The sequence below is a fragment of the Ambystoma mexicanum genome, chromosome 1p (genome assembly GCF_040938575.1).
Source record: "Ambystoma mexicanum isolate Mex_15411 chromosome 1p, UKY_AmexF1_1, whole genome shotgun sequence".
Taxonomy (NCBI): domain Eukaryota; kingdom Metazoa; phylum Chordata; class Amphibia; order Caudata; family Ambystomatidae; genus Ambystoma; species Ambystoma mexicanum.
Genome location: NC_090921.1, coordinates 1,498,410,485 through 1,498,698,842, shown reverse-complemented (window position 1 = coordinate 1,498,698,842; position 288,358 = coordinate 1,498,410,485). Strand labels below are relative to the sequence as shown.

General features: G+C 47.2%; 1 protein-coding gene across 2 annotated transcripts; it reads right to left on the bottom strand.

Annotated features, from left to right (window-relative positions):
• Nucleotides 1–101,139: 101,139 nt before the first annotated feature.
• On the bottom strand, nucleotides 101,140–286,104 carry DEDD (death effector domain containing). Of its 2 annotated transcripts, none has more exons than XM_069607182.1 (5): nucleotides 285,921–286,104; nucleotides 258,290–258,690; nucleotides 229,581–229,688; nucleotides 183,011–183,151; nucleotides 101,140–101,993 (listed from the first exon to the last, which is right to left on the bottom strand). In XM_069607182.1, the coding sequence occupies exons 1-5, from the start codon at nucleotides 285,998–286,000 to the stop codon at nucleotides 101,617–101,619; spliced, it is 1,107 nt and encodes a 368-aa protein (XP_069463283.1). In that variant the 5' UTR covers nucleotides 286,001–286,104; the 3' UTR covers nucleotides 101,140–101,616. The 2 variants fall into 2 exon arrangements, with proteins under 2 accessions (XP_069463283.1, XP_069463284.1); XM_069607183.1 differs by lacking the exon at nucleotides 285,921–286,104 and adding an exon at nucleotides 258,972–259,063 and having other exon boundaries at nucleotides 101,466–101,993.
• Between the last annotated feature and the right edge of the window lie 2,254 nt (nucleotides 286,105–288,358).

The window sequence follows — 288,358 nt, the reverse complement described above, 5'->3', positions numbered from 1 at the left end:
CGCTTGAATTTGATTTGTTGTTCGTCGGCTGGCAGGAGATGAGTCTCCTGGAGAATTACTATATCTCCGTTTAGAGGTGCCAGCCTGTGCTCCACCGATTTGCGCTTCCTGGGGGAAATTGAGACCTTGGACATTCCAGGTCAGGATGCGGACCTCTCTAGCGTTATTAGGGTCTATTACTACTGGGTGCATAGCATGAATTGTGCAGGCGAGCTATGCAAGGGCTGTGGGACCTTCTCGAGTGAGCGTGGTATTGTGCTGCAAATACTGATGTCTACTAATAAAACTATAACCATTAACTGGGGATTTTGGGGAGTTCTTTAAACCCAAAACTGCCCCCACCCTACCCGGTAACTGCGGGAATGAGACCATAAAGCTCATTCGTGGGGTTACTGGCAGGCCCCGCCGCCGGGAGTTGCATCCCACTAAGTGAACAGAGAAGCCACCCGGGTCATGGAATAAAGGATCCAGGGGCTGTGTAGAGCATATGGGCCTGGGGGAGTGTTCTAGAATGCGCGCCTATTGCTGTCCCCCTGGGTATTGGATGTTATCGCAATCTCCCGCGTAGGATATGGGGAATCTGTATAGCTGGTGAAAATCGGGGGTTGCGGGGGATCACCAAGAGAAGAAAGACTTTAGCCTGGAGAGTCGGCAACCGAAGGACGAGCAGGGACCTCCAATCAGTCCAGGTTATGTTGCTTCCGGGGGCCCCGGGGCCTGTGTCGCCCACCAGCCCGGGACCAGCGGTTGGATATAGGCGAGCCGGGCTGGGATTGAGAACCGGTAGCATGATCCGAGTCCTCATCTGCGGGTTTTGTTCCTAGGAATCGGCTTGCCTCCTTGAGGTTCCGGATTTGCCTGCGCACACCCTCCCACTCGAAGCACAGAGATGTGGGGTGGCCCTATCGATATTGAACTTTCTTTTCCTGAAGCCATTCTGTAAGGTTACGAAGGGCTCTCCTTTTTTGAAGGGTTATGCTCGACAGGTCTTGGAATAGTGCAATGTTTGCTCCTCTAAAAGTGATTTGTTTTGATAATCTGGCCTCTCTCATGATTTCCTCTTTAATCCTGAAGAAGTGGATCCGGGCGAGCACATCAGGATGGGAGGATGAAGCTTGCCTAGGTGCCGTACGGTGGACTCTGTCGATTTACAGCGGGGCGCTGTCTGGGAGGGTTAGAATGAACCTGAGCAGGTCTTTAACGAAGCTCTCAAGATCCGCGTTAGTGATTGAGGTGGGGATCCTGCGGATGAGGATTTTGCGCCGGGAGCGGTTCTCGCTGTCCTCCTGTTTGAGTGCGTCACATCTGGTTTCCAGGGTTGCGATTCTGTTTAGGCCACACTCTAGTTCGAAAGCGTTGTCACAAAGGCCATTCTCTACCTCCTCTGTGTGCTTTTCCACCTCCTCCACCCTTCTGTCAAGAGATGCGATCTTCTTGGTGATTTCCTCCGTACCCTTATGGATCTCCTTGGTAAGGGCTGCTAGAAGGTCTTTTAAGTCTGTTTTGGTGGTGAAATGCTCGGCTTGCGGTTGCTCCGGTGAAGGAAGAGTGCTGGATGTCGCGGTAGCGGTCCGGTCGGTCCCGCTCGCCTTGTTCTGGCCAGAGTTGGACATCATTGCTGCAATATCTGCTTGTTTCACCGATTTACCACTCTTTGGCATGGTCCCACTGAGCGGTGGGAGCAAGGGAAGAGGAGCTGCTGCTGTACCGCCGAGACCACTCATAGATCCCGGGTCCTGCCCCGCCAGACAGGTCCAGTATCGGGGGGAGAGTGGCGAGTCTCCCTCCGTTGGTCAGTTCAGACCGGCACGGGCAAAGGGGATGCGTACAGAGTGGTTTTGTGAGCTGCCCGGTGATTTTTTTTTGCAGGACCGGTGGGCCAGACTCTGCCGGTGGGGCAGATAGCGTTAGGCGGATTGAATGGGGCCAAGAGGAGCGGAGGTGAGGACAGTCTGATCAAGGGCTGCTGGTGTCGGGCGGGGGTGCTGCTTTAGATGAAGGAATGCCCCTGACGTAGCTCTAGATTTTCGGGGGCTCGCCACACGGGTCCCGGCTCCAGCAGTGCATGTAGGGTCCACTGGGGCGATGTCCCAACCAGACCCTGCCGAGGCGGAAGGTGCTCTTACCCGGAGAAAAGTTTACGAGGGGGTCCCCGCTTTGTGGTCCGCTGGATTGCCTCCCAGTTGGGGTGGGCCGCGCCCTCGGTGAGCTCGGGCTGTATCCTGCTGATCAGCTATGCTTCGGGTCCCGCTGGCAGTCGCCGGAACCCCCGCGGGGCGATGATGTGTCCGGGTTGGGGAGGAGGCTCCGTCCGATGGGGCTTCTCCCGGTGCCTCGCCGGAAAAGTGGGCAGAGAAGATGAAGTGGAGGGTGCCCCTCCGCCACCGGGGCCTCAAGTGCTACGGGCGCTGGGTCGCCATTTTAGATTTTCCCAACGCCTGTCCGACGGGAGCGAACAAAGCTCACCAGGTTTTCAGATGGCATATAATCGCTGCCAACTCCACCCGATCGATGCAGCAGGACTTCATAATACTGTAGATTCTAAGATCGGCTCGGTGGGAGCCCAAGGCCGCGAGGAATTCACTCCGACGACGGGGCCATCCAGGAGCACCTGCACCTAAGGAGCCATGCCACACGGTCGGCTCCCGGCCACGCCCCCCGGTAGTTGGTTTTTAAGGTGACTAGGATTTCTTGGAGAAGGTTGATCAGTCTTAGTCTTGATTTGAGGCAGAGGGAATGACAATGATTTCAGCCTTTAACCCCTTAATTGACAATTGTTTTCCCTCCCAGTGTCACGCCCTTTTTTGGTGATTTGGTTATGTCACTATTCAATCCCTTGAAACTTTGTTACAGGTGGTATCTCGACCAAATTTGGCCCTTTTCTTCCCACATGGAGGGGAAGTTCCTCGAGGCAAACAACCTGCTCAGAATCCGGCAGTCAGGATTGCGTCCAGGACATGGTACCGAAACGGCCCTCTTGGATTTAAAAATCAACTGGGCAATTTCAGGGATGCAGGAAATCCTACTCTCATTCTGCTCCTTGATTTGTCTGCAGCATTTGACCTGGTCGATCATAATAGCCTTTGTCAGCACCTGTCTTCAGCTGCTAACTCCCCATCCACCCCCCCCCCCCCCCCAGGCCATTGCTTGAATCACCTTGTTTCTCCAAGAAAGGGTTATGAAAGTCTTTTCCGACTCAGCCTGTGCCCATCCAAGCAACATTAAATGTGGAGTCCCACAGGGCTCCTGCATATCTCCTATCCTTTATAACCTGTTTACAAGGCCACTGGCCCATATTTTGGATACCTTGGGCATCACATACACCAACTATGCTGATGACACGCAGGTCATCATACCCCTGACCGGTGACTATGAGGCCGACATGGTAACCCTTAAGTCCATATACTCTACCATCCAAACCTGGATGGCAGAAAAGTGGTTATGCCTGAAGGGTGAGAAAAAAAAAAAGAAAACATTTTTTAAAATTTTTTTTAAAAAAACAAACAAAAAAATAAAATCGAACTTCTGCCAATTAGTTCATCTGCCACCCTTCGGAAACTGGACCAACAATACAGCTCCTTCACGATTGACAATATTCCAATTCCTGTATTGCAAGCTGGTAAGACCCTGGTGGTCCATCTCGATTCTGACCTCTCTATGAACAGGCAGGTCAACGCCATTGCATCGACTTCGGCCTACCACTCCAAACTGCTTAACTCAGCTACACCCTCTGTCAGAACAGAACGGTCTTACGATTGCAAGAGCAATCATTTAATCCCAGCTGGATTACTGCAATGCCCTCTTTGTAGGGACATCTAAACATCACCAAACTCCAAACTGTCCAGAATAATGCCCTGAGGGCTTCCACCGGTATTTCCAAGAGAGAACATATCTAGGAAACCAGGAAGCAGGTTCACTGGCTCCCCATTAAATAAAGGATAGTCTTTAAAACTCTCACCTTGGTACATAAATGCATCCATAACCTGGCACCACTGTACCTTGCCCAAAGCATAGTCAAGCCCATCTCAGTGAGACCCACTTGATCAGCCTACATTACAGGATCTCCATTCACAAACGTTTAAGAAAGTGGGCAGGCGGGTCCAGTTTCCCAGTCCTAGCAGCTACACACTGGAACTCTCTGCCTCCTCAAATGAGGAGTATTGAGTCGCACCTAGCATTCAGGAAAGCATTTAAAAATACGTTCTTTGTTTAAACAAGTTCTCAGGGACCATCACCCCAGGAAGACTGTACACTTCATCATTGTTGATTATGTAACCCTAATGTAACTATGATAAGCAAAAACTGTTTTGCCTGAAAGTTCACTGTAACCATGAGCAAAGTATCACGACTGTAACCAAGACGATTTCATGCACCATCTCCTCGATGCCCTTGGGCTGCTAGCGTGCTTTACAAATCCAAATAAATAAAATAACGCCACAAAGGAATCCTAGTTTGCTTTATGGGGGTGAGAGAAAATAACCAAAAAGAGAGCAAATTTGGAGTTTTTTTCAATAAACAACAATAAAATTATGTACAAAGAAGCCTGCAGTTTTTTCCTTGTAAGAGCTAGCAACATATGGTTTGCTGTTCTGAATTCACTATTTTCCAGACTTTCTAGAACAGGTTGAATGGAAACCAAAAAAACATTTTTATAAGGTTACTATCAGTTTTGTGAGAGGTAGGCTGTGTTACCCTTTTTTCCAATAGGACATGCGTGGGTGGAATGGAAGAGGAGGGTAGGAAAGCTGAATGGGAAGACAGAAAGGCATACATTTCTGAAAAGTAGACACAATTCCAAGTTTAGGGAGGGGTCAATTGCGCAGGTTGTTAAGATGGATTTCTGAACTCTGTCCTGGTGGGCAGAGGTTCAGAAGGCCAGCCTAGTTTCTTGGAACAGGGTAACCTTCTAGACAGGCCAGACCAATCAAGGTAGCATTGTTGGCGGTCAAGACTAGGTCTCAGGATGGGTGAGGGTGACTGAAAGACCTCAATGAGCACACAGAGTAAAGGACACCTATCTACACCTGACTGGGAGTGATTTGTATTAAAAATACAAATACATTTATTCAAGGCCTTTGAGTTTCAACACAATAGTTATTAACAGTAACACTTTTAAACCAACACAATCCTACTAAAATACATATATACAAGACCAAGTGGCCTAAAGGGTTAATGCATAAAATGGGTCCACAACCTAGAAAGGGAAGGAAGCAGGTAGTGCAAAGAGTCTTTAGGCAGTTCTGCAGTAATCACAATCCTAACTGAAAGGCAGTCCAGTCCCTAAGAAGAGGGGAGCTTATTACTCAAATGTACTTGCAATGCTGGCACACGCGGTAGTGCAGATGGGCAAACCAGGGTCTCTTGTAGGGTCTGTAGCAGCTCAGGAAGGTCGGTGACGTGATGCAGAATAGGTTGCCACTATTCATAGCAAGTCTACACCAAGGGGCAGAGCAGGTTCTAAGAGTTGGGAATGGTTCGATAGCTCAGGCTATCGATGGAAAGGTGACGGGCCACTCGTGCGTTAAAATAGGTGGATGCGCTAGGGGTCACCGGTAAGGGTTGCAAGTACTCACCGGCCCCTGGTGCACTCCAGACCAAACTTCGGCAGTCGAGTGCACTTCGGTTGCAGGTTAAAATGCTGCAATTCTGCGGCTTTCAGCGACGAAGTTACAGCATGGATTCCCAAATGGGACAGTGGCGATTTCTCAGCTCCTGGTGGATGGATGAGGCCAGTTTCACCGTAGCAGGCTTCAGGACATAGAGGGGCACAGCTGCAAGGCACCTGCAAAGTTCATCACCACGGCTAGGCGACACAGAAACCGCGGGTACTCTGGTTCGGGCGCTCCCTCTACTTCAGACCTGGGAACACCCAGTGTACGAAATTCAGTGTGAGAGTGCTGTAAACACAGAGCTTGCTATGTACCAAGTTTCAAGGGCCTCGTCGAAGCAGAGGCGGTATCAGAGCAAAGGTCCTGCGCAAGTTGGTCAGCCCACTGGTTGGCCCAAGGACACTTCCGAGAAGGCTTACTTGCAGGGTTTGATGAAGGTGCAGAGAATAATTGGTGCCACTATTCAAATGGGTCGAAGTGTCTTCGCAGACCTTCTAGTTCGATCAGATGCAGAGGGGTCCAGCGGGATGACAGCAGACTCAGGGTGCCAAACCTTCCTGCAGGTCACAAGCGGTTCCTTGACTCGGTTTCTTAGTTTCAGGATACTTGGATCCTATCCTTCGTTCAGTGAGAACTCCAGAGATCGACATGGTATGGGTGTTTGGAGCCTTCTCTTATCCAGAATCTCCTTTGCACCAAAACAAAGAGGACCCAATGGGAGATCTGCTCACATACAGGCATACCATACGTGGTCCAATCATGGACCACGGTGGTCCCAGACATTCACAGCACACCATATTCTCCGGCATCCAGGATGTGTATTGGAACCAGACAGTCCAAACCACATCCTGGTAGCACACACAAGGCATGCAGAAGCCTGCAAAAGCTTGGTGTTTCGCAGGAGAATGCATGACCAAATAAGGACTGACCCAGATTGTCTCGACCTGGGGAAGGTGAATGGGAAGATGGCCAAAGGACAGGACAAAGAACCTCGTGGCATGGCCATTTTGGAGCCCGGCCACCTATTCATGCCAAACACGGTTTACCTGGCAGAAAAGGGTTACAAATAGATGAAGATAAGCTGCCACCAGCCCTGTCCAAGGTACATCTGCACTTCTCCCAAAAATCTTTCGAGGGTGTCTAGGGCTTTTAGAAATGACAGGAAGACCAAAGTGCAATGTGCTGTAAGGTACATTGTGCACTTGCAACATTGACAAGGACTAAGGGAAACAAAGTCTCCCAGTACTGACTGACTGACTGTAAGGGCATGTCAGTTTCCCCATAACAAAGTGAGCGAAAAGCCCAGGGGAGTGCAGCAGAAGGATGTGCTCCACTGGTAAAGTCAGACTATGGTGTAAAACAGCAGCAAAAAGTTGGGGGGTACACAACTGGAGGGAAAACGTCACATAAATGGGAATCTTTTCCAACGCTCACCCCTCCCAGACTAGGGGAATTAATCCACCCCTGGAAGAGTCATGTTCAGGTTGGTTAAACATTCTGGACAACCCATCATCATTGCTATGCTGGCCACCTGGCCTATGCTAAATAGTAAAGTCAAAGCCTTGAAGGCTTATGGACCACCTGAGCAAATTTGGATTCTCCTCCTTCATGTTCATTAGCCACTTTAAGGGCTTATGGTCAGTTTGCACAGTGAAGAGGGTCCCATAGAGGTAGGGCCTCAGCTTCCTTAGGGCCCACACAACAGAGAAACATTCTTTCTCTACTGTCGACCATCTGAGCTCTCGGTCCTTAAGCTGGCGACTAATGAAGCCAATAGGGTGTTCCTTACCCTTCTCATCAACTTCTCCTATCCCAGCATCAGAGGCATCTGTCGTCACAATAAAAGGTCTTTGGTAATCGCGGGCCCTGAAAACAGGGGCCTGGCACAAGAAGTCTTTTAACCCATTGAAGGCCTTCTCACAATCCTCAGACCAAGAGATGTTCTTGGGTTTCTTTGGAGTTGTGAGAGCAGTCAGAGGGGCAGCTTTGGCGCCATAGTCTGGCATGACATTTCTGTAGTACCCATTGAGCCCTAAAAGGCTCTCACTTGGGTTTGTGTAGTGGGAGTAGGGCAGTCTTGTATGGCTTGTACTTTACTCGGTAGAGGCTGTATCCTCCCTCCACCTACTTCTTGCCCAAGGTAGACCACTGAACCTTGTCCAATCTGGCCCTTACAGGCTATTCACAAGGCCCACTTGACCATAAAAGCCAGTAACACAATCCTAAGGTGTTTAACATGATCCTCCCGGGTGTTAATGAAGACAGTTATATCATCCAGCTATACTAAACAGAATCCATCCAACCCATTCAGGACATGATTCGGGAAGCCTCTGGAAAGTGGCAGGTGCATTCTTCAACCCACAAGGCATTACCCTGAACTGGTAAAGACACTTTGGTGTTGTAAACACAATCTTCTCCTTGGTATGTTCTGCAAGGGCTATTTGCCAATAACCCGGAGTGAGGTCAAATGTGCAGAGGTATTTGAAGGCAACCAAACCAGCTCATCTGTTCTAGGTAAGGGGTGTGCATATGTCTTGGTGACAGCATTCAGAGCCCTGTAATCCACACAAAAACTCAACTCAGAGGTACCTACCTTTGGAACCAAAACCATTGGGGTGGACCAAGGACTACTAGAGGGTTCAATCACCCCAAGATCCAACACGTTGATGACCTCTGTCTTAATGAAAGACCTTACTTTGTCTAACATCCTGTATCCCCTACTTTTGGTAGGTGCACTGTCTCCTATGTCAATGTCATGTTTGCACCAAGGTGTCAAACCAGGAGCTTGTGAAAACAAGGGGGAAAACTGCCTCAGCAAACCTTTCACCCCTTCTTGTTGATCAGAAGTCAGGTTTGGGGCCACTTTGACACCCTTAATGGAGTTACCTGAAGGACTGCCCTGGAATTGGTCAGGGAGAGGTTCAGACTCCTCCACAACATCTGAAGCCAGCAGCATTGCAGCAATTTCAACTCCTGGGATGAAAGCCTTTAGTCTATTTACATGGAACACTTTTGGAGCTTGTCCAACTCTTCCAAAGGTCCACTAAATAGTTAATCTCACCCAGTGACTCCACCACTGTCTAAGGGCCAGACCATTTGTCATGTAAAGCTCTAGGCCTTATAGGATTCATGATCAGGCCTTGTTGAGCTGGTGATAAATTGATGAGGGCAGCTTTCTGGTCATACCAATGTTTCACCAAAGCTTGCCCTGCCTTCAGTGTCTCACTAGCCAGACCCATCAGGAGTACCATCCTCTTTCTGAGCCCTAGCACATAGTCTACTACATTGGTAGTAATAGGGGGAGTGGGCATCTCTCATCCCTCTTTGACTATTGCTAAGGGTGGCCAAACAGAAGCTCGGAGGGGCTGAAACCAACACCCTCCTGAGGTACATCTCTGTAGGCAAACAGTAAGCATGGTAAAAAGATCCCATTTTCTTCTTTGGGCCTCTTCCAGAGCCTCCATCATGCTCTTAAGGGTTCTGTTAAACCGCTCAACAGGACCAATGGTTTTTTATGTGGTATGCAGATGAAAACGTATAGGTGGCACCACATTCCTTCCACATGGCCTGCATATTTTTGGACATAAAGTTGCTGCCCCTATCAGACACGTCGTCTTTAGGGAAGCCGTCTTTAGGGAAGCCAACCCTAGTAAATATGCCAAGTAAAGCTTTTGCAACTGACTTGGCAGTCACAGTCTTCAATGGGATGGCCTCATGATACCCGGTGGCATGGTCGACTAGCACCAGGATAAATCTATTGCCGGAGGATGTTTGGGGGGTCAAGGGACCAACTATATAAATCCCTACTCTCTCAAATGTTACCCCCATAACTGGGAGTGGCATCAATGGAGCTTGGATTGTTGTGCCACTTTTTCCAGATAACTGGCATGTGGCACAACTCCTGCAGTGATTTTCTACTTGCACCCCCATCTTGGGCCAGTAGAAGTGAATGGATAACCTTTGCCTGGTTCTCTTGATACCAAGGTGACCAGCAAAGGGGACTTCATGCACCAACTGCAGGAGGAAGTGTCTTACAGCAAGGGGAACCACCAACCTCCTATGTTCTCCTTCTGTAGACTATGTAGGCTCACTGTAAAAGATCTACCTTCCCAATAAATCCTATGCTTCCCAGTAGGTTCACCCTCAAGCTGGGAGCAAGCCTGTCTCCTTAGGCCTTCCAAAGATGGGCACCGACGTTGGCCATTAATGAACTCAACCCTGTCAGGACCATCTTCCACTAACAAACTCTGTAGTTCAGGATGGTCATTGGGAATCAAGGATTTCAGGCAACACCTCTTCCTCATCAGGTTCAGGTGTCTGACCAACTACCTCCACCTCACGGGTGAGTTAGGGGGAATATTTTCTTTCCCTCTTACTTTTTCTGACTCCTTCAGCCTTGGGTTTCCCCCTTTGGCTTAGGCATGGTATTCGACATGGCCAATGCATCCCTGGTTTGTGACCTTGTGCAGGGTCTCTCTGCTGTGTCACCCACAAGCCCTAAAGCTCTGAGATCATTCCCCAGCAGGACCTTTCCTAGGACATCTCTCTGAATGCTCACTGGAATCCATACCACTGGACCAGTTATTTAAGATTTACAAGCATAACTGGGAACTTGAGAGGTGGGCCATCAGCCAACTTAGTGGGCAACAGAGGCGCTCTGGCAACTTCCTCTGGGTCTACCAAGGTAGACTCCACTACAGTTCTGCTGCGCCCACTATCCCTAAGGGAAGGAGTGTCAACTCCATTGACTAGTACACTGTCTTTAAACTGGCAGAAAAGTGTTACAAATATATGAAAAGATAAGCTGCCACCAGCCCTGTCCAAGGCACATCTGCGCTTCTCCCCAAAAAAATCCTTCTAGGGTGTCTAGGGCCTTTACAAATGACAGGAAGACCCAAGTGCACTGTACTGTAAGGTACATTGTGCGCTTGCAACATGTTGCAGAAAAGTTGCAACATTGACAAGGACTAAGGGGAACAAAGTCTCCCAGTATTGACTGACTTGAAGGGCATGTCAGTTTCCCCATAACAAAGTGAGCGAAAAGCCCATGGGGGTGCAGCAGAAGGATGTGCTCCACTGGCAAAGTCAGACAATGGTGTAAAACAGCAGCACAAAGTTGGGGTACACAACTGGAGGGAAAGCTTCACATAAATGGAAATCTTTCCTAACACAAGGCAACAACAATGAAGGTAAGGGGAGGGGGGGAGGCATGGCTAGCAGCCAATAGAGTAGGACGGCTCCTTCGACTGCTTCAGCCGGATCCGTCATGATCCAGAGAAAAGGCAAGGTGCGAGGTGCACCAAGGCATAAAATAAGCAGTGTCACATAGCAATTTGCTATGCAATTCTGTGGTTTGCTAATCAAATGGACACTTGTGTAGCAAAGTTAGCTATTTAAGTTGCCCTCGTCAATGAAAGTACAGCTTGCCCTGCATTCCTCTCTTGCCCTTGACAATCTCCTCACCCTCTTTTCTCTGTTCACTTCAATTGCTAATGGTAAGAAAGTGCAGCAGTAATCATCTCCTCCACTCTTAAGTGCCAAAAGCATGTGTGGGAGCGCTAGGCAAGACTATCATTTTCTTTTTCAAATAATTGCAAACTAGAGGTAATCGCGATGATACTTTTATTTAGCGTTCTATATCCGGTCTGGCTAAGACCAATATGTGTCAACTTTATTTTTTATTTTTTTACAGTCATTCAATTCCATACCTAAAGTGTAAGTTGTTACATAATGCATAATTACAGTATTGATACTGTAAAACACTGCATCATCTCAATGTTTTACACTTTAGGTTGCGTAAGATGCATCATATTGATGAGTTAACACTTTTGAAAATGTACATGATCACACAATCAAATGCTTTTGATGGAAAACCTAGTTCTGTAACCTGCAGGTTGCATTCATCTTGCAACTGGTGCTCAACTCATGAGCAAACCCATACTCCTTAGCATTCGATATTATCCGGTTACTCTATACACTGTAACCTGAAAATGAGAGGACCACAAACTACAATATTCCACCTAGTCTGCCCAGTTCTCTGCCTGCTTCACAATCCACTCTGCTTAGTCTATTTCCCTCCTTTTACATAATACACAAAGATAACTAGATGCTTACGCAAAGTAGTGATCAATAGTTCCATCCAGTCTGTACATTTACAGATCTACTGCAATACCAAACACTGTAGTTAGCCTCTAGAGCTTGCTTTGGTTTAGGATTATGGTTGTATTATAGATTACTGCCTGCAGGAGACAGCTGGCCATACAGTTTTCAGAGCCTTTTTATCATATCTATTTGTATCCAATCATGCAGCTAATGGTTTACATTTTATAGGCACTCATCTATGGCTTGCAAAATCTTTTTACCCACTGGCATAGCCAAGGTAGATGTTATGAAGGGCAAGTAGCATTTAAAAGAGATGTTTTAAACTTGTATTTAACATTTACTTTGTTTGCAGTACATGTCAAATAAATATTTCACTCTGGATGGCTGGCCTCTTGGTGGCAGCAGTGTGCAAAATAAAGTGGGTTGGTAGTGACAGGCACCATTTTACGGAAATGGCATTTTTAATTTGTCATCCTCCGTTGGTATGGGTCAAGTGCATTTCTCTTAGGTTGAATAGGTAAACTAAGTTACCTGACCTGCAGGTCTAGCTGAAGTTTAAAGAATCTGTAAGGCATGACTCCTCATTTAGTACGAAATTACTAATCAAATGGGTCCATTTGCTAATCAAAAATATTTTCATAAGCAAACTCTGCTGATCAATTTTTGAAAACTAATTCACGCCTTGTGCATATATGTCCAACAACCAACGGGGAATGTGTGGGAACCCCTTCGAGAGTGCCAAGTTCAACAGGAGAGCTTATAGGTTGTGTGGAGAGGGAGAAATGAGACGCGAAATAAAGGACCCTCCGGCAGTGCCAGGAACAAAGATGGCACGGGCACAGCAAAGAAGGCAGCCAAAAGATAGGAGCCGAGTGCGACGCCCACTGGTCAGGAGCAAGAAAGGCACGCAAGGAAGAGGGACAGGATCACAGGAAGAGTGCTGGGGATCCAGTGAAGAGGTGAAGCCTAGCAAGAGACTTGTGGCATCCAGCAGAGGAACAAAGCGAGGGACAAAGGCAGACCGCCAGAAATATGTGAGACGGCAGCCGGGAGAACAAAGGCTGCGCTGGACCTGCCAGAGCATCAGATCCCCTCTGGAACAGCAGACCTGCAGCCAGATATGTGCCCACCCACCCAGGTACTAAGGTGAGGATCCGGAGCAGCAGACCGCCACTTTGCCAGTACGCAGAGGCATGGAGGGGGATCCATTGAACACCATCTCCTTCCATTGGAAGCAGAGGACACAGAAGCTGAGAGAGGAAGTCCTGAGGGACACATGAGAACCTGGGCCGAAGCAGTGAACAAAAGTAGGCGGCCCCTGCTCAACGGGGCTAACTGCTATATTACAAGGTGCGGATAAGCACCTGGACAAGAACTGCTGGGGGCAATGACATACCGGAACCCAGGCCGAGTGGTGAAGCTACAAGAAAGTTCCCTGATGCATAAAGCCTGCAGCGCCCATGTGAGCAGGCACCATACCAGCAAGCAATAAGTATCACGGCAGGGGAGCACCTCCAGAACCTGGGCCGGGAGGTGAAAACTGAAACGCAGTCCCCAATTGCATCGGGCTAGCTGAGGACAGGGCAGTAGCCTGCCTGACGGTGGGCAGCAAAGAAGGGCAATACAGACAGTTGGCAGTAGTCTGTAACAGGAAGGCAACAATATCTTACGCTGCCATCGGCAGAAAAAAACCGAGGCGGCCACATGAGGACTCAGAAGACTGGGGTGAGCGCCCCCCCCCCCTTTTTAAGGTACTGCAGGCAAGTCTCTGCTTAGGAGAACAGCAGTGTGAAAGCTCCTTATAATATTGTATTTGCAGGGCACTCCACGCGGTATACACCCAGAGGTTCCTGAAGTACTGCTGTCCTAGTGAGAAACCATTGTTGCAGATTGTGAGAGGAGAAACAGGATAAATTCCTACCAAGTCAACTAAAGCCAAGGCAAACCAGCCAACTTTGGACAGTTTCACCAAGACCAAGCAACAGGACCCAGGAGGAAAGATGGGGGCGTCAAAGAGTTGCACAATCAAGTGATGCTAGCCATAGCTGATTTTAAAACTACATTGGGGACACAGATTGCAGCAGTGCAATTCGACATTGGTCTATTGCGCCAAGACATGCAGAACCTAGCAGAGACTACTACTACGCTGAAGGCATAGGTGAAGGAGAACACTGGTGCGCTCTGAGACACACGTCCATGTATTGCAGCAAAAAGTCAGTCTACTGGCAAACAGAGTACAAGAGGCAGAGGGACAGGCCCAAAGAAATAACATTCACATAGTAGGCCTGACTGGAGGTAAGGCAGGCGTGAAAACATGCTGGTACAGGAGATTGGGCCCGGGAACCTCATTGAGGGCCTCACAATTGAGAGATAGCCTAGAGCGCTAACCAGGCGGCCCACTCCGGGAGGACACCCCCCCACCCCCCCCGAGACTGATAATTGCTAAGGTCCTGAATTATAAGGCCATGTAAAGAATATTGACTTACTCCAGACAAGGAGACTAATTGAAGAGAGCCTCTGCAGACCTGGCCGTCTTCCCTGACTATACTTTTCAAGTGCAGAAGAACAGGTCACAATTCATAGCAGTCAAGGCTAGACTCTGCGCAGCTGGGCTGAAATACATGTTGACCTACCCAGCATGACCTAAGGTCATATATAGAAACAAGTCTTGGGTTTTTGACCTCCCGAAAGAAGCACGGGCAGGGAGAAGATGGGGCTCGGGGAAAAGGAGGGAGACGACAACTGAGGAAGAAGCAAAGAGAGCCCTACCCAACCTGAGGCGCGAGATAACTAAGGTACTTTGGACTGTAGGATTTGCACAGTGGAGTGTGCCGGCAAAACTGTTTAATGACAGATATCCTAGCCAGGAAGGTTCTTATTAAGGGATACGTACCCGGCGCAGGAGTCCTAGATGCTTATAAATGGTTTGTTTCCGCATAGGGCGGGGTCTATTAGCAGTCAAGCTTCACAACAGGGAAGACGAGCCTGTACCCATGGCTGCGCCCGCCAGAGCTTTCAAATACTCTTTTAGGGGCACTTGTTTTTGTGCCCATGCTTTTTGCACCAGCTCCAGGCCGGACTGCTTGGTGGGGAGGCGAAAAGCAGACAAGCCTGAGCACGGGCAACAAAGCTGGACAGTTGTTTCTAGTTGGGGAAATGTATGGGAGGAACAGGTTGCCTGCATGTATGTTGAAAGGGATGAGCAGCACTGCAGTTTGTGAAGAAGCGCAAAGAGGGTGGAGTACGATGCTTACGGGACTGTTAGGTGGGGTGGCCGAATAGAAGGAAACGGAAGCAAATTGTGGGAACTATGAATGTACTTACCTGGAATGTAAGAGGTCTGAATGCTTACGTAAAGAGAAATAGAGTATTTACATATCTCATAAGAAGAAAGATGTACATCGCCTTCGTGCAGGAAACATCTTCCGACTGAAAAACAGGCATTATTAATGAGTAAATGGAAAGGGCAAGCTTTTGGTTCCACATATTCACCTTACACTTGCGGGGTATTGATATGGATAGCGCCCTCAGTACCCTTTTACGCACATTAAAATGGATAACGGATTCCAAGATGGCAGCCGGCTGGGATTAGACGTGTTGGCAGAGTGCTCCCGAGCCCCGGACGATTTTACTGCGGTCCACCACCCCGCTAATACCTGGAAGCCTCCGAAAACGCCTCTGCAAGGCTCTTGGAGTCCCCCTGAGGAAGTAGTGGAGGGCACGGAAGGTGAACATTGCTTCCCAGCTGTGCATGCGCCCTGGGCTGGCCCTGCTTAGAGAGGATGCAGGGAGCACTCGCCCGACACCAAGTGGAGTCCCAGACTAGAGGACCGAGCAGAGCCAGAGGGCACAGTCGGGTGCGGAGGAGCAAGCACGATTCACCAGCATTTGGAGAAGAAAGGAGGGGCCCTGCTGTGAAGCACGGGCACCCGCAGAAGGGGAAGGAGGAGCGGCGAAGCCCCCCGCGAGATCGGGGCCGCGACCTGGAGATCAGGAGGAGGAGCGGAGCAGAGACAGAGTGTCATGGTTAGTTGGGGACCTTGTGGGGTGGCTCCTGGAGGAGCAGGTGGGTCCTCGGTCACCAGGATGGACGGAACGAGGAGTGGGAGTTTCTCCCTCAGTAACGCAGCCTGGGCCCCAAACATTCTGGGCCTCACACCGAGGAACACGGAGTGGTCGCTGGAGCCAGGGAGTGGCAATAGGTGGCAGCCCCTGTGGCTTTCCAGTGATCAGGCCCCAATAAAGACACCCCTGGGGCATTGTAATCCCGGATCGGGAGCCCGTAAACTTGTGAGGCCCATAAAGTGAAATTAGCAGCAACAGATGTGGGTGAGGGGTCGACAGGGCTGCGCGGGTCTGCTGGAGGCCCTGCACGAGCATGCAGCCCACATTGGAGATATCTTGGTAAAGACTGGCACCAGCAAGTGATTAGGACACAAGTGGCAATAAGCCAGCAGAGCCTTGCACTGTATGCAAGGGACTGAACTGATGGCCTCACAAAATAAAGGGAAGAGCAGAAAGACAGTGCAGCACTTAAGGGATACACAAGGCACCCTCCACTCCCTGTGGCTGGTGCAGGATATGGGAGAAGGCTCAGAGGGCAGCTGCGAAAGGACAGGGGACAGGGGGGGGGGAGCCCAGAAGAGCCACAGGAGCCGACTCCAGTCATGAGACAGGACTTCCTTGGGGAGATTCAAGCGCTTCAAACCAATTTGGCTAAGACGTTCCAGGAGCAGTTTCAGCTTATGCGCGCGGATTTGAATGAAGCCCTCTGGGAAATTAAGCGGGACCTAAGACAATTAGGCGAAAGAACAGATCTTCTGGAAAGGGGCCTCCAGGAAATGGAAAAGGAAACAGCAACTAACAGTGAGGCCATAGAGCGCCTTGACGTGGCGACCCAAAACCTGGAGATCCAAATGGAGGACATTGAAAATAGGTCTACACGGATTAACATAAGGGTGAAATTGTTGCTGGAATCAGTCCCGGATAAGGAGTTGAAGCAGGAAGTCCAGAGCATCTTCGCTGAAATCCTGGGGCAGTCTACTCCAGACAGAATTGAACTGGATCGTATCCACAGAGTCGGTAGGCTGACCAAGGTGCCCACCTCGAAGCCAAGGGATGTTCTGGCAGCTTTCACCAGATATGCCCAGAAGGAGGCAGTCCTCCAGGCGGCAAGAAGGGAACCAATAATGTATAAACGGCAGCAGATAGCCCTGTATCAAGACCTGGCCAACAGCACTCTGATAAAGAGGAGACAGATGGCCCCAGTGCTGAAAGCACTAAATGATTGCGAAATACGCTAGAAGTGGTCGTTCTCATTTGGCCTAGTATTCGACTGGGAAGGGCACCAGAAACGCATAACATCAGTACATGAAGGGGCCAATGTGCTACGGATTGACTTGGATGAAGGGCCCTCGAGCAACTCTGGGCAGACCACCAGCAGCAGGCCAAGGCCAAGACCGTGGGAATAGTCTACAGTGGGGGACAAAAGGCAGAAGGGCCCGAGAGGGAATGGCTTGTCGCCGAAGGAGAGTGGGAAGGGGCCCGCTCGGAGCGCGGCGTTGGCAGCTCAGGGAGAGACCCAATAGGAAAAAACGTGCAAGGGTTGGTGGACCCTTAATCCTTTAACTGCCATGGGCATTTCCCCCCAGTGCCAAGGCCTTTTTTGGTGATTTCGGTATGTGGCCATTCAAAGCCTTGCAACTTTTTTGTTACATGAGATATCTCGGCCAAATTTGGCTCCTTTTTTCCCCTACATGTAGGCGGTCGTAACGCCACCCAGGAATCCTAGGTTGCTGTAGGGGGTGAGAGAAAATAAGCAGAAAGGCTGAAATGTTGGGTTTTTTCAAAAAATGCCAATAAAATGATGTACAAAGAAGCCTGTGGTTTTTTCCTTGTAAGAGCTAGGAACAATGGTTTGCTGTGCTGAATTCCCCAATTTCCTGGCTTTCAAGAACAGGTTGAGTGGAAACGTAAAGAAATTATTTTGACGTGGTTATCAACTGTTTTGTGAGAGGTAGGCGATTTTGGCAATTTTTGCCAATTGGACATGCATGGACGGAATAGAAGAAAAGTGTAGGAAAGCCGAATTGGAGGCCAGAAAGGCATATATTTCTGAAAAGCAGACAAAATTCCAAGTTTAGGAAGGGGTGATTTGCGTAGGTCAGGCAACAACTAGGTAGGAGAAAATGCCATAGATTGGGGGAAAAGCGGGAAAGTGACAGAAAAAGAAGGTATGTGTTGGATATGGTTGGCTTGGTACGGCAAGGGCTTCTATGAATGTTGAGAAAAGCAATGCTCCGCTACATTCCCCCGACTCTTGCAGTTAGAAAAGCACACATTTTTTGTAGTGTTTTACAAAACAAGCAATACCACAAGCCAAAAACTGAGCCATGGTACACTGGAGTCTTAGGCTCACGGCCTGAACAGACGCACTGAGCATGTGTAAATCGGGAAAACCAATGTGGTGAGGAACAGCAAGCATACATTTTTTGAAAGAGCACAGGCAGACCTTTTCAAGGGTAGGTGACTTGTGCAGCAACTAAATGTAGGTCACAATTGGGAAATTAAAAAGGGTTGTGTGACAAAGGTCACCAGCAAATGGGTCAAAACGTTATGAAAACCACACAAACACATCAAACGTTATACCTTCCTGCGTTCCAACAGGTGTCCCGATGAAAATGTGTGGGTGCACCTACCTGGCCGCCAAGGGGAAAGCCTAAAACACAAGTAACCCTAAGTCTGTTTTCACACCTGAATTTCACACTCTCAAATCATACAGATATGGGCCTCAGGTGTCCAAGCCACCAAGGAAAACAGGGAAGCCCATGCATTTCCAAAAAGAGGACAGCCGCGGAAATCTGCAGGGGTATAATTTGCGCATATCGGCCCAGAATTCATTACCCAGACCGCTTGCAAAGTCCGAAATGTGGGAAAAAAAAAAAAGGTATTTTCCGCACATTTCACTCGGCTCACCCATCGAAACACACTGCCAACAACACATGGCCTACCTTCCCGCGTCCCCACACGTGTCCCGATGAAAACGGTACCTCACATGTGTGGGTGTACCTACCGGGGGCACAAAAGAAAAAGGGTAACCCACTGGTAACCCCAAGCCTTTCGCCACTGCCCATTTTGTTCATGTGGGCAACCTACAGATTTGGGCTTAGGGTGTCGAAGCCAGCAAGGGAAACAGGGAACCCCATGCATTTCCCAAAAGAGGAAACCCGTGGGAATGCACAGAGGTCTGACTTACGCAAATCTGCCCAGAATTTATTACCCAGAACCCCCGGCAAAGACCCACATGGGAGAAGGGTGCCCAAGGCCAGGGATATTACCGCCGACTTTGCTGGAGCCCTGGCTGCCCTGCGTTACAGCTTCTCCCCACCAAGGAGTCTCGGCAGTGTGCCAATACCTCCCCGAAGGGAAAAACTAATGCAGCCCAGCCGCAACTCCAGGGCAGTTGGAGGTGATCTGCCCAGACGGGCCATTCCCACCCACACCACCACCAACAATCCAGCCCCAGTCTCACCCACCCCACTGACAGTGGGCCCTAACTATAGAATAATAAAAAACAGTACTCACATAACGTTGTAGCTGCTCGGGTAGAAAAAGCTGTAAACAAAACATGTGTTACCTACGGTGACACCAGCAAAATGTAGCCCTCCCTGGCGGCAGATAAGGGGGGCTGTCCTGCACTCCTCCCTGGCCTCAGGCGTCCCTTCCTAGGAACAGATATCTGGTCCCAGGGAGGGCTGCATGACATGGCACCCACTCCATTGCGAGTGGGGCGTGGGGAGGTCAATGCCCCATCCCATTAGAAAATTCCCTGTCCCTTTGGGGTGCCCCACAGCCCCCCTAAAATGCGTTCCACCATTTTCCCTTTGGTAACCCAACTCCCCTTGGCGCAGAGGGGCATATTGGTGTGCCAATCAGGGCCCGGGATGCCCAAACCTTACCGCCCCACCCACTGGGGGGCCTGTCCCTCCCACAATTTCTGGGGGCCCTCTCCCCCCTCACCACAAATGGGTGGTGCGGGCACCTCATGCAGGCCTCCCTGGGTCTCCTACAAACGGCTGCGTGAGGTACAACCCCCCTCCATTTGGAGTGGTGGGGAGAGGGCCCCCAGAAATGGTGGGACAGGCCCCCCAGTGGGTGGGGCAGTAAGGTTTGGGCACCACGGGGTCAGATTGGCACACCAATGTGCCTCTCTACACCAAGGGGAGTTGGGTTACCAAAGAAAAAAAGTGAAACTGGTGGAACGCTTTTTAGGGGGGCTGTGGGGCACCCCAAAGGGTCAGGGAATTTTCTAATGGGATGGAATGTTGACCCCCTCGGCCCCCACCCGCAACAGAGTGGGTGCCATGTCATGCAGCCCTCCCTGGGACCAGATATCTGCTCCTAGGATCGAACGCCTGAGCCCAGAGAGCAGTGCAGGAAAGCCCCCACCCCTTATCTGCCCCTGGGGTGGGCTACATGAGATGGGCTGCCCCTCCAATTGGGGTGGGGGTGGAGAGGTGCACCCCCTTCACACTAGAAAATTTCACAGCGGTGTAGGGGGCCCCCTCAATGGTGGGACAGGCCCCCCAGTGGGTGGGGCAGTAAGGTTTGGGCACCCCGGCACCAGATCGGCACACCAATGTGCCCCTCTGCGCCAAGGCAAGTTTTGTAAAAGAAAAAAATGGAAAATGGTACACTACACTTTAGGGCAGGCTGAGGGGCACCCTAAACCACCAGGTCATTTTCTAATGTAATGGGGTGACCCTCTACCCCCCACACCAAATGCAGCGGGGGGCATCTCATGCAGCCCTCCCTGGGGTCAGATGCCCCTTCCTAGGAGCAGATATCTCCCCCCAGGGAGGGCTACAAGGGGTGCCCCCATTTCCCCTTGGGGTGAGGGGGAGAGGCCCACCCCCCTCATTTTCTGTAAAATAAATCCCTGGTGGCTAGTGGCCCCACCCCACTCCCACCCAAAAGTCCCTTATTTATTTTTTATTTTTGCCCCCTTCCCTGGGGACAGATCAGCCATCTGCCCCCAGGGTTTATTAGCTATGTGCCCCCATGCTTTGGGGGTCGGGGGGGGAGGGACTGCTTACTGTAAGCAGCCCCCCCCCACATCAAACATATCCCTGGTGGTCCAGTGGCCATTGCTGGTCATGGATCGAGCTCTCTGCCCGATCCGTTACCAGCAATGCGTCATACATGGTGTCGTTGGAAAGGGGAGAATCTCCCCTTTCCAACGACACCATTTTTACCAGAATCTGTGGTGGCTAGTGGGCCCCAGGGCCCCAAACCCCCTCCCACCTCCCTTCGAAATATATATAGATTTTTTTTTTATTTTCACCCCTGGGGGCAGATGATCACTGCCCCCAGGGGTCTCCACAGCCGTGGCGCCATGCTTTGGGGGTTTGGCGGAGAGGGGTTCCTCCCCCCGCTCCCAAAACCGATTCCTGGTGGTCTAGTGGGCATTGCTGCCCGCGGATCGAGCCCTGCGCCCGATCCGCGGGCAGCAATGCTGTCACACAAGGTATCGATCTCCGGCTTGAAATACAGCTGGAGATCGAGGCATACTAAGGTGAACACTCACCTTCCGTTTTCCCCACGGCAGCCGAAAATGGCTGCCGCAGTGAAATTACTTTCAATTTCATGTCGGCGTGCGTCACGCGCGCCGACGTGAAACTGAAGGTAATCCAACCCCCGGGCAGTGAAGGGGGACCCCCCCCACCTCACATAGCCCGGGGGTTGGATTACAGTTTTGTGCAATCCCTGCATTGCAGGGATCGCACAAAAACAGAGTGCCTGAAAGGACAAGGTATCTCGTCCTTGGCAACAGGGAGGGAATTCCAAGGACGAGATACATCGTCCTTGGCACTAATGAGGTTAAAGGAGACAGCTAAGCCTTGGGGGTTGGGGGGGAGCAAAACATCTTGGGGTCGGACGAGGCCCGTTGGGGGGAGAGGGAGGGAGTGGAGACAGCAGATAAGTCAAGTGGAGAGGAGGGGTGGGAGGGGCGAGTAGGGGGCGTGGGGGAAGCCTCAGCATAAGGGAAGATTAAAATTGAGAACTTTGGGAGGAAAGACATGGGCCGCCCACACAAAGAAGGAGGGGACGAGGAGGATAGGAGTGTCCGGGGCGACTGCAAGTTTAGGCAGGGTGGGTGAGGGGAGGGGGCGGTCTCACCCTAAGTTGGGGATTCAGGGTGGGAGAGGGTGGGAGATCTGGGGGGGGCATAGCGACCAATAGAGCAACACAGGCCTTATTGAATAGGGGAAAGGAGGCCTTTTTGGCGTGTAATTGCTTGTGCCCAGTCACAGGCTTTAGGGGTGGGTAGCAGTCGGGACACCCGGGAGATCTTGCTGGGGAAGCGGATATTAGAGGGCAAAGGGGAGAGGAGAGGGATCATTAAGGCGAAAGTGGCGTTTACCCTGGCAGCAATGGCCCTTATTGCACAGAAATGGAAGCGCCCAACAGAGCAAGACTGGTTAAGGAATTTGTGGGACATTGTTTCACTGGAATGGGCAACATATGAGGCTGATAATAAACTGGGGAGCTGACTGGGGTGAGACGCTGGATTACTTTAAAGGGGAGTTTAGGGAACAATGGCGCCTCCAAAGACTAATGCTGCTGGACATTCATGGTTAAATAGTTGGAAGGGGCTAACAGGAAAGAAGGATCTACTGGCGCTACGACAGAAGTTGGGGGGGTGTAGTCTAGTTGATGATGTTTTGGTGCGTCTATATGTTGAAATTTTAAAAAAAAGTTACAAAGAAAAAAAACAGATAATGGAGGGCAGGATGGTGCTAGTACAAAGCCTCCTGGAACAGGTAGCCATCTCTATTCAACACATGTGCCCCTAATCACAGCGCTGCCAAGTTTTTTCTGACCTTAGACCCACGTTTTGGCCCCAACCAAAATAATAGTAATATGATATGGGGAGGAGATTTCAATTGGATGTTAAACCCAACCATAGACCGGTCAGACACCAAATATACTAAACCTGCTCCTCCTGCCAGAACTTTACAGACGCTCCTAGATTCTTTTGCCTTAGAAGACGCTCAGAGAGTTCTCCATCCAGACGCTAAACATTTACACTTTTCTGCACCACACACAGTACACAGAAGGCTAGATTATCTTTTTTGTAGGGAAAGAATTGGTTCACCATATCACGCATGCCCAGTATGAAGGCAGAATACTGTCGGATCACGCCCCATTCAGACTGCAATGGCAATATGTGCCCCGTAGGGCCACTATACCTACGAGGCTTAGGAGTGAATTGCTGAATGATACCCCATTTTGTGATAGCATTAAAGACTATCACAGACTATGCGGCACATAATCTGGGCAATGTACCACAAGCTGGTACCTTCTGGGAAGTATTGAAAGTGGTGGTTAGAGGGGCCGCTATAGCAGGGTCGAGAGATGGTCCAAGCAACCATAAATAAGGACTTAACTTTGGCGGAGGAACAACTGAGGGAATTTGAGCAGTCCCAGGAACAATATCCAGACTGTAATGCGAAAACTAGGGAACTGAAGTTGAAATGCATGGAATGCTGGGAGAGACTGGGCAAGCACAGTTTCACCAAATACACAGAGAAGCAGCATAGAGAGGGGGATAAACTGGGCCTACTGCTAGCATGGCTATACAAGAATGAAGGGCGTAGGGGCCCTATGCACTCAGTAAAGTGTATACTTTACACTTTACTGAGTTACAGGGGCCCCTATGCTATACTCCGAATGGGGTTAATCAGGTGTTCTGGGAATTTTACCAGCAACTGTACCAAGAGGGGCCCTCGGTCCCAGGCACCCACTTAGTGGATGTGTTAAACGAGATCGAGCTCCCAGGATTGACCCAGGAGGAAAGAGATAACCTAGAACAGCCACACTCTGGAAGATATTAAATTACAATTAGGGGTTTGCAGACAGGGAAGAGGCCAGGGCAATGTTGGACCATCTAGTGAATTCTATAAAGAATATGCACAAGAATTTGGTCCCCATTTGCTTAACACTTCAACAATTCTTATGAGGCGGGGGTTCTCAAACTTAGCCTGAGGGAATCTATTATCATACCCCTACTAAAACCCCACAAACCCCCTGGCGGAATGTAGTTCCTATAGGCCTCTTTCAATGCTCAACCAGGATAATAAGATACTGACGTCCATACTAGCGACTAGAATGAAAAGTGTGACACACAAGTTAGTGCAGCCAGATCAAACGGGCTATGTTCCAGGCCGAAGTATGGCCTGGAACCTGAGGAGACTACACCATGTGATGGACAGGACAGCATCCTGGGATGCCTTGTGCACCATAGCCAGACTGGACACAGTAAAAGCGTTTGATTCAGTGAGTTGGGGTTGGCTCTATGCAACACTGCGCAGATTTGGATTTTGGACAGCATACATCAAGTGGCTCCAACTGCTGTACACCAGTCCGATGGCTAGGGTTAAAACAGGTAGATGTATCTCAGGGGCATGGGCACTAGGGAAAGGCACAAAGCAAAGCTGCCCTTTATCAGCGCTGCTTTATGTCCTCACTATGGAGCCAATTGCTCAGTATTTTAGGACGGAATACAGGGACGCTGGAATCTAAATAGATGGGGCCAGACACTTGATATCCTTGTATGTGGATGACACTTTATTATATATTCAGAATCCGGAGGATAATCTGGAGATGCTGCTGGAGGCTATAGCTCTTTTTGACAAACTGTCACGGATCACCATAAGAATGGATAAATCAGCATTATTTCCAATTGCAGGACTGTGGAAGATAGAGCGAGGTGCGCTGCCAGTGCTGGCCCTGCAGTGGAAAGAGCACACGTTTAAGTACCTAAGGGTTAAAGTGTTTCATGATCCGGAGGAAGAGCACATACACGTCACATGCACTGGAGGGTATCAAGAACTCCATGAAGTTTTGGACTAAATTGCTGCTATAGACTATAGCATTTTTTCATGAATGTCCCATTTTACATATCTAGGCCCTTCTTTAAGAATATATAGACTGCACGCGGAGGGGGTTATTAGAGTCCCACACTTCGAATTAGATTACATATTGGTTTGGCTCGCTGAAGTCCCCACACCGTAAAACACAGATGTTGCAAACTACAGGTCCGCGTTATTATTTAAAGGCGATATTGTGGAAGTAGGAAACCTTGGGGGACCCGATGGGCACCCATCATGTCCCTAGGAGTAAACGTGTGGGACAGAGCCCTGGCAGTGATGGGGCTAACAGACCCAATATCGGTACTACTCCTTTGATTTCATTAATGTCATCTTCCCTGCAGGCAAGTAAGGGTATACGCAGATATTGGGAAATCTGTGGGGTGGTCACCATAGTGGATTTTTGCAGGACATTGTTTTTGTACCCTTCTTAGAGTTGGCAAGGCAGACCGGCATACACACAGGCCAATACATGCTACACAGCGCTATTAATAAAGATAATACGCAGATGGCCAGCATACAGTGAATTAATGGAGAAACATTCGATAGTGGATACCTGTATGACGTAGTTGAGGGAAGGGCATACCATATCGCAAATATATGACCACCTACTGTCTAATGGGCCGGCTTCCCCTCTGGCAATAAGGGGTAAATAGGAAGTGGATCTGACGGCCACTCTGCTGAAGCACAATGGGGGAGGATACTAGGATACCACAATAAGGTGTCACAAAATGCAAAACTGCAGCTTATACAATGGTTAGTGACGCACAGAGCGTACATGACACCTCAACGGATCTCCAGATTTCCGGGGGCAGCTGAACAGAGTTGCGCAAGGTGTAATGCTACAGAAGCAGGAATGCTACATATGTTTTGGGCATGCCCAGTGGTGGGACTATCAGCAGAAGGTGGCAAATAGATTGACAAAAAGAGGAGTGTAGAACTGGATGTGGTCTGCTGGGATGTTTTCCACGCCCCAAAGACTGGAAAAACATTGCCAAGCTTAAGGACCTAGCATGTATTTTGGCTAAACACAGAATTACCATGGCATGGAAATCGTTTAAAGGCCCTGGAAAAGAGGAAGGGTGGAGGGACCTGCACAGGTGGGAAGTGGCAGAGACTGCGGCATGGAAGGGGGCAGTGCAGTGGGACTGTGAGAAAGCCTCTGGAGGAATCGGTGAGTGGGAAGTCTTATTACAAACCCTGTTTGCTAAAGCACCCACTGAAGAAGTAGAAATGGATAGACCCTACTGAGAGTGCATGTTGCTTCTACCCGACTAATGGGGTAATTCATAGAATTCGGCGGACACATGGCACACGCGGTTGGCGCACAGAATGCACGTACGGCAGTCTGCGCCAGCCGCGTGTGCCAAAACCCTTTTCAGCACACAGCGGATTCATGGATTTCAACATCCATAACCAGCCGTGGTGCAGAGACCCTGCAGCAGCGCCAGTTATGCCCCCAACCCCACCCCGTGCGCCAAAGACATCGCACAAATCTCCTACATGGCCCAAAGGCCAGTGGACCAGCATACAGCACCCCCAACCACAAAAACGTGTGTAAAACTCCCCGCGCACACCTCAGAATATGCGTACCCTGCTCGCTCTAGCGAAAATGCGTGTAAAGGTCCACGTGCACCCCCAGAATACAAGTAGGCCAGCGAAATCACATGTGAAAGTCCCAGCGCACCCCTGGAATACACGTACCCTGCTCGCATCAGGTAAAATGCGTGGAAAAAGTCCCCCCTGTGGTGTGGGCTGCATGTAGGGCATGGGAAGGGTGGATGGGCTGCCTGTGGGGCATGGGGAGGGTGGATGGGCTGCCTGCGCATATTCGGGGGATGCGTGTGGACTTTTACACAGGTTTTCACTAGCACGAGCGAGGTACGTGTATTCCGGGGCATGCATGTGGACTTTTACATGCAATTTCGCTGGCCTACATGTATTCTGGGGGTGCGCGTGGACTTTTACATGCGTTTTCGCTAGCGCGAGCAGGGTACGTGTATTCCGGGGGTGCGCAGGGACTTTTACACGCAATTTCACAGGCCTACATGTATTGCGGTGGTACAAGGGGACTTTGAAAACAGGATTTCACTAGCGCGAGCGGGGTACGTGTATTCCAGGGGTGCGCAGGGACTTTCACACGCGATTTGAAGGTGTGTGGGCCTGCCCGGGTGTGCCCTTTCCCCCCCTCCCCATGCCCTGCAGGCAGCCCATCCACCCTGGCCATGCCCCGCAGGCAGTCCACACCACAGGGGACTACCCTCTACCCCTGACCATGCCCTACAGGCAGCCCACATGGCACCATGCACTTGTGAGCCCCAACACATGTCGTCCCCCCCCCACCATTGACGGGCACCTGCCAGCAGGCCCCGACTCATGATCCCCCACCCCCAGTGACGGCACCGGCCAGCAGGCCCAGACACATGGCCCACCAAACAACATGTCATAACTAAACAGACCCATGGCCCTAATGCCAACCACAATCCCCCCCTTCCCCCAGTACAAGCATGCAACCATCCACTGCGCCCACTGCCAAATTAGCCATGCCATGAGAGTCTCAAAAGAACCAGCATGACCATACATGAGTGTACAACAGAGCCACACATGGCAACACATGACTGAGGCAATGTTCATAGAGACATGCACAAAACAAACCAATGAGTACACCACACCAATAATGAATTAATATGAAATGTATTGAAAAACGTAATGAAATAACTAAATGAAAAATCAAATGTGCAAATTAAGAAATAATGAAAGGAAAAAAATGAAATGAAAAAATTCCAATGTAAAACAAAAATCCACAACAGGAAGTACAAAAGTGGGCCCAAGTACATTTAAAAAAAAAAAAAAAAAAAAAAAAAAAAAAAAAAAACATTGCTCCATGGAATGTCCAAAGAAAGAAAGTATGTACAAGTCTGCAATTATATACAATGGAAGTCCAAAGGGTCCATGATCCACAAACAAAAGGAAACCTACAAAAAAAGTCCTATGAATAAAAAACGATATACAGAAAGTGGAGCAATATCCATGAACTCCAAATAAAAATATTAAACAAAGGAAACCTAACCCTAAAGAACTATGTACAAAGGCAGCGGGCAAGTCCTACGGCTAACTCTTTGAGGTTCCGGGCCAGGTCATCATCGAACTCCTCTTCAATGTCCCAGAGGCGGGCCTCTTCCCTGGCCCCGAAGTCTTGCAGGGATGCACTCATGCCCTCCTCCCACTCCCTGCGAGTTGCCTCGAGGCACTCAGCCTGCCTCAATGCCCTGTGCATGGAGTTCTCCGCCCCGACCATAGTGAGCCGTGCCTCCTCCGCCTGCCGCCGCTCCGCATCTATCTGCTGGCCCAACCACTGCCACATGGAAGACACTCCCAATCCAGGGTCCTCCAGCTGATGCCTGCCCCTGGGATTTTGAAGGCCCTGACATGATGTGTAACGCTTACCTTAACTCAGTGGGGACACACACGGGAGGCACCTAAATGGCTCTTCTTATCTGGTGTTTCTTGTATCTACCACTTCTTTTATGACCAGAGTAACCTATACATATACACAAGAATTCCTTAGTGTGAGTGTGAAATCCCTCTTGGATACAACCACAGTCGTCTTTTTCTGGTTAAAAGCTACTCTCTAGAACTTCACCTTACCAAAGGTATTTTTTGGGTGACCTCTCCATCCTGCATCTGTGCAGGGGCTCTAGTTCTGAAGAACTGCTATGCTGGTAAAGACCACTGGAGTGAGAGCTCAGTTGCAATGGAATAATTTTTTGGCAAAAGATGCTATTGCTAAAAGACTGTGGAAATAGCGCCAGAAACTGAAAAAAATGCCTCAGAACCTAAATGGATTCTTTACTATACTGCGCTGACTAAACATGCCCCAACAACCCCTAAAGCCTAAAGGGAAAGAGAGGAGACTACTTAATGCCTTGTGTGTGGATTGGTTCCAAGGTTAACTGTATAGCTAAGTGGAGAGGCAAGGCTAAATTACTGCCATGTATTCCTAACAATGCATCGAGTGCGCATTTAAAACCTAGAGCATGAAACCCACTTCAAGTATGGAAACTACTGAAGACCTCCCATGGGCTCGTGAAACAAAAGAAAGAAACCAAGCCACCTGGCAACAACTCCGTAATAAAACCTTTCACAAAACAATGAAAATTGCAAAGTAGGAGCAGCTGCTACAACAAGAAATATGGTAATTAAGTTTCCTAATGCCGGGCAACGGCGTTATTAAGCACTTGACACGTTAATATAACTATGTGAGAAAAGCTGCTAACAAGCAGATATCATATAAACTACAATACTTGCGGTGATGAAGACTCGCATCTACAAAGGTCTTGGAGACATGTATTTAACAGCATAACACTCGTAGCAAATGCCGGCTGACAGGAACAAGGGTCTCTGACTGGAAAACTTGCCGGGACAATTAGATTCCAACAAACGGTTTTCGGGGTCTAAATAGAACCTACTGCGAACTAAGACCAGAATAATGCTGTGGTTAGAAAAGGAATACTGAACAGGGGGGCTGCAGAATAATTATCACAGAAGTGACTGGTGTTGGTAAGCATTGTCTGACAGATAGTACGCGAAGCTCAGAACACACGCTGGGAAGGGCTTAAATACAGTGGTAGTGCAAACAACTAGACTGGCTCTGAACCCACCGGAGAACTACAAGGGCAGCCATGTTGAGGAGTCAGGAAGTGGCTATTATCCCTACCCTCTAGACTGTGTTGCTTCCCCATTATCCAATGGTGATAAGCTGATGTCCAACCCTTTTTTGAAGTTATACTAGAACTCTTCTCTGTGATCATGAGAGATGCCTCCGACGCTGAGCCTGCCGCTGCCTCTGATGCAACTGCCTCTGCCACACATCACCGGAAGGTCATGCATCTGGCCAAGTATATCCCCCAGACACAGTGGATATAAGGATGACCAGGCTGTATCAGTGAATCAACACATGGTCACGGACATGTGCCATGCATCCATGGCGCACACACTACTCAGACATGTACATCATGCATGTCCATGACGCCAGCACACATCTCTCATACCCCAAACATGACAAAGTACAGACACAAGCATGCATACATGTGTGCATTCCGCATGCTGCTCCCCATGATGCATTGTTGCACATACACCACCCATGTGGGTCACGCCTGATTGGACTCAGATGCAGCACCATCATGTCCCTGCACACACACATCCAAACATGACCCATGTCACACATGCAGCCAAGTAGCTAACTACCAGCACACTGTAACATGCCCTTTTTTAAACGTGAATGCATGGGCACTTACCGCTCGACTCCAGACAAGCCTGCATCCCGAGGATCTGGTGGTGAAGCACTGGGCAAATGCGCTCCAGGACCCTCATCTGCTGGTTGGTAAACTGGACCCGGCGCCCCACTGCATCCGCTGCTTCCAAGAGGCGCCGGGCCTTCTTGAGGGTCCTGGACTTGTAGTCCTCCCAGCACTTCTGGATGTGTTTGATGTCACGGGGTGCCACCCCTCCGTGTTGATGGCACCCACTATGTCCTTCCAGATCCTCTTCCGTCCTTCCTTGTCGGTGCAAGATGGTGTAAAGAGGGCATCATAATGCCCCAGAACTTGCTCCACCAGGATACCAACTTCCTTTCCACTAAAGCCGGTAGCCCTCTGCCTCTCTGCTGGGGGGTTGCCACTGGTCCCGGAAGGTGTTGTGTCGGACATGGCAACCCCCGAGCCAGGTGTGGGTGGGATACTGGGGCTGGGCTGTGGAGTGATGGAACTTACGTCAGGAGTCTTCTGTTCCAGGAGGGGTGGTCACAGCAACTGGATCCCTGCAGATGGCAGATACCAAATGGCAGGGCACGGTGGCAGCAGGCAGGCAGCAGCAGATTGCTTGTGGGAGGCTGCTCGGGGCTCTGGGGGGGCAGTAATTTGGCCTTCTGGGCAGGAGCATGGGTTCCGTGTGTTGTCGCATGGCCAGCTTGATACGGAGTGATTTGGCATTTGAAAAACAGCAAGTTTTTGTGAATTCCGAGGAAAGGCCCTTAGTGCGTAAGCGTGTAGGTGAAGTAACGTGCGCTCAGGCGTTTCCCTCGGCAAGGGTTGACGGTCCCACGTGGGTTTCCATCGCTCTGTACATGCTCTTCGTGGAAAGCGGTGCGTGCGTTTTCCACATGTTGGGGTTCACACACAATTACTTCACAGCGGCTACAGTGCGTACTTCTTTTGCCGTGGGTGTTGGCTACGCATTCTTCTACACGCAAGGCGGACGATGAGTCGTACATGCTATTTTTCCCTTTTTTTTCAGGCATACTAGCATGCGTGTTGATGACGTCCGCATTTTTTTGTGTTCCTGGCTGCCACAGCGTACTGCGCGTTTTTTTTTTTTTTTACACGCACGTGGGCTACAGGGGTTGCATATCTTTTTCTTGCTTTTTTGGGGATGTCCGAGCGTTGCGTGACACGTCATTTCTCCTAGGGGGCCACAGAATGGGACTTTCATCGTAGCTGTATACATGCGTTTGTTGTTTGCGTGCACTTTTGTAATGCGCAGGGACGCTACCGCCTGCCTTTGTGTGGCAGACGTGTTTAGGGCTGTGCATGTCTTTGGCCGTGCGCAGGTTTCCCCTTTTCGATTCTATTAATACGTGTAGTTCGTGTGGGCGTTACGTGTACTTCCCAGCAGTACTTCCCCAGTTACGCCCTTATTTTCACACATTGTTCCCCATTCTGCGTGTTCCGCCCACTTTTTGGTGTGTGCGCTAACATTGTGCGCTTTCGTTGTGCACGTCCCACGCGGCATTTGGGATGTTGCAGTTACATGTGCGTCCGTGTGCGCCACCCGCGGATTTCGCGCACATCCTGGGAAAACATGAGCAGGGCCTTCCATGAATCGTGCGCTTGCTTTTTCATGCTTGCGCCAGTTAGCGCCACATATTTCGGCGCACATTTGTTCCATGAATCGGCCCCTAAATGCAGACCGGTTATAGTACGAGTGGAATGCAGGCAAGCCAGGGGGGGTGAGTGGACTGGGGGTAGGTATTAGGACATGCTATAAAGAAAAGGCTGTTGATATGGCATATAATGGTGTGTTATGTTTTTGTTTGTGCTCTTTTTGAAAAATCAATAAAACATTGTTAAAAAAAAATATGCAGGTAAAATTCCCATAGAAAAATTGCAAAAGTGATAGGGTACGTGCTGGAAATGGTTGGACCTGTAAGGTAATGGCTTCTGTGCATATGGAGAAAAGCAACGCACCGCTACATTCCTCCCCCCGCCCGACCAAAATCTGAGCCATGGTACACAGGATTTTTAATGCTGACGGCCTAAACAGACGTATTTATCATGCATAAATAAGGAAAACAAAATGTAGTGAGGAATGAGGAGCATACATTTTTTGGAGAGAGCACAGCCAGACCTTTTGAAGGGTAGGCGACTTGTGCAGGTTACAAAAGTGTGCAGTGGCTAAAGCAGCGACTAAACGTAGGTTACATTTGAGAAATGAAAGGGTTGTGCAACAAAGTGCAGTAGCAAATGTATGAAAACGTTATGAAAACCAAGAGAAAACAACAGATGTCCACCTTCCCTCATTCCCACAGGTGTCCCAACGAAAACGGAACCTCACATGTGTGGGTGCACCTACCTGGCAGAAAGGGAAAGGCTAAACCACTGGTATCCCCACGTGTCTCGGGAGAGCAGATTTTGCAGGAATTTGCTCTTGTGAACAACCTACAGATTTGGGCCTGGGGTGTCGCAGCCACCAAGGATAACAGGAACCCCGTGTATTTCTGAAAAGAAGACGTGTGGGAGTCCACAGATGTCTGACTTGCGTGAATCACCCAAGAATGTGTTACCCACAAGCCCCAGCAAAGTGCAAAATTTAGGAAACACCCCCTCCCCCCACACAATTTTCTGACATTTCCCACCTGGAAACCACTGAAACACGAAGCCACCAACACATTACTTACCTTCCAGTGTTCCCACAGGGGTCTCGATGAAAACAGTACCTCACATGTGTGGGTGCACCTACCTGGGTGGAAAAGAAAGTGTGGACCATCCACAAGTCCAACGACAGTCCCAAGTAGCCCCGGCAGGGTCCCTGACCTTTCCCGGAGGGAAATTCTGTAACTCAGCCCAGCCAGAGCTCCACGATGATCAGGGGTGATGTGCCTGGCCTTCGGCACCCGTCCCCCATGTGAGTTGACCGTCGCAAGTCCAGGGGCAGTACCGGGGAGCCCCAGCAGGGTCCCCATTCTTCCCTGGAGGAAAAGGTTGTAAAGTAGTCCAGCCAGAGCTCCAGGCTGGTCTTGAGGACGTTCAAGCCACATGGGAGTCAGCCGGCCAAGGACATGACCCCTACGTCCCTGGAGCTCCGGCTGGGTTGCGTTACAGCTTCTCCCTCTGGGAAAGGACGGGGATCCTGCCAAGGCTCTCTGGAGTCACTGCCGGGCTTGTGGATGGTCAACCCACATTAGGGACAGATGCCCTAGGGCAGGGAAATCACCCCTCACCATCCTGGAGCTCTGGCTGGGTTGCATTACAGAATTTCCCTCCAGGAAGGTATGGGGACAGGGACAGTGCTCCCTGCGACTGCCGCTGCACTTGGGGATGGTCAACCCACACGGGAGACGGATGCCCAAGGCCGGGCACATTACCTACAACCGTCCTGGAGTCCTGGCTGGGCTGCGTTACAGCTTTCCCCTCCGGGGAGGTGTTGGCACACTGCTGGGGCTACCCGGTGGGGAGAGGCTGTAAAACAGGTCAGCCAGAGCTCCAGGAAGGTCAGGCGTGATGTCCCCAGCCTTGGGTGGCTGTCTCCCATGTGGGTCTACCGTCCCCAAGCACAGCGGCAGTGCCGGCGAACCCCATCAGGGTCCCAGTTTGTTCCTGGTGGGAGACACTATAACTCAGGCCAGCCAGAGTTCCAGGATGGGCGGGGGTGATATCCCTGGCCTTAGGTGGCTGTCTCCCATGTGTGTTGTCCGTCCCCAAGCCCAGCAGTGGTCCCAGGGAGCCTGGCAGGGTCCCCATTCCTCCCCGGAGGGACAATCTAACGCAGCCCACCCAGAGGTGCAGCCTGGGCTTGCAGACGGTTAATCCACATGGGAGACAGGTGCCCAAGGCTGGAGACAACACCCCCGACGACCTGGAATTCTGTCTGGCCTGTGTTACAGCTTTACATCCGGCAAAGGACCGGGACCCTGTCGGGGCTCCCTGGAACCGCTGCTAGGCTTGGGGGTGGATTAAACCACAGGGGAGACAGCCGCCCAAGGCGAGGAACATCACCCCTGACCATCCGAGAGAGATGGCTGGGCTGCATTACAGAAGTTCCCTTTGGGAAGGGAAAGGGACCCTGCCAGGGCTCCCAGGGACTACCGCTGTGCTTGGAGACAGTAGACCCACATTGGAGACGGATGCCCAAGGCCGGGGACATCACCCCTGATCATCCTGGAGCTCTAGCTGGGCTGTGTTACAGAGTTTCCCTCGGGGAACTGATGCAGACCCTGCTGGGGCTCCCTGGAACTGCTGCTGTGTTTGTAGACGGTACACCCACATGGGAGACAGCCACCCAAGGCCAGGGACTTCACCCCTCACAAATCCTGGAGCGCTGGCTGGGCTGCGTTACAGCTTTTGCCTTCAGGGAGGTATTGGCACGCTGCCGGGGCTCCCTGGATGAGGAAAATCTGTAACGCAGGCCAGCCAGTGCTCCAGGATGGTTGGCAGTGATGTCCCTGGCCTTGGGCACCAGTGTCCCATGTGGGTCGACCATCCCCAAGCATAGCGGCACTCCCAGGGAGCCCTGGCAGGGGCCCTGACATTTCCCGGAGGGAGAAGCTGTAATACAGGCCAGCCAGAGCTCCTGGATAGTCAGGGGTAATGGCCCTTGGCTTTGGGCGGCTGTCTCCCATATGGGGCAACCATCCCCAAGTGCAGCGGCAGTCCCAGGGAGCCCCGGCAGGGTCCCCATCCCTTCCCCCAGGGAAATTCTGTAACGCAGCCCAGCCAGTGCTCCAGGATTTGTGAGGGGTGAAGTCCCTGGGCTTGGGTGGCTGTCTCCCATGTGGGTCGACCATCCCAAAGTCCAGTGGTAGTTCTGGGGAGCCCAGACAGGGTCACCATTCTTCCAAGGAGGGAAAGGCTGTAACACAGCCCAGCCAGAGCTCCAGGCTGGCGTATGGTCAACCCACAGGGGAGATGGATGCCCAAATCCAGGGACAACACCTCGACCGTCCTGGAGTTCTTGCTGGCCTGTGTTCCAGCTTTTCGCCACCAGGGAGCCCCAGCAGTGTGCCAATACCTCCCCAGTGGTAAAAGCTGTAACGCAGTCCAGCCAGAACTCCACAATGGTTGGGGTGATGTCCCAGGCCTTGGGCACCCGTCTCTCATGTGGGTCGACCATCCCTTAGCCCAGCCTGGAGCTGTGGCCGGGCTGCGTTACAGCCTTTCCCTGCGGGGAAGAATGGGGACCCTGCCGGGGATCCCCGGTACAGCCACCAGATGTGACGGTCGACCCACATGGGAGACAGCCAGCCACCCATGGCCAGGGACTTCACCCCCTCACAAATCCTGGAGTGCTGCATTACAGAATTTCCCTCAGGGAAGGGATTGGGGCCCTGCCAGGGCTCCCTGGGACAGTAGGGGGATCATCTACTCTCAGCACCTCCTGCTTAACCCCAAGCCTATGCAGTTCCCATGGCACCCTGCTGTGGTGACGAACTACATGGGGGCCTTGCTGCTGTACCCCCCTGTGCCCCAAGACAAACTGCAGTGGAACTGGCCCAATCCCTTCACCAGAAGCAGAGAAACTGCTGCGGTCCCGCCACAGACTGAGGTCCCGGAATGCAGCCCCTGAAAGCCGGAGTGGTCTGGACTGCGTTGAGGGTTGGTAAGTACTTGCAACCCTTACCGGTAGCCCCTGGCGCATCCATAGACTTTTATGCACGTGCCCCCCAAAGGCTACTCTCCTTTGTTAAGGTAGCCTGTGCTACTAGCCTATTCCCGATTCCTGTAAATCACTCTGCCCTCTTGTGGAGACCCTCCCTGAATTGTGGGACCTTGAAGAGACCGTGAACTTAACCGCACGATCAAGTACCCCGGCACTGAATATACTTTTGAGCACAAGGCACCACACTTCGTAGGGACTGGACTGCATATTAGTTAGGGTTTGCGTTGCTGAAGGACTGCTTAAAGTATATTTACATTGTATGATCCCTTTCGGTTGCAGGTTGTGGATCTCTACTTGTTGTATATTACTTTAGACTAAGAGTTACTGTATATATGTTTCCTAGTATAGTGTTAGGTTAGTTTTGTTAATATTGCTGAGCTTCATCTTGTGTTTGAGTTAAAAGGCCTTTAATAAATGTATGTATATGTATATCATCAAACATGTTTATTCGGAAATATGAAATATTCCATTAAACGACAAAAAAAAAAAGAAAAATGAATTACACATTTCCAACATTGCAAAGGCACCAATTGTATAAAAGGCAGATAAAAATAGGTACCAAAAATTACGAATCACTGTCGACAATAGTAATAACAACTGACACTTGCTTTCCAATCAGGAGGGCACAATTTAAATATTATACATTGTAATCAAGCATAAAACAGGACTCAACCCCTATTCCCCATGCACAGTTCATTATAAAAATTGGTGGCACTAACTACCCCCACCTTGCAAATTCAATAAATTCTTTCTAAAATACATCGCTCTTTTTAAAAAAGTCAATAGTGCCCAGGATGTAAAAACTGACTCGGCGCTCAGAAGGAACTCTAGTGCGACCTTATATAAACGTATCTCCGTTTTCTTAAGAGCGGGGACCAAGGTCATTCTGCGGATACCCGCATAACCTGTACAAAAAAACAACAGATGCACGAGGTCCTCGCGCTTGTGACCACAGACTGGGCAGCCGGCATCACTGGGGAAACTTTTCCAATTGCATGTGTTTCCCTGTAGCCGAAGACAATCAAAGCGGGCCCTCGTAATCAACCACCTTTCTGTTTTAAAAGTGCTCCTAGTCAAATATGGTTGGATTCCAGAGAGATTACTAATACTGGAGTGAAAAGAATCATATTGCTGGGTATAACCCAGGAGAATTTTTCTCCTAGCTGCAATTTCTCCCAGTTTAGCCTTGTAGGCTGCCCCCTCAGGCTTAGTAATTAAAGATTCAGGCGGAAACAGGGCACTTAGATTGACTTCCCCCAATTTAGCAGAAACATAGGCTAGCCATGGGATTTTTTTCCATCCTGATCTGCTCAGCACAGTACGTAAAATAAAGTGGCACAAAGTTGCATGTTCGTTAGCCCACAGCCGGATCCAAAAAAGTAAAGGCGCCTTCATCCACTGATCCTCCCAGAACTCTACCCCCAATTCTCTATGGATAGCTAATCCGGGGGCGCTGGTCGGTAACCCCAGCAAGTTTTTAAAATATTTGTTTTCTTTACCTTGGATTTCAGCCGCGTTTTGATAACCCCAAATAGCTGCACCATACAGAGTGGTTGCCAAAGTTTGTGCACCATAGATTTTCAGAATCACGTCAAGAGGCTGAGCTTTACTTTTTGACGCAAATCTAAAAAGCCCCCCTATCTGTTGGCTCATCTTTGCCGATTGCTTTGCCACATGTGCCCTTCCATTTAGGGCCTCTGAGAAACTAATCCCGAGATAGTCGAACACCTTGACTCTAGGGATTGTTTCCCCAACGCATAGCATGGGTTTCATTGGTGCTGAACGTTTCCTTCCGACACATGCCATGACTGCTGACTTTTTAGTGTTAATTTTTAGGCCCAGATTGTTCATAAAGGTTGCATAGGCGTCAATCAAGACCTGTAATGCCCTTGGTGTTCTGGCTATTAGTACTGTGTCGTCCGCATAAGCCAGGACCGGAAAGCCCCTACCCCCCAAAACCAAATAGTCTGCCCTTACATCAGTGAGGTCCCGCGAGAGACCATTAATATATAGGCAAAAACAAATGGGAGCAAGCACACACCCCTGCCTTACACCGCATCCCACCCGGAAACAAGCTGTGCAGTGCCCACCCGGCCCACTACGTACACAGGCCTCGTTGTCCGTGTGAAGGTCGACCAGAGCCTGCAGGATCTCCCCCGGGCACCCCAAGGACCCAAGCACTGCCCAGAGCTTGGCTCTGTCCACTTTGTCAAAGGCAGTGCTTAGGTCCATAAAGGCCAGATATACTGACTCACCCAATCTAAATACCGAATTAGCCACCAAAATGTAAAGATTAAGGCTCTGTTCAATGGTGCCTACACCAGGACGAAATCCAAATTGGATGTCTGACAAGATCGACTGTGCCCCGATCCAGTTTTCAATTCGTGCTAACAGAATTCTCCCAAAGATTTTGAAGGAAGAATCCAGCAAAGAGATAGGCCTATATGCAATTGGACTAGAAATGTCTCCTTTTTTAAATATTGGAAAAATTATGGCCTTTTTCCAGGACGGGGGATACTCCCCTAGCTTTAAGCAGGCATTAAAAACCACTGTTAAGAGCGGTGCCCACAACGCAATAGGGTCCTGAAACAGGTCGGAAGGGATCATATCGGGCCCCGGGGCTCGGTTGTGAGCTTGGAGCTTTATGGCCTTTACCGTCTCCTCCACCTCAAATTTCAGGCAGACATCTGCATGATCTGGAGCATCCTGTACACCCTCTGACCCAAATAAATTCCCAAAATGGGATAACCAAGCCCCTTCTTCCACATAAGTACCGCTTCCCACATTGGAGCCACATTCCTCAGGGCCACTTTTTACATATGCCCAAAAGGCCTTCTGGTCCCCCCTTCGAGCGACATCCAAAAAACCTTCCCAAGCTGCCCTTTCCAACTCATTTTTCCTCCTCTTTAGTTCTAATTTATAGGTCTTCCTAACTTGGGCAATCATAGATCTGCTGCTGGACGGATCCTTTAGAGTTAATAGTAGAGTTTTTTTGGCCCCTTTGCAAGCTTCATCGATCCAACCTCTATTGGTTTCCTTACCCTTTGGCCTAGTTGTTATCGAGAATTTTTTAGTGAGGGCAGCCGTCAATTCCACAAATTTCGCTACAGTTACCCCCGGGGGTGAGCAATCATCCAAGATATCCATCACAAGGGATACATTGTCGGTGATGGCTTTATAGTGTAAATCCCCCCTTTGGATTTTCCCCCATTTAATTCTTCTGGTACCGATAGGTATGCCCATAGAAGGGGTAGGGGCTATTACCTGCGAAACCCCCTCCCCCAACAACCCCTTCAACTTCAGGCAGATGGGTAAGTGGTCACTGTGAGGGTCAGCCAAAACTTCAAAACTTACAGCTGATTCCCAGAGGTTTGTAGAAATACAAAAATAGTCGATTGTGGAACTTCCAAGATGGTTATTGAAGGTCACTGCACCCGGTATGTCTGGAGCCAATCGGCCATTCACTATGCGAAAGCCCCCACCATAATATATACACACACACACACGACAGTAATTTCTGGTGTTGTTTGCTGTGTGTGCTCATTGTGGACTTTCAATCACTCTCACCCCTCCTGAGACCTAGTCTTGACCGCTGCCAATGCTATCTTGATTGGTCTCGCTTGTCCAGAAGGTTATTCTGTTCCAAGAAAGTAGGCTGGCCTTCTAAACCTCTGCCCACCAGGCTAGAGTTCATAAATCCATCTTTTTTTTCTTTTTTAAAACTTTATTTAACTTGCTTGACCAAACAGGGGGCAACGAGCATTGTAAGAACCGTCAACATCTGACATAGAAAGTGCACAAACAGGCAGCATGACCATGCAGGGTCTTAATAAAGGAGATTATAAGCATTACATCATGATGGTAGGTACCCAAATATACATGTAGACACATTAACGGGGGCAAAGACCAGGGGACAGTGGATTGTCACTGACTCCCTTATCCTTAGCAGTCAAAGAGAATAAATTGGATCGAAAGGGGTCCCAGATATTCCTGGGTCTAATCGTTGACAGCTGCATGGCGGACCAGGGCTCCTCCACATCAGAGACCCAAGTGACAGCCTGAAGCCATTGGTTTAAGGTGGGGGCACTAGGGCACAACCAGAGCAACAACACAGCGAGCTACATAAAGAGACTGGCCAGCCTACTGAGGTCACGGCCGGTGCAGGGAACTTCTGGAAAAAAACAAATCATTGTGGATGGTGTAATAGTGCGATCTAGTATTTGAGATACGGCCATGCATACCTCCTCACAGAATGAAGTGAGTTTTGGACAGGACCAGAGCATGTGTATATAGTCAGCGTTGTCCTTCTGCATCTCAGGCATTCAGAAGGCCGATACCCTTGACATACAATGGAGCCTAGCTGGGGTATAGTGGTATCTGTGGAGTATTTTAAATTGTATCAGTTTGAATCTAGAATTAAGAGAGACTTCCTGGGTGCGGGCGCAAACCAAAATGCAGTGAAATGGGCCTGAGCGGCGATCCAGTATCACTCAAAATTAGGGGCAGCAAACCCACCCTGTGCAAAAGGGTAGCTAACATGTCCAACTTCAGGCGAACAGGCGCACATAGATCCCCATTTTTAGTCAGTTACATCTATACCCAGGACACTACTCCGCGCTCCCTGAAGCCTATCCCATGAGTGGCCTAACCTTCCCTGAAGACCATACAGCATGGCGACCCTCCCCCTCGTTGCGTCGCCCATCCTAATTTCAAATAGTAGCGAATCATCAGGGGGAAATCTAGGGGAATACATCCCACCTGCCCTTGAGAGCCCGGCGCAGGCCTGCGTATTGCAGCCAATGGGAGGGATGCTCTCTCAGGGACTCCGGCAGGTCCTGCCATTCTGTAAACGTTCCCATTGTGAAAACATCCCATATGGCGTCAAAGCCTTCCCAGACCAGTGGCGAACCATTGCACGATCCACTGGAGGAGACAGTTCCACAAAGGGAAATCACCATGAAATGGATCAGGGGTGTACCGGTTTCCAAAGTCTATTCCACTCCATCATCATGACTCTGGTGGGGTCAAGGGGATCTAGTTTAATACTTAAAGAAGAGGGAACCAGAGAGCGAACCGGCTGCTAGACACTCAAGTTTGACCGGGGTGGGGAGGGGGGCAGGATCCGCTAGATTCAAACCAGAATGCAGTGAAATGGGCCTGAGCGGCGATCCAGTATCACTCAAAATTAGAGGCAGCAAACCCACCCTGTGCAAAAGGGGTAGCTAACATGTCCAACTTCAGGCGAACAGCACCAGAGTGCCACAAGAAGCATTGACTGTCCAGGTCAGTGACTTGAAGAATTCACCACCAGGCTAGAGCAGGACTTTCTGAAATCTGTATACAAGTTGTGGGAGTACAATCATTTTGAGAACAGCCACCCTCACGGTTAGCATGATCATCAATTTAGCCCAATCTTACGAGTAAGGGAAGAGAAGAGAGGTAATTTCCATAGTTGTGGTCATATAATGGGGTCCAGTGACGTGTAACCACCACCCCAAGGCATTTCATCTCAGATCGAGACTAAGTGGCATTCATCAACGGGAATAGCGTGGACTTAATGTAATTAATCTTTAGCCCAGATAACTCGCCAAACAGAATAATGTCTTATAATATTGGGTCCAGATTCTCCTCAGGAGAGCGGATGTAAAGAAATGAGTCATCCGCATAGAGTGAGATGATCTCAGGGTCCCCGGGAGTCTTATACCGCTATGGGCATGCCGCTGACGAATCCTGTCTGCCAGAGGATCAATGGTGAACACAAATATCAAAGGCGAGAAGGGGCAGCCCTGTCTGGTGTCACTGGCTATCTCAAATTGGGTGGAGCACTGGTCTTCAGTGCGGACCCTGGCAACAGGGGATGCATATGGTAGTTTCACCCAGGACAAGAAGTGGGGGCCAAAATTACTCCTCTCTGACATCAACCACAGAAACCTCCAGGAGACCGAATCAAATGCTTTTTGTATGTCCAGTGTGGCCGCTACGACCTGCGCCTCTGGGTCGATTCGAGCCAGGATGCCAAATAAGTGAGTCTATTGCCTTAGATAATTCCTCGGTTTACACTGGGCGGTTCAGTGCCACCCTGGTCTCAGGACAACACAGAGCTGGAGGCTGTCTAAAAAGGATTCGATATCCGCTGTAGGGGCAGTGTCGATATTAGGATAGAGCGCTTCGTAAAAGGAGCGAAACTCGACATTGATTTCATGAGACGAGAGGGCTAGGGTACCGTCCTCTCTCTCAATTGCTGGAATATGGGGAGCCCCCCTCTCTTGGCAGATCAATCTAGCTAATAGACGGCAGGGGCGTTCCACCTCCCCATATTTTCTGGCAATCTGAAGATCATCCAAAAACTTGCGTTCTGCCTGGGCCCGTAAGGTATCTAGCGCAGTCACTATCTCGCTGAGCAGGATGGCGGTCGGGACGAGGCGTATTGCTCTTACAGTCTGGCAAGTAAGAGCTTGCTTTCCCCAATGGATTTCCTAATCACTCCAAGGATCCATGCCTCCTTTGCCAGTGAGACACCACAAATTTGGACTTTAAGTCTCCCAAAGAGTGGCCCGAGTCTAAACCAACCCAGTATTAAACAAAAAAAATTGTCAATACTGGACCCAAGTTCAGATTCGAATACCGGGTCCAGCAATGCATTAGATTTCAGCCTCCATTAACGTGCCATCCCTCTGACCTCCCCCCACCTTAATGAAATGGTAACCGGGGAGTGATCTGAAAAGGAACTGGGTAGGACGGTAATTTGGTCTATAGTTCTGATAAGTATATCAGAAACTAGCCATCTGTCAATAGGCGAGTGCGAGTCGTGTACCGATGAATAGAAGATGATACAGGAACTGGTGTGTATCAGTATCCATGCGTCAACAACTCAGCAGGGATTGCACTTCTATAATGGTTTTAGCAGGCTTGGAGAGCTGGCAAGTCTTCGTGCTGTACCTATCCAGATCAATGTCTACTATAGTGTTGAAGTCACCGCCCCCAAAGTATAGGAATTAGAGGAAAGCCAGCTAGCAGGGAGAAGAGATGGAGTAAACATCAGGATCGTCGGTGTTACGACCATATTACATTGAGTAAAACCACCTCCCGTCCAAGAAGTGAGCCAGACAGTAAAACATATCGTCCTAGGTAGTCTATGTGTGTAACCTTGTGAATGAACTTGATGGTCTTGTGGATCAGGATCATAACTCCATCACACCCCTTAGCCAATGCGTGAGTTTCCTGTAAGAAAAGTACCTTGAGTCGTTCAACATACAGTTGCAGTTTACGCATTTTGACCAGGTTACCCAAACCACTATTCCAACTCATTCCTACTATGCCTTCAACCGCTATCAAGACGGTAGGCTTGGGTCAGTGGATGCATGTCCAGATTGTACATATGCCCAGCGAAACTCTAACCATGCTAGAAAGGGTTGAATTCTGGTGTGTTCAACACGGGGATGAGTAGCGACTCGTCTCCTCAATCGTACACCAAGCAATTTTTCAAACATTTGTCCCTACCCTCCCTCCCTCAGCCCCACCGCCCTCCCAATTAGAAGGGTGACACCACAATGGAACATCAAACCAAAACAAACCAAAACAGCAACAATCGCAGCACTGCCTGGGGGCTGTGCGCTGGCCAAGAACGGCAACTACTCCGACGTACGGCATGAGCAAACATGGTGTGGTGCATAATATGGAGATTGACAAAGAAGAATTGTAGGGGGCTTAGATGAAGCCAGTTCAGACCTCAAACCCTCCCAAAAGCACGGGTTCATCGCAGAGAAGGGTGAGAGGCGATTGGACAGGTGGACCTAGCACCAATCACCCGGATATGCATGGGAGGTCCAGGTCTCAAGAGAGGTCCGGAAGGGCACATAAGGGTGGCGAGATATAGCAGCTAGCCAGGAAAGTGATAATCAATGAACTTGGAGGCCTGCTCCGGGATGGTGAAAACGCAGACCCCGTCTGCATGTTCGATCCTCAGTTTTGCTTGGTATAGCATGGAGTATTTGACACTCAGCTCCTGAAGTCATTTCTTGGCGGCTAGGAAGGTTTGGCACTCCTGTTGAACAGTCACGGAGAAGACCGGATACAAATGGATCCTGGCAGAGCGAAGTAATAGTTCGCCTTTGGCTCCACGTAGCAAGGCATCCCTATCATGATAATTTAGCACTCTGGCTATAATAGGATGGGGGATGCACCGGGCTTGGGTTTTGCAGCCAGGTATCGGTGGGCCCGTTCAATCGCGAACGGAGGTGAGAGCTTCAGGGCATCCAACAAACATGATACGTTCCATGTAATCCTCCATGGGGTCGCCAATTTTATCTTCAGGAACGCCAATAATACGCAAGTTATTACGCCTGGACCTAGACTCGAGGTCATCATTCTTTTTTCTGACCACCTGGACCTGTCTGGACAGCACAGCCACCTCTGATCTAAGTGTGTTGATATTATCTTCTACCACGCCAACCTGTTAGGACACCGCCACCTACCTGCAGGCAGTCCTTGAGGGGTCCCTCTGGTCTTTGATGACCCAGGAGATTATACCCCCGTTACCGCGGGGGGGGCATTGTTCACGACTGCATGGGGCAGCGCCTCGCGCGGGCACATCTCACCGACTCCGGAACAAGCAGAGCTTGTGTTGCAAGCCTTGCTTTCACGCCGTGGGCGCGCGCGAGGAGGCGTTGCATGTCTGGCCTCGTTCTGGCGGGGACTTCCTTATTATGCGGTCGGGTCGGGAACTAGTCGCGTCTCAACGAGGTTTGGTTCCCGACCTGCCGCATCGCTCCGTGTGAGTCCTGACCAGCTCAGTACTCTGCCTTTCCCCTACCCTGTTGGGTAGGGCCCCTGTCCTGCCTTCCCCTCCCGTCTTGTTAGGGGTTGTTCCCTGCTCCTGTTGCTCCTGCACTGGTTCTGCCCCTCTCCCGATGCCTTCCTTCCCAGGTCCTGTTCTGCTCCTTGTGCCCCCTCCTTGCCCTGGGTCCTGCTCCCTGTCTGCTCCTACCTCCTAGTGGCCCTGCCTTGGGGTCCCCCTCCAGTTTCTCTGCCTGTTCCGGTCTGCTGTTTGTCCTTGTCTTTGGGCACCGTCTAGCAAGTTGCCTGCATCCTCGTCCTTCTTCCTGGTTCCTACTGCTGGACCCGACATCTACCAGCCCAGTATCACCGTTGGAACGGCCTTCCCTGTCAGCGCTTGCACTGTTCTGGCGCCACATTAAGATCCAGAGAAGTGCCTCATTTGTGGCGTCAGGAGTTGGTTCCCCTTCAGCCCTGTGCCATTAGGGCAGGAGTGGGGCTGACTTTTGGCGTCATCTTTCTTTGAACTACCAACCAACCGACAGCCTGGCATCTCCTCAACGAACATCTCCTGGAAATTCAGGTACGCCACGTCCCAGGGACGTACATTTTGACAGATTGAGACGCCTTACCACTTGTTCCGAACCCGAGATGTACGACGCTCAGGAACTCCGAGAAGAAATGAGGGCCTTGAGATTGGAGAGGACTGCTCTACGCCAAGAGAATGTGAACCTGCGACAGATGGTCGTTCACGGAGCCGGTACTACTCCTCAGACAGCGGTTGCCATGGCCCATACTGTACCATTGAAGTTTGATGGTGATCCCAGACGCGTGGCTGAATTCTGCAATCACTAAGATCCATTTCATGTACCGATCCTCACAATTTAGTCAAGACAAGGCTAAGATTAGTTACATCCTGGGAAACCTGACCGGAAACGCCCTGGCATGGGTAACACCTTTGGTTGCAGCTAACAGTCCCATTCTTAGTGATTTTGGTGCGTTCGAGAAGGCCTTCTTGGAGATTTTCCAGTCTCCTAACCTAGTGGCCACAGCACAGAACCAGTTGGTGGATTTAAGACTAGGCTCAAGCGACATCATTTCCTATATTAGCCGTTTTCGCCAGATAGCCACTGATTCATTATGGCCAGAAATAACCCAGAAGACTCTGTTCTGGCGAGGACTGAGAGAAGAGTATAAGGATGAGCTACTACATATACCGGAACCTGACACCTTACAGTCCCTCCAAGACCAGGTGCTTCGGATTGACCATCGATTGGCAGAACATAAGGGTGAAAGACGACGGTATGAAAGAACCTTCCCAAGACCTCCGCCGATACCCGTAGGAGTAACAGGTACCACTGAAACCGGTCCAGAACCTATGCAGTTGGGTGCAGTAAGTGGGCCATTGACTGAAGCGGAGAAGCAACGCCGGAGGGATCTACGATTGTGTTTGTATTGTGGAGCTGCAGGTCACTTTTTTAGGGACCTGTCCCCTGCGACCCTTGAGAAAGTCAGAAAACTGAAGGGCTGGTCGTATATTGGGAAGGTTACGACGGGCCTTTCATCTGCAACTGTCCTTCCTGGTTCTGAGGCAATCCTACAACCCATGCAGCCCGTGGTCTTGATGGTATTGAAACTTGAAGTATCTTGGCAGAACAAGTCAGTGGATACGTTCGGTCTCTTGGATTGTGGAGCCTCTGGAAATTATTTGGATCTTCATTTTGCTGTCAGGAACAGCATACCTCTTCTTACCAAGGAACACGTCTCATTGGTGGAAGTAATCAACGGAACTCTGTTGGCTTCTGGACCCATTCGATAACACTCTGGGCCTTTGCAGCTCCAAATCGATGGACATCAGGAAATCGTATCTCTGGATGTGATCAAGTCCCCTGCGTATCCCATCGTCCTTGGGCTACCCTGGTTATTACAGCATAATCCCAAGATTGATTGGGGAACACGAACCCTGACTTTCAATTCCCCTCATTGTGTTCGAAATTGCTATCTAGCCAGGGCTGTTCCAAAGCCCTTGACAGCTACAATGAGCATTGAAAGAGATAGAACACCCAGGGTCTCCTTGCTGGAATCAGTTCTGTCGGAATATGCTGCGTTTCAAGATGTGTTTTCGGAACCCAGGGACATACCATTACCTCCCCATAGGTCTTGTGATTGTTCCATCGAGTTATTACCAGACATGGTCATCCCGCACGGAAAGGTGTATTCTTTGACTCCCAACGAGAGAGTGACACTTCATGAATACCTGGAGGAATGTCTGCACAAGGGATACATAACTCCTTCCAAGTCCCCAGCAGGATTCCTGCTGTTTTTTGTTAAAAAGAAAGAAGGTTCTTTGCGTCCCTGTTCGGACTACAGACAGCTGAACGACATCACACGGAAGTACAGGTACCCCCCTTCCCTTGATCCGAGACATCATAGAATCTCTGCGTACAGCACGTATCTTCTCCAAGTTGGATCTCCATGGGGCCTATCATTTGGTACCGATTAAACCTGGAGACGAATGGAAAACGGCTTTTAAAACACCATCTGGGCATTACGAATATCGGGCAATGCCATTTGGCCTGTGTAATGCCCCAGCCGTCTTCCAACGGTTCATGGATGGGATATTCTCAGACTTGATCGGAATCTCCGTCTGGGTTTACCTCGATTACATTTTGGTGTTTTCTTCCTGTCTGAAGGACCATGTCTCCCATGTGAAAGAAGTTCAGTCGACTGTCCTCAAACCATCTTTATGCCAAGGCTGAGAAATGCCTTTTTCATCAGGACAGTTTTGAGTTTCTCGGTTACGTAATCATCTGTTCTGGCATTCAGATGGATCCCGCTATAGTATGAGCTATTCTTGAGTGGAGTCTGCCTCACGACGTGAAGTCCTTGCAACGTTTCTTGGGATTCGTTAAATTTTATCGACGATTCATTCCTCGTTTTTCCCAGTTGTCCGCCCCCTTGAGACGTTCAACAAGCAGCAAGGTGCCATTCGTATGGGAGTCTGAGGCCACGGCGGCATTCAGGAGACTTAAGGAAGCTTTTAGCACTTCTCCTATCTTGCATCACCCAGATGAACAAAAACCCTTCATTGTAGAGGCTGACACGTCCAACTTTGCCGTAGGATCTGTGCTACTACAAAGGGACAAAGGGTCAGGGATGGAATTCCCCGTGGCGTACTACTCCCGCAAGTTGAATTCCAGCGAGCGCAACTATGCAGTCGTCGAGAAGGAGCTCCTGGCCATAAAGACAGCATTTGAAGAATGGCGACACCATTTATTGGGTGGAAAGTATCCAGTAGAGGTTCGTACTGATCACCGCAACCTGCAGTATCTCCGTTCCTTGCAGTGTCGGACCTCCCGCCAGGCAAGATGGGCCTTCTTTTCACATTACGATTTCACCATTACTTACATTCCCAGCGCTCAGAATCTGAAAGCGGATGCACTTTCCCGCTCTCTCAAAGACGACATTGAACAAGACCATCTAGACCAGTTTCTTCTCGCCTCAAAGCATTTTCTGTTGTACGTCTCACCTTTTCTGCGTTCTGTTGCTCGAGATACCTTGGCCAGCCCTGAAAGGATAACATTGATGGAACTACCTCTTATCAGAGAAAAGGATGGGATGCTTTACTACGATAACAGATTGTATATTCCCACTGCTCCACTACGGTTTGCTATCTTACAGGGATTCCATGATTCCAAGATCGGAGAACATCGAGGCATTCGATCCACCCAAGAACTGATAGCAAGACAATTCTGGTGGCCAGGGTGGGCTAGCCAGACCAAGCATTATGTGGAGAGCTGTCCTGTTTGTGCTCAGACAAAGACACCACGAAGGAGACCTTTGGGATTTCTGAAACCCATAGAAACGCCACCCTATCCTTGGCATACCATTGCTACTGACTTCATTGTAGATCTCCCTCTGTCTGAAAAACACACTTGTATCATGGTTGTCATTGACTGTTTCACCAAGATAGCCCATTTCATCCCCTTTTCCAGGATCCCTACTACGGTTCAGTTGGCACAAGCATTTTTTCACGAAATCTACTGTTTGCATGGGCTTCCTGAGAAAATCCTTACCGATTGTGGATGACAGTACATTTCATCTTTCTGAAGTCAACTATGCCGCTACCTTGATGTACAGCGGGCTCTTTGTTCTGAATACCACCCACAGACTAATGGCCAGACTGAGCGTACAAACCAAACGTTGGAGCAGTACCTGCACTGTTACGCCAACACCACCCAAACCAATTGGTCAGCTGATCTAGATCTAGCCGAGGTGGCTTACAACAACGCGGTACATTCAGCTACCGGAATGAGTCCCTATCAATGTACTTTCGGATTACATCCCAAGCTTTTGCCACTTTGTCCGGTCCAGCCCAGTGCCGTGCCTTCGGCTGATTTGCTTGTGACAAAGATCCAGGAATTCCATGCCTTGGCTACGAATGTCCTTCCTGAGGCTTGCAAACGTATGAAGGATCAGGCAGAGGAGCCTTGAACCCGCTTTCCGGGTGGGGGGGGGAATCAGGTATGGCTTTCCTCCAAAAACTTACCGGTCTGTAATTTGCCCACTAAACCTGCTCCCCGCTACTTTGGGCCTTTCAGGATTTTGAAGCGGATCTCGCCTGTGGCATTTCAGTTACAGTTGGCATCCTCCTGGCGGGTCCATCCCGTTTTCCATGTTTCTTTGCTGAAGCTTCTTTACCTACCTGATCCCTATGGTCGTTCTGGCTCTCGTCCCTCCGCTATTGATGTGGAGGGCACACCGGAGTTTGAGGTTCAGGAGATTTGTGATTCGTGTGTCTGACGGGGAGTGCTCCAGTTTTTGGTGGATTGGAAGGGCTATCCTGCCTCTGATCGGACCTGGGAACCCCGGAGTAATGTGCATGCCCCCCGTCTGGTTCGCAAATTCTTTCTTCGCCATCCCTGGAAGCCTGGGGCTCCTGGTCTTTCTGGAAGGGGGCATAGTGTTAGGACACCACCACCTACCTGCTGGCAGTCCTTGAGGGGTCCCCCTGGTCTTGGACGACCCTGGAGATTATACCTCCGTTACTGTTGTGGGGGTCACGGCTGCATGGGGCACCGCCTCGCACGGGCGCATCTCGCCAACTCCGGAACTCTGCGCATGCGCAGTCAGGCGGCGCAGAGCTTGCGTTGCAAGCCTCGCTTTCCGCCATGGGCGCACGCAAGGAGGCGTTGCGTGTCTGGACTCATTCTGGCGGGGACTTCCTTATTATGCGGTCAGGAACTAGTCGCGTCTCAACGCGGTTTGGTTCCAGACCCGCCACATCGCTCCGTGTGAGTCCTGACCAGCTCAGTACTCTGCCTTTCCCCTGCCCTGTTGGGTAGGGCCCCTGTCCTGCCTTCCCCTCCTGTCTTGTTAGGGGGTTGTTCCCTGCTCCTGTTGCTCCTGCCCTGGTTCTGCCCCGCTCCCGATTTCTTCCTTCCCAGGTCCTGTTCTGCTACTTGTGCCCCCTCCTTGCCTTGAGTCCTGTCCCTGTCTGCTCCTACCTCCTAGTGGCCCTGCCTTGGGGTCCCCCTCCAGTTTCTCTGCCTGATCCTGTCTGCCATTTGCCCTTGGCTTTGGGCCCCGTCTAGCAGGTTGCCTGCATCCTCGTCCTTCTTCCTGGTTCCTACTGCTGGACCTGATATCTACCAGCCCAGTACCACCGTTGGAACGGCCTTCCCTGTCAGTGCTTGCTCTGTTCTGGCGCCACATTTAGATCTAGGGAAGTACCTCATTTGTGGCGTCAGGAGTTGGTTCTCCTTCAGCCCTGTGCCATTAGGGCGGGAGTGGGGCTGACTTTTGGCGTCAACTTTCTTCGAACTACCAACCAACCGACAGCCTGGCATCTCCTCAACGAACATCTCCTGGAAATTCAGGTACGCCACGTCCCGGGGACGTACATTTTGACACAACCCTAGACTTCACCTCCGTCACCTGGGTATTGGTCTTCTCCATGCAGGCTTTGATAGAGCCGATTGTCCCACTCATAAGTTTTGTGTGAAGTGTAGTGAATCCCTGCCGCATATATTCCATCATCTTTTGGAGTTCTGTGGGCTCGGTAGACACCCAACACCCAGGTGGGGTTGAGGGGGGAGGGGGTTCGGCTTCCAGTTGGGCCTCATTCAGCTTTGGTGTTGCCATGGTAAACATATTGATAGAGCTTTGTTTTCTACTAGCCCCCTTAGTCATGACCGCACCAAGAGAGAGATATATATATATATATATATATATATATATATATATATATATACACATATACATACACACACATATATATATATATGGTAGAGCACAGTACGGGGGGGCGAGGTGGGTAAGGTGGAAGCCATAGGTGACCAGACCAGCCCACCAGTGGCCAGAGCGAGGACCCCAATCAACAGAGCAGAACAGAACAATAGGGCAGGGAATCAAACACCCTGGGAGGGCTGAAGGTGAATAGTTATGGCATGGGAGCGTAGAGCATGCCAGGCGGCAAGGCCCCATAAACAAGCCCAGCTAGGAGGCCGGAGAGGTAGGATCAAGGGCGGCCCCACCTTCGTTCGCAGTCCAGCCTTGTCCAGCCTTAGGGGGTGAAACCAATCACAGATCAAGCTATGTCTTGTGGGCATGATCCAGCAGAGTGTCTCAGTATCTGGGTTTTAAAGGGGATGGTGGCTGTCTATCCATGGAGGTTCTTATAGAAATATGGGAGTTGCTATCCAGGTACAGTTGATGTTGTGGTGTTGCTGCCCCCACAGACCAAGCCCGGCAGTTCCATCACACTCCCACTATGATATCTTAAATGGAGCACCCTATATGGGATTGAATGTGTTGCATCCAGCCACGTGATCAGGGCAACTCGCCTTATACTCAGACCCCAACATGAGCCTCTCCGCTACTCCACCCAAACAAGTTGTACATTACAGTATCCGCCAACCTGCAGGTACCGGGTGTACTCCAAATAGGCTGGATGGCGGCTCACCCGATGAACAGTAGTGTGTGAAGGAGCCAACTGGGGTGATGTCTACCTCGCTGAGGAGAGCGCGATGGCAGTGGAGGCGAGGTAACACGCGCCGCTTCAAACTGCACACAGCTCGCCTGACTCGCTTTGTGGTGGCAGGGTAGGTAGTGGCCATCCGTAATCCAAAGTTTCCACTTTTGCATATTCGGCAGGATCTGCCCACTCCCACACCTCCTCAATCTTGGTCCGCATATATTGGAACAGTCTGCGCAGCAGATGTGGGGTCGAGGACCTCACGGGACCACCCTCGGTTCTGCGTAGCTGACACCGGTATTCAGCGGGCCGCTTCTGTACCCACCAGAATCCAAAAGGTACCCTCTACATCAGGTCCAAGTGTACAGTTGTGGTAGCAGGGGTGGGGGGGCGGGGGGGATCACCTCCAGTGCAGGCATATGAAGGCAGGGCATGTGGAAACTGCGTAGTCCCCTGAAGGACTGCTGAAACGGGAGCAGGCTTGCCGTGGCAGCGGCCCCCCACGCATATGATCACGTCTCACCTGGGGGAGGGCGCGGGGGGGCTGAGCACCCGTAATCCGGGTCGGGCACGAGGCTCCCGCTCTCCGCGACAGCCGTCCACCGCAGGGTTTATTGTGGCAAACCGCCCAGAGTATCCAGCAAGGACAGGCAACAACAGCAATAGCCGTCCGCATTCCCACTGCGGTTCATTGTCTCCCACTGCCGGCAGCGAGGCCGCCACTGCAATCACAGGGTCAGGGCAGGGTGAGCCGTCTTCAACGACCAGTCCCCCAACCCAGCTCAGAGGGTCCCTGCGGTTGTGAGCAATCTGGTCTGCCTCACAGATGGAATAGTGCTGCCATCGCCGGAGGGATGGGGTCATCTCGCTGTCCAGAACTTCCCCGGTCTCATCTGTGCAGGCGCTGCAAGCCAGGCGACACCAAGTGAGGGTGTCTCACACTCAGCCCAACATCATTTTGGTAGCTCCTCCCCCACTGCAAACTCAGGAGCCTCGCTCTCTCCCCCACAGGCAAGCCGCACAGCTCAGAACTCGGTGGTGGATCGCAATCAAAGTACTAGCCGGTGCGCTGAAAGAACAAGTTACTTACCAACTGGTAATGTTCTTTTGATTGGATGTTCCTCCAACGTATTCCTCATCTTTGATATTCATGTCCAGTTTCGGCTGCTTCAGAAAAAATGTTCTCGGCAGAGGGCGCTGTGCGTCGATGGCGTAGAGGCGATGTGCCTCGAAGGCCTCCGTTGAGGGAGCCGTCATCGGGTGTACAAGTAGCATGTGCGGCACCCGTTGGACTCAGTTCTGTTTTTCCCTCCCGTTTGTGTTGATTGTCAATGTAGGTAGACAGCCCTGCGAGAGCTGAAGTTGTAACAGCATAGGAAATTCTACAGAGGGGTAGGATGGGAGGGTGATGAATATGTTGGAGGAACATCCAATCAAAAGAACATTATCAGTTGATAAGTAACTTGTTCTTCGAATGGATTGTGTCCTCCAACGTATTCCTCATCTTTGATAGACTCCCAAAGCAGTATTGCCGAATTTAGAGGCGGGAGTAGAATTTGTCGGCATTAATAAGGCTGAATACAGTGCTGCCTTACCAAAGCCAACATCCTGAGAGTGGGAAGCATCTAGACAGTAATACTTTGTAAATGTATGCAGTGAAGACCAAGTTGCTGCATCACAGATTGATTTGATAGGAATGCCCCTTTGAAGGGCTGCCGAAGAGGCTATACCTCTGGTGCAATGAGCCCTCAAGCCTTCTGGAGGGTCCTTGCCTGCCAATACATCACATTCCGAGATGCTAAGTATAATCCACCTTGATAAGGTCTGTTTTGAAACAGCCTGACCCAATTTTCTTCCGGTATACCCAATAAAGAGTTGGTCATCCACTCGGAGTCTGGAGAACCTAGAAATATAAAAGCTTAAAGCTCTTTTGGGGTCCAACCTATGAAGCCTTCCCTCCTCTTTAGTGGGATGCGGCAGGGATAGAACACTGGCACAACAATTTTCTGATTCAGATGGAAATCAGATACAACCTTAGGTAGGAAGGATGGTTTTACCCTCAACATAACCTTGTCCTTGTGGAACACGGTATAGGGTGGCCTGGAAGAAAGTGCCTGCAACTCGCTCACTCTACGGGCAGATGTTAATGCAGCCAATAATATGGTTTAAAGGTTAACAACCTCAATGGGAATGTGTGCAAGGGTTCAAATGGGGCACACGTTAAAAACTTTAGAACCAAATTAAGGTTCCAAACGGTGACTTGAAAAGAAGATGGGAACACATTCATGAGCCCTTTTAAGAATTGAATCACCAAGGGAATTTTAAAATAGGAGCACTCATCCGAAGAGCGCTTGAAGATGGGAAGCGCTGCCAGGTAACCTTTAATGGTCCCAACATTGAGACCTTTATGTGCCAATGATAAGAGGAAAGATAACCTCTGGAATTGAACATAGAAAAGGATCAACATTCTTTTCCCTGCACCAGTCGCAAAACTTGTTCTAAAGGCAACAGTACAGAGACTTTGTTGCTGGCCTTGTTTCCGAAAGCAACACCTCCATGACGTCATCCGGGAGGTCCCAATCCTTGTATCTCAGCCTTTCAGAAACCAAGCGTGAAGGTTGAGAGAGTTGACCTCTGGATGGAGAACCTGTCCCACCCTTTGTGAGAGAAGATCCTCTCTCTGCGGAAGACAAATCGGAGGACATATGGAAATGTCTAGAAAGTCCGGGTACCACATTCTCCTGGGCCAATCTGGGGCAATTAGGATCATGCGGTTTCCGAACCGTCTCAACCTCCTGACTTCTTGAGGAATGACGGGGATCGGAGGGAATGCATATAGTAGTGGGAAGTCCCAATCCACCACAAACGCGTCTCCTAGAGCGCATCTCGGAGGAAATTCCCTTGAGCAGTACCTTTCGCACTTCCGGTTGCTTCTGGTCGAATACAGGTCTACTTGAGGGGTTCCCCAAAGGGCAAAGGTCTCTTGAAGTACTTCCCGAGCTAGTTCCCACTCGTGGGACACTGCACCCTGCCTGTTCAAAGCGTCCGCCATCATGCTTTCCTACCCGGACAGGTGAACTGCGAATAAGGAGATTCCTTCCTGAATTGCCCAGTACCAGAGCTGCATTGCCTCTCTGCACAGTGTTAGTGATCCTACACCTCCTATTTTGTTGAGGTAATGCATGGCCGCGGTGTTGTCCGTCATTATCAGGACATTCTTTCCCTGTACAGATGGCAGGAAGGCTTTCAGCACTAGTCTGATTGCACTCAGATCCAAAAGGTTGATGTGTAGTTTGGACCCCAATGGAGACCAACGACTGCTGACTGTCAGATTGTTGGCGTGGGCTCCCCACCCCATGAGTGAGGCATCCGTCACTACTGTAATCTCCGGGCATGGTTGCCAAAAAGGTTCTCCTTTCAGAATATGGTCATTGCAGGCCCACCACAGGAGATCCTGAACGACCCTGCTTGGAACCTGGAGCAGGTCAGTCATCCTTCCTGAGGCTTGGGACCATTGAGTTCTCAGAGCCCATTGAAGGGTTCTCATTCTCAGGTGGGCTTCTGGCACCATAAAAATGCAGGATGCCATTAGGCAGAGCAACCTCAAGAAATTGTAGGCAGGGAGATTTTGGGCACTTTGAAATTTGGAAACCGTCTGAAGAATGTCTTGAGCCCTCGTCTTGGGTGGCAAGGTCTTTCCCAAGGATGCATCTAATACAGCTCTGATGTATTGGAGCCCTTGGGAAAGTGTCATCTGGGACTACTTTAAATTGAGGGAGAAGCCCAGTCTGTGAAGGGAGTGGCAGGTGACCTTGAGATGATCCAGGGCTTGCTCGGGAGAGAGTGCCCTGATCAGCCAATCGTCCAAGTAGGGGTAGACATGAATCCCCCCTCTCCGGAGATATGCTGCCACCACTACCATCAGTTTGGTGAAGACCCTCGGCCGGAGGTCAACCCAAATGGCAGGACTCGAAACTGATAGTGCGAGCCGCCAACGGCGGCCCTCAGGTATTTTCTGTGCTTGAGATGGATCGTCAAATGAAAATAAGCACCCTGAAGGTCCAATGACACCAACCAATCCTGAAGTTGGAGGGCCTGATGGATCTGAGAAAGAGTAACCATCTTGAACTTGTCCTTCCTGAGGAACTTGTTCAAGTATCTCAAGTCTAAGATGGGTCTCAGTCATCAGTCTTTCTTGGGGGATCAAAAAATATGGGTAATACCAACCCTTGTTCCTCTCCGCTACAGGTACCGGTTCTATAGCACCTTTCTCTAGCAGGGTTAATATTTCCTGCACAAGCAGCGGATCTGGAATCCTCAAAGAGTGTTTCCCCGGTGGATTGCTGTGGGGCTGCGTTAAGAATGGAAGGCAGTAACCCTGGGATATCGTTTCCAGAGCCCAGGCACCTGAAGTAATGTCGCGCCATTCTTGCAGATGTTGAGATAGTCTGCCCCCAACTGGTGTTTCATGACGCAAGCTCTCAAAGCGATTTTGAGGCAGTTGCTGCAGCTTCTGATGGCAAAGAAGGTGTAGCTGGAGCGGTCTTTGCACTTTTACCCCGTCCACCACGAGGGATTTTCCTTTGGCCTCTTTGACTGGCCATTCCTCTCGCCTTTCCATATGAGGAGTAGTACCGATAGCATCATCCCCTCCAATGGCATGTTCAGAAGACGGGACTGCAAATCTGGTGCGAAACCAGACTTCCGCAACCACGCAAATCTGCGCATAACTTTCCGAGTAGACATGGACCTGCTGACGCTATCTGCAGTGTCCAATCCATACTGAAGGGATTCTTGCATGGCCTCCTTTCCAACTCTAACGATAGCTAGGAAACCCTCCCTTTCCTCCCCTTCTGGTATGTGCTCCGCCGCCATGGAGATGCACTGCCACAGAGTGTACAAAAACTTGGCTAAGGCACAAGTGGAGTTGGCCGACATTAAGGCCATACTGCCAGCTGAAAATACCTTGCGTGCCCATCCATCCACACTCTTATCGTCCCTACCCGGAGGGATGGTAGGGTACGCTGCCTTGTTAGATGTAGCTGTGGCTGCCTGGATCACCAGACTCTCAGGAGTGGGGTGTTTGGACAGATAGCCGGGGTCGCTAATGGAAGGGCAGTATTTAAAAAATAAAAGCAAAAAGTTTGGGTGTTCCATAAAAATGGAAGAAAAGGTGCAGTAAAGAGAAATCGGTCCCAACAGAGACAGCCGCCCAAGGCCGGGGATATCCGCATCGACCATCTTGCAGCTCTGGCTGGCCTGTGTTACAGCTTTTCCCCAACAGGGAGCCCCGGCAGTGTGCCAATACCTACCCCGGAGAAAGAAAGCTGTAATGCAGCCCAGCTGGAACTCCAGGACAGTGGGAGGGAATGTCCCCAGCCTTCAGCATCCGTCTCCCATGTGGGTCTACCATCTCCAAGCACAGCGGCAGTCTCAGGGAGCCCTGGCAGGGTCCCCCTCTTTCCCAGTTCCCAGAGGGAGAAGCTGTAACGCAGGCCAGCCTGAGCTCCAGAACAGTTGGGGGGCGGAGGGGGGGCTGATGCCCCCAGCCTTGGGCAGCTGTCTCCCATATGGGTTGACCGTCCACAAGCCCAGCAGCGGATGGTCGCTCCACATGGGAGAGCGCTGCTCACAGGGAAACACCAATGTTCTGCTGACATGGGGGGCCATTTGTTGCCTTACCCTACAATTGTGTCCCAGCCCACCAAAATATCTCCCCAGACTGCCCACTCCTGCGTCCACACCAACAATCCAGCCCCAGTCCCACCCCACTGACAATGGGCCCCAACCATAGAATAAAAACTATAAAAAAATAAAATAAAAAACATAAAAACTATAAAAAAAACGACTTCCATAAGATTGCAGCTCCTCGTGTAACAAAACATGTAACCGAAACAAAACATTCATTTTCTATGGTCAGGCCAGCAAAAACAAATCATAACTATCACGCTCCGATCACCACCGCCCTCCAACCCCTTTCAAAGCCGTTCCTGGTGGTCTAGTGACCCTCACCCCCCAGTAAAAACACATTTGCCCCTTCCTAGGAGCAGATTGCACTAGCAATTTGCCCCCAGGGAGGGCTACATGAAATGCCCCACCATCCTTTTGGGGTGGGGGGAAAAGGGCCACCCCCTTTCCATTGCTAACATCCCTGGTGGTCTAGGGTGCCCCCACCCCTCACAACACCACCACCAAAAAATGCATTATTTTTTTACTTTTCTGTTTTGCCCCTTTCCTAGGGGCAGATGTGCACATTACTGGGCACACTTTTAGGTTGGGTCCCACTAAAATTATACTATTACTGCAGCCAATTCTGTTCAGTGGAATCAAAGGAGGTGGGGTGGGGGCTTCACGGATATTTTGGAAAGTAAATAAATTGTGGATGCATAATTGTAGGCTAGTTGATAAAAGATGGACATTCACCTTTTAATTTCTCATGGTTCTCATAGTACAAGCAGTTTGGTGCTCGTACACAGGGGCGTTGGTGGGGGGAGCTGACGGGGCTATAGCCTGGGTCTTTTGGTTGTAGCACTGGATTGAAGCTTAGGGGCTACAACCAAAAGACTAGCTAGCCCCGACGGTCCTGACCATGTAGCTCAGGATCTTTTCCAGACCTAGCAGATACCCGTGCTCGTATACTACCATGATACACATTAAAAAAGAAGCTAATTAGAGTTCTGAATTAAGGAGTTGTGCCGTGGGTTTCAGCAGATGAAACCTACACTGTGAAAATCGATTGTCCTAACAGCGATCCTATAACAAGGATCGGGTATTGTCATTTAGCACTGATTTCCTGTCGAAATGCTACGTTGTGTGTACACATTCTCAAATTAGCCTATTCCCAAATAATAGAGTGTCCAATAATCAAGCGCAATCTTGTTGCATACAAAACAAGAAAAACAAAAACAGCATCGCCTAGTAAGGATGAGAAACTACACAAAGCTTTGAGTACTAAGAAAATGAACAATATTTCCTTAACGGACATGAATGCTGTCATTTAAATAGTTCCCATATTAATGTGCAGTCTAGTATTCATCATAAAGAGCATGACAAGCAGCATTGTCTCCAAACCAACTTTGCACATAAGAATCCATGGACACGCAAGTAATATTTTTCCCATTTTCATACTGTTCATTTACCGAATAATCATATTGCCAACAAAAGGGAAACAGTATGAAAAATCCTAACTTCTCACGTTAGGTGGGAACGGCCCATCAAGGGCAGTTTTTCTTTGCATCCGAGGCATATAAACGTGCATTTATAAAGTGAAACAAGTATAGCATGGGCAGTGCTTAATTTGTAGAAAAATAAGTGCAAGGGCCCAATAAATCTTTCCGCCAATGCCGGCCCTGGGGCCAGCAGGCGCCGCCTGCAATCCAGTTGGCCTGTGCCAGTTCAATGCTCGACCTAGATAGGGCCACCACCACCCCATCACACTGCTGCTGCTCCATGTCACATGTTTGGCGCTGCAGCAACTGCTGGCACAGGCTTGTAGTGGGATGAATGGGGAAAGAGCACACATGGGTTGAGGAAGTATAATGCTTTAAAGTTGGAATAAAAATGGTTATTGGTAGGTTTAGTGGTTCCGGCACCCCCAGAGGCAAAGGAGTGAATTTGAACACACTTCTAGACCATACTTGTTAGATGTCTGGACCATACTTGCTGTCATCGAAGTGATAATGCATTTGATAAAATGGTTGCAAACCTATTTCAGCGCTCTGAGACCTATGGGTGTGTAGTGCTATATATAGCAAGAGTTATTTCCTTTTAAATTTAGTAAGCTCGCATTCTGACTTGCTGTTACCTCGCATTTTAGAATTGTATCAATTGTATATGAACACTAGGGCTTACAAACGTACGCTCCGGCGTAGAACGTATTTTTGATTGTTTGAAATTGACTTTTACACTCAAGTTTGAATTGTGACCTTGTTTGAAGGCACTAGTCGCTACCGAACTACAACCCCCACAAGGATTGTAGTCTGGAAGGAGTTTTCAGTTGAAACTGGCTCGAATGCACCACCGCGGACGAGTTGGGGCTAGTCTGCACCAGTCCGCGACAGGGACGCTTTCGGGACGCTAGCAGCGTAGTAAGTCTACCATGGGGATTGAGGATGTATTGCGAGCATTAACGGCAGAGAAAGAGAAGTCTCTCAGTAGGGCTTGTTATTTGGATAACAAGGTAGGTCCCCCACAAAAGATGTGTAACCATTTAAACCAACCACTGGTCCTAGAGGTCAGCGGTTTCTCCACCCCTGCATGTAACTTGTATACATTGGACAGCCAGATTGTTCCGGTGACCAAGGCGAACTATGGGGGGGTCCTTTGACCCTAAATGACAATCTGAATGCCAATGCTACTTTCACCAGCAGTTTAAAACCTAACACTGATAATATAGAAAATATACAACAGCTGTCGTTTGATATTGGGGCAGGACCATTAACTGACGCACTTGAGATTGCCATAACCCCTACTCAAGTAATAAATCCTGTGTCAGAGTTACGTTGTTTGCTCTTGAAAACCAGATTATTAGTAAAACACTCAATATAGGTCTCTAATTATATTGAGACAAATAATCTCGATCTCTGTGCCCTGACAGAGACTTGGGGCTCTAGCGCAGCCTCCCCAGCTCTCAATCTAGCTACACCAGCTGGAAATGTAATGTTGCGGGATGACAGAATAGAAGGCAGAGGGGGAGGAGTAGCAATAATTGTGAAGGACTCCCTCTCAGTCTGGGAATCGCCAGGTTTTATATTAGAAAGCATTGAATCAATAAATCTCCAGATTGGCATGAATGCTGAGACTACTATAAACATTCTGCTATTATATCGACCACCACCTTCTAAATTGCATCTGGCTGACGCCCTCAGTACATATGTACTACCAACGATTTATTCTTCTTGGTGACTAGATACTGACCACTTGGCCATGGAACTTAAACAGTCACTAGATAACTTGGGTTTCTCCTATTTAATGTCATCTCCTACACATGAATCTGGCCATACTTTGGACTGGCTGGGTTGTCTTAATGTTAACTGTAGCAATATCGACACCAGTCCTTGCCCCTGGTCTGATCACTTCTTTGTGCGTTTTAAACTGCATATGCCTTTTCCTATGACGCTTCCAACTAAGCAACCTAAACTGTGGCTGCGGAACCTTAAAAAGATTACGGCTGATAATATTGAACCATTGTTAAATGATAAACTTTTAAACATTCAAGCAGAAATGTCCCCTCAGGATATGGCTGTAATCTTAATAAACAAATCTGGCCTGCATATCAGATAAGCTGGTACCGCTTAAATTTAAAAAAGATAAAAGACAAGCATAAAAGCAAGGCCTGGTTCTCTGCGGATCTCGGAACAACAACAAAAAAAAAAAACAGAGGTCAGCAAAGCCTTCTTCGCATAGAAAAAGGAACGTAACCCAGTATTATTAGCTAGGTATAAAAATATAGTACGAGAGTACAAAAAGTTTTTCTTGGAAGCAAAAGGAGACTTTCATAATGGTCGTATTAACAATGCAAAGTCGAATACAAGGGAAATCTTTAAGATTTTAAAGGGAGTCTGAGGGTGCAGGGGTAGTCTCCTGTTCCAAGTAAAAAACGATGAGAAATGGTGTCAACTCATACAAGAAGGCCTACATAATAAGCTACATAAAATCAGGACAACAATGCTAGAAAAAAAAGTTGTTAACCACTGCCTCTAGCAAGGAACTGAATAAAGGGTTTAGTTATGACCCTTCAATTCCTCAGTTTCATTTTCATCCGATTACGGAGAGTGAATTGATAAAAATCAGAGCAACTGAAACCCTCACAGTGCAGAGGAGACACCTGTTCTTCCATGATAATAAAAACATGTCCACTGCGTCTCATTAAAGCAGTGTGTACCTTCGTAAACTCTTCCTTGAAGGAAGGCGGTGTACTAGACGAGCTAAAATCAACGATGGTCACTCCGATCCTTAAAAAACCGGGATTGGCAATTGACAACACTCAATTTTCGACCCATTTCCAACACACCCTTTCTACTCAAAATTTTGGATAGAATGGCTTTTGGTCAATTAGCAGAGCATCTGGATCTTTACCCCATTCTCCACTCGAATCAGTCAGGATTCAGGAAGAAATATGGGACGCAAACTTCTCTCCTGGAGCTGAAAACTAAACTTGTGTGAAATGGATAGAAGTGGTTTGTCCTTGATCATCTCATTAGATCAATCAGCGGAATTTGATTTAATCGAACACTCCATCCTTATACCCAGACTACAGGAGGTCGCAAAACTCTGACTCAGCTATGTGGATTACCTCATTTCTGGAGCATAGAACGAGTAGAGTCGGTTCAGCTTCCGCAGAAGCCATTCCACTCTCTGTTATCTATGGGGTACCACAAGAGGCAAGCATGTGTCCATGTTTGTATAATTTGTTCATGGCCCCTTTCTTCTTCATGTTAGAGGAGGAGGGGGTTGCATTTTCAAATTATGCAGACGACACCCATTGTTTCATCGCATTAACCAGACATCATAAGAATGAGGAGTTGGAGGTTAACAGAATCTTCCCACTGATTGAAAGGTGGATGTTGGACAACTTCCTAGTTCTGAATCGTAGTAAGACAGAGTTGTTAGTTGTAGGTAGCCCAAAGGCACTTAACCTAAATCAAGCCTATAGTGCCTTTAAATTGGGAGACATTATTTCTCCTCTACCCAAAACAAAAATACTAGGAGTAACGCTGGACCAGACATTAACTATGAAGGCACATGTCTCATTAGTGGTGGCGGGGTAGTATACTACGTTAAATCGTTGGCTCACTTGAGGCCCATGATTTCCCGAGAAAGTGCTGAGACAATTGCTAGGGCAATAATCAGTGCTAAGTTGGATTATTGCTGCAGCATTCTGTTGGGCATCAGTCAACGAGAAATACATAGACTACAGGTTGCTCAGAATTGGGTGGTTAGAGTAGTGCTCAGACTTCCAGGGCATAGCCATGTAACTGAGGCTAGATGCTCTCTTCACTGGCTTCCCATTGAATCCCGGATTAACTTCAGAGTGCTACTCTTTGTTTTTAAATGCAGGCTACAAATAATGCTGGCATATTTACAAAACCACATAAAAATAGAAGTGCAACCAAAGAACTCTTAGATCAGGAACCCTAAATCTGATAATACAGCCAAGATGCAAGACATCAAAAGGTGGAAAATGGAGCGTTCAATGTGAAGGCCCCTTTCCTCCGGAATAAATTGCCTGCATGACTGAGGACTCACAATTCTCTCCAAGCTTTTAAGAAAGAATAGAAGACCCTCCTATTCGCCTGAGACCTCTATGCCTTGGACGCTACCAACTGCATCCTTTTTTGGCTGGGAATCCAGTAAACACCCTTTATTGGCTTTCAACTTCCCATTCTCTTCTCTGATTACTGTTTGGTGTTGTCTGGGTCTTCGCAGTCCGCGCTTTTTTATGCCTGTGGGCCAATAGTGTGCATAACAAATGTAATGTAATTATTATAAACTCCTTAATTTTCTACCGCCAGTGGTAGGTTTTCCCCTAAAAAATGAAATACATGTTAATTTTGTTTCACCAAAAGAAATGTGGTCAGTAATGCATCAGAAATCAGAGTCAGTATTGAGATTACGAAGCCAGTAAATAAATGTACAAGTTAAAGGATGGCCCTGCCTGCCGCCTCGTTAAACAGTAGCAGGTGGAGGCAATCTACTTTGGGATATTAGCTAGGCTACCATGAAGTGACCAAGACGTACTCCCTCTGGTCCATAAAAACACTTTGCATGGATCATGGGCCTTGTCAAAAAAAACTCACCTTCAAATTACAGGAGAACTCTGCTAAAGCAAAGACAATATATTTAATTTCCAGAAACTTCGATCACCATGAGGATCTGAGCGAAGAGCATTTCATTGGTTCATGTAAACAATCCCCCACACCCCCCCATCTTCTATATTTAAAGATCAGCCAGAACCTTTGACTCTTGCATATCCCAAGCCAAATCAAATATAAAGGAATTATTTTCCACCCTGAAAGTAGTAGAAACCCCCATAGTACCACTAGATACCTGCACCAAAGATAAAAACTGGTGCTCAGAAATCCAAAATGCCCTAGCTAACAAGATTGCTACCCTACAAAATAAAATCTCCTGCAAAAAAGCTTCCTTGAACAATCCCCTCCCGTCCAAATTGCCTGACAAGCCCACCTTAAGGGAAACTACCCGCTTCAAATTCTCGAAAGTCAACACACTTGAAGTAGAAAAAATCATCTTATCCCTAAAACCCTCCAACTGTCAGGGAGACCTGTGCCCTGCACAGCTTATTAAGGATGCTGCCAGTGATCTATCCCCCTTCATTACAAAATTAATTAATGCCTCCTGCTCTACCGGCTCTATCCCTACTAATTTAAAACAATCCTGGGTACTTCCATTACTTAAAAAACCCACTCTCGACCCAGCGACCCCTACAAACTGCAGACCCATAACGACCGTCCCATTCCTCCTAAAAATCTTGGACAAGGTTGCTTACGTACAAATACAGAAGTACCTGTAAGAACATCACCTTCTAGGAGCTAGACAATCAGGCTTCTGTCCTTTACACGGGACTGAGATTGCTCTTATCGACCTTAAAACACAGGTTGACAATCTCAGAGACAATGGCCAAGCCGCCCTACTCCTCCCATTAGATCTCTCTGCAGCATTCGACCTGGTCGACCATTCTGTCCTGTGCACTCACCTCGACACAGCAGCTCATTTCTCCGCTGAGGCCATTACTTGGATTAAATCATTCCTTAACGGCAGAACTATGAGAGTCTTTTCACCCTCAGCAGCAGCAGACCCCATACCAATTACCTGTGGTGTGCCCCAGGGCTCTTGTGTATCCCCCACACTGTACAACATATTTACCAAGCCCCTTTTCGATGATCTGGATCATCTGGGTATCACCTACACTAACTACGCAGATGATACCCAGATCCTTCTTCCACTTTCTGGAGATTATGGGAAGGATTTGGCCTAGTTGAATATAGCGTACATCATCATCATCCAGGCATGGATGGCCACACATGGACTATGCCTGAAAGATGATAAAACCGAACTTATCATCCTGGGTACTACCGCCAGCTTAAAGAAACTAGGCCCGACTATTCCTCCTTCACTATTGATGGCATCAGCATCAAAGTAGAACAAGTGGTCAAAACGCTAGGTTTTTACCTGGATTCTAACCTTTCTTTCAACAGACAGGTGAACTCTCTAGCCTCCTCCACAGCTTACACGTGTAAACTGATCCGTGCAGCTAAACCCTTTCTGTCCGACACTAGCTGTGTGACCCTCGTTAGAGCCCTTATACTGTCCCACCTGGATTATTGCAACGCCCTCCATCTTGGTTCTGCCAAAGCCACTACTAACAAATTACAAACTCTCCAGAATAACGCTCTCAAAGCGGCACTGGGCATCCCCAGGAGAGCTCACATTACTGCACATAGCCAACAGAATAACTGGCTTTCTATCAATGACAAAGTTATCTTAAAAACTGCATCACTTACCTACAAATCTCTCAATAACATTGCACCAATTTACTTGATTGACAGATTTCACAGACAGACCTCCCTGAGACCAACAAGAACAGCATACAAAGATTGCCTCTCTGTCCCCAACTTTAAACGCTCCACCTTAGGGGGCAACAGCTTCCCAGTGAAAGCAGCGAAACTGCGGAACTCCCTACCGCCAACACCCTTAGAATGGACCTGCCGTATCAAAAACTTCCAAACTAAGGTCATTTCTTGGTTGAAAACATAGGCCTTCCTATATACCTAGGTGCCAAGTCAACGTATTCTTGTCATCTGCTCACACCGCTTCCACTTGCGCTCATGTGCACATTTTGTACATTATCCTGTATAGTTATGCTTTTACCTTGACTGTGTGTATGTACATATTCCACTTGCGTTCATGTGCACATTTGTACATCATCTTGTATAGTTTGCTTTTACCTTGACTGTGTATGTACATGTTGTTGTCCTAACCAAGCTTTGCATATCCTTGTAACCATTGCGCCCTGTTACCCCAGGGTATGCCGGCGCATTACAAATAATAAACAATGTAACAGGATCATTCTCCCAAACTCTCAGCCCACGGCCCATGCCATCCTATTACCCAATTAACATGTATTGTTTCTAGTGAACTGAGCAGGGTGCCTGCACAGCTCAAACATACAGACACAAAACAGTTCTTGGGATTTGCACATCAAGTTTCACACCTTTTTGCTCTACAGTCGCTCAGCAACTTCCTGTTCCCTCAATGTTGCAGAACCTAGCTCCTAGAGAGTAACGTTCTGCTATACAAGAGGGCATTACTGTAAAGACTGGAGGGGGTGGGGGTCTGTACTTCTGTGCCTCTCCTCTACCATATAGAGAGCAGAGGACCCCAGCCAAGATTCTCTATTACGATAGCAATGGACGAACAATCAAGGCCTAGCTTTTCAGGAGGTGATGCAGGCTGGTTCTTAAGTACAGTAGTCCCCAAGCCCCCACAAAGGAATGTCCACACACTGTATTAGTTAAAACACAGTCTTTATATAATTAAGTTCAAGGTTATATACAATCACAATAACTCACTTTGTGCTTAATCTATAACGGCAAATGTATACAGTCCTAAGTGGTACCACAATTATTATCAGATCTCATTGAAGTGCATCAACTATACTCTGGTCAAATGTCACACAGATCCATGTATAAAAGGTAACCAACAATAGAAATAGGAGGAAAGCAGTAGGTTAGAACAATTGGTAGAATGCTGGCCCCTACCAACCAGGCACAATTCTGTGTGGAGATTCCCCCACCTGGGAAACCTGTAAATAAAGATATACCACAAGCCCAGTCCATATATTGTTCACAAGAGTCTTATTTCCTTCTAAAATAGTTCTACCACCCCAATATACCTGGAATAGCCGAGTTTGACGTTGGGTCGTAGACAGATCCTTCTTGAGCGGCTCCCTTTAAGGCAGGAGCCACGGATTGTCGAGATCCCACGAGGAAAAGGGTTGAACGACAACAGTGAGGTGGTAGCTTCGTTCCTAGTGGTGCTCGTCGATGACGGAGCATTGGCGTCCTGCAAGGAAGAGGCGTGCGGGGTACCTCGGTGACAATAGGGCAGTACCGCAAAGAGATTGAAGAACTATGGCACAGCCAGGGAGTCGAGTCGTCGCCATCTCTGTGGTCTTTAAGTGGCGGGAAACCCACCGGCGGATGCTCCTCGGCGCATCGGCGGCCTCTACTTTCTCCGGCGGGACAAAGCGGTAGACGGTGCAGGCGAGAGCATCCTTGGATCAAATGTTACTTAGGCAAAGGGAGCACAGCGACTCCGGTCGGCGACCATGGACAAGAGTGTCTGGGCGCCTCTTGTGATTCCGCGACAGTCCCCGTCTCCGGTCGGCAGCCTTTCGTAGGTCTGTCTACCAGGGAGCGCTGGCAAAGATTAGCACTGCACGATGGTCCCTCGTAGCTCAGGAAGAAGGTGCCTAACCAGGTCCTCTTTGGATCAGTCCTTGGAGACACAGCAGCTTCCAGATCAACGAAGTAGAGCAGCAGCAAGACTTCTCTTCCAGCAGGGCTTCAAGGTTAAGCTTCAGTTTCAACTTCAGTTTCTCTTCAGCTTCTGAACACGAATTCTAGCAGTGAGAGGCCCCCAGATATATTAGTTGATTATCCGATTCATTCTGCTGGGTCACATTCAGGCAACCAATCGGTCAGAAGGGCATTCATGCAGGCAGGCAATCAGGTGCATAGTGCATTCAGGCGATTCACTTCTCTCCAGACACTCACAAGAAGTTATGTGTCTTGGGACAATTACCCAGCCATTCAACACTCCACACTGCATTCATAGCAGTTTTGGGCAGTGCTGTCTCAGTCATTGTGTCAAACACCAGAAACTAAACATCCACAACAAGAAGTGCATATTCGTCACACACTCCCATTCACGCAGGTCCCACCCACAGGGTGTACCCACAACATACAGCCACTGGGAAGGCTCCAGCCAGTCTGGCCTGGACTTCACAACAATACCATATATGGAACTTCCACCCAACAGACAGTCAGGGGGAAGGGACAGAGTCAGGGCTTCCCAGGACTTTGGGAAAACAAGGTAACAGGCGATGGAAGCCAAGAGGCCATGGGGGCCATCTTGTTTCCATCAGGAATCTACTGATTCCAATGACAGGGCCTGGGCATCCCAAAATGGAGGACGCTCAGGGCACCTGTCAATTCAGCACAGAGCTGCCACTAGCCCATATCCTGCTCTGTGGGTCACACACAGGTGCCCAAAAACATACACTAGGGGCACAGGGTTGCACCCCCACCCATGGATGCCATAAGGGTATGCCATGGGTCTGTACACCAAACCAAAAGAGAGCTGCAACGCCAGGAGTCCCACATGAACTCCTGTGCGGAAAACACGACAGAACACATGATGAAAACAGTAAAGGACAAGGATACAGAGGCCCTGCCCCTCCGATGCATTTCCAGCATCACAATTACACCATACCTAAGCAAACGATGTTCTTGGCGGCCTTACTTCTCTTCCACCCCAACCTTCTGGAAGTTTCTTTTAAAATCTGACAGGAACTTTTCACCATTTAGTCTTTCATTGTTTAAATGTACCTTGAGTAATTAGTTCATAAATGAACCCTTTTTATTTTGTTTAAAGTGCAGAATTAGCTCGAGAGCAGCAGAGTGCAGTACAGGGTGCAGGTATCCAACGTATCGGCTGGCATCTTTTAAGGGTAGCGCAGTACTGCGAGTTACGGTCTGTGCATCCATTAGGATGAGTCCCTGGTCAGGTATCTCTGTAAAAGCCACATTTTGAGAGATATGCAAGATTGGAGAATTGTGGCGACATTCTGAGTCAATACCTCTGGTAGTTTCGACACACTGCTTTACAAACCACCATATGCCTGCCTTTTTAAAATATTGGGGTCAGTTTGACAAATGCTACTAATAAAAATCCTCTGCCATGCAATTATAGTTCGCAATGACAGTAGGGCTTTCACAAACTGCCTCATGACATGGGAAGGTCACGACACAAGCTTCCAACATACCAGGGTCTATGCAGCAGTGGAGAAAAATTCCTTCCTCCTAAGCACCCCCATGTGAAAATAGACACCACTCTACAGAGGATAACCACAAAGCATTAAAAAATACCATAAAGATATCGATAGTAACCCTACCACCATGTCCTCTCCACAGAGACGTACCTAGAGGTCTCAGCTTGCAGTCCTATACAGGTATCTTCAAAAACAAAGTATTACAAATGTCAAGATGCTGGACATATCTGCCAATAACAGTACTGGTAATGTATATAGCGCACACCACGGACCAAGTGTTATTCATGACAGCCAACAGACAAAATCAATACTTCTCATTTCATTTTCGAACAGAAGACTAGCCCAGCTCGGATGTAAACCTGCAACTTTGCAGATCTGCAAACGAGCATACCACTGAACAAGGTTTCCAAAATGGATTTCCATGCACCCAAAAAGACACTGATTCATCACCAATAATAATTCATAGGCTGTTCTGCCGTGTACAAAGAATGCTTGTAACTGGATTGCCATCCAGGAAGGGGAGAGAAGCACACCGCAAGCTTCTAGACCAGTCTGGAGAAATTATGGGTCTTGTGCCAATAATGCAGAGGCCATGGCTCACAAGGGCATGTGATCTTTACCCAGAAAGGAAAGAGCATTCACAAAGACACCAGAGAGAGAAGACATGGCACAGCAATGTCCGCAATCGTCCACAAAGGGTGATCAACTTAACCTTCCTAGAATCCAACAGTTGCCTGAATGGGGAAGGAATAGAGTCATCACCCACAGGCACACCTGACCCAATTCTCATCCAGGGAACATATGACAGAGCTTCTCGCCTTCTTGTTTATATACTACACCATCTGTGACCTGATGAGCCAGGGAACGCTTGACGGTATCCTCCCCCCACTACAGAGCTGCTGATCTGGAAGGATTAGCGCTTGGCCGGGAGCCACTGGTCGGCACTAAGCGCCTGTACAGCCAGATATTGTCCTATCAGTGGTGCGGTCTGTACCCGTTACATAATTCCAGGGAAAGGAGGCCGTCCACTGCACCCCCCTCCCACCAGAGTGCACCGGCTGTGCAACTCATGCTGGTTCCCAATACGTAAGTGCACACTTGGCACGCCCAGCTGCCCCCAATGCATCTGAAAGGCGGCAACAGTGCAGCCCAGTGTTGGAAGCGGGCATGCTTGCGCTTTAGTTCATTCTGCTAGGACGGAATCCAAGGCCCCCCTCAATGGGACACCCACCACAGAAAACACTTACACCATGCAGTGCATCACACACTTATGTTTGGGTGAGAAACAACAACAGTCCGCTCCCTTGCCCTGGTCTGGATGGGGGGGGGGTTGCAATGACAGCATGCGAGCTACAGAACGGGGGGGTCACACTTACCACTGCACCATGGAGGATGACAACCCACGACTGATGCTTGGGGTGCTAAAATAAGATTTTGGGCTGGCATCCCCACAATAAACAGGGAGAACTGGGTAACCCTCCCATATATAATACATTACTCACCGTAATTGTATTTCTGATGCTTGTGTCTGCTTAGATTCACATGCCATGCAGAGGCCGACATCTAGTGGAAGCTGCAGCATATTACAGTTGCTTTCGAAACTCAAAAAGGGACGTCGAAAGGCCGGGCCATTAATACTTTCCCTAGTGTGACGTCCACTGTACCCATGGTCCTTCACACGTCGAGGTCCCCGATTGTTTTGTTTCTGACATGAGGTTGCATGAAGTGTAGCACAAGTACAGGTGTAGTAAATCAGATTATGTATAGATAAAGCCCAGAAAAAGCATCTATGCACCTTCTACTCCAAGGGGAGGAATGTTGGGCGCATGTGAATCCAAGTAGATACAAACATCAGAAATACGTTTACGGTGAGTAATGTATCCCTTCTGAAGCTTGTGGAATCTGCTTAGATCACATGCGATGCATAGATTAGCGAATAGTGTTTGGAGAAGGTGGTGGGTTGTGAGAAGGTACAGCGGCAAATAGAGGTTTTAGAACTGCTTGTCCCACCTGGGAATCTGCTTTAGAGTGTGTGTCAATGCAGTACTGCCGAGTGAAAGTATGTACTGAGCTCCATGTAGCTGCTTTGCAAATGGTGTCCAGCGGGACGTTTGCGATAAAAGCCAGAGTAGCTCCTGTACCCCTTGTGGAGTGAGCTCTTGGTGTGAAAGGCAGTGTTTTGCTTGATAAAGAGTAGCAGGGCTGTATGCATCCGACTGTCCATCTGGAGATGGCATTTTGGGAAATGGTCTCCTTCTCTGCTTGGTGCTACAGAGACAAACAGTTGGTCTGTTTTTCTGAGCGGTCTGGTCTTGTTTACATAGTGAACAACTGCCCTCCTTATATCTAGTGTATGGAGTTTCTTCTTAGCCAAGCTTGTTGGGTTCTGAAAGAAGGCAGGTAGCTCAATGGATTGTTTTTCGTGGCATTTTGAAATGAACTTCGGTGAAAACCTTGGGTGCGTTCTTAATACCAATTTGTCTTTATGGATAACAAAGAAAGGGTCTTGCACTCACAATACTTAAAGTTCACTGACTCTCCTTATGGAGGGGACAGCCACCAAGAAAGCTGTTTTATATGTGAGGTGTTTAAGGCTTGACTTATGCGTAGGCTCAAAGAGGGGGGGGGGGTCACATGAGTTTTGCAAGTATTGCATTGATATGATATACGATATGGCATTTATAACGCGTCTATACACAAGTGTTTCAAGGCGCGACGAGACAAGGGAGGGTGAACAGAGGGAAGACAGACAGCGATCCTACTAGGCTAGGTGTCATTCAGATTGCGCAAGTGCATGGGAAGGGCGAAGAGGAAAAGTGAGAGGGGGGAGGGAGTTCTGGGATAAAGAATAACAGTAAGTAAAGTACGGCCAGCTGGTGGCAAGTGCGAGGGTAAGTGCAGACATCATGGTGCCAAGTTCTGGTAGTTGGACTGTGGGGATACAGAGACAGTCCCAAGTGCAGAGGGTTGCCAGGAAGGCAGTGCAGGAGTCCGACTGGCGGTGCAGGGGACCTGGGCCCGAGAACAGAGGGTGGCCAGGTAACCAGTGCAGGTTCAGCAAGGGATTCAGCAAGAGAGAGGAGGAGAAAAAGCAGAAGCAAAGTGAAAGGTTTTGAGGTACTTCCGGAACCGGAGATGGTTCTCCTCAAGTTTCAGTGAGGAAGCGAGGCTGTTTCAGAGGGAGGCCGCAGCCGAGGAAAGGGATCTACCACCCACTCATTGCTTGGCGTAGCGACTGACCCTGAGGGAGTTGGAGGAAGATGAGCGAAGAGCTCGAGAAGGAAGATATTTAGGAAGAGAGTGTTGAAGGTATTGAGGCCCCAGAAGGCCTTCTCGACAATGCAGAGGGTTTTGAACTTAATCCTTGCAGCCACTGGGAGCCAGTGCAGAGATTTCAGTCCTGGAGAGATACGGTACGGTTTATAGTGACTATTTCGAATGACATGTTTTCGAATGCCATTATGTCGAAAACATTTCGAATTTTCTTTTTTTAGAATGTTCATCCACCCCCAAACCCCTGTTTTTTTTAACAATTTATTTACTTACAAAAGCAAAAACATATTAAATAAAAAAAATAATGCATTAAAAAAAATTCGACTAAATGTTTGACATAATTGCATTTCGAAAAAAATGCATTCGACATACTGACTGGATACCATACGGTCCATGGGCTTGAGGCCAAAGGACAAGTCTCGCAGTCCTGTTCTGGATAAGTTGCAGAGGGCAGAGAGTAGAGGCAGGAAGATTTGGAAAGAGGCTGTTGCAATAGTCTAGCCTAGAGAGAACCAGAGCTCTGGAGACTGAGCTTCTGGGGGAAGGGGAGGAAAGGAAGAATACCTCTGAGGAGGTGCAGCTGGTAGTGCGACTTCATAGAGACGTCAGAGATGAGGAAAGAAGGAGTGTGTCGTCGAAGATGACCCAAGGTTTTTAGCCTCCCAGGTGAGAGCAGGAAGAGGGCCAAGAGAGGCTGGCCAGAGAGTGACAGGAAAGGAGGGAGTGGGGGTACTGATGAAGAATCTGAGTCTCATTGGCATTAAGGCAGAGATCATTGGCAGCACACCACTCCTTGATGGCGGACAGTCAGAGATGAGAGGGAGAAGAGGTGGCTGAGGGTAGCCTGAAAATGAGCAGTGTCATTCGCATAGCACTGGAAGTTGGGGCAGAGCACGGCTATGCGGTGGGCAAGAAGGGCCTATCGGGTTCATTTGTTTTGACTGGCACCAAATTACAAATATTCTCCATTTGTCAAAATAACAGTGCCTGGTGTTTGGTTTACGTGCCTCCTTGAGGCTATCCATATACCTTTAGGTAAATTAAGATGTCCAAATCTATGACCTCAGGAGCCATGCTGCCAAGTTCAGTGACTGAGGCTGAGGGTGTAATGCTGCCCCCCCCGTGCTGGGAAAGCAAGTTGTCCAGGCACGGAAGCTTGATCGGGTCGCACATTGCCAGTTTGCACAGATGTGGATACCAAGGTTGTCTCACCCACATGGGAGCAACTAGGATTAATGCCATCTTTTCCCTGTGAATCTTGTTCACCACTTTGCTCATTAGTGGGGTGTGGGGAAAAGGGTAGGCACATTTCCCTGACCAACTCATCCATAGGGCGTTCCACTTGGAGTCTGGTTGGGGAAACCTGTATGCAAAGTCTGGGCATTGCTTGTTTTCTCTTGTAGCGAACAAGTCTAGTGTGGAGTAGCCCCACTGTGTGAAGATGTGATCTACAACATTTCTGTCGAGTTGCCACTTGTGGTCTTCTAGAAGTGGATCTCTGCTTAGCAAGTCTGCTAGGGTGAGTTCCCCTGGAACATGTTGAAGTCAGGACCATCCCCCGTTTGAGTGCCCATTTCCATATTTTCTGTGCTAGCCTGGGCAAATTTGGAGAATATGTGCCCCCCCGCTTGTTGATATAGAACATTGCAATGGTGCTGTCTGAACATTTGTACAGACTGATTTGTCAGGTGCGCTTCGAAGGTTTGGAGCGCTTTGAAAACTGCTAAAAGTTCCAGCAAGTTGATGTGGTTCTGTGCTGTCATTTGAGTCCACAGACCATGTGCTGTGAGATAATGGTGATGGGCCACCCACCCGTAGAGTGATGCGTCTGTTGTAACTACCGCTTGCACCGCCGGATCATGGAATGGTTTTCCCTTCAACAGATTCTCCTTTGTCCACCAGCGTAGTGTTTGTACTAGTGTTGGCGAAACGACCACTAGATCGTCCCACTGACCACTTGCCTGAGACCAGGTAAATGCAAGATGCCATAATTCAGAGCAAACGCATAGCTTTGCGTACAGTTATCTGGTGACCTGCTTGATAATGTGACATTTGCAGCAATATGTTTTGTATTCTTTCCTTTGATCGAAAGACTAGACCTTCCTCTGTTTTCATGACAGCTCTTAACAACCGTTTGGTCTTGTTGGGTACAATGCTTGACTTTTTCTCATCGAGCGAGAAACCCAATTGGCAAAGATGTTTGATGGGTCTTTGGGTATTTTTCTGGCAAATTTGGGGTATTATAGGTTTTATTTGCTTATATAGTGCACTGAACCTAAGGGTATCTGGGCGCTTTACTTTGGTACATAGATACAATACGAAGATGCAATGTAAGTAAACAAAGAATGTACAGAAATATACAAGTATACACAAATAGCAGGGAAAGTACAAAAATTGCAGGTTCAAGACAGATTAGGTTGCAAGATGTGATAGGTCACAGAGATCTGTAGGTGAGGCATACCTAAACTATGGGTGCAGTTGGAGAGGGTGCAGGGTCGTGGTCAAAATTATGTGTCGAGGTCCTAGTTCGACTGCCGGAATAACCAGGTTTTCACTTTGTTCCGGAAGGGGGGGAACAATGGTTCAGACCTTAATGTTAAAGGACATTTGTACAGCGCACTATCACCGAAGTGCCTATCGGGCTGAGGCCGCCAATAGCACATCACTGCTTTCTTGCACTTTTCCAGCTTCCTCCCACTAACTCACCTTAATGTCAGGGGTAGCTTGTTCAAAGTCTTAGCCGCAAGCACCGGAAAGCCAGAACCCCCTGCTTTGATGAGATTACATTTCGGGATGTTGAGGCAGTGGGCATAGTTAGATCAAGTGGGTCTGGAAGGTACCTTTCTAGAGAATTTGTTCATCAGGTATTTCGGTGCTGAGTTGCTGAGGCATTTATAGGTGATCATGAGTGTTCTGAAGGTTATCCTGTCTTGGATAGGGTGCCAGTTAGTATTTCGTCAGGTTTGAGCGTTGTGGCTAGAACAGGGGATATTGAGACCAGCTCTAAGGGCGTTATGTTTTCAAGATTTGTAGCTTGAGAAGGTTTCTCTGACTTGTGCCCAAGTGTAAAGTGTTACAATAATCCAGTTGGGACTCTTGCGAGGGTGATGCAGCTATCAGAGGTCAGGAATGACCTGCAGGTGTTTATACGTTTTGAAGTGTAGGCAGTTGAGGGCTGCAGCAGAAGTTGTTTGCCAGACCTCGTTTAGTCAGGTTTCCGGTTTCTTCCCAGGTCTCACTGCTGGACAGGATACTTGGCTCCTTCAGGATCTCTGAAGAATGCGTGCAGGTGTCCCCTTCTTATCCTAAAAGCCAGGTAAGAGCTGAAACTCCGACTAGCCAATAGCAGGAGACACAGACACACACACAGACAGACACACCCCCCCCCCCCAACCCTCCCCCACTGCTCCAATGAAGACCACTGGCGGGAACATTCATGCATACCATTCAGACACACAGAAACCAGGATTTGGATTAGGGTCAGACTGACCCAGCCCACATCCTGCCTGCAAACACACAAAGCCCTCCAGCTGCTGCTTTCCCGGGCACTGGAAGTCCTTATAAGGATCTTCCTAGACTCGGAGGCCAGGAAGAAGGCTAAACAAGATGGCAAAAAGAACAGGCGAAAATCTCTTGGCATGGCCATGTTTGACCAGTAGCCACAGTCAGAAGCCAAACGTGGTAAACCCAAAACGAAATTCCCCAAAAAGTAGGGGAAAAAAGCTGCTGCCACCAGCCCATCTTTTAAGCACATCTAGAGTAACCAAAAATCCTCTGAGTGTTAGTCTAGGGCAAAACAAAAATGGACCCCATTGCATTGCAGTGGAAGCTGCTTTGTGCAATGATAAGTTACCACAAGTGATACAAAAGTAACCATGAGTTGCAACATAGTAACACGACTAAGGGAACCACTGTTTCCCAGTACTGATAGCCTTAAGGACATATCAGTTTCCCCATAACATGTGAGCAAAGGCTAGTCCAGTGAAGCGATAAGCTTCACCGTATTGCAAAAAGTACAGGTCAGATAAAAAAATAAAAGCAAAAAGTTTGGGGGTTCCAAAACGATGGAAGGAAAGGTCCAGTAATGAGAATCTTTCCCAACAATCTTGGGCATGTTTTTTAGTGAGATGAGTCAATTTTTGAGGTCTGAGGGGATTTTGACACGTCTGTCAGCTGTTGCTTACCGGCATGTGAACGGGCCGGCACTGCATCTTTCGACGTTCGGTTTTCGGCAGTAGTTTTGGACATGGCATCCAAATCAGACTTCTCTCGACTTTGGAGGCCTGTTGTGAGGCGAACGAGATTGCCCAGAGGACAGGGAACTGGTGGACCTTCCCCTTGACACAGTGTGTGGCCTTGTAGTCAGTGTTGACATCGACTTATGGCCTTGGATTGTGTGCTTAGGGTGGGTTAGCTTGTCTGTGCTCGAGCCACTGGGTGTTGTCCCCGTAATAGATCCCTTTCGCCATAGTCGTCACTGACTACGCTGATGCTACCGTCACTGGAGGCACCCTCCACGTCAATGGCAGCCTCGGCCTGCATAGTGTGGTGGGCCCAGCGCTTTGTTTTGCAGTCCTTCAAAGTTGTGGGTTTAAAGAGCTTGCAAGCTCCTTCAAAGGCAATATTGACGCTGTATCCTCAACAAGAAAAGTCTTTATTCAATCCTGCATCCCCGCGGCATCAAACAACATGGCCGAACTTTTCAAAATCTGCAAGGAACTGGCCAACCCTGCAGCAGCCTCTTCCTCTGTCACACTCACCCAGGACCTGTGCTCGGCCCTGGCTTCACACTTCATCACAAAACCCCAAGACATCCTTTCCACCCTTTCTTCCTCACCACAGCATACACCAACATTGGAGCCTCCCTTGCCCCCCCTCCCCTCCACTTACCCTCTTTTCTCTCACCTGTCACACCAGATGAGGTCACCAGACAAGTCCGATCTATGAAGGCCTCATCCAAACAGGTGGATCCCTGCCCCTCCAAAACCATTAAGGACTACATTAAAGCCTTGGCTGATCTCTGCAATCTCTCCTTCACAGGAGTTTTCCCAACTGCCCTCAAGCACGCCCTTGTGCACCCTTTTCTCAAAAAAAAACCCTCTGCCGACCCCTCCATTCTGGCAAACTACCGCCCTATCTCCATCACTCCTTTCCTGGGCAAACTCCTGGAGAAGCTGGCTATCTCTCAGCTGACCCTCCACACTGAAGCTATGTATTGCCTCCATGACCATCAATTTGGCTTTAGAGCAGCCTGAGGCATGGAAACTGCTCTGCTGAACACCCGCGAAAACCTGCTCTCAAATCTTGACACCAACACTCCCCTCTATCCTCATTCTCCTTGACCTCTCCTCTGCCTTTGACAGGGTTAACCACAAAGTCCTGATCGCACGCCTCCGCGACACCCTGGGAATCACAGGTCAGGCACTGGTGTAGTTCACAACCTCTCTCTTCGACCACCCATCCTAGGTGGAACTCAGCCTTTCTCTCGAATATAGTCCTCTCCACTTGTGGCATTTCCCAGGGTTGTAACCTATCCCCCTGGTTCTACCGATGGCTGCCTTGACACGGGTGATTGCCACCTCCAACTTCCTGTATTACACGAATGACACGCAACTATCTTTCAGGCTACCCTCAGCCGCCCCCTCCTCTTTGCTCATATCTGACTGTCTGCTATTCAGTGATGGTGTGCTGCAAACAACCCCTGCCTCAGTAAGACAGATCATTCTCATTGGGACCCCTGCTCACGCTTTCCCACTGTCACTCTGGCCTACCTCTCTTGGCCCTGCACCCGCCTGCGAGGCTAGAAACCTCAGGGTCATTTTTGACTCCACCCTCTCCTTCTCTGCTCACATTTTGGACATCTCTAAAAACAAATTGAACTACCAGCTACATCTTCTCAGAGGTACTCTACCTTTTTTTCATTTTTCCATAGTGGCTCACAGTCTCCAGAGCCTTGGTTCTCTCTAGGCCAGACTACTGCAACAGCCTTTTCCTCCACCTCCCTTCCTCTTCCCTGAGCCCTGTGCAACTCATCCAGAACAGAACTGCAATATGAATCCTTGGCCTCAAGCCCGGGGACCACATCTCTCCGGCGCTGAAATCCCTTCACTGGCTCCCCATGGCAGCAAGGATCAAATTCAAGATCCTATGAATTGTTCACAATGCTGGCTGGGGCCTGGGACCTACCCATCGTCAACGCTGCCTGCCTAAATACTGTCCCTCAGGAGCTCTCCGCTCATCTACCTCCAACCTTCTGCAAGTGAGCAGGTTCTCCAAGCAGAGATTTGGATGGAGATCCTTATCCTCAGCAGGTGCCGCCCTCCGGAATAGCCTCCCTGCTGCCCTTGGTCTTGAGCCTGAACTTAAGTTCCAGAAACTCCTCAAAACCTTACTCTTCTTCTCCTCCTCCTCCTCCTCCTCCTCCTCCTCTTTCCCTCTACCCTGCTAACTTAGCTCTCTGCTCTTTTCTTCTCTCCCCCTTCCTTACACCTTGCGGACTGGCAGCCAGGTGTACCTCCGTCTCACAGGTCCCTGGCACCCCCGCCAGTCCTCTTCCGCACTTGCCCGTGGGCCCTATACCCCTCACTGCACTAGAATATCAACCCTAGAGATAGGCTCTCTCTGCACTTACCCGAGTCTCCATCAACCAGGTGCCCTTGGACATCCTCGTGGACTCCACCTCCCCCCGCCAACATCTGTGCACATGCACAATCCATACGCACTGTGCTGAAGATCGTCTGTATGTTCTCTTGTCTTCACCCCTTAATTTTCACTGGTTAAAAATGGCAGAATCGCAGTCAGGCCAATTTGCTGATCTTCAAACTGTTAAATGTATTATATGGACTTACTCTGCCTGTGCAGACTATTATTGTCTCAGAATTTCAAGGGCTCTGACTGACTGTTTCCCCCTCTTCCTCTTCCCACCCTCCTTGAACACTTTGAAACACTTGTTTGAGCTTTAAAAATAAACAGTACAATACCTCCAATAGTACAACTGGGAGTGACTCAGACTCAACAATGAAGGCACGTTTATTACACTCTCAGGGCCAGCGGACCAACAGCCTCAATTTTTTCAGGGTAGAGAGAAACGCGGCAGAAACAAACAGCAAGGCACACTGAGAATGCGGATCCACCAATGGGACAACAGACAACACCAGGGCTGGTGACACCAATCTTTAATCTCACAGACCATATCACTGTCGATCATAATGACCTGTTGGGTTTCCTTTGATGTGGAAGCTCTGCATACAAATATTCCACAGATTGAGAGAGTCATGGTGATGCCAGGGGTATTTGGACCAACGTACTGACACGTTAGTGAAAGTTCTCACTTCCTTTGTGCTAGAATGCATCAGAATTGCATTGACTGTAGAATTCCGCTTCGAAAAGAAAATAATGCTCAATCAGCGACACAGCACAAGAATGGAGAGACTTTGCTCCTGACATTGCAAATATATACATTAGAGTTTTCAACAGAAGTTAATTTACCATGAAAAGGATCCACATAGCAAGATAAGACGGTTGGTACCGCTATATCGATGACATCTTCATGGTGTGTGTCATGATCCCAGTCAGTGAGCATTTTCCTCATTCAGACTAGGCAGGGAACATTATATCAATCAGCAGGTCAAAGGTGGGTGTTAGCCTGGCACATATGGCATTTACACCATGCACTTCCACAGACTCCCGTGAGGTTCCACAGTAATTTCATACACTTAACATGGCCGCCGCAAAACCCATTCACAAGTAGCAGCACAGTTCTATTCATATTTGCAGATGAGCTACTTAAGCCCCGCCTCAACACGCGCTTTGCGTCTGCTCCGCTGACAGCGGGTAACGCTATCAGCATTTCTCCTCACAGAACCTGTGAAAAAAGGAGATAAGAGACAGTTTTACGAAAAGCTACAGACTACCATAGTTCACAGAAGAGACTTACCCGACAGAAGTTATCTCCGACACGTTTATCTTCAGTTAAGAACATTTATTCACTCACGCCAGCAACTTCAGTCAGAAGTTTCTTCTGCAGCCACCGCATCATCCAAAGGTTTTTTCCTCAGCTTTCCAAAAACCTGCAGACAACAGTTTAACAGAGAAGACGTTTCGTAAGCGTTTACATACCTCAAGGTTCTTCAAGTTTTCACAGTTGTTACCATGCTCCACCTTTAAGGCTGCAGTTACTCCATATTGGCGAACTTGCGTTTTAAAAGGTTTTTTCATCCTGAGTAACTGCAGCCATAATTCTTTTCCCGAATTCCTAGAACCTGCTCCAACCAAGGAATCAATTAAAGATTACAGTATCTTCACCTGCTTACTTACACAAAGACTCATTCTTTAAAGAATAGACATTTCAAGGCAATAAGCTATAGAGTTCACCAGCAACCCAAGTTACCATTGTTTCTCAATTTCAACGCGCCCCTGTAGAAAAGCAGGATGAAGAGCTCCACAATAATACAGTTTTGTAAAAAGCATCACATTTTTCAAAAATGTGTCCTTCCTCTCTTTTTGCGCGGGGTACTGCACGTGGCTTTAACACCACCCTCCTTAGCTCCGCCGAGCACATCGCCCATCAGTCCTTTTCTATCGCTTTTAAGCAATAACAGAGTAACCTTATTAGAGGGGATGGCAGGCGGGCGTATGTAGCACAGGGGACTATGGACTAGGAGTAAGGTGGTCACTACGGTGAATAACCTTATTATATATACACTCCTACGTCCCGTCCCCTTTCCGCCATACTTATGGGAGATTCCCAAGCACTCCTCACAGGAATTGCGGGTGGATGGAAAACTCTTTACTGAAAAAGGTTTTTAAGCACAGCCTGGCCAAACTGAGCATCAGACCTGGAGCTCAGATCCAAACAGTAGTGTTTACAAAAGGTCGATGGAGAGGACCAGGTAGCTGCTTTCGCGATGGTCTCCCAAAGGACATACTTTTGAAAGGCAACAGCAGCTGCCTTGCCCCGTACCAGATGTGCATGAACCTCTTTTGGAGGTTGTAGACCTTGAACAGCGGAAGACTCCATAATACAGGCAGTGATCCATCTGGAAATAGTCACTTTGGAGGCCTGTTTACCATGCGGATCACCGAAGGTCACCAAGAGTTGAGAAATCCTAAATTCAGATGTTCTGTTCAGATATAACTTAAGAGTTCTTCTAACGTCCAGGCAATGCAAATCCCCCTCAGCCTCTGAGGCTGGGTTTGGAAAGAAGACAGGCAAGGAGATTGATTCAGATGAAAATCAGAGACCACTTTTGGAAGGAAAGAAGGATTTGTCCTCAGGACAACCTTATCCTTATGAAAAACCAGAAAGGGATGCTCCACCGACAAGGCCTGGAGCTCACTCACATGTCTTGCCGAAGTCACAGCGACCAAGGAGGACACTTTCCACGAAAGGTGCTTAAGGTCTACAGTAGCCATTGGCTCGAAGGGCTTATGGCACAAGGCCGTAAGGACCACGTTCAGATCCCACGTCGGATGCGGTTTGCGAACAGGTGGGTAAAGACGCACGAGATCCGCAAAGTGCCTTTTAACCACTGGGTTTGACAGTGAAAAAGAGCACTGATGGGTGGATAGTTATGCAACAACAGCCGAAAGATAAGTCCTGAATGTCAAGACATGGATGCCCAACTCTACTAGATGAGAGACAAAGGACAGCACCATGTCGATCGTAACCCCCTTTGGGTCCAGCTGTCTGGCTAGGCACCAGTGGCAGAACCAAAGCCATTTGCTCCTGTATTGAGATCTCGTCGAGGGCTTCCTGGCCGGCTGAATAATACGCATGTTATCAGTGAACAAGTTGGTGTTCTAAAGATCTGAACTCCGGCACCATGCTGCCAAGCTGAACGATTGTGGGGAGGGGTGCCACAGCTGCCTATCCCTGTGGTGAAGCAGGTCAGGAACCAGCGGAAGCCTGACCGGTGCACACACCGACAGATGCTGAAGCTCTGAAAACCAAAACCTGGCCGGCCACCACGGTGCTATGAGCAGAAGAGAACAGTTCACTGTGCTCCTCAGCTTGCACCGCGTCCGATGAATCAGAACCATAGGCTCTCATGTTGAGCCAGGGAATTACGAGGGCATCCCCCAGAAAGAAGGCTCCCAGCCCGTTCCTGGAGGCATACAGGGGAAGTTTCCTGTTTGACGCCGTTGCAAAGAGGTCCACTTCTGGAGTGCCCCAACACCGGAAGATTTGCAAGAGGACCTCAGAGTTCAGTTCCCACTCGTAGCTGACCATTGTACGTAGGCTGAGGGCATCCGCAGGACCATTCAGCTGACCCAGGATGTGCACTGCCACCAGCCGGATTCCATGCTGAACCGCCCATTCCCATATATGAATGGCAAGATCCACAAGAGGAGGGGACTTGGTACCCCCTCGCTTGTTGATATAAAACATGGACACCACATTGTCCGTGCGGATCCGAACTACTTTGTTGACAATGACAGGCTGGAACGCTTTGAACGCCAGGATGATCGCAAGGAGCTCCAAGTGATTTATATGAAGGAGTTTGTCCTGCGGTGACCAGAGGTCGGAAACCTGAAGGTCCAACGTCGCACCCCATCCTAGCAGGGAAGAGTCCGTTGTGATTTTCACTAGCGGGTCGGGATCCTGAAAAGCCGCACCCACCGACAGATTGCTGAGAGACTACCTCCACACAAGGTCCGCTCCCATGAAAAATGGAACAGGAATCATTTTGGAGTCTTGGTCCACTACTTGGCGCCAAGAACTCTGAAGAGCCATCTGTGTTCACCTCATCTTGAGAGGAGCAAGAGGAAGAGCTAGCACACACGAGGCCATGAGGCCCAGAAGCCTATGGAACCACCAGGCCGACATGCTCGCTGACTGCGCAAACAACGGACACGTGGCCAACAGATCCGCCATTCTGTCCCCAGTCAGATACACTCTGCAGTCGATCGTGTTCCACTGAAAATCCAGGAAAATCTGGTCCTGAGAGACCGTCATGGAGGATTTCCGCCAGTTCACTGACAGCCCAAGATGGAACAGGAGCTGGCAGAGAGACTGAAGATTGCTAAAGGCTGATTGAGGACAAGGACTGCGCAGCAGCCAATCGTCCAAATATGGATACACATGGATACCCTGAAGCCGAAGATGAGCTGCGATAACCAACATCTTCGTAAAGACATGCAGTGCCGAGCTGAGGCCAAACGGGAGCACTCGGAACTGGAAATGCTCCTCCCCCAAGTAAAAAAGTACGTATTTCCGATGCGGACTCCAAATCAGAATATGCATATAAGCATCCTGAAGGTACACCACGCTGGGCCAATCGCCCTTCTGTAAAGAGGACTTTATCTGACAGGGCGTGAATTTCTCTTGGGGTAGAGAGAAAGATTGAACTGGGAAAGGTCTAGGATGGTGAGCAGGCCAGCCTGGTTGGGTTTGGGCACCATAAACAGTGGGGAGTAGAAGTTATCCCTTCACTCCCCTAGGGGAACGGGTTCCACTGCTCTGCGATCCAACAACTTCTGTATCTCGGCTCTGAGGGAGGGCGACCCCGACTGCTGGAAGGAGGGATTGACGGGTGGGGTAGGGGCAAGGGGGAAGGGGCAAGGGGGAAGGGGCAAGCGGAAGCTCGCCTGAGCGATTGACAAGACCCACCGTCCTCGGTGATGGCCTGCCACACCTCCCAGTGAGACGCAATGCACCCTCCCACCGGGGTCTCGTGCGAGCGCAGAGAAACTTCATTTAGTTGGTTTATCGGTGGTGGCGCCACCTGAACCTGAAGAGGAGGCTGAGGAATGAGAAAACCTGCCCAGTTGTTGCAGTTGTCTGGAATTTCCTGATGGCCTATCAACCCTACGGGACTTCCGATCCAGAAATCCCCTAAAACCAGAGGAAGACCGTGGCTGTAAGGACATTCTCTGTGCCCTGAAAAACAGTTTCACCAAGACCGACGAAGACTTGGCGGTCTGGGTGCTGTCCTTAGTCTTAGTCAGTTCAACATCTGTCGTTGAGTGAAAAAGCTCCTTGCCATCAAAAGGCAGGTCCAGAACTTTATCAAGCACCTCTTTAGAGAACTTCGTAGCGTGCAGCCAAGCCTGGAGAGGTGTCCACGCAAGCATAAGGCCCCGGGCCGAGGTGTCAACCTGATGCGCCGCGGCCTCCAACATATCCTGCGCCAGGACCCTTGCATCTGACAGTCCCGCTTTAAAATCCTCTATTTTATTAGCGAGAATGAATTTCTCAAACTGACGGACCTTTCCACATTTTCATATTCACCCCCGCTAATACCAGTTCTGCGTTAGCTTGACGCAACTGCAGGGCTGAATTAGCGAAAATCTTCCTCCCCAAAGAGTCAAAAACCTTGTCCTCTTTGGCCAGAACCTGCGTTGCCGCTGTAGAAGACGATGCAGCGGGTCTGGACAGTAATGTAGCAGCAGCCACCACTGTGGAGGAAGGGGGCAGAAACAATGCTAAGGCCACTTCTTCCAAAGAATGGAGCCTATAACGAGCGTCAATCTTTTTGTTAACAAACAGCCCAGAGTGTAGTTTCTCCCAGACTTTATGGATCTCGGCTAAAATGCCCTTTCACTGGTGCCACAACTGGGACCGACAGCGCAGGAGGACATATCTCCCTAAACAAGCCCCGAAAATACTCTTTTATGGGGACGGAGCGCATTAACTTTTGAAATTTGCCAAAAAAAGCATCCACCAACGATTTAGGGGCGACTGGAGGAGGCCTCTCATGAGCGGAGCAACTCCATGGACATAAGGGAGAGGGTTGCCAAGAGGGCCCTTCTCCGCTGTTATCAACATAGATCAAGGGCGCAGATGCTGCAAGGAGTGAGACGTTGTGCTGTAGGGGCATCAGAGCATTCCAGTCAAAAACTGGATGAAAGGGATGCGCACAAGGAAAACAATGTTCACCTGAAATGCCACTCCCCACACCTAGCGCCGATGGCGAAGACGTAAGAGAGGTATCCACAATGGCTGCTGTAGTCTTGGCAGGAGTAGCCACCATTTTGTCAGCACCTGAGGAGAACTGCGACACCTATGAAAGTGAGGCAGGGGTCTCCACGTCCTCATCTTAGCCTTGACACAAGGAACCTCGGCTGAGCCGGTACTGCGTGGCCTAGAATGTTTTAGAGACATGCCATCAGCCAGAATAGCCTTCAACAGAAGGACCTCGGCAATGCCGGTAACAGGAATTCCACTCAGAGACCTCACTCCGTGCCCCCTCAACTGAACTGGGGTCACCGCTTGAGCGGGAACAATGAGTACACCTCACCAACAAGACCTTAACAGGCCTCTCAGAACTGTCAGTCACCTTAGCCTCTAAACGATAGACCTTTCACCCGAGCCTGGTAAAAGCCCCTTCACGAAGGGCCTCGAACTTTAGTTCGGTACAGAAAACCTCCAGAGGCCACAGGGCGTACCCCGGTGTCTTTACGGAAAGCTCCAGTCAAGGAGACCTCGAAGCAAGCTCCGGTACCTGCCACCTCAGTAGAACTGGGCCCACAAACAGCCCCCACAGGAGGGGCCTTGGATTGTAATCCGGTGTCAATAGGCCCCTTACGGAGGCCCTCAGAGAAAACTCTGGTACACTTTTTAGGCCTAGAAGGCACCTCAGGGCAAGCCCCGGTAACAGAGCTTTTGATGCTCCTCCCGGACCGGGAAGGAGTCCCCCCCAGCTGGGGTGCCCTAAAAAGTAAAGAACTCACCGGGCGTTTCTTCTTCTCGTCAATGAAAGTTTGAAAGTGTGTAGGGGGAGTGCGCTGAAACACCTCCTCCCAACGCTCTAAACGACGTTGAAGCGTCTGGACCAAAAGGGAATCACAGTAAAAACACGAGTACCACCAGTGGTCCAGACCCAAACACTCTAAACAAAGAGGTTGGGGATCCATCCCTAGCGAAACGTCACTCACAGGAAGAACAAATAGGAAAATCCAACTGAAACGGCATAGACGGACTGCCACATGACCGTTAAGCTGGAGCAGGAGAGGACGACACTGGAAGGAAAAAATCTTCCAAAGATGCAAGTGCGTCCAGAACCGATCGAGCAGAGAAAAGGACTGATGGGCGATGCGCTGGGCAGATTTAAGGAGGGCAGTGTAAAGAGAGAGGAAGGACACATTTTTGAAAAATGTGATGCTTTTTACAAAGTGCTCCGGTCCCGTCCCACAGGACAAAGGAATGTCCCATAAGTATGAGGAAAGGGGACGGGATGTAGGAGTATAATAAAACACAGGTGAGAAAGGAATTCAGCCCTAGAGTTAGAAGGAAGTCATTTAAGGAAATACACACCTCATGTAGTATTATCTCAGTTAATAGATGTTATAGCATTTCTAGTGTTGTCATTTGTTTGTTCAAACAGAAAAAGAATATCAAAGGCTCCAAGGTATCAGGTCCACAGGCTGGGAAGGTATTACGCTCCCGAAGAGACCAGGTAAGCGTTACAGAACGCAAAGCCGTACTTTAAATACTCCACCTGAGCATTATGAAAACACAGAAATAGACAATTTATCCCAGATTTTGGGGAGTTCAGGGCAGAAGTCCATGCAGCTAGGTCAGAAACCAATTCTTTCAGGAGAGAGTTGGTGGTTAACAGAACAAACTGATGAATTGGGTCGCCAATTATTACAGTCCCAAGAAGGACAAGCACCACTTCCTGATGGTGTCCCACGGGGTCACGTTTCCACTCTCAGTCCTCCTCTACAGGTGGTTTTACCAGGCAACATTCCACTAGCAGACCCAGAAAGGATTTTGGGGGATCCGAAGCGTTTTGCAGTCTTCATGAACCAATGTAATGTACACTTCCTGTGTAGACCTGGGCTCTTTCTTTCAGATCAGGCTAAGGTGTTGTTTGTGTTATCATATTTGGGTGGACACACTGCTGACTCGTCCATTCCCTTAGTCAATCGAGATGACCCATTATTAAGAAACTTCCCTGGTTTTCGGCAGGTGTTAGAGAAACTCTTTGCCCATCATGCTCAGGGACAGGCCTTAGATAATGAGCTGCTCTCTTTATGCCAAGGTAACCAAGAATTGTTGGCTTACATAGCTTCCTTTAATCGACTAGTAGCAAAGACTAATTGGCCTGAGAAGAGAACAACAGTCTTATCGAGGATTACGAGGAGAACTCAAGGACATATTGGCGCAAGTAGTGAACCTTCCTACAGGTTGTGCTGAATTCATTCACTTAACTATACAACTGGATCACCAGTTGCAGGACTGGCGCACTGATCGGGCTAGAACACCATGTTCGTTTAAGAGACAGTGGAACTCGTCAAGTGACCGAAAGTCACTCTGAGCCAATGCAGTTAGGAGGTGTTCGGGGTCCAATTTCTAAAGACAGACAAAAGTCAGCAGAACGTATGCCTCTATTGTGGTTCAGCCGGTCATAACCTTCGTAATTGTCCAGTGAAACAGCTGTGGAAACCAGTGGGACCCGTAGACAAGGCAGACAGGAATATAATAAAAAATGAACTGATGGAAAACTCAACGCCCGACAAGTGTAGAGGTCGACTTGTCGAGCCAGAAGAAGGAAATTCAGATCTCTCAATTCGTTGTTCGTGCCATCTTAAGTAGTGACCTTCAACCTTCCAAGATATATGCTCTGGAAGCATTATGCGGACAGTGGTGCGATTGGAAACTACATGGATTACGAACTAGCAGGCAAGATGGGCATTGGTATACACCCAAAGGCTGTGGTGGAAAATGCCACCGCAGTGGATGGTACTCAACTGATATCCGGACTAGTGACAAAGTGTACTGAAGTTTGCACCTTGCTTTGCCAGGAGGGACATTGAGAAAACATCTTGTTTGACCTAATCAGTGCTTCACAGTTTAAAGTAATCGTAGGTATTCCATGGTTAGAGAAACATAATCCACAGATTGATTGGTGTGCCAGAACCTTAGTAACTGACGCGTCCAGTGCTGCAATGTCAGAAACCGACCAAATGCATCCAGTGGCCTTCTGGTCAAAGATGTTTCCAACAGCAGAATTAAATTACAGAATCACAGATAATGAATTACTAGCAATAAAACACGCTTTCAAGGAATGGAGACACCATTTATTGGGGGCCCGGCATACCGCCACAGTTCTCACAGACCACCGAAACCTACAATATTTACGCAATGCAAAGAAAGGCTCAATCATCCCGCTAACTTCTCTTGGCATTGTTTTTTGTGGAATACGATTTTGTTACAATTTACCACCCATGAGTACGTAATAGTAAAGCGGATGCCTGGTTACGTATTGGAGAGAAAGAAGAGGTCCAAAGTACTTTGAATCCAGTAAGCATAATTCCAGAAGAGAAGGTGCTGGGCGTCACTGGATCGTCAGAAGAAGACCTAAAGTCACAGATTCTACTCAGCATGACCACTTCAGAGTTAGAGGCATGGAAGTCAAAAGGACCAAAGTGTTGCATTCAAGAAGGCTTACCTTATTTCCAGAGTCGTCTTTACCTACCAAATTAGGAGCTACAACGGAAGGTCATGGCAGATTACCATGGAGCAACACTAGAAGGCCACCCTGGAATCTCTAAGACAACAGCCAAGATCAAAAGACATTTTTGGTGGCCAAATATATAATAGGTGTCATCCAAACTTGTAGCATTTGTGCTCAAAACAAAAACTCAAAACAGAGACCAGCAGGACTTCAACAGTTACCTGTTCCACCAGCACCATGGCATACCATTTCTATAGACTTTATTACTGAGTTAGCCCTTTGTTCGCGTTATAATACAATCCTTGTAGTGGTGGACTTGTTTTCCAAAAAGGCTCATTTCATTGCCCTCAAGGGACTTCCCACGTCATCAGTTTTAGCAAAGGTGTTCCTAGAACAAATTGTACGTCTTCATGGATTTCCATCAGCAGTGATCTCTGATAGAGGGAGTCAATTTGTCTCCCAAATCTGGAGGAAATGTTGCGAGTTGGCTAAATTTGAAGTACGTTTATCTACTAGCCACCACCCACAAACTGACAGTCAAACTGAGAGAACCAATCAAACCCTAGAACAACACCTTCGATGTCTTCTCCACCAAATAGATTGTTCTTGGGTGGAGGGCCTCTGGGTTGCAGAGTATGCTTACAATAACTCTGAACACACCTCCACAGGTTGTACCCCTTTTTACATCCTTAACGGTTCACATCCTCTGACCTCTACCTTCGATCCAACAGAATCCTTAGAGATGCCAGCAGTACAGAATCTTCATGAGAACATTACACAGGTACAGAAAGAGATCCCGAGATGTTCAACTATAGCAAATGAAAGTTAAAAGAAATTTGCAGATACACTTCTAAGAAAATCTCCAGATTATAAGGTGGGAGACCAGGTATGGTTGTCTTCCAAACACATTGCACTTAAGGGCCCACGTAAATTCCAGCCTAGGTTTCCGGGCCCATTCTTTGTGGAAGCTATCGTCAACTCTATAGCAGTAAGGTTAAATCTACCATCTCACATGCAAATTTATCCTGTATTCCAGGTTTCCTTGTTAAAACCAATGAATCCGGGGACCAGACTACAACCATACATTAAACCCATGATTATAGAAGGTAAACCAGAATTCTTAGTGAAAGAAATCTTAAGGAAATAGTTCTACTTAGTGGATTGGAAAGGGTTTGGTTCACAGGACAGAAATGGGGAACCCAGTTCCAATATTCATGCTCCCAAATTGCTTCAGAAGTTGCATCAGAATCACCCCATTAAGCCAGGGCCGGAGGGTCCATCCTTGGGAGGGGTCTTGAGGGGAAGGGGGGGGGGGGAGGAGAAAACGGTCATGATCCCAGTCAGTGAGCATAGTCCTCATTCAGGGATTCAGGCTAAGCAGGGAACATATCAATGAGCAGGTCAAAGGTGGGTGTTAGCCTGGCACATATGGCATTTACACCATCCACAGCATCTACTTCCATAGACTCCCATGATGTTCAACAGTAATTTCATACACTTAACATGGCGGCCGCAAAACCCATTTACAAGTAGCAGCACGGTTCTATTCATATTTGCAGAGGAGCTACTTAAGCCCCGCCTCTGTTGGAATGAGTGCTTCGTGTCTACTCCGCTCACAGCAGGTAACGCTACCAGCGTTTCTCCTTACAGAACCTGTGGAAAAAGGAGATAGACATTAGTTTTACGAAAAGAGTACCATAGTTCACAGAAGAGACTTACCCGACAGAAGTCCTCTCCAACGCTGTTATCTCCAGTTAAGAACATTTACTCGCTCGCAGTTGCAGCATCTTCAGTCAGAAGTTTCTTCCGCAGCCGCCGCATCTTCTGAAGGTTTTTTCCTCAGCTTTCCGAAAACCTGCAGACAACACAAGAGGTATTTAATTAAAAAACAAACGTAACAGTTTAACAGAGAAGACGTTTTATAAGCGTTTACGTACCTGAAGGTTCTTCAAGTTCACCTCACAGTTGTTACCGCACTCCACCTTGAAGGCTGCAGTTACTCCGTATTGGCAAACTTGCGTTTGAAAACGTGTTCTCATCCCGAGTAACTCTGCAGCCATAATTCTTCTCCCAAATTCCTAGAACCTACGAAAAAGAGAAAAAGAGCAAAAGTGATTAGAAAGATCTCTCCAATGTAGGAATCAATTCAAGCCCTTAAAGATTACAGTATCTTCACCGGCTTACTTACCCAAAGACTCATTCTTAAAGGAATAGTCATTCAAGGCAAGAAGCTATAGAGTTCATCAGCAATCCAAGTTACCATGTTTCTCCATCTCAATGCATCCCTTTAGAAAAGCAGGATGAGAGCTCAATAATAAAAAAACACAGGTGAGAAGCGAATTCAGCCCTAGAGTTAGAAGGGAGTGATTTAAGGGAATACGCATCTCATGTAGGATTATCTCAGTTAATAGATGTTATAGCATTTCCATTGTTGTCAATTGTTCAAACAGAAAAAGAATCCTTAAGGCTCCAAGGTATCAGGTCCACAGGCTGGGAAAGTATTACGCTCCCGGGGAGTCCAGGTAAGCGTTAGAGTGGCAAGGTTCTGCTAACACACAGGAAGATATTCTGATTTGGCTTATCAAGACCAATTCATACATTTTACGATGACAGGATACTGGGAAAATGCCTTTCCTTGACTTGATCCGAAAGTCGGGTAATGGTACTTTAGAGATGACACTTTTCAGAAAACCCACAGATAAAAATACCCTCCTCCATTACGACAGCTTCCATCCGGGAAGCTTAAGAAACAGTCTACCCATTTGTCAGTTCCTAAGGGTGCGCAGGAATTGTACGCTGCCGACTGAATTTGAGACACAACAAGGTATTAAAACAAGTCTAAAAAAAAGAATCGAGGGTATCCATCCAAAAATGGTACAGCAGGACCACAAAAGTGCCCGACATACCAACTACATCAGAGAAGATCACATTGGAGGGAAGGACCTGCGTTACCATGTACACTCCTATTCGCATCAATGTGAGGAGAATGATATTGAAAAACTGGCATAGAACGCAAACACCAGATTTGGCACTGGTCAAACCAAGATTTTCTTTCAAAAGACAGAAAACCTCCACGAAACTCTTGTACATACATAGCAAGACAGACATAACACATCCTGGGAATACAAACACTATTGGGGCTCCCCCCTGTAGGTGGCCACTTAAAATGAGGAAGATACTCAGTCTGCCCCCCAATTAAGGACATAAAACTGGAGCTAAAGGGACAAATTTGAGTTATAAAAACCTTCACTAAATGCCTCACACAATGGGCTATTTATGGTATTAAATGCCCTTGTAACCTACTCTAAATCGGAAAAACTAAAAGACAAGTAAGGCAAAGAATATGTGAACATCGGTCCTGTGTAAAAAACAAAGTAGACAAACCTTTGGTTGCACATTTCTAAGCAAAAACATAAAGCCCCTAATCGAGGGGGAGACCGTTATTTGATGATGAGGAAGCAGAACAATGGATTTACAGACTAGATACTGTCCAACATGGTTTGCATACATGCATAGAGTGGGGACTCTTTATGTATTAAGTCCTGTGGACATTTACCCAAATTGAGTATGTGTTTTAACATCGTGTGTGCCTATCCACTGTTTTCCATTTGGGATCGACCATCACATTTTGAAAAAACCCATTGTTGAGCTCCAGATGGGACACAACACTCATGTTGTGCAACATGTAAAATATGTGACCAAAACGTTTTAAATAATTTGTTGGAACACCGTTTTGTTTGTTCAATCGTTTACTAAGAGGGCTTTCTGTAGAATAACCCTGTGACTTAAATAGCCACAATAAAGGGATTCTGACCCACACAAACCATTGATTCACACTGATCCAAGATGGTGACAAGATAAATAGTCTAAACGCTAGGCCTGTCATGTTGTCACGTGATCAGACACGTGTCATCACGACGTAGCACATACAGACGCGGAGCATCGAGGCAACATAAATAAAGAAACTTTTCGCCCATCTGCGATTGCGGTTTTTGGCAGCAGGCGACCAGTGGAAAGAGATGCCGGTCCACGGGCATAGTAGGTGAGAAAGTAGCCCGTTCGGAATCAAATTCGGCATAGCTGGACAGGCACGAGACCGACTTAGAATGAAGGACATGCTTCACAATTGACTACGTCCGCGTGTTGAATGGTGTTCTTCACAGACACGCAAATCTCCATGGGAATCAGAAATGTTGGCCTGCTTAACGTCTGACAGTTAAAAACATGCATCAAAAAGCATAGGCTACAAACTCCTCACCAAACTAGAACCTCACGTTTAAACCACCATCAACCTCCTCCGAGACTACAACCTTGGCCTTAAATGATCCAACCGATACCAAAGCCTTCGCCCTCGCAACCTCTCTACAAGAGATGAACTTTACTCCAGCCATCAGTACGCCCACCCATATTAAGGGCCCGACCCAGTACTGGGTCTCACACCTCAACCTACCCAACTTCGTCACAACCATTGACCCTGTACTGACCACTCCCTCATAACTCTAGAACACTAGTGTCCCACGCGCACTCCCATAACCTCCTGACACACACGCAAACTCACAGCTGAGTTGCTCGAACCCAACATCTCATCCTTCCTCACCACCTTACATCCCCTCAATGACACTTAAGCCATCCTCACTGCATTCAACACCCTGATACTCCACACACTTGACTCTCGGGCATCACCATAAAAAAAAAAAACCTTGCACCCACAATTGGTCCTCCGACCAACTTCTCTCAAAGCACAAACGGGCCCTAGACCAGCTCTGGAGAAAAAGCCCCTCTACCAACAACAAAAAAGCTTTTCGCACCGCAGCCCAAACGTACAAAGCTGCCATCATCTCTACAAAATCATCGATCTACAATTCCAGAATTAGCGAGGCCAGCTCAAACACCAAAGAGGTCTTCAAAATGTTCAAAGAACTGGAAACCCCAGCACCCCCAACCACCAACTTCCCAAAGGACAAAGCCTGGTGCACAACCGTCCAATCAGCTCTGACAAAACAACCAAACTAAGAAACAAAACTATTCTCAAGAAAACAATGCTTACTACTTAAGTCGCCTCACTCTCCCTTCCGCAAGATCCCCTAGTCACTGCCCTTCCCCCATTCCAGTTCTCTCCCGTCTCCCCCTCAGATGTCCTCCACATCATCCAACACCTTAAACTCTCCAACTGCAAGGGTGACGTCTGCCCAAAATGTGTGCTGAGCGCCTGGCACCCATCATCAGACTTCATAAATGCCTCCTTCCAAACTAGTTCCGTCCCAGCCTCTATCAAGGAAGTCTGTCTCACCCCCCCTCATCAAAAAAAACCCACACTCGACCCCACCCTCCCAACCAACTACTGCCCCATGACTACTGTTCCCTACTAAAAAACCTTGACCGCACAGCATATGTCCAACTCCAAGCATACCTGGAGTCTTAACTACTTACTGGGCACCCACCAATCTGGCTTCAGACACAGCACAGAGGCTGCACTCCCTGATCTGAAAATCCACCGACGGCATCTGTGATGCTGGCAAAATAGCCAACCTCCTCCTCCTCGACCTCTCGATTTCGTGGACCATGACATTCTTTGTCAACACTTTGCCACCACATTTAACTTCTCCAATTAAGCCACCAACTGGATCAAAGCCTTTCTTTGCCAGCGGTCCTCCTGGGTCTTCACAGGCTCGGAAGCTGCTGACCCTGTATTCTATGGTGTCCCTCAGGTCTCCTGCATCTCACCCACTCTGTACAACATGTACACTAAGCCCTTTGACCACCTCGACAACCTTGGGATCCACTATACAAATTTCGCAGACGACACTCAAATTTGGCTAACACTAACTGGAAAACCACACCATTGACTTTGCAAACATCCATCAAGTTTACAGCATCATTCAAGCCTGGATGGCGAACACCATCTCTGCCTGAATGATGACAAAACCTTCATAGTATGCTCCCCATACAGCCTTAAACGGCTAGACCGCACCTTTGCCTCTATCTGCATTGACGGTAACCCCTTCAGCATCGCTAGTCATGTGAAAACACTGGGTGTTCACTTGGATGCAGAACTTTCTATGCATAAACACGCCAAGGACCTCACCTCCTCTGCAGCCTACACCACTAGACTCATCCTCAGCAGAAAATTGATATCCACCGACAATTGCCTCACCCTAGCTAGAGCAATTATAGGGAGCAAACTGGATTATTGCAACACCATCCTTGCAGGCACCTCCTAATAAAATCTGGTGAAACTTCAATTGATACAAAACAATGCCCTCTCCACATCCAAGAGCAGCCTTCCTACCTTACCTTCAGAAAACTGCTAATAATTTGGCTGTTTAACAAATATGACTAAACTGTAACAGGGGTATCCCCAATATCTGACTATCCGCAGCATCTACCATCATGCTTTTGTACCTTCTGCTTTGTCTTGTTCACCAATTTACCAGCGCCGTGATACTTACGGGTTGGGTGCTAATAAGTAAAATAGCAATTAGATACTAGGTTAATGGATTCTACTGTATTATTTGGTTGGAGAATGCCCAAACAATTGCATACTTACCTCTTGAAGTATCCCAATTGACAGAAGAGCATTATAAAAGGAGCACAAAAAGGTCATTAACACAGCATTATTGCATGTTCCTTGAGAAATCAGATCCACAATGAATAGCAGACATAGAGAATAGTATCTTAGATTGCACATGTTCTTGTTTAAATCTAGAAAAAAAGACAAAGAAATATTGTGCCATTCCATCTTCAGATAGGAGTACTACTGAACATACTACCCATTCCCTCAGGAATAGAAATTAAGGTTAGTGTGTGTGTGGCACTCCAAAAAACCAAGCACCATTCTGCATAATATCAATAGTTTTAATGTTAGTTTGTATTACAGTGTTGATGTATAAGACATCCAAGTGGGTTCTTCGACTAAACCATTGAATCAATACAACTGCGTCCTGCAGAAGGCCCAACAGTTGAAAAGCGTTAGGGATAACCCAACAAGACATAGGGGCCGAAACATAAGTCAACTTTTCCCAGGCTCTAACAGCCTGTATGCTGTTTTTTCAGCTTCCCAGTGGAGATTAAACACAGGGACAGGTCTTCTAGAGGGCCTTCACTGTGAATTAGATAAGGAAGGACACAAATGGTTGACCATCAGTAAAAGGTGTATCTGCTAAAGAGAATTTAAGTCACATACCATACTAACCTCACAGTACCACAACCTATGCCTACTAAAGTGTATAATGTGTTAAAATGTTATTGAAACATGTTTTATTTTTTTTTATTATAAAAAATGATATCGAAAATAAGTGTGCTAGGTTAAATACAATACCGAAATAGGATATGGTATTTAATAGTGTCACCCCCTGCCCAGTCACAGGGCTATGAGGGCAGGGTAACCAGATTTCCCTTTTTTCTGCACACTGTACGATACCTTCCTGCACTTAAACTGGTACCCCGACAATAAAAAATTGGGATGTACCCATGTTTACACTACCCCCACAATAAATCCATAGGCAAGAGGGGATTGGCAGTAGCACCCGGCCATCAGGTATATTGCACCATGGATCCACAGCTGATTTGTGGCGTATGGGTGACCCCGGGCATCTGATCCATACAGCAGGGTGCCGTGGTCATCAGGAAGCGCACCACCCTCCACCTATGTGAGGTCAGCGGTAGCTACACCCAAGTAAGCCCAACCGATGCACGGTGCAACCAGCTACACCTGCCTCCTTGCACCCTCCTCTGCAGCAGGTAGAACATTGCATTGATGTAAGGTGGTGGGCAGAGGGTCACTGTGAACCATCCCTCCCTTCATTTGCTCAGTCCGCATTCCCTATCAACGCAAATGGGGGGCGATACCATTTAAGGTCTAGCAGGTGACAGGTCCTTGGCACGCGCTTCCCACAGATGGCACAATTATGGTACCAGTATACACAGCCCTCAGCAATGCAATGTGGCAGGAGGGGGTGTCGTGTAGATAACCACTGGCCCTGCAGTAACTATCCCCAAACCTGACCATGAAAAAATAATTAAAAACACGACCCTTGGCGGTCAATCTGGTGGGCACCAGACAGGGACCCCTTCAGCACTGATCATTGGAGTCGGTCAGTGCCGGCCGTCGGGAGACTGATTCAGTTCCTGGGGGGTGGGCCACACAATCCTCAAAGCGACCAAACTAAAAGCAAGGGCTGAGGGCAGCAACTAGGCTGCGGTGCGCACCGCACGTGGCTGGGCTGACTCGGGCAGGCTCTCAGGAGACGATGAGTCGACCACGCCACGCTCAAGAACTGTGAAGTGAGAAGGTGGCGCTCAGCACTGTGCTCTTCACCCACCACCACACGTGACCATATTTAATTTAATTGGCTGGCAAAAAGCCAATTAAAACTGTACATTCTGTTACTATACAGAATTGTTTTTAAATACTGCATAGTAACGCAGAATGTATAGTTTTCATTGCGCTGTTTGCGCAAACAAACTAGAATATATATTTATTCCAAGTGCGTGGAGCAGAGCTACGAGCTCCATGCAATATATAATACTACAAAATAAACTGCGTGGGTGTGGGACGCAGTGTCACGCACCCTTGTAGTCAGGCAGGTGGCAGGCCTGGCCCAGGCAGCCAATGCGCCTGAAAGCAGAGCGCGAGACATGTACTACAATCCAATCCAACACTAAACAAAGCAGATTACACATCGTGAAGTGCTGCTGCCCAAAAAAGGGTGCCAGTGTTGCCCACCGGCAAACACTGGTACAAATTAAGCACTGGGCATGCGTAGTATAGCTCATTGGCATCACGCTCGTCTTGGAAGCAAGACGCAGAGCAACAAGTTCGAACCCCAGGTCCACGCTTAGAAACCTCTTCGGCATTAAGCGCGTTATAAATAACAAAATATATATATATTTTTTAAATTACTAGAATGCAAAGAAGTTAAATACTTCTGAAGGGGCTACAGCCGCCCAATATAGGTCTAATTAAGAACTTTGTTTGAGGTATGCAGTATCAATTGATCATTCCAACACCCCACATGCATACACAGTCACAAGTACATCCTTATTTTTATACCCATACAAATGGATGTTAAAGGATAGTTCCGGGACTTTTTTTTTATTGTCCCTACGGGTCGGCCATGTGTTTGTAAGCATAAATCGGTAGATCGTAGGAAACTTTCCTATGGACCTTACCCGACTTTTCGCCCATTATCGCACTCGAAATCAGCCTCCATTTTGTGATAATCCTATCATTCCGCTGCATCGACCTGGCTCACCTGCCTTTGCGGCACTAAATCAAATCCCCCGCCCCTGAAACAGACTTTATCAAAACATTCATATTCCCCGCCTCTATCCGTGACGTGACTGAGCTGCGTAGGCAAACGCGCCCAGGCGTCTTCTACGCGACTCCACACAGACCCCGGAAATCAACACAGATCAGCTCACAATACAGCGCACCACAATTCGGAATATGAAACTGTACTTTGAAATCAAACCGCAAGATTGTAAATGTGGTAAAGTACATTTATTTGACATCAAATGTTTAGAGAATATTCAGCGATTTGCATTTTTATTTGCTCATGTTCCAAAAAGTTCGTATTGAGGAACGCGATGGTCCTTTGCTGTACACAGGGGTCTTAGAGCATCTCACAATACAGCACCACAATTCGGAATGTGAAACCGTGGTTTAAAAGCAAACGGCAAGATTGTACATTTGGCAAAGTACGTTTATTGGACATCAAATGTTTAGAGAATATTCAGCGATTTGCATTTTTATTTGCTCTCGATCCAAATTAGTTCGTCTTGAGGGAAGCGATGTTCGTGTGCAGTACACAGGGTGTTGGTTTACGATAAAAATAAGCTCTTCTGTCGCACTGATAATCGCATGGCTGTTCCAACAACGAGGCACTAGGCCACCACAACGGTAGGTATGTTGCATCTAACCGTTAGTACCGCGTAAGGGCATACTTGTACTTGGCGATCGTCCCATAAAATGGTCAGGGTGGTAACGTTGTTCATGCGGAGAAGCAACTGGCGGCTGTAGAAGCCGTCCGCCGGTGTCTGGTACTCGTGACACAGACAGTAGTGAATGATGTACCTAAAAACATAAAAAATGAAATTAGTCTCACCATCAGATCCTTATTAAAATTATTCATTTCATAGCGAGGACAGCGCTACTGGGTGTACACAAGTGTTTAAAGGCGTGGCGAGGCATGGAGGGGGGGGGAGTGGAGTACAAGGTAAGTAGCATAAAATAATAAATAAATAGGGCCAGCTGGTGGCAAGTGCAAGGTAAGTGCAGAACAAGTGCTGGGACAAGACAAGACCAGTTTGCCGCAGGGCCTCACCAAGGAGAGGCCATCTAACTGAATGTAAGAGGATGGCTGCAGGATCTACTACATGGAATGCAGGGGGGTGAGTTTATAAATACCTCACCCTCCCAGGAGAATATACACTAGATTCATTTAAAAAATCAAAACAACCATTGTTAAAATATATGTTGGGCTTTATTTTAGATTTTAATTAAACATAAATAATAAACATTACACATTGTAAAGTTGAGGTTGCAGCACATCGAGGGAAAATCCGCGGTATTTTCCACTGTCACTGGGGAAATGTTGTCTAATGGCAAGTACCGCACAGGCAGGTATTACTCTCCGAACGCGGTGTCCGAGCCTCCCGTGAAGCCACCAAGTGAAGCAACGATAGGCCACCAGCCTGTACCACCTGTGAAAAAAAAAGATGCAAACTGTATTAAACTGACCAAACTTTCTTATCAATGTCGATTCAGGTAACACATGTCATTTTTCTTAGAAAAAAATTATATCTAGAAAATGCACTATATGGAACAAATTTACATGCGTTCGAATGATATGTAAATGTAATTTTATATGTGGGAGACGACCATGAAATAGTGGTGGCATCACTGACATCACAAACAGAGTATACTTACTCGTTACTCGGATTACGCGGACGAACAGTGCCGCGAAGTTCGTGCATAAGCACCATCATCATCCTCAACACGGTCCGTGAGAGGCAGGCTTCCCTGAACTCTGGCAGCTCGGTGATGCATTGCGGACTTTGCTCGCCTTCCTGCAGACTTTGCTCGCTTTCCGAAATGTAGGCCAAGCACCCGGAATTTTCACGGCAGCAGCAGTTCTCCTCCTCAGTTGGCATTAGCTCGCACCGATTGCACGTGCACCAGGTGGAGACGCCGTCCATGCGACATGGTCCAGGCTCTTCATCCGTTGACTGGTCCTCCCAACTGCCGTCCGAATCCCCATCGTTTTCGCGTGCTTGACTTTCCAGTAGTTCTTCCTCGGTGTACTCGGGCTCGTACATATACGGCATTATTGTGGCCATTGTGCGGTAAAGATAGTAAAATAATTTACAGAGATGGTACAGGTGTTCACACGGGCTACAAGCGGCGAAGGTAGCTGACCAGAGCACTGAAACGAGTCACAGAATACTCAAAGTAACACAGAGAGAGGAATGGAATCGAAAATCTGCTGCTGTGTGTTGTGAAACGGTCTGTTTATACTTATTGGGGAAAGAGGCGTCCTGCCATTTCCATGGCAACACGTCAATAGCTGAGGCGCAGCGATTGTTGACACGAGACGTGCTTGAAATGGGCAGTACGCGTCTGCTGATGTCAGGCTCAGGGGCGGGGGATTTGATTTAGTGCCGCAAAGGCAGGTGAGCCAGGTCGATGCGGCGGAATGATAGGATTATCACAAAATGGAGGCTGATTTCGAGTGCGATAATGGGCGAAAAGTCGGGTAAGGTCCATAGGAAAGTTTCCTGCGATCTACCGATTTATGCTTACAAACACATGGCCGACCCGTAGGGACAATAAAAAAAAAGTCCCGGAACTATCCTTTAAGACTGAAAACAAGATACATGGCGGCTGCTGGGCACGCGTGGATTGATTTATTTGCACTGTAAGCATCTCTCATAATTTGCAGCTTGGAAACTAACATGGCATATTGCTGCCACAGGGTGCAAGTCCTAATAAAAAGTGGTAGGTCTGACATATGCAAAAGGAACGGACAGCACAGGAGGTGAACATAGCTGAAGTGAAAGATACCTGGCTGAAGAAAGTACCCAGGACAAATAACCATTTGTCAAGAGAAGAGATTTCCCTAGAATACTGCTGGCGTAGCATAAAAAGGTACAACTTTTATCCTGAGAAATCTGTACAGACCAAATCCTCTACAGCAAAATGTCAATATGAAACATTGCATACAGCATCATTCTACGAGATTTGCATGGTCTTGTGGCCAAGAGTCTGGCTGTCCAGCTGTGCGACCTGGTTATGAACATCAGCTGCAACACTGTTTTTACTTTAAGTGGGCGCTGCATATATTTTTAATACTTTTTTTAAAGTAAAACACAGGTGGGACAGGGTCCGCCCACTGAGAAAAGGAATGGGCGGACACCGCCCTCCCGCATGCTCCCTCCACTTATGCCGTGTGCCAACTAGATTGCTGGCATTTTGTCTGCAATCGCATCAGTGATGAAATAACCTTGAGAAAAAAAAAATGGTATGCCTAAAACCATTAGTCCTCAAAGTGCGTGAAGTACATGAGCAACCTAACAGACAATTATTTACTATTAAGACAAATGTTTATTGTTCACCTCTTACCCCAAATTTAAGCATGTCAAATAGATCACAGATGAGACATCGAAAATGATACTGCCTAAAGACTGAGAAATTAACACTGTTGGTTACAGTGCCTTGGGGCATTCTTACACGAGTTCTATTCTTCAACAATGAGAGGTTCTTTTTTTTGTTATTTTTAGCATCAATCTTGGTCAAATTGGTCGGTGACTGCTGTAAAAGTTCGCCTACAAATATGTATTCAGTAACTGGAGCCACAGAGAAAATGAAAAAATAACCGTTACGAAAAATCACAATAAAAAAAAAAAATAATAAAAAGAAAATCAATCACTCGCACAATTAGGTATTGGATGGGTTACCCTCACCTGTGCTCTTTTTTGAAGGAGGGACTGGTCCTAATGTTCAACTGTCATCAATACTACCAACTTACAAAAAACAAAATTCTAAGGAACCGTCACAACAATGTGGCATTTTTCATTTGCCAGGGTTTCTTCCCAGAGCAATGTTCATAATTATTCTTTATTAGTACAACACAGTACAAAAAAACTGCAAACACAGCTAGGTGAGACTGAGCAAGAGGTCGAGGTCTTTTCAGTTGTTGAATTCATTCTACAGGATCACTGATTTGCATTCATTTTATTGATGAAGTTCTCAACCACCCTTCTTAAACTGGCCCGCATGTGTAAGCTCTACTCAGGTTTGTTTTTAAATTTATTTTTGGGGAAAAAAGTTTGGCTCGGAGCAGCCAAAGAGTGCGGGTAAGCGAGAGTGAGCAAGGCTGGGACCAGGTCTAAAAAAGGGTACTCCTTGTCACATTGAAGTTCCTTCAGCAAGAGCATGTCATGTATAGCTTCGGTTTTGTTTTTTGGAATAATCTTAAAAAAAAAGATTTTCAAAAAAATCAAGTGTTGACAAGTATCTCGACCTGGGTCAAAGAGAATGTCAAGGCGCAGACTGCATCATCAAGTTCCGGAGAAGTTTCTGACGCCCAATTTCGTAATCTTCTTCGTCTACGTTGACTAAAAGCTTGATGGCTTCATGGCCTACTGCCTGCTTAAGGGAGTCTGTGATGAAAACACCTTTGAGGGCCTCCAGTAAGGAGCCATTTATGTAGTCACGCCAGAACGCGTCGAGGTAAGTGAGCTCCGAAAACTTTATGTCACAGATGATGGAGCCTAGGTCCCGTGATTTTAAGATGGTGTTGGCTTGGTTGAAGCGCTCAAACTGTCGTTCTAAAGGGTCCTGCTTGTTGGAGAAGACATTTCCCTGGAGTGCAGTCTCATGTTGGCAGTATTCTGCCCGAACTCTAAGGCGGATATCTGAAACAAGGAAAAAGAATTCCAAATTAAACAAGTTCATAAACAGGCATACACGAGGGAGATCAATCTTCCCAAACTTGATCATTACTTGCTACCACATAAGTTTCTGAAAAAATAATTTAGCTAGCTAGACACAGCAGTTGGAAAAAAAATAGAACATAAAAATCTAAAACCCTAAAAATATTGCAAACTTGCTACAAAGTTATTTTTTTTATTTTTTTATTTATTTTTTTAAATTAAAAGAAAATCACCTGCACACCCACTTTTTTGTTTTGACAAACAAAATCGGGGATGCAGCTTAGAAGTGCATATACTAAATGGTTATAAAATATGCATCCAAATGGATTATACAAATTGTTTCCAGATTGTCTTCCCAAATTCTTAATATGGGATCAGCTGTTGCAAACACAATCTGTAAAACTCATGATGAAAACCCCAGTCTCCCGACTGTATTTTCATGTTTGGATACGTTTATTTTAACTAGGCAATCCTATGCCCATTCCTTCCTGATCAGACAGACTGGCGGCGGTTTCCGACTCTGCCATCATGGCATATGCCGGCCACCATTTCGTTTGACGCTCTTTGAGTTTCGGGCCTAAAGCACTTACAAGATGTGCAACGGGTCTCCTGGTGATCGCAGGGATGGCAGTAGTTGCACACTCTATGGGTGTCCTTCCACAGGAACCTTTTGTTACACTTTGGACAGAATTTAAATGGAATACGCTCCATGGTGGAAAGAGCAATTAAGGGCAGGAAGACAAGAACAAGAGAAGCAGGAAATGGTGGTAGGCTACATGTAGGCCGAAGCCAGTTGCCGGAATGGTCGTTTGTTTCGGTCTTTGAGAGGTCTTCTGTCCAGATATTGCATTGAGCGGTAACTGTTAATGTAGTAATGAAGAGATATTAACTCAAAAGTAGCTACAGGACTCGAGAAACACAGCCAACCGCAATGGCGGAAAGAGGTAATCTCAGGGACCTCGACTTGTGAGGGATCATGGATACAGTCGACGTCACACTAGGGATAGAATTACAGTTGTTTTCAAAACTCGAAAAGGGGCGTTGACAGGGCGTGCCAGTAATACTAACCCTAGTGTGACGTCCACTGTACCCATGATCTCTCACGCGTCGAGGTCCCTCAGGTTAAAAGGGACATTATGGTTACAAGTCAAATGGACAAAAAAAAAAATACAGAAATTAGCCAGTTATAAGGTAAGCAACCATAACCACCGTGCACTGCTAAGACTAACACCCAGGACATCAAAGATGACCTCACAAATCTGGGCCACTTGGTTTTGTTTACCGACATATTTAAGCCGGCCAGTTTTGTTCACTGTCTGGGAGAACGTTTAAATGGAAAATGTGCTATACATCTAGACGTTAACCCTCTTGTATATTATAGAAGTGCTTCCTTTAGGATTTGGGGTCAGCTGATGGTGCACAGATAGGGGGCCATAAGCAGGCCTAAACACACAATTAATTTGTGTACATGATGAACTGTAATGTTATTGACATTTTCTATTGATGAGGTTTCTGTCTTCCTTACTTTAGTTTCCCCATATGCAGTGCTCCAGATAAGATTTTGAGGTGGGGGTATTTTACTCCCTATTTTTAAACATTGAGAGTAAACATGACTTTTCTCCTTTGCAAGAGAGTAAAATGTTATGTGACATCCAGCCGACATCTGTAAAAACTGTATGGAAATCATAACCATGCGTCAGCTTTCTGTATTGTGACAGAATACACCTTGCAATATTTCTCCTGTATATATTTAAAATGTTGAAAACACAAAAACCTAGCCAATTACATAGTAAAGCAAACATTCATTGTATTGTGTGTTTTGAGGTTCGATAGGACTTTCCTTAAACATTAAAAGACAATTCTGCTAATTTTCTTGGAGCTATTGCTACCTAATGGTATGCCAATGTTATGATACAACAGTGCAGAGAGGCAAGGACTGCTACATCCTATACCTAATCTCATGGTCAAAAGGGTATTTATATAGTGCTTTTGACAAAGCTCTGTACATAGAACCCATTTATCACAATTCTCACCAAACCGAAGTCTATCGACCTAGATAGGATGAAAGGCTGAGTTGGCCTTCCCGAGATTCGAACCTGCAACCTACAGATCACGCACAGATTGCAGCAAATCGCCCTAAACCGGCTTAGAAATCTTATTGGCTAACATCCTTCAGAGGTCGGTAAACTGAGTATCGACTGAGGTATAATAATCACAGTGCCTAGATGTTGGACGATCCATGTATGAAGCGCTACATAAAGTTAAATATCTATCTGGATTATCACAGGGACAGGTTTTGCTGAGTTTCTTTTTCAATTACAAATGTAACTTTCGTTTGTTTTTGAAGACCGCTTGCACTTTCTGGAGAGTCAGGTTTTGGACGTTTTAATTGTAGTCTTGCTTGATGATTTGAGAGGCTATAGCACTTGCGATTGGTCTAACGACAATCACTCACCCATAAGACTCTGCTGCCACTGAACATTTATAGTAATGGATCTCATTGACTGCAAGGTGAACGGATGTAAACTAGACAGCACACACTCATCGTTTTACACTCTGTGTATAAAATGGGAGTGTCAAAATGATCTGCCCCTGCATGATTATGCACACAGCACAGGAAATCTGAAAAATACAATTGTTCCAATACTTGTTTGCTTTCACAGGGGGGAAAGCATAATTTGTTACAAAAAATGAATTCTCAATTGCAACTTAGTTTTCCATCTCATTAATTATGCAATCCTAAAATGCGAGGAAAATAAAATATGCCCAATGCTTCTGTTTTCTCGAACATCTATACACAACAGAAGCTGAATGGAAAGAAACCATTCCTTTTATCACAGTCAAAGGCTTCAGAGAATTAAATTCTGTTTCAGAGGCGTTTCTCCATGGATTGCATTGCAATTACATCCATGTAGATAAAAATCAAAAGAAGCGTTATTTTTTCTGTCATGTAACCTGGCCTTTGCACTGCCCTCTGCTCTAAACCTGTGTAAATGAACACAGCACAATAATAAAGCTGTCGGATTTACAAGATTTTCATGTTAATGTTAAACGACATTTGTACCGCGCACTATCACCACCGTAGTGGTCCCTTGGCGCTCTGGCGGCTCTGAAAGAGGAGGGGAGGTTGAGTTAGTGGGAGGAAGCAGGAAAAGTGCAAGAGAGCAGTGATGTGCTGTTGGCGGCCTCAGCCCGGTGGGTCCGTTGGCTGGGCCTGGGGTGTTTGCGGCCGGTAGTCGTCGTTTACTGTTGTGCAAGGCTATGTGTGTTTTTGTTTTGTTGTTGCAATGTAGTGAAGTTTGTGCGGTTTGTTGTGCTGTAGGTTTTGTTGTGTTTGGTTTAGAATTTGAGAGGTGTATGCAGAAAGGGAAATTGTTAGTAGTGTTGGTTGGTTTGCGTCTCTATCCTGAATTGAAGCGCTCCGCTTGCGTAGTCTCCCCTGTTGCGGCTCTGTCCTGATCTGGGTCTGACTGGCATACAGGTTCCATACTCTATTCCCCGTGTTTAACATGCTCTCTCATGGCTCCCCTTATCCTCCATTTAGACTCTAGTGGCCAGTGCATCTGCTAATGACAACCTCTCCGGTAGTGGGTAGATTGCCAATGTCTCGATAATTCCACACCAACGTGGTACCTGGCGGTAGTTAAGTTACAGGGCGGGTGAGAGTGTTGGTGGGATTGTCTGGGTTAGTTGACTCAGTCTCCGTGCGTGCCGCCTGTGTTCCTGTCTATCCGATGTCACATTCGCCCGAGTTATCGACGAATGTTGCATCATATGTTGGTGGTCTGTATACCAGGATGAATGTGATGTTGGTTTTTGGGCTCGCTGTTAGGTGAATTACCATGGTTTGGCAGTTGAGGATGTTGAGTGGTTTGTCAGTTTTTATTTTCAGTTGTTCTTTGAATGCTATAGCGATGCCTCCTCCTTTTTTGTTTTTCCTGTTTTTTTGTAGGCATTTGAAGTCTGTCGGAAGGCAGCTTTGGAGTGTGATTTTGTAGTTGTCGTCCAGCCAAGTTTCTGTGATGAACAGGATGTCAAAGCCGTTGTCGAGTAGGTCGAAGGTCTCTGTTGAGTGTTTTGACATGGATCTTGCGTTTATTAGATTGCAGTGAAGTTTGGAGGTGTTTGGTTTGGGTTTTGTCATGCATAAAAAGGCCTGGTACGAACCTTATCTGGGGGCCTGCCCATATGTGCCTCCAATTTGTATGTATTGTGGGTCTTTATATGTATTGTTTCTACTAACACAAGTAGATAGTATGTCTTCATTTATTAGCTATATATTCCATGTGTAACATAACTCAAATCTCTCCAACGATCGTTTTGATCATTTTACAAGCCAAAATTACCAGAATAAAAATATTGTACTTCTATAGCGTATACTACAGTCATTGCCTATGTGTATGTACAATTAGGTTCCTGTATGAACAGCAGCACTCAAATGTGATATTTTCTTTAGATAAGTAAATTCTTTAATAAGTAGTTTGTAATGGGTCTCCTGATCACCCATGACATCTCGTTAAGAACATTATAAACGCAACCCCTTGTAAGGACTTTATCAAAATTAATTTCATAGGTGATGTCAATGAAAATTGTGATGTCATCTTTGATGTTCTGGGTGTTAGTCTGAGCAGTGCTCGGTGGTGGTGGGAGTTATGGTTGCTCACCTTACCATAACTGGTGAATTTCTGGGGTGTTCGATTTTACTTGTAACCATATCGCCCCTTTAAAAAGTTTTTTTTTCACTGAATTTGATAGGTTATTAGTGCAACTTAACCAGAACATCCCTTTAACAAAAAAAATGTTCACTGAATTTCATGGGTTACCAGGATACCCTTAATTTTCTACATGTCCCCGTCTCCAATTTCCCACCCACCCCCCCGGATTGGCTTCCCTCCTCTGACCGTTGGTGCCTGGATCCTCTGCTGGTCACCACGCTCGCCATTGCCACTCTGGCTCAGCGGGTGATTGCAGCGCCGGCATCCTCACAGTGAGCGTCTCGAGGCTTTTTTAATTTAAATTACTTTCACTTTTGCTGCATGCGTTGCCTGGTGCGGCCGGTGTGCCCTGGTCCCCGCTCCCACTCCGCTTGCCTTCTCTCTTTCCCCTCATCCCACCCGCCTCCCAGCACGTTCCCCCCCCACACCCACGATTGGCTTTTCCTTCCTTATCCCTGACCTCCCGTGGTCGGCCCCTGCCCGGCAGCCCCACGGATAAGGGCCCTTAGGCAAAGGGCGGCTCCCTTTTTAGGCGGTTCCTGGTTGTGTCTGCAGGTGTCCGCAGGGAACGCCAGTTGCAAGTCTTCCTCCTGGTTAGTCCCTCCGGCCTGCTACCCCTGTCCACCTAGCAGACTCACATACTTAGGTGCGTTTTTCTACAGTTTCACAAATGTGCACTGTATCACCATTTAAAATTGCATTGTGAAACCTAGGCCTTTCTTCCTCTTTTCAGGATTCTCAAACTTAGGTGTTTTCTCGTCGGCTTGCTCCCTATCCTGTGTCCTTCCCTAGTGTTCTCCCCTTGCCTCTCCCTCCCACCCTTCTCCTCACCCCTCCTACTCTATGGTGCTCTCGTCTCTCCTATCTTTTCTATCTGCTTCTCTTTGGACTATCCTGTCCTCCTCACTAAATCGGGTAGGAAGACGTTTAGAAAGGATATCCTGGTCTCCAACCCAGGCCTCCCTATGGCTGACACCGATACCAGTGCCTCCTCTAAGGAAACTCACCGACATCCTCCGTCGTTCCCTCGCCAGACCTATGGACCCTGTATATGGGCTCTATGCTCTCCCTTCTCTTCCTCTCCTATTAATGGTGGCACCCGGTGGGATGCCCTCCTGCCCTCCTTCCTCCAAGGTCATCATTAATGGTTATGGGAATGGCACCGTCCTGGTCCAAGGCCCTCAAGCCAACCTTCTCCTCTTCGATAGATGTTTCCCACACCTCACCAATTTCCTTTCTTCTCCTGCTGTCCCCTCTCCCCCCTCCACCACTTCCTCGCCTCCCCCTGCTACCTCCTCCTTGGCTACCTTGCCCTCTGCTTCCCTTTCTGCACCCCCCCCCACCCCCGGTGTCCTTCTACACCTCTGATGGGCGTACCTCTGATCTGTACCGCCCCCCCCCCCGGAAGTCTTTCAAGGATGGCAACCGTCTCCACATTGTGCTCTTAACTCTCGCTCAGCTGTCAAACACTCCTCCGACATCTGCCACTTTCTTGAGAAACTGGACCGCAATGTCCTTGGTCTCACTGAGTCATGGTTCACCGCCAGCTCCATCACAAGCTTTGACACGCTCCTCCCTTACGGCTACAAGATCCACTCTGCGCCCAGGTCCAACAACTCTGGAGGGGGTGTAGCCCAGATCCCCCCCCCCCCCCCCTCTGCCCCAAGGTGGATTCCTGCTTCTGTCATTCCTACGCAGGCCTACTCTTTTGAATGCCTCGTCTGCAGGCTCTCCCCCTCTCCTAGACATTCCCTTACGGTGGCTACTATCTATCGGCCACCCGGTCAGATCTCCCCCTTCCTCTCTGAGTTGGCAGACCTCTCCTCGTCACTCTTGGTCTTGACCACTGAACTACTCCTTCTTGGAGACTTCCTCCTGTCCTCCCTCTGGACTCTTTCGTGACCTCTACGACTTTCTCTCACTCTCTATTCTCTCCTCTAGCCCGACTCCCTCTGCAGGGCACACTCTGGATGTTCTGATCTCATCAGACCTTCCCCTTTCTGCCCCTCTCCTGGAGTGATCACTTTCTCCTTTCCTCCCATCTCTCCCTCTCCAGCCCTCATGCCAAGCCACTTCCATCATTGCCACCCACCTTCTCGGTCATCCGACCCATGAAGCGCATGTCAATTGAGGATTTCGCCGCCATTTTCTCACCGCCCCCTCCCACCTTTGGCAGACTCTCACCCTGACTAAGCCCTTTCCATGCTCCACGCTATATCTGATACTCTAGATATTCTTGCCTCCGCCACGAGAATCTGCCTGAGGCCCAAAGCCAAGTGCAACTCCTGGTACGACTCAAGACCTCGCCACCCTTAAACGCAAGTGCATGGTGGCCGACGAGAGGAAATGGTGTGCTTCATGTACATCCTCTGACAAACTGGCCTGCCGCCTGCTCCAAAGCCAATACCGGCTCTTTGTCCTCACCAAGAAAAGAGCTCATATCCAAGCCTGCACCTCTGCGGCATCAACAACTCAGCTGAACTCTTTAAAATCTGCAAGGAACTGGGCAATCCTGCCGCAGTCTCTACCTCTGTCCCTTCCCAGGCCCTCTGCACGGCACTGGCTTCTCACTTCATCTCTAAAACTCAGGACATCCTCTCTCCCCTCCCCTCTCCTCCCCTCCCCTCTCCTCTCCTCTCCTCTCCTCTCCTCCCTGCTCTTCCTCTAGCCCTTCTGCAGCCACCTCTCCTCCTCCTTCTCTGCCTTTCCCCCGTTCTCCGCTGATGAGGTTTCTAGACAAGTCCGATCTATGAAAGTCTCATCAAAACAGACACACCCCTGTTCCTCCAAAACCAAGGACCGCATCGACTCCCTGGCTCCTGCCCTTGCCGATTTCTGCAACCACTCCTTAGCCACCGGAGTCTTCCCTTACCCCCTGAAGCACTCCCTTGTGCACCCTCTTCTTAAGAAACCCTCTACTGACCCCCTCTTGCCCAGCCAACTATCGCCCAATCTCCATCGCTCCATTCCTGGGCAAACTCCTAGAAAAGCTGGCCATCTCCCAGCTTAATCTCCACACTGAAACGGTTGGTCGTCTTCATGACCGTCTGTCTGGCTTCAGAGTTGCCAGAAGCACAGAGACGCCTCTCCTGAACATCCGTGAAGACCTGCTCTCCAACCTTGATTCCAAGACCCCCTGTGTCCTCATCTTGCTTAATCTCTCCTCTGCCTTTGACACGGTCAACCACACCATCCTGCTCAAATGTCTCCATCATAAATTGGGTATCACCGGTCAGGCCCTGGCTTGGCGGACCACTTTCCCCTCAGACCGACCCTCCCAGGTCCAACTGGGGTCCTTCCTCTCCGCTACCTTTTTCTCAACCTGTGGTGTCCCCCAGGGGTCTAACCTCTCTCCCTGGCACTTCTTGATCAATGCATTGCCGCTCTCTGCCCCAACTTTCAGTGCTATGCGGATGACACTCAGCTCATTTTCAGGCTACCTTCAGCCTCCTCTTCTTCTTCCCTCATCACTGACTGTCTGCTATCCAGGAATGGTGTGCTGCCAATTACCTCTGCCTTAATGCCAGTAAGACGGAGCTTCTCCTCCGGCACACCCACTCCCTCCTTTCCCGCCACACACTGGCCGGCCTCCCTTGGCCTTCCTCCTGTGAGGCTAAAAACCTCAGGGTCAACTTCGACCACACACTCTCCTCTCCTCACACTACCAACTCCACCTCCTTAGAGGTATTCTTGCTTTCCTCGCCTTCCCCCAGAAGCTCACTGTCTCCAGAGCTCTGGTCCTCTCTAGGCTGGACTATTTCAACAGCCCCTTTCTAAATCTGCCTGCCTCTAGTCTCCGCCCTCTGCAACTCCTCCAAAACAGGACTGCGAGACTTGTCCTTGGCCTCAAGCCCAGGGATCTTATCACCACAGGACTGAAATCTTTGCACTGGCTCCCAGTGGCTGCGAGGATTAAGTTCAAAACCCTTTGCATTGTCCACAAGGCCTTCTGGGGCCTGGGGCCTCAATATCTTTAACTCTCTCCCTTCTCGAGCTCTTCGCTCATCCACCCCCAACTCCCTCCGGGTCAGACGCTTCTCCAAGCAACGAGTTGGTGGTAGATCTCCTTCGGCTGGGGCCTCCCCCCTAGAACAGTCTCCCTGCAATTTAAGAACCATCTGTGGTTCCAGGAGCACCTCAAAACCTTTCTCTTTGCTTCCGATTTTTCTCCTCCTCTCCCCTGCTGACCTCCTGGTTGAAACAACTGCACTGGTTACCTGGCCACCCTCTGATCTCGGGCCCATGCCTGCACTGCCTGCCCGGCAACCCACGCACTCGGAGACTGTTTCTGTATCCCTACAGACCCACTACCAGCACTTGACACCAGACGTCTGCACTTCCTTGCACTTGCCACCTGCTGGCCATTGTTTTTACTTTTGTTATTATTCTATTCCCGTGCATTGTACTGGCCCCTGCCCTCCCCCTGCACTTTCCCCATCCCATGCAGTTGCGCAATGTAAATGACACCTGGCCTATTAGGATCGTTGTCTGTCCTCCCTTTGTTCCCCCTCCCTTGCCTCGTCGCGCCTTGATACACTTGTGTATCGGCGTGTTATAAATGCCATATCATATTCCCTCCTGGCCCCCCACCTCCAGCAGCATAGCTGAAGAAACCGCAGACCACGTGTATGTCTGCAGACTTCGGGCAGCATTCACACTGCCCAAAAACACAGGGGTTACCTTACAAAGTTGTATCCTGCAACTGACAAAACACATACATGAAACAATAGATACATTTACTACATCCAAAAATAAATATGCATAGGAAATCTGTACTTCAAAAACCACAAGTATGTCATGTAGTGCACAATATAATGGAATGCACCAAACACAAAGCTTAATCGTACACCTCACAGTATCACCTCAGTGCAACTTTGCTTACAGACTGACAAGCACCTGGCACTTATTTCGGAAGAAGCTCTTAGAAAATAGTAAGTACACTGTATTTCTTTCTGTATTATAACCATTTGCTATGTATACATAACTTATAAGAAATAGCACTATTGTTTTCTTTTAACAGAAACGGCAAGCACACTGGATTGGTTGGAGGAATATTTCCCCAAAGACGAAATGCAGCTGTAATGGTATACAATACATTTTTTAAAACAAAAAAGTGATGCAATTTGTTCAAATAACACTATAATATGCCTTTTTTTTTTTTTAACAGTACATAGTGGTGATGAGGAAACTAGGGACCAATTCCATTTGAGTGAACCTGAAGATGTGCACAGACGGCCCCAAGCCCCAAATGTACATAATGAACTGATTAAATTAGCAGAAAACATGGATGAACTGAATAGTAATTTCATGCAGTTGATGACATTTGTGAAAAATCATGTCAAGGAAAATGTTCAATATCACTGCCCTACTTTTACCTGTACCTGTTCAGCTTGTCCCAAACAATCATCCCCATCAAATTCCCTGAATGTAAATTAAAGACGCTACAACAAGGCATACATTAGTTTTCAAAAACTGATCAGCAGAGAAGTTATTTGTACCCATGACATGAAATGGAAAACAATCCAGCAGTTGTGTGCGTCTCTGAAATAAGACATTAGTCAGAGGAGTCAGGCCTTACAGATTCTTTAAACTTCAGCTAGACCTGCAGGTCAGGTAACCTAGTTTACCTATTCAACGTAAAAGAAACACTTGACCCATAGCAACGGAGGACAACAAATTAAAAATGGCATTTCTGTAAAATGGTGCATGTCACTACCAACCCACTTTATTTTGCACACTGTTGCCACCAAGAGGCCAGCCATCCAGAGTGAATTTTTTTTTGACATGTACTGCAAACAAAGTAAATGTTAAATACAAGTTTAAAACATCTCTTAAATGCTACTTGCAAAGCCATAAATGAGTGTCTGTGAAATGTAAACCATTAGCTGCATGAATGGACACAAATAGATATGATAAAAAGGCTCTGAAAACTGTTTGGCCAGTTGTCTCCTGCAGGCAGTAATCTATAATACAACCATAATCCTAAACCAAAGCAAGCTCTAGAGGCTAACTGCAGTGTTTGGTATTGAAGTAGATCTGCAGATGTACAGACTGGATGGAACTATTGATCACTACTTTGCGTAAGCATCTAGTTAGCTTTGTGTATTTATTATGTAAAAGGAGGGAAAGACTAAGCAGAGTGGATTGTGAAGCAGGCAGAGAACTGGGCAGACTAGGTGGAATATTGTAGTTTGTGGTCCTCTCATTTTCAGGTTACAGTGTATAGAGTAACAGGATAATATAGAATGCTAAGGTGTATGGGATTGCTCATGGGTTGAGCACCAGTTGCAAGATAAATGCAACCTGCAGGTTACAGAACTAGGTTTTCCATCAAAAGCATTTTATCATGTACATTTACAAAAGTGATGCCTTTTACGCAACCTAAATTGTAAAACATTGAGATGATGCAGTGTTTTACAGTATCAATAGTGTAATTATGCATTATGTAACAACTTACACTTTAGGAATGGAATTGCATGACTATTAAAAAAAATATAAAGTTGACACATTGGTCTTTGCCAGACAGGATATAGAACGCTAAATAAAGTATCATCCAGATTATCTCTGGTTTGCAATTATTTGAAAAAGAAAATGATAGTATTGCCTTTTGGCATGTAAGAGTGGAGGAGATGATTACTGCTGCACTTGATTACCATTAGCAGGTGAAGTGAACAGAGAAAAGAGGGTGAGGAGAGTATCAAGGAAAAGAGGAATGCAGGGCAAGCTGTACTTTCATTGAAGAGGGCAACTTAAATAGCTAACTTTGCTACACAAGTGTCCATTTGATTAGCAAACCCACAGAACTGCATAGCAAATTGCTATGCAACACTGCTCATTCTATGCCTTGTACAATGACACCTCAGTCCCTTCCTCCGCTCATGGATATTGTATAGAAAATCCCAATTCACCCATTTATGTTTCCCATTCCGATTCACCATCTGTTAATTGAATGTATGTTTTTTCAATAAATGTGTGTAGTCTTGCCGTCAGTTTTTTGTAAAAATCCCAATTAGGAGTCCACGGACTGCACGACTGTCCGCAACCAAAATGGAGGTTCCCCCGCACACCGCTCCTGTCCGCTCGTTTGGTACACTTTTAATTAGTTCGGGGACTACGCCCCTGTCCTGCGGACACTGGCAGGCATGTGCACATAGTCTCCTGCCCAATAGAATCTTTAAGCCCCATATGTGGCTGGATAGTCCGTGTACAGCCCCTCTAAAAGGACCCACCCATTACTGTTCCTCATTCTCAATCTGGCTGTCCAGGAGAAGAACAGGTTACTTCTTACCTGGTAAGAAGTCGAAAGAACGTTATCAGGTAAGAAGTAACTTGTTCTTCGAAGGGATTGTGTCCTCCGACGTATTCCTTATCTTTGATAGACTCCCATAGCAGTGGCATGTAATTGGAGGTGAGAGTGTTATGTATCCCTTTAGGGATGGACCGAATGTAATACGGCCTTGCCAAATCTGGTCTCTTTAGCAGTGGAGGAATCCAGATTGTAAAATTTTGTGAATGTATGTGCTGACGACCATGTGGCAGCCGCACATATGTCCCGGACCGGTACCCCTCTTTGGAGAGCCGAAGAGGCTGTGATATCCCTGGTTGAATGAGCCCTGAGATTTTGGGGTGGCTCTTTCCCTGCTAGTCTAGAACTTTCCAGGATGGCCAAAACAATCCACCTGGAGATGGTTTGTTTTGTTATGGGTAGTCCCAACTTGTGACCGGAGTATCCTACAAACAGTTGGTCTGCTTGCCTGATCCTAGCCATTCTGCTGATGTAAAAGCTGAGAGCTCGTCTAGGGTCCAGCCTATGTAGCCTTTCCTCCTTTTTCCCCGGACGGGGAGGAGGGTAGAATGAAGGTAAGATAATTTTCTGAGTAATATGAAATTCAGAAACCACCTTTGGGAGGAAATTAGGCTTCACCTGTAGGACAACTTTGTCCTTGTGGAAGATTGTATGTGGGGGTTTACAGGAGAGAGCTTGTAGCTCGCTCACCCTCCTAGCAGATGTTAGTGCTACCAATAGGACAGTTTTAAGCGTGAGAAATCACAGCGCGCAAGAGTGAAGTGGTTCGAATGGAGTGCCCATTAAGAAGTTTAAGACTAAATTTAAGTCCCATAAGGGAACCTGGAATGGTTTTGGAGGGTAAACATTAGTTAGTCCCTTGAGAAATTGTACCACTAGAGGAAGTTTGAAATACGATGGTTCCTCGCAGTGCGCTTGAAGAAAGAAAGCGCTGCGAGATAGCCTTTTACAGTGCCCACTTGAAGGCCTCAGTTTGCCAAGTAGAGTAGAAACGATAACACCGTTGGTGTACCACATGAAAAAGGGTCGATATTCTTTTCCCTAGACCAGCTGCAAAATTTGTTCCAACGGCAGTGGTGTAAAGACTTTGTTGCCGGTCTTCTGGCCGAAAGCAACACCTCCATGACGTCATCAGGGAGATCCCAATCCTTGTACCTCAACCTTTCAGAAGCCAAGCATGAAGGTTGAGGGTTCTGGTGTCTGGATGGAGACCCTAACCTCCCTTCTGCGAGAGAAGATTCTCTTTGAGTGGAAGACGGATTGGAGGACAGATGGACATACCTAGAAGGTCCGGGTACGACGTTTTCCTGGCCCAATCAGGGGCAATTAGGATCATGGTCTTCCGGAATCTTCTCAACCTCCTGATCATTTGAGGAATAACAGGGACTGGCGGGAACGCGTAAAGGAGTGGAAACTCCCAGTCCACTACGAATGCATCTCATAGAGCTCCTCTCGGGGGAAATTCCCTTGAACAGAACAGATCGCACTTCTTGTTGTTGCTTGTGGCGAACAGATCCACCTGAGGGGTTCCCCAAAGGGTGAAGAGCTCTTGGAGGACTTCCTGAGCTAGCTCCCACTCGTGGGAGACTGTGCTCTGCCTGCTCAGAGCGTCCGCTGTCAAGTTCTTCTCTCCGGCTAGGTGGACAGCCGATAGAGATTCCTTCTTGGATTGCCCAAAACCAGAGCGGCATCGCCTCTCTGCACAGTGGCAGTGGTCCTACGCCTCCTCTTTTGTTGAGGTAGTGCATGGCCACCGTGTTGTCCGTCATTATCAGGACATTTCTCCCCTGTACTGATGGCAGGAAAGCTTTCAGCGCTAGTCTGATTGCTCTCAGCTCCAGTAGGTTGATGTGTAGTCTGGACTCCGATGGAGACCAACGACCGCTGATGGTCGTAGTTGGCATGGGCTCCCCACCCCGTGAGTGAGGCGTCTGACCACTGTTATCTCCGGCCATGGTTGCCAAAACAGTTCTCCTTTCATGATGTTCTCTGGATAGGCCCACCATTGAAGGTCGCGGGCTACCTTGTCCGGATTCCGGAGGAGATCTGTCATTCTCCCTGAGAATTGCGACCACTGACTTCTCAGTGCCCACTGAAGAGATCTCATTCTCAGGCGAGCCTCTGGCACAAGGAAGATGCAGGATGCCATGAGGCCTAGCAACCTCAAAAAGTCGAAGGCTGGGAGACGTTGGGCATCTTGAAACTTGGTGACCATCTGTAGAATATCTTGAGCCCTCAAAGAGCTAGAGTCTCTGTGATGGTATCATTTGTGACTTCTTTAAATTGAGGGAGAAGCCCAGTCTGAAGGAAGTGGCAGAAATAATCTAGCTGGGCTTGGGCCTGTTCCGAAGATACAGCCCTGATCAGCCAGTCGTCCAGGTAGGGGTAGACGTGGATCCCTTCCCTCCTTAGACTCGCCGCCACTACCGACATCAGCTTGGTGAAGACCCTCGGGGCGGAGGTCAGCCCAAATGGCAGAACTCGAAATTGATAATGAGAGTCGCCAATTGCGAACCTCAGGTATTTCCTGTGTTTGAGATGGATTGGCACATGAAATAAGCATCCTGAAGGTCCAGAGATACCAGCCAGTCCTGGAGCTGGAGGGCCTGAAGGATCTGAGAGAGAGTTACCATCTTGAACTTGTCCTTTCTAAGGAACTTGTTCAATTCACGTAAGTCCAGCATGGGTCTCAGTCCTCCGTCCTTCTTTGGTATGAGAAAGTAGGGGGGGAGTACCAGCCCTTGTTCCTGTCCGCTACAGGTACCGGTTCTATGGCACCTTTCTCTAGCAGGTCTATAATCTCCTGCAAGAGGAGCGGATCTGGAACTTTTAGAGAGCTGTTCCCCGGTGGATGACTGAGGAATGTGTAGAAAGGGTAGGCAGTAACCTTGGGCAAATGTTTCCAATGCCCAAGCAACTGATGTTACAGCCTGCCATTCCGTCAGATGGTGAGTTAACCTGCCCCCTACAGGTGTATTGTGTGGAAAGGCCTCAGAGTGGTTTGGGGGCGGCTGATGCAGATGCCGAGGGTAAAGAGGCACCTGCTGCGGTCTTAGTACTTTTGACCCGTCCACCTCGGGTGGATCTCCTTTGGCCTCTTTGAGCCGGCTGTCCTCTGCCTTTCCCGAATGCGGAATAATAGCGAAAGGACTTTCCCCTTCCAGAGGTTCCTGAGGGGCGAAAAGAAGGTTGGCGGATAGCAGCTCCTAAAGGTGTTGCTGCTGCTTTAGAGGTCTGTAACTTTTCCAGACTGTCATCAGCCGTTTCCCCGAATAATGAAGAGCCGTCAAAGGGCATATTCAAAAGTCTGGCCTGTACATCTGGAGCAAAGCCCGACTTTCGCAACCATGCATGCCTGCGGATTGTTGTACTTGCCGCCATGGCCCTGCTGATACGGTCAGCGGAATCGATGCCAGTTTGAAGTGATTCGCACATAGCATCCTTGCCATCTTTAATAATGTTAAGGAAGGCTTCCTTTTCCTCTCCTTCGGGTATGCAGTCAGCTGCTGATGAAGCACACTCCCACAGTGTGTGACTGAACCTGGCGAGCGTACAGGTGGTGTTGATGGACTTCAACGCCATACTACAGGCAGAGAAAACTTTCTTCGCCATCGAGTCGTACCTCTTGTCAACTCTATCCTGTGGGACAGTAGGGCAAGCGGTCCTACTGCTAGATGAAGTTACCGCTTGAAGCACCAGGCTCTCTGGAGTCGGGTGTTTTGATAAGTATTCAGGGTCAGCAGCCGCTACCCTATACTTGGTTGACAATCTTTTTTTGACTGCAGGGATAACTTCGGGAGTTTCCCAATTAGATGCAATTTTCCTTTGTAAGGCTGCATGGAAGGGGACCACCGGGTCCTCCTGTGGGCCTTTGTCTAATATATCTGTTAGGTCATCCTGTTGAAAAACAGGTGAAGGCGCAGACCAACCCATAAATTCAATAATTCTTGCCATCAGGGTTCTCTAGGGGGTTTCGGCATGTTCCCCTGGGTCTGGCTTAACAAATTCCACTTCTGGGGAAGTGTCCAGCCCACTTGCCTCATGTAGTGACTCCTGTAGGTCCTTCAGCCTTCTTTCCTCAGAGGTGAAATCCTCTGCAATAGGCAGTGTGGTCCTCTGTAACCCGAATGTTTCCTGGTCAGAATCTTCCCCCCTCTTCATAAATTGAGGAAAGTCCAGGGTACTCCGACCTCTGAAATGGAGTAAAGCCCATCTCTAGGGCAGAAGGAGCCAAACTCGTCGTTATTGGACGAGAAAACGTCGATGCCGATGTAACAGGCTTCGAAGGCGCCGAAAGCGGCTTCGAAAAAACTGGAAGGGGTCTCTAAGAACTCGAGAGGACCGGGATCCTACTGGAGGGCATCGACGACGATCTCGGCGTCGTGCCGGAGGCCCTTGAAATCACCGTTGGCTTTGGAGTGGCCTTGGTCCTCTCTTTCATCAGCGTCGACGATGGCGTCGAGTCGATCGACCGATGCATCGAGGAACCCTTCGACAACAGCGTCGATCCGTGCGTCGAGGGAATCTTCGACGACGGCGCCGAAGATGGTGCCTTCGTACCCGATGGCTCATGGTGCTCTCGGGTGGAATGTTTCGCCGGGTGCTGCGACTCGCGGCGTTATGATTTTTTGGGGTTTTCACCCGGGGTATCACCCTCAGCTGTCTTCGAGGAGGTCGAGGCCGCGTTCTCGAAGACGCTTAACATTTTCTTTCTGAATGCCTCCCACTCAGCTTGAAAACGGTTTAGTGGGACAGGAGACCCTTTCTGGGGACACAGAAGACGAGGAATGGGACCTTCGATGTCTCTTTTTTGAGTGTCTTGATCTCGACGAATGGTGGGCACTATTTCGAGATCTAGAATGGGAATGTTTGACGGCGAGGAGACGAATGCCTAGACTCAGCCGACGAAACGTTTGAGGAGGTTTTGGCTGACTTACCTCTCTCGAGCTTCCCCTTGCGCTCCTTCAAGGCTTTCGCCGTCATGGGCATGCAGTCCTCACACTCCGAACAATAGTGCTCGGATCCCAAGCATGATAAGCAGATCCTGTGTGGATCCGTTATTTACATTTTTTTACCGCAGTCTCGACATTTCTTGAAGCCGGATCACGGCGTCGTCTGTTCTGATGAAGAAGCCATCGAGAACGATAAGGAATATTTGAGTAGAAATAGTTATCCTCACTGAACAGAGCAACGACGTTCCGAGGCCCCACGAAGCGTGGAAAAACGGAACTGAGCAACGGACGGCGCACGTGGCTATTTATGGGCATGGTGACGTCAGCGCCGATACGGTGGCCGTCGAAGGACATCAACTCGGCGGACGCCGACACGCAGCGCCCTCTACAGAAAAAATTTCCAAGGCCAGCAAGCTGGAAACGTATTTTCAAAGATAAGGAATACGTCGGAGGACACAATCCCTTCGAAAGCACCTGTTGGTTTTCATTGCAGAAAAATTATAAGTTACTCACCGTAGTGACTAATGTACTCTTAGTCCATAGTCCCCTTTCCTCCATACTGTATGGGCGGCCCTTCCAAGGAACGGGAATCGGAACCTTTTTCTCCAGAAAAAACCTTCGCCTTTAAATTTAGAGGCGTGCAGAGGTGCAGCCCAGGGAGCATGTGCTGCCCTGAACCGCACTCCGGCGCTACACCTCAGTCCCTATTGACACGTCGACAATAGATTTAACATTGCCTAATGACACCAGTATTATCTGGAGGGCGGGAGGGTTGGGACGGACGTATGGAGGAAAGGGGACTATGGACTAAGAGTACGTTAGTCACCACAGTGAGTAACCGATTACTCTTGCGTCCCGTCCCCTTTCCTCCATACTGTATGGGCGATTACAACTGATTGTAGCTCCAGAGTGGAGAGGAGCCTTAAGCAAATAGGTTCCTGAGAACCGCCTGTCTGGATGTCGGCTCTAGATCTGATGCGGCTTTCGAACAGTACTGCTTGCAGAAGGCCAAGGGAGAGGCCCAAGTGGTCGCCCCGCTTATGACTTGCTAAGGGACATGTCACTGGAATGCGATGGCCGTTGCCTTGGCCCCGACTGCATGGGCATGCATGTTGGCCGGGAGCGGCTTGTGCTGGCCCTCATACGCTTCTTTGATGGCAGAGACCATTCAGCAGGATATGGAAGTGTTAGGGGCCCGATAGCCTAGTCTTGCGCCTCTCAAAGTGACAAATAGGGCGTCCGATTTGTGGAAGCCTTTGGTCCTGTCCAAGTAGAATTTTTCAGGGCACGCCTGACATCCAGGCAGTGCAGCACTCTGTGCTTCGTCCTTGGGATCGGAAATAAAACGTAGGAAGGACTATTTCCTCATTCAAGTTGAAAGCAGATGGAACCTTGGGCAGAAATGCCAGGTGTGCCCGCAGGACTACCTTGTCCTTGTGAAAGTTAGTATATGGTTCCGAGGCGAACAGCGCCTGGATTTCGCTGACTCTACGAGCTGAGGCGAGGCTGACGAGTAAGGCCGTCTTGCTGGTGACCAGCCTGATGTCCACGGATGCCATCGGCTGGAACGGTCTGTGCGCCAGGGCGCCCAAGACTATGTTAAGGTCCCACACCGGGTGCAGTCTCTTGCCAGGCGGGTAGGGCCTTGCGAGTCCCATTAGATGTTTGACGATAGGGTTGGAGGAGAAGATGCCTTCCTCAGAGTTCCTGTAAGCCCCAATGGCTGTGAGGTATGTGCGGCAGGTGTCCACCTGCACGCCTGAGTCGGCAAGGTGCACCGAGAAGGAGATCACATCGTCCAAGGTGCATGCCAGGGGGTCGATTCCCTTGGAATCTGCCCAGTGGCAGAATCTGGTCCATTTGCTTTTGTACTGGGCCCTGGTAGCCTTGCTCCTGGCACCCTGTATGATCTCCAGATTGGCCTGTGAGAGGCTGAGGTGCCGCAGCGTTACCTGCTCAGGTACCATGTGGTGAGGGCTAGTTTCTCTGGCACAGGGTGGATGACTGCCTCCCTGCTGTGCCATAAGATGTGCTGGGCCTGTCGGGAGGTGAATCGGGGGCCTTTCCGAGAGACTTGGCAGCATCGAAAACCACGGCCTGGCCACCACCATGGAGCGATTAGAATGATGAGGAGTCGGCGAGACTCCTTGATTTTGTAAATTACTCTGTGAATCAGGGGCGTGGGTGGAAAGGTGTAGGCTTTCATGCCGGACCACTAGAGGTGAAATGCGTCACCCAGAGAACCAGGGACCTGACCTTGCCAGGATCTGAACTGGGGGCACTTCTTGTTGTGCCAGGTGGCAAAGAGATCCACCTACGGGTGACCCCATCTGTTGAAGACCTCCTGAATAACGAGGTTTTTTAGCTGCCACTCTTAATTGTCAGCTCCCAGGCTGCTGAGCCTGTCTGCTCCCAGGTCGGATTCCCCCCGGAAGTGGACTGCCGGGAGGTAAATGTAGTTTTCCAGGGCCCACTCCCACATGCTGATCGCCAGTCTGCACAGAGGAGGGGATCTGGTGCCTCTCTGCTTGTTGAAGTAGTACATGCTAGTCGAGTTGTCCGTCTGGATGAGGACTACCTTGCCCCTGAGAAGTGGTAGGAATGCCTTGAGCGCCAGCCAGATGGCTTTCAGCTCTAGCCAACGTGGTATTCCTGCTTCTGGCGAGCACAGGTGCCGTGGACGGAGAGATCGTCCAGGGAGGCTCACCAGCCCTCGATAGAGGAATCCGTGGTGACGGTAGCCTGCGGAGTGGGCGGTCGGAAGGGCTTGCCCATCCGTAGGTTGCAGTCTCTGGTCCACCAAGTTAGGTCCGGGTGGAGAGATGGAGGAACGTTGATCATCTCGCTCCCGGTTCCATGAGGGCGCAAAGTGCAGCTGAATCCTCATCCTTAGTCTTGTGTGCGGGGCGGCTAATAGGACCGCTGCCATTAGTCCCAGGAGATGTTGGTACCACCATGCCGAGGTCACTTCTCTGTTGAGGAAGTGGGTGGTGGCCCTCTTGATAGCTGAGATTTTGCCCTCCGAAGGAAATACCTTGTGGGAGCATGTCTCCCGGATGAGGCCCAAAAATGGCAGTCTGCGCGGGTTGCAGCTGCAACTTCTCGCGATTGTGAATGCACAGATTGTGCAGAGTGTTCATAAGGGCATGGGAAGAGTGGTGAACCGCTTCTGGAGATCTAGCCATGACTATCCAGTCGTCGAGGTATGGGTAGATGCGGAGGCCTGCGCTGAGGAGGGCCGCCACTGCATTCATGAGCCTGGTGAAGACCATGGGGGCCGAGTTGTGGCCAAACGGAAGGACGTTGTACTGAAAATGGTAGCACATGATCCTGAACCGAAGGAAAGAATGATGGGGCTGCCAAATAGGGACTTGCAGGTACACGTCCTTCAGGTCCAGGGAGCACATCCAGTCTCCCTTGTCCATGTCTCAGCTAAAAAAAGCTGGCGTAACCATCTTGAATTTTTGCAGGGGTAAGGAGAGATTGAGGGTGGAATGGTCCAGCCAGACGAGCCTGAGAGTTCTGTTCTTCTGAATGGCGAAAATCCTGGAGTAAAAGCCAAAGCCTTGCTGGGAGACTGGGACTTCCTCCACTGCCTGGCTCTCTATGAGGGACTGGATCTCTGCCAAAAGAGTTGCTGTCCCAACCTGTGGGAGCGGAGGGGAGGAGAGGCAGGGATAGGGAGGCTGTACCCCGTGGATACTACAGAGAGGATCCAGGGGTGAGTGAATTTCTGGCACCAGAAATGTGCATGGAGAGCAAGCCTGACACCCCCCGCACCCCCCTCCCTCACCGGAGACACGTGGACCCGAAGGGGTGCGTCATGCCTTCTTTCCCTGGGAGGCTGTCGTGGAGGGGGGGGGTGGGGGGGACTGGAAAAAGCCCTTACTCCCCACCCCCCTGATTTTGTTGCTTGTGCCGGCTCTCAGACGGCGAGTGGTCAGGCTGCCTGGATCTACGCTACTGGAAGCCTCCGTACATACAAACCCCTCTCCCAAAGCTGCTGAGATTGGGTATACGATTTGGCCGTGGTCTTTGTAAGGATAGATAAAGACTTGGCCATTTGTGAGCTGTTTTTCCTTCTTGTCCAACTCTTCATCCGTGGAGGAGAAAGGTGCCCCCCCCCACCCCCACCACCACCCCGTCGAATAGTAGATCTAATATGCATTCCTGAACCTCTGGGTTGAATTTTGTTACCCAGAGCCAGACTGTCTTTCTCATGTCCGTGGCAATACAGATGGCACGGACAGAGGTGTCAATATGGGCCACAGTGGATTCCATGAGATCATGCGCCACCAGCTTGGCCTCAGGTAGCCCCGCCTTAAAGAATGATTGGCTCTGGGTGGGGAGTTCCAGGAGTAAGTCTGCAATTTCCCGCCATAATCTTTGGTTGGCAGCAGCCAGCATGGCATCTGCCTTGGCCTGACGAAGATGCCATGCGTTAAGGACGCGTTGGAATAGAGTTTCTTGCCATACGCCTCCAAGATCTTCTCCTTGCCTAGCAAGCCGCAGAGGAGGCGGCTGAGGATGACCGAGGCTTGAGTGTAGTGATGCTGCAGCAATCACCGAGGCGTGTGGCTGAGGATGGCCCGAGAGCAAGCATGTATCCCCCTCCATCTGCCTGTACCTGGCGTCCAGGCGTCGATTGACCGGCTGGGCTGAGTGTGGTTTGAGCCAGTTCTGTTCTTCTGAATGGCGAAAATCCTGGAGTAAAAGCCAAAGCCTTGCTGGGAGACTGGGACTTCCTCCACTGCCTGGCTCTCTATGAGGGACTGGATCTCCGCCAAAAGAGTTGCTGTCCCAACCTGTGGGAGCGGAGGGGAGGACTACATCGGCCTGCATAGGAATCACAGATTTGGCAGAGGGGAGTTGCGTGAGGACTTCCGCCAGAGCCTTCTGCCGGCTGCTTGACCTCGGGTTGGGGTAGCCCCAGATACTCCACCAGCCCAGCAAGGCGTTTGTGGAAGACCCTGGCTGAGGATGGCGTGTCCGGATCCTCCTCCTCACCCTTATCCTGCATATCTGGGGGATCCTGTGGAGGAGGAGGAGTAGGCGCCGGAGGCTGGGGTACCGGAACCGCAGCCGGAGGCTGGTACAGAACTGCCAAAGGAGTCAGCTGGGGAGCCGGCTGCGCTGGGGCCTGGGGCACCGGCGGAGGAGTCTGGTGCTGCTAGCATTGCGGGAAGGACTTCCCTGGTGGCGTCTTTGAGGATAACCCCCATCCGAGGTCATTCATGAGGCTGAGGAACTGCTCGAAGAAGACCTTCACTGGCAGAGGAGGTGGCAGGGGGTGCTGACGGGGTAGCAGGGAGCTGCTGGAGCCGCTGCATACCCTGCCCAAATGGACGCAAAGGAAAGCTTCCCTGCACAAAAGAGGGGTATGCTGTAGGCCACGTACCTGGTTGCGGCCAGTCCCACCTTCTTCACCGAATTCCTGGAATGGCGTTGTACCGGTGCCTCTGTCTGGTGCGGCGGTCATTTTGTCAAGCTGCTGGCCACGTTCCTGCGACATGTTGCTTAGCCTGTTGGGCCCAGCCACATCCAAGACTCTTGCGTGTGGATCACGAGGCCTACCCTGCTCCTCGGCCTAAGCCCGATAGGTGTGGCACCCTCGACCCGGGGGTCAGTAGAGCTGCGTTGGCGCCCACTCGGACGTATTGCCGGTATTAGGGCGTAGCCCCTTGGCCATGGTGCCGGTACAAGGGCAGAGCCCCTCGGGTGAACACCCGGTAAAAGAACCTTCCGGTCCCTCAACACTCACCGGGAGGATCTGAGGATCCCTCGGCCAGAGGCCGGTAGCAGCAGCAGCCTCGGTGCACATGCTGGTAGAAGGACCTGACCAGTGTCTCCCTTGCGGGGTGCGATGGAGAATATCTGCCCTATGTTTCACAAAGTTTTTGAGGTCCTCTGGAAGCGACTTCTGGAAGAGCTCCCTCCACCTGGCTAGTCTGTTCTTCAGCGCTTTCGAGGACAGCGAGCCACATGCTGAACAAGCTTGCCAACTGTGGTCTGGGCCAAGGCAACGTAGGCAGAGGGCGTGGGGGTCTGAAGTTGGGAATAGCCCGTTGCAGGCTGGACACCTGCTTAGCCCTGTAGAAGTCGACATGCTCCGGGAAGGAGCGTGACGCCCAAGGACCGAGTACCTGAATGACAAGAAGACAAAAAAGAAGACAAAGAGAAGAAGTATCCGTGCATGGAATTACATGGCCGAAGCCAAACCCAGGAGCGCTGGTGAATTCGTCCCATTCCCGTCGACGCAGCAAAGGGGACGGAGGTGTGGCGCCGGAAGGGTCAGGGCATGGCATGCTCCCTGGGCCACAGCCCTCCGAATTTAAAGGGGAAGTAGGTTTTTCTGGAGAAAAAGGTTCTGTCTCCCATCCCTTGGAAGGGACGCCCATAGAGTATGGAGGAAAGGGGATGGGACGTAAGAGTATGTATTGGAGACAGAATGGCATCTGCGGTGGCCACAGCAGCTCCCAACCACCACCATCATCATCTGGAGGGTCTGTAGAGGGGAACAGGTGTGGTGATACAGAAGACGATCAAGAAGATGAGGTACTGGAAGTAGCTCTCTCCAGCTCCAGTTGTGAGTCCTAGGTGTGGCAGCTGTTTAACACCATAGGGGGGGTGTACCAAAGGCTTGGGCAGACAAGGTTTGACGCACTGAGTGCAAGGTTGTTCTCAAGTCGTGGAAAACCAGGTCTGTACCACCTCCATGCTGCACCACCTCAAGTCGAATCACAAGGGAGCAGTGAGACGGTGGGACCTTTCGAAGGGACGAGTTGGCTGACACCCTCTACCTCATCTGCTCCTGTCACCACAAGGGGCACTCCTATGGGGCAGAGGATTCCAGTGGAAGCCTCGCAAGCCCTACAGAACACTGTCAACCCTTACCTTTCGAGGGTCACAGAAATGTGTATGTACAGCGACACACCGCTCTGTAGGGGGAGGGCGGGGGGGAAATCAGGTACGGAGTGCTTTCGAGGCCGCAGTCAAGGAACACGAGGAAACACTGCCCCCTACCTGATAAGGCCCACTGTAATGCTTCCCTGGACTCCTCGAGAGCGCAATACCTGCTCAGCCTGTGGACCTGATACCTTGGAGCCTTTGGGATTTTTTTTCTGTTTGAACAAACAAATGACAACTATAAAATGCTATAACATCTATTAACTGTGTTAATACTATATGAGATCTGTATTCCCTTAAATCATTCCCTTCTTACTCTAGGGCTGAATTCCCTTCTCACCTTCCTTTTATTATTGTGAAGCTCTCCATCCTGCTTTTCTACAGGGGCGCGTTGAGATTGAGAAACAAAGATCACTTGGGTTGCTGATGAACTCTAGCTTCTTGCCTTGAAAAGACTATTCTTTTTTAAGAAGGAGTCTTTGGGTAGGTAAGCAGGTGAAGATACTGTAATCGTTAAGCGCTTGAAGTGATTCCTATGTTGGAGAGATCTCTCTTCCTAATTACTTTTGTCTTCTTTCTTTTTTTTTTTGCAGGTTCTAGGATTTTGGGAAAGGATTTAGGGCTGCAGATGGCTGCGGAGTTACTCAGGATGAGAAATGTTTTTAAAAACATAAGTTCGCCAATACGGAGTAACTGCAGCCTTCAAGGTGAAGAGCAGTAACAACTCTGAGGTGAAAACTTGAAGAACCTTCAGATACGTAAACGCTTATAAACCTCTTCACTGTTAAACTACGTTTTTTTAACTTAAATACCTCTTGTGTTGTCTGCAGGTTTTCGGAAAGCGGAGGAAACAGTCTTTGGAAGATGCGGTGGCTGCGGAAGAAACTTCTGACTGAAGATGCTGTGGGTGCAAGTGAAACTTCTGACGGAAGATGCTGCAACTGCGAGCAAATAAATGTTCTTACTGAAGAAGTGTCGGAGATAGCTTCTGTCAGGTAAGTCTACTCTGAACTATGGTACTCTGTGGCAATTTGCAAAACTAACGTCGCCATTATCTCCTTCTTTTGACAGGTCCTGTGAGGAGAAACACCGGTAGCGTTATCCGCTGTCAGCGGAGCAGACGCAAAGCGCGCCTTCCAGCAGAGGCGGGGCTTAAGTAGCTCCCTCTGCAATATGAATAGAACAGTGCTGCTACTTGTAAATGGGTTTTGTGGCGGCCATGTTAAGTGTATGAAATTACTGGTGAACATCACAGGAGTCTATGTAAGGATGCAGTAGATGGTGTAAATGCCATATGTGCCAGGCTAAGACCCACATTTGACCTGATGATTGATTTAACGTTCCCTTCCAAGCCTGAATCAGGCCAATGCTCACTGACTGGGATCATGACACCGACCCAACATCTTCCCCTCTCCACCTGCCCCTTCGTCCCTCTGGTTGGTGCCCCTTATCTCTCCTGCAAAAAAGCCCACAAATAATATAAAAACAATAAAACCGCACACAAAAAAAAAAACTGTTCCTTTAGGCGCTGACTTTCACAGTTGAAAAATAGAACAAACAAAAAAGTTACAGGCCCCTACACAGCCTGTGGAGTCCGCAGACGGCGCGGTGGTCCGGGAACATCAAAAATGTGAGTGGTGGTGGCATCAAAAACATTTAACTCTTTATGTGGGAAAGTGGTGGCTCTGTAAATAACCTTTTTTGTATTCTTCGTTTTTAGAATTTGGTTTTTAACATTGTACTAAACTGAACTGATTCCTTAAACTTGCAAAAAATTGGTATTTTGTTTTCCTGGTGTTTCCATGCATTTTTTTTGCACCTACTGAAAAATGCTTTGTATATTTACAAAAACTTTGTCAAAGCATTCTGAATGTTTTGCAGAAAAATCGGATTACCTGCATCAGTAAAATGTACTCATCTCTGCGGAAAATGTTGTCAATGTCAAATTTAATATTTTCATTATAGAAAGACGTCATGCCAACATCTCCCAAAAATGCACACACAGCCTTGTTGACACTGCACTTCGCTTTCTCAATTTGTGAACCAAATGAACGTGAGCGCATCCACATCTATCGCTGGGTAACGTGAGAATAAAATAAATAATTCAGTCTGGAATTGGGAAACATTTCCTTCAATTTTCCTAACGTCTCATTCATTGCAAACTGAAATGAAATTCCAGCCACATACCCTAAACTGTTCCCTCCACAATGAACAATATCTGGATGTTTCAGTGTGCCCACATTTACACAAAAAGTCCACCCACTTCATGCTACGCCCTCCGTACCATTCTACATGAAAATCATAAAATCTAAGATTTTCACCCACTCCAGTGCTCAGCATACACCTTCAGCCATTGGATCCACAAGCCCCCCAAAATCCATTCACACTGATTCCGGAAAGACAGCCATCTGCAGTGCTCTCAGCAAACAAAGCTTCTGCCAGACTCTCTCCTTGTATAGCACACCCAGGAAACCAGATTGGCTAATCACCTGGGCTACACAGTCGCATTTCCATGCCCGACATCCTCAAATCAAAAGACACGATGTGGCATGTGTCGTCTGCGGGCCAGCACGGGGTCAGCAGACAACACCTAATTCAAAGGGGGAGGGGGGTGGGTGAGTTTTGATTTGTTATAGGGCTTTCGTTTTTTTCCCTACAATTACTTAGAAATATTTTAACATGCACTACATCATTTTTACAGGAACTTTAAGTGCATTTTAAATGTTTTGGAGAAAGATTTTATTTCCAAAATCGGTGAAAGTCATGCCATCACTCAAATAATTGTGTGTATCATCCAGCACAATGTTCTCATTTGCAAAATAGGTCATCCCAACACCATTAAAAAATGTACATAACCCTTTTTTTACAAGGTACCTTCCTGCTTCTTGCTGGGGACAAAAATACATTTGTGCATCTCCATACTGCCCCAGGATGTATTTGTGAAAAGATAATCATTCCACGTGGAAATAGTTCCATTTATGCTTGTATCATATCTTTCAATGCAAAGATATTGCTCCAACGTAGCCCAAGGTATGTCCTCCACAATGTACCACAATGAAATCAGGACATTGAAATTGAGACATGCCTTAGCAAAACGCAAATGAACTCCCCTAGCTTTAGCCAGGCACACTCCATCAAGAAACCTCCACTCCCTCCAATGTTACCAGAATAACCACACATTTCTGTGTAACTTTCAGATTAAGCATCCAATAATCTCCCACCATCCATACAGTAAGCCCACGGCCATCTTTCTTACACACACCAATGAAAATAACTGCGACCCTCTCTTCCTATAAACCACAACCAGAACACATCATTGGCTAATCCCCACAGTCTCCTTTCCATGCCAGTCATCCTTAAAAAAACCTGGATACTGCGTTGTCCGCGGACCCCATAACAGAGCAGCCCTTCTTCCCTTTTCACTTTAACATTTGTAGCACTCCCTCATTGGCTACTTTGTCACACACTAGGGATGTAATGGTATAATGGTATACCGTTAAATATACCGTGAACAACTTAATTTAACAATAATAACCGTCACGTTGTTTATACCGGTATACCGTTAAGTACGCTTTTCAATCTGATTTGGAAAGGCTGCAATAAGCAAGTGATGCACAGTCCTGGTCTTGCACTATTGGATGTGCTGTCTGCCAAGGGGGCCCTGTTTGGCAGACAAGAGCATAGGGAAAGTGAGGCCACATTAGTAAATGCAGCTTTGCTGCTGTGACCGCTTTTTCTCTGTGATCAGTAGTCGGGTCAAAGATCAGCCGACTTTGCGCAAATTGTATTGACAGCTGCCAAGTGCCTGAACCTTTGTGTTAACCATGCAAAGCTGGTAACGATGAGCTGACTGACTAGCTCTATAAGCATACTGGAAACTCCAGTTCATAGACTCCGTCAGACCTGGATTTCATGGGCAAATTAGAACAGTTGTTTTGTTTCAGGCATTATTTATTTGAAAGGCAGCATACAGATTTTAAACATTTTCACAGTCCTGCTGGTCCGCGCTACAGGTCAGATCTTCTATGGTGATTGTCCGATTTTCAATTTGCAATTAGCAAGACCACAGGGACATCACAAGGGTGAGCTGAGAGCCTGAAATGAAGTGAGCATTTTATTTTTCCTTTTGTTTGTATGTAAACAAATGTAATAAAACGTTCAGTGACTTGCAAAACAGTGGAGCCAGGAGCACATTGCTTAGCAACCACTCAGCCAGCATGATCAGAAATGTATCGATTCAGCCTGGCCTGGCCTCATCTGCCATTAGTTCAGTAAGTTAAGATCCTACTGCACTGAGCAAACACACATTGGAGCAGCCCTTGCTCTGGCTGTGCAAATCTTAAAACAAAAAGGACGGCCAATGAAGTCATGCATATCAAATTACTCTCCCCAAGGTTTAGATTGAAGGAACTTAAGTTTCTCATGGTCATGGCTCGGATAGCCATCCAGTTTTGTTTTAGCTTAAAATTCTGGGATTTGTAGTTTTCGTAGCAGTTTGAAAGATGGGAAACTACACACCCCATAATTCAAAGGGGGGGGGGGGGGATGAACTGGCTGCCCTTCTGATGCATGTCCACAAAATTTTAGCTCTGTAGACCAGGCATGGACAGGCCTTTATGGCAATAGGCCCATGGCCGAACCAAAAACGTGAAATGCTTGTGTGGGCCAGTTTTTTGGGTCAAAGTGAGGCACTATTTTGCCCAAAGTGTGCCAGTTTGATGAGTGACTTCACTATGCGGGTAATAGTTTTGACCACTGTTGCTGAATAAATATTCTTTTAAATGTACAAATGTGCATCACATTTGATCAAAAATCTCCCTCTTGGGTACTATTCAAACAGTGTTCCAAAAGGAATGAATTCCCATTTGCAACTATGTGCCACTTTAATGTTGGTGCCGGGGACAATTTTATGCCCCAGTCCGACCCTGCTGTAGTCTGTGTGAACACTGGGCCTATCAGTGCTTTCTGCTGGTAAATAAACTGCCCCCCCACTGTTCTCTGTGTAGATTTGCACATTGGCACTAGATTTGTTGCTTCGCTTGATCCTTCACCTACCTGCCTTCTGCATATGGCACTGGACTCGAGCAGGCAGGACAGATTGTACATTCAATTTGAAGTATCCAGAGCAATGGGGGTGAAATATTTCTTAGGTCTATTCTCAATTTGTGACGCCACCCATGAAAGCATTCCTCCCTCTGAACTCGCATCACAAGGGTCCTAATGCACTCCGACCTGGGGAAACCAGTACTGATGGGGCTCTGGCGAGGTGGTGTCTAGGCCATATTTGTGCCCATATATATTTTAACTTGGTCATTTTCAATTTGTGCCCATATATATTTTTAACTTGGTCATTTTCAAAGTTCTTTTTTTTTTGCCACTATCTTTAAGAAGGTAAATGAACATGTATTGCAAGAATCAAGAAAGAAATCAATAGCGTCCACTGAACGCTGTCCCTTTAGGATTACATGGACATTGGTGACTCCAACATCATAATACACCAGGCAGATGGTCAACAAGCTATAGTGATTAGATCACTATGCAACCTTTCAGTGTGTCTGTGTTGGCTATGACATTTTGACAAAAGAAACGCAATGACATGGACTTTTAGACCGCACAAGTCACTTTGATGGGATAAAGAGTTGTCAAAACAACTTTTTGTCGCAGCGAGGGGTCCTGATGCCCATGCCATGTGGTTCCAAAAAAATGCAAGTCAAGGTCAATTTTCAAAGCGATGACCTGTGACTGAGCAACAAGCTCCTTGCTCAAAATATGCATTATAACACTTCCACTAGTCACTCTTTCATTTAAGGCGATCAATGAGTGAGCGCCATGAAAGACCAATTCTGCAGCCACCTTAGAATTCTGGAGGATCAGCCAAATATGTGCAGAGACATGTTTCAAAATGCTACAGCTGGAAAATCCTGCCTGCATATTCATAAGTTAACTAAAAAACATTGACTTAATGGCAAGTTAAAGAACTTCAAATTCAAAAAGGCAATGTAATTTGTTTGGTACAAGTAGTTTCAGTTGGAGCAGTTTTTAATGCCATTTTGAAAACCACACGTGCCCGACACAATCAATATGTTGGCAATAGGAAGAATAAATACAGTGCCAAGGAGGAAAAGGATTAATTTGGGTTGGCGGCTTTGGGGTTTATATATTTATAATGGATGATGTTTTCTAAACATATGATAATGGGGGATTTCCCTGGTTCCATCATTGAATTTACATATAATAAGTCACACCGCAAAATGCACTCATCTCTGTGGGTATTTCCTGCTGCCATACCAAAGTGTAACATGTCCATGATAACTGAACACCTTTTGGCCCTCAAGTAAACTAAAAGGCTGCAATGTAAAGAGAGTGTGTGGTGGTATGCGCACAAGCGCATACTACCATCAGCCTCATTGATCTGTGGCATGCAGATTATCAAGATGGCAACATGTTCATCTTCACCAGTAGCCTAAATGACCACTTAAGAAAATCTATTAAGTTTGCTTTGCCAGTCGCAGCATGCCCCCCCACTCCTCTCCACACATGTATTTGTGTTGTTTAGTGGAAGCAAGGGGTGGCATTTCAGTGGAAGGTGTGTTGAAAAGCCCAATTCTGGCCCTGGGTGCCTAGTTTTGTTTGGGATGATAAATCTGACAATGTATGACCTTTTAAGTATTTGTTAATATTAGTTAACTCCACCTGCTATACCGCGATAACCATGATATACCGTCATCTGGCAAGAAGGTTATCGTACCGCCATAAAACTAACACTGTGACACCCCTATCACACACCCATCCATCAATCACATCCAAAAACTTTACATCTAACTCGTCATCTTAGTTAAACACTTCCGATGTACTGTTGAACTCAGTACGTCTTCCGTTACTCACAAGCACCTGCATCAACAAGTAATATACAAATCTCCAAGATTTCTATTTGCAGATTGAACCACATCTGCATCTATCAACACAAAGTACAGGTATGCTTATATCTTTAATATTACATGTCCAACTCTTTAACAAATGCATATAAACAGGGTTCCTGCCACTCACCCATCATACTCATGTCCCACCTCCTGCCGTAAGTGGCAGTTACAATGCGATGTGGTTACAAAGTTTTCTTTTAATGAGCATTTTCATAATAATTCAAAATACATATTTGCAATTCCAGCAGCACTGTCTTTTTTGTGAAAGAAAAGAAAAGCGCATTTAAAACATTTCTACAGCATGCTGAAATTATCAATACAGTGACGGTACATGCATGCTTGCCAATATGGCCCATTATAATATACCAAATGTTATTTTTGTATTTATTCTGTCACTTTTAATACCACTTCTCCCACTAACAAAGTTTCACTAAACTCACAATGCAAAGCCAAAATGAAAACTGCATGCATGTTACTAAAGCATGGCATGTACATGGAATGAAAAATGGCAAAATGCAATGCGTTTACAAATATTTATTTCAGCACCATTTCAAGTCAAACAAATTAATGCATGTATACAATTACAACAGTACTGTGTGTAACTTTTATTAAAAATAAAATTAAAGAAAATGCAAACTATTTGTGCAACATTTTGAAATAAGGTTCAGTGTGAGCAATTTTATTAACTTTGAATGCATACTTGCTAACATTCCCTTTCTAATCTGTACGTGCTTATTGGCTCCTACATTTCTCTCTGCATTCTGCGACTTGCAGTGCACCTTTTCGAATGTAAAAAGTGCAACAAGAATTCCCACAATACAACCAAAAGAACCACCATTTAATAGGCAACTACACATTGGAATGCATCACATTGGCAAGTATGCATGCACTGACAACATAATAAACTTTCACACAAGTGCCACTTAAAAATGTGTTGTACAAATATTTTCCATCTCCATTTCTTTTTTTAATAAATAAAAAAAAGTTACGCACAGTGCTGCTCTATACCCACCAAAAAAATGTTTACCCTCATGTACAGCCTCCCAAAAAGGACAGCATTTTGAATGCTCAGCATTTTGCATTGTATAAAAATTTCACGTTCTTGCTGCATCCCCGTTCGGCATACTTATGGGACCACCGGCCCCATTAGCAACGGTGCCAGTGCTTGCATGTCCCCATTGGGACTATGGGACTCCACGGGACTAGGGACTAACATTTTCCGGCACCTGACTTTCCAGGCCAACAGGACTTATGTCCTAGTGGCACCGGGAAGCTAGGTGCCGAAAAATGATTAGGAATATGGTGGCAACTCGTCTGCAGCACAGGCAGGGTTACCACCATACTTGCAATGAGGCCCAATGTTATTAACTCTTCTTCCCAACAACTCTTCCTACATTCATCAATGTCTTTTCGTACTAAAATGACTGCACCATTGCCATATATACCCACTAATTTTCTTCTTTCGCAATTGCCTGAAGAAACTACTCTTCAAATCCTACAAAGTGCATTAGTGTAGTAGTATTCTTAGTTTAGCCACATAGTAGCCTACAAAATTCCTTTCAAAGCAACATTTATTTCGCTCTTACTCATTACACGTCAACATGTACACTTTCTATTATCACCTAAACGCCATTATTAGAATACTCACCATTATGCTGAAAACATTGTAATGTCCTTACTTATTCATTCACACTACCACTCTTACGCACTAACCCAAGCCCTTCCCACATCTACACACACACACAGCTACTCTTACAACCTTCCCAACCACAACTAGCAGCCCATTACACAATCACACAGTCCTATTTATGTATGCATCATATTCACGCACTCGTTCAAAATACACACATATATTCCACAACTTTTAAACCCACACTTTCCTTTCTTTTCCAACAGACAGAATGCCTACTAAAAAGCAACTCCGTAGGAAACAAAGAAAAACTACAGCAGATAAAAATAAAGCATGCCAAATACTCATCCACCTCTAGCAGAATGTATAGCAAATATTCAAACAAAACTGCTAATACAATCAGTCAACAGAACTAAACCAGTAACCACTAAACAAACTAGGGCCCCTCTCCCCCTCCCCCAAAAAAATAAAACCCTACCACAATATCCAACAATGTTAACGTAGCCACCAAGCATTCCAAAAAAGAATTTTACAAAAAATGGTCTACCCATAGAGTACTTCACTATCTTATGGAAACAGCTGAAGTCACTCTAACCTTAAACATTACTGCAGAAGACTAATCCTGGAAGCTCTAACTGACAGCACAACTCTGCTGAAAAGAATATGGTTTATATACATTTTTAAACAGAATGTAACCACTAACAAAATGAATCAGTACATTACAAAAAGTACTTCTAGACATGCGCAATGCCAACATAGACACCTGTTCAAACTTCTGTGAAGGTGAATGGATTCACACAAGCAGCACAGAACCATATTTCAATGACTAGGCTTAAAAACAAGAACAGAAAAACCCAATACTCCTACATCCCGTCCCCTTTCCTCCATACTTTTGGCACATTCCGTCCAGTGGGACGGGACCGGAGCACTTTTGTAAAAAAGCATCAAATTGAAAAATGGGTCCTTTACGAGGGGTACCGCACGTGGCCGTAACCCCGCCCTCCGGAGCTCCACCACGCGCATCCCCCTTCAGTCCTTTTCTCAGCGCGGTCGGGGCTGGTTGCACTTGCATCACAAGGAAGAAAGGTTTCTTCTTTCCCGTTGTCCTTCTCGCCCGCTCCAGTTCTGCGGTCGCGTAGTCCTCCGTCTATGCCGGATCGTTTGGGATTGGTCTCTTGTTCCTCTTGCAAACATTGCTTTGCTAGGGCGGATCCCCATCTTTCTGTTTGGAGTGTCTGGCACCGGACCACCATTGGGACTCTTGTTTCTACTGCGACTCCCTTTTGGTCGGGGCACTTCAGCGTCGTCTTCGTCGGTAGGAGGAGATCTTCCAGCAAGTTCTCCACCGCATTTTCAACTCTTCATTGACAAAAAGAAGAGCCGCCCGGTAAATTACTTACTTTTTAGGGCACCCTGGTCGGGGGACTCCTTCCCGGTGGTCCTCCAGGTCTGGGAGGGGCTTTAACAGCTCTGCTACCAGGGTTTCCCCTTAGATGCCTTGCAGGCCTAATAGGAGTACCAGGGTTTTCTCCAAGGGTTCCGCGAGGGGCCTGCCGACACCGGATCCCGATCCGAGGTTCATCAACCAGGTGCTAATAGCCAACCCAGTCATGCTGAGGCTTTGGGTACTGGAGTTCGCTTCGAGGTCTGGAGCTTCCCATACAGAAACCGGGGTGCGCCCCAAGGCCTCCGTTGAGGGTTTCTGTACCGAACCACAGTTTGAGGCCCCTCTCGGGGGAGCTATACACACCAGACTCCGGTCTGAGGTTCCTCTAATCGAGGCTAAGGTGTGTACCGACAGAACTGAGAGACCCGTTAAGGTCTTGTCTGGGAGGTGGATTCCTCAACATTTCCCACGCTTGTAGTGATGCCGGTTCTGTTAAGGGCACAGGGAGAGGTCGCTGACCGTTTCTCCTCCATTACCAGCTTTGCCGAGGTTCCTCTCTTGGAGGCTAATTCAAGGGGTCCCCTTCAGGATGTCCAATAAACATCCCAGGCCCCATAGTACTGGCTCTGCCGAGGATCCTTGTGTCAAGGCTAAACCGCGGACCATTCTGTGGAGATACCTGCCTCATCCACACATGACGCAGTTCTCTTCAGGAGTGGCCAAAATGGTGGGCCTTCCCTCGTTGTCTACGGCGGCCATTTTTGATTTTTCCCTTACACCCATGCTATTGACAACGGGTGCTGGCAACCTTCTTTTTGGTGAATAACCGTTTCCACGGGTCAGTGCAAATCTGTTTCGCCCTTCTTATGACTGGTGTGCTCGGATGCCACTACCGCATACGGTCTCGGCTTCCTGGCAGCCTTCCTCATTACGTTCGTCAGAGGATGCCCTTTTCGGGAAGAGTCCGAGGCTTAAGCACTCTGACCCCATGAGGGAGTACGTTGACGCATTTCCTGTAGCTCTGTCACCTGGGTTTCCCCTGAGGTGCCCCAAGGGCATAACAGGCGTACCAGAGATTCCTCAAAGGGTTCCGACGGACCTGCCAGTACTGGACATTGTTCCGAGGTTCACCATCTTAGTGCTAAAGTTAAGCCCAGTTCGGCAGGGTGCTGGGATACCAGGGTTCACCCCGAGGTCTCAGTTTCTGGAGCTTTCCCCGCTGTAACCAGGATGAAACCTGAGGTTCCTTGTGTGAAGGCTAAAGTCTACATCAACAGATCTGAGAGGCCTTCTCAGAGGGTCTTGTCGGAGAGGTATTGTCCTCAACCGTCCCACGCACTGGGTCGCGGTGGTACCAGTTCTGTTGAGGGGGAGGGAAGGGGCACAGACCGCTTTTCCTCTGGTACCGGCTTGTCCGAGGTTCCTCAGTTGGAGGCTAATTTTGAGACTGGTTTGAAGATGTCGACTAAACATCTAAGACCACCCAATACCAGCTCTGCCGAGGATCCTTGTAAGGCTAAAGTGTTACTTAAGTCCCCGGACTCTCCTGAGGAGGCAATTGCCTCAGCTACGCATGCGAGGCAGTTCTCTTCAGGTGGAGACAAAATGGCGGCCCAACCTGCGTGGCCTACGGCAGCCATTTTGTATACCTCCCTTACACCTACATTTGCAATGTCTGGTGCTAGGAGCTTTCCTTTCGGCAATAGTAACCAGTTCTGCCCTTCTTTTGACCAGCGTGCATGGGCTCCACTGCCTCATAGTGTTGCGCTCCCTCCTGCCTTTGCTCCACTGATCCATGTGGACCCGGCCGGTGGTGGACCCTCCTGACAACCATCCTCGTGTTTTTGGGGGGGGGGGAGGGCTTGTGGGTAGGTCCCGTACGAGCGGTTTCTTCCTCTTCAACACCTAAGCCCTCGGCTGAGGATGACTTTTTTGGGAAGTTTCAGATGCTCAGGCACACTGACCCTATGAAGATGCATTTCAAGCGTCTTTTCACTCCTGTTCCACCTGGGCCATGGCTGCTCAGATTCAGTTTTTCTTTTAAACTGAGAGGCGGTAGGACCAGTCTTCTTTTCCCGCCTCGTTGGGATGAGCCTTAAGCGGATGAGGACGGCGATGAGCAGCTCCACTCAGTGAGAGCATTCCATGACCAGGAGGGGCTTGTGTAGCTCTGTCACCAGGGATTCTCATGAGGTGCCTCAAGGGCCCAATAGGCGCTCCAGAGTGTTCTCTGAGGGTCTCTGAGAGGACCTGCCAAAACCAGACTTGGTTCCGAGGTTCACCATTTGGGTGCTAAAGTTCAGCTCAGTTCGTCTGTGGCGCTGGATACCGAGGTTCGCCATAAGGTCTCCATTTCTGGAGCTTTCCACACTGACACCGGGGTACGCCACCCAAAGTCTCCATTTCTGGTGCTCGTCACACCAAGCCACAGCTCGAGGCCCCTCAAAGGAGCTATATGCCCCGGTACCAACAGAGTCGAGGGATCCTAGAAGGGTCCTGTAGGTAGGGTACATTCCTCAACCGTCCCATGTTCGGAGTTGTGGCGGTACCGATTCTGTCGAAGGGGCAAAGAAGGTGATCAGCAACAGGCCTTCCAGTACCGGTTCTGCCGAGGTTCCTCCATTGGAGGCTAATTCTGGGTCTGTTCCTAGGATGTCACTTAAACATCCTAGATCTGCCAGCACCGGCTCGGGCGAGGATCATTGTTTCAAGGCTAAGTGTTTCTTAAGTCCCCTGACTCCCCTGAGGGGACAGTTGCCTCATTTTCTCCTATGACGCAGTTCTCTTCAGGTGTTGACTAAATGGCGGCCCAACCTCCTTGGTCCACAGCAGCCATTTTGTATACCTCCCTTACACCAACTTTCATGACGACTGGTGCTGGGAACATTCCTTTTGGGGCCAAGCAGCTTTTCCACGCTATGTGGACAACAAAGACCCATTTGTCGGTCCTGGCGACAGCTTCAGCTAAAGCCCCTTGTACACAGAGGTCAGGGTCCCAGACTCGGTTCTTCTCTGTGATCAGGGGGTTTCAGGGTCACTGTGCACCGATCCGAAACTCCTGTTGGTAGCCCCGGCTGAAGCGGCAACTGCACGTGGTTGGTTTTTCTCTCAGTCATCAGCCACCTCTACAGGGACAGGTAATCTCCCTGCCGACAAATCACCAAATGATATTTTGAGTCAAATCACCAAATGATATTTTATGTCAGGTCACACTACACTTCAGTGGGAGGATGAATCTCTTATCTGGAGGCGTGGCAAACCATCACCAAAGTCTGGTGAGGTTTGTCCATCGTTTAGGCATGGTTTTCGCTTGCCCTTTCCTCCTACCCCACCCTTCAAACCGGGATGCCCTCCCTCAAAGCAGAGGTACAGAAACTTCTATACCTCAGAGCAGTGGACCCTGTTCCCCTCATGGAGCAAGGGAGGGGCTAGTACTACTTTCCTTTCAGTGCTCAACCAGGCTGGCCCATGCTCTATCTTCAGTCTTTCCAAGAGAAATTCAAGTTGATCACGCCCTGCCAAATAAAGTCCTCGCTTTGGAAGGGCGATTGGCTCAGTGTGGAGGATGCGTACATGCACATGCTGACTTGGAGCCCACATATGAAATATCTGTGGTTCTCCGGGGGAGCAGAACACTTCAGATTCAGGTACTCCTTTTGGCCTCGGCTCAGCGAGACGCACCGGAAACTCCTGTGAGGGGCCCGCAGTGGTCTCCCAATACCGGATATTCTTCCAAGGTTCCCCATTTGGGGCTAATGCTGACCCCAGTTCTGCTGTGGCTTTGGATACCAGGGTTCACCCTGAGGCTTCGAGCCAACTGTACCGAGTATTGGCTTGAGGTGGCTATAAAACCAGGGTTAAACCAGAGGTTCCCCTGCTTGGGGCTAACTTAGTCACCAACAGAATTGAGAGTTCCTCATCGAGGGTCCTGGTTGTAAAGTATATCCCTAATCCTTTCCGCACGCAGCTGTGGTGATATCAGTTCTGTTCAGGGGGCGAAGGAATGCGGTCACACACCACAGACCTTCCAGTACCGGTCTGCCGAGGATCCTCCACAAGAGGCTAATTCTGGGAAACCTGACGTGTCGGGTAAACACCCTAGATCTGCCAGTACCGGCTCTGCTGAGGTTCCTTGTTTCAAGACTAGGATGGCACACATGGCCCCCAACTCCGCTGGGAAGACTATTGCTCAACTTGATCCTGTGATGCAGTTCGCCCCTGGTGTGTGATAATTGCGGGCCACGGCAGCCATTTTGAATACCTCTCTTAAAGCAAGGTTTTACAACAACAGGCAAGGCGACACAGACTCTCCTCTCCTTGTGGATCTTGCCATACAAATTTGGGCTGGGCCATCCTGTATATTGTTTGGCTCCAGGCTCCACACATCCCGGGTCACCTCAATGTGACCGCGTATTAGTTCTGTTCCCAGTCGGCAACGGTTAAGAGTGTGAGATGAACAGCAATATCATCTCCAACTTTCTCCAGCAATGGGGCACGCCAGAGGTGGTCCTCTTTGCAGCTTGTGGGTCAACATGAAAGCTTATGCTTTTCCCTCATGGCCTCCTATCTATAGGTCGCTCTGTAAGCACATTGAACCGTTGCCAAAGCAGCTACATGGGCTTTCCCCATCAGCTTTTGGTAAGCATTACTGCTTAGAGCGGAGCTCCAGAGCCGATGCTCAATTCAGCCAGGCTGTTCTTAAAAACCTTTTTCAGTAAGGAGGTTCCATCCACCCGCATTCTGTGAGGAGTGCTTGGTAATCTCCCAAAAGTATGGAGGAAAGTAGTGACTATCTTACTCCCAAATCCATAGTCCCTTTTCCTCCATACGGCCGCCCGGCCGCCCTCCCTCCCCTCTAGTAAGTATCCTCTATTATTGCTTAAAAGGTCTCAGACCTGGCGAGAGAAGGACTGAAGGGCGATGCGGAGCTCAGGAGGGCGGGGTTACGGCCATGTGCGATACCCTGCATAGAGAGAGGAAGGACACATTTTTCAATTTGATGTTTCTTTTTACAAAAGTGCTCCGGTCCCGTCCCGTCCCACTGGACGGAATGTCCTAAAAGTATGGAGGAAAGGGGACTATAGACTAGGAGTAGGATAGTCACTACGGTGAGTAACTTTGTTATTGCCATACATAGTAATGGCCGAGGCTATGAAATGGTAGAAAACACCATTATCGCACAAGAAACCCTTATCGAAAAAACATCAACAATCTTTCAATCAACTGTTCCTTTCACCCAACCAAGCCATCCAGTCTGCAAATGGCCATGCAGCTCAATGTGTAACGTACGGTAACAATCCTTCAAATCTTTACAACAATTCCTTAATAACTAAGTGAAAGTAAAAGACAAAATTAGAATAAAAATAAAAACTTTACAAACCATAGACTCCTGTCCAGTGCACAACTACACTGTACCGCGAGGACAATTAGCCTGCATTTTGGGAAATGCTTGCAAAAACACCTTCCACCACATCAAAATGTTAGCAACACACCATTTCACTGCACAGAATCTTCTGTAGAGACTGTTGTCTGGAAAAAGTCCCGCTTTACAACGGCACCATTTTAATAACATTCTCCTACATGGAACAGCCAAAGAACTCCAACAAATAGAACACATCAAAAGTAAATATTTTGGAAGTGAAGAGGACTTAGAAAATTCAGTAAATTTTTAAACCATTGCAGAAAACCTTACAAATACCAACCTCTTAACAAACACATACAAAAAAGAAATAAAGTTTAATAGTATGCGTCTGTTGTCGCATAAAGAGCTCTAAATTGTATATCTGACTTACAAAATAGAGGACAATGAGGAATCCCAATGGTTCCAAATAGCTTTATATCTTATAACAGGAAATAAACACAAAATAAGTGACCCCCTCAATAATTTGCACATACTGCAATACAAAGCTTCATAACAAACAAATGCCATCCCGTTCTGTGACTAACAAAAATATTCTCACTTCCAAAAGCTCTCCAACAACTTCGAGAGCATTATACCTCAAACAGTACACCCATTTCAAGTTATAATACGCCTTCAACCAAAAAAAGCCAAATTGCCTCCTTCTGAATTATTAAAAGGCATATGTGGCAAAGCAGTATATTTTCCATTAAATCTTAACGAAAATGTAGAAACTTTAGGAGTGGAAGGGCCAATAGACCAATCTTTGCTTATTCTAGTTAATGGTGTACCAACAAAAGGACAAAATAATTTGGCAACAACTAACACAGTTGGAAAAGTCCTACAATATCTAAAAGAAAACATTGAGTACCTCAAAGATATAAAACGTACAAGAAAACCTAAGAAATCACCCAGATTATTCAGGACTCATCACCAACTGGCCCATTTGAACGTGTAGATCCTATTACTGCAGCCAATATTTTGGACCAGTGTACAATTCACCCACTGCACTCCAAAGACACCATTGACGATGCATTAGAAACATATCCAACGAGTCAAGCCAAAGGATCTCCAAACAGCATATGTGAGAAAAGTGCAGAAGCATGTTCCTTTCCTCTACTCTTTCCTACAGAAAAAGGAGGAAGATATGATGAAAGATCCACACAAATAACAGCATCAGAATATCGCTCTTTACAGATGTATTATGAAGACCCCAGATTCAGACAAAATGTAAAATACATATTCTACCTCCTGTTCAAAAGTGAATTAGCAACAATAGAGTTTCACACATTAAAAACAGAGTCTAATATTGTTTTTAAACATGTCTGCTACCCAACTGCTTCAAAAGATAAAAGACAAAGATGAAATTATGCAGTCAAGTATCACAAATCTCTTGACAACCAGGCGTGGTACAAACAAATACTGGTTCTGATGCAACGCTGATGTACGTTGTATGCTAAGGAACCTTGACACCCCCACATGGTTTGTTACTTTAAGTTGTGCAGAATAGGCTTGGGATGACTTGCACGACGTTGTATGCATAGCAAACCAAAATAAAGAAGGAATAGACATAAAAACACCAGAACTCTGTTCTCTTGACCCTGTAAATGTATCAAGATACTTTCACCATCACTTTATTGCTATGCTGCACTTCATCTACAATAAAAGTACCCCCTCCCCTTGGAGAAGTGGAACACGTATTTTGGAAAAAAGAATATCAATCCATCCACGTGCTTTTGTGGTTAAAAGATGCTCCTAAATTTGGTCATGAAAGGGATGCCACCGTTTTGAAGTTCATCAACAAATACATATCCTGCGACATCCCTTCAGAAACCACACATACTGTGAAAGGCAAATCATATAAAAACACATACAACATTGATTACTATGCAATCATTGCCCTTTTGTGGAATGCAAATAAGATACCAAAATTGGTGCACTCCTAATATGGTGAACTTTTTTTGAAAATAGTAAGTCAATTTAATTTAAGGTGCGGGGGAGGAACTGAGATCCTGGCACAAGACCTCCACAAATAACAAAGAAGGAGAAGGCTCAAGCTTTGAACCCTCCCGTCCCCTGCACACTTTTATGTGTTGGATAAACCAACTACTATGACCTCAAGATAGTTATATCTGTTTGCAAATAATGATAATAAACCGAAACAAATTTTGTAGGACACATAAGCAAGGCATAAAATAAGCGGTATCGCATTGCAATTTGCGATATAATAATGATGTTTTGCTGTTTATTTTAGGAATCATGTTGCACCAACTGCGATATGATTTCCACAGCAGAAGAAAAAAATGGTGCCTTTAAAAAGTTCTGCCTGCTGTGCCCAACGTGCACTGCAGGCGAGGCAGAAGCACCCGGGCTGGGCTCAAAACATTGTATCAATGTTTTGTCTGCCCAGCCCGGATGCGGCGTCATCACGTGGTGAGGAGGAGGTTCTCAGCCTCCCTCTCACACTCTGGCTTAACTTTGAGGTAAGGAGGACAAAGGACTTGCTAGGGGAGGTTTGTTTGGGGGAGCCGGGCCCTGCTTTTCATGCAAATGTCGTGGGTGCAAGTGTCCGATGATAATATTTCTCCGGGCCGTTCGGGTGGGAGAAATATTATTTTCAGCCACTTGCTCACACCCAGCACCCGCCAGAATAACGCAGCCTGCTGCTCGTAGAAGGCGAGCAGCAGGCTGGGTTATTATGGTCTGGTGCTATTATCATCAGACACTTAAACCCAGCACTCGCCGTCGTAATAACACAGCCTGCTGCCTTCTACGAGCAGCAGGATGCGTCATTATGGCGGGTGCTGGATGTTAGAGAGCAGCCGCTCTCTAACTCCCAGCACTCGCCGTAATAACACAGCATGCGGCTCATAGAAGAGGCCTTCTATGAGCAGCAGGCTGTGTTATAACGGCGAGTGCTGGATGTTAGAGACCAGCTCTAACACCCAGCACCAGGGGAGCCGACCTATGAATTTCCCGGGGGGGGCCCCCCCAAATACAGTAGTCGCCAAATGGTGCAACGGTGCGTGGGGGGTGGGTGGAGGCACACACGGCGCAGAACAGTGGTAAAAATTGACTAGTATGTACTGCATATACCAAAGTCAAGTAAGAAGGAGATTTAAGCCTTCGAGTTGCATTCCAGTAGGCCATTACTGCCCCTACTCCACCACTCTATAATCATCCATGTTGTAGTAGCCCTCAAAAGGCAGAACACCACAACTAGGATGGCAGAACGAAATGCCGTCCCATCCTGTGAGTGTGTGAAACGTCAGAGCAAAGACTGCGTGTGCCTCCTACCTTGGAGCACAATCTCACTAATTTGGTGCAAATCTCGCAAGTGGGAGCAATGGAATCCCCTGCGTGTGTGTGGGCTGCAGACCCCGGATCACATGCTCACTTCAGTGTGAAACTCTGGCGAAGGCTCTTTGGGCAAGCATTCAGGATGGGTCTCACTCCTATAAACAGTGTGATATATTGAATGGGCACACCACTCCTTGGAGCATAGTATCTGCCGTTGCTGGTAGTCTCACAACTGAATGTACAGTTTCACTCTTGGTCATCTCAGTGACCCCATGTATATTAATGGAGTCAGTCGCCCATCTGGGAAGACAATTATATCTCTGCTAAAACCCTCTGAATTGTCACTCCAGTTGTCTCGACCTATAGATGCATACCATATTCATTCAATGTGTGTGCAGGGGTGATAACGTGTGTCTGAGAGAGCTCATTCTTTCATTCAGGAGAGATAAAGGGGTAACAACCCCCTGTAGTTGGGATCAGGCTCATTTTGCCCCATGGCCCCTCCAGAAGAAGTGAGCAGGTTTTAAGACCCTGCTGATTCTGCTATCCGACAGGCTCGGGCCTTCTATCCCTTGCCCCATCAGGGCTCCCAACATCCTGAGAGGCAGCTTATGGACAGCAGGCAGCTCTGGACATGCCTGTTGCCAATTGAATGTAGACAGATCTATTTAGACACTGGGAGAGAGCCACGAATCCACATTGGTGGTGAAGAAGCACTCAACATACAGAAAACAATGGTATAGTGTTGCAGTCCTGCTGAGAAATGACAATTCTCACTCTTGCATCCTAGCTCTCACACCTTAGCCCTCTCAACATGCACACTACTCTCACACTCACTTATGTTTTCAAATAATGCTACTTCTCACTCTCTCTAGCTGTCATTTTTACCCAAAACTAGTTTTCATGCGTTCTTGCACGATGGCTCTCAATCACAGTCACCCACAGTACTTGCACCCGCGTTCTCACTCACAACTGCACTCTAATCTTGCATATAGCCCCCCCCCACTCTCCCTTGCTCCCTGTCCCATGTTTCTTACTTAGTGTTCATTCTCACTCACCCCACACACCCTTGTTCTCTCACACACAGCCTGCAATAAAAGTCTGAGTTTTTAGAATGTTTATCAAAATCCAACTGCACTTATCTTGTCTGCCATCTTGCAGCCTGATGCCTCTGTTCAGAAGCGCATGGTAAAAGGTTCCAATCTCGATGTACCCTCCCCTTTTGCGGCTAAGCCTACATATCTAGTCTTTTGAACTGTTTTTTCCGCCCCTAAATCGCCCACCCCAGCCCCAATTACTTTTTGGTAGCTGGCATTAGTGGAAGATGGCATTTTAACACACAACAAAAACAAATAAAACTCAATCATTACAGATGCAGCCAATGATTCTGCAGTTTTATGCAGGAAACTTGGAGCTCTGTACAGGCGCTCTGGGGCAAAATACATGCAAACCTCCTAATTTGCATAAAGGTGAAAGGCCCCAACGCTTTCCCCGATTGCTAGGCTGGGTGTTGGCAAGTGGCTGCACTGGCATTTGTTCGGCTATCGATTCTGGAGCCTCCTCCACCCCCAGAGTGAGTGTGCATTGTGGATAGGTAATGAGTTGCTTTTTGCCTATTTTTTAGAAATTGGTCTGCAGTGTAGAGGAAGATTAGGCAGAGAGGACCTTCCCACTGTGACTTAACAACATGCCGTAAGAGGTAAGGAAAGGCTAGCCCAACTTTGAATTACATTAAAAAGATATTTTTAGAATAGAAAGGCCTTCTGCAAGCAGGATGAGTTATTGGTGCGGGTGGCCGTGCTGGGAATTAATTTTCTCCTGCCCGTCGGTGGGAGAAATCAATACCAGCCACTTGCTTGCGCTCAGCCCCACACTAAAACTGTGCTGCAACACCGACTGCATGACCCAGCCACACATCCTTGAACTGAAAAATGTTTTTAGAGCTTTGTTAGGCCATGCATGTGGCGAACCTTTACATTTTACGACATTGCACTGATGTTCTACTTCAGGAGGTACATAGAAATAATTTCTGCACTCTTGCTAATTCTATATCTTGGGGTACAACCAATTCCGGTGACATTCAATATTAATACAAAATTGCTAATCAAATTAGTTCATTTGCTAATCAAAACAATTTTAATTAGCAAAATCTGCTAATCAATTTTTGAAAACGAATTTATGCCTTGCATAAGTGTATATATTTTGTTTTAGGTTACAAATGAGATTTAAAGACAAAAACAATCACAATGTTGTTGCAGAAAAGGAACAATTTGAAGAAGTGTTGCCAGTAGTCTGTTTTCATTTGGCGACGCGTTTGAGGATGAACACCTCTTCTTAGGCCTAAACAGACTATGAACAAATGTATAAATTACATAAAACAGTATATGACACAGTATATTTGTAGTTGAAGAATTTTAAAACTGAAAAGTCAAATCAATTGTAACACTATTTTCAAAGTATAGGCATAAATAATGCTAATGTATTTTCATTCACATTAGTTTGTGTTGCATAAAGCTCAAATAACCACAATAAATATGAAATAATCAGTAGAATTAATTCCTAATACACCAATGATGGCTCCTAGGGAGGGCCTAATGCCTGTGTGGAGGGTGATCCCATGTAACCTACCACCCGTCAAACCGAATAATAATTGAGAGATAAATGGTCTAGATTATCTGATAGATTTTACACATACATCATTCTTCCTATACTATCACCCCGAAGGAAGGAAGGGGTAGTGGGATTAACTAATGGAGAAGGTTGCTTTCAAGTGTGCGTGATGGCGATCAACCAAGTAATCAACCGAGGCTAGCTCAATCTGAAAAACATAGTAAAATAGAAGTGAGATTTCAAAAAAATGATGGTGTACAACCTAGTATTGGCGTGGAAAAAGATACCCTGTGGTATCCAATGGTTACTCATAAGTTAGACAGAGAATGGCCACCATAGCCTCCATTCGGGGGGCCAGCGTTGTCACTATACAAGTACAGAGCGAGTGTTTATGTAATGGGCAAGCCCACCAGGTATACATGACTTACACTTTTCTCATATTATCTGCGAGTTCAATGAGAAAAATTTCTTTTGAAAATACTAGCTAATCCAAAGTGGCCATAGGAGACTGTCCAAGTAGCACGTGATTTCCACAAGAGCTTCAATAGAAAGATAAAGGTCTGCAAAAGGAATTTGGTAGAGAAAAATAGAAAGTGTATATTAAAAAGAGTGGGGAGAGAATAAAAAAAAAAAAATCAGCGAAAGCAGCTTAAATAATGGACGTACCTAGATGGTGGAAAAAGTTGGTTCTAGCGTAGACAGTAGTCCGGGTCAAGAGCCGGGAAAACCATGTTTTGAATGTGTGCCGAAGATTCAGCAGTAGACGGCCACAGTGTTGGATTGATTCCAAAGCATCCAAGCTAAAGTAAGGTAAGAAAAAAGTTCTTTAAACCGGGGTTAAAGAATTGATACTTGGTAGAGAGTCCCCAACGTTCTAATCTTTCTATTTCAGGTACGATCGTTCTTACCTGTAGCCGTAGGATCAAGAAAGTGATTCTAAATCCGTGTGGAAGCATCGGCGACCGTTACCATGGTAACGTAGTTCGCCATTTTAAAGAGAGTAATGCGGTACACGTGTATTGAGTTATCCAATGAGGGTATAACAGCAATTGGAACTAAAGGAGGGACTAACGATGTCCATCAGGATTTAACATGACCGCCATGTTTAAATGTTTTATAAAGGTAAACAGACGTATATTCATCGTGATAAAGCAAGAAAAAAGGAAAAGGACAATCAACTAAATCGATCCTGAGATTTACAAATGGGATGGTGTGTAAACATCAATAAAGTAAAAAAAATGTAGAGCACAGAATAGTAAAAAAAGGACGGACAAATCAGGTCGAAAATGAATATTTAGTAATAAATACAAAATGTCAAGATTAAGATGGAGCGTTAAGAAATGATGTGGGCCGGTAAAGAAAGGACCGTAAAAACGGTCTATATTCGAGTATGACGGCCAATGGTGTCACTAGGTCCATCTCCACACAAGCTATTAAGCATTAAGATGATATTCAAGAATGAATCACAAGCTGATGTGTCTCACCAAGTGTATGCAACGGGCAAAAAGAATTAGAAATAGACATGTTTACAATTAATCTGTAAGTGCTATTGGAATAAATGTCCGAGACAATTAATCCAGTAGCATTTTATGGAGAATCCAACATAATCAAGAAATGTCAAGCAGTACATATAGTCTAGTATTCTGTACATGAGAATATGTAGTTCAAAAAAGAATTTAACGTATATTTACACAATTAATTCACTAAAACATCCATGGTGATGTACTATGGAGTACCCAGAATAAAAAAAAAAAAATCACAATAAAGATTTAAAACAAATGAAATGTACATACTCAGACCTGTTTCTAGTCATAATAGGTTGGATACCTTATAGGAAACAGTTAAGTGAATATTCTTCTTTAAGACCCTTGGGGTGTACAGTGTCCAAATAGTTAATCCAAAATAGTTCTCTCCTAAGGAGCATAGAGTGGTAATCACCCCCTCTTTGTGTTTTTTTTTACAACTTCAAGAATCTGAAATCTCATCTGAGAAATAGTATGGTGTTCAGAGTTAAAATGTCTTACCACTGGTGATCATTGGCTATTACATCGTTTGTTCGATGTTCTGACCAACGTTCCTTGGCTGGTCTCGTTGTTTGGCCTACATAAAGTTTACCACAAGGGCACTTGATAGTATAAATGACCCCTGGAGTCATGCAGGTAGAGTAATCATGGATTTTTATTTTCTTGCCTGTTTTTGCATGGGAAAGCATGATCCCCTTGGTGATGTTATTGCAGTGAAGGGTACCTACCCATGTCTTAACTGTACACACTGCAATATCACCACCAAGGGGAACATGCTTTCCCATCCACAAACAGGCAAGAAAATAAAAATCCATGATTACTCCACCTGCATGACTCCAGGGGTCATTTATACTATCAAGTGCCCTTGTGGTAAACTTTATGTAGGACAAACGAGACCAGCCAAGGAACGTTGGTCAGAACATAAATAGATGTAATGGCCAACAATCACCAGTGGCAAGACATTTTAACTCTGAACACCATACGATTACTCAGAGGAGATTTCAGATTCTTGAAGTTGTAAAAAAAAAAAAACCAAAGAGGGGGTGATTACCACTCTATGCTCCTTAGGAGATAACTATTTTGGATTAACTTTTTGGACACTGTACACCCCAAGGGTCTTAATGAAGACCATTCACTTAACTGTTTCCTATAAGGTATTCAACCTATTACGACTAGAAACAGGTCTATGAATATGTACATTTCATTTGTTTTAAATCTTTATTGTGATTTTTTATTCTGGGTACTGTCATGATCACTGCTTCCACTGCTTCCAAGGAGCCAGGACCAGCCCAACGTCCTTGGAAGCAGGCCCCTAATCCTAAGCACCAGCCGGTCCCCACTGGGACCTTTTGGACCTTGTCCTGGCGCCGGTGGCACCAGGCTCATCAAAACCATTGGTCCCGGCACTGGAAGCGCCGGGCTCATAATAGGGGTGAAGATGCTTGGGTGGACTTACCTGCAGCAGACCATGCTGCTTACTTACCAGCCACTTAGAAGCCATCTGAGAACAGGAAATACTTTCTTACCTGGGTGGGGCAGCTCCACTCCCTGGATACAGCACTGGAACTCTTCTGGAAACTGGAACTCTTTTCTTACCTAGGCGGGGCCGTGGAAGAAGACGCCTCATCACTCCAAGGCTATTTAAACCACACCCGATAGATTAAGCGTGCTTCGCGTTATTCTGCATCTGCAGCAGAAGGCTCACCGAATCTGCTCCGGCCTTTCTTCTTCCGATCCTGGACCTGCAAGAATCCTACTTACCATTTCAGTATCCAGACATCATCAGCACCTGCAAAGAACAGAAACAACAGGTTAGCAAGGCGAACTTTACACGCAGTGCTTACTTACCTGATCCATCGGCGGCAGCCGTTTCTTCACGCCGCATCTCCACCTGCAAGAACAAAAGCATTGCCATACTTACCGGCACGCTGTGAATTCCGGATTTCTTCGTTCTGCATCGCCGCCTGTGAAGACAAAGTATTGTTAACAACTTACTGGCATTCCGCGGACTCCGGCCCTACAACCCAACATCTGAAAGGCAAAAGAAGAGACATTAAGCAGGTATTTACTTACGTCCATCACGCTCGTCGCAATAAAACGCCTGCGAATACTCCGGCGTCTCTTTAACACGAACTAAGCTGCAAGGAAAGAGACAGTTAGAGCGCTTGCCATACTTACGAACTTCCAGGCGCTTCACTTCATCCTTCATCTCAAGAGCCCTGCAATACATAAGGGAAAGGCATTATACAGAGTCTGTATAAACGTGCCACGCATTTAAAGACTATAAAGACAAAAGGTGTCCAGAAACTCACCGCTCGTGCAGATAACGACGGTAACCATCCTCTGAATTCAAGAGGCCTGTGTTTCACCAGTGAAGGAACTGGCAACGGCACCCTGCACCAGACGCAGATGGAGAGCCCAGCATTCACCTATATAAGGTGAGCATGTTGACCTGGGGGCTCTACGAAAAAGCTGGGAAAAGAGAGAGAGAGGGACATTCAACAACCCAGACCATTAACCCCCATATTCTTTCACCTGCAGAAACCTCACTCTTCGAGTCCGACACACAGTGCGAAGAGGTTCGACCCCAGAAGCCAATCGAGTCCTGCACATCACTTTGAGTCACAGACAGCTTCCTGCCAAGACCCGCGCCTCCGTGGGAATCAGGTGAGCGTTACAGGTACTCCATAGTACATCATCATGGATGTTTTAGTGAATTAATCGTGTAAATATACGTTTCTCTATGTAAGACTATTAATTTCTTTTTTTAACTAAATATTATCATGTACAGAATACTAGACTATATGCACTGCTTGACATTTCTTGATCATGTTGGATTCACCATAAAATGCTACTGGATCAATTGTCTCGACATTTATTCCAATAGCACTTACAAACGAATTGTAAACATGTCTATTTCTAATAATTCTTTTTGTCCGTTGCATACACTTGGCGAGATTCATCAGCTTGTGATTCATTCTTGAATATCATCTTAATGCTTAATAGCTTGTGTGGGATGGACCTAGTGACACCATTGGCCGTCATACTCTAATATAGACCGTTTTTACGGTCCTTTCTTTACCGGCCCACATTATTTCTTAACGCTCCACCTTAATATTTTGTATTTATTACTAAATATTCATTTTTGACCTGATTTTTCCATCCTTTTTTACTATTATGTGCTCTACATTTTTTACTTTATTGATGTTTACACACCATCCCATTTGTAAATCTCGGGATAGATTTAGTTGATTGTACTTTTCCTTTTTTCTTGCTTTATCACGATGAATATACGTCTGTTTACCAACATCGCGGTCATGTTAAATCCTGATGGACATCGTTAGTCCCTTTTTTAGTTCCAATTGCTGTTATACCCTCATTGGATAGCTCAATACACGTGTACCGCATTACTCTTTAAAATGGCGAACTACGTTACCATGGTAACGGTCGCCGATGCTTCCGCGCAGATTTAGAATCACTTTCTTGATCCTACGGCTACAGGTAAGAACGATCTAATCCTTCTATTTCAGGTGCGAACGTTAGCGACTCTCTACCAAGTATCAATTCTTTAACCCTGGTTTAAAGTACTTTTTTCTTACCTTACTTTAGCTTGGATGCTTTGGAATCAATCCAACACTGTGCCCATCTACTGCTGAATCTTTGGCACGCATTCAAAACATGGTTTTCCCGGCTCTTGACCCGGACTACTGTCCAAGTACGCTAGAACCAACTTTTTCCACCATCTAGGTACGTCCATTATTTAAGCTGCTTTCGCAGATTTTTTTATTCTCTCCTCACTCTTTTTAATATACACTTTCTATTTTTCTCTACCAAATTCCTTTTGCAGACCTTTATCTTTCTATTGAAGCTCTTGTGTAAATCATGTGCTACTTGGACAGTGCCTACGGCCACTTTGGATTAGCTTCAAAAGAAATTGTTCTCATTGAACTCGCAGATAATATGAGAAAAGTGTAAGTTATGTATGCCTGGTGGGCTTGCCCATTACATAAACACTCGCTCTGTACTTATATAGTGACAACGCTGGCCCCCCGAATGGAGGGTACGGTGGCCATTCTCTGTCTATTAACTTATGAGTAACCATTGGATACCACAGGGTATATTTTTCCACGCCAATACTAGGTTGTACACCATCATTTTTTGAAATCTCACTTCTATTTTACTATGTTTTTCAGATTGAGCTAGCCTCGGTTGTTTGCCATCTCACACACTTGAAGCAGCCTTCCGCATTTGTTATACGCACTACCCCTTCATTCCTTCCTTCGGGGTGATAGATATTGCACATACATCATTCTTCCTATACTATTAGGTAATCTAGACCATTTATCTCTCTATTATTCGGGTTGACTGGTGGTAGGTTACATGGGATCTCCTTCCATACAGGCATTAGGCCCTCCCTAGGAGCCATCATTGGTGTATTAGGAATTCATTGTACTGATTATTTCAGATTTATTGTGGTTATTTGAGCTTTATGCAACACAAACTAATGTGAATGAAAATACATTAGCATTATGTATGCCTATACTTTGGAAATAGTGTTACAATTGATTTGACTTTTCAGTTTTAAAATTCTTCAACTCTTAGAGTATGAATGTACAAATATACTGTGTCGTATACTATTTTCTGTAATTTATACATTTGTTCATAGTCTGTTTAGGCAGAAGAAGGTGTTCATCCTCGAAACGCGTCGCCAAATGAAAACAGACCACTGGCAACACTTCTTCAAATTGTTCCTTTTCTGCAACAACATTGGTATTGTTTTTGTCTTTAAATCTTATTTGTAACCGAAAACCAAATATATACACTTATGTGTCCTAGAAAATTTGTTTCGGTTTATTAACATTATTTACAAACAGATATAACGATCGAGGTCATAGTAGTTGGTTTATCCAACACATAAGTGTGCAGGGGACGGGTGGGTTCAAAGCTTGAGCCTTCTCCTGCTTTGTTTGTCTCTTGTGGAATGCAATCATAGATATACCATATATTGCAGACAATGCCACTGCTGTTGCAAGATATGTCACGGCCTAACTTACGAAAGCTGAAAAAACAGAGCTAAAAGACCTCTGGGATGACAGATCTTCCGACAACACTGGCACAAAAATTGTACAGCTTTGGCATAAAAATGCTTTCCCATAGAGAATGTGGATGCTACAAAGCTGCAGACCTTTTAACAGGCACAGCCTTCTATGGCATATCTGAAAACAGTCTGGCTAAGCCTTGGTCCGGCTGCATCCAGAAAAAGTGCTGAAATCCTACCAAGACATAGAAACAATAGCAAAAATGATCCCAACAGCAGGACATTTTACAAAACAATGCATTAGACCCATACTACGCAAACAGAAGTACTACCTTGGAAAACATGTGCCTATACCACATAGCCCAAAACAACTACTACAAAAATGTGAAACCAGATGAAAAAACTGGAAACTATGTTGTCTCAGCTTGTGAAGGAAGTCTTATCAAACCCAGCCTAATTAATCATATAAAATCATAATTTCAAACGCCTCAGCATCGACAACTTTATTTCATGGCTCGACTGCAACTTTCTAAAGCATCGAGAAAAGAAGAAGTAGGTAACCATGACTCATTTGAAGCTGCATTCAATGCAAATGAAAGCAGTATAACAACAAATGCCAATTTCAAGCAATACAAAAAAAGAAGTTGGACAATGAACGCCAACTTGAGGAAGAAGTTCAAGCACAACTAGATTACACTCCTGGGGCAGTGAACCTTCTCTTACAGGAAACCAAGCACCACTTGGGGAACCACTCATTCGTAACGAAGCATAAATAGCCATGACTGAAGTAGAAAATACCATGCATCAATAGAAACAATCGGAAGAAAATGTTGTCAGTGCTGAACTCACAGCTATATGATGAGCAACTTAACATTTACCTAATTGAACATGGTTTGAAGCATGAAAGTAAAACTTGTAGCTGTCAAAATTATAAACCTCTGCTCCTCAAGTGGTGAAATTGGTTCTGGAAAAACATTCTTAATATCATTAAATTCCTACAAAATTTAACAAACAACCTTTCTAGCAGCCCACACAGGTTTAGCTGCCTACAACATATAAGGTGTTACTTTACACCAACTACTGCTCCATCCAGTAGAAAACCAAAACAAAATTAAAATACTACAAACTATCAGCGGAAGCTTCTACTGAAGTATGCAGAATTCTGAAACAAATGACAATGCTCCTAATAGATGAGGTAAGCATGGTTCCCAACCTTATGTTGGCTTTAATTTACCCGAGATTGCAAGAAGTCCTAAAAACCGACTATGAACAACTCTTTGGAGGAACACATGTTATTGTTTGTGGAGATCTCCTACAGTTAACACCAGTGAAAGGTGGACCTATTTTTAAAACCTTAGGACACAAACAGTGCCGCAACACATTTGGCAGCATAGGAAATTTAAATCTCTGGCAACATTTCCAATACAGAGAACTAACTGAAACCATGCATCAATCTGCCGACCTCACCTATGCTAACATTTTAAAAAGCATTAGAACTGGTCTTCTTTCTAAAGATGCACAATCCATCTTAAATAGTAGACTCATACATGAGCTATACAGGCATAACACATCTGCTCCTGATGTCATGTAACAATTAGCTCAACAAAATGTAAAATGCATGTCCTTAATGCCAACTAGGAAGCAAGCTGTAGTCAATTCAACGAGACAACATTAAAAAAAGGAATGCAACCAATATTGCATATTAGCTCCACAGACAAACAGGAAGTGCACGGTATGACACTCCCTATGTCAACAAGCAACAGCACGACAAAATAGCTTAGAAACACAGCTGGTTTGGAGAAAATGATATTGTCTAAACTGCAGAGTAATTCTTAAAATGCAACCTTGAAGTAGAGCAAGATTTAGTCAATGGAGCAATTGGTACAGTTGTTGGCTTCCAGACGTATCCATATGACAACATAGTTGGTCAACATCCACTTTGAAAAACTTTCAGAAGTTAAAAGGATAGGACGATCAACAGCACAATTCCTTCTTTTCAAAGACATATGTACGCAGAGAACTATTCTCTGTCTCTTCCATATGCAGTCACTATTCTCAATTCGCAAGGTATATCCCTAGATCGGGCATTGATTGACATTGGCAGCACAGTCTTTAAAGAAGGTATGAATTACGTAGCACTTTCACGTCTACGTACGCTCGAAGGTCTATTCCTAGTCAATTTTGAGGCAAACAAAGTCAAGGCTGACCATCCTTGCATCCTAGAGTACAACAGACTATGTGCACTCTACACACCTCATCTAGATATACCCTGTTCCTCAAAAAAAATAATGTTTTAAAAAGAAAAGTATGCAAACAGAACTTATGAGAGATTTCCCAACAATAACACCAAAGAAACAAAATTGCTACTCCATCAACCAGTACAACCACAAAACTATCTAGTTCAATCCATCAGCAGATATAAAGAGAAATATTTCTTCTAAAAATGCAAGGTGAGGTCCAGCAAATGACAGACAACTCTCTGGTCCATTTAATTTTTCCAAAACAACCGGTGTAAATTGCTATGCAAATGTATCAATCAATCTTCTGTTCCAATTGTTCAAACAATTTACTTGAACGGCTCAGACCAACTGGGTTTACAAATGCTAATCCTTCATAGAAATGCCACAAATAATCCTGACAACACTTAATGTCTCAGGAATAAGGAAAGAATTAGACTACTCTGCAGGAATGGTAAAATTCACCATAAACACACAGGAAGATCCACAAGAATGTCTAATGTACTTCCTGCAAGTACTGGAAACCAAGAACAAAAACATACCTTACAGATTTCATGCACGTGGAAACATACATGCAGTCTCTGCAACCATGTTTCACAAGAGCACATCCCTAATGAACAATGTGGATGTATCTATACCAAATTGTGAATCCATTCCATCAGCTGGTGAAAAATGCAAATCATGCCATATTATTAACTTTTTGCAATTCAGATAATCATGCCACCTTGCACATTAACTCGCATAGCCAATATCCGATTCTAATGCTTTTAAGGGGCAACGCAGATGGTACAAAAACAACTGCAAGCTTACTGGCTTCACATACGGGCAAGTATGTCTTGGCAAGAAAACCTTCACAACAATAGGCATAATCTACCACAGTGGTGTCAAAACCACTGCAGGTCACCATACTGCATACATTAAAAAAAAGAATTAAAAAAAATGAAGTGGTTGGTTTGAATGCAACTACACTTCTGTTACTCTAAAACAGAGATTGCCAGCAAATGCCTACTTAATATTCCTTAAACCTAAATTTAGTCACGGACCTGTAAAACTGTCAACAGTTAGAATATGCCAACTGCTACCTAACTACATCCATAGTACTGCAATGCTGCCTTTGAAATGCCAACCAGTTTCAATATGCCAATAGGTATCTAAGTACTTCAAAAATAAAAATAAATAAAAAGTACAACAGTGCTTTTGAAAAGCAAAACAGAATACACCATAAAGTATCCTACTTAAAAAAATACCCTTCATTACAAGTGATTACAAATACAACATCACAATTCTTCCTACTCCAACACTGCTTGCAAAAAACAACAAATACACTTATTTGTGCACTTTGAACATTCCCTTAAATACTGCACACTTCAAACAAACATACTGTGAAACTTAAACTCACATAAATGTAGTCATCCTGTATTGATTTTTTTCCAAATGACCCAATGATTATGCAACCAATCAGCAACTGTGCAGAACACACAGTAATGTTGTTTCAAACATAGTACTTTGAGTGTACTGAGGGTCTAAAAAGTACAGGACTGTGAGATTGTATGCAATGAAACATTGTAAACTATCCTACTCAACATATTATACTGTGTTTTTTTCACAGAGAAAGAAGCAAACATTTCTCCTTCATTACCACGTACAACAAACTCAACCTGTACCCCCCCCCCAAAGGTACAGCAATCAAATGCTATTTGCACTTCAAATTGTACTATGTCACCATGTTCAAAATACTGTATATTGCCCCTAGAGCATCTATAATTACTATACACGTTATTATAATGGTTGTATCCAGTGGCCAGATTCAATTTCTATACACATATTACAATGGTTGTGGCCAGTGTCCAGATTCTCGGATGCATGGCCATTTTATGCTGAGGTGGGTTGTGGCCAGTGGCTAGATTCATGGGGACATGGCCGCACCCAAGAATTTGGCCACTGGCCACAACCACCATACCACAACTCACTCTGAACCTCCCAATTCAAATGACGTCTGCAGACATCGAATTTGACCGGCAACACCATTTCTCACCTATGAAAACATCCCCATATCGTCGATATTCAGTCACCAAAGAACCCCAAATGTGTTTCTCAAGCTGTCCGCTCAAGACTGTCCACGGACTACCGCAGAGTCCACAGACTACCGCGCCACCCGTATGCTCTTGTTCCACCTAAACAAAGAGCCCCATGTCATCTATCTTCCACTCCGCCACCCTTCTCAGCCCCTCTTTCCAACACCAAATGACCCAAAATGTGTTCTCTAGACTTATTCCCCACCGATCCGTACGTGGTCAGTTGCGGCTGTTTCGGAAAATATGACACCTCACGCTCTTCACCGTCAGCGAGCACATCTGGTGTCCGCGGACATCACATCGGCGGCCCCTGTGCCAACCAAACCCAGATATCACAAAAAAAAAAAAAAAAAATCAATCTACTTTTGGGCCATTTAAAAATAAAAAAAAAAAAAACGAAAAAAACACCACGTGCCAAATTAGTGCTCTGCCTACATGTAGCTGGTGCTAGGGAAAGAAATCTTGGCCAGATTTCTAAATATACAAAAAACACATGTGTTTTGGTAAGTTGTAACACTGCAAAAAAATAAAAAAAAATAAAAAATGTAACTAAATAATCCCTGCACTCACGACCAAACCGCTTTCTCAAAAAAGTATTTTATTCAATTACAAAAAACTCATGCAACCAACACTGCATAATAGCTTAAAAACGTTAGGCATCTGTCCCAGGCCTCCCTTGATGGCATACAGGTTATAAAACACTCACCCCACTAGGGTGGAAACCGCCACGCGTTCGCTTGTAACACCAAGCTTCCTCAGGCTTTTTTCCTCCACGTACATGAAAACACCTTCATTTTATTGAAACAGGAAGAGAAGCGGCGTCGGCATTTGGCTCCTCCCCTTTGCTCTCGTACTTTACGATCACGTGATCACGGGTGGCTGCTAATGCTACCGTGCAAAGAGGCAGCCATCCATGAATGATTTCATAATGCAATGAATCAGAGTAAATGCTGACCCCTGCCCTGCTAAATGCAGTATTGGGGAAATTTACGAGGCTCAAGGGTGAAGCTGCCTGATATAATATATATATATTATATATACACACACATACATAGACACACATGATGGATTTACACCAAATTTACAAAAGCAAGTTTTCGGGACCAAGCCGGCGCTCAAGCCGCAAATTGTGAAAATCCGTCCAGCGGTTTGGCCTGTAGATGTGAGCAAAACATGTTTTCCGTGGAGTATGGAAAAACTCCAATTTTGGGACCTCCCTCCCCCTATAACTTTTCCCCCCTTGACAAAACCTCACCAGACTTGGCAGGATCAATATGACGGGGCCATATACATTTTTTGAAAAGTCTGGTGAGGATTCATCCGGTGGGGGCGGAGAGGGAAGACGGATGGGTTGAAAGGCATGGTCTAGTAAAAAATGTTATTTAAAAAATAGATAGGCAACAAAAAAAAAAAATACTAGCATTCTCTCTTTTTTAAAACTTCCCATGTAGAATTTTGAGCTATTCAAGCTGCAGCTGAATCTCGGTAAGTGCTATTTATTTTTTTTTAAATATAAGCACTAGCTGCGTTTTTTTTTCTAAGTTTTCCGGGCTGGAGGAGCCCGGAAGACTTCGAAATAAAACCGCAGCTTTAAAAATGTATTTGTTTGCAGTCGCTTTTGAAGCGACCGCAAACATAAATACAACGTTATTGTGTTGGAAAATGCTGCGGTTTTTCTTTCCAAGTTTCTCAGGTTCCTCCTGCTCGGAGGAGCCTGAGAAACTCGGAAAGAAAAACCACAGCGTTTTCCAACACAACCGCGTTGTGTTTCTGCCTGCTGTGGCTATCACTTTGGGTCTCCGGTGCTCCCTGTTTACATGCTGCATAGTGTTTCTGCCTACAGCTGATTCCCCAAATGGGAAATGCTAAATGCTGCGTTGTTTCTGCCTAAATCTGCTTTCCCATTTGGGGCTCTCGGGCTCCCCGTGGGGAGCCCGAGAGCCCCAAATGGGAAAGCAGATTCAGGCAGAAACAATGCGGTTGTGTTGGAAAACGCTGTGGTTTTTCTTTCTGAGTTTCTCAGGCTCCTCCGAGCCGGAGGAGCCTGAGAAACGTGGAAAGAAAAACTGCAGCTTTTTCCAACACAATAACGTTGTATTTATGTTTGCGGTCGCTTCAAAAGCGACCGCAAACATAAATACAACGTTTTTAAAGCTGCGGTTTTATTTCTAAGTTTTCCGGGCTCCTCCAGCCCGGAAAACTTAGAAAAAAAACCGCAGCTAGTGCTTTTTTTTTAAAAAAAAAATAAATAGCACTTACCGAGATTCAGCTGCAGCTTTCCTGCTCTGGTCTCCGGTCCCCGTCCTCCGCGTACAGCACTAATGAAGGGAAAGACACCCAGCAGTAGCTTTTGGTAACTACAGCTGGCTGGGTTTTCCTTCATTAGTGCCGCAAAAGCAAAAAAGCCAGCACAGGAGGCATCCATTTCACAAAATGGATGCGCCCATGTGCTTGCTTTTGCGAATTTTGAGCTTGAATAGCTCAAAACTTTACATAGGAAGTTTTAAAAAAGAGAATGCTAGTATTTTTTTTTATGTTGCCTATCTATTTTTTTAAATACATTTTTTTACTAGACCATGCCTTTAACCATAACTATAGGGCTGCTACACAGGCCATTATATACGTATATATATCATGCATTACTTAGCGTAATAACATTTCTGATTGTATCTGCTTAGATTCAGATACTGCGCATATAGTCTGACATCTAGTGGTAATCGCAGAGTATTGCATCTTGTCTTTCGAGGATCAAAAGGGGACGTCGGCATGGGCGTGCTTGTAACACTATCCCTAACGTGACGTGTAGTGTACCCAAAATTCCTCACGCATCAAGGTCCCTCTGGTTGTGTTTTTTTTGTGTGAGGAAGCCTACGACTATCGTGAGTGAGTACAGAGAGAGAAGGGAGTAAGATGTCCATGTTTCTTCTACTCCGAGAGGGGAGGAAGGGTGGCCGCATGTGCATCTAAACCGATACAATCATCAGACATCCTATTACTGTAAATAATGCACTTCTTCTGATGCTTGTGAATCTGCTTGGAATCGCATGCTATGCATAAACTAGCGGGCAGTACCCAGAGATGGTGGTGGGATGTGTGAAGGAATGGTAGTAAAGAGATGTCTTAGTACTGCTTGCCCCACCTGAGAATCGGACCTAGAGTGAGTATCTAGGCAATAATGTTTTGTAAAGGGGTGTACAGAACTCTAGGTTGCTGGTTTACAAATGGACGAGAGGAACATGGAAGCCCCAGTGCCCCGAGGAGTGTGCTTAAGGCTTGAAGGGCAGATCTCACTTAGCAAGAGTGTAGCATAGTGTGATGCAGTTTACAATCCACTTTGAAATGGCTGATTTAGAGACAGGGTCCCCTTCTCTAATAGCTGGCACTGAAACTTTATTTTTTTAGTGGTTTAGTCTTTTCCAGATAATATAAGACCGCTCTCTTCACATCAAGTGTGTGGTGGCTGCTTTCGGCCACGTTAGTGGGGTTCTGGAAGAAGGTGGGTAATTCTATTGACTGGTTCACATGTAACTGAAACTAATTTAGGTGGAAACCATGGGCGAGTGTGCAGAACCACCTTATCTTTGTGAATTGTGACAAATGGGTCCAGAACTGAAAGGGCCTGCAGTTCGCCAACTCATCTTATTGGGGTGACTGCCACCAGGAAGGGGGTCTTGTAAGTGAGTGCTTTAAGGCGAGCCTTATGCATAGGTTCAAAGGGTGGAACCATTAGTATTGGGAGAACCACATTCAGGTCTGGAAATAATTGGGATGAAGTCTCTTAACCCCTTCCATAAATGCCTTGATAACTGGTATTTTCCACCACAAAACCTTTTCCTGGGACGTAGTGTAAGCAGAAATTGCAGCCAAGTGTACCTTCAGGGAATTAAAAACCAGAACAGAGTCTAGTAGGAGAGTCAGGTATAGGACAATATGTGTCGGTGAGCAATCTATGGGATTGATGCCCTTGGAATGTAACCAGATAACGAAGCGCTTCCATTTATTGGAGTAGCAATGTCTAGTGTTATGCTTTCTTGCTTCTCAAAGTATGTCCATGCATCTTTGAGGAAGTTGGAGGTGTCCGAACTCTATGACCTCAGGAGCCAGGCCACTAAGTTGAGTTTGTGGGCATAATATGAGGGTCTCCCCTTTGTCCTGTGATAACATGTTGTACGGGGTTTCCTGGCAGGGGAAACAGACATTGTCATAAGATGCGAGAGCCAGGGTTGGCGGGCCCACATAGGAGCCACCAGGATCATCGTGACTGGTTCCTGGTGCATCGTCTTGTTCAGTAGGGGGAGGGAAGCATAAACACATTTCCCTGACCATGTTATCCAGACCGTTCCCCTTGAAGTGGTTCTGCAGATACCTGAAGGTGAAATCTGGGCATTGTGCATTCTCCAGAGTTGCAAACAGGTTGATCTCTGGGAAGCCCCAGTCTACGAAGACATTGAGAACAAGGTCTTGATGCAATTGCCACTCATACGCTACGGGTAGTGGGAAGTCTCTGCTGAGCACGTCTGCTAGAAGATCGAGTTCCCCTGGAATTTGTTGTGACAGGAGGAACATCTTGTGTTTGAGACCTCATTTCCATATGTCCCGAGACAGTTTGGATAGCCCTGGAGAGTGAGTGCCCCCTTGTTTGTTCAGGTAATACATGGTCGTGGTGCGGTCCGTGAGGACTAGGACTGTCTTTACCTGTAGATGTGACTGAAAGGCTTTTAGGGCTTTGAATACGGCTAGCAATTCCAACAAGTTCAGGTGGTTGGATGCTACCGCTGGGAACCAAACGCTGTGTACTGTCTGATGAAGGAGGGGGAGCTCCTCATCCAGTCAGATGCGTTCGCGGTGAGAGTGGCTTCTACTGAGGGGGTGGTGAATGTCTTCCCCTGCATGAGGTTTTCTCTTGACCACCACTGCAGAGAGAGAACGAGGGCTGCCAAGACAACTACTAGATCGGCCCATTGTCTGCTGGCCTGACACCATTGACTTGAGAGCCACTCTTGCATAGTGTGCATGTGGGACTAGATAAATGCATTATCCCTAACAGTCGCATGGCTTTGCGGCTTTGCGTACGGTCACCCTGCGATTGGCTACATAGTGAGGGAGTGGAACAGCATGTTTTGAACCCTCTAGGTCCGAATTAGAGCCCCCAGAAATTGCTCGACCTGGCTGGGGTCCATGCTGGATTTCTTTTTGTTGATTGAGAATCCCAGACTGAAGAGGTCTACTGTCTTATTGGTATTTTGATAGGCATGTTCCGTACGAATCCCCTGTTATTAGCCAGTCGTTGAGGTATGGATGGACTGCCTGCGCAGGTGAGCCGCTACTACCACCAGTACCTTTGTAAACCCCCTTGGGGATGAGGCAATGCTGACGGGAAGGACCATGAACTGATAGTGCGTGTTCTCCATCATGAACCTTGGGTACTCTGTGCTCTGGCAGCATTGAAATATGAAAGTATGCATCCTTCATGTCCAATGTTGCCATGTAATCCTCCTGTGTCAGCAGAGGGTTACTTCCTGCAATGTTGTCATTCTGAAATTGAGGCTTGACAAACTTGTTCTCTGGGTGTAAGTCTAACACAGGGCACATGGTGAGATCCTTTTTGGGGTACAAGGAAGTAAACTGAATAAATATCCTCGTTTACCTGTAGAATGGGGACGACTTCAATCGCGCCCTTTTCTTGAAGGATCTCCACCTCCTGCAGCAGACTTTTCAGGTGTTCCGGTGATAGGCATCTGGATGTTGGTGGTCGGTAATGAGGTGGCCGGCTGAACTCGATAGAGTAACCGTGGGAGACGGTCTTGAGCACCCACTGGTCTGCGGGGATCCCCTCCCATGCATGAAGGAAAGAAGTTATTCATCCCTCGACCGGGGAAGGAACCCGGACTGGCGAGTCATTTTTGAGCGGCGGCCGGGGAGCCTCTTGGGGTGACGTTTCTACCCCTTCCTTTGCCTCGGCGTTGACCCCTTTGTTGATATTGACCTGTGGCAGTTACTCCTTGTCCAGAGGAACATGGTGCAATCCCTGTTCCTTACTGGTTGTGGGGGGAATGTGGGAAGGATTGCCCCCCGAAAGGACTGGCAAGAGCTACCCTCCTGGCCGCTGATAGGGTCTTGCCGTAATTTGGTTTAGGGACTTTAAAGGTCTCATGTTCCTTCTTCGCTGTATCCAAGGCATCATCTACTGCATTCCCAAACAAGTTATTCTCCTCTACTGGCTTGTTAATAAGGGATGCCTGTGTCTTAGGCTTAAAGCCTGAATTTTTGAGCCATGCGTGCCTTTTAAGCAGGGTATCCTGGGCCAGGGTCCGTCCAGCTGTTTCTGCAGCATCCAAGGTATTTTTGAGAATGTTCTGATTGACCTGCGGACACGTGCCTGTTCCGGGACTTCCTGCAGGCTCTCCTGCAGTAGATTCCATTGGACGTCACTATAACTAGCCAGCAATGTAGTGTTATTGGCAATCCTAGTGGAATATGCCGCTGACGTAATGTGCTTTCTGAGGGCATATAACTTTTTACAATCTTTTTCTGGTGATGCCTCAGCCGTAGACAAGGGTACTCCGGCTCTCTTCCTTGTAGTAGCGACTACTAGGGAGTCGGGAGTAGCATGGACTGTATCCAACGGGTCTATAGGGGACGGACAAAAAGGTTTCTCGACTCGAGGATCGACAGCTCTCATTAGAGATGGGGTTAACAAAGAGGGAGCATTGCGCCTCTTAAATTAATTAGTGGTATCGCTCGACTTGTGGGGGGTTTCTCCTTTAAGATTTCTTCCACAATGTCTGACATGTACTGCCTCTTGTGTGACAATTTGGAAGAGTTCAGCAGCCTTCTTTGGATTACCATTGAAGGCCATCTGGTAGTCAATGGGTGAGGCTCGTCTTTGAGGAGGTGAGGAGGGAGGGTCTAGACAAAGGGTATCTGGATCTGACGTAGTGGTGGGGGAAAGCCATGATGCTTACTCTACCGGCTGTTCATCACCCCAGTCTGTGAACTGGTCTGGTGTCTCCTCAAAAGGATTTTCTCCCTGATTAAAGGGTCTTCATAGACTTCTTCAGGCTCAGAAAGGCGAAAAACCTCTTCCTGTGGGAATTGAAGAGTAGGGCAGGAATCCTCCTCCCTCTGTCTCTTTGGAGCGATACACTTTTCAGAAAAATCTACAAATTTTAAGTTTATCCATTTACCCTTCAAACCTAACTCTGATCCATTGAAATGAACCAAAGGGGTTTGGTGTAGTGGGTGGGGGCTGGGCTTTTCAGGAGGACAGGAGTCCTGATGAGGTCTAGATTGTTCAGCCATAGTCTTAAATAGGGGCTCTGAGCCTCCAGAGTATTTCTCAACGTTTGGACGCGTCTTGAGGTTTATTTGCCGCCGAAACGATTGTCGCGAGACTCTCGCATAGTTCTGGCGGGTCAGGAAATGTTTGACGTGCCTACAGCTGTCAAAGATTTTGGGGCTGCTGAAACCTTTGGAGCGGATGTGCTTTTAGAAGGCGCGTCGGTGCTCTTATGGTGTTTGGTGAAGACGCCCTTATGGGTTTAGTGCCTGGACACATGCTGTGTGGACGGTTGCGGAGAGTGGCCGATCATGTGGATCGGTGGACGCCATCTATAGACTGGCCCGTTGCTGTTTTTTTTGCTGCTTCCTCGACACATCCCTTGAGGGAGCTGGTGGGGTTGTGAGTTTCTTTCAGTGGTGCGTGTGTGCCCCTGGATGTTGTCTCCCATAGCAGAACCAGTGGCCTGTCTGCCAGGGACGGAGACCGTCACAGGCACTTCAAGACCTGGCTGTTCTGCAGATAGGTTTATGGCCTTCACATCAGAGCCGTGGCTGCCACTTGAATCCTCGTCACTCGAGGCACCTGCAGCGGGGGAACCACTCTCAGCTGCATGGCATAGTCCACCCCACCGCTCCGTTAGTTCGTTGATATTTTAGCGTTTTTGGACGCAAAAGTCAGCAGGAATCGCAGGACTGCTAGTCATGATCATGAGGCAGACACTTCTCTTTCCACAGGTAATTGCTGTTGCAAGAAGGGCAAAACAGTCCTCTCCATAGCTGGTGTGTAAAACGGCAGCGAGACAAAGGGAAAAGAGGGGGGGGGGGGAAATAAGGGAGAAGAAAATGCATTCTACAAAAAAGAAATCAGAACCCCCGGGCCCCACTCTGCCTACTGTATTGGCCTGGCCGGAGGGCTGAGGCCACGGGGTCCACATCGTCAACCGAAGCACCAGCCGCCGAAATCTGTAGTCTGCTTTGTTGTCGGTTGTAGAAGTAGCCGTTGAAGACTAAAACGACCAACAAAGTTATGTTTGCAATGTACAACCATAGGGCAACCAGCTAGCAGGGTGGGGAAAAAAACAATCTTAGGGACCTCAGCGCATGAGGGATTTCGGGTACACTACATGCCACGTTAGGGATAATGTTACAAGAACACCCATGTCGACGTCCCCTTTCGATCCTTGAAAAGGGAGATGCAGTACCTCGAGGACCACTAGATGTCCGACTATATGCACAGCATGTGATTCTTAGCAGATTCACAAGCATCAGAGAATATATAATACATTACTCACCGTAATCGAATTTCTGATGCTTGCATCTGCTTGGATTCACATGCTGTGCATAGGCCGACATCTAGTGGAAGCTGCAGAGTATTACAGTTGTTGTTTTCGAAACCCAAAAAGGGACATCGACAGGGCGTGCCAGCAATACTATCCCTACGTCCACTGTACCCATGTTAACTCACGCATCGTGGTCCCTTAAATTGTTATTTTTCTGACATGGTGTAGCGCTAGTACAGTAGTATCCAAGCAGATGCGTATCAGACAAGCTCATAAGCATCCATGCGGAAGGGTGGGTTGCATGTGAATCTAAGCAGACACAAGCATCAGAAATACTATTACGGTGAGTAATGTATCCATTCTGAGGCTTGTGGAATCTGCTTAGATCACATGCTGTGCATAGATTAGCGAGCAGTGGAAGGAGGCAGGATGTGAGAAGGTTCCTGAGCGAATAAATGTCTTAGAACCGCTTGTCCCACTTGTGTATCTGTCTTGGAATGAGTGTCCATGCAGAAATGCTAAGTGAAAGTATGTATTGAGCTCCATGTAGCTGCTTTGCAAATACTGTCTAAGGGGACATTTGCAATGAAAGCCAGAGTGGCTCCAGTACTACTTGTGGAGTGGGCACTTGGCGTAAAAGGCAGTGTTTTGTCCGATAGGGAATAGCACAGTTGGATACATCTGACTTTCCAGCTAGAGATGGCATTCTTAGAGATGCAGTCACCTTCTCTGCTTGGCGCTATGGAGACAAACAGTTGATCTGTCTTTCTTAGCGGTCTGGTCTGGTCTACTTAGTAGAAGACCGCTCTCCTCACATCTAGTGTGTGGAGTTTTAGCTCAGCAGAGCTCTTGGGTTCCTGGAAGAAAGCCGGTAGCTCAATAGACTGGTTTACATGAAATTTGGATGGAGATGAATTTAGGTGAAAACCTAGGGTGAGTACATAAAACCAGTTGGTCTTTATATATAGTAAAGAAAGGATCCTGCACTGACAAAAGCTTATATTTCACTAACCCTTCTTATGGAAGTGATGGCTACTAAGAAGGCAGTTTTATAAGTCAGGTGTTTGAGACTAGACTTGTGCATAGACTCGAATGGGGGTCCCATGAGCTTAGCGAGTACCGTACTGAACTCCCAACCTGGCGGTTGGTTAGAAATTGGAGCGTGGAGTCTCTTTACCCCTCCCATAAATGCTTTGATGACCGGTACCTTCTACCACGAGACCTTATTATGGGAAGTGGTGTAGGCTGACAAGGCCGCCAGATGGACTTTTAGGGAGTTGAACACTAAGCCTGCATCTAGCAAGTGGAGCATATAGGTTAGAATGTTAGATGAGTACAATCTATGGGGTTAAGTCTAGCACCAGATTACGAATCGTCTCCATTTGTCATAGTAATAGTGCCTAGTGTTTGGTTTCCTTGATTCATTCAAGATATCCATGCATCTTTGTGGTAGATTGAGATGTCCAAACTCAGGAGCCATGCTGCCAAGTTCATAGAGTGTGGTTGTGGGTGCACTGTTAGTCCTTCGTGCTGGGTGAGTAGGTTGTACTGGCACAGGAGCTCGATGGGATTGCACATCGCCAGTTTGCGCCGATGTGGATACCACGGTTGTCTTGCCCACATAGGAGCAACTAGGATAAGCGTCATCGGTTCCTTGTGCAACTTTGGTAGGAAAGATTTCGTAATTGTGGGTAATTTTCCTTCCATGTGGCAACCCCTAAACTTTTTGCTGTTTTCACCAGGATCTAGACTTTGCCAGAGAAGTGCAGCCTTCTGCCGCACTCCTGTGGGCTTTCGCTCCATTCTTACGGGGAAACTGACATGCCCTTAAGACAGTCAGTACCGGGAAACATTGTTTTCCATAGTTCTTTTATCATGTTGTAGTTTTCACACAACATGGCACAAGAGGGCACTGTAAGCTAAGTTACTGCTCTCTTGGGTCTCTAGTCTTCTACAGGCCCTAGACACTTTCTTTGGATTGTTAACGAACGGTGCAAGTGAATCACGGACGGGACTGGTGGCAGCGATCGTTTCTTTGTGTTTTGAGCTCCTTTTGGCTGTTTAAGCGCGTTTCTCGCGCTTAGCCCAAAATGGTGGCCTGGCTTCCAAAATGGCCAGACCACGAGGCTCTTTGTCCTGCCCGCTGACCGTCTTGCCCCCTTCACCTTCCCCAGGTCCAGCCGACCCGGGGCCTTCCTTATTTGGGCATGTACTTTCCCGCAAAACACAGATGCTTTCGCGGGCTTCTACAGGTCTTGTGTGCGCCACCAGGATGTGGGCTGGGATGTCTGGTCCCAATACACATCCTGGGTGTCAGAGCCTAGTGTGTCGTGAATGCCTGGGACCACCGTGGTCCGTGATAGGTCCACATATGGTGTGAGTGTTTTGTGAGCAGATCTCCCATTGGGTCCCCTCTGTTTTGGCGCGAAGGGAACTCTGGATAAGAGGAGGATGGAAACACCACTACCATGTCGATCTCCTGAGTTCTCACGAACAAAGGGATACAGGAGCCAAGTATCCTGCAACTACCAGGCTGAACCGAGAAATCGCTGGTGACCCGCTGAAGGACTGCTCCTCTGCACTGCTGTCGCTTTGTGAAACCCTTTCTACCTCTGATCGAACGAGAAGGCCTGTACTGGTACTTCGACCCTTTGGAATAGTGGGAACAACTATTCTCGGCATTTTCAACATCTCCTGCACGTAAGCCTTCGGAAGTGTCTCTGGGCCATCCAGTGGACTGACCAGCCTACCCAGCCGTCTTGCTCTGTAACCGCCGTCAGGTTGCTGCTGTATTCCGAGTCCTTGACACTCTCACGATTGGCATTCCCAGGTCAGAAGTGAGAAGTGTACATTGGGCTGAAATACACACGGCCGCTTCGTTGCCCTGCTGTGGTAACAATCTGTGCGGGTTCACTGCGTTTGGGACATCCTCAACTCTTAACTTCTGCTACCGCGGAATTTACACGACACCGCGACGTACCCTGCTTGTATCTGAACCTGCCAGTACTGAAACTGACGCAGAGAAGCCTGGGTCTGCCTGCATCGGGGACCGGTGAGTAGCAACGCTAGGAACTGGTCGCCCTCCTGGAGTAGCTCATAGCTTTTCTTCGCTGTGTTAAACAGCACACCTTTTTCGCACTCGCGCTCTGCTTCTGCCCGCAAGTGGAGGCCACGCTTGAGTAGCGGAGATCTGTTCGCCCTCCTTTGGTCGCAACTCTGAACTGCCTGACTTCCTTGAAGAGACTCCCCTTGGCCCATCGGCACCAGCGTGTGCAGGTACTTTTGAGCACAAGGCTCCACTCTTCGTAGGGCTCGGACTTCCTTCTAGTTAGGTGGCCTCTGAAGGCGAACTGGGTCTAAACGATTACTTGCACTGCCCGTTTTCCTCCCCATCTAGGTGGTCTGCATATTTCATGCTTCTAACTCTTTAGACCCGTTGGTAATTGTATATATATATTGTATTTGATGGTGATGTGTTGGTTTACTTGAGTTTTATCGTGATTCTTTGCTATGGTCAATATTACAAAGGCCTTGTAATAAATGTGTCTATATTTTTAATATAACACCTGCTTGGAGTAATTTGTAAGTGTCCTTGCTTTGTGTGCTCATTGCGGACTTTCAGTCACCCTCACCCCTCTTGAGACCTAGTCTTGACCGCTGCGATCGCTACCTTGATTGGTCTGGCTTGTCCAGAGATTACCCTGTTCCAAGAAACTAGGCTGGCCTTCTGAACCTCTGCCCCTCCAGGACAGAGTTCAGAAATCCATCTTAACAAACTTGTTCACCACCTTCCTCATGAGAGGAGTTGGGGGAAAAGCATAAGCAAATTTCCATGACCAGTTCATCCATAGGGCATTCCCCTTGGAGCCTGGCTGGGGGAACCTGGACGCGAAGTCTGGGCATTGACCATTTTCACTTGTGGCGAAAAAATGTCTATAGTTGGGAATCCCCATTGAGAAAAGAGGTGTTCTGCAACTTCTTTGTGTAGACACCACTCGTGTTCCTCTGGTAGGGGATCTCTGCTCAATGAGTCTGCTAGAGCGTTGAGTTCCCCTGGAACATGTTTTGATGACAGGAATATTTTCCGTCCAAGTGCCCTTTTGCAGATTTTCTGTGCAAGTCTGGATAGATTTGGAGAACGTGTACCCCCCCCTCCATCCCCCCTGTTTGCTGATATAAAACATTGCTGAGGTGCTGTCTGTTAGGATCTGCACCGACAGGTTTGTTAAATGGGGTTCGAATGCCTGGAGGGCTTTGAATACTGCCAGAAGCTCCAGCACATTGATGTGGTTCTGAGCTGCAGTGTGAGACCACAGACCCTGAGCTGTGTGGTGAAGGTAGTGAGCCCCCCCACCCTGCCAGTGAAGCGTCTGTTGTGACCAGTGGTTGTATCTGAGACGTAGAAGGGTTTCCCTCTCGTTAGGTTCTCCTTCATCCACCAGCGAAGATTTTGTACAGGTGTTGGCGAAACGACCACTAGATCGTCCCACTGACCACTTGCCTGAGACCTCTGTTTTGCCAACCATTCTTGTATGGGACATGTGCGCAGGCACGCGTGAAGAACCAGGTATATGCAAGATGCCATCATGCCTATTAAACGCATTGCTTTGCGCACCCTTATCTGGCGGCCGGCCTGATAATGTGGTATTTGCAGTAACAAATGGTTTACTCTTTCCTCTGAAGGAAAGACCAATCCTTCCTCTGTTTAGGATAGCTCCTAGGAACTGTTTGGAAGTGCTTGGCACTAGGCTTGATTTTTTTCTCGTTGATTAAGAAGCCCAATTGAAAGAGGAGGTTGATTGTTGTTTGGATGTTTTGTCTGCAAATCAGAGGTGATTCCCCAGTTATGAGCTAGTCGTCCAGTAAGGGTACACTGGGATTGCTCCCCTGCGCAGGTTCGCTGCCACTACCGCCAGTACCTTTGTGAACACCCTTGGAGCCGAAGCTATTCCAAAGGGCAACACTTTGAATGTGCGTGTTCGCCATATTGAAACGCAAGAATCTTCTGTGCACTGGGAACATTGAAATATGAAAATAGGCATCTTTCATATCCAATGTTGCCATGTAATCCTTTTTTAGTAGCAGGATTACCTCTTGTAGCATAGTCATGCAAAACTTTTGTGGCTTGACATACTTGTTTGCAGGGCGTAAATCTAATACAGGGCGCATTGTTAGATCTTTGGCACACAGAAGTAAGTTGAATAAATACTCTTGTCTACCTGGTTGGTTGGGACCACTTCTATGGCGTCCTTTAATAATAGCGCTGTCATTTCTTCAAGAAGGATCTGCTGATGTTCGAGTGGATTTTCTGTCGTGGGGGGTGGTCGGGAGGACGGTGAAGTAGTTCAATGCAGTAGCTCCCCGCTACCGTGGACAGCACCCATCTGTCTGAGGTGATACCCTCCCATGCATGGGTGAAGTTGCAAATGCGTCCTCCTACTAGAGATGCATGGGAGGGTACCTGGAGCGGAATGTCACTTGTTCTGAGGTGGGGTGCCACCTCGAGCTGGGCCTCTGTCTATACTACACAACCTGTGCATTGTCCTCGGGGATAGCCTTGGAAGGCTTGTCCTTGATTATTCCCATAGGAACCTTGGCCTCGATTGTAGCCGGATCCTCCGAATTTTGGCCCCGAAAACAGCAAAAATTACTGTTACCCATTTGACCAGTAGGCTTGTTTGTGAGCTGACCTAAAGATTTTAGTGTGTCATACTCATCCTTTGCTGTCTGAAGTGCGTCTTCCAAAGCCTTGCTGAAGAGCACATTATGTTCCACTGGCATATTTATTACAGTGGCTTGTGTCTCTGGCCGAAAGCCTGACTGGCGAAGCCATGCATGCCTCTTTATAATAGTCCCCTCTGCAATGACTCTCCTGGCATGGTCAGCTGCATCGTAATTTGTTTTGAGGAGACATGCAGATACGGCCCTTCCGTCTGCTGCCACCTGAGCTAGTTGTGATTTAAATGGCTATGGGGCGAACGAAAGTAACGTAGAAACCTCCCCCCACTTATGGCAGTTATAACTTGCCAAAATAGTAGCGTTTTTGGTTTTCTGGTTTGATAGGCCGCAGAGGAAGCAACCTTTCTGCCCATGACATATATCTTTTTGCTTTCCTTATCCTGTGGCGCCTCGGAGGGAGCAAGGTGTGTTCCTGCTCTTTGTCGTGGTAACAACCAATGAGTCTGGTTTCAATTGGCCTCTTATATATAAGGGGTCTGATGGTGCAGGCCTGAATAATTTTTCCACATGCGGGTTAATGGCCCGTGTGAGATTGGGTGCTTCTAAGGAAGGCTGTATTCTGCGTTGGACCGACTTTAGTAGTGGGATAAACTGACCTACTGTCTTTTTGTCCCCCAGTATTTGTTCCGCGAAGTCTCTATCCTCCTGTATCTCATGTGTGTCAATTTGGAAGTGTTCCACCACTTTGGCTAAAACTTCATTGAGGAGGGGTTGATTATCGACAGGGGAGTCTACCACTGGAGTGTCCCGATTAAGAGGAGAACCTATGGAATACATGTTAGCCTCCTGGTCTGCGCCTGGGTCTGAATCATCCCCATAATAAAGTTCATCTGTATCCTCTTCATTAAGTTGAGGGTCAGATGTTTCTACAAAAGATAGATCCTCCTAGTCTTCTGGTTCTATTTCGGGGTCATATAAATCTACGACTGTGCCTTGTAAGGGGACATTAGAGCAAGACCTCTTAGAAGTGGGTTGATAGGGTAAGGCAGAGGCTTGAGAGCCTGAAGGGGCCGAGATAGGAGTGGAGTCGAAGCTTTGAAAGTAATCTGGGTGCTTTTCATAAAAATTAGCCATGAAGCTCATTCTTCGCATAACCCTATCAATATCTTGCGAAGACCATTCATTTGAACTTGGGACCACAATAGTTGGAGGTGAAATACCCATATCCTCATCATTGGGAGGTATAACTTTAGGTCTAGAGTCCTTAGGTTTTTCTATGGGCTTGGATAATAATCCTTTTTGTGATGTCTTCGCCCTAGGAGGGCTCTTGAGGACTTTATGTTTTTCCCCACCATCGATCCCAGAGAGTGTTTAACAGACTTCTTGGGGCCGGCTGTTTTATCAGACGAAGAACGTTGAACTTCGGGTGTGGGAGCCGAGGCTTCATCCACAGACGATCGGCCTTCGGAAGGAGTTTTTCATGCAACAACCTTGCCATCTTTCAACGGTTGAACCCGGTCGTGTCGCGATCTTAATCGAGATTGCCCAGAGGACAGGGACTTGGTGGACCTTTCACGGGGTGTCAAACGTTGTAGAGTATTCGACTCATCTGTCAAATGTTAACTGGGGCTTATGTGCTTGGTGTGTGCTTTTGTAGCGCTGCCACTGGGTGTAGTCCCCACAAAATGCCCGTCTGCCTGTCCTACGAGGTTGGGGGGGTCTGCGCTTGAGTAGCTGAAGCTACTCCGGTGCCCTCGCCGTCCGAAAGTGCAGTGTCGCTGCCATCGCTAAAGGCTCCCTTTACCTCTATGGCCTCAAGCTGCCTGGTGTAGACGGCCCAGCGTTTCGTGGAGCGGTCCTTTAACGTCTTAGGCTTGAAGAGCCTGCACGCTCGACAAGACATTTCGACGTGGTCTCTTGGGAGACACAAATTGCAAACTAACTTGCTTACACTTGGGCAACAATTAAAAGGTGTATTTTCCATAAAGAACAAGTTACTTACCTGGAACTGTTGTTCTCCAGCATGGGTCTGGCATAGATTCACATGCTCATGAATATTCCCCGTCGTCAGGCTGGGAATCCTCGGTAAAGAAAAAAATCAGTTTCTTTTCTGAACTGTCTTTCTCCTAATAACCAATCACTGGTCTCTGGGTCATACTGCCCCCAGCCAATTACTGCCCTATACCTAAGCCTCTCCTCAGGCAGCCATCTTCAGATTTGGTAGCACATAAAGTGGCAGTAGGACCAAGAGAAGAGCCGCAGAGGGGTAGGCAGGAGGGTTCGCATGTGAATCCATGCCATACTCATGCTGGAGCAGTGATCACTGGATGTCGGACTATGCACAGCATGTGATTCTAAGCAGATTAACAAACATCAGAAGACAATGCATTACTTACCGTAAAAGCGTTTGATGGTTGTATCTGCTTAGATTCACATGCGCCCACCCTTCCTCCCCGCTCGGATGGAAGGAACATAGACATCTTTTTATATCTCGCTTTTCTGTACTCACTCACATCTAGAAGGCTCCCTCAGGGCAGAAAAAAATACAAACAGTGGGACCTCGATGCGTGAGGGATTGTGGGTACACCGCACGTCACTATAGTGTTACAGACACGCCTTGTCGACGTCCCCTTTTCGACTATGAAAAACAAAATGGAATACTCCGCAGTGCCAAATGGATGAATGCAATACTCCGCAGTGACCACTAGATGTCGGACTATGCACAGCACGCGATTCTAAGCAGATTAACAAACATCAGAAACAAGAATACATAGCAGTACACACATGCACAACTACGGGAGGTGCCAAGGCTCAACATTAAGCATTTCAACAACTCAACATTAAGTATCTCTTACCTCCTCACCAGGCTCACCTTCAAGCGAACAGGTTGCGCAGCACTGCTTGCCCTGCCCGACTCTGGACTCCTCCCTGGAATCCCAGACGATGCAGTAGAATTTCGTGAAGGTATGCATCGACCTCCACGTAGCCGCCCTGCAAATATCCAGCAGGGGCACACCAGACAGAAACGCTATAGTTTCAGCGATCGCTCTAGTCGAATGGGCTCTCGGACGGCCAGACAATGGTCGGTTTGCCAACCGGTAACAGTGCAAGATGCAGCCGGAGAGCCACCTGGAAACGGAAGCCTTGGAGAGGGCCTTCCCTTGGTTCACAGAGCCTAAGTTCAAACAGCTTTGATGTCTTCCGAAAACTCTTTGTGCGGGCCACGTAGAACTTCAGCGCTCTAGCCACATCCAGCGAGTGCAAAGTCCTCTCAGCCAGCGACTGGAAGAAAACAGGTAGCACCAAGGGCTCGTTGAGATGGAAGTCCAACGGCACCTTGTGCATGAAGAAGGGGTGCGTTCTGAGCACAACCCTCGTTGTGTGGAAAGTCAAATACGGAGGCTTACAGCAGAGGGCTTTGATCTCTCTCACTCATCGTGCGGAGGAGATGGCCACCAGGAACACCGTCTTCCACGACAGGAATTTCAGAGGTGCTGAATGCAGAGGCTCGAACGGAGGACCCATGAGCCTAGTCAGCACCACATTGAGCTCCCACGCCGGGGCCAGAGCCTTCACTATGGGTAGGAACGAGCGTAAAAGTCCTTTCATGAACTCCTTAACCAGGCAATGCGACCACAGCAACGATCGTCCTGGAGTTCTAGTGTAGCGGGAGATAGCCACCAGATGGATCTTGATAGAGGTGTGTGCCCGCCCCGCCTTGGCCAGTGACAGCAAGTACGGCAGCTTGAGAGGCCATGATCTTCTGTGCACGGCACCAGACGGTGAACCTCTTCCATTTATGTCTGTAGCACTTGAGCGTCGAAGCAGCCCTGGCCTTGGCAAGTACCTCCTTGCAGTCCGGCGGGATCTTGTATCCTCCAAACTCTAGCGCTGTTGGAGCCAGGCCTGCAGGATCAGCGACCCCGGGTTGTGGTGCAGAATCGCGCCTCCTTCTGCGTCTGCCGGAAGCTTGACTGGAGGGGACGCTGACATGTCCAGAAGGTCCGGGTACCGTATCTGCCTCGGCCATACCGGTGCAACGAGTATCATCCTTGACCGGGACCGTATGAGTTGACTGATGAGTCGCAGGAGCAACGGCAATGGTGGGAACGCATAGAGAAACAGAGCGTCCCAGGGGAATGAGAAAGCATTCCCCATGCTCCCTGGCTGGGGAAACTTGCTGGCGAACCTCCGGCACTTGGTGTTCGTCGCCATGGCAAACAGATCGGTCTGGGGTTCGCCCCATCGTCAAAACAGCAGTTCTACCTGATCCTGCCGAAGCTCCCATTCGTGGCAAGAGCGCAGCTCCCTGCTGAGTGAGTCGGCGACGGTGTTCTTCACTCCTGCCAGATGAAAGGGTACCAGGAACATCCTCTGGGCGACGGCCCAGTTCTATAGGTCCTGCGTTTCCTTGGAGAGAGCTGGGGATCAACATTGTGGTGGTGTTTTCGGTGAAGACCCGCACCACCTTGCACTTGAGGGACGGGAGGAATGACTTGAGGGCCCAAAACACATCCCCGGAGCTCCAGGACGTTGATGTGCAACGACTTCTCCTCCGGGAGCCAAAGGCCTCTTGCGTGGAAGTTTCTGGTGTGTGAGCTCCATCCCTCCAGGGCGGCGACTGTCACTGTCTCCTGATGCGGTGTGCCCGCCGCAACATGCGTGCGGACCCCCCACCATCGAATGTCTCGTTGAGGGCGATCTTGTCCTCGAAGCTTCCCACCGCTTGCATCCAACGGGTGTCGAGGAACTCCTGCAGTGGCCACATCCGCAGTCTGCACAGCCACACGAGATAGATGCATGACAACATCATGCCGAGTAAGGACTTGATGGACCTCACCCTGGCAACTTCCGTGGACAAAAGCCGTTGTACCTTGCCCAGGATGGCTTTTATCCTTTCATCCGATGGTGCGGCTAGGCGTGCCACCGTGTTGAGTCTCACTCCGAGAAACTGAGCGTCCTGCGATGGCTCCAAGCAGGACTTTGCATAGTTTATCGAGAACCCCAGTTCCGTTAGCAGGCGGACGGTCCTCGCTGTGTGCCTGATGGCGAGTTCTCTTGACTTCGCTCAGATGAGCCAATTGTCCAGGTAGGGGTAGACGTGGATCCCCTGCAGGGGCAGCCGTGCCGCCACCGGTGCCAGGCACTTGGTGAAGAGTCTTGGGGCAGACTTCAGACCGAAGGAGGGGGCCTTGAATTGGTAGTGCTGCCCTTGGACCACAAAGCCAAGAAACTTCCGATGCCCGGGTGTATGGGGATGTGGAAGTAGGCATCCTCCAAGTCCAATGACGACAGGAAGTCTCCCTCCTCCAGCTGTCCCAGTACATGCTGAAGGATGACCATCCAGAACTTCTGGGATTTTATGCATTTGTTGAGGCGGCGGCAATCTAAGATGGGCCGCCAACCGCCGGTCTTCTTTTGGACCAGGAAGTACCGCAAGTACATTCAGAGCCCCGGAGCCTCTTGAGGACGAGCTCTATGGCTCCCATTCTCAGCATCGCTCGTACCTCCAGAAGTAGTTGTGGAATGGGATTTTCTTTCCTGGCCACAGGTGGAAAACGAGGACCCTTCCTTTGGAACTCCAGGGTGTGTCCGTGGGCCAGAGCATACAGCGCCCAACAGTCGGTGGAGATGGACTTCCACATGGCCAAGTTCGCCAGCCGGCCTCCCACCGGGGTGCTCCGGTGGGCCCCCCCCCCGTCACAGCCGGTTCAGTCCTGCTTCGCCAAGGCCTTACCACCTAGGCGACGACGATGTCCTCCGGCCTTGCTGTGGCCTCTAAGCTTCCTGGGTTGAAGAGCGTGCCGCTTGACGGTAAGAAGAGCCGCCGCCGAATCCTTTGGAGGCACCCTGAGACTTGCCTCTGGCGGACCGAAAGGACAGCCGTCGTTGCTGGAGAGTGCCCAAGACACGGGCTGTCTTGTAGTCTGATTGATGGCCTGCAGTAACTTGTCCACTGTCTTCCCGAACAAGTTGTCCCCGAAGAGCATGTGCAGTACCCTCGTCTGTACGTCCTGACGGAAGTCGGTGGCCCTGAGCCAACCACACCGGCGAAGGCAAATGCCGTTGCCCATCTGGTGGAAGCCAGTGGCGGCGATGTCCGTGGCCACCGTGATGGCATGGTCAGAAGCCACGGCGCCTTCTTGCAAGATTTCAAGGGCCTCCGCCTTCTTGTTGTCTGGGAGGAAGTCCAGGAGGGGGGTGATTTTAAACCACATCTCCCTATCGTAGCGGGCCACGATAGCGAGAGCGTTGGCCGCCTTAATGGTCACCGCTGACGAGATGACCCGATGTCCCATGGCATCCAGCTCCACCCCCTCTGTCTGGTGGGGAAGTAGAAGTCTATGCCGTCGACCCAGCCGATTTCTTCCTGGCCGCCGCAGAAACCACAGAGTCCAGGGACGGCTGCGTTCTAAGGCACAACAGTGCAGAGTCTGGAACCCGGTATTTCTTTTCGTACCGGTCTCTCTTCGTCAGGGCCGAGGATGGGTTCTTCAGGAGGGGATAGACCCTCGTCCCATATGTCGTCCAACAGCGGTACCAAGAGCACACTTTTCCTCTTGGCCTCTCGTCACTGACAAATGAACCCCTCCTTCTGCTCTTCGGGGCGCAGCTGAAAAAGCTCTGAAGCCCTAGCGATCATGGCATGTAAAAGAGCCAATTTCGTCGGGCAGAGAGGCCCGTGCTGGCGGCGATGGAAGATCTGTTCTGTTGTAGTCCGTTCCCGTCTCGTACCTCGGTGAAGAGGCTGGATGTGAGGTATGGCAGGGTGGGGGAGGATGGACTTGCCTCCGCTTGGATGGCCAGATGGTCCAGGCGCCGCTGGATCTCCTGCCGGGGGCAAGGGCAGCCTTGTCCTTCTTTCAGAGCACAGGGTGTGCAGGGTCAGTAAGATGTCCTCCGATCGATCGGTCAGTGGTGGCAGCAGTTGCGACGGGAGCGTCGACGTGTCCTCTGGTTCCTCATCGTTCTGCCGCTCCTTGTCAGTTCCCTCATCGCTTTCCATGTCCGCCTCGTCAGGTTCCTTCCTGTAGGACTGGACCTCGATTAATCTCTTGTCAAGGACAGCAATGATGCCCGCAAGCTCATCCTCAGACAATGTATCTGAGTCCGGTATGGCTACCGTGCCCCCCCCCTTCTTCTCGGCCAGTAGTTTCACGGGGGTCTTTAACAGTTAGGAAAGAAGATTCCCTCCGCGTAGGCAGGGAAACTCTTGGCTTGGGGGTCGTGTCCACTGGCGCATCTGCGGTCTTCGCCAAGGATGCTACCACTCCCTCAATCGAAGCCTTAGCCTGGTGAACTTGGGCCTTCACGACCGTAGGCGCGTCTGAGGCCTTCACCTAAGAGGGGCGGGGGGAGGGTCAACACCTTGCTCCCCTTTGGCTTTCTCCGTCGGAATCGCCTGGGCCATCTCCCGAAGCTTAACCGGGTTCAGATTTCCTTGTCGTCGAGGCGGAACATTGGCTCGTGGTTGAAGTCGTCGGCGATGCTGCGCCCGGCCTGCTGGGCACCTGTCGCCGGCGCACCCTCAAAGGTCTTAGAAGACCGCTCAGATTTCTTGGGAGAAGAACGTTGCCCGCGCTCACCTGCCGCCGGGCTCTTCGCCTCCAGCCAGTCAGCGAGTCGCTTGCAACGGTCCTTCATGGTATGGACAGACATGTCCTTGCAGAATGCACAGGCTTCTTCCACGTGCGACTTGTCAGAGTGAAGGCAGTAGAGGCACTGGGAGTGCCCATCCTCCTTGAAGACGTTCTGTAGTCCACATCCTGGCCAGATCCTAAACAGCTTGGATCCAACGGGTGTCGAGTCTCTGGTCTTCGGCCATGTCCACGTGGGGTAGGCCTCAAAGGTTTTCCGGAATCCTCCAAGAAGTGAAATTCAATGAAAATTCACCCTCGAGGGGCGTAGAGATTTTCGAAACAGGTCCCCGTTAATCGGAAGATGAATCGGTGGAGCTTGATGCTCGATTTGACAGAAAGAAACTCTTTGAAAAAACGCAATAAAAGCTCGAGAGGTAAGCACAAGGACTCCCAACACTTGGACGGGAGGTAAAAATCTGAAGATGGCTGCCTGAGGAGGGGCTTAGGTAGAGGGCAGTCATTGGCTGGAGGCAGTATGACCCAGAGACCAGTGATTGGTTATTAGGAGAGACAGTTCAGAAACGAAACTGAAACTGATTTTCTCTTTACCGAGGATTCCCATCCTGACGACGGGGAATATTCATGAGCATGTGAATCCATGCCAGACCCCATGCTGGAGAATTATGGGTTATGGAAATGGCAGCTGAGCAAAAAAAAGTGTAGGAAGGGGAGAATATGCATTCTAAAATGGCCTCCTAAAATGCCCCCCCGCCCTCTCTTCCCCTACTGTCTGGGCTGAGGCCCGGGCCGCCTTACAAGGCTGCACGCTCTGTTGCGGTTTTCTCAGACGGGCAGTTTTCTTTCTTCACCGGCGCGGTGTTTCGGCAGTCGATGAAAGCATAGAAACAAACAACTATCGTAATTGTATAAACGTCAATGATTTATCACTGAAAGGAACTCCGCTATACGCATCCGTTTAGCGTGGCGGAAAAAAAACAATGAGGGACCTCGACACGTATTACTGGCACGCACGGTCAACGTCCCTTTTCGAGTTTTGAAAACAACTGTAATACTCTGCAGTTTCCACTAGATGTCGCCCTATGCACAGCATGTTACCGCTATTCAAATGGGTCAAAGTGCCTTTGCAGACCTAAATTTGATCAGAGGCAGAGGGGTCCTGAGGGTCACAAGTGGAGGACAAAATTACACAAACATGGAAATCTTTCCTAACAGTGGGGCAGGTTGAAGTACCCAAATTCTATGACTTCAGGAACCAAGCTGCCAAGTTCAATGTTTATGGACATGGATGTTGTGTGGTCTCCTGATGTTGTAAGGGAACGGTAGTTTGTCTGGCGGGCAAAGTGACATTTTAAACAGGTGTGGGAACCATGTTTGACGTGCCCACATTTGTGCCACTAGGATCACCTTCACGTGTTCCTGGTATAATGTTCTGGATTATTTTGTTTAGTGGTGTTGGGTCGGAAAAGTGTACGAAAATCTCCCTGATCAATTTATCCATGGTGCGTTCCCCTTGGATCCAGTCTGCGGATACCTGGATGCGTAGTCTTGGCATTGTGTGTGTGGTCTTGTGTTGCAAAGAGATCTACGTCTGGAGAGCTGTAGTGTTTCAAGACATTGTGTAGAATGTCTGTGTGCAAATGGCATTTGTGCTAGGAGGAACTTCATGTTTCTGCTCTTCTACTCCGCAAATCTGCTAGATAGTTGTGTTCTCCTGGAACATGTTCTGACAGGATAAACATGTGTTTTGAGGGCCCAATTCCAGATGTTCTGAGTTAGTTTGGACAGACCTCGAGTGTGTGTGCTCCATCTGGTTTATGTAATACATGGCTGTAGTGCTGTCAGTCAGGACTAGGACTGTTTTCTCTGCTAGCTGTTAACACGCTTGTAAAGCTTTGAATATTGCTAATAGCTCTAGCAGGTTGATCTGTTTTACATTACTTGCAACCACACGCAGTGCGTGGTTTGATGGCGAAAGTGAGTTCCCCACCCGGACAGTGATGAGTTTGTTAGAGCGGCCTCTGCTGCTGGACTGTTAAATGATTTGTCATTTAAAAAAAGAGTTTACTTTGTCCACCACTGCAGTGATTGAACGAGAGGTTGCAAAACCACCACTTTATTGTTCCATCGACCGCTTGTTTGCAAGCATCGTTTCGCTAGCCACCTCTTGTATAGGACGCATGCGCAATCGTGCATGTGGTACAAGTCACATGAAAGAAGCCATCATTCACATACTGAAGAACTTGAAATAGCAGGTTTTGGACCCTCTCGGAGGGGCAGACTAGGGCGTCTTCTGGTCAAATCATTGCCCCCTATAAACTGTTTTACTTGACTGGAAACGTGACTTTTTCTCATTGATTGAAAAACAACGGAAATCGCAGGTTGATTGTATCTGAAGTGCTGTGCTGACATTTTCAGCCAAAATAAATGATTAACAATTTTTGTTATATTAAAACAAAAGCAGTCCCAATTGTGTGTGTTAAAACAGCCACCTCTCATACTTCTGGTGGTGAGAATTCAGCAAAAGGAGACCACCAAGTGTAAAAGGGGCCAACAGTAGGGCCTTGCAATGGGTGGGTAAACAACCTAGAATCACCAGCATGAGGTGTCCCTCATATACCATCCATGCCAAGATTTTGATTTAGTAGGTGCCACAGCGACACTATTAAAGATTGTTTGCACAGTAATGCCCAACATTGAAAAAACAAGTTATAAAGCATCAATTCATATTTCTTGTAGATGGTTAGCAAATCAAGTAACACTTTGGGCCCCATCACGACTTGGGCGGTAACGGTAACGCTATTAGAGCGGGCAGTATTAGCCCTACCGCCGAACTCGTGATCCGCAATCCCCATTGAGCCCATTCGGGAATGCCCCGTTCCCCATTGGGCTCAATGGGGAAATTTCACGCTAATACCGCCGGCGGATTTCCCGCCGGCGGTAATAGCGCAAATATTCGGCAGATTTCCCCCCAGCTCAGAGCTGGGGAGAAATCCGCCGAAGTCCTGCTTTGGCGGACCCTTAAATCCGGCGGTAATAGCGCTACCGCCGGATTTAAGGGTTACCGCCAAAGTCGTGATGAGGCCCTTTGTCAAGAAATTAAATTTGGAGTTAGGAGTCGTGCTTTTTCCAGCAAAATTATTGTCAGCACATTAATCTCTTACCACACGTTTGTTTTTCTTTAGGATCTGGTGTTGCAGATTTCCTCCTTTTACGTTGACTGCAAAAGGATTTTTTACCAGGCCTCTTTGTACAGATCTGTGGTCCAGCGGGGGAACAGCAAACCACTGGATGATGGGGAGGCACTAAGAAAGAAAAGTGAAATAGTTTCTTACATGGAGAATTGGACATACTGTCCGTCCGCAACCTTTAAGTCCACTTCAATTTAGGAGTATAACAAAACGTACATTATCTTGCTTCCAAAACTAAACCAGAATATCTTGAATACCAAGACTTGGTAGGTCTAAAGATCTTCACTGAACAAGGAGCGATTGTTAATAATTTTAATGCAACAATCGAAACAGCTAGATGTACCATTGGAGTTGCAAATGTGACTTAACAGAAGCACATCCCATTTCTTTGGGGAAAGAAACTTTGCAATGTGCGCTCCCAGGAATACTATAATCAGGATTCATCTTACAATGTTAATTAGAAAATCAAACGATTTAACTTTGGTGACCGTTTGCATACACCTAGGTCCCAATTCGCAAAATATTTATAAGTCATTATGTAGGTACTGCATGCTGTGCCATCAATAATGCTGCATTAAGAAAACCTGTACAGTTCTTACATTTGTGTAGCTCCCTTGGAGCCTGGCTGGGGGAACCTGGATGCGAAGTCTGGGCATTGTCTGTTTTTGCCTGTGGCGAATAGGTCTATGGTGGGGAAACCCCACTGAGAGAAGAGATCTTCTACGACTTCTTCGCGTAGTCGCCATTCCTGTTCCTTTGGGAGGGGGATCTCTGCTCAGAGCATCCGCTAGTGAATTGAGATCCCCTGGAACATGTTGGGATGACAGGTAAATCTTCTGTCTGCCCATTTCCAAACTTTCTGGGCAAGCTTGGACAGATTTGGCGAACAAGTGCCCCCTTGTTTAAGTAAAACATCGCCATTGTGCAGTCTGTTAGGATTTGCACTGACAGGTTGGATAGGAGGGGTTTGAATGCCTGAAGCGCTCTGAAGACTGCCAGAAGTTCTAGCAGACTGATGTGGTTCTGAGCCACTGTGTGGGACCAGAGACCCTGAGCTGTGTGGCGAAGGTAGTGAGCTCCCCACCCTGCCACGGAGGAGTCTTTTGTGACGACGGCTTGTATCTCTGGATCGTAAAAGGGTTTCCTCTTTGTAAGATTCTCTCTTGTCCACCAGCAAAGACTCTGTGCCAGAGTTGGCGAAACGACCACTAGATCGTCCCACTGACCACTTGCTCGAGACTCACCAACCATTCCTGCATGGGTCACATGGGCAGGCGCGCGCACGGGGAACCAGGTAAATGCAAGATGCCATCATGCCTAGCAAACACATTGGTTTGCGCACCCTTATTAGTGCATTACCATAAATCATTAGACAGATGATTGAATTTGACATCTGTACAAAAACAACCTAATTAGATGATTTACAAAAAAAAAATTGATGATATATATATATATACATATATAGGATACATTACTCACCGTAATCGTATTTCTGATGCTTGTATCTGCTTAGATTCACATGCTGTGCATAGGCCGACATCTAGTGGAAGCTGCGGAGTATTACAGTTTGTTTTTCGAAACTCGAAAATGGGCGTCGACACAGGCGTGCCAGTAATACTATCCCTAGTGTGACGTCCACTGCACCCAAGATCCCTCACGCGTCTAGGATCCTCAGATTGTATTTTTTCTGACATGAGGAAGCATGAGGAGTAGCGCGAGTACAGATAATCCAAGCAGATAGACAGAAAGGTAAGACTACAAGCAATCATGCACCTTCTCTCGGAGGGGAGGAAGGGTGGGTCGCATGTGAATCTAAGTAGATACAAGCATCAGAAATACAATTACGGTGAGTAATGTATCCCTTCTGAGGCTTGTGGAATCTGCTTAGATCACATGCTGTGCATAGATTAGCGAGCAGTACCAGAAGAAGGAGGTGGGATGTGAGAAGGGTCATGAGCAAACAGGTGTCTTAGAACCGCTTGTCCCACTTGTGTATCTGTTTTGGAATGAGTGTCAATGCAGTAATGCTGAGTAAAAGTGTGAATAGAGCTCCAAGTAGCTGCTTTGCAAATGGTGTCGAGGGGAACATTTGCAATGAAAGCCAGAGTGGCCCCAATGCCTCTAGTAGAATGGGCCCTTGGCGTAAAAGGCAGAGTTTTTTCAGAAAGAGAGTAACACAGCTGTATACAGTTGATAATCCACTTCGAGATCGCGCATATAGAGACGCGATCCCCCTCTCTGCCTGTAGCTACGGAGACAAACAGTTGATCTGTTTTCCTTAGCGGTCTGGTTTTATTTACATAGTAGAGGACCGCCCTACGCACATCAAGGGTGTGTAGTTTCATCTCAGCTGAGCTTTGCGGGTTCTGGAAGAAAGCCGGAAGCTCGATGGACTGGTTTACATGGAACTTAAGATATAAATTTAGGTGAGAACCTAGGGTGTGTGCGTAAAACCAGTTTGTCTTTGTGGATAGTAAAGAAAGGATCCTGCACTGACAGAGCCTGAATTTCACTGACCCTTCTTATAGGAGGTAATGGCTACTAAGAAGGCCGTTTTATAAGTCAGGTGTTTAAGACTACTTTTATGCATGGGTTTGAAAGGGGGGCCCATGAGCTTAGCTAGCACCACATTGAGGTCCCATCCTGGCGGTGGGTTCGAAATAGGAGGGTGAAGTCTTTTTACTCCTTCCATGAAGGCTTTAACTGCTGGTACTTTCCACCACGATACTTTGTTATGGGATGTGGTGTAAGCCGAGAGGGCTGCCAGGTGTACCTTCAGAGAGTTAAATACCAAACCTGCGTCCAGCAGGTGGAGCATGTATGTTACAACGTTCGAAGGAGTGCAATCAACTGGGTTGATTTGTTTATTCTGGCACCAAATAACAAATCTCTTCCACTTGTCAAAGTAACAGTGCCTTGTGTTTGGTTTCCTGGATTCTTTTAGGATGTCCATACACCTCTGTGGTAATTTGAGATGCCCAAACTCTATGACCTCAGGAGCCATGCTGCCAGGTTCATTGAGTTGGGTTCCTGGTGCACTGTTTGACCTTGCTGCTGGGACAGTAGGTTGTACCAGGCTGGGAGTTTGATGGGTTCGCACACCGCCATCCTGCATAGGTGTGGAAACCATGGTTGTCTCGCCCACATGGGAGCAACTAGGATGAGCGTCATCGATTCCTTGTTCATCTTGTACACCACTTTCCTGATGAGAGGAGTTGGTGGAAAAGCGTACGCAAACATCCCTGACCAGTTCATCCACAGGGCGTTCCCTTGGGAGTCTGGCTGGGGGAACCTGGATGCAAATCTTCGGCATTTTTTGTTTTCGCTTGTGGCTAATAGGTCTATAGTGGGGAAACCCCACTGAGAGAAGAGATCTTCTACGATATCTCTGTGAAGGACCCATTCGTGTTCTTCTGGGAGGGAGTCTCTGCTTAGGGCATCCGCTAGGGAATTGAGCTCCCCTGGAACATGTTGTGATGACAGGAAGATGTTCCGTCTGAGTGCCCATATCCAGATTTTCTGGGCAAGCTTGGACAGATTTGGCGAACGAGTCCCTCCTTGTTTGTTCAGATAGAACATGGCTGTCGTGCTGTCCGTCTGGATCTGCATCGACAAGTTTAGCAGATGGGGCTCGAACGCCCGCGCTCGGAATACTGCCAGAAGCTCTAGCAGGTTGATGTGGTTCTTGGCTACTGAGTGAGACCAGAGACCCTGAGCTGTGTGGTGGAGATGGTGAGCTCCCCACCCAGTCAGGCATGCATCTGTAGTCACCACTGCCTGTACTTCGGGATCGTAAAAGGGTTTTCCCTTTGCGAGATTCTCTCTTGTCCACCAGTGTAAGCTCTGTACGAGTGTTGGCGAAACGACCACTAGATCGTCCCACTGACCACTTGCCTGAGAACACTGTTTCGCCAACCATTCCTGCATGGGACGCATGCGCAGACGCGCGTGGGGGACCAGGTAAATGCATGACGCCATCATGCCCAGTAACCGCATTGCTTTGCGTACCGTTATTTGTTGACCTGACTGATAATGTGGGATTTGCAGTAGTATATTCCGAATTCTCTCTTCCGAAGGGAAGGTCAACCCTTTCTGAGTATCTAGGATTGCTCCTAGGAACTGTTTTGAGGTGCTTGGCACCAGACTTGACTTCTTCTCGTTGATAGAGAAGCCTAATTCGTGGAGGAGGTCGATGGTCCTCTGAATGTTTGACCTGCAAATTCCTGGGGTTTCCCCCGTTATGAGCCAGTCGTCCAGATAAGGGTACACTGGGATTGCCTCACTGCGTAGGTGTGCAGCTGCCACCGCCAGTACCTCGGTGAATACCCTTGGTGCTGAAGCTATCCCGAAGGGCAGTACCTTGAATTGGTAGTGGCGGCTGTCCACCTTGAAGCGCAAGTATTTTCTGTGCGCTGGGAGCATGGAAATATGAAAATAAGCATCTTTCATATCCAAGGTTGCCATGTAATCCCCCTTTTTTAGGAGGGGGATTACCTCTTGTAGCGTGGTCATACGGAATTTTTGGGGCTTGACATACTTGTTGGCAGGCCGTAAGTCCAATACTGGGCGCATTGTCAAATCTTTCTTTGGCACAAGGAAGTAAGTTGAATAGATACCCTTGTTTACCTGGTGTCCTGGGACGAGTTCTATTGCGTCCTTTTCTAGCAGAATGGCGATCTCTGCGAGAAGGATCTTCTGATGTTCTAAGGAGTGTATTCTTTGTCGTGGAGGGTGGTTCCGGGGACGCTGCAGTAATTCTATACAATATCCTGTGGACACTGTTGACAGCACCCATCTGTCTGAGGTGATCCCTTCCCAAGCCTGGGTGAAGTTGGAAATGCGTCCCCCTACTGGGGTTGCGTGAGAAGGGACCCTGAACTGAGCATCACTGCTTTGGTGGAGGCGTGCCACCTCCCTTGTTGGGGCTGCCTCTGCCTCTTCCACGACCTCTCTTGTTACCCCTGCCGTAACTCTGGGTAGACTGCTGGTTGTTGTTCCATTGTGTACCCTGTCCTTGGGCATAGTTGCCTCTTTGTGAATTTTGGCCGCGTGGGCGACGAAAATTATTGTTCCCCCTCTGGTTAGGGGGTTTGTTGGTAAGCTGGCCAAGGGATTTGAGAGTCTCGTATTCGTCCTTGGCATTTTTAAGTGCGTCTTCGACCGCTTTCCCAAACAATAGATCGGGTTCCACCGGCTTGTCTATTAATGAAGCCTGGGTTTCTGTTTTGAACCCCGACTGCCGTAACCACGCATGTCTCTTGATAACAGTACCTTCTGCTATCAATCTTCCTGCGTTGTCCGCGGCGTCGAAAGTTGCTTTTAATATGCAACCAGACACGGCTCTCCCTTCTGCCGAGATCCGAGCCAAGTGGCCCTTAAACGGTTCAGGAGCAGAGGCTATGAGCGCCGCGACCTCTTCCCATTGATGGCAGTTGTAACTTGCCAACAGGGTGGTGGAGTTTGCAATCCTTGCTTGGTAGGCGGACGTTGAGGCTACCTTCCTGCCAAACCCGTACAGTTTTTTGCTCTCCTTGTCGGGAGGAGCTTCTGACGACGATAAGGGTGTCCCAGCCCTCTTCCGAGTGTTGGTAACCACTAGGGAGTCTGGTTTAAGATGTCCTCTTATAAAAAGAGGGTCTGACTGGGCTGCCCGAAAAAGTTTTTCAACTCTAATTTCTTTTTTGAATATTTGTAGATATATGAAAATTGATTGAACATATAGCCCCTGATGAAGAGAACGAATCTCGCAACGCGTTGGGCACATATGTTTGGAATAAATCACCTTTGAGAGAAAAAAATACTTTATGACTGGTGTACTTATGGTCTAATTTTACAGAGAAAACAGTGACTTTAATTGAAACACTTACTTCTACTACTCTAAAACTACTGGGCTGTTCTAGCCATTGATAGTGTGCAGGGGACGGGAGTTCCCCAACAGGGAACTTACTCTTGTCCTATTGTGTTGACAACCCATATGCCAGGGCTGTTTCTTTTCTCCTCTGCACCTTAAATCAGTTATACACAGACTTAAATTGAATGGGCAACCAATTTTACTTAATACAATAGTACTACACATTTGGTATGCATGGTGTCTAAATCCGTTAGAGGAATTTGCAGCAACAGATTTCGAATTCTTTCCTCCGATGGAACTGCCAACACCTCTTGGGTGTTTAATACAGCTCCTAGAACTGTTTTGAGGGGCTTGGCAGCAGGCTTGATTTTTTTTCCTCGTTGATTGAGAAGCCCAATTGGAAGAGGAGGTTGATTGTTGTTTGAATGTTTAATCTGCAAATTACAGGTGCCTCCGCTGTGATGAGCCAGTCGGCCAGGTAAGGGTACACCGGCATTGCCTCCCTGTATAGGTGCGCCGCCACCACCGCCAGCACCTTGGTGAATACCCTTAGAGCTGATGGCTGTCTTATCTTGAAACGCAAGAATCTTCTTGCGCTGGGAACATTGAAATATGAAAATAGGCATCTTTCATATCCAATGTTGCCATGTAATCCCCTTTTTTAGTAGGGAGATTACCTCTTGGTGTAGTCATGCAGAATTTTTGTGACTTGACATACTTGTTTGCGGGGCGCAAGTCTAATACTAGGCGCATCGTGAGATTTTTTTTTGGCACAAGGAAGTAGGTTGATTAATACACTTGTTTACCTGGTTGCCCGGGACGAGTTCTATCGCGTCCTTTGCAAGTAGAATGGCGATTTCCTCGAGGAGGATTTTCTGGTGCTCCAAGGAGTGTACTTTCGATCTTGGAGGATGGTTGCAGGGGTGTTCTAGTAGCTCTATACAGCATCCTGCGGACACTGGACAGCACTCATCTGTCCAAAGTGATCCCTTCCAATGCGAGGGTGAAGGTGGAAATGCGCCCCCCCCCCCCTACTGGGCCTGCATGGGAGGCACCCGGAGCGGAATGTCACTGTTTATTGGGTGGCATACCACCTCTACCGGGGCTGCCTCCAACCCTAGCGCAGCCCCTACGCTGACCTTTGGTGAAACCCTGTGTAGCCTGGGACTGATGATTGTTGCCCCATGAGGTTCCTTGATTTTGAGAGTAGTTGGAACCCCTCTGGGAGCTTTAGCCGCGAAAGCGACGAAAAAAATTATTTCCCCTTTGACCTGGGGGTTTGTCAGTTGTCCGAGAGATTTTAGGGTCTCGTATTCGTCCTTAGCTGTCTTCAGTGCCTCTTCCACTGCTTTCCCAAATAGAACGTTAGGTTCTACTGGCATGTCTATGAACGTGGCTTGGGTCTCGTGCTTGAACCCGGACTGTCTTAGCCAAGCATGGCGTTTTATTACTGTGCCCTCGGCTATCAGCCTTCCAGCATTGTCTGCCGCATCACAATTTGACTTCAGGATGCATCCAGACACACACCTTCCTTCTTCTGCAATTTGGGCCAACTGTCCCTTTAGTGGTTCAGGTGCAGAGGCTACTACAGCAGCTACTTGTTCCCATCGATGGCAGTTATAGCTTGCTAACAGAGTGGTACTGTTAGCAATACGATCCTGGTAGGCTGACGTGGAGGCAACTTTCCTACCCAGAGTGTATATTCTCTTGCTCTCTTTGTCGGGAGGTGCTTCGGGAGAAGCAAGTGGTGTACCTGCCCGCTTTGTGGTAGTTACTACGAGGGAGTCAGGTTTTAATTGCCCCCTAATGTACATGGGATCAGAGGGAGCGGCGCAGAATAATTTTTCCACTCGTGGATGGACTGCACAAGTAAGATTAGGCGTCACCAGCGAGGGATTGATTCTGCGCTGGATGGATCTTAATATGGGGATAGCCTGGGAAATGGCTCTTCTGTCACCTAAGAGTTCTTCAGCAAAATCTTTATCTTCCTGGGCACCTTGTGTGTCTATTTGGAAATTAGCTGCTGCTTTTCACAGTACCTCATTGAGGAGTGGCCGATTATCAATCAGTCAGTCATTCACCAGGGGGGTCTTTCGGAATAGGAGAGTCGAGATTGTAGGCTTCCGCCTCATCTTCCTCCTCCTGGTCCGATCGTCCCCATAGTAAAAGCCCCCTGCCGGGTCATCCAGCATATGCGTTTGTTTCCTCGCCATAGGACTCTGGATGGTAAGGTTCAATTAGCAAAGGGTCTGAAAACTAACCTTGCGCTGGAGCCTCAGTGCAGAGCCTTGTAGTAGAGGGATGAGAGGGGACTGGACCCCGAAGGGGCAGAGGTAGCTGGAATGCTGGTATAACTCTGGAAATAATTAGGGTCTCTCTCATAGAAGTCTGCCATAAATTACATTCTTCCGATTACCCTATCAATGTCATCAGAACTCCAATTTTTAGAACTAGGAATGATTACAGCATCCTCATACTCTTCCTCCATGCCCATATCCTGAGCAGTGGGAGGAACAATCTTTCCCTTGGGGACAGGGTCAGGGACCTTGGATTTTTCTAAAGACTTAGGGTCTTTTTGTTTTTCCTTTTGAACCTGGTGTTCTGTTTTTTTTAAAAAATGTTGTTTTCCCCCTTCCCATTACTAGAGGAATGTTTTCCTGAACGTTTAGGGTTTTCTGAGTGTTTCGACACCTGGCATCGAGATTCGGAGGTGGCTTTCGACTTGGGGGAAGAGGTCGGATTCATCTTCTGACGACCGGGCCTCAATGACTTTTGGTAAAGTGGCACCTTTCCCAACCGTGGACGGTTGTTGTTTGTCGTGAGGCGAATGTGACCGGGAACGCCCAGAGGACACATTCTGTGGACCGCTCTCTCGATGCCTTTCGTTGCCGATCGCTCGACATGCGTGTTGAATCTCGGCTGGGGCTAATGTGCTTTGTGGAAGTGGCGTGTGTTGCGCTTATGCCGCCGGGTGTTGTCCCCATATCTGAACCGCCGATCAGTCCTCCGAGGACAGTGGCTTGCGTGTGGGTGTCTGAAGTCACCCCTGTGCCCTCGCCGTCTGATAAGGCGACATTGCTGCAGGATCCCACGGTGTCCATGGCCTCTAGCTGCCTGGCGTAGTGGGCCCAGTGCTTCATCGAGCGGTCTTTGAGTGTTTTGGGCTTGAAGAGCCTACAAGCTCTACAGGTAGCCTCGGGTTGGTCTTGTATTGTGTTTGTCTACCCAGGGAAACTTTGTGTTACACTTCGGGCAGAATTTAAAGGGAGTACTCTCCATATGTTATGATTGGCAGCGGGCGGGAATATGTAGGAAACAAGTGTATGACCACCCCCCACTATCCCTACTTGCACAGGGCCGAGGCCAGGGGCTTTCCGAGGTCCCGGCCGAGGCCAGAGGCCTTCCAAGGCCCATAGTCCGTTGTGTAGTCTCGACGGCTGATTTCCTCAATCCGGATTCACTGACGTGGGAGAAACAGGGAAATATTGTAATGATATCGATAAATGGCTAAAGCCAAGGGAACTCCGTGATATGCTTCCGACAAGTATGGCGGAAAAAAACAATCTGAGGGTCCTACACTCGTGAGGGATCATGGGTACAGTGGATGTCACACTTAGGATAGTATTACTGCCACGACCTAGTTCGATGCCCCTTTGAGTTTCAAAAAACAAACTAATACTCCACAGCTTCCACTAGATGTCGGACTATGCACAGCATGTGATCTAAGCAGATTCCACAAGCCTCAGAAGAACAAGTTACTTCTTACCTTGTAACGTTCTTTCGACGGGATGTTCCTCTGACGTATTCCTCATCTTAGATATCTCCTTCCAGCTCTGCTGGCCTCTGAAAATTCTCTCTAGAAGGCGCTGCGCGTCGACGTCCTCCGAGTCGATGTCCCTCGACAGCGACGTTATCCTGCCTATAAAGGCCGCGTGCAGCGCCCGTTGCTCAGTTCCGTTTTGTAGCCCACAATAATACTTTCTGGACTAACTAATCACCCTGAAGGAGCGTAAGCTGCAACAACAAGGGAAGTAGAACTGCAGGGATGGATGGGAGGGTCGATGAGGAATACGTCGGAGGAACATCCCGTCGAAAGAACGTTACAAGGTAAGAAGTAACTTGTTCTTCGAAGGGATTGTGTCCTCCGACATATTCCTCATCTTAGATAGGCTCCAATAGCAGTATTCTATTATCGGAGGAGGGAGTACTGACTTCACGCTGTCTTCTATTGATGAATAGAATGCAGTACAGCCCTTCCAAACAGTCTCTTGACTGGAGGAGGAATCCAAATTGTAAAAACGTGTAAAGGTATGGACAGACGACCATGTAGCGGCTGCACATATGTCTTTAACCGGCACGCCTCTTTTGAGGGCCGAGAAGCTGCAATACCTCTGGTCGAATGAGCCCTAAGGTTTTGAGGGGGCTCTTTCCCTGCCAGTTTATAACATTCTAGAATGATCCATCTGGAAATGGTCTGCTTAGTTATTGGTAACCCCAGCTTGTGACCTGCGTAACCTACAAACAGCTGGTCTGCCTGTCTTATCCTGGCTAGTCTACTGATGTAAAAACTTAAAGCCCTCCTAGGGTCTAGCCTGTGTAACCTCTCTTCCTCTTTCCCCGGGTGAGGAGGAGGATAGAAAGATGGTAGGGTAATCTTCTGAGTGATATGGAATTCAGAAACCACCTTTGGGAGGAAATTAGGCTTCACTTGCAGGACAACTTTGTCTTTGTGAAATATTGTGTGAGGGGGTTTACAAGAAAGAGCTTGTAATTCGCTCACCCTTCGAGCAGATGTAAGTGCTATTAATAAAACAGTTTTAAGGGTAAGGAATCTTAACGAACAAGAATGGAGAGGTTCGAAAGGTGTACCCATCAGGAAAGTTAGTACTAAGTTTAAATCCCATAGGGGAATTTGGAATGGTCTTGGGGGATAAACATTGGTTAACCCCTTTAGAAACTGTATTACCAAGGGTAATTTGAAATAGGATGGTTCTTCCGCAGTACGCTTAAAGATGGATAGCGCTGCGAGATAGCCCTTAATGGTGCCAACTTGAAGGCCTGAATTTGCCAAATATAGTAGGAAGGACAAAACCATTGGTGTACCACATGAAAAAGGGTCGATATTCTATTCTCTACACCAGCTGCAAAATCTGTTCCAACGGCAGCGGTATAAAGACTTTGTTGCTGGCCTCCTTGCCGAAAGCAACACCTCCATGACATCAGGGAGGTCCCAATCCTTGTACCTCAGCCTTTCAGAAGCCAAGCGTGAAGGTTGAGGGTTTTGATGTCTGGATGGAGAACCTGACCTCCCTTCTGTGAGAGTAGGTTCTCTCTGAGTGGAATTCGAATTGGAGGGCAGATGGACAAGTCTAGAAGGTCCGGGTACCACGTTCTCCTGGCCCAATCCGGGGCAATTAGGATCATGGTTCTCCGGAATCTTCTCAACCTCCTGATCATTTGAGGAATGACAGGGACCGGTGGGAACGCGTACAGTAGCGGAAACTCCAAGTCCACTATGAACGCGTCTCCCAGAGCTCCTCTCGGGGGAAATTCCCTTGAGCAGAACAGGTCGCATTTCCTGTTTAGGCTGGTGGCGAACAGATCGACCTGAGGGGTTCCCCAAAGGGCGAAGATCTCCTGAAGGACTTCCTGAGCTAGCTCCCACTCGTGGGAGACTGTGTTCTGCCTGCTCAGAGCGTCCGCTGTCAAGTTCTTCTCTCCGGCTAGGTGAACTGCCGATAGAGAGATTCCTTCTTGGACTGCCCAAAACCAGAGCTGCATCGCCTCTCTGCACAGGGGTAGTGATCCTACGCCTCCTCTTTTGTTGAGGTAATGCATGGCCACCGTGTTGGCCGTCATTATCAGGACGTTCTTCCCTTGTACAGCTGACAGGAACGCCTTCAGCGCAAGTCTGATGGCTCTCAGCTCTAACAGGTTGATATGTAGTCTGGACTCCGATGGAGACCAACGACTGCTGATGGTCAAGTCGTTGGCGTGGGCTCCCCACCCCGTGAGTGAGGCATCCGTGACTACTGTTATCTCCGGCCAGGGTTGCCAAAACTGTTCTCCTTTCAGAATGTTCTCCTGACAGGCCCACCACTGAAGGTCTCGAGCCACCCTGCCGGGAACCTGAAGAAGATCTGTCATTCTCCCTGAGAATTGTGACCACTGAGTCCTCAGTGCCCATTGGAGGGATCTCCTTCTCAGGCGAGCCTCTGGCACTAGGAAAATTCAGGATGCCATGAGGCCTAGCAACCTCAAAAAGTCGAAGGCTGGGAGACGTTGGAACTTGGTAACCATCTGTAGAATATCTTGAGCCCTCACCTCTGGTGGCGAGGTTTTTCCCAGGGAAGTGTCCAGGATTGCTCCTATGAACTGGAGTCTCTGCGATGGTATCATTTGTGACTTCTTTAAATTGAGGGAGAAGCCCAGTCTGTGAAGGAAGTGGCACACGTGATTTAGCTGGATCTTAGCTTGTTCCGGAGAAACAGCCCTGATCAACCAATCGTCCAGGTAGGGGTAGACATGAATCCCTTCACTCCTTAGACTTGCAGCCACTACCGACATTAACTTGGTGAAGACCCTCGGGGCCGAGGTCAGCCCAAATGGCAGCACTCGAAATTGATAGTGAGAGTTGCCAATTGCGAACCTCAGGTATTTCCTGTGTTTGAGATGGATAGGCACATGGAAATAAGCGTCCTGAAGGTCCAGTGATACCAACCAGTCCTGGAACTGAAGGGCCTGGAGGATCTGAGAAAGAGTGACCATCTTGAATTTGTCTTTTCTGAGGAATTTGTTCAATTCTCGATAGTCCAAGATGGGTCTCAGTCCTCCGTCTTTATTTGGAATGAGAAAGTAAGGGGAGTACCAGCCCTTGTTCCTCTCCGCTACAGGTACCGGTTCTATGGCACCTTTCTCTAGCAGGTCCCAAATTTCCTGCAAGAGGAGCGGATCTGGAGCTTTCTGAGAGCTGATCCCCGGTGGATGACTCTGAGGTATACGTAGGAAAGGCAGGCAGTAACCTTGGGCAACTGTTTCCAATGCCCAAGCATCTGACGTGATAGCCTGCCATACCGCCAGATGTTGAGTCAGCCTGCCTCCTACAGGTGTCCTGTGAGGGAAGTCCTCAGAGTGGTTTTGGGGCGGCTGATGCAGATGCCGATGGTAAAGAGGTACCTGCTGTTGCTGCGGCTTTTGAATATCTACCCCGTCCACCTCGGGTAGTTCTTCTTTGTCCCCTTTGAGCCGGTCGTCCTCTACCTCTTCCGAATGCGGAGTAGAAGCGAAAGGACTTGCCCCTCGCAGAGGTTCCTGTGGGACGAAAAGGAGTCTGACGGATTGCAGCTCCTAGGGATTGTGCTGCTGCTTTTGAAGTTTGCAGTTTCTCTAAACTGTCATCCGCCTTTTTCCCGAACAAAGAAGAGCCATCGAATGGCATGTTCAAGAGCCTGGCTTGCACATCTGGGGCAAAACCAGACTTTCTCAACCAAGCGACTCTCCTGGTTGATGTACTTGCCGCCATTGCTCTGCTGATACTGTCAGCCGAATCAATGCCCGTCTGGAGGGATTCGCACATAGCGTCTTTACCATCCTGTATAATATTCAGGCACGCATCCCTTTCTTCTCCCTCCGGGATGCAGTCAGCCGCTGTAGAAGCACACTCCCAAAGTGTATGGCTGAACCTAGCAAGGGTGCAAGTAGCATTAACAGATTTTAACGCCATGCTACATGCTGAAAAGACTTTCTTTGCCATAGCATCATATTTTTTATCGTCCCTGTCCTGTGGGACGGTAGGATAAGCCGTCTTGACATCGGTAGAGGATGCTGTCTGTACCACCAGACTTTCTGGGGATGGGTGTTTATACAAAAACTCTGGGTCTGTAGAGGATACCCTGTACATTGTAGACAGTTTTTTATTTACTGCTGGTACTACATCTGGGGTTTCCCAGTTTGTCATGATCTTTCTCTGAAGAGCTTTATGAAAAGGCACCACAGGATCCTCCTGTGGGCCTTTGTCAAGAATATCCGTGAGGTCATCTTGTTGGAAAGATTGTGAAGGTGCCGACCACCCCATGAACTGTGTGATCCTGGCCATTAAGGCTCTATAGGGGGTTTCATTATGCTCCCCCGGGTCTGGCTTAGCAAACTCCACCTCAGGGGAAGTGTCTAACCCACTTGCCTCATGTAAGGAATCATGAAGATCCTTTAACCTGCGCTCTTCAGAGGAAAATTCCTCTCTAATTGGGGTTACAGGTCCCTGCAACTCAAATGTGTCTTCCTGTTCAGACAATTCACCCTCTTCCAAAATTGAGGACATAGTTCTCAATTGTTCTGAACTCATAAAGGGAGTAAATCCTATTTCCAAGGCAGAGGGTGCCGAACTTGTCATTATCGGCCTCGAAAACGTCGATGTCGTTGACGCCGACGGCTTCGAGCGTGGCGTCGAAAACAAAGGCGGAGGCCTCGAAGACCTCGACAGAATTGGAATTCTACTCGACAATCTCGAAGCCATCGACGTCGAGGACCTGGGGATAGTCACTGGGTGTGTCGTAACCGTGACTTTCCTTGGCGTCGACGCCGGTGTCGAAGCTGGCGTCGAGTCGACAGACCCGTGTGTCGAAGGTCCCTTCGACAACGGCGTCGAAGACATCGACCTCGACGGAACCCTCGTCGACGGCACCTTCGAGGAAGGTTTGGAGGTCATAGTCCTACTCGAGGGTTCGAGACGCGCTCGAGAGGTTTTCTTCGCCGGGTACTGCGACTCGCGGCGTTTTTGACCTTTGGGTCTTTCGACCAGAGCATCGCTCTCGGCAGTCTTCGAGGGGGTCGAGGCCGCTTTCTCGAAGACGCTCATCATATTTTTGCGGAATTCCTCCCATTCAGCCCGGGAACTATGTTTCGTGGGGCAAGGGATTCTTTTTGGCGAAACAGAGGAAGAGGAAGACGGAGAAGGGGATCTTCGACATCTCCTCTTCGAGTGCTTCGATCTCGAGGAGTGATGAGACCCACTCTGAGACCTGGAGCGCGAATGGTGACGAGGAGACGAGTGTCTCGACTTCGTCGACGAAGAAGAAGCTTTAAAAGTCTTACCTTTCTCCAGCTTCCCCCTACGCTCCTTCAGAGCCTTAGCTGTCATGGACATACAGTCCTCGCATTCCGAACAATGGTGTTCAGCTCCCAAACACCACAGACAAACTCTGTGAGGGTCAGTCAACGACATCTTTTTCCCACAATCTCGACATTTCTTGAAGCCGGATCGAGGAGTTGTCGGTTCCGACGAGGAAGCCATCTAGTACGGACGGAATGACTCGAGGTAAATAGGATTAATCTGACTAAGAACTGAGCAACGGTATTCCGAGGCACTGAGTAAGCGCGGAAAAACGGAACTGTGCAACGGACGCTGCGCGCGGCCTTTATAGGCAGGATGACGTCAACACGGCGGCTGTCGAGGGACATCGACTCGGAGGACGTCGACGCGCAGCGCCCTCTAGAGAAAAAAATTTCCGAGGCCAGCAGAGCTGGAAGGAGATATCTAAGATGAGGAATACGTCGGAGGACACAATCCCTTCGAAATATATATATGACAATGCATTACTTACCGTAAAAGCATTTCTGATGGTTGTATCTGCTTAGAATCACATGCTGTGCATAGTCCGACATCCAGTGGTCACTGCAGAGTATTGCATTTTGTTTTTCGTAGTCGAAAAGGGGACGTCGACAAGGCGTGTCTGTAACACTATCCCTATAGCGACGTGCAGTGTACCCTCAACCCCTCACGCGTCGAGGTCCCACTGTTTTTTCTGCCCTGAGGGAGCCTTCTATACGCGAGTGAGTACAGAAAAGAGAGATGTAGAAAGATGTCTATGTTCCTTCCATCCGAGCGGGGAGGAAGGGTGGGCGCATGTGAATCTAAGCAGATACAACCATCAGAAACGCGTTTACGGTAAGTAATGCATTGTCTTCTGATGTTTGTTAATCTGCTTAGAATCACATGCTGTGCATAGACTAGCGAGCAGTACCCGGAGTCGGAGGTGGGCTGTGAGAAGGAACAGTAGAGAAAAGAGGTCTTAATACTGCTTGTCCCACCTGGGAATCAGATCTAGAGTGAGCAACTAGACAGTAGCGTTTTGTAAAGGTGTGTACAGAAATCCAGGTTGCCGCTTTGCAAATGGACTCGAGGGGAACGTTTGCAATGAATTCTATGGATGCCCCAGTGCCTCGAGTAGAGTGTGCTCTTGGCTTGAAGGATAGTTCTCTCTTAGCAAGTGTGTAACAGAGAGCAATGCATTGAACAATCCATCTACATATAGTGGACTTTGAGACTGCATCTCCTTCTCTTCCTGCTGCCACCGAGACAAAGAACTGATTAGTCTTTCTCAGTGGCTTAGTTCTTTCCATATAAAACATGACAGCTCTGCGCACATCGAGTGTATGCAGGCTCTTTTCTCCCAAATTGGAAGGGTTTTGAAAGAACGTTGGTAATTCTATTGACTGGTTGACATGGAATTTCGATATGAATTTCGGTGTAAACCTTGGGTGTGTGCGTAGAACCACCTTATCTTTGTGAACTGTTACAAAGGGGTCTAGAATAGAAAGAGCCTGTAGTTCACTTGCTCTCCTAATGGAGGTGATAGCTATTAGGAAAGCGTCTTAAGAGTGAGGTGCTTAAGAGTTGCCTTGTGCATGGGTTCAAAGGGTGAGCCCATGAGCCTGGTAAGTACCACATTAAGGTCCCAGCCGGGAGCTGGGTTTGCCATCGGAGGGTGTATTCTCTTTACCCCCTCCATGAAGGCTTTGATAACGGGGACTTTCCACCATGACACCTTAAGTTGAGAGGTGGTGTATGCAGAAAGTGCCGCTAGATGGACTTTAATAGAATTGAACACTAGACCCGAGTCCAGTAAATGGGTCAGGTAAAGGACAATTTGTGTGGGAGAGCAGTGGACTGGGTTGATGCTCTTACCTCTACACCAGATGACACATCTCTTCCACTTGCTAGAATAGCAGTGGCGATTGTTGGGTTTTCTTGCTTCTTTAAGAATGTCCATGCATCTCTGTGGGAGTTGTAAATGGGCAAATTCTATGACCTCAGGAGCCAGGCTGATAAGTTCATGTTCTGTGGGCATGGGTTTAGTGTCTTGCCCTTGTCCTTGTGACAGCAAGTTGTACGGGCAGGGCAGTTTCACCGGTGGGGACAGGGACATCTCCATCAGGTGCGCAAGCCATGGTTGGCGGGCCCACATCGGGGCTATCAGTATCATGGTTCCTGGTGCATCTTGTGCACTATCTTGTTCAGCAGAGGAGTCGGGGGGGGGGGAGCATAAACCAATTTCCCTGACCATGGTATCCAGAGACCGTTCCCCTTCGAGCAGTCAGTTCTGTGGGTATCTGGAGGCGTAATCTAGGCATTGTGAGTTCTCCAGAGTTGCTAACAGGTCTATTTCTGGGAAGTCCCATTGTGTGAAGACAAGGTCTTCGTGTAACCGCCATTCGTACTCTGAGGGCAGAGGGAAGTCTCTGCCGAGTTTGTCTGCTAGCAGATGGAGTGCCCCTGGTACATGTTGTGACAATAGGAACATGCTGTCTGAGAGCCCACTTCCAGATGTTCTGGGACAGCTTGGACAGTCCTGGAGAGGGAGTGCCCCCTTGCTTGTTGAGGTAGTACATGGCTGTGGTGCTGTCCGTGAGGACCATCACTGTTTTCCCTTGTAGGTGTGTCTGGAAGGCTTTTAGTGCCTTGAACACTGCAAGTAGCTCTAATAAGTTTATGTGCTTGGAAGCTACGCTCGGAGTCCAAACTCCGTGAGCAGTCTGATGGGATAGGTGAGCCCCTCATCCTGTGAGGGATGTGTCTGTGGTTAGAGTGGCTTCCACTGCGGGGGTGGCGAATGGTTTCCCCATTACCAGGTTTTCCTTCGACCACCACCGTAGCGAGAGAACCAAGGCCTGCAAGACCACCACTAGATCGTCCCATTGTCCGCTGGCCTGACACCGCTGGCTGTTGAGCCACTCTTGCATTGGGCGCATGCGCAGACAGGCGCGCGTGAGGTACCAAATAAATACATGACGCCATCATTCCTAGCAAGCGCATTGCTTTGCTTACTGTCACCTTGTGACCGGCCACATATTGAGGGATCTGAAACAGCATATTTTGGACCCTCTCGGAGGGGAAGACGAGGCTGTCCTTTGTTCGAATTAGAGCCCCTAGGAATTGTTTGATTTGGCTGGGGTCTAAGCTGGACTTCTTCTCGTTGATGGAGAAGCCAAGTTGGTACAAAAGGTCTACTGTCTTCTGGGTGTTTGAGAAGCATGTCTCGTAGGACTCCCCTGTTATGAGCCAATCGTCGAGGTAAGGGTATACCCGTATGAACAACCTGCGCAGGTGGGCCGCTGCCAACTGGAGACGCATGGGAGGGGACCCGAACCTTCGGGTCATTTGGTGTTATTTGCCGGGTGCCTCTGGGGCTGGAGCCCGGGCCTCTGCCCTTGCCACGGCGTTGTCCTCTTTGGTTATACTTGTTACTGGTACCCTGATTAGAGGGCCAGTTGCCCGCAGTGTAATGCTGTTGCTGCTGCTACTGTTCTCGTTGGCCACGAAAAAAGCGATTGTTCCCAAATCCCCGCCTGTTTGGAGTCTTTGAGATTTGGTCTTTATGGTGTCGAATTCTTTCTTTGCATTTTCCAGTGCGTCGTCCACTGCCCTTCCAAAGAGATTTGACTCTTCTATTGGCTTATTAATGAGTGACGCCTGCGTTTCTGCCTTGAAACCGGAATTGCGAAGCCAGATGTGACGCTTCAGCAGAATTCCCTGCACCAAAGAACGGCCAGCAGTTTCTGCCGCATCAAGAGTGTACTTAATGATGCTCTGGTTGACCAGAGCTCCTTCTGTAACTGTAGCCAATAAGCGAGTTCTTAGAGGTTCAGGGGCTTCTTCGATGTCCTGCTTAAGCTTTCCCCATTGAGCATCAGGATAGCTTGCCAACATGTATTATTGGCAATCCTAATTGAAAACGCTGCCGAGGCGGAAATTCTTTTGCCAAAGGCTTAAAGCTTTTTCCCTTCTTTATCTGGGGGTGCCTCGCTGGTTGACAGTGGAACCCCAGCCCTCTTCCTTGTGTTAATCACCACTAAGGAGTCCGGGACTGAGTGACCCCTGATATATAATGGGTCTGACTGAGCGGGTGAGAACAATTTCTCGATTCTTGTATTGACCCCTCAAACCAGCGCAGGGGTTGAAAGATATGGGGTGAGTCGTCTCTTAACCGAGGATAGGAATAGACTAGTGGGAGGTTTTTCTTTAATAATCCTTTCGACGAAATCAGTATCTGGGGTGACCTCCCCAGTTTCAACTTCAAAATGCGCTGCTGCCTTCCTCAGTAGCGCATTGAAGGTGGGCTGATCGTTTACTGGAGATGTGTTCCTGACCGGTGTGGTCTGAGGAGAAGAAATGTCTATAATGTCGGGGTCTGTAGACCCTGATGGCGACTGCCAGGGCTGTGAGCCACCTTCACCTGGGTCCTCCTCGTAGCCCTCCTCACCTATGTTAGTGTCATCATGAAAACCTTCTTCCTCTTGTTGGTCTTCATTATTCACAAACTCATCCTCTTCCTGGAAGTGAGAGTCCTCTTCAGTGAGGTCGTAACAGTTCATGTCTTCCTGTAGGGGGTTAAAGAGCTTCGGGTATTTAGCCCTTGGCCCCTCCTGGAGTACCTCCCTTGGCCTCTTGGGTGTCCTATTTTCTGGGATGGCCATGAACCTGTCTAGCTTATCCATACATGACTGGAACCTCTCTACAGTCCAGTAAGGTAGGCCAGAGCGGTCTGGAAGTAAAAAGGGAGTCTCCTCTCCCTGTAGTTGCTTAGTTCTGTCCCATAGCATCGAAGATAGAGTCCCTTCGCCTTCTGAGAAACCTTCTCGCTGGCTAGGGTCTTCGGTCGACGGTGGGAGCTGTCCCAGCCTACCCTCCGGCATCCTCTGCATTTTTGGCCTTGTGAGCGGTTTTCGACGTGTCACCCGCTGTCCGTCTCTGGCCGTTTTTAGAAGCTATACGCGCGAGGCTTTCGGCGATCAGCTTCTCCGTCGAGGGATCGCTCGCTGTCGCGCTAGGCAGTGCCGAGTCTTTACTGGCAACGTACGCCATCTTGAGGATTTGGGGTTAGCACCCTTATTTACAGAAAGCCCAGTCGCTGGTCGCGGAAGCGGTGGTGGGGAGGGCTTGCGACCCTTACGGTCGGCGGAAGACGCCGGTGGACCCGACGCCTCCGTTGACGCTATGGCTGCCTTTGTCTTCGACAAATGCGTGCGGTGGGGTATGTGATTATGTGTTTTTCTGTGTTCGTCCTTGTCGCTGGCGTGTTCATCCCCATAAGCGGGGCGTGAGCCGGGCTTGTCGGGGCCGGGGACGGACGATGAGGAGCGGAACGCTCCTTCAAGAGGTCTACAACCTCCGTTGTGGAGGCCGTGTAATCACTGTCCTCATCACATTCGGCGGCGGCGGCGGCGGCAGCTGGCGAGAAGTCAGACCTAGACATCGCATAGGCTGCCCACCTTTTGACCCTGCGGTCCTTTAAAGTTTTGGGTTTAAGTAACTTACAGGCCGCACAGCCGTCCTCTTTGTGATTGAGGGGCAAGCAACGGTTACACCGTTGCTGCTTGTCCTTCCAGGTAAACTTGCCCTTGCAACACGGGCAAAACCTAAAGGGCGTCCTCTCCATAGCTGAGGGCATGAAATGTGATTACGACCTCGAAAGAGAGGAAGGGGAAAGAGAAAGGCATTCTCAGAGTGAAACAAAGAAATGACCAACAACCCCACTCTCCCTACTGTTAGGCCAGCGAGGCCAGGCCACGTGTTCGGCAGCGCTGAAGGATCTCCTCCGTTCGTCCCTCCGTCGAAGATCTCGCTCGGCGGAGAACAGCTTGGCAGCTACGGCGACGGAGGGATCTATGTGATAGTTATTAATAATAATAAACGACAAAGGGTTGAGGAAATGATTTCGCAATGTCTCTCGAGGAGCTCTGCATAAAGGCGACCAATAACTGGGTGGAAAAAAACAATCTGAGGGACCTCGACGCGTGAGGGATTGTGGGTACACTGCACGTCACTATAGGGATAGTGTTACAGACACGCCTTGTCGACGTTCCCTTTTCGACTGCGAAAAACAAAATGCAATACTCTGCAGTGACCACTGGATGTCAGACTATGCACAGCATGTGATTCTAAGCAGATTAACAAACATCAGAAATATATATATACAGACACCAACACAACTAAGTGTGGCATGGGTGGTATGTAGAGCAATTACTCTACTCCAGAAAACCCTGCCACTCTACCTTACCTTTCCATAACGTAAACTGCCATAGACTTACACCATGCACACCTAGAGAGATTTATGACCACCAAACCAAATCTATTCATGGCTGGACTGTAAATGTTGTCCTGCATAACAAACCAACACTTGCCAATGTTAACTAGTGCCACACCAAGACAGAAAGGTGAAGATTAGCCAGCCTCACATTTAGACAGGTGTTACAATGTTAGAATACGCCACACTTAGATGGAATTCTTAAATTTAGCCTGTGTCGCATCTAGATAGAAATGTGAATGTTCGCATGTGCCACACTTAGATGGGGTCATGATCACTAGCCTGCCTCACACCTGGATAGGATACTGAAGATTAGCAAGCGCCACACTCGGACTGAATAGTGAATGATAACAAACATCACTCTTAGACATAATTCCAAGGACAGCAATGCCAATTAACCAATCCACTAACAATTTCACCCCTCTGCATACACCACTCGAACTCTAACCAAACTCAAACCATAAACTACAAGCCTACAACACAAGAATCCGCACAAACTTCACTACACTGCAAAAACAAAACAAACCACACAGACTCGCACAACAGCACACAACAACTACTGGCCATAAAACACCAAACCCAGCCAACTGACCCACCGGGCTGAGGCTGCCAACAGCACATCACTGCTCTCCTGCACTTTTCCAGCTTATTCCCACTAACTCACCCCCGCCCCTACCCTTTTTCAGTCCCGCCAGAGCGCCAGGGACCACTCCGGTGGTGATAGTGCGCGGTACAAATATCCTTCAACATTACCATGAGCCACACATAGATGGAATTGCAAATGGTAGCATGTGCCACACTAAAATAGAATTGTGATTGGTAGCATATCCCTCACTTAGATGGAATTGTGAATTTATTTATTCGTATTTGTCGAGCGCGCAGCAGACCGTGGGCATTGTGGCGCTTGTTAGAAGGTGAACAGAGCTTAGTTACAGGTGATAGATATACATTTTTACAAACATAATTTACAATTTACATTGAGGTGAGCAGAGGAGAGATGGATAGGGGAATAACGTTAGTTGGGACGTATGAGAAGGGGGGGTGGGGAGTTAGCTGAAGAGGGAAGTTTTCAGATTTTTTTAGAATGCAAGGAGAGAAGTTTCGGCTCCGAGGGCAGTAGGGAGCACATTCCATAGCTTAGGAGCCATGTAAGGGAAGCCTATCACTCCTGCTTTCTCCCTATGTGCGGGATAGTGAGAATGATAGCATGTGCCTCATCTAGATAGAATTACGATTGGTAGCATATCCCTCACTTCGATGGATTTGTGAATGATAGCATGCGCCACACTTAGATGGAGTTGCAAATGGTGGCATGTGCCATGCTTGGATGAAGTTGCGAACATTGGCCCGAGTCAATTCTAGATAGAATTGCAATTGTTAGCATGCCCCACACTTGGGTTGAGTTGGGAAAATTATCCTGAATCGCATCTAGATAGAAATGCAAAGGTAAACGTTAACATGCCACCCTGTATCACTGTGTAACCTGCTTTCCTGTTACCCCCGTCTCTACAACTAGAACACAGCTATACCCCCGATTAATTTGGCCTAGCTGTTCACATACGAATATGACCACATGAACACCCCATCACCCTAATAAAATGCAGCTAGCCGAGCACATTCCGTCTGTGTTGCTCACATATACGTCCTTCAGGCCCAACGCAGCCAGAGCCCAGTCTGGGTGTCCACCCACCAGGCTGCACACATTCAACTGCTATCTTCAGCACCACATCTACCGCTAGGATGCAGCTACCATCAGGAAATTACATCAGCTGCACACATAATTGGTGTACCCACGCACCCAACCTCTCTCAACTGACCAGAACTATGGTTCCCGAGGACGTTCAACCTAGCAGCGCTTTGGAGATCATTCCAATGATAACTAGAGCGCTATATAAATGCCAAGTAACATAACATATAAAGCTGTATATATGTTTGAGCAGCGATACAAATCCACACCGTTGAACCCACGGCTACCAAATTTTGCATGGATTACTCGTGTCTGGGGCAAGATCGTAGTCTATGTTTGGATGCAAAAAATGTTATATGCAAAAAAAAAAAAAAAAGGGGGGGTGGGGGGCACCACTCCAAATATGGGAAATGACAAGGTTACAGTTTACTTAAGTTCATTCACAAGAAGCGAGCACAATCAATCTTTCTTGGAAATGTTCTCAAATGTGCTTAAGCCATTGAGTGACTGAAACGTGCTGCACAAAAAAACGAACATCACTTCCATCTGATGAAAAGCGAAAATCAAGAGCTTCTGAAATACAATAAACAGCAGCACGACTTGCTGACCAGAGGACAAGAGCAACTTTCTTCAGGGCAAATCCGATGCCAGAGCAAACTGAAGCAGGACTTGCTAACATGAGGACAAAAGCAACATCCTCCAGGGCTCGACACCACTCGATCAGGACATGGGCAACGCTGCGTACCCCAGCTAGTTCTTTTATATTTATAGGTTTAGTGGGTGTAATAGCTCATGGAGGAAGTCCCGATACACTTAATCTAGAAAATAATGTCCTATATTGAATTCATGTTCTCATCTTCCCCATATGACATCTAGCAATATATTAGTAACACGCTACCAGCTCTGCATTATGCGACTGAACAGTATGGCGGAAAAAAACAATTGAGGGGGACCTCGACACGCGAAGGATGGATCATGGGTAAACTACACTTCACAGTAGGGATAGTGTTACAGACACACCCAAGCCGATGTCCCTTTTTCAATCTTCAAAAAAAAAGATGCAATACTCGCGATTAGCACTAGATGTCGGAATAAATGCACGGCATGCAATTCTAAGCAGGTTCACAAGCACCAGAATCGTTTTGCTTTTTCAATTGTGGTCCCTATCTGAGGTCGCACACGGTTTTCAACACCACGCTTCCACTGAAAGTGTATTAGAGGTTTTTTTAACGTAAAGTAATGGGCTGCTTAGCAAGCACCAGGCATGATTTTCTTTGTTTATTAGGATGGACGCTTGTTAAAAATATGTAACGGGCAGTCAGCTAAATGCTTTAAACTCCCAACCACCACAAATGGAGTATATTAACGGGTGCACCACTTGCGTATAAATGTTGCCATATGCACCTGGGGCATTCACCAGACACTTCGGGATTAAATCTATTTAGTCTCTGCAGGATAAAATATGATTGACAAGTTAACCAATTTAAGGCACTTATTTATGGAGACCACCTCGGAGCTCTGGTAAGCCTCACCCAGAGTACTCCAGTATCTTGCATAATTTCTGTTCGCACCTCAGACAGACCCCCACTTAAGCTTTTATGTTCCATTAGTGTTTTGTGGGGTACATGCCTTGTAAAATGCTGAAATAACTGCCAGGTTATGAATCCATCCCTAGTGGGTCTATATATTTTATCGCTACAACTGCATAGTCTAGGAAAAGCATACGGTTTATCTGCTCAACCTGGTAGAATCTATCAAAACACCAGTGTCCATTTCACTGGGAACTGGCCTAATGTATATGGTAATCTACAATCATCCCTTGCAGCCTTCCTTTTTAGATCTCTCCAAGAAAAAATGGGTTGGTCTCATATAGATTGATGTGGGTCATATCTTATGACTGTCAATTTTGGTAAGTTTACGACAGATCCATTGGCTCAGGCGTTCATGTGGAGGTAATCTAGCTTTCACGCATCGGCTGAGGGGCAGACATGGGCTTTAATGACCTGCCAGCCAGAGCTTTGGTAGGCCTGAGCTGCGGGCTGTTAAAGCCAATGTCCATCCCCAGTATTTCCCAGAGTGACCATACTTTTTTTTTCGTCCGGCGGGAGATGAGCTCAGCGAGAGCCCATCAAAAAAAAAAAAAATAAACAAAATAAATAAGTACTAAATATAACAGTTTGCCATTAAAATAGAAAAGGGAGTAGGCCCCTTTTCGGATGACGACGGCCATAGAAAACATTTTCCATCGGAAAAAAGGGACTGAACCATCGGGTACCGGAGCGCAAGGCTCTGGTCCAGCAGGTAAGTTGGGGTGGGGTGGCGCTTCTTACTGAGATCTTTATCCATCAGTGTTGATTTTTGGATACCGAGGCTTTAGCCTCAATACTCCAGCTTCTCGGGTTGAGTATGTAGTCGTGGGTTAGTATTCTTCTTGGTCTGTGTGTTCTTGTCACTGTAGGGCTGGTTTCACAAGGTCTTCGCAGTGATGGGCAGCGGGTAGTGGTCGAAGGGGTTTGCAGTGGTGGCAGAGAGTCTTCGTATCAGAGGGTTCGGGTTCTGATCCAGTCCTTGCCAGAAGTTCTTACTCAGCTTTGCTAGATGCTCGTCCAACATCTCGATGTCCAGGTCTCTGTGAAGGTCTGCTATCCTTGTGAAGATTGGAGCTCCAGACGATATCCGCAGTGCCTTGTTCTGGACTATCTGAAGACTCTTCCGGTGTCGCTCGTGGCAGGTCATTCATGCTGGGGAGGCATTAGTCAGGGTTGGTCTGATGATCGCCTTGTAGACGTTGATCTTTGTCCAGAGGGGCATGGACTTGGTCTTCAGAAGTGGGTACAGCGCTGCCATCTTTCCTGTTGCCTTCTGCTGAGTGTTCGCGATGTGGCTTTCCCAGTTGAGTTTGCTGTCCAGGGTCACACCAAGGTAGCGGCTGCTGCTCTCCTATTTGATGGTCTCCCCGTTGAGGCTGATGTGTGGGTGCTCCTTGATCATCTTTCCGGTGAACAGCGTTGCGGTTGTCTTGCTGGATCGGTATGTCGCCATTCAATGCCTTGCAACTTTGTTACATGAGATATCTCGGCCAAATTTGCCCCCTTTTTTTTCCCCCACGTCGGCAGTCGTAACGCCACCCAGGAATCCTAGGTTGTTGTAGGGGTAGGTGGGGGGGTTGAGAGAAAATAACCAAAAAGGGCATAAATATTGGGATTTTTCAAAAAATGCCAATAAAATGATGTACAAAGAAGCCTGTGGTTTTTTCCTTGTAAGAGCTAGGAACAAATAACCTGTAACCAAGTTGTAAGAGCACTATAATTGGCCAAGACCATCTTCCCAAGTGGCCAAAATTAAAAGCTGCGAGTGTGGATTTCATAAAGGCTCAGTCAACCTTGTTGAACGCCTTAGTTGCGTCCAATGCCAGTAGTGCCAGCTTACGGTGGTCTACATTTGCTATTTCTACCTTACTAATGTCTAACAAATGTACAGCCCGGCGAATAATGTCTCCCATTGTTTGGCCCAGGATGAAGCCTGTTTGGTCCAAGTTAATAAGTTTAGGAAGGACTTGGGCTAATCGGTTGACAAATAATTTGGAGTACATGTTAGCATCTACATTAAGCAACGAGATCGGCCTATAAGAGGCACAATCTCTGGGGCCTTTCCCTGGCTTTAGTAATAGTATAGTCGAGACCACCTGCATGGAGGGGGTAGTGCAGCCAGTTTGTCAGAAGGAGTTAAAGACTGCCTTAAGGGGGGGAATAGGAGTTGGACTCGAAAAGGTTTATAAAACCTGGTTGAAAACCCATCAGGGCCAGGTGCCCTGGTCTAGATCACCAAGACCACTATACCTCAATTGTAATTGGAGCTTCCAGGGCCTCGCCATCAGCTTTAGTAAAGTGAGAGAGATCGGCCCCTTCTATGTACCACTTCTGTTCCGCCAGAAATCGGGCATGGGGGGTGGGCGGGGGAGGTTTCGACATAGTTTTCAATCAGGTGGGGCGCTGCTAACTGTAATTTATACTATTCTGCATATTGAAGTATACCCTGCAAGTCTTGAGGCCCACCATCATGTTTCGCTGTTTAGATTTGTCTACCTTTCTGACCAAGAACTTGTTAGCTTTGTTACTCTTGGCATAATACCCCTGTTTCATAGGGAGTAAAGATTGGGATGTTCATCATACAGGGCTTCTAACTATTTAGAGCAATCAACACGGAACAGTGGATTTTAGAAAAAACATCCCTTTTTATGTTTATCTTCTGCTTCCGCCATTTCCTTTTCCAACTGGGTTTGCCTCTCTAGTTTAAGTTCCCAATAAGCAGCAGCGTGGGCTACAAGTTCACCCCAAATTACTGCTTTCATGGCTTCCCATCCGATTGCCAACAACGTCGGTTCTGTGGGGGTTCTCTCGGAAATAGTTCTGGATGGCCTTGGCAATCCCATCCCCAAGTGCCATGTAATTTAAAATAGAATCAAACTCCAAGGGGGTCTGGGGAGGGCGCTGGGTTGTAGATTCAGGCTGTTAGAAGCACAGGGTGAGCTTCACTGGTCATCCAAATGCACTGTCAATGCGGCTCCATGCAGCAACTGGGTTTTTAACTGAATAAACCAAACTGTGAATCGTAACTGTAAAATAAAAATTGGGCCACGTGCCCCACTGGCATCCGAGTGATGACACACTTATGGCGCGGCATAGGCGTGTGAAGCCAGAGCCTCAGTGAGTACTCAAAGTAATTGCTGGTCCATTTGCAGAGAGGTTGCAAGTAGGGAGATCCTTGCCCGGTGTCAGGGGCTCAAGTTTGTTGCGGGGTCATGCTAGGTTTCTGCCCCTTAACCACCTTCGCCCAGGAGCTGCATTTTGTTTTTGGGGCGTTAGGCAAGATTTTATGCAGTAATCCTGTGGGAGACTACACCAGTCGTGTCCTCATGGTATTAGGTAACCCACCTATTGGTATAGGTCTGTATTAAGTTGGTAGAATGACCGAGCAGCCAGACTAATCTCAAGAGGAGTAAATGTGAGCTGTAGAGCTGTAGCATCGAAATCCACACATACAAGTATCCAAATAACACTTACTCTCAAGGTTTTCTAGTAAAATAATTAATAGTCAGTTTTAAATAAGCATTCTTTAGAAAGGGCAATATGCAACAATCAAAATACACTTCATACCACTTTCTCAGATTTAGAATAAGCAATTAGATACTCGTTAGAGATGCTGTCAATACATTTCCTACACCCTGGGGTGACTTCAATCACTAGGCAGTATTGGCATTAATATATCACTTTTTGGTACTTAATACATTGAGGTTGTGCACAAGGCAAGGTTAGGGAAGGAAAAAGCTCAACAGGTTCTCAGAGTACATAAGCATTTTTCAATCTCCCAATTAAGTCTAGATTAGATCTTTGCCAGCAATGCAAGGGCTTATGCACCACCTATGAGGGACAGTTAGAATCAAAGTTAAGGGGTCATAAGAGTCTGCAGGAGCCAGGACAGCCAATGTCAATTGAACAAAGTCTAGGAGAGCTGAGGAACTTCTTGCAGATAGCACAAAAGTCTTGCACAATGTTAAAAAGAGAGAGTTTGTAGAAAAGAATCCGTGTTGGTTTCTTTATTTATAATGCGCGCCAGACCCAAGAGTATCAGGGCGCAAGGATATTTTCACCTTGTGGTAACATGTTACAAAACGATACACAGATATAATACAAGATTGGATTACATAGCATGTATATACATACGATAAGCAGGTTGGCGGTATTACATGGGAAAAGGAGTACAACAAGGTAAAAGTATAATACAGTCTATTGTGAATGGTCTATTTACAGTGCGCCGAGTAAAAGATAGTCGGGCAGTAGCTGGTATGTAGTGTTGGGCCACAATCTGGGAGGCTTGTGAAAAGCAAAGATGCGGGCAACTCTGCAATGTGCAGCTACTGCAAGTCTCCAGTAAGAGCAAGCAAGCAAGCTACAAGCAACAAGAGTTAAGTACCTCTAGATAGACAGTACCTTAGGTCTGAAGGAAAGGATCCAGTTGGCTTCTGTTCTAGTTGCAGTCCTGCAGTTCCTGAGTTCCTGCGCCTCAGTCGTGGGGACAAGAGGGAGGGCGTCTGGAGGACTCCTGCACTGCAGTTCGAAGTTCAGCAGCGGCTATGGGCGCTTTTCAGATCAGAAGCACTTCGCGATTTCCGCTACCAGCAAATAGTACCACCGCAGTCGTTGGACACTTGATGTGCTTCCCTTGCTTCTGGAGTCCAGCACTCTGGTGAGGAGACTATGGCTCAGGTCGTCCTTCTGGAGGGTCCTCAGGATCTTTCTAGAGCTTTGGTCCAGCTTAAAGACGAGGCACTAGACTATGGATATCTCGACTCCTGGCACTCAGTTCCAGCAGCAGCAAAGAAGTACAGCCAGTTGGGGAAGTTCCTCCAGCAAAGTTAATTTTGGGGTTAGTTGGTCCCACCAACCCAAGGGAAGAAGAAGTCCGTTCCGGGCCTTCTCTAGTCGATTCAGAATTGGAGCTTCAGCATTGCAGCAGGGCTTCACCAGGCAGTTCAACGGTCCAGGAGGGTGCAGCAAGCTTCTCTTCCAGTGTCCTTCGTCGGATGTATCGTCCAGTGGTCAACTTGGCCTTCAGTCCAAGAAACCTTGCCTTTTATGCAGGTTTCTCTCATTCATGTCCTGCAAGGGTGCACTACTGCAGCTGAGGATTCAGCCTGCTGTAGAAACGCACAATAGTTGGAAAATTAAACCACTGCCACCAGCCATTTAAAGTCGTGAGGGTAACATAAGGGATACATTACTCACCGTAATCGTATTTCTGATGCTTGTATCTGCTTAGATTCACATGCTGTGCATAGGCCGACATCTCATGGGATGTGCAGAGTATTATAGTTGTTGTTTTCGAAACGGGTAGTCGACAGGGCGTGCCAGTAATACTATCCCTAGTGTGACGTCCACTGTACCCATGATTCCCTCACGCGTCAGGGTGCCTCAGATTGTTATTTTTCTGACATGCGGTAGCATGAGGTGTAGACTGAGTACAGTTGTATCCAAGCAGATACGTATCAGATTAGCTCGTAAGCATTCATGCGCCTTCTCTATGAGGGGAGGAATGGTGGGTCGCATGTGAATCTGAGCAGATACAAGCATCAGAAATACAATTACGATGAGTAATGTATCCCTTCTGAGGCTTGTGGAATCTGCTTAGCTCACATGCTGTGCATAGATTTGCGAGCAGTGTTAGATGAAGGTGGTGGGATGTGAGAAGGTTCATGGGCAAACAGATGTCCCAAAACCGCTTGTCTCACCTGCGTATCCATCTTGGAATGCGTGTCAATGCAGTAATGTTGATTGAAAGGGTGTATTGAGCTCCATGTAGCTGCTTTGTAAATGCTGTCTAGAGGGACATTTGCATTAAGAGCCAGAGTGGCTCCTGTGCTCCTTGTGGAGTGAGCCCTGAGCGTTAAAGACAGTGTCTCATTTGATAGGGAATAGCATAAATGTACACATCCAACTATCCACCTAGAGATGGCATTTTTAAAATTCAATCGCCTTCTCTGCCTGGCGCTATGGAGAAACTGTTTTTCTTAGCGGTCTGGTCTTGTCTGCATAGTAGAGGACCGCTCTGCGCACATCTAGTGTGTGGAGTTTTACCTCAGCTGAGCTCATGGGTTCCTGGAAGAAAGCCGGTAGCTCAATGGACTGGTTTACATGAAATTTGGAGATTAACTTGCGGGAGGAACCTAGGGTGAGTACATAAAACCAGCTTGTTTTTGTGAACAAAGAAAGGATCCTGAACGGATCATGCTTGTATTTCACCAACTCTTCTTATGGAAGTGATGGCCACTAAGAAGGCAGTTTTATAAGTCAGGTGTTTGAGACTAGACTTGTGCATTGGCTCGAAAGGGGGTCCCATGAGTTTAGGGAGTACAACATTGAGATCCCGAACCTGGTGGCGGGTTTATAATTGGAGGGTGGAGTCTTTTTATCCCTTCCATTAATGCTTTGATGACAGGTGCCTTCCACCATGAGACCTTACTGTGGGAGGTGGTATAGGCGGACAAAGCCGCCAGGTGGACTTTCAAGGAGTTGAATACAAACCCTGCATCTAGCAAGCGGAGAATGTAGGTTAGAATGTGTGATGGGGTACATTCTATGCGGTTAATTTGTTTGAACTGCCACCAAATCACAAATCTCCTCCACTTGTCAAAATAACAGTGCCTAGTGTTAGGCTTTCTTAACTCCCTCAAGATATCCATACATCTCTGTGGCAGATTAAGATGTCCAAACTCGGACTTCAGGAGCCATGCTGCCAAGTTCATTGAGTGAGGTTGAGGGTGCACGGTTAGGCCCCCGTGCCGAGCAAGCATATTGTACAGGCACAGAAGTTTGATGGGATTGCACATTGCCAGATTGTGCAGATGTGGATACCAGGGTTGTCTTGCCCACATGGGAGCAACTAGGCTGAGCGTCACCTGTTACTTGTGGATTTTGTTCACCACTTTCCACATTTGAGGTGTTGGGGTGGAGGGGAGCGTAAGCACATTTCCCTGACCAGTTCATCCATAGGGCGTTCCCCTTGGAGCCTGGCTGGGGGAACCTGGACGCAAAGTCTGGGCATTGCTTGTAGCAAACAAGTCTATTGTGGGGAAACCCCATTGAGAGAAGGTGTTCTAGGACTCCTGCATGAAGTTGCCACTTGTGTTCTTCTGGTAGGGGATCTCTGCTCAATGAGTCTGCGAGAGAGTGGAGTTCCCCTGGAATGTACTGTGACGATAGGAATATTTTCCATTTGAGTGCCCATTTCCAAATTTGCTGCGAAAGCCTGGACAGATTTGGAGAACGTGTGCCCCCTGCTTGTCAATGTAAAACATCGCTGTAGTGCTGTCTGTCAGGACTTGCACGGATTGGTTCGCTAGGTGAGACTCGAACGCCTGAAGGGCTTTGAATACAGCTGTTTTAGTAGAAGTGGTTCTGTGCTGCCGCATGAGACCACATACCCTGAGCTGTGTGGTGAAGGTAATGAGCCCGCACTCAGTGAGTGAGGCGTCCGTTGTGACAATTGCTTGTACTTCTGGATCGTAGAAGGGGCCCCCCCCGCCCACCCCCTTTCAACAGGTTCTCTCTTGTCCACCAGCGAAGATTTTGTACTAGTGTTGGCGAAACAACCACTAGAGCGTCTGTTAGGCAGAATTATATGCAGTACCCTTTGGGAACACCACACACAATTAAGACTACAAGTGACAGTACAATTTCACCTAACTTTGGTACAAGCCTGTACTACACAGTTAAAGTGGTAGCAGTAGCAGAGCAGCCAGACTGATATCAAGAGTAAGTGAGCAGTATCAAATGGTTACACAAAGGACAGCAATTACTATGATTCAGGCAAACACTGACTCAAGGTTTCTAAGTAAAAGAATATATATTTATTTACTCAACAGTTGTATAACATTTTACTATTATAAGCAAGTTAAAGAATCATAATCATAAATACACCACACCACTTCCCTTAAATTACAGACAAGTTAAGCTCACAAAATGAAGTGGGAGCAAAATGGCAATCCAGCAATTTAAAAGGGAGGGAAAGAAAGAAAAAGTTATTAGTAATTAGGTAAACCAACAGGTAAGTACTCAGGGCAATTGAACAAGAGGAACTTCAGTGAGGAGATCAGCTAGAAAAGGCGTAGGGCCAAAGTCAATGGGTCAAAAGTCTTTTGCTCAAGATCACACAGTTCAGGGTAGTTCGCAGTAAAGTTCATGGCACAGATTCCAGACGAGGTTGGTTGGTAGAAAAGTTAGTTCAAAGAGAAGAGAAGTACAAGCCCTCGGATTGGCAAAAGATTTAAAACACTTACCGCGTTTGAACGAAACTAGCAACCGTATTTGCACAGTACCTTAAAACGGAGAGGGAGCTCTAGCGGAGGACGTTCCTGATGGTTCCTGCAGGCTCAAGGTTCCTGAAGCGACTGTCGGACTGACATGAAGTAGGAAGACTGGAGGGTCTGCGCCACCCAGGGGAGAAGCCAGCAGCAGAGCAAAACAACGAATAAAAGGTGTGCTCCTTAAAACCTAAGCAGGGTCCGACCTTCCTGGCTATCCGGCCAACTGTAGCTCTGTACAGTGAATTCGACCAGAGGAGGGGTCCTGTCTTGCAGTTTAGGCGAACTGGCTGGTCCCACCAGCTCAAGGGAAGAAGTTTTCCTGGAGGATCTTCTGTCGTCAGAGACGGACCTGCAGTAGGGCTTCACCGGGTAGTTCAGTCGTGGTAGGGGTCCTCTTCTTCCAGTTACTCGTTGGTTCTTTCGTTCCAATGGCGACTGTCTTTCCAGTCCCAGAGACCTTTTTATGCAGTTTCCCCCCCCATTCATACAATCAATCACACAGCAGGGTGGCTGGCCTGGCAAGGCAAGTCTCCTTAGCCAATCAGACAAGAGTGCGACTTGGGTTACCAAGGAAACCCATGGCAGGGGTCCGAAGACCCCTCCCTCACATCGTGCCTACCTAGACTTTCAGGTGCCTTAAGCAGGGCTTCTGTCCGCGAAAAGACAGCGACCAATGGAATCATCCCTGGTTTGGCGCGCCGAGAAAAACATGAGAAAGACTAACAAAAAAAAAAAAAAATGGTGAATAAACCCAGCCGGAACCAAAATAAAATGTATTTGGTCAAGCGGGTTTATGTTCGAGGTTACTATAATAGCCTAAAACATTACTACGTTTATATAAGATAATCGCGGTAGGAACGTTAGGGTAGTTACCACTGCCACCAGCCAAGTCTCAATGTTAAGGGAGTGAAACAAGGCTCCAAGAGGCACAGACAAAAAGAGATAAGAGTTAAACCTTTCCAATACTCCATATAAGATGGGGTGTACTGGCTCTGTGGTTTAAAGTGATAAAGTTAATGGTAACTTTACATGTTTCTGGGGGACAGTAGTCAGCCCCAGAAAAATTGAGTCAGTGGGAAGTCTCAAAGACAACCCTGTGTCGCTGCACTGAAGGTGTTGTGTAACGCACAAAAAGTGGTGCTCATGGAGTAGGTGAGGCTCCAGAGCCCAAGAACACACAAAACGGTAAAAACACACAAGGCAAAATGCATGTAAGAGTGGGAAAAAAGGCTCACACTCTTACCAGGTGAAAAAAAGAAATCCTAGAAATCCAGCAAAGCTGCTGAGGGACTCATTAGGTAAGGGAAATCGGCCATTTATGAGACACGTTTTATGATAACAGCGTCCCACTGACCACTTGCCTGAGACCACTGTTTCGCCAACCACTCCTGCATGGGTCGCAGGTGCGCGTGAGGTACCAGGTAAATGCAAGATGCCATCATGCCTAGCAAACGCATAGCTTTGCTAACCCTTATCTGGCGGCCGGCCTGATAATGCAGTATTTGCAGTAACATGTTTTGGACTCTTTCCTCTGATGGAAAGACCAACCCCTCGTGAGTGTTTAAGACAGCTCCTAAGAACTGTTTGGTCCTGCTTGGCACTAGGCTTGATTTTTTCTCGATGTAGAAGCCCAATTGAAAGAAGGTTGATAGTTCTTTGAATGTTTTTTTCTGCAAATTAGGGGAGACTCCCCTGTAATCAGCCAGGCGTCCAAGGGTACACTGGGATTGCCTCCCTGCGCAGGTGTACTGCCACCACCGCCAGTACCTTGGTGAATACCATGGGAGCAGATGCTATTCCAAAGGGTAGCCCTCTGAATTGGTAGTATTGGTTCGCTATCTTGAAACGCAAGAATCTTTTGTGCGCTGGGAACATTGAAATATGAAAATAGGCATCTTTCATATCCAGTGTTGCCATTTAGTCCCCCTTTATTAGTAGGGGGATTACCTCTTGTAGTGTAGTCATGCAGAACTTTTGTGGCTTGACATTTGTTTGCAGAGCGCAAATCTAATACTGGGCGCATTGTTACATCTTTCTTTGGCACAAGGAAGTTGGTTCAATAAATACCCTTGTTTACCCGGTTGGCCAGGACAACCTCGATGGCGTCCTTTAGAAGCGTGGCGATCTCCTCGAGGAGGGTGCGCTGGTGCTCCTTGGAATGGGTCTTTTGTCATGGTGGGCGGTTCTGGGGTTGTTAGAGGAGTTCTATGCAGCATCCGCCTGTTACAGTGGACAGTGCCCATCCGTCTGTGGGGATTCCCTCCTATGCATGGGTGAAGTTGGATATGCGCCCACTGACTGGAGAGGCATGGGAGGATACCTGAAGCGGATAGTCCCTGCTTTTGAGGTGGAGTGCAACCTTGGGAGGAGTTGTGTGCTTAGTGTTGGATGACGTGTGAGCGCTTCCGCCGCCGGGTGTTGGCCCCATAACAAGGCCGCCGGCCTGTCTTCCGGGGACGGGGGCCTGTGCTTGGGCAGCCAAAGACTTTGCCCTTAGAAACTGCTACGTTGCTGCCATCACAGAAAGCACCTTCTACTTCCATGTCCTCGAGTTGCCTGGCGTAGTGGGCCCAGCGTTTGGTAGATCGGTCCTTCAAAGTCTTAGGCTTGAAAAGCCTACACGCATGACAAGAAGAACCCTCGACGTGGTCTCTCGGGAGACTCAAGTTACAGACTAGGCGTTTATCCACCATGGGAAATTTCCTATTCCATTTGGGGCAGAATTTAATGGGGGCGGGGTCTTGTCCATAACAAAAAGATATGGCAGCTAGGTGAATGTAGTACAAGAAAAGGGGAATATACATTCTATAAAGACCTCGCCCCCCTCTCTCCCTACTGCTTGGGCTGAAGCCTGTTGCGGCCTTCCAAGGCCGAACGGATCCATCGTTGAAGTCTTTCGACAGTCGTTTTTCCTGTCCTTCACCGGCGTCTGTATGTCGATAGTCGGCGATATAAAGGATAGAAAGAAGGCACTATCAGTAATTAGGTTAACGTAAATGGCTATCAGCCGAAAGAGGAACTCTGCCCCAAGCGTCCGTCTGGAATGGCAGAATAAAAACAATCTGAGAGACCCCCGACGCGCGAGGGATCATGGTTACAGTGGACGTCACACTAGGGATAGTATTACTGGCACGCCCTGTCAAAGTCCCTTTTCGAGTTTCAAAAACAAAAACTGTAATACTCCGCAGCTTACACTAGATGTCGGCCTATGCACAGCAGCAGATTCCACAAGCCTCAGAAAAAAATTACATGAATAAGTAGGAAAAAGGGCTACTAAGTAACCCCCCCAGTAATCCAAATAAGATGGGGTGTACTGGACATATATATGAAAAACAGCCAAGTAAAGTCAATTTCACCTTACTATTCTTGGTAAGAGTAGTAGTTCACCCGAGAGAAGGTATTTAAACCTTAAGAGAAATCAAAAAGGACTTCTCTGTGACACAGAGCTCAAATCAGATCAAAAGTCCTAAGTCCAGCAAAAAAGCTGGGAGTCTCTAAGGTTGAAGGGAATTAGCACAGAAAGGAGAATTCTCCCTAACAGGGGGTGTCACTTTTCACTTGAGTGTGCAGTCTCATAGGCGGGCCACCGTCTTTATCTAGGGGGATATCCCTCAGGATGTCCTCAGCTTCCTCCAGGGAACTAATGGTTGAGTCGTTTCTGCAAGTGTGAAATGCAGCATAGTGGGGGAACAACCAGCGATATCTGATCTTTTGATCCTGTAAAAATGATGTCGGTGGTCTGAGCAAGCGCCTTTTCTGTATTGTCGTGGTTGCTAGGTCCTGGAAGATTTGTAGAGAGGCCCCCTGATAGGTTAGTTCTCCCCATGTGCCGCTCACAGGATCTCTTGCTTGACGGTGACGTGTACCCGCAGGATTACATCCAGGGGAGTGTCGGAGGACATAGCCCTGTGGGTCCGCAGTCTATGGGTACGGTCCAAGAACAGCATTTATTTTGTCCAGATTCGTGAAAGAGGTCCCCTACATAGTCGCTCAAGGCTTGGTCAGAGACCGAAGCGGGACCTCCTTTAATTCGTAGGTTATTCCAGCGAGTTCTATTTTCTATGTCTTCTTGTTTATTTTCCATGACTTCACTTTTCCCTTCTAGAGTCTGTGTTGCAGCTCTGCAAGCAGTGCTGTTCTGTTGATCGGTCTTTAACCTCCCAGAGTCTCTGTTCCACCTCCAGAACCTATTGGTCAAGACTGTCCATCTTCATTGAGATTTCCATCATATATTTGCAGAATTTCAGCTTAATTTCAGTCATGAAGGCTTGCATATCCTCCTTCGTGGCTAATTGGCCAGTCCGGGGAATTGGTGCGAGCCTTTGCCACATGTACTTTTCCCCCCACCTTGTCTTGGGGCTGTAAAAGGGTGGCTATGTCAGCATTTTTCTGTGGTTTCTGCTGCTTAGACATCAAATTTATCCTGGAGCGGATTTTAGAGTGCTGCTTCCTCCCTGTTGGGTCGAGGCAGATGGAATACAATTCGGGGCTATACGTCTCAGTCTTGGTGCCCTCTCTACCTTTGGTGTGTCACTGACCCCACCCCCCGCCCCCCCCCCCATCAAGTCCAGGGAACGGGGCCTAGCTAGAGATAACCCCTCCTGGGCGCCAGGCAGCGTCCCAGTGTTCTCTCACACCCAGCAGCCTCTTTGGCAAGGGGGTGCCGGTCCACCTGGGAGCGGACTCCACACAACTGCTGGGAGTCCTTATCAACGGCGCCTCTGGACTCGGTCTAGACCACCGAGTGCCCTGCAGCAGGAGGAACCAGCTGCTAGTTATCGGGGACTCACCTTCTCCCTCCAGAGGGATAATGCAACGTACCGTCACTGGCGGCCGGGTTCACGAGCCAAGCAAAGCTCCACCTATAGAAGAGACCAACACATCCTGGGGACCTCTGGGTTAATTCTGCAGGCACAATAGTTGCTCCTGCCACCATGTCCAGCGGAACCCACCCCCTTCTCACCCTCAACCCCCGCGAGAGTCTGGGAGGAGGGATGGCGGCGCGGAGCAAATATCCCCAGTGGGCAGGCGCAATTTTGAAAGAGCTCCGCCTTGCACGCAACAGATACTTTTTCCTAGATTATCTCGTCCCCAGAGTGAGATTACACACCGTTGCCTGCATCAAACATCTCCCCTTGGCTTCAGATCGCAGCTCCACTGCTAATATTTTTTAATTTAGTTTTATTTTTGTTTAGTTAGTTAAAAAAAAAAAAAAAAAAAAATAGTTATACAAAATTCAAAAATACAAAAAACAGGGAGTTGGGGGCAACCCCTCCCTCACCCCCCCCATTTAAAAAATTAAATTAAAAAAACAATTCGGGAAAATATTTTCCCCATTTTGGTGTTGAAAAAAAATGGCATTTGAAAAATATGACGTTCGAAAATGTCCCTATGACCCTTTTTCCAAAATAGCCCGTCTTTTTTAAAAAAAAACATTTTAGTGTTCCTTGTCCTTTCGCATTCCTTTCCCTGACCTCCAGGTTGGGACAATCTGTTGTGTCCATTTCATCTTCGGCAGGAGATCTTGGTCAAGCCTGCTGACGCTCCAGAGTGTCTGAAGGCAGGAAGTGATATAGAGTCCAAAACTCTGCAGCCCTTTGTCTTCCAGCCTGACTGAGAGAATCCAGTTCAAACTGGGAGGCTGGCTGTCCTGAAAGGACTGCCAACCCACAAGTTTCAATGTTGCAAGTCTGTTTGACTGACTGGGTTCCTGCATAAAAGTTTGATCCTGGAAGATTAAGAGGTAGTCGACCACTGGACATAAATCCTAAGAGGAAGATGAAGAAAAGGCAGCCGAGATGATTTCCAGCGACTGAGAGCCCTTCCTTTCAAGCGACCTGGGGACTCCGAAAACTCTGCCTCCGACCCAGAGCCTGGTGAGATCCACTGAACTCGAGAAGACCTGCATTTTGAGCAATACCACGTTGTGCTCCGATACCCCACTACATGGGACCTCGAGCCATCGTGCGGTGCATGGTCCTCAAAAACGAGTTGAAACTTTTGTGGCATCCTGCGGGACGTCCAGTCCTTGAAGTCCCCTCACCAGAGGGTTGAGCCAGATTAGCAACGTGAATCCAACCAGCGATTCTTCTGGCTCCTGAAAAGGGCATAAAAACCAGAGCCAGATCAAGCTGTGAAGAAACTCTTGCCTGGAGCCCTCCTCGTTGATCCCTCCTGCAGAAGCCCCTCCAGTGTCCTGTCTTCCATTTTCATGACAAGGAATTCAGCGATCAGATTTTTGGCTGCAGATAATGAAGTCTGCTTGCTGCAACTCTTCTTCCGTGCTAAAGTACTGTGTTGGCTGGGGTATTTACTTACCTTAAGCCATTGCGATTTCAGTAAATCTTTGGTGTGTACTTGCGATTGGGAGTGCTCTCATCCAGTTCACCCACACCCACTGCTGGAATCCTCCTAGGGCGTCCTCTCAGAAGTCCCTGTACCCTAACTAACTTTAATGTGAAATTCGTACTTGTTTGAACAGTTTGCCACAGGAACTATGGCTTGCCTACACGAGGCAGACATCTGCCTCTGAGTGAACTCATGCAATAGAATAGGGAAGGACTGTCTAATTAAAGACCGTCTAGAAATGTTGCCCCTCTTATGGAGCATAATGCAGTAGTGCCAAGATGAGTGCAGTGGCCCGAGGGCAAGTGCAGGACTGGTGGGGGGGCGCAATGGGACCGGTGGGGCTCTGGACGTGCACCAGGCGACCAGTCAGCTAGCTGTGCAGGTTGAGGAAGATAAGGAAGGAAGTGGGGGGGGGGGGGGGAGGAGGTTAGCAGGGGAGAGGAAGAGAAAGAGGAAGAGAAAGAGGAAGAGAAGAAGAAGAGGTAGGTCGAGGAGTTTCCGGAACTTAAGGAGGTCCGGCTCAAGACAGAGAGGTAGATAGGCTGTTCCAGAGGGAGGCATCTGCAGAGGATAAGGATCTACTCCCAAATCTCTTAGAGAAATGGCTCACCCGCAGAGAGTTGGAGGAGGCCGAGCGGAGGGCTCTAGGAGAGTATTTGGGAAGAGAGTGTTGTAGATAGTAAGGCCCCGGCCCCAGAAAGCCTTGTGGACTATGCAGAGGGACTTGAACTTGATCCTTGCAGCCACGGGAAGCCAGTGGAGTGATTTCAGCGCCGAGAGATGCAGTCCCTGGTCTTGAGGCCAAGGATAACTCTTGCGGTTCAGTTCTGGATCAGTTGAAGGTCGGAGAATAGGAAGATTGAGAAAGACTGTTGCAGTAGTGCAGTCTGGAGAGAACCAGAGTTCTGGAGACAGTGAGCCTCTGGTGGAAGGGGAGAAAAGGAAGAATACCTCTGAGGAGGTGTAGCTGGTAGCAAGACTTTTGCACATGTCCGAGATGTGAGAAGCGAAGGAGAGAGTAGAATCGAAGATGATCGTCAGATCTTTTGCCTCACTGGTGGGTGGGGCGCAGGACCAAGGGAGGTGGGCGAGAGCGAGACTGAGAATGAGAAAGTTACTCACTGTATTAACTACCTTACTCCTAGTACATAGTCTCCTTTCCTCCATACTTCTGGGACATTCCGTCCTTCAGTACGGGACCGGAGCACTTTTAAAGCATCAATAAATTAACTTTTTTGTCCTTTATTTTTAAACGGGGCCACAGCATCATGACCGTAGCCCTGCCTTCCTGTGTCCGCACTGCACATCACCCTTCAGTCCTTTTCTATCGCCAGGACCATTTAGCAACAATAGAGGATACTTATTAGAGGGGACAGCAGGCAGGCGTATGGAGGAAAGTGGACTACGGACTAGTAGTAAGGTAGTCACTAGGTGAGTAACTTTGTCATACTCCTACACCCTGTCCACTTTCCTCCATACTTGTGGAAGATTCCCAAGCACTGACCATAGGAAATATGGGTGGATGCAAATTCCCTTATTGGAACAAATTCTTAAGAACTGTCTGGTCAAATTGGGCATCAGTCTTGGGAGCTCAATGTCTGCAAAAAATTATGGTGAAGCCCACGTAGCAGCCTTGGTTATGGACTCCCAAGGGACGTATTTTTGCAAGGCAACAGCAGCCGCTTTGCCATGGACCAGATGTGCATGAATGCCCTTTGGGGGTTGAAGGCCTTGAATTTTGTAGGCCTCGGAATACATGAAGCTCTCCAACAAGAGATGGATACTTTTGAGGCTGGTTTCCCTTTTGGGTCACCAAACATAACAGAGTTGTGAAGAACTATGTTCACTTGGTTTGTCTAGGTAAAACGTCCAAGCACATCTCTCGGCATCGGAGACCGGGTTCGGGAAGAAGACTGGTAAAGATATTGACTGGTTTAAGTGGAACTCAGAAACCACTTTGGGAAGGAAAGGAGGAGTGCGAAGCACAACCTTATCCTTGTGGAAAGGAAGGAACGGATGTTCGACACAGAGCTTGAAGCTCACTTATTAGTCTTGCAGATGTTACCGCGATCAAAAAACCACCTTCCAAGAAAGGTACTTGAGCTCGGTAGTGGCCATGGCTTCAAAAGGCTTAGGACAACGCAGTGATGACTACATTCAGATCCCATTTGTTATGAGGGGCGCGAACTGGCAGAAAAAGAGGTTGAAGACCTGCAAAGTGCCTCTTGATGACTGGGCTTGCCAGTGAAAGAGAGCAACTGTGTGTAGACAGATTAGCCGCAAATGGCGGATAAATATGTCCTGTATGAGAAGACATGGATGCCATAGACTGCAAGGTCAGGTACAAAAGACAAGACACAGTCAATAGAAGCCTGTATGGGATCAAGCTCTTTGGCTAGACACCGATGACAAAATTGGGGCCACTTGAATCTGGGGCAACCTGATCGTGGAGCACACTGACAGGTGCTGCAGTTCCAAAAACCAGAACCTGCCTGGCCACCAAGGAGCCATGAATAGGACAGTGCAATTGGAAGCACTCCCGAGTTTCCAGAGCAACCGAGGAATCAGGGGCAAAGGAGGAAAAGCGTAAGCAGTCATGTTGTCCAACGCGATCGAGGGCGTTCCCCCAAAGAAGACACTCCGAGCCCGTCCCTGGAAGCATAAAGAGGACGTTTCCAGTTCGATGAGGTCACAAAGAGGTCCACTGCTGGAAGATCTTGGTGAGAACATCGGTGTTCAACTACCACTCTTAACTCACTGCAGAATGGCAGCTGAGGGAGTCTGCAGCCACATTGATGCGACCTCGAATGTGCACAGCCTGAAGCCAGACATTGTGTTGGATAGCCCAATTCCAAATTTGGATAGCAAGGTCCACCAGAGGAGACTACTTGGTGCCCCCCTGCTTGTTGATGTAGAACATAGCTACGGAATTGTCCGTGCAAATTTGAACCACACTGTTGGTTCGAGAGGGTTGAAAAGCCTTGAGTGTCAAAAAAACTGCCAGCACCTCTATGTAATTGAAATGGAACTGCCTGTCCCCAGGCGTCCACAAATCGTACACCTTGAGGTGGCATAGTGTCGCTCCCCAACCCAGAAGGGAGGAGTCTGTAGTAAGCGTTCCTTGTGGGCAGGGCTCCTGGAAGGAGGCCCCACTGAAAGGTTGCTGGTGGATGACCACCATTGAAGATCCGCCGTCATGCAGGATGGGACTGGAATCATCTTGCAGTTGTTCTGTAGCCTGTGACCTGCAACTCCAAAGAGCAAGCTGCGTGTGCCTTATTTTCAGTCGTGCAAGAAGTAGAACTAACACGCAAGAGGCCATGAGGCCCAGGAGTCTCTGTAACCACCAGGCTGACATGTGGGTGTACTGCAGGAAGGGCTGGCATGTGGCTGAAAGGTCTGAAAGCCTGTCCTCCGTCAGGAACACTTGGTACTGACGGTATCCAACGAAAACCCAGAAAGATCAGGTCTTGAGCGACCGTCAGACGATTTCCACTAGTTCACCGACTGCCCAATATGGAACAGGAGCTGAAGAAATTACTGAATATTGGCCCTAGCGGCCTGTGGGCAAAGACTGCGCAGGGGCCAATCACCCAAGTAATGATATACATTACTGCCATCATCTTCGCTAATACACGCAGTGCTAAGTTGGGACCAAACAGAAACACCCAATACTGGAAGTGTTCCAATCCCACAGAGAACTGCAGATACTTTCGATGCGGGCTCCAGATCAGAATATGCATGTAGGCATCCTGAAGGTCTACCACGCTGAGCCAATCGCCCTTCCGTAGAGAGGACTTTATCTGGCAGGGCGTAATCATCTTGAATTTCTCTTGGGGTAGAAAGAAATTGAACTTGGAGAGGTCGAGGATAGTGCACAGGCCAGCCTGGTGGGATTTGGGCACTGCAAACGGACAGGAGCAATAGCCCTTCCCTTGCTCCCGCAAGGGAACAGGTTCCACTGCTCTGAGATCTAGAAGTTTCTGTACCTCGGCTCTGAGGGAGGGCGACCCAGTCTGCTGGAGCAGACGGTGACATGGATGGTATCTCCCTTTGCGGTTAGGGTCTATTAGGCAAAGGTCCTCCCTGTGGCTTGTTGGTTCTGCAATCGCTTATGATAATTGTTTTTTTTTTATAATGTGCTTAATAACGAAGAGGTTTCTAAGCGCGGACCCGGGATTCTAACTTGTGTTGCTCTGCGTCGTCTCGCTTCCAAGACGAGCGTGTTGCCACTGACCTATACTACCCGTGCCAAATTTGCATTGTCTGTTGGAAGGTCTGACCCCCATCTTAGCTTCAATAGAAGTGCTAGAGAGGCCCTCGATCGGTAGTTCTGCTAAATGCATTCCCAGTTAGGTAGGATAGCAAAGATATAGAAGTGCTACTAGGCCCTCGATATGTAGTTCTGTTCAAAGATTTCCAGATGAGTAATATTAGCAAGATCTCCCCGCCACACCCCATGCCCCTCCTCTTCTCTCTTCCCTTTCACATGTCACACCTTTGGCCCACAGGATCTCTGCCTGCTTTCACCTCCAACTTTCAGTGTTATGCGGATGCCACACAGCTCTTTCAAGCTACCCTCAGCCTCTTCCTCCTCCTCGCTCATTCCTGACTGCCTGTCTGCAATTCAGTCCTGGTGTGCTGCAAACAATCTCTGCCTTAACATCAGCAAGACGAAGATCGTCCTGATTGGGACCCCTGCTCATACTTACTCCTACGTCATGTCCCCTTTCCTCCATACTCGTGGGACAGTCTGTCCTTCGGGATGGGACCGGAGCACTTTTAAAGCATCAATAAAATGTCCTTTTTAAAAAGAAAAAAAAAAAGTACGCGGGGTCACAGCACGTGACCGTAGCCAGCCTTCCTGAGCTCCGCCCTGCGCATCGTCGTTCAGTGCTTTTCTCTGCGCGGTCGGGGTCAGACGCACTTGCATCTCAGGTAATATTTTTCTTTTTGTTCCCCATGTCCTTCATTTTCCTGTTCCGGTTCCACGGTCATCTTTCTTCTGGAGCGTCTAGGAGTTGTGTCCTGTTCATCCTGCGAATGTTGTTTCGCAAGGGCGTATCCCCACTCTTTGCCTGGAGTGCTTAGGCCTGGAACATCAGTGGGACTTGGGCTTCTACTGCGACTACCTCTCAGTCTGGGCACTCCACCATCGGCTCGTCAGGTGGGAGGAGGTGTTCCAGTGGATTCCTCCACCACATTTACAGCAGTTAATTGAAGAAAAAAGGAAACTGGCGGTAAGCCTGTTCCTTTTATAGGGTACCCCACCCGGGGAACGCCTTTGCAGGGTATTCTGGGTACGGGAGGGGCTCAAGTGGCTCTGTTATCAGGGATTTCCCTGAGGTTTCCCGAAAGTGAAATAACCGGCACTCCAAAGTTTCCTCAGAGGTCCCCTGCAAAGTGGCTAACAAAACCAGATCTTCATCTGAGGTTCCCCTTTTGGGGGCTAGAATTTAGGCCCAGTACTTCTGGGGCTGTTGTCACCTGGGTTAGCCCCAAGGTTTCCACATCTGCAAACTAAGTGTACCGAGCTGCGGCTTGAGGTTCCGGTTAAAGTGACTACACTTACTGGGGTTACCCCTGAGGTTCCCCATCTTGTGGCTGTATCTAAGACCAGCAAGACTACGAGGCCCCCTTTTGAGGGCTCTGGCTTCAGGCAGTGATTCTAAGCCTTCCCACACTCAGGCCTGTGGTCGAACTGATCCTGCTGAGGGGGCAAAGAAGCCGGTTAAACACCTTAAGTCTTCTAGAACCGGCTCTGCCGAGGTTCCCTCACTTGGGGGTTGCAGAAACTCTAGATCTGCTAGCACCAGCTCTGCCGAGGTTCCTTGCCACAAAGCTAAAATGGAACAGAAGACCCCCGATTCCCCTGTGGTGACCACAGCGTCACTGACCCCTGTAACGCAGTTCATCTAAGGCATTAAAATGGCGGTCCAACTCCCGCAGTCCACGGCGGCCAGTTTGTGTACTCCTCTCACACCAATGTTCACAACGGCTAGTACTGGGGGGGCCTGTTTTTGGGGCAGAGCAGCCTTTTCCATGTTTTGTGGCTAACAAGAACTCGTTCCGCCCTCCAATGGATTGGCGTGCTCGGACTCTGCTGCCGCAGTCTCGCTCCCTCCTACATCTGCCCCTTTGGCCTGGCAACCATCCTCTTTGCAATCCTGGGGGTATGCCCTTTCCGAGTGGCCTCTACCCAAACCTTCTTCTGAGGATGCATTTTTTGGCATGTTTCTGACGCTCATGCATTCTGATCCCATGAAGGCGTAATTTGAGGATTTATTTAAAGAAATGTATCCTAAGCAGCCTGAACCAGCCCTGCTCCGGCAATCCCTCTGCAGGTCCCGGTAGTGCCACCTCCTCCTGTGGGGCCTCCTCCTCCATTGCCTCTACCTTCTCCTATGGAAAAGACTCTTGTTGCACAGTCAACCCTGCACTCTGGAACAGGTGGTGGTGCCGGAAACACAAGAGCAACTGAAGAACAAGGCAAAGGGTGTTACATCAAATATTCATTTTATTTTTTTTATAAATTGTACAAAATCTTTAATTAGTTCATTTTATAAAAAACATTCTATATAGCAGACATTCATACATTCATTCAACAAATGCAACTCTAAAAATAGTACATTTACATTTTTTTATGGAAATGTGAAGCAAATGCAACAACTGTTCCATTGTTTAGATAAAAATTACACTTTCAAGAAAAACAATTAATGTGATCAAAGGAAAGCAGTCAGGTAAACAAATACAATTTCTGTATAATGGGAATGTAAAAAACACTTCCAATGTTTAATAGTGGTTCACTCCAGACAGATAATTTTTGTCTGGAGTGAACCACTATTAAAACAGTGTTTTTTACATTCCCATTATACAGAAATTGTATTTGCAGATTTATCTGTGTGCTTGTTTTGACTGGGTGTCACATGACTCCAATTCTTATTAAAAGGTGAGCGATATCGATATGTGGTCCATAGTAATATTGAATACGTGAACATGTGTTAACATAAGTGGATTCACTTAATTGTGCTAGTGGCGCCTGTTCTTTTGGATGGAAAAACATTTCAGAGCACATTTCTGAGCCAAAAAGGTAGGGATGTTTATTATTTGACCTTCAGGCACATGGGAAGTGCATTTCCGTTTCACGTGGTGTGAAGTTTCTGGTTTAATTCTCAATTGCTAATAAAATGTTAGTGCTCTCTAAATAAAATATTTTCAAAACAATAATTTTTTGGCAAACCAATGCAGACAGTATGTTGAATGAGAGTAGGGCAATTCAAAAGTATGATGAAGTACTATGCTGCAACAACTACTGCTTTAAAAATATGTTACAATTGGCACAGCTAACGCTCTGTTCAAATGTTTACCAATATGTTCTAAGAATTACTAACCACGAAATAGTAAGTAGTGAAGTGCCAGTTACTAAATATTACCTGATTTGTGTTGGTGAGGCAAGTCCTGATCTGCAGTGATTTGAGTGCGAGGCATCACATAGCGGATTGACGTCTCTTCAAGGTACTTGTCTACAAGGTCTGGACACACTGGAAAATAGAAACTTATGTTAGATGTGAAGTAGGTGTCATACAGGCATCATAAAATAGTAGAAATAACAAGCGTCTCCTTTAACAGATATGCCTACATCTAAGTGCCATATTAGCTTAATATAAAAGTCTAAAAAAACAGCAGGTATGCATCTTTACAATGCACAACTCAGCTAAATGCATCTTCAGTTCAATACAGAGAAGAAAGTACAGAAGCTACTTCAAGTGAACAAACAAATCTCATGGTCGAGAGCACCAACCACAGGAACAGACCACACATGAACCTTCATGCCCTATCCTGAAGAGGCTTGTGCAACTGGGATTTGCCGTTACATTTATCACCAATCAAGACAAAGAAAAAAAAGCAAGATTAAAGAATGGAAGATCAAGGATGTTTCAACTCAAAAAATGGGGAACAATAATCAGAAAAAAACATGCAAGTATTGGGCTACCCCCTCCCTCTTCTGTGCAGACCAGTTGGCCAACTGTGTAATCTGTGGTGACACATAACAAATGCTGCACAATGCCCCAACTCTCGTTTCTCATTACAAACTAATTTAATCAAACATATTAATGAATTTTATTTGCATCTTATTAATAATATTCATATTACACAAACGTACATTAAGACTGACACAGAATTCAAAAATATCACAAGGCTATCACAACAATGTGTAGTATACAAAATTCTGACAATTCGCAGCAAGTCTATACATCTTTCAGAGAATAATCAATCGCTCCTACTTGCTAAAGTGCACAAGTGCAAAAGTGGGGTTAGTGCTTTAAAGTGCTCTATGTGCAAAGCAGCAAAAAAGACTTGGCCTTTTCTAATAATACAGGTTGGTAAGAGCATACAGACAACACAATTAACTTTTTTGTTGGTAGATCCGAGTCACGATGTTCCATACACATTTGTTTTGCTACCAGTTCTAACAAACTTAACTGTAGGGAAATGTATGCCTACAGAGACTATTAACTACTTTTGCAATTCCACGTTTTTGGAAGGATATAATGTACAATATTCGGTCGACACAAGGTGTTTTGGTCCATGAGGATTCGTGCCTTCTTGGCGATATTCTTTAACAGCATTTTGGGCTCTTGGAGTTTAAGTTGGTATGCCAGGGCTCCCAGGTATAAGGAGTTGGCATAGTCCAGTCTCGACATAACAATAGGCATAACAGCAGCAAGCCTGTTTGGTTAGGAGAGGTAAGGAAAAATGCATCTAAGGAATTTGAGGTGGTAGTGACAGGATTTTGAAACATGATTGATCTGACGGGAGAGGGTTAGGCCTGAGTCCATTGTGGAGCCTAGGTTTTTGACTATATTAGAAGGAGGGGGCTGAGAGAGGTGGGCCATGGGAGTGGTTGTGAGAGAAGGGCAGCATTGATGCACACCATGATTTCAGTTTTATCAGGGTACAAAAGGAGGTGGTTACTTGGTATCCATCGATCAATCAATATCCCTGAGACAAGCTTCAAGGTCGGGACGTGGGTTGGTGCTTGTCTTGGGAATTCTTAGGATAATTTGGGTATCGTCATAGTTTTAATAGGTGAGGTTGCGCGTGCGGATGATTCCTGGTAGAGTGGTCAGATAGAGGTTGAAAAGGAGAGCAGATAGGCATGTGCCTGGGGGAACTCCAGTGTTCACAGCGCGAGCAGTTGAGACAAAAGGGGAGAGGAAGGCAATTTGTTTCCTGTTGCGGAGGAGGGAGTCCATCCATTTGAGTGCCGAGCCACAGGTGCCCAGGGAATGGAGGCGGTCAAGTAGGACTGAATGGTTAATGGCATCAAAGGCTGCAGAAAGGTCGAGAAGAATCAGCGCTGTGTAGCCCTCAGAGTCTGCTGCAACCTTGAGATCATCCAGATCGAGATCAGACTGGTTTCTTCCAGGTCGAGGTCTGAAGCCTGATTGTGCGGGGGTCGACGAGTTTGTTGGATTCTACAAAGTAGTTGAGCTGGCAGTATGCATTTCGGTCATTGAGTTTCGCGAGAAATCTGATGTTGGAGATCGGCCTGTAATTCTTATGGTCAAGGGAGTCGAGGGACACCTTTTTTAGAAACCGCTTGCCATGCACTATTTTAAAGGCTACTGGAAAGATGCCAGAGGTGAGGGAGTCGTTTAGTATGACTCTTGCATGTTCTACTGCGCAGGTAGAGAAGACTATGTCCTTCACAAGAGTGGCGGGACAGGGTCGAGGGGTGACTTGAAGGGTCTGCTGCCTGATACTAGGTCAAGGAACTCATCTCTGGAGATGGGTTTGAAAGAGTCTAAGGTCAGTGAAGTGGGAGCCGGGCAATGGTATTAGGAGGGGTAGGTGTAGGGCAGGGGGCGAGGGAGGAGAATTTGGTGTTAAGGGTTGCCATCCTGTCAAGTGCAGTGTTGTAGAAATGTAGCGAGCGGGAGTCACAGAGTAATTGTGTGGGAGAGGATTGCGCAGAGGTGCAAGTAGGTTTCAAAAATTCAGAGATGATCTTGTGGAGTTCTTTGCTGCTGCTGCCACGGTTCAGAATGTGTGTATTGTAATAAGCTGTTTTGGTCTTTTGGATTTCGGCCTCATGCGCGACTATTGGGAGACCAGGTTTCAGTGCTAAAAATGAGGTCAGGTCAAAGATACTGTGTCCGTTTCTTGCCACGAAGCAGGCATTAAAATGTATGCACATGACTTTGTGAGGGGAGGGGGTTTTTGTGATGCTCATCGCAGGCAGTACTAAGTGGGCTTGGGTGCACGGCGAGATGGGCGTGTGGTAGGATCATTCTGGGTGGTTGAGGAGGTAGTGGGGTGAACTGGATGGGTGTTCACTTTGAGGGTCGGGTGAGAGGGTTATGTCGATGGGGGCAGGAAGAGTGGGGGCAGGAAGAGAAGGTGGGCGGTGGTAGGTATGCGAGAGATGTTGTGGGAAGGATGGGGATGGTGGAGCACTTGGGGTGTGTGGTGTTAGTAGATTTGTTTCTGGTTCGAGTCTAAAGGGTGCAGGGGGTTTAAGTGTACTGGGTGAGAGGTCAAGAGCAAGGGGTGGAGACGGGAGGAGAGGGTGTAAAGATTGGAGGGGTGTTATCTGTACTCATGCCCTCTATTTGGCAGAGTAGAAGCACATAACACCCCAGCCAAGATTCTCTATTCGGTAGCTATGGACGAGCAATCAAGGCGTAAGCTCTCAGGAGGTGATGCAGGCTAGTTCTTAAGTACAGTGTAGTCCCCCAAGCACCCACCAGGAATGTTAGTGAAAACACAGTTATTTATATAAATAGGGCTTTGATTATTTTACACATACAATAACACTTTGTGCTTAGGCAAAATGAAATAAAGTTTCTATGTGGTACCACAATTACTCTTGATTCCATTAAAATGCATCAACTGTAGACAGTTTCAAATGACACACAAATCTGTTAATAAAGTGACCCAACACTAGACTTGGCAAGGAAAACAAGTTGGTTAAATAATTGGCAGAATAGTACTTCATCTATTAAGTCACAGTTCTGTGCGAGGATTTCCCCCCCCCCCCACATGGGAAACCTGTAAATCAGATAACAAGCACAGTCCATATATTGTTTATAAGAGTCTTATCTCCGTCTGCAATTGTTCTACCACCCCAATGTAACTGGTATAGCAGATTTCTTTGATGGGTCGTCGACAGATCCTTCTGGAGTGATCCCCTTTAAGGCACGAGACACGGATCGTCCTCGAAGGTGAACTTTGGCGTTGAAACTCCTCGATCAAAAGGTTCAATGGCGTCGAGGCAGCAGCTTCGGTCCTGTCGGTTCTAGTCAACGATCGGTCCTGCAAAGACGACGACGCGTGCGATGCACCTCGACGACAATAGTTCCTTGCCGCAAAGAGAACTTTGGCCCAGCAAAGGTGTCAGGTCGTCAGCGTCTTTTTGGTCTTTGGGTGGCGGGAAACCCACCGGCGGATTTTCTTCGGTGACCTTGACTTTCTCCGGTGGGACAAAGTGGTTGAAGGTGATTAGTAAGGGAGTCCTTGATTCAAAGTGTTCCTAGGCAAGGGAGCGATGTGGCTCCGGTCGCCGGCAGCATGGCGTCAATCGATCCCCGCTTCTGGGCAACACGGTTTCGATGGGCTTCCAGCGGTTATGGCGAGTCCTCAGAACCCTGGTCAATGGCAATGGACTTCGACTGCCTCGATGTCCGGGTGCTTACTTCGAGATTCCTCAGCACTCCCACTCTCCGGTCGAAGGTTAGCTGTCTGCACGATGTTCCCTTGTAGCTCGGGAAGAGGTCTCCTAGCCAGGTCCTCTCTCGGATCAGTCCTCGACAAACACAACAGCTTTCGGATCGGGTTAAAGCAAACGCAGCAGCAAGTCTTCTTCCAGCTGGGCTTCAAGGATTAGCAGCAAGTTTTAACTTCAGCTTCTGAACGATTACCATCAGTAAGAGGTCCCCAGTTATAAGGTTTGGTCTCTCATTCACTCTGCTTGGTCATACTCTGGCAACCAATCATTCAGAAGGGAATTCAGGCAGGCAGGCAGGCAGGCAGCCAATCGGGTTCACAGTGCATTCACTTCCCTCCAGACACTCACCACAAGGAGTGTGTATTGTGACAAGTACCCAGCCATTTAGCACTCCACACTGCATTCATACCAGTTTCGTGCAGGGCTGTTTCATTCATTGAATTAGATACCAGAAACCCATAACATGAAATGCATATTGGTCATACACGCCATTCACCCAGGACCCAGGTCCCACCCCAAGGGTGTACGCACAACATACAGTCACTGGGAAGGCTCCAGCCAGTCTGGCCTGGACTTCCCCACAATACTATATAGGGAACTTCCACCCAACTGCCAGTTAGGTGGAAGGGACAGAGTCAGGGCTTCCCAGGACTTTGGGAAAACAAGTTAACGGGCAATAGAAAGCAAGAGGCCACAGGGGCCATCTTGTCTCGTATCAGGAATCCACTGATTCCTAGGGCAGGGTCTGGGTATTCACAAAAATGGAGGATACTCAGAGCACCTGCCCAATTCAGAATGGAGCTGCCACCAGCCCATACCCCCTCTGTAGGTCACACAGGGGCACAGGGTTGTACCCCCACCCATGGGTGCCACAAGGGTATCCAAAGGGTCTGTTAACCAAACCAAAATGTGGAAAAGCTGCACTGCCAGGAGTCCATATGGACTACTGGTAGTGCAGCCCTTCCTCTTTTTGGGCAGAAAACAATACAGAACACACATGAAAAAGGAGTACAGGACAAGGACAGGGAGGCCCTGTCCGAAGTGCTGATGTATGGAGCGTCGAGGGAGGGCCAGTCACTCTTTCTGCGTTTTGTTGCCATAGGGGTATGAGAAAGGGTAGGAAGGTCAGAGGGGGAAGAGGATGAAGCTACTGTTCTAGAAAGGGTGAGACGAGCTACTTTCAGAGAAGTAAAGGGATACGAGGGGGACTGTGGGTAGGGGTGGAGAAGAGGCTGGGGAGGGAGAGGGCGGCATGGGAGGCAGGGTGGGGAGTTCCTCAGTGGGCACAAGGAAGGCAAGGTAGTGGAGGAGGACTTGTGATGTTTGGAGCGCCATAGAGCTCCTCTGGCTTGGGAGTTTGATATTGCGCGGGGTGTATGAATGGGGAGAGTGGGGTTGTTCTCAATAGATGCTAGAGGGAAGATGGATGTGTGATGTTGATGTGCTCGGGTGGGTAGAGGCGTGGGGGATGAGCGTTTGAGGAGACGTGTGTTTGGTGCACCAGAGTGCTCCTCTGATCGTAGAGTTGGAGGGATGTTAGGGGGGGTGCAAATGTGGAGGGATCGGGGGTGCGCAGGCAGGATCCGGGTGCATCGTTGTTCAGGAGCAGGGGTCATGGGTTGCGATCAGATGTGGGATATGGGGGAGGGGTTCATGAAGTTGGGTGCTATCAGCGCAGGTTATGCGACAGCGTGGGTGAGTTATGGGGGGAGGGTATGGTGCTGAAAGGCCGGGAAGGTGGTCTTTGTTGATATGATCTCCATCCTGGGGGGGGGGGGGGGGGGAGGTCAGGGGCAGCACATAAAATGTGAAGTACCTGTAATAGTAAAAGCAGTGACCCCCAGATGCAATACCAGCGTATTATGAGGCTGTTGACTATTTCGGATGTTATGAAGAAAAAAAAAAAGAAAAAAAAAAAAGAATCATGTGAGATTGCTTCACAGCTATCAACCTTAACAACAGGACTAGCAGATATATTTGAAATATTTAAAACTAACTCTCTGGGTGCAATGAGTTCCTAACCCCATATCTGCTAAAGTGGATAACCATTTAAGTGGGCATATTGCTGCGACGAATTCAAGCAAAAATACATTTGGTAATGATTCACTCATTAGTGATCGTGCCCTTAATGTAGACAAGAGTCAGACAACGTGTTCAGTCAATACGGGGTTGGGTCATAGAGAAGGGTACAATAAGGAGCAAATGGTCGTTAATACCCCGTGCCATACCGGCTGTTTTTCCTTGGCCTCCTCTGTGTCCGAACCTCCCATTCAAAATAAGGTAACACTAACTGAGCCAGTACTTATTCCCGTAATTAGGGGCGATGTATTGTTGACTCCAGAAGTTACTGATCCCCATTTGAATACTGATATTGATATGCCCAACCCTGATGCAACTCTAACAAAACCTGCTATTTATACATCCATTAAGGAGGATGAAATTACAACTGTGGTCAAGAAAATCTTAGAAGATACATTTTCTCCGAACAAGAATGGGTGGCAAACTCCCCACAAGAGTCAGAAAGATGTTATAAGTGTCAACACGATTGCCGAAAATACACAAAATCTTGAGAAATCAACAAAGGATCTTGACTTGAGAAAACCTGCTTTGAGTGACCTTCCAAGTCTTATATTGACAACCTTGTTTTGGGAGGGAAATCGAATCTCATTAAATCGTCCGTATATTCTTTCAATGTTTGCGGCAATCCCGGAATTTGCATTAATATCATCTGCCGATCTCGTTCTAGTGGATTTTATCCATAGACAGATTTGACTACGTGCAATTGGTAATTTCATCACCTTTAGTAAGAAATGTGCTGCTAAAGGGGGTCGAATCGCTACAGCGTAGGCGTTTCGACTTGTTTCAATATGAGCACCCCACTCAAACAAGGAGTGACAAATTTCAATCGAATGGTGCTGAAGTTAGAAACGGGGTGGGATCCCGTGTGGTAAATAATAATTCAACAATGGACAATGTTGACAAGCAAGAGTGGAGATGGCTCGCTCTTTCCCTCAGAGAATCTATTAACTCACGGAAGGAATTGGGAAAACCTCTCTAGCAAGTGCAGAAAAATCGCACTGGCAAGTTGGAATTCGAGAGGGCACATACATTTAACTCAAAATATTGATGTTACTAATGTTTTACAATCCTATGACTTGTTACTCTTGCAAGGAACCTGGGCTACCAGTGTTTTTTATGGGGAAGGATTTGACATAGTACAAATGAAGGCCGTAAAGGGGGCCAAAGGTCGTCCAATGGGGGGGACTTTTAATTGCCTGCAAACATACTCTAGGGGCAGTGAAAATTAGTGAATGGTCTAGCTCAAATTCCTTCCTAACAGTGACATAGGAAATTACATCAGGTGACTGCATCACAAATGTATATTGGAACCCGCTAAAATATTAAAATTCACAATTAGTAAAAGAAAATAATAACCTGACCACAAAAATTGATGCTTGGAGAGCGGTTAATGTGAACGGTCTCATAATTATAGCAGGGGATTTGAATTCCGAGTGTAATATTGATCTTCTGGTGGCTGATGCCTTATTGTCGGAAGTTAATCATAACAACTGTAAGGCCAAAATTGCAGCAGGTAACCCCAAATTACAGGGAGCTATATGGTATAACTTTGTGGAAATTATGGGATTAGTGATGATGGATAACAACTGTCATACTTGGAATGCTAGAGGCAGCAGCTCTATTTTGGATTAGATATTTGTGTCTGTTGGTTTTGACAAATACATCTCTAAACTTGCAGTAGTTAAGATGCCTACTAGCGATCATAATCTGTTACACATTGATTTTCCATATCCAGCTGCAACCGAAACATCATGCTATACTGAGGGTTTGTTAGTGAATCTGAAAGGTAACAGAGTGAGGTGGACGTTTGCTAAAACAAAGAAATGTTCCTCTCTTATGGTAAATAATTTTGAACATGCATTTCGAAGAACGTATATGCAATTTGTCTACGACCACGTTTACAACACACGTTAATGATCTTATATTGAAATCGGTGGGGAACACGATACCCAATTGCAAGGGTGGAAGGAGACATCCACATTACTTCAATACAGGGGTTTATAAGCGTAAGCAATTGATGAGAAGCGAAATCCGCTCAGTTAAGCAAAAGGGCCATATCGCAGACTATATACATTGATGCGATTAAAAAAAAAATAATCAAGCAACAATATAAAAATTGGCTAATGCATTTTAAGGGTACACAAGCTCAATTGGATGGGGAGAAAATGCTTAATGCATTAAAAGGAAACAACATATCCAACTTTTGGCAAATCATTAACAAGGTTGAAGTGTCTCAAGAGGAAATGCTATTCACTCAAATTAGTGAGAGAAGGTAGCATGATTACTTCACTATAATGTATAGCTGCAACACGGCCAATTCTGGGGGTATTAATAACAACGTTGCCACATGGTATTTGAAAACTTCCGTTTCAAATATTTTCCGCCTAATCAGTAAATCCGAAAACTCTGCGGCTCCTCGACCGAATAATTTATCCAATAAGATCTTAAAAACTGATATTGATGTATGGGCCAAGGTTCTACATACTGATATATTACGTACTAAAACTATACCGAGTCTTGGAGACTAGCACTTGTACTCCCGATTTACAAAAAGGGATCTAGATTTGCTCTGGAAAGTTAGACCGATAGCCATTTCGGATCCGGAGTCAAAAATATTTGCCTCCATTGTATTGGAAGAAATGCAAGAATGGATCAAGTGTAAAAACATATTGGACCCTAGACAAATAGGCTTTAAAGAAAAATATGGGTACCGCTTGTGGGGGACTAATACTCAAAGTCTTCAATCTAAAGCGCTAACGAAAAATGGAGTCTCAATTTTCGTTGCCTCTATGGATCTCAGAGCATTCGATTTGGTTGATCGCTCAATCCTGTGGTCTATATTGAGAGACCTGAACATCCCCAAACATCTTTATTTAGATAATTATAGAACTGTACTCTGAGACAACAATCAAAGTTAGGTTAAACTCAGCAGGCCGCCTTACCTCAGAGATTAATATCCCCAACAGGCTTCGACAAGGCTGTATGCTTGCACCTACCCTGTTCAACCTTTATGTCTGTGGAGCCAATAAAGCGCTAAAGAACAAAGGGTTGATGGCACCAAGATTAGGTAATACAGTGCCCGAATGGTTCGCTTATGCCGATGATTTTTTGCTGCTAGATTGTACCAAAGTGGGATTGCAGCGAATGATAAATGCATTTGTAATATTTGTATCAAAATTACATTTAAAAATAAATGCATCCAAGACTACTATTGCATGTCTGGGAAAACCTAAGAAAAATCTCCTCGGTCACACATGGCACTGTGAGGGCAAACGCATCAAGTGCCAGAATGCTTTCAAGTATTTGGGATATAATTTTATAGGATCTGGCTCCACAACCATAATAAAAACTGAACTGAGAACAAAGGCAGAGATGGCCTCAAGGCAAATGCGTAAACTAGAGATTAAATATTGCAAATATACTATGGTACCCTTGAGAACTTTCTATATCATGAAGGGAATTGCAAGGATCATAATAGTATGGAATTCTTTGATTTTGAAAATATGGAGATGGTGAAGTCTCTAGAAAGCCTTATGTGGAAAGGAATCTTATATTTTATACCCAAATGTGTTCCGATGGAAATTATCAGATATGAGCTAGGTTTACATTCATTGCAATCGTTTATTATGTGGAAAAGATCTTGCTATGGAGAAAATGTTTAGTAAATCCATCAGAAAATCTTTATACTGTAGCGGGTATGGACCCTACTAATGGTTTTAGTAACCAACTGAAGGCTAAGGTAGACGCCTGTCTTACCAATTTGGGTGTTTCAATTGAAATGCTTCTATCTATTCCTCAGAAGGTAAAAAGGATTCTGAAAAGTGATGACTGGCAGCAGACTGTACGCACAGTTTCTCAATCAAGAAATTTTAATCAAATATACTCATTCTGGAAATTCTTTCCAGCTATTGAAGTTTACTTAGAAAAATATCCTTGTAGAAGCTTACGAAATGCCTTTATGAGATTCATGTTAAATGTGAGAACTAATTGTATTCTTTAGAGTTGGAAGCTGCTGTCAGACTCATGGGTTTGGTGCAGATTTTGTAGGAATGAGGGTACCGAGGAAACTCTGCAGCATATCTTACTTATCTGTCCAGCTTTGCTCCAACAACGTATCGTATATTTTGAGCAATTTGTAGAGCACTTACATTGTGTAAATAGAGAATTGTTGTGTGACCAAATGAGACATGGTTACAACACTGCACTAAGGATTAGAGCGATTGCTTTTTTAAACAACTTTTGTGATCTATCCTAAATGTTTTTGTTAATGAGTTCTGTGTTAACCGACGGAAATCTTTGTGTATATATTTGGGATTGCCTACACACAAATGTTACTTGTAAATTTTGATTCATCAATTCCATCTTGTATTTCAGAAGCTTTAAGAGTCTGATTTTAGGATTTCTGATTGTTTTGTATTTTGTTTGTTTTTTTCTCATTATAGAAAATTAAGAAATGCTGGTTAATTAGATTTGCTAATTTGGAGTGCTTCTTCTTGTATAGTAGTGTGTTGATTGGAATGATGTTTAGTTACCAGGTTACTCACTGTAGTGACCACCTTACTCCTAGTCCATAGTCCCCTTTCCTCCATAATTATGGGACATCTCTCCGTCCTGTGGGATGGGACCGGGGCACTTTTGTAAAAAGCATCCCAATTTTTTTTTTCAAAAATGTGTCCCCTCCTCCCTTTCCTGTGCGGGGCCCGGCACGCGGCCATAACCCCGCCCACCTTGGCTCCGCTCCGCGCATCGCCCATCAGTCCTTTTCTATCGCAGGGTCCAAGACCCATTAGCAATAACAGAGGAACCTTATTAGAGGGGACGGCGGGCGGGCGTATGGAGGAAAGGGGGACTATGGACTAGGAGTAAGGTGGTCACTACGGTGAGTAACCTGGTAATACTCCTACGTCCCGTCCCCTTTCCTCCATACTTATGGGAGATTCCCAAGCACTCCTTACAGGAACTATGGGTGGATGGAAATACCCCTTATTGAAACAGTTGCTTCAGCACAGCCTGGCCGAACTGAGCGTCAGCCCTAGATCTCATATCGAGGCAGTAATGCTTACAGAAAGCAGATAGGGAGGCCCAAGTAGCCGCTCTTAACGGTGGACTCCCAGGGAACATACTTCTGAAAAGCAACCGCAGCTACCTTGCCTCGCACCTGATGTGCATGGATACCCTTAGGAGGTTTCAGCTTTTGGACGGTGAAAGATTCTGTGATACAGGAAGCAATCCATCTTGAAATGAATGCCTTAGACGCCGGCCTGCCCTGGGGTTTACCGAAGGTCACAAACAGTTGGGAAGAGCTCCGAAGCTCGGCAGCCCTATCCAGGTAGAACTTAAGAGCTCTTCGGACATCCAGGCAGTGTAGAACCCTTTCCGCCTCCGAGGCAGGGTTCGGAAAAAGACCGAAAGGGAAATCGACTGATTCAGATGTAATTCAGTCACTACCTTTGGTAGGAAAGCTGGGTTCGTCCGAAGGACTACCTTGTTCATGTGAAAGACCAAGAAAGGATGCTCCACCGACAACGCCTGGAGCTCACTCACTCTCCTCGCTGACGTAACGGCGACCAGAAAGGACACTTTCCAGGACACGTACTTGAGGTCAACCGTAGCCATTGGCTCAAAGGGTTTATGGCACAGCGCCGCCAGGACTACATTTAGGTCCCAAGGCGGGTGCACACTACGAACCGGAGGGTAGAGGCGTGTCAAACCAGCAAAATGTCTCTTCACCACCGGGTTAGTTAACGAATAAGAACACCGGTCTGTAGAGAGGTAGGCGGAAATCGCCGAGAGAGAGAAGTCCTGCAGGACAAGACATGAACCCCTGACTCTGCTAGGGAGGAGACAAAGGACAGCACTGTCAATCGTCGCCACCCTCTGGTCCAATTCTTTCTCCAAACACCAATGACAGAACCTGAGCCATTTACTCTTGTATTGGGATCTGGTCGAGGGTTTCCTGGCTGCCTGGATAATGTGCATGTTATCCGCACACAAACCCAAAGGCTCTAGAGCCGTGAACTCAGGCACCATGCCGCCAAGTTGAGCGATTGTGGGGAGGGGTGCCACATCTGCTGTTCCCCTTGGTGAAGAAGATCGGGAGTTACTGGTAACCTGATCGGCGGACACACCGACAGGTGTTGAAGTTCTGAGAACCAAAACCTGGCTGGCCACCACGGGGCTATTAGTAGAAGATAACAGTTGACAGAGCTCTTCAACTGCCAAATTGCTCGATGAACCAGAGGTAGCGGCTGGAAGGCGTTAGCTCTCATGTTGTGCCATGGGATCGAGTGCGTCCCCCAGAGAGGAGGCTCCCAGCCCCCGCTCTGGCGGCGTACTGAGGAAGCTTCTTGTTTGCCGCCGTGGCGAAGAGGTCCACCTCCGGTGTGCCCCAACACAAGAAAATCCATGAGAGGATCTCTGCCTTCAACTCCCACTCATAGCTGACCACTGTCCGCCGGCTGAGGGCATCCGCGGTGACATTCAGCCGGCCCGGGATGTGCACGGCAAGCAGCCAAACCCCATGACGCACAGCCCACTCCCAAATCTGAATGGACAGATCCACGAGAGGGGGAAGACTTTGTTCCCCCTTGCTTGTTTATGTAGTACATCAACACTGCATTGTCCGTTCTTATGCAGACCGCATTGTCCGTTCTTATGCAGACCACCTTGTTGACAATGAGAGGTCTGTACGCTTTGAGCGCCAGAAAAAATCGGCAGAAGCTCCAATTGATTTATGTGCAGGAGCTTGTCCTGAGTTGACCAGAGGTCCGAGACCTGAAGAAGATCTAACGTCGCACCCCACCCGAAAAGGGAGGAGTCTGTCGTGATCGTCAACATGGGGGCTGGGTCCTGGAACCCCACGCCCACTGACACGTTGCTGAGAGATGACCACCAGTCCAGGTCCACTCTCATGGAATCCGGAATCATTATCCGTTTGGATTCCGTGTCCACAGCCCGACGCCAGGAACTCCGAAGAGCCATCTGGGTCCGTCTCATTTTGAGACGAGCAAGAGGAAGAGCCAGCACACACGATGCCATGAGGCCCAGAAGCCTCTGGAACCACCAGGCCGACATGCTCTCCGACTGTGTAAACATCTGACACGTGGCCAACAGATCCACCATTCTGTCCCCGGTCAGATACACTCGGCAGTCTATCGTGTTCCAACGAAAACCCAGGAAAGTCAGGTCCTGTGAGCCCGTCATGGAGGATTTCCGCCAGTTCACCGACAGCCCAAGATGGAACAGGAGCTGAAGGAGAGACTGGAGGTTGCCCACCGTTGCCAACGGGCAAGGGCTGCGTAGGAGCCAGTCGTCCAAATAGGGATACACATGGATACCCTGGAGACGAAGATGGGGCGCGATCACCGTCATCATCTTCGTGAAGACATGCGGCGCCGAACTGAGGGCAAAAGGAAGCACCCGAAACTGGAAGTGCTTCTCGACCAAGGAGAAACAGAGGTATCTCCTGTGTGGGTTCCAAATCAGGATATGCATGTACGCATCCTGAAGATCCACCACGCTGAGCCAATCGTCTGCCTGCAACGAGGAGCGAATCTGGCCGGGCGTGATCATCTTGAATTTCTCTTGGGGTAAGGAAAGATTGAACTGGGAAAGGTCTAGGATGGTGCGCAGGCCAGCCTGGTTGGGTTTGGGCACCGTAAACAGCCCGGAGTAGAAGCCCTCCCCTCGCTCCCCAAGGGGAACAGGTTCCACAGCTCTGAGGTCCAGAAGTTTCTGAACCTCGGCCTTGAGGGAGGGTGAGCCAGACAGCTGAAAAGGAGGGTTGAGGGGTGGGGTAGGGGTTAAAGGTAAGCGGAAGCTCGCTCGAGCGACTGACAAGACCCATCTGTCTTCTGTGATGGTCTGCCAAGCCTCCCAATGAGGCGCAATGCGTCCTCCCACCGGGGTCTCGTGCGAGCACGGAAAACCCCCATTTGGCAGGTTTATCGGTGGCGGTGCCACCTGAACCGGATGAGGAGGCTGAGGAGCGGGAGAAATACTGTGTACGCTGTTGTCTACGGCGGTTATTCCCCGCAGGAGTATCTACTCTACGATTTTTGCGGTCGAGGAAGCCCCTAAAACCAGAGGAAGGTCGACCTTGCGACAACGGCCTTTGAGTCTTGAAGGGAGGCTTAACCAGAACAGATAATGATTTGGCCGTCTGAGTGCTATCTTTGGTTTTGGTAGAAGAGTGAAAAAGCTCCTTACCATCAAATGGAAGGTCCAGGACCTTGTCTTGCACCTCCTTCGAGAACTTAGTGGCATGCAGCCATGCTTGCCGCGAGGTATCAAGCCCTAGTATCAGACCCCGAGCCGAGGTGTCTACGTGACGAGCCGCAGCCTCCAGGAGATCCTGGGCCAAAACCCTGGCATCGGAAAGGCCTCTGAAATCCTCCAGCTTCTCGACCGGAATATGCTCCTCAAACTGCGACAGACCTCTCCACATCCCCATGTTAGCTCCCGCCAAAATCAATTCTGCATTGGCCTGCCTGAGCTGCAAGGCCGAATTGGCAAAGATTTTCCTCCCTAGGGACTCCAGGAGCTGGTCCTCCTTTCCCAAGACCTGAGTCGCCGTCGCGGAGGAGGAAGCTGCAGGTCTGGATTGCAACGAGCCCGCAGCCACCACTGTGGAGGAGGGAGGCGGACAAGACGACAAGGCCACTTCTTCCGAGTAATGTAGCCTGTACCTCGCGTCAATCTTTTTATTTACAAAAAGTCCTGAGTGTGGCTTTTCCCAAACTCTTCGGACCTTGGCCAGAACGTCCTTCTGCAAGAACAGGATGGTACGCTCCAAAGAAGACAAGGTGAACGCCCCAGAAAGCACACCCTCCTGCGGGGCAGGTGCCTCGGGCACCGGAACATCCAAGAAGCTCATGTCCCGTACCCAGTCATAGAAAGCTCTGGTAGAGAGGGGCAGTTGTCATGATGCCTACCTCCAAGGAGCCAGGTCCGACCCAGCAACCCCAGAGGCAGGCATCATTTTCCCCCAGGGGAGTGCCAGCGGGCCCAAGCTGGGGCCCTTTGGACGCAGGCCTGGCGCCTTAGGCGCCAGGCTCATGTTGGACCCCTGTCCTGGCGCCTTAGGCACCAGGCTCATAAAGCTAGATATGTGTTCAAGTGTTTTAATGTGCACTTACCTGATGCAGACCATGCTGCCACATCCAAGCCCTCTTGAGGCCTGAATGAACTACTTTACCTGTGGGATTACTTTCCACCCGGGTGTGGTCGGGGAAGGATACATACCTGATCGGAGGAAGGATACACACTTGGAACTTCTTCCAAAGCTATTTAAACCACACCCGATCAGCAACTCACGCTTCGCGCTGTTCTACTCCTCGCAGCTGGACGCTCACCGTGTCAGCTCCTGCATCTGGACCTCAGCCAATCCTGTCAGTATCCTGGGTCACCTGCAAAGGGAGACAAAAGACCTTACCTGCTAAATCAGCACCACAGAGACATCACACCGACGATCCTGAAAAGGAAGACATTTTAAAAGCATTTCGCTACGATCGCTGCAGAGCTGCATTTCACTCACCTTTCCTGGACGCCACCATCTTCAGCAGCGATCATCCAGATCCACAGCCACTTCCCAGAACCTAGAGAGAAAGACAAGAACAAGGTGAGAGAAGGAAGGGAATAGGAAAAGCTCAGTTTCCTTCTAAGTCTTACCTGTTGGGTCATTCCCATTTCATTTCGGGTCTTGTCGCTTCCAGGCATCCGGACCCCAGCCCCTATGGGGGGAAAAAAGACAAAGACATTGAATGAGCAAATGCAAAGACATTACCCGAGCGCTCATCCAGAACTTACCTGTCATTTACTGGAACTGCACGTTTCACTTCGGGTCGGCGCCATATCTCCGGCATTCCGAACCCCGGCCCCTAAGGGGAAAAAGACAATGAACATTATTATTAAGCTTGGCCTTTTGAACTTGCAACAGAACTTTTACAGAGCCTTACCTGAATAGTCAAGCTTACCTGAACTCCCATAATCCTCAATCCAGTGAAGTAACTGGGTTTCAACGCGCCCCTGCATCAGAAGCAGGATGGAGAGCTCATCCTTCCTGACCCTAAGGTGAGACTTCACGTGGAATCGTGGAAGGGTATCGTGGAGGGTTGGAAGAGAGTGGGAGGCTTGAGCATAACTCAGTCAGTAGGGAATACTCCCTTTTCACACACACGGGAATATTCCTGCGAGCCGGAGAAGCCAGAGTAGAGGGGCCCTTCCTGTCCATCTTCAGAGTCCTGCGCTTCACCATTGAAGAAGCATCAGCACTCGAAGCCAGACCTGCGCCTCCGTGGGAATCAGGTGAGCGTTACAGCAGGTCCTCGTTGTCCTGATCGCCTTGAGGGCCATCTGACAGGACCGGCTCTTGCTGAGCCGAGTCAGGCACTGCCTTGTCCACTGGGGACAATGGTGGCACAGGCAGAAGCGCAGGGGGGAGGCACCACGGGCAAGGGAGGCGCCGGCAGAACCAGCGGCGGAACCACCGACGGGACGGGTGGACATATCTCCTTAAAAAGCCCCTTGAAATATTCCCCCATGGGATCGGTGCGCATAAGCAATTGAAATTTACCGAAAACGGCGTCCTCAGGAGATTGTTTCGGAACCTGAGGAGGCCTCTCATGAGGTGGACAAATCCAGGGACGCAACGGGGAAGGGTGCCACACAGGCCCCTCTGCCGACGTATCCACATAAATCAAGGGAGCCGCCCCCGCGGGCAACGAAACATTGTGCGGAAGAGGCATCCGGGCGTTCCAATCAAAAACCGGCCGGTAAGGATGCGCACAAAGGACCTTAGGTTCACCCGAAGTACCAAACCCTACACCAAGGGCCGATGGTGTAGTTGTAGAGGTAGTACCTAAAATGGCTGCCGCGGTCGTGGCTGGAACGGGCACCATTTTGCCCTCATCTGAGGGGAACTGCGGCACGTGAGGCAGGGGTCCCAGTCGATGGATCAGGGTGTCTTAATTTTAGCCTTAACGTAAGGAACCTCGGCAGAGCCAGTACTATGAGGCCTGGAATGTTTCCGCGACATACCAACCGCCAACTGAGCCTTCGAAGGAAGAGCCTCAGCACTGCCGGTAAAAGAAGAAACTTTCTTCTTTGCCCCCTCAACAGACCTGGTGTCACCACAAGAGCGGGAACGGTGCGCTGTCACCGACAGGGCCTTGACCGGCCCCTCAGAACTGTTGGTAGCCTTAGCCTCTGTACGAGGGACCTCGTCCCTAGGCCCGGTAGAACCCTTATCGGCACGGGCCTCGAACATGCGTTCGGTAACCTCAAGGCCTCAGGGCGTACCTCGGTTTTGTTTTTGAGGGAAGCCGAAAGAACGGCATCAGAGCAAGCTCCGGTACCACACGACTCAGTAGAACTGGGTCTACACAGCCCCCACAGGAGGGGCCTCGGAGCGTACTTAGGTGGACATAGGCCCCTTACGGAGACCCTCGGAGAAAACTCTGGTAGAATTATTAGGCCCGACAGGCACCTCAGGGCGAACCCCGGTAACAGAGAGATCAACGCCCCTCCCGGCTCGAGAGGAACCCGGGAAGGTATCCCCCGGCCAGGGTGCTCTGAAAATCAAAGAACTTACCAAGCATTTTTTTTTCTCGTCGAGGAACGCCTGAAAATGCGAAGGAGGAGTCAGTTCGAACACCTCCTCCCACCGCTCCAACCGCTGTTGAAGAGCCAGGACCGAAAGGGAGTCACAGTAAAAACAGGAGTCCCAACGGTGTTCCGGACCCAAACACTCTAAATACAGAGGATGGGGATCCGCCCTCGCGAAGCGACGATGAACAGTCTGGAAAATCTAGTTTAGAAGACAGACTAGTAAACGAATGCTAGCGAGAGCCAGAGAGGGGAAAAACGGGAAGAAAATCTTCGAGGATGCAAGTGCGTCCGGCTCCGATCGTGCGGAGAAAAGGACTGATGGGCGATGCGCGGGGCAGAGCCAAGGTGGGCAGGGTTACGGCCGCGTGCCGGGCCCAACGCAAGAAAGAGGGACGGACACATTTTTGAAAACATTTTTTGGATGCTTTTTACATAAGTGCTCCGGTCCCGTCCCACAGGACGGGGAGATGTCCCATAAGTATGGAGGAAAGGGGACAGGACGTAGGAGTATTCATATTCAATACAATTTTATCTTGTGAATGTGCATTTCTATTTTTGATATAAAGTTTGTATTGTAAAGGTTTAAATAAACCATAGACAAACATATTTTTCAAAAAAGCTCTGGGAGCCCAAACCCTGTTGCACTTAAAAACCACAACTCCCAGAATCCCTGTTTTTCTGTTTCCTATCCAAACAACCCCAACCATTCTTCTCCAAGTCCCTCTGATTATTCATTTCCAAACACCCAATCTACCTTGACAAAACACTACCATCCCCACCACCCCCTCTGTTCAGTTCACAAGCCCGGCCATTCCGGTTTATTTTATAAATCCTACCAATCAACTGGGAAGTCAGAAAATGACAAACTACAGTTCCCACAAACCTGCTTACTCATTGCACAAACCCTACAAAACCCAGCCTTCAGAGATCATCTCAAACCCCTCTAGTATGAGGGTTATAATCCCATACAAGACCTTCTCCCCCTCCCACCCCCCCCCATCTCACCATGTAGGATAATCTAAAACACTACCCCCACCACCGCCCTTTTACGACAAACACTTTTGCACAACACAGCGGACTAACACCAGAGCTGTTTACTGACATGTCCCAATACAAGGGTCAGGCAAAGTCAGGTAATTGACCAGAATCACACACCCGATGGCCCTTTCCCACAGGGATAAAAGGTGGAGCACAAGCGCACAGGACAAGGAAGGCAGACAGCACGACATGCGAGCTAACTCAGCATGGAAGTTCAAGAAGAGAAGAAGATGGCGCATAAAGAGAGGGTGACAAGCAGAGCGGTCGTGCCCTTTCCGACCAAGGCCTGTGAAACCTCTGCAGAAAGAATCACAAAACTGCAAACATTAGCCAGTGTGTGTTGCAGCAGATGTCAATGGTACACACAATCCTCCTCTGCCAATTACCAAGCCGGGGGGAGACGCTTGTCTCTGTGGTACCAACATGGACTCCAAAGAGAAAGAAAGCAAAGCGGTTCGTCACAGCCGGTGAGTCGAGGGGAGAGTCGATAAGAAACAGAACTTTGTTGAACGGAAAGTAGCTAACGGCTGATTTGAACTTTGAAAAGTTTAATGAAACTATTGCGACAATAGGAGGAAAACCAGGGGGGAAACCAGCAACAGAGGAGTCCGACACCACGAGGGTGCTCACACAGGAAACTCGGCGATTAGCCGATGGTAGATACTACCGTAAACAGAAGGCCTTGGGGAAAAGGCGAGAAAAGGTTCAAGTGGTCATACAGGGGTCTTGTAAAATCCTCTGTACCGTTGAAAGTTCGACCAACAGATGTTTGTCAAACAAAGGGAAATTTATCCAGCTTGGTGAAATTAGCGCATGAACAGTGTGTTGCAAAGGTTGGCAAGAGTGAAAAGGTTGGCAAGAGTAAACCCTGCGGAGGGATGCTAACGAGAAGGGGTGAATTCTAAAGTGCCAGTATATTGCCAAGAGTGAACCCGGAACAGGGATGCTAACAAAAAAGGGGTGAGGGCTGAGGTCCCTATGAATAGTGTGTTGACGGGAGTGAACCTGACCGAGTGGTGTCCACTGTGAACGGTTTGTAAAAATTGGCAAGAGTGAACCTGGGAGAGGGAAGCAGACAAAAGGGACAAAGCCTGAAGTGTTTAAAAAGACATTAAGATTTAGGAATGAAAGAAGTATTGAAAGACAAGAGGAAGTGAATTGTCCCCCTTGTCATGTGGGTCCGAGCCCGGCAGAGGGAGATCCAGTGGTGAAAAGTATCACCCAAAGTCCATTTGGAAAGAAACTCTATACATCAGGCCCTCGAAGGAAAGAGACTTATTGAAAAGAGACTTAACCATCGACAAACCGGATAGCTAGAACCAAACTGTGAATGCTAGGGCGTGCGTCGTGCTCAGAGATCTATCTTGTACCGTGCTAAAAAAGTGTGGGTAAGGAGAGACCCCTGGCAATCAAACCTGGCTTATTTGTGAACACTTTATTGAAAACCCTATCCCACACTCTCTGTAATTAGTTGTAAGGAATTACAACATGTATATATTTTTTTAATAGGCCTTTTACTTTGACAAGACGCCCCAAGGACTGCCTTATTTTTCATTTGATGGTCGAAGCATGCTCCACTCTTAGATTTAGGTTAGGCGTTTTTCCACCCTGCATTTACAGTTTAACACCCTTGAACTGTGATCATTTGTGTTTTTACTGTTGCCACCATGGGCTCCAACACTACTTACCAGCTTACTTTTGCAGGTATCCTTTAGGCAGTGTACCCTTTCAAAGAACCAAATCCTGCTAACATTTATTTGAACAATAATCGAATGCTACATGTCACCTTTGACTGAACAGCCTTTCTATGCCTCGTAAAAAGCAACATGACTGGTACACAACATAATATAACATGACATAACACAATGTGCTTTAACCTGTTAGTAAAACGAATACATTTTGAAAATGCTAGTTTTATGCGCTTAACAAAACAGGTTTTTGTTTTTTATTCTTTATTTCTCTTCAGAGCAATCTATTGACAAATGGTCTTTATCAAGGCTGCTAAATGATCCAAATTACTACATGAAACGGTTAGTAATTATTATTCGATAAAAACACAAGTCAATCAAATCATATACAAAAGAGCCATTGATCAATCGGCAAACAAAAAAGTAAAATCATAGCATTCATGAAGAAAATTAATTACACATACCAGGGTGGAGTTGGGTATGTAGGTGAAGTAACAGGCAAAGCATGGAAAAAAATATATAAGATTAACCAATTATGAAACAGAGTATCCAATTAGAGTTGCCTATACAAAGCCCTCCAGATAAGGTGTGCATAAGGCCTTTTTACGCACAGAATTGTTGTCAATATGGCCCTTTTAAATCTTCCTTGCCTACAGCTTACATAGGCTATTTATAGCAGCACCCCCACAAATCTTTGGAGGTCACTGGTTATCCTCTGTTAATATTTATAACAAGGTAATACTTTCTGGGTAATGTAGAAGGGAAATTGTGTTTTGTTGAACTGCCTGCATTGTGTACGTTTGTGTTATTTAACCATTTTGAATCATGATCATGCTTTTCACATTGCCGTAGGAAACATAGAATTGTGTAAAATGAAAATGGTCTTAAACTAGCGCTGCATTTCTGCTTCATTTTCCGCTGTTTTGATCAGATTTAATAGAGGCATCGCAGTTGCAGCATAATGGCAATTTCATACTTTGTTTTCTTTTCATCACCGCAGCACATAATTTGCGATTTATGTCTCAAGGTTTTAGAAGAGCCTCCCAGCAAGCATTTCTTTGGCATTTGTGATAAGGAAAAGCTTTTGGTGTTCTATATGGCAATGTGTTTATTTTAGTCATAAGATTGTATGCATGTGCACGCATGAATGGGCACTGTACATTGTTTGCTGTATTAGAGAGTAAGGAATAGCTGGGCATATAGTTAGAACTTTACTTTAACTCCCTTTCTTACCAGCCGCCCACCGCAAGCGGGAACAATGGATGCAGGTACAAGCAGTGCTGTATATATTTTCAGTGGCACAGATTGTACAGGTTCCTCTGAACAAGACTGCTATATATTCAGTCAAAGTAGCGTAATTTATCAGCAGAGCTACTATAAACAGGTCATGGCACAGCGCCAATTATTCACAGCAGGGTCAATTGCATCATGTCCACATTTCTTAGCAGGACTGCTATGTTTTGGGAAAGTACCAGATTTTCTTGAAAGAGCTGCTGTAATGACAAAGCACGAAGATGTGCTGGCATTTTCTGCAGCGAGCTAAAGTACTGAGCAAGAACTGAGTCCTCCATTTTCACTCCAAAACTCCTGAATCCCATTACTGCAATGTAGCAAACCTTGCACGGAAAACAAAAGATTTCCCCCAAAGAATAGATGGAGAGGGGCGTTTGGTAGGGGGATTTAATAAAGTAGGTGGATGTCAAGGGGGGTGCTGCGAGCTGTCTCCCCTGGATTAAAAATACAGAAAATGTGTTTTACATGCAGGATGTTCGACTGCACAGTAAAAATGTATTTTCCCATAGATCCTTACCACCACCCGCCTGAGCTGATGTGATGCACACTGGCAGGCAGTGCGAGAAGATGGCAATGCTGCCATATAATTGATCTTTCCTACTCTGCTTTGCGCTTTTCAAAACTTCTGCTTCTCCCATGTCACATTACTGAGTCCCACTACCAAAAATCTATCATATTTCAAAGCCTCATTATGAACCTACTCATGCAGGATAGTCCAAACAGGCTGAGAGATTTTTGACAAGCCAGTTATGTCAGGCAAGCCTCTCACGGAACTGCCAGTTCCCTAACCCTATGTGCCTTTCCCCAGTCAACAGCCTTTTGGGAAAGGTAGCTCAGAGGATCAATAGCCCTGCTGCAGAGATCATTGTATAACCTGTTTGTTCAAATCCTGTTGATAGGTGAGTTAATGCGTCTGCATCAGAGGTATGCATTTAAGATGCAGGTAACATTTAATTGCAACAGAGCGGACTTAGCTTTCGACTTATGAAAAAGGACTAAATGCTCACAGATTCAGAACACGCACCTCTCATCCGGATCATACAATAAATGCGCCTTTTTTACGGCGACCACTGGAAATGTTTTTTATTTCGACCCTATATTTGTGATGGGAAAGGTACAGTGTACAAGGCATAAATTAGTTTTCAAAAATTGATTAGCAGAGTTTGCTAATTAAATGTTTTTTGATTAGCAAACAGACCTATTTGATTAGCAATTTTGTACTGATATTGTTAATGTCACAAGACGAAATTTGTACCCATGACATGAGCAAAAATACAGCAGTTATGCGTACCGCTGAAATAAAACATTAGTGAGAGGAGTCGGGCCTTGCCATTTCTTTAAATTTCAGCTAGACCTGCAGGTCGGGTAACTTAGTTCACCTATTCAGCCTAAGAGAAATGCACTCGACCCATAGGCACGGAGGACAACAAATTGAAAATGCGATTTCTGTCAAATGTTGCATGTTTCTACAAACCCACTTTATGTTTGGCACACTGCTGCCTCCCAGACGCCAGCCATGCACAGTGAAACTTGTATTTGATATGTACTGCAAACAAAGAAGATGTTAAAGTTTCAAACTTCCCCTGTAAATGCTACTGGGCCTTCATAAAATCTACTCGACTATGCGAGTGGGCGAAAAGACTTTGCGAGCCAGAGTCTGTAAAATGTAAAAGTTTAGCAGCGTGAATGGATACAAATAAATAGATATGATCAAAAAGGCTCTGAAAACGGTTTGTCCAGTTGTCTCCACACAGGTGGTAATATATAATGCAATCAAATAATACAATCATAAGCATAAAGCAAAGCGAGCTCTGGAGGCTAACTTCAGCGTTTGGTATTGAAGTAGATCTGTAGATGTACAGACTGGATAGAACTACTGATCACTACTTTGCATAAGCATCTAGTTTGCTTTGTGTATTCATTATGTAAGAGGCAAGAAAGAGACTAAGCAGAGTGGATTGAGTAGCAGGTAGAGAACTGGGAAAACTAGGTGGAATATTGTAGTTTGTGGTCCTCTCACATTCAGGGTAACCGGTATAAAGCAACAGGATGAGGATATACAATATCAAGGAGTATGGGTTCGCTCATGGGTTGAGCACCCGTTGCAAGATGTATGCAACCTGCAAAACAAAGTTTGTCATCAAAAGCATTTGATTATGTGATCATGTGTATATTCAAAAGTGTTCACTCGTCAATATGGTGCATTTATCCCAATAAAATGAAATATATTTGACACTGACATTTAGATACACTAACCTAACCATTGCTGTAAAGCATGGAGATGATGCAGTGTTTTACAGTATCAATACTGTAATTATGCATTATGTAACAGCTTACATTTTAGAAATGGAATTGCATGACTATCTTTTTTAAAAAAAATATAAAGTCGACACATACATCTTTTTGCCAGACAGGATATAGAAAGCTTAATAAAAAGTATCATCCCGATTCTTTCTTTTTCAAATAATTGCAATCAAGAAGTAAATTCCTGCCTAGCACTCCCACACATGCCTTTGGCACTCACGAGTGGAGGAGACGATTACTGCTGCACTTCCTCTGCATTAGCACTTGAAGTGAACAGAGAAAAGAGGGTGAAGAGAGCACAGAGGGTAAGATAGGAATGCAGGGCGAACTGTGCTTTCATTGAAGAGGGCAACTTAAATAGCTAACTTTGCTACACAAATGTCCACTTGATTAGCAAACCTACAGAATTGCATAGCAAATTGCTATGCGACACTGCTTATTTTATGGCTTGAGTGTATATAATGGAAGTAGAGGGTAACAGGGGTTTGGGGGTCTCCTTGTGTGTGTATATATATATATATATATATATTAGGGTGAAAAGGGCATTGATTTTTTTTCTTTAAAAAAATAAAATCAGCATGTTCGGCAATCGAAGTAAAAACGGCACAGTGATCACATATATCCCCTCTCATCGGGCCCGCTATACATTGGCTCGGAACACACATCTCATCAGGGCTGCTATACTTGCTAGGGGTCAGAACACATCTCATCTGGGCTCTTATACTTGTAATGGCACAAGCCATCTGCATTCAAGCAAGTACTGCATCTGGTGAGAAACCTCTAACTCTATAATTCCCAACCTAACAGCCAAACAAGGTTTGCGCACATCTAAAAAAGGAGCGCACAATGGTAAAGCTGCACTGGATTTGTAAATAGAAAAGGCATTTTCAGCTTTTTAAATATTTATTGGTGCCATGTCAAAAGACAAAAAGGAGAAAAAGAGCAACTCTGAACCTAAGCAATACAGGTTAACAAAGAATGCATTAGACAATCCACAAACAGGAATTCGAGCAACAGGAAGAGACGGACCAATGAGCTACATAAGAGAGCAACAAAGAAAGTGAGAAGGGAAACAGAGGTAAATAGGACACACACACACACACAACATAGGAGTGAGGGATAGAAGCAGAGCAAAAAAGACAGACCGTAAAATAAGAAAACACAGATCAACAGCAGACAGTGAGATCTGGAAATAGAAAATCCGCATTAGAGAAAGGCAGGCCAATAACATAAGAGGCAGTGCAAGAAAGATAATCAAAAGGAGTAGCAACCATAACAGAGAAAATGAAAAAACGATATAGCCAGAGTAATGACATAAGAGAGGAAGAGGAGTTGTATCAACCGATACAGCACAATGTAGGAGGGAAACAGCAATAATAGAACGCAGAGATGGGAGAGGAAGAGTGACAGAGCAACAGACCTTAAAACGTGGCATAGCAACAATTAAAAGAGAGGCAGAACATCAGAAAGTGAGACAGGGGAAACAGAGTAGCAAAGGGAAGGAGAGATGGAGCGAAAAACATGGAGTGGCTGTCAAGTAGGTAGTGCCGGGCAGCAACAGTAGGCCCAAGAGGCAAAGAAGTGATGCTGGTAGAGTGAGGGACTTGATTTATGATGCAACTAGCTGGAATCTGTAGTAGTTCTTAACAGAGTTTTGTGTCCAGGTATATTGAAGATTAAGTTGGGTAGTACGCACCAGCAAGTTCTTTTGTCAGTAATGTTTTCGAACACAGTTTTAATGTTATCACAAATTGGATAGTTGTCAGACACTTTTTTACTCTCTTGCGACGGAAGAAACTAATTTTTACTCTTGAAATTGGATTTACTTTACAATTCTAAAAACAAAGTAAAATACTCTCACGACAAAATCCCATCTGGAGCACTGCCTATACAGATCAATCACGATGTGTTTCACCCAGTGATGGCATTTAGTTTGCTAACCAGTTATTCGTAGTAGTCATAATGGGTACATTCCTTGTGAGAAATCCTAGATGCCAAAATAACATGCACGGATTTAGACTCACCAAAATTAGTGTGAAAGTCCCAGAACTAACATTGTCAATCCCCTTACTAGTGGTGACATGAGGGTGGGTACCTGTAGACTGCATCAAATAGCATGCTTCCAAATCAAAACAAGCATGCTATTTCATGCAGTCCACGGGTACCCACCCGCATGTCACCACTAGTAAAGGGCTTGACAATATGTTTGTTTTTGGACTACACACTGGGGAGTCTAAATCCTTGCATGTTATCTTGGCATCTGGTATCTCTCACAAGGACTGCACCCATCATGACTGTTAGGAAGAATTCTCATTTTTGTGCTAATTACCTTCAACCTTAGAGACCCTCCGCCCCCCCCCCCCAAGCTCTTTTGCTGGACTTTAGGACTTTTAATTTTAACCCTGGAGTGAGTGAGCCCTTTTTCTCACTCTCTCGTGTGTTTTGATCAGATTTGGATTTTATGTTTCCTTTGTTTTTGGAGTCTGACAAACTCCATAGGCTAACTACTCGTTCCACTCATGCACACCTTCTTACGATACCTAGATTTCAATTACAAAAAGCAGGAGGTAACAATTCCCTGGTGTTAGCAGCTAAACTGTGGAATTCCATGCCTTTGGCATTAAGATCGGAACCGTCCTTTTGGACCTTTAGAAAAAATCTGAAAACCTGTCCCTTTGCACAGGATCGGTAAAGTACCATCAATCCCACACCTAACTTGTATCTGTAATGCGATTACATTTCTGTCCTTCTATGCATCCTATTGTACCTACATTGCAACCTCGACCTTCTGTAACAATGCTGTAATTGTCAAGTAATGCGCCCAGATACCTTTGGGTTAGGTGCGCTATATAAATGAATAAATAACCTTTCCTTTATACAAACCTCAGAATCTACAAAGCGTACAAGTGATATATAAATGCCATTACTGTCCTAGTTAGTGAATTCACCTCAGGGTGTAGGAAGTGTGTATCAAGCATCTCTAAAGAGTATCTACTTGCTTTGTATTGATTCTGAGAAAGTATATTTGATTGCTACATATAGAAGTGTGATTTGGAAACTTTATTGGTGGATTTCATTGCTACAGCTTACTTACCGCTCTTGAGACAAGTCTGGCTGTTCAGTCACACTACCAACTTGTGTAGTATAGACCTATAGCAATAGGTGGGTTACCTAATATCAAGAGGACAAGGGTTGTGCAGTCTCCCACAGGGTTACTACATCAATTCCTGCCCAACAATGACTACTTATAACTGGTTATCACACTAAATGCCATCACAGGTTGAAACAAACATTGTGATTTAGGTGTATAGGCAACTCTAAATGGATACTGCGTTTCATAATTGGTTAAATGTATACATTTGTCTATGCTTCACCCCTTACTACATACCCAACTCCACCATGATGTGTAATTCATTTTGTTCATGAATGCTATGATTTTACTTTACGTTTTTTGTTTGCCTATTGATCAATGGATCTTTTTGATAGGAGTTTTTTTGGGATCAAATAATAATTACTTAACTGTACCAGGATACTTTGCTGCACAGGCTTCTTTTTAATTAAAGAGTGCAACTGTCAACAGTAGCCGATTCTTTTCAGGAGTTTCTAGGGTGCAAAGCACTGCTGTGCACAAGTAAAATGCCCTCAAGAAATGGAAATTAAAGCAAAGTAAATATCACAACAATGAGTTTACGTGAAACCAACGAAACAAGTACAGAAAAACACTGCCGCTTTTTCAGAATTTTTTTTCTGCAAAATCACAACAAAAAAAATCCCCCCCTTCAGCTTTTTAAACGACTTGGCACCACATATAAACAAAGAGGAAGCTTCATAAAATGCATGAAACATTGATTTGTGTAGCATTGGGATCAGCATTTGCCAAACAATGCTATAATGGAGCGAGTTACTTTTCGGTAATATTAAAAAGGGACACCTCACTTCACTTGGCCATGGGGTAGTTACCGGAAGGGTCTGCCATCCTATAAAAAAATCTGTCTAGACTGCACATTCTCTTCATGACAAAACCAAAAGACACCCAAACGAGTCTGCCCTCCAATTCACCACATGCACATCGTTCATCCCACTAACAAATCTTCTCCCACATCCTTTCTTGGAATATTCATTCAATTTACCCCTTCAGCTCATCCAAGATTGCAAGTTATATACAATTTTAAATTATAGGGTACTGTTTTCAAAAAGTAGGACCTTCAGTCTGTAACTTCATATTAATCTTACAGTTCTGAGGTAGTACCTGCTAATGCAAGACTCTGAAAACAATTGTGGATAGCCCGATAATCCAATACAACATGTACCCATCTTCAGAGCAACACCTTTATGGCAGTTAATTTGTTGACATTATAGTAGAATACACATGGAGAGGCTCCAATGACATGAAGGCACTTACCGGCTTGCCTCTTCTTCAGCGTTACATAGGGTAGCAGGTCATGGCGGGTAATAATCCTCAGCAACTGTAGCACCTGTCGAAAATTGGTTTCATCACAACGGCCCTGTCTTTCCAGTGCAAGCAGAAAGTCCCGACCACTCCGAATCATTCCCCGTTCATAGTCATCAATCACATCCACAAAAAGGAAAGAGAGCACTCTGACATCTCTGTGTGTCAAGTGAGTGCCTACAATGTCAAACATCCGATGCAAACTGTAAAGGCCGTGCTCTCGGTCACCAGTCTCCTCCGGCCAAGCTTGCGCCCGACTCCGTTTCAAGGAGGCCATCTCGCCCGAAAATGCACTCTCGCCTCGAGGACTTCCTAGACTCCACTTTCCAAGAGAACGAGAACAATTCACGGCACTGTCGAACGAGAAAACAAAGATGTTGATATATTTTTTGTCATTCTCAAAATCAAGCCAGATACTAACGGCATTTTTTGTCTGCAAATGTTACTAAAATTTAAATAAACGTATTCATAATAAGTGAAGCAGTATTAAGCAGTCACTCCATCTGCCGGATGTGGCAACACACAAAGATACCAGAACCAATAAGCCTGGTTATTTTTTTTTACAGTGAAAAACTTCTGATGTGCCTTTTTAGGTTCACATCCTAGTACGGCCCAACTCAGCCTTTCAACCTACCAAGGTCAATAAACGAGCAATTCCATTTGTTAAATGTTAAAAGGTATTTGTACCGCACACCATCACCAACGGAATTGGTCCCCAGGCGGATCTGTAAACGATAAAGGTGGGATGGGTTAGTAAGGTGAAAACGGGAGTAGGATAGTGAGGAGTGGTGTTCTGTTGGCAGCTTCAACTCAGTACACACCGGGTGCTGAGCTTTGGTGCGGGTATCGGATCAGAGTCAGTCTGCGTGTGCTGTTCCGGCTTATGTGTTGTTGCAGTGTTGTGAAGTGCGTGAGGCTTGTTGTGCGAGAGATGGTTGTGTGAGTTTTTTGAGTGAGATAAGTATGCAGAGTTTGAGCTTATATTGGTTAGTGGGTTACCTGACCTTTACCATGCTAACATTCACAGTTCTGTCCGAGTGGCACTTGCTGGCCCTCACATACCGATCTAGACGCGGCGCAGGCCAACGTCTAGGACTCCATCCAGGTGTGGTCATGCCAACATTCACACTCCTACCCAGATGCAGTGCAGGCTAGTGTCCAGAGACCCGTCCAGGTGTGGGCATGCTAACATTCACAACTCCATCTGAGCGCCACGCAGGCTGGTGTTCACAACTCCAGGTGTGGCGCATGTTAGCATTTATGTTTTTCTAGGTGTTTTCCTTCAATCTCTCCTATCTAGATGCGACGCAGGCCAACGTCCATCTAGATGCGTCTGCCGGTCTGGATATGTTCGCCCATTTGTATGTAAATGGAATATGTACAAGGCTTTGGCAAAAGCGGTATGTAATACATGATCTTATCATTTAGGCAAGCCAAATGCAGGCTTTCCTCACACAAAGCAGAAAAAGTGCAGGCAGCCACGGGCACAATCTTCACATCCATCTACTATAAAGTTCCTACCTTTAATCTAGAAGCATTTTACGCACTCTGAGCCCCAACACTTTTCTCCCACAATATTAACAGTTTAAAATAACATCCCCATCCTCGAGACATTGCAAAGAAGCCGCAGGGCAGTAATTCTATGTTAAAACAAGAATTATGCTTCATCTTTAATTAGCATCGAAATTTCCAAAATGGAAATTTAACCTCCAACACATTTTTTTCAGAAATTTCAAGGAAATGTCAAAAACATTAATTCAACTAGTTGATCTAACAGCTCAATCATATTCATCTTGCTACTATAATTAATCGTTTCACCATCTCCAACAGTGCACATTTTAGTCTTTTACTGAATTACAATTACTACTTACCAGTGATCGCCTTTCTGTAGCTGGTATTGGCACACCACGTTGCAGCGCAAGCCTTTCTGTGCACCACTGTGCTGCAGAACGCCTTTTGGCGCGGCCACAGTGACATGGTAGCCAACTCACTGCCGGTCATTTGCCGCGAGGATCATTTCAGCGCAGCTGCTGTCAACATTTAGCAGTTGACTTCCAAATGACCCTCACACCTGATGAGCGATAGCTATTTGGGCTGGATTATCCCTTGCAAAATTGACATGTTCACAGGTATTGTGCTGCACACAGCCGGAGAATGTGTGACATTTGCGAAAGATAATTTGTCGCTCAGAGGATGATCTACAAATGGGCTGCAAAGTCATCTGCTGAATGCTGGCATTTCGCAGCTGGGCCTAAACAGCCCTTGTGCCAAATAAGCGCATAAAGTGGGAGGTATTTGCAGACATTCTAGTCCATTCATGTCAAAAACATCACACAGGCCAGATGAAATGTTGAGCTGAACTGAGACGAGTTTTGTCATACAATCATGGAATTTCTGTTACCAATGGGACACGGCACAGAAGTACAATGGTTAGAAAGATTACCTTTGTTTTTATTATGTAACTTCTCATGCAATCCGTACACAATTTAAGTACATATGGGCAGTTGATTTGGCACAGGCAGACCCTTCGTGGTGTAGCTTTGCTTTTTAAAACTTTTTGAACACTTCTTTACAAAAGCCTTTTGCTGCCATGTTGGTCTGTTCAGTCCCTGGCAAAAAAGGTTTTCAATTGGAGGTCAATTTTTAATAGTTAGGGTTTAATTTGTAGCATGATGGACTTTGAAATTCGGAAATAGCGATTTGAACTGAGGGTCTGGCCCAGACGTTATCATTTCCAACATCTGCAGACTTTCTTCTTGTGGCTAAATATAGGACATGCATTACTCACCGCAATCGTACTTCTGATGACTGCATGGTCTTAGATTCACATGCTGTGCATATAGTCCGAGAGGGAGAGAGTGAGAGAGACCTGGTCTTTATGAATGGCGGTTATGGCCACTGAGAAGGCAGTCTTATAGGAGAGGGCCTCATGACTAGCCTTATGCACTGGCTCAAAAGATGGTCCCATTAGTCTTCTAACAACATTCAGGTCCCATCCGGGAGTTTGGTTAGAAATAGGAAGGTGAAGTCTCTTTACCCTTTCCATAAATGAATTCCCCACCAGGAAATCTTGCTCCGAGATGTGGTGTACACAGATGGCAGCAAGGTGGCCCTTTAGGGAGTTGAAAACGAGTCCTGAATCTAAGAGGTGTATTAGATAAAGGACTATGGGCCTCATCACGAGTAAGGCGTTATCCCAGTGGTAAATCCACCAGAATGCCGCTCAATGAAGTTAGCGTTACTGGCACTTGGTCTGGCAGCATTACCTCTGGATCACAAGCAGTGGTATAAAAACCAATTTTTTTTAGTCCACTGGAATCAATGGGGCATTTTCGGCACAATTAAAGCAGCGATAATTGCGCCGCAGTAATCGCGCTGAAAATGGGTTGTATTTACCTCCAGCTCAGAGCTGGAGGGGAATCCTCTAAATTTCCACTTAACTCGTAGTTGGGCGGTGCGGTAATGCTATTACTGCAACTGCCCAACTCATGATGAAGCAGTATATCTTTAGGTGAACAGCTAATAGGGTTGATGTTTTTACTATGGCACCAAATGACAGGTTTCCATTTATTGGAGTAAGAATGCCTGGTGGTAAGTTTTCACACCTCTCTAATTATGTCCATATATCTTTATGGAAGTTTGGAGGTGCTCAAACACGACGACTTCAGGAGCCAAGCTGCTAAATTGAGTGTTTGGTGGCACGGGTGCAGTGTGTTCCCTAGGTCTTTTGACAGCATGTTTGAGCAGTGCAGCATAGGCAAATCTCCTGGGCCACGTTATCCAGATAATGTTCCCTTTGGACCATTTGAGGGTACACGGAGGCGTAATTTGGACATTGGGCATTCTTCAGAGTTGAACAGATTGATGTGTGGACAACCCCATTCTGCAAAGATGTTGCATAGAGTATGTCCTTGCAAGCGCTGCTAGTTTTCTAAGGTGCAAGTCTCTGATTGTGTTCCCCTGGAACATATTGTGATATTAGTAACAGGTGTTCGAGTGCCTATTTCCAAATGCTCGGTGACAGCTGGGTAGCCCTGGAGTAAGAGTGCCCCCCTGTTTGTAAAGATAGTACATGGCAGCAGTGCTGTCAGTAAGGACAAGAACAGTCTTCCCTGTATGTGCATTTGGAAGGCTTTTAGTGCTTTGAACCGGTTTGGTAAGAACTGGTGCAGTCACACTGTGTGAGACTACACAACACTCATCTGCTTGGCATTAGGTTACCCACCTTTTGGTATAGGTCTGTACTACACAAGTTGGTAGTGTGACTGAGCAGCGAGGCCCATCTCAAGAGGGGTAAATGTGAGCTGTACAAATGAAATATGTCACTACAAGTAACCAAGTAAACACACTCAAGGTTTCAGTTATAAATAGTTTAAATTAACATCCATTTTTAAATAAGAATTCTTTAGAAAGGCAATTTGTTCCAACAATGTAAAAAGACTTTCACATTACTTTACAGAATCAAAACAAATTGGTGGATAATCTTTGGATATGCTCCTTACACAATTCGTACACCCTGAGGTGACGGACAGTAATGGCATTTATTTATCACACTAGTAAACTTTGCAGATTCCGAGTCTGTAGAAAGGAAAGCTTAAAGAGAAGTATACAGGTTAGAATAGTTTCTCAACAAATGTGAGGACAACCAAATCTTCCAATGAAGTCTGGATAATCCTTCCCAAGCAGTACCAGCATACAACAAGTTAACACCTATGAGGGACAAACCTTATCAAGTCTCTTCAGGGAGCCAGGACAGCCAAAGCCATTTGGGACACTATGGATATGATGTACTTCTTAGATCAAAGTCTTGCAAAGTTAGAGCCCTCCCCCCCCAAAAAAAAAAAAATTACAAAATAAAATAGATCACTGTAGGGTCACAGGGTCACAAGCTGTAAAGCCTGTGAGAAGTGAGTTGGAATTAACTCAAAAAGAAGGTTAAGCCAATGCAATTCACAAATGAGAAAAGCATGGCTACAGGCAGTGAGGCAAGTACCCCAAGCCTAACCAGTACCTCTTGTTAGAAGAAGAGTGGTCCAGCTGGATTTGGTCTTGCTACAGCAGTGCAAACCCTGGCTCCTGAGTCTCAGTCGTGGGGACAAGAGGGAGAAAGTCTGGAGGGGTCGTCGTCAGCTACGGGCTCTTTTCGGTTCTGCGGAACTTCGCAGTTTCAGCACTTAGCAAACAGCACCGATGCAGGTCACAGATACCGGTTGGACACTTCGATCCTGCACTCGGTGAGGGGGGACTCTGGATCTGGAAGTCCTGCTTTTGGAGGGTCCTTAGGAAGCTCACGTAGCTGGATTCGATACTGCGGCAGAAGTTACACTCAACTATGGACACCCGACCCCAGGCATGGAGTTTCCGCAGCAACGGAGAGGCACAGCAAGTCGGGGATAGTGGTCCAGTGGAGTTTGTCTCTGGGTTAGTTGGTCCCACTAACCCAAGGGGAGAAGTCGTTCCAGCCACAGCTTCCCTGTCAAGGCGTAAAAGGAGTTCAACACAGCAGCAGGGCTTCACCGTGCAATTCAATGGTCCAGGAGGTTGCAGCAAGCTTCGTTCATGGTTTGTCAGGCGTTTCTCCCAGTTTCTCCCCGTCATCGTAGTAAGTGTTTTAGTAGAGGAGGAACTCATTGGCTGTTGTGGCGTTAGCGTTCATTGGCTGCTGGCTGGGCCATGAGCGAAGGAGATTGGATGTTGTCATGGGGACACATAGGACCTGTGTGCTGGGGAGTAACCAAGTTAGGGTGAGCTGAGGGTTGGGTGAGGCACATAGTCTGCTAGCTGCAGGCAGTTAAGGACCCGAAGGGTCTCAAGAGAACAAAAGAACACAGTATTCGTGGCAGGTGCCATTTGCAGTATATTTAGTGCCGGTTGGCTGACGGTCAGTTTCGGAGTCTGGCCATGGGGGTATCAGCATGTTGTCAAGGGTATGTTAAGGTAGAATATAATGCATATCTAGCTCAATAAGGGCAATTACCTGAAGTACGTGAGAGGAATAACAGCCATGGCCGACACATCTGGGTGCAATTGTTTTGGCCGTGGGAGGTTACAGGCCTGAAGGGTCCCAGTGGACAAGGGGCAAGTATATAGTGATCCAGGCTAGTTCGGTGCGGGTCCCAATCAATAACAGGATGAATATGCCCTGTTGGGTTCATACAAGGTGGTTGCTCACCTAGTGAAAGTGCAGGCCAAGTCCCATGCACGTTATAACCAAGGCGGTGAACGATTCAGACTGGAATAGCGCATGTTGTTGATTAGGTGTGCTGTGGTATATGTCGGTGTGGAACTGGTGTGGGTTGAAGGGGCCACCAAGAAGAGTGGGGTGGCATGGACATGCACTAATGGTGGGCAATAGGTCTTGTGGCCTGCGATGGGTATCCGCAGGATATAGAGCGCATTAGCAGACGTATAGTCGGGTAAAGGGTGAAACATCTGTAAGAAATTTCAGCAAGACATGTACGGTCATATCAGAGAAATACATTCAGTTCGTGATCGGAGCTCAAGCCTAGACTGACACATCTGTACTTGCGGAGAAGTTTGGCTTCACATGGTCATAGTTCAATTCTGTCGCCCCCTGTGGGATCAGGCTGGATGGTTTTGAGTCCCATGAATTTGATGTCATCTTTCTTGTCCAACTGGTCTTTCTCTTGCCAGTGTAGGGCCAGAGGGTATCTTGCATCGTGTGAGTGGATTAGTCCTAGGTGCTCTCTAATCCTGGTTCTCAATTCTCTTATTGTGCTGTCAATGTATTGGGGATTACAGGTGCAGATGATGGCAGACAATATTAGATTTGCAATAAATAAATTGTGCGACTGTTCATTGGTATCATTGAAAATTAATGGCTTGGCATTTCTTGCATGGGAACAAATGTTTCAAGTTCCACACTTGTGAAAGCCGGAAGTCTTCTTAGATGCGAGCCAAGATTGTTTGGTGGTTGCGACAGGTGCCATGTACGATGGGCTTAGCATTGTACGCAAGGTGGGTACTTTTGTGCATGTCAACAGTGGCCTGGAGGGCATCATTGCTTAATGTGGATATCTATATTAAGGAGATGCCAGTGTTTCAGTAGTATTTTCTGGACCCGATGGCTGTCCTGGTTGAACCTGGTCACGGATCCGATAGTCTCATCTGGGGCGACCGTCCTTGATATGGCTTTAAGTGTCAATAGGGTCCTACATGCTTTGTTGGTTGACATGGTGAGTGCAGAGCCAATTACTTGCTCTGTATATGCTCTTTCCTTGAATCTCAGTGTTAGGAAAGATTTCTTAATTGTGGGTAATGTTCCTTCCATGTGGCAAACCCTAAACTTTTTGCTGTTTTCACCAGGATCTAGACTTTGCCAGAGAAGTGCAGCCTTCTGCCGCACTCCTCTGGGCTTTCGCTCCCTTCTTACGGGGAAACTGACATGCCCTTAAGACAGTCAGTACCGGGAAACGTTTTTTTCTCTAGTTTCTTAATCATGTTGCAGCTTTCGCGCAACATGGCACAAGAGGGCACTGTAAGCTAAGTTACTGCTCTCTTGGATCTCTAGTCTTCTACATGCCCTAGATACTCTCTTGGGATTGTTAATGAACGGTGCAGGTGAATCACGGACGGGACTGGTGGCAGCAATCGTTTTTGTGTTTTTGGGCTCCTTTTGGCGTTTAAGCGCGTTTCTCGCGCTTAGCCCAAAACGGTGGCCTGGCTCCCAAAATGACCAGACCACGAGGCTCGTTGTCCTGTCCGCTGACCGTCTTGCCCCATTCACCTTCCCCAGGTCGAGCCGACCCGGGGCCTTCCTTATTTGGGCATGTACTTTCCCGCAAAACACAGATGCTTTCTCTGGCTTCTACAGGCTGTGTGTGTGCCTTCAGGATGTGGGCTGGGATGTCTGGTCCCAATACACATCCTGGGCACCCGAGAGTCTAGGGTGGTATGAATGCCTGGGACATCCGTGGTCCGTGATAGGTCCACGTATGGTGTGAGTGTTTTATGAGCAGATCTCCCATTGGGTCCCCTCAGTTTTGCGCGAAGGGAACCGTGGATAAGAGGGGGCTGGAAACAGCACTACCATGTCGATCTCCTGAGTTCTCACGAACAAAGGAATACAGGAGCCAAGTATCCTGCAACCACGAGGCTGAACCGAGGAATCGCTGGTGACCCACTGAAGGACTACTCCTCTGCACTGCTGTCGCTTCGTGAAACCCTTTCTACCTCTGATCGAACGAGAAGGCCTGTACTGGTACTTCGACCCTTGGAATAGCAGGAACAACTATTCTCGGCATCTTCACCATCTCCTGCACGTAAGACTTCGGAAGTGTCTCTGGGCCATCCAGCAGACTGACCAGCTTACCCAGGAGTCTTGCTCTGTAACCGACGTCAGGTTGTGTTGTATTACGAGTCCTTGTCACTCTCACACGATTCGTACACTTGGCATTCCCAGGTCTGAAGTGAGTAGTGTACATTTGGCTGAAATACACACGGCCGCTCCGTTGCCCTGCTGTGGTAACAAACTGTGCGGGTTCACTGCGTTTGGGACGTCCTCTACTCAACTTCGTTAGCTGCGGAATCTACATGACGCCGAGATGTCCCCTGCTCGTATCTGAACCTGCCAGCACTGAAACCGACGCGGAGACGTCTGGGTCTGCTTGCATCGGGGACCGGTGAGTAGCATAGCTAGAACTGGTCGCCCTCCTGCAGGAGCCCATAGCTTTTCCCAGCTGTGTCTAACAGCACGCCTTTCCGTACTCGCGCTCTGATTCTGCCCACAGTGGAGGCAGCGCTTGAGTCATGGAGCTCTGTTCATCTTCATTGGTTCACCAAACTAAACTGCCTGATTCCCTCGAAGAGACTCCCCTTTTTGCCCATTGGCACCAGCGTGTGCAGGTACTTTTGAGCACAAGGCTCCACTCTTCGTAGTGCTTGGACTTCCTTTTTGTTAGGTGCCTCTGAAGGCGGACTGGGTCTAATTATTATTCGCACTGCCTGTTTTCCTCCCCATCAAGGTGGTCTACACATTTCGTGCGTCTAACTCGTTTGTATTTGTATATATAGTATATTGGTTTGGTATGTGTTGGTTTACTTGAGTTTTATTGTGATTTCTCGCTACGGTCAATGTTACAAAGGCCTTGTAATAAATGTGTCTATATTTTTAATATAACACCTGCTTGGAGTAATTCGTAAGTGTCCTTGCTTTGTGTGCTCATTGCGGGCTTTCAGTCACCCTCACCCCTCTTGAGACCTAGTCTTGACCGCCGCGATCGCTGGTTACCCTGTTCCAAGAAACTAGGCTTCCAGCAGAGTAAGATTGATGTTAAAGAGACAAGGCGAAAGAACAGAGTCCTGGGGATATCACAGGTGAAGAAGGAAGTAGGCGAGGAGAAGGTGCCCAGGCTGACTTGGGACAAGAGCGGTCCGTTACGAAGGAGATCAGTCAATCCAGTGACCGCTCTGAGATACCAAGGATGTTGTGGAGCCTTTGTAAGAGGATGGACTAGTTGACCGTGTCAAATGCAGAGGAGAGAACAAGAAGGATGAGGACCGCAGGGGAGTTGGAATCCAGGAATGTGAGCAGTTATTCACGGGCGTTCTGGAAAACAGTTTCCGTGCCTCTGGATACTCGGAATCCAGATTGAGGGTTGTGGAAACCGCCAACTAGTTCAGTGTGAGGGTTGAGTTGGGACAGGGCTATTAACGTGGGGAGTATGCTGTGAAGGGAATATCGGCTGATTAGGGGGCAATTAGAGGTTTTGCAGACTAGAGCTGCAGAGCATTCATCGCTCTACCTCCAACAGAGGTATTATGTCAAAGCCAATACGGTGGATCACCCGTTAGCGAGTTTGATTAGGAAAAAAGGAGCATCAAAGACGATCCTTAAAATAAAGAAAGGGGGGCAAGAAATCACTGCTCTACCCGACATAATTTCGGTGTTCACAGAATATTATTCATCCCTGTACACATCAGATTCCCCTATGGAGGGAGCCCAAGGGAAATACTGGTCCTGTGGCCCTCTCCCCAAGATCACTCCCTCAAGAACAGGAAGAACTTAAGGGAGACATTACTCGCTAAGCAGGGCCGGACGGTTTCCCGGCATGTTTCTAAAAAACCTTGAGAAGTAATGATACTGTGATTAGTCCAACTCAAACTCTTTTGGGAGCAGGGGGGGACAGGGCGTATCACCCAGACAATGGAAGAAGCCAACGTTGTGCTGCTTCTAAAGCCGGGTAAGGATGTCACTATAAAGTTCATACCGGCAGATTGTCCTTATTAATCTAGACACAAAGATCTACACCAAGGTTCTGGCATCATGCCTGGATATGCTCCTCCCCAAACTGATTGATGCTGACCAGTCGGATTTATAAACCATAGGCAGGCCCCAGATAACATTTGGTGGGTCTCATCTGATTGAAAAAGTAAATGAATCTAGAACCCCTGCACTTACACTAAGCACTTATACTAGCATTGGACGGTGAGAAGGCATTCGACTGGGTCGAAGCGCCATTCCTCCTCCATACTATGGAGGTTATGGGATTCGGTTCTCAATTCCTTTCAATGGTAAAAGCCAACTTCCGAACTCCCTCCTTGCACTATCCACAAGCAACTTTCCCAGAGGATCAAGTTCTCCCGAGGCACCAAGTAGGGATGCCCGCTCATACGTCATCCACCTGGAGCTGCTCTTGGCCAGCATTAGGGCTTCCCCGCATATTAGGGTGGATTCTCTTTGGGGGTGCGGAGCATAGAATCGCAGGGTTTGCCTATGACGTGCTCCTCTTGATCACAGAATCAGAAATGTCACTCCCATGGATCTTGCGGAAACTACTTCTCTTGGGTGGCCCACAAGCCAGTTATTAAACTTGACCGTCCCCGGGAACTGCGGGGTATAGTACCCTATATATGGGCGGAAACCGGCATTAGTTAGTTAGGTGTGCAGATTACTCTCTGGGTGCCCTTTGCCGTGCAGACTACCCGCCTTTAGCGGAAAACACGCACCGGCTGCTGATGGAATGGGTGGCCTAATCAATATCTGGTGAGGATAAATGCCCTTAAAATTTGCCAAAAATCCTGTACTCTCTCATGGCCCTGCCAGTGGGGGTTCTCCAAGGTTTCTTCAGAACCAGTCAAAACATGCGGGTCATTTATTTTGAACCGCAAGAGACCCAGGGTAGCTATACAGATGCTAATGTCTCTCAGAAGCAGGGGAGGGTTGGGAGTGCCCAACTTCTGCCTCCATTTCCTTGTGGCTCAAATCAGAGCGATCCGGGATTGGATCAGGGGCGATTGCGCAAATGTCTGGTGTCGAACGGACAAACCAGTGGTGGGCTCACTGCTGGACAAGGTGTTGAGGACCCAAGGGGGCAACACCTGCAAACATGTACAGTGGCAGGATAGAGGGGCCCTGGTGGGGGACCCATGGGATAAGCTGGCTGCAGAGGGTGAACTTGACCACCTTCCCCTCCCCGCTGACGTCACCGTTTAGGAATCCTCAGTTCACGCCAGGTATGGGATGGGGTGCCTTGAATGGGTGGGAGGTGGCAGGGTGCCACAAAATCCTCCGCACTGTGCAAGCAGGATTTTGTAAAAGAAAAGTTGGAGTTTTGTTGTGCCAATTTTCTTTGGTCCTGCGCCAAAATTTAAATGCTTAATACTAGGGTGTCGCATATGTGTGAGTAGAATAAGAGGCAAAGTCCCCTACCTCCGTTTGAAAAACCAAGTAAATTGTCCCTTCACACAAAGAAAACTGCGCCACACAAAATCACTGTTCAAAAACTTTGCCTCGTTTTTTAATCAGAAAACACAAAAGTTGAAACTACTATGACGTAGTGGTGCCCTTTGGATTACACATGTCGCCCGCGAGGAGACTGGGCCAACTTTTCAGGAGGGATTTGAACCCAATGACTTGTGAACATGACACTTAATGAAGATGGAAAATAGATCATCATTCTGAGTTATTTGAAAGGTCTGTAACGACTGACAGACATTTGGTAGGAGCATTATATGGGATTATAGCAGATGGGGCAAGGACCCAGGCATGTCACTAAACGGAGCAGCGGGAAACTGCAGTGGGGCAGACGCTGGAGGGGGAACTTTGGACTCACGGTAAATTATTCATTTGTAAATTATTTGGCATTTTTATATAACGCTACAAACCCTCGGGTATCTGAGCTGTAAGGATATTTGACGTGTTACAGCACAGAGTACAACACTACTACACAGGTAGCAAACAGCATAGAGTACAGCACTACTGCACAAGTAGCAAAATTTTTTTTTTGGCAGCACCACCACAAGGGTGCGGTGCATTGCTATATGTGTTACCAGATTAACAAGGAAAGACAGGCCATTCAGTCAAAAATGATTTTAAATGTAAAATGCAAATCCAGTTCCTCATTGTAAAAGCACACATTTTTACATTCAAAATGCATACTCTGCCTATATTGCTAGAGACACATTTGAAAATTAACAGCTAACCCATTAACCATTAACCTGACTAATAAAACCTTATTTAACATAACCCACTAATAAAATGTGTTCTCCACTGCAGAATTAGGCATACTCTGAAAGCCATTTAAATGTGTGTGCAGATTTTTTTTTTCTTCTCTTCTCTGCCTGCTTCTCCGTGTTTTTGTGCACAGTAACTGTAGGAAGAAGGAAGTCAGATTTGCAACAATTGCAAATGTATAAGCGAAGCTATTGTTGAGAGTAGGAGGATGAGAGATGATGGATTTCATTGGGACACGTCATACAGAGGGCTGAGATGAAAGTTTTAGTGGGCAGTATCGGGGAAAAAGACAGGCAGACATTTTTCTGCACTACTGGGGAGAAGACCTGGCTGTGGGACTCCTGACTGAATGCAGATTCCTGCGTCCTGCTACAGTCAAGATTTGGCAGAGCTGGGAGGAAGACCTTTTCCTGGTTGGAGGCATTCCTATCTGCAAAAGCTAAGAATTCCAGGCAATGACCCCGGTTTGAAAAGGAAAGGCGATCCTTTTACTGGGGTTAATCTTCAAGGGAACCACATTCCGAAAGAGAACAGCTGAAGAAAACTCTGAACAGATAAGGTAATTACATAAGCGTTGGAGCCGTGTGTGCACGAAAATATGCAGTCAGTGTAGGAAAGGGGATTCCTGTGCGTGTCTTAATCAAATACCAATGTTGCAATTTGAGTTCTGTTCTCCGCCACGCTCTTTGCAGTGTGTCATAGACAATGCTTTTACTGTACCATTTTATTTATTTCTGTAAAGAATGAGATCGTGTTTAAATGCAACTTTTATAATACAGAAAAATATTTGAAAACAGACGGGTGGTGTATTTATTATTTACCATTACAATGCCGATGATGTGGGGAGATTTTTAAACAGTGCAATGGTCATTTTAAGACAGATGTGTGCATGTCAGAATCAGTATGAATAATTGTGAGTGACTGTAGCATAGCTCGTTGGAGGTACATGAGCCAACGGGAAGAGAGACTCTCTGAACATAGCTCCCTACTGTATATAAGGTAGTGGAAATTACCACAAGACTACCATATATAGCTCTCTGTCGTAAATAAGTCAGTGAGTTCGCCCATGGTGGCACACCAACACTATCACTGAAAAATGTGGTATTCCTAAAATGTAGGTCTGAGGTCTCTCTAGTGATCACACGGAAAATCTAAGCAAAGATAAGGGATTCTGGACATTGGGGCCACAAATAAAACAAGGGAATTATGCTCACCAAAATACCACCAACCACGTATACCAAATATGCAGGTCTGGGTGCTGAAATAATGCATGTCCATTGTATTATTGTTGCATATGGCCAAATCTGAATACAAAGAGTGATTATTGCTAAGTTATTTTTTGGCGGTAATAAAATACCGTCAGGCCCCAAATCTCCACAAAATACCCTACATATTTATGGTGCGTTGGCCGGGAAAGTGATCATAGAGTACCTACTGGGCGTGGCAAGTGTGTCTCACACTGCCATTTGCACATTAAAGGGAACCCATTTTATAATAGCAGTGTGCCACTAAAAACGAATTTCAGAATGTCACAAAGGGAAACCACATTCTCAGATCTAGTGCAATATTTAGAGGCAAAGTTATTTGCACATGGGAATTGGTCTTCGAATAGCACGTTAGAATGGAGTAACCGCATTCAGGGTGAGGTGCAGAAAGAAAAACTAGACAATATTTTTGCAGAAGGCAGCATAATTCAGGTCTGCCTTACAAGATTATTGAATGCAGCCGATAAAAGTGCAGAGAAAGACTGTTTAATACGGCTATGCGGCAAAATATGGTTTATTTTAAATAAGTCCCTGCGAATGCAAGATAATGATACTCAGCTAATTAACAGGTTAAAGACTGAATTAGAGGGGGCAAGTAAAAATCAGGAAATGTTGAGAGCAGAATTGGATGTATGCCAAAAAGACATGCAATTAAAATGCAGAGACTTTGATACTCAGTTATCCAAAAGCAAGAAACAATTTGAAGATAGTGAGCAAGAATTGGCACACTTAAAAGCCTTAGTGGATCACATTAGGCAGGATAAAGATGAGGTTGTTTCAGAAATGCAGATTTTACAAAAAGAACATTGTGAAAAAGAAGGTGATCTCCAGAGTGCAGAACAAGAAATGATTAAAATGATCCAAGAAAGAGACAAGAGAAATAAAGAGTTCAATGAATGCCAAATGCAAATGTGCGAAATGCAGGAGGTGATTAATAAAATGAATGATGAAAATAATTATTTGCAAAATGAAGCAACCAGACTCCTTAAAAAGTGTAAGGACTTAGAACAGCAAATGTGCATTCCCAGGTCCCAGGAGAGGCGGCAGGGTACCACATTCAATGGAGTGGAGGGGAATTCTAGCTATGCCCAAAGAGCTAGTGCTACAGTGGCTGGGCCGGTGACTGAACTTGGTTGCAGCGCCCTTGGGGGATTTGATACTCCCATTGGGGGCAGCCACCAATCTCATACACCTGAAAACAGGATTGAATCACAAAATAGTGCAATTCCATGCATTGCAACAAGTAGCCCCATAAAAATAATGAAATCCATTAAAGCCCTGATCAAACCATTTAAAAAGGGAGGTGAATGCTGCATTGAGGATCACTTAGAAGCGGTGCATGACATTTTTAAAGCACTCCAGATACCTAGGGAACAGTACAGACAATATTTTCATTTAACTTTAGATGCCCCGACGGCCAGCATCATAAGGGGATTAAATGAACAGCAGAATATGACATGGCTGGAGTTTGAAAAAGAAATTAGGCGTCATTTTTCTCCTTTTCAGTCATTGCAGGAGGCAAAGAAAGTCGCGTACACAATTACTGCTGGACCTAATACATCCCATCGCCAATTTTTACAAGACTTAAAAAGAGCATTCTCTCGCTTTGATGTATCTTTTTACTCAAATTCCAATGAGTTTAAAACTGCATACTTCTATGGGCTACAGAAAGACATCATATCCCAATTGGTCCGTGAATTTGACCGTGACAAGTCCCTTGAATGGATTGTACATCAAAGCACAAAGCTATATGAGGTACTCTATTGTCAGGGTAGAGAAAGTGATAAAATGAAAGATACCAGGCCTAAATCTAAAGAACCCTCAGCCACAGTAATGGAAATCAGGTCAGCCAAAATGTCCCTTGAGTCTGCTCAAAGTCAAGGTAAAAATAATGTGACACCTGAACAAAGGGGTAATCAACAAAGATCGCCATTTCCTGTACCAATGTTCCAAACACATGATCCTAGTAATAGAGAGAGCTACATCAGCCCTAGGTATTTAGGGGATAGACCCCGGGTAGGATATCGGCCTGATATGGCAGGTATGAACAATAACCAGAGACAAAATCAAGATCAAAGAAATGATGGTCCCTACCAGTCATTGGGGACACAGAGTAGGTTTGATCCCAACACCATGATATATGGTAATCAGGATAGGCCCCGATATGTGGATTGATTTACTGATAATGGAAATCAACATAGGGGCCAGTACCCACAATCTGAGAGACAGGACATGAGGCAAAACGTGAACTACAGTCCACGCCAGTACAATGATTCCCCACCAGGGGACTATAATCAAAGGATGGGTGCAACCCGCTCCCCTCCACAAATGAATCAAGAGTTCAGAAACCATCCCAACCGACATCAATCACCTGAGAGGTATCAGAATAGATCCAATCAGGGGGAAAACAACCAATATCGACCTAGGCCACAGAAAGAGGATCCTAGAGAGATGGAAAGGTTCCAGTGCCTTGAGGCCCAAGTGAAAATGTTAGCTGAGCAAATAGGAAAGCTCTATACAGCGCAAAAACAACCTTCCAAAGAGGGGGCTGATGGCCATAGCAATGACCGGGGGGCTTCCGAAAAGTGACTAAGTACTCATGATAACTGCAGTGCCAAAATGACAGATTGCTCTGATATAATTTTGCATAACGACTCTGAGATGCCTAATGGATTAAAAATGAAAGTACCAGTAAATGAAATTGTGACAGAAAGTGCAAATACTTCTAAAAAAGAGGTACGGTTTAACTTAAAGCTAAATAAAACAGTAAAGATTTGCACAAATGAAAAAGAAACATTAGGAATTCCAAAAGAACAAAGGAACAGATTTAAGAAAAATGACTCATGCATGGGGAATACCAGTGAACAGGGAGTAAGTGGGGATGCCATAGCTCCTTCCCTGGGCAAGCAAAACAATGACCAAACACAGACAGAAAAAGGAAATACTCACAAGGAGGGTACAAGTCAATCACCTGAAGAATTCTTTGAGCCACATATTTTTGAAGAGGCTGAAAGGGCTGGTATTACACTAAATGATCACAAATGCACAGAATTAAAAAATGACAAATTGCTGAATGATGTTGTTACACATGTTCAGTTGGAAGGTTGTAATGTGGTCTCTGATGTTACCCAGATGGATGGGCGAACAGTGGCCACACTCCAAAAAACCTCTGAACATGGAGAAATGAATAAAATATCTCGCACAGAAATGGGTAAAAAGGAGGGAAAAATGTCTTTTCATTTACCAATGTGCTTAGCCAAAAGTGAAAAAGATCTGAGAAAGGTGAGCCCTGAAATCAGTAAGAATTCACATTTCTTATGTGTATTAGAGGAAGTTGAGGACAGATATTATGCACCCATCACTGTAGAAGAAAAATGCCACACCTTTGCTATGATTGACACTGGCGCACAGGCCACAATTATGTCCAAGGAGCTGGTAAAGAGTATCAATGAAGGGAGGCCTCCACAGAGTCAGATCACAGTGAAGGCAAATCAAGGCCCAGTGCATAACTTTAATGGGGAGGAGGTGCCCATCATAGGTGTAACTGAGGTTGACATAAAAATAGGAAAGCACAGAATGAAACAAGAGGTATTGATCACATCTATTTGTGAAATTCCATTTCTGATGGGGACAGATTGCCTGAAAAGATTGTCTCCTCTCATAGATGGGGTGAATGGAGTGCTGTGGTCCTTAACCAAAAAACCATTGAGGCCTAAGAAACTAAAATCACAAAGCAGCAATATAAATGAATGTCACACCGTTGCCAAAACAAATGATGCTGTGGAGGTATATCTCCAGAATAGCTGCATACCTAGTGTCACTGTTATATTAATGTGTCAAGACAAAATGCAGAGCGACAATGAAAAACTACCTGTACAAATATACTTGGACCCAAGGAAAGATTGGCAGAGTGCCATAGATGAGCACACATTACGTTTCTATTTAAAAGAGAAAACATGCAAACAGAATATTGCTCCTAAAACAGATTCAGAAAAACACATTACCACTCTGGCAGAAATACACATGGAAGATGAGCAACCATGGGTTCATGTTGGTATAAATGATTATCTTAAAACAATAAAAGCCACTTTAGCACTTGAACATGAAAGGAGTTTCATTAATGAGAAATTGTTGCAAAAAATTATGGAGAGGGAAGAAATCCCGAAATTTAGGATTAAAAACCAATATGTTTCTGGGTTGGACAGTCCAGACTTTGAAAACCGAATTGCAGGCAGATGCATGCTTAAAATTAGCATTGGGCAGAAAACAATTTACCATAATGTATGGATAGTGAGTGGAGCACAAAATAAATTTTACATGGGCAATGACATCATGCACAGAATGTGTATGGTGTTAGATTTCCTTAATCAAAAAATATGGTCACGCCTAGGTGGTCCGGCACCTGAATTTGAAGACAAAAGAAGGGCTTATCATTGTGCACAACTGGTTCCTTATGCAGTCGAATTACAAATGAGGAAAAATACTATTATTCCTGCATTTACAAAACAGTTTGCAATAACACTGAAATGCAAAAATGGACAGCAGATGAAAGGCTCTGATGCATTTGTATGCCTGAATGAATCCATAAAACAGCAAGGCCTGGATTATGAATACATTCCATTGGTAGACATTGGTGAGGGATCTGTAAAAATCATGGTAAATAATAAAGGTTGTCAGGATATTCATTTAGAGGAAAACTCCCCATTAGGAATGACCATACAAAAATCACATTATACGGCAGATTTAAATAACATGGTGATTGGGAATATTCCTGAAAAATATGTAGATGCCAAGGGCGAGTTGCCAGAACACCTGGACTCTCAACCCAAAGGAATATTTAAAATTCATTCTGTGTATCCTTATGATTCAAATGAGACAGTGTGCTGCCATCAAGAGGATTGCATAATATTTAATTTAAATGAAAATGAAACAGGAAATCAGCCCATTGAAGTGGAAGCCGATATGCCAAAATATTTAAAAGTGGCAGCTCTACAAAAAGACACAGCCACACAGTTAGAGGAAAGCGCTGAGATTCCTTTACCAGAAGAGTTTCCAGAATGGTAGAAGAGCAGATCTCCTTAGCGGATGCATGTGACAGCGATAAGGATAGGGACGACCTGAGGAAAATATTTATGGAGTTTAAGGATGTATTTGCAAAAGATGCTTATGATTGTGGTTTAACTGATTTACATGTGGCCACACTACCAGAAGGTTGTAGCAGAAATCCAGTGTTTGTACGCCAGTATAGACTACCGCTGGCATGTTTAGAATCATTGGCAGAGATTATAAAAAATTTGGAATCACGGGGAATAATCAGGCCCATTCATAGCACATCCAATACGCCTATTTTAGGTGTGTTAAAGCCAAATGGTCAATGGCGGCTGTGTGCAGACTCAAGAGAGTTAAATAAAAGAGTACCAATATCTAGATGGCCACTGCCATTCATTGATCAGGGCCTAGCTCAGATACATGGTTCAAATGTATTTACCACATTAGATCTCACATCTGGATATTGGTGTGTGCCATTGGCAGAGGAGATACAACACTTATTTTCCTTTACATTTGACAGGACTCAATATGCCTGGCTTAGAGCTCCGTTCGGGTACATCAATAGTGGGAGTGAATTTGGCATATTTTTGAGAAAGGCCATGCCGGATGCAGCGGAAAGAGGAACAATAGTTTATGTGGATGATGTCCTGATAAAAAATGAAAGCCTGAAAAGCCATTTTGATGAAATAAGACATGTACTTGGCCAATTGCAGAAAGCAGGCGCCAAAGTATCTTTGCAAAAAGCACAATGGTGCAAGAAAAAAGTGAACTTTCTAGGGCATGAAGTGACTGAACATGGGCTAAATCCACAAAGGAAGAAAATAGAGGCCATACAAAGATTAAAAGATCCTAAAAATGTGAAAGGAGTAGAAAGTTTATTAGGGATGACAGGCTATAACAGAAAGTTAATTGAGAATTATGCAGAAATCACTCAACCATTGACTAAACTGCTTAAACTAAATACTCCCTGGAGATGGGAAAGAGAGCAGTCTGATGCAGTGGCTAGATTGAAGGAATGTCTTGTAAAGGCACCATGTTTAGCATACCCCATAAAGGACAGGGATTTCTTTATAGAAATAGGTTTTCTGAACATTGTATGTCAGCAGTATTATCACAAAAACACGATTTGAATCACAAAACCATTGCATATGCAAGTAAGGCACTTTCCCAAGTTGAAATGAAATTTAATGAATGTGAAAAGGCCCTATTAACCACTGTGTGGGCGCTACAACATTTCCGCCCCATTGTTCAGGGAGAAAAGGTGATTATTGAAACAAATCATCAACCTTTGCAATTTTTAGAGAGTAAAAGAATTAGATCAGGCAATCTAGCGCAATCCAGAATCACTTCATGGACGCTGGCATTACAAGGTTTTCCCGTAGAAGTGAGATATGGACAAAATAAAAAGAGCCCAATTGCTCAAGGGTTAGCTGACTTACATGATTGTGCAGCTGAACAAATACCAAATGAAATGGAAGTGGAAACTAGTTTGCAGGAATTTGAACAATCATCACACAAAGCTTTTGATGAAAAAACATGCAAGGATTTGCCAACTGTATATGTGGATGGTTGTGCTTTTCACATTGAAAATGACAGTAATAAACAGTTAGTGGCAGGAATAGGAAATGTCTGGTTGAAATGTGAAGGCGTCCCCAGTATAGGGATGAGGATTGGGGATAGGAGCAGTCAGGTGGCGGAATTGGCAGCCATCTATAAAGCAATTGCTACTGCAGTTGATAAAAAGTTCAGTGAAATTGTCCTGGTGACTGATTCCGACTATGCACGGAATAGCTTTGTGGAGTATTTGCCTGGTTGGAAAGCAAGAGGCATGGTTACATACAACAAAAAGCCACTTAAACATGGAGAAATGATACAAGCCATAGACAAATTGGTGTCAGAAAATAATTTAACAATATACTGGAGAAAAATTCGTGGGCATTTAAAAACACCAGGAGAGGATAAGGAGGGAAATGATAAGGCAGACCATCTGGCTAAGATTGGGGCTGTGATGGGAGAATTGCTACATATTGATTATTTAATGGGTGAAATACAAATTGATGCAGTGACACGTTCTAAAGCACCAAAGGAGGTAGATCAACCGGTGGTGTAGTGGAGTCATGACACGCCAGACCAAGATTTGATTGAGGCACAAAAGAATGATCAAATTTTGGGAATCTATTATAATCATTTGATAGATCCTGAACAAAATCCTTTAACAGAAAATGATTGTATGGGAAAAGAAGAGTTGAGGGCGTTATTAAAGAAGAAAACACGAATCAGATTACAGGATGGACTCATGATTAGAGAGTCCATAACAGGACAAATACAGTGGGTAGTACCCCTTTCATTCAGAGGACTGATGCTACACCATGCACATGATGCCATAACTGCAGGCCATAGAGGTTCACAAAAACATTAGAAATATTAAAAGATTATGCTTACTGGCCACATATGTCCCAAGATGTGGAATTATATACTAGAGGATGTCTAGTATGCGCCCAATTTAAACCTGCTTCACCAATGCATAGAGCACCATTGATGAAAAGAGGCCTAACTCTCCCATGGTCAGATTTGCAAATAGACTATGTAGGTCCTTTAAAAAGGTCGAGCAGGGGACACCGTTATATTTTGAGTGTGGTATGTTTGATGTCAAAGTGGATTGAATGCATTCCTGCACCAGATTGTAGTGCGCAAACAGCAGCCACATTGCTGGTGAACCATGTGTTCTCAAGGTTTGGGTTGCCACAAAGAATTGAGTCAGACAGAGGAAGTCATTTCACAAGTACTCTAATGAGTAAAGTATGGCAAATACTAGGTGTGAAAAGGAAACTACATATCGCATATCGGGCGGCGTCTTCAGGTACAGTTGAAAGAAGCAATAGGTCTGTTGTGGATATGTTAAAGAAATTTGTGGCAGAAGCAGGTTCCAGCTGGGATTTACGTTTACCATTGGTTTTGATGGCAATCAGATCGACTCCTGCCAAAGCAACAGGTGTTAGCCCTCATGAGGTCTTGACAGGTAGGAAAATGGTGTTACCACAACACCTACTATACAGAACACATGAGCAAACTCTAGTGAGTGCATCCACAGTTCATGAATATATTGATGAACTGAGGAGGCATTTGCAACATGCATTTGCTTTTGTGCAGAGAAATCTGGAAAGAGCTGCTGACAGTGCAAAGTCATATTATGATAAAAAGACATCAGCAAAGGAATACAGTGTAGGGGATCAGGTGTACAAGTTTCATTTTGGAAAAAGTAAACAGAAAAATTCAAAATTTCTAGCAGCCTGGCAGGGGCCATTTCGGATTATAGATAAGGTCTCTCCTGTAGTGTATAAAATTTTGAAAAATGAAGGTGAAACTGCAATAGAGCAGTTTGTCCATGTAAATCAAATCAAACCATGCCATCCCAGACATGAGATCAGGCGGCTTGAGCATGTAGAAACAGATAAAATCCCTTGAACACAAAAAGAGAAAATAAATGGGTACAATCAGGAGGCAGTGACAAAGAAGTTAAAAAGTTGATTGTTATGATGGCACATAAACACTGTAGTATATGTAAAATATAATATAAAATAAATATAAATAAATAAATAAATGCACATATAATGGAAGCTCATGGTTGGTGTGCAGAGAGAAAGTGTGTTAAATATTGAATATCTGCTTGTTTTCTTTTAACTTGTGTTTAATTTCAGAAAAAAAAAAAATGAAATATTTTTACCAAGCATGTTTTATTTTTGGCAAAAGGATGAAGTTAGTATTGTGCTATGTACTTAATTTGTTTGTTTTCTATTTTGATTTAGAAAATTAACATTATTTGGTCGGAGGTTCTGGGATCAGAGCCCACGGGAGACGATGGAGTCCTGGAGCCCACGAGGACGGATTCCGGGAAAGCCCCAAAGAGGGGTGAAGACCAAGGCTACAAAGCGATCAGCATTGAAGATGATACCGATGATATGTTTAATGATGATGATATTTGGAGGGATCTTCAAGAATTCAGAAGCACAGGTTGTCATTGAACCTGGACCAGCATCTGGTATCGCGGTGGAAGAGGCACCAGGATTCATCATGAGTGATAGAAGGATGATTTTCCAAAATATATACATTCCGTTAAATCCTGAGATTTTGATTGAAAAACACTTGAACAATACCGGAATTAAGATTGAACAGACTAAAGAGTGGCTGGAAATAAGAAAAGAGGACACTAAGCAGTCAATAAGAGATATATTAATGCAATTGGAAAAAACATTTGTGAATTCAGCAGACATTAAGAAGAAGAGAGGAAAGAGAGGTGCGGTGATGCTCGCGATATCAATGGTAATGTCTATAATTGGAGCAATAATAGGTACCACAATATCAACAGCCAATTCTATTTCGGTAGGAACACTGAGTACTAAAGCACAACAACTGAGTATTGACCTAGAAATAATACAAAAGACATTAGATGGAATTAGAGGGGGACTGGATGAACAAGTAAGATTCATAAATGAAACTGCAATCATTCTAAATGAACAAGCGGATGTGATGCAACGGGCGACTAAAATAATACTTAAGCATGACAGAACTTTAAATGAAATATTGAACATAATGAGTCCTGTTGATAGACTATTAACGAATTATATGAGAGAAGTTCAAACTGCAGTTTCACAATTGATTCAAGGACATATTCCCTTGTATTTTGTTTCGCAGGATATCATTCGTCAAATGATAGAAAGATTGACCAGGAGGGAAATTGACCTTATACACGTAAAAATTGCATTCGAAATGGGGAATGCAATTCCTTTATATGTGGACTTGGAAAGACTAGAGATCGGATTTTTGCTATGCATCCCATTTGTAGCCCCTGAACTTATTTATCAAACGAAGTGGGTACACAACGTGGGATTTTGGCAAGAGGACAAATTCATTAAGATTAAGACTCCAGAAGTGGTGGCATTTCAGTCATGGGAACCTGAAGTTTATTTAATACCAAACCTGGAAACATGTGTAACATTTAAAGAACAAAATTATATGTGTCCAGGTAAACCGTTTGTTCCTGATGCCACAGACAGAGGTAAATGGTTGGTCAGCACCTGCTTAAAGAACATGACGGTAGTACATTTAAACCATGGAACATACGTGGTTAAACAGGTGAAATATAATGTTTTTTATTTACAGGTTCCAAAGGATGCAATTGTGTCAATTGGGGGATTAACATTGTTTCATGTAACAAATGATGTTTGGGAAAGCCAAGTGGAAAATATCGATTTTTTTCAAAGGGATACTTTTCCAATAGATCCGGATGTGGAATATTTATTGAATCACAAAGAAAGACATGTTATAAAAATGAATTTGAGAAAAAACAATATTACAATTAGTAATCTGGGCATAATAGAAGTGGAAAGATTTAATTGGGGAACCTGGGGGAACGCTCAATAGTGGGTTTGGCTATCCTGGTGCTAATCATGGGTGGATGGTTGATTGTGCTATCAGTAAAAATGAAAATGTTACTGATTTTACTGACTACGTCAGGAAGAGAAAGATATCCCAATACACATGCATTTTAAAAGAAAAAAAAAAAAAAAAAAGAACAAGTTGTTTTTAGGAATTGGCTTGAATCGTGGCCAGATTCTAAAAACAAAAGGAGGGTATGTAAGGATATTTGGCGTGTTACAGCACAGAGTACAACACAGGTAGCAAACAGCATAGAGTACAGCACTACTGCACAAGTAGCAAAAAATTTTTTTTGGCAGCACCACCACAAGGGTGCGGTGCATTGCTATATGTGTTACCAGATTAACAAGGAAAGACAGGCCATTCAGTCAAAAACGATTTTAAATATAAAATGCAAATCCAGTTCCTCATTGTAAAAGCACACATTTTTACATTCAAAATGCATACTCTGCCTATATTGCTAGAGACACATTTGAAAATTAACAGCTAACCTATTAATCATTAACCTGACTAATAAAACCTTATTTAACAGCTGAAGAAAACTCTGAACAGATAAGGTAATTACATAAGCGTTGGAGCCGTGTGTGCACGAAAATATGCAGTCAGTGTAGGAAAGGGGATTCCTGTGCGTGTCTTAATCAAATACCAATGTTGCAATTTGAGTTCTGTTCTCCGCCACGCTCTTTGCAGTGTGTCATAGACAATGCTTTTACTGTACCATTTTATTTATTTCTGTAAAGAATGAGATCGTGTTTAAATGCAACTTTTATAATACAGAAAAATATTTGAAAACAGACGGGTGGTGTATTTACTATTTACCATTACAATGCCGATGATGTGGGGAGATTTTTAAACAGTGCAATGGTCATTTTAAGACAGATGTGTGCATGTCAGAATCAGTATGAATAATTGTGAGTGACTGTAGCATAGCTCGTTGGAGGTACATGAGCCAACGGGAAGAGAGACTCTCTGAACATAGCTCCCTACCGTATATAAGGTAGTGGAAATTACCACAAGACTACCATATATAGCTCTCTGTCGTAAATAAGTCAGTGAGTTCGCCCATGGTGGCACACCAACACTATCACTGAAAAATGTGGTATTCCTAAAATGTAGGTCTGAGGTCTCTCTAGTGATCACACGGAAAATCTAAGCAAAGATAAGGGATTCTGGACATTGGGGCCACAAATAAAACAAGGGAATTATGCTCACCAAAATACCACCAACCACGTATACCAAATATGCAGGTCTGGGTGCTGAAATAATGCATGTCCATTGTATTATTGTTGCACATGGCCAAATCTGAATACAAAGAGTGATTATTGCGAAGTTATTTTTCGGCGGTAATAAAATACCGTCAGGCCCCAAATCTCCACAAAATACCCTACAGAGCGCTGCTTACCCACGGTGTGTGGTGCTCATTTATCGACCTCGGAAGGATGAAAGGCTGAGTTTGGCCCCGCCGGGAATCGAACCTGCGTTAGCAGGCTCTGCACGGATGTCAAACTTGACCGGCTTAGGTACAGGCAGATATCTCCTCCCCCCCATCCAAGGTCAGGTGGGCCATCATGCTTCTAGGGGAGCCGAGGACTATATGAGGGCAGGGGGGGTGGGAGGGGTTCTCAAACAGTGAAAGGGCCCATACATTGGCTGGCGAAAGAGCTGGCCACCCGCAGAAACTTGGGACCCAGAGCCATCTACAGAGATTATGGACTCATGGGGGGGAGGGTGGGGTGAGACAGGACTGGATGCGTTGTTAGTTACATGTGTTGGGATCGGGTAGTGGGGTTGCAGTGCAATACATTTTGAAAAGGCCAATAAAATACTTTAAGTGCATTGTTACTGTGCTACCCTCACCAGTCCAAATCAGCTCCCTGGCCAAGCACAATCACACACAGTCTTTGATTAAAAATTCTCTCGCTTATTCACACACAGCATTCACTCACTCATTACACGAGAGGATCAGAAGTGACCTTCCCATACATTTTATATCCCCCCCACACATGTTCCAAATAGGAACAGTGAAACGCCCCTCACCGCCACTACACTTGAAAAAGTGCACCTGTTTTGAAAATTGGGATTTACTTGGAAAATGCCCAAAACCCACTTTCCGCCCTCTGTCTTGCGCAGTTGTGCATTTGGTGGGAAAAGATCACCTCAAAGCGCAGAACTGTGATGCACACTTTAACTGTCCTTTGTGCACAGTTCACCACCTTTTTGGTGCAGGTGAAGTGAATGAGCATTTTATCAGTTGCACCAAACACGTTTTGAAAATCGTGACACGATGGTTTATCCCTACTGATCACTTCTTTACGCTGTACATTTATTTCAGAGAGTGAGGTTTGAGGGGACAGAGGGGAATTAGGAATGGGAAAGAACACAGTAAGGAAAGGGAGCCGGGGGCTTTTACTGTTTCTTCAGTCATTAACCCCAGATTTGCTCATGAGCTAGTATTGTGTTAAATACCATTGGCTTCAGAGCGGATACTGTGACTGGAATAGTTAGCCCCAGAGTACGTGGCAGCATTCTTGCACTGCAGGTATTGGGTTTGTGGTTATAATCCCCAGGACAGGTATTCTGTCACATGTAACGGTTTAGCAGGTACTGTATCAAACGTCATTAGTTCCAGGGCAGGTGTCTGGAATCGGTATCCCAGATCCGGTACTATGTCTGTAATTATTTGCACCAGGGCAGGTATTGTCAGATGCAGCTGATGAGCGTGTATCGCATTAGCTCCACAGTAGGTATTGCGTCTGCAGTCATTCGCTCCTCTAGCACTATAGAAGGTAATCTCTGCTGATATTCATCGGAGTGTTGTTTCTGTATCTGCAGTCATTACACCTAGAACAGACACTGTGTCTGCAGTTATTCTCCACGGAAGGATCATTAGACACAGAAAGTACCGGATCTCCATCTCGCCCTGGCTTTCAGAGTAGGCACCGGAACTGGAGACAGTAGGACGTCTGCAATCATTAGCCGGCGCAGGTATTATGTAATCACTTAAACCAGACCACGGTCTGTGCGCTGCACAGCAGTTACTGCGTCTGCGACCATCCCAGAGCCTGAACTGTGCCGTAAATATGCGTCGGGGCAGCTACTACGTCTAAAACACCAACAGGCTGCCCTGTGTAATTTCAAAACCAGATTTTTAGAAAGTCACGTACGTTTAATTTCAACCTGAGTACAATACAACCAATTACAGCTGCTTCAGCCTCTGACTTCAACGTGCACTTCCAGAGATTGGAAAAGGCCTCCTATTTCCAGCATAACAACCAAGGGGCGAGAACGATCTAAATTAATGGATGCTAAAATAAAAGCATATACAACTAATTACAAGAGCTGGATCTTATAAACTCACCGGATTCTGCCCGAAACTGGAAAGGAGCGCTTGGTAAACGGAGGCCTTATGCTGCTTTCATTATCAAATGAAACACACATTTAAAGTCCCTATGAGACCCGATAGCATTGTGCGTTCATTTAAAAGTTTGCCGACACTTCCTGAAATATCTTTAAGGCGTCATGACGCAATTGACGTATTTCTGAAATGCCTTTAAGTCGTCGTGACGTTTACACGCAGGATCATAGCAACGCCCGCCTACTTTTCTTCACGTGACTTTCGGCACGTTGCCTACCATTCACTTGGCGTCTGACGTGAATTTTGTGCGCGGGAACCGGACTGGAAGGCTTTGGCAATCGGCTGCCAGTGGTGGAAACGGCATTTTTGCCTGCTCTTGGCTGGCTGAGGTTAAGGTGTGAAGTTTCTTCGAGATACCACGAAAGTTTGTGGATGACGAAATGGCAACAGGGTGGGGACGGAAAGCAACCGGACTCTGCGTGCTCTTGGCTGGCGGAGGTTAAGGTGGGGCTTTTCTTCAGCATACGGGAAATGTTTCTGCAAGACACCAGATGGAGCGTCCAACTTTGTCGTGTTCCCCCCCCCCCCCCCACTCGCCCCCCTCGTCGTGATTTTTGTGAACGGGAACCTGGAAGGCTCTGGCTGCAAAGCAACAGGAATCTGTGTGTTGTGTTATTGAGTGGCTGATAATTGGCATGTTGTTCGGGATACCAGGAAAGTTCCTGTGAGACACCAGATGGAGACGAGAGAGCGGAAAACTACATTTACTAAAAATCATTTTCATCTATTCAACGTGAAAGGTATGGAGGGCTAAGAAAAGCAAGAGTGCAAGGACAGTGGGTGGTGTGATGATAGGCCTGCAGGCTCAGCAGGCGTGACTGACACGGAGCGGGGCTCTCGCTCCGTGGCCGTAAGGCTGTCGCGGGGCGCGGGAGCTGCGCAGCAATAAACACACGGGACCACAGATATCGATGCCTAAACCCGGACTGGCGTTAAGCCGCCAGTTCCGGTGATGCCTTTATTACTGCATCCGCCCGTAGTGTCACGTGACCCTGCTATTCCGGGACACGTGACACCACATTCCTCCCCAAATTGGAGGTGAGATTCCCATGAGTTAACATAACATCTTACATAGAGTCTTACTTCTGGGTGAGTGAATGTCTCTGCCTCTGCTGTCGTCTTCCTTGGTATATTTCGTCTACTACATATCCTTGAAGGCGGGAAGATGGTTTGGGCCTTTCTCTCAGACTGTATCGGGTGCTTCTCTCTCGTGGCGCGTTTTCCGTGGCGGCCTCCACTTCACCACTTCCTCCTTCCGGCACTTCGATGGTCTGCTGTGGCGTGGGTGTTTGAGGTGGGTGTACTACTTCCTCCCTCTGGGGTGACGGTTGTTCTTCCCACATTTCTGGGGGCACTTTCCTGAAATGGGAGACGTTCCTGGTTACTGTCTCTTTTCCGCGGGTTGCCGTAATCATGCTGTGGTTAGTGGTCGCGACAGTCCACGGGCGCGCTTCGAAGTTGAGGGACATTTTCTTCGGTGGTGCCCGGTTCCTGACGAGGACTGTGTCCCCCGGGTTTATGTCTCTATGGTGTGCTCGTCGAGCAATGCTTTCTCGCTCATTGTGTCTTTCCCGTCTTGCTTCCATCCCGATGATATCTGGGTCTGGCGCTGTCCAGCCTGGGTGTATCGGTAGCTCTGCCTGAATGGGAACTCCGAACATGAGGGCCGCCGGGCTGACCCCTGTGGCTGAGTGTGGGGTTTGTCGGTGTGTCCTCAGAAACCGATATACAGCCTTCAACCAGGGGTGCCCTTGTTCCTTGGCGATCCTGATGATCTTGTTCAGGGATCCCATGAAACGCTCTGCGTCACCGTTTGCCTGAGGCCATCTTGGGGTGATGCGTTGATGTTTGACGTTGACCTCTTTGAAAAATTCCCTTAGTTCTTGACTGACAAACGATGGGCCATTGTCACTCTTCATTTTCTTGGGAATGCCATGGGTGGCGAATATTTTCTCCAGTGCGAGGATGGTGGTTTCTGCGTTCGTCGAGGCGACATGCTCTACTTCCGGGTATCTGCTAAACTCATCTATCACTACTAGCAGGTATCCTTCTCCAGCGATGGTGCAGTGGCCCATGCTGACGGCCTCCCATCGTCTTCGGCTTCGGGGGGCGCAGCTGAGTGGTTCTGGGTTTGCTGGTCTCCGTGAGGCTTGGCATGCCGTGCAGGATTCTACGAGTTCTGTAATTCTCTGGTGCATGTTTGGCATCCACATTCGGGACTTTAGGTAGGCGGTCGACTTGACAATCCCTTGGTGTCCACTGTGGGCGAGCTTTAGCGCTCTGTCCTCAAGGGATTCTGGTAATATGATCCTGTGTCCTTTCAGTATTACTCCCTCAGGGGCCACAGACAGTTCATGTCTGATACCGAACAGGGCTCTGAA

Excerpts from the sequence above, each read along its gene's own strand:
- DEDD (XM_069607182.1), bottom strand. The coding sequence starts at position 286,000 with ATGTGTGTTTCATTTGATAATGAAAGCAGCATAAGGCCTCCGTTTACC. Across the intron at positions 258,691-285,920 it reads CCAGTTTCGGGCAGAATCCG|TGCCGTGAATTGTTCTCGTT; the intron begins GTGAGTTTATAA and ends CTCGTTCGACAG. Across the intron at positions 229,689-258,289 it reads GCTGAAGAAGAGGCAAGCCG|TGTGTCCAGACCTTGTAGAC; the intron begins GTAAGTGCCTTC and ends TCTATTTTCCAG.